Raw genomic sequence first — 273,922 nt, 5'->3', positions numbered from 1 at the left:
TCACTGTTGTTGAAATAGCCATGAATTTGTTCAAACCAGCATTGTCAGTAGCCTCATACAGAAATACAGTCATAAACAGTAGTAGAAAGTAAATACTGCGTTCCTCTTAGTTGATGACTGTCAACAGGATATTTTTCTGCCATTTCTAGATGCTTTTTTGTAATTCCACAAAACCACATTTATTCAGTTTATGTTCTCCCCTTTCTTGACATACTTTGCAGTTGCTAGAAATCATGCTGAAAGAGAGAAGGAAGAGGAAAACTTCACTGAGAATGGATGTGTAAATGTAGGGATAACACTTCGGGGATTTTCCTTGATTAGTCTTTTGGGTCCCCCACCTATTTTGAGGCAGGCTGTGTTCACAAAAATCCTGAAAGTTTATTATATTCCTTTTGTTTACTTTTGAGCGTGTTTAAAATTTTCATTAGTAAAAGATGTTGGTGACATATATGTATATATATAATATATATAATATATATATTATATATATATATAGTGTTGTTGTTTTTTTTTTTTACCTTGTACTACAGTATCTAACTTTGGCCCCTCAGGCACATTTTCCAGAAGAATGATTTTTCAGTTTTTATTCCTTTGCAGAAATGTTCTAAGCATATACACATACATACATGTGTATGTTTTTCTGATGGAATCGTATGCCGCACATTGCTCTACAGCTGGCTTTTTCAATGCACAATACTCATTCTAATGCTGAGTAGTATTTCATCATGAAGTTACCCTATGATTTGTTTAATCAGATCCCTTATTGACCAACACTTAGATCACTTCCAATTTTTTACCTCTAAAGGGTGCTTTTGTGATTACACTTCCATCCATCTTTGCACATTTGTATGGGTATATCTGTAGGGAAACTTCCCTAGTAGTTAAATTGCAGGATCAAAGGAAATTTCATATATTTAATTTTGCTAGGTATCTAAACTGCCTCCCAAAACAGTGTCCCAAGTGACTTTGCCACCAACAGCGTACATGAACATACCTCCCACCCTATCTCAACAAGCTCCCTCCCTCTGTTTTTTTTAATTGTTGTAAATTGATATATAGTGTTATATTAGTTTCGGGCTTACAACAGAATGATTTGATATTTGTATATGTTGCAAAATGATCCCTACAATAAGTCTAGTTAACATCTGGCACCATGTGTAGTTTTAACATCTGGCACCATGTGTAGTTACATTTTTTTTCTTATGATGAGACCTTTTCTTATGATGAGATCTTAAAGATCTCTTAGTAACTTTCAAATATACAATACAATATCTTAACTGTAGTTACCATTCTGTATAGCATATGCCCAGGATTTATTAATAACTGGAAGTTTGTATTTTTTGACCCTCTTTACCCATTTTGCTTTTGTCCTCCCCTTCTCTGCTCCTTTGCCAGCCACCAGTCTGTTCTCCATACTTGGTTTTGTTTGTTCTTAGATTCCACAGATACATGAGTACATACAGCACTAATCTTTCCCTGAGTTATTTTATTTAGCATCCATCCATGTCATAAGTGGCTCCTCAAAAAAGAAACCCCAGGTACATTTTATTAGCTCATAATTATTTAAAATATTGACAGATTATTTGTAAAAATGTAGGAATAGCAAGACAGAAGATAAAGCTTAGTCTTCACACATTATATATGACTATAGTTTGTGATACTTTTATTACATTATTTTCGTGACAACAAAAGTCAGATACACACTATAGCACAATGTAGAAGGATAGGGACATAATCAATGTATGTATAAATTCCAATTTGCTTTGTCTCTGAGTTTCCTGCTTGCTGAGATAAAGGAGGAAGGTTGTTGGCTTTAACCAGGAAAAAAAAAAAAAAAACCCACCAACAAAGCCTATTACCCACAATTCCTTGCAACCTCTCTGCTTGATGATGTACCAATGACAATACGATAAATCTGCTTGTTCATGAGAGCCTGACGTAGCCCAGTTAGGAAGGTAGCATTCAGCAGCCTGTATCATCATATATCACCTGGAGGTGCTGCTGGCCCTGCTCTAGAGAGTGACACTGCTCTGATTTTTCTCTTTTTTGTCACTGACTCCTCCAGACATCACTGTCTCATTGAATGTAGCTGATTCCTGGCCATATTTCCCCTCTTCTTGCCGCCTCCTATTATTTCTGCTCAGATAAATCTTCTCACTTTGGCAAAAGGGGTTGAATATACAGCCTCTTCCCTTTGCAGTAATCAATACTTGCACGGAGATAAGCCAACCAACAAAGGGCGAGCAAGAGCAAAGGAACTGACTCTTACCATGATTATATCTCATGTTTGAGGGATATCTAACCTTTATGGTGTAATCCATAAAAATAATACACATTAGGAAGGTATGGCCACAAGCACATGTAAGAGAAAGGCTTTCAGGTACAGGCTAAGAGTACTGAACCACAAGACCCAACCAGGTATACTCCTGAATCTAGCATTATTGCAACCCAAATCTTACAGAACTTACCTATATGTGGAAACAAATGGGACTCAAAATATCTGTGTTAATAATAATTTCAATGACACTAACTCCCATCTACTTATGGAGTCCACTATGAAGTCTGGCTTAATTATTTTGAGGAATCTCCGTGGGATCACCCTAAAGTACCTACATACCAGTGGTCAGTTCCAGTCAAGTTATGTTGCAGCATCTGTCATGTTACCTGGGTCTAGCCTCCTCCTTTGTAACTACTACCTGCAAAGGTGCTTGCAGATGCTATATTCCTAGGCAGGCTTGCTATGCCTAGTAGCCTAGTAGCTCCTTAATGGAGCTATGCCTAGTAGCTCCATTAAGGGAGCAGTCTCCTGATTTTCAGAGAGCTAATACGGCCCCCACATTCCCGAGGAAGTAGAAGAATGTCCTTCTCCCCAAGGCAAGAAGGTCTTTAGCACCTGGGTACCAAAGTAACTCTGCTACTGTTCTTGCCTCACATTCCCTCATAGAAACAGCTCCATGAATCTGGGTCTCTAGTCCCTCTTGACAGGACTTGACATAAATCTCTATAACTGGGCCATCAGGAGCAGCACAGCTAGCTTGGACCCCACTATTTCTGTCTCTAACTTTCCTGAGGTCTGCTTCCACTCATGCCTATCAGCTGCTGCACACTGCCTGCGCAGAGAGACAACATAAAAATGACAGTTTACATAACACCAGGGGCAAATGGGAGACAGATCTATTCGTATTGATTTCAGAGCATGTTCCCCGACTGCTTTGAAAACAGTGGAGCTGGCGGCACCATTTCTCTGGTCCACACCCCAGCAGAAACACGGAGTTACCGGCAGGGGGCAGGGCTGCACAGACCCTGGTAGCCTCCGCCCAGAGCTCAGGGCAAATTTTGTTAAAGCTGAAAGCAGGACTCATCTTCTGGCCCCTGGATGACTGGCTGCCACACAGCACCCAGCCTTGCAGCCCCCACCCCTACCCCGCCACCCCACCACCCTACCTGGCATTCGCCCCCTCTCAGGCTGCCACAGTGCTTGGGGATGTCCTAGGACCAGTGGCCCAGAGCAAATTTTGCTAAGATCATGGCCCCACTCCCACTTTCCCAGCAGGCTTGCCCCTCACAGCTGGCCTGCCTAGGTCCCAGCAACACCACAGACAGCAGGCACAGCCCTTAGCAGGCAGAGTCCGTGCAGACAACGGCCCTGAAAGGAACAGTGACTCAGACACAACTGCCGTAAGCAGCACACACAGGAGAGTCTGCTGAGGTGCCAGGTCTTGGTGAACAGGGGACACGGCACTGCACGGCACACCAGGACCTCCTCTTCATAGAGTCACTGCTTTCAAGAGCAGAAGGCAGAGCTGACTCTCTTAACACACAGAAACAGACACAGAGAGGCAGACAGAATGAGGAGACAGAGGAATTTTTCCTAAATGAAAGAGGACAAGGCCACAGCCAGAGATCTGAGTGAAACAGACATAGGAATATGCCTGATAGAGAATTTAAAGCAATGATTGAAAGGATTTTCACTGGGCTTGAGAAAAGAGTGGAAGACCTGAGTGAGACCCTTACCACTGAGATAAGGAACGATATAGCAGAGATGAAGGACTCAAGTCCTGCACACAGAGGCCTGGGTGCCCCTGTCCTACTGTTTCATCAGTCCTCCTCTTAAATTGCTTCTTTTCCGCACATTCACTAACTAATGCAATTCCATGTCCCCAAAAGAAGTTACATGCATAGCTGTATTGTATAAGTCACATGAAAGATATGCTTATATGATTAGAGTCATCACTAAATTGTAACTACTCACTGGAGTTGCCTTTCTAGAAAGGTTTCTTGGGCTTTTTTAAAAATTTTTATTTTTTTTTGAAGATTTTATTTATTTATTCATGAGAGAGAGAGAGAGAGAGAGAGGCAGAGACAACAGGCAGAGGGAGAAGCAGGCTCCATGCAGGGAGCCCGATGTGGGATTCGATCCCGGGTCTCCAGGATCAGGCCCTGGGCTGAAGGCGGCGCTAAACCGCTGAGCTGCCAGGGCTGCCCGTTTTTTTTTTTTTTTTTTTTTTAATATTGATTTTGTATTTTCCCAAACTCAGAATTTTGAACACGTTTGAGTATTCTGTGTTCCTGCCAGGAATGTTCCATGTCAGCTCAGTGATATAGACAATTATCTGGTCTAACCTATAGTCTCCATGATCTGTCCCTTCCTCTTTTTCCATATCTGGCTTTACCCCTTTATACCCACTTACTAGTTTTACTGAATGATTTTCAGTTTCCCAGTCAAGTTTCATTTTCATGCTTACAACCTTTGCTCCCAATATAATTCAACCTAGAAAACATTGCTCTCCACTAGTTGTCTCAAAACCCAAATCAAGCATCAGTGCATTAATGAAAATTTTACTCTCTACTTTTACCTCATCCCTCACCACCCTGAAAGAGTCAATCACTTTCTCCACTGACTCAACACCATACCCATATAAAACTCTTCCATATCACCACAGTATTTTATTTTATGAAACTTGTTAAACTTAAGGGCAGACTTATTTTATCAGCACTTACCAGTGTCTGGTGCTCAGTAAAAGTTTGGTGACCTAATCTCTTGAAAACATAACATGGGCTGTATAGCTCCTGTGCCCACATCACATTCCCTTGGCCCACTTCTGGTTGCAGCTAGAGGGGACAGGTGTTTGGTGAGCCTCTCTGCATTGTTGCCCAGGACCTTCTCTGACAGGCCTGCATAAGCATAGCTGGAAGCAGAGGGGACCTAATGCCCTCTGTCCCAAGGCTTGACAGATAAGTACTTCAGACTCTTATTTCTCAGGTGGGCAATCCGAGAGGCATCTTGGGTGCTTCTCAGCAGCCCTAGCAGAATCGAATCCCATTCCTTACAGTTATAGTATCAGTAACACATGCCCCTACTAGCATTCCCTTCTTCCTTTTTGTCTTTCTCTCCCTCACTTCATGAAGTCCCCTTCTAGAAATGACTTGCACAAAAGTTTATCTCAGGCTCTGCTTTCAAGGAACCTAAACCAAGCCCATGGGAACTTGGCCTGGACAACCCACACTCTCTCGAATATTAGTGCATGAGAAGATAAACTGGTCTAGATTGAAAGAAACCTAAGACACATAACAATTAAAGGCAATGTGTGTTTCTGGATTGGATGCCAGTTTGGACAAGCTTGATTTAAAGGACATTTTTGAGCCAATTTTAAAAATGTGAATACGGTTGGGCACATGAGATAAAAATATACTGAAGTGGAAAAATAGACTTTAACTATAGAGCAGATTTCAAAACAAAATTTTATATATCCCCAAGGACATGTAAAAATCTAAAAATAGGATGGCTGGGTGGTTGAGTGGTTGAGCATCTGCCTTCAGATCGGGGTGTGATACCGGGGTCCTGGGACCGAGTCCCACATCGGGCTCTTCACAGGGTGCCTGCTTCTCCCTCTGCTTGTGTCTCTGCCTCTCTCGTGAATAAATAAATCTTAAAAATTTTTTAAATGATCCAGAAAGATACATACTCAGGCATTAACTCTTCAGTCTCTAGGTATTTGCAATATAATCCTTTTATTCCTTTAGTTTTGCTTGTATTTTTTTTTTAATATGCCACCACACACATACTGTTTCTGTATTTAAAAGAACATTTTTGAAGAGCTCATGCTATGTCCAACTTTCAACCTGTTATGTTGTTATTCTAGGGCAGTTTCTATACCGTTCAGTGATGAATGAGTCTGAGAAACAAAGAAAAATGTAAATGGACTGAGGAGGGTCCCATCATGCGCTGTGGCAGGATAAGAATACACAAGCTGTGACCCGGCTCCCAGGCAGACAGGATCCCATAAATAAGAGAGTCCGATTCTAGGTGAGTTATGTTCACTCCTCTCCGTAAACTCATTCGCATGCACGCATTACTATACTCAGGAAACACAGACCCATTCCTCAGCCCAGATGGAGGAAGAGGCTTGTTTTAAACAGTACTTTATAATTTATGATTGCAGGGATTAGGAGCCAGCCTTCGTGCTTACTAAGGGCACCCGATGTGCCTCGGCAGGAAACTTCCACAACACGCACATTCTCCGTGAGCCGGTTATCCTCCTATATACTTAATCTTTCCCCAACCAATCCCCCGAAAAGAAAACAAATATTTGTAGATTAAAGGAGAACTGCCTTCTCATCCTTTACAGCTGCTGGCGTGCAAGCTGTTAAGCACCGAGTGTTTAATTAATGGAGAGATACCATTAGAGAGACAGCTGGACCTGCATGCAGATGAGCCCGGCTTCAAGGTGCCAGGAGATAAAGATCTGGAAGTGGAAAAGCTGAACTGCAGTTGGGTTCATTTATAAGAGAGGCTGTTAAAGGTCAACTGTGGTTCCTTGGGCTGGAGATAAAGAGATGCTATTAAAAACAATTGGAAAGTAATTCATAAGGGAGCAGCAAGTCACTCACGTTAAATTAATTTGTCTTTCTGGTAGCATGGCCCTCACGATGGGAAAGTAAATTTACCTAAAATCAAGATCTTTTGAAAACAGCCATTGATCATGCGTTCCATGCAAAGCCACAGGCACACACGCCGGGTGCCAGGCCCTCGGGTCCGGTCTGATTACAGTGTCCCCTTTGTTCACTGCAGCCCTACCCAGCGTGCGCATTCACCATTTCCCCCTAAGGGTAGCAAGGACAGTGGCATTTCCGTGGACCCCCTGAGGGGCTCGAGCCTGCTGACTTCTGGCTGCTGCTAACAGCCAAGCACCAGGACAAGTGCACACGATCCTACTCTCCTGACGTTCAGCAACATGTTAGAACATTCTAGCCCACTGTGCTCTTACAACCTCTCCTCCCCCCTTACTCACCCTAACGTACCACATGTTCACACATACACATGCCAGGATGAAAATTGTTCATGTATCCCAGGACTGTATCTGTAATCATGACTGGCAGCTGATTTAACTCCACACAGAAAGCTGGTAGGTCTTCTTTGTCCATGGCCTCCTAGGGGCAAATCCTTTCATTCGAGGGCTCCACTCCTCTTCGCTTCCTCACGCATCCCAGCAGCAGCCTGTGGTGTGACAAAGGGCAGGTGCTCTTCACGTGGGAAGGCCAGCTTTGCTGAAGCCCACCACATCTTCCTCCGGGCATGGTGGCAGCTGTGCCCCGGTGCTGCCACCGGGGCTAAGGGGGAGCCGATGCCCTGCGACAGCCCATGCTTGTGACCGTGCGTGCTTGGCTGGCTCTGATCAGCTTCTCCCCTTCTTCGTGTTGTCCGAGGAAAACTGCTGGTTGTTCTTCTGTCTTTCTTGGGCTGGGAAATTAATTGGGGTTGTTCTTTATTTCCTGAAATAAGGGGAACAAGGAGTGATTCCCTGCCCAGGTCTGTTTGCCACCAACGTGCATTCCTGGGCACGCGCTACCATACAGCCCAGCCCAGTGGGCTGCTCACCGGTCCCTGGGGGCAGTTGGGAGTGTCAGCCAAGGGGACAAGAAGAGGCGGAGAGGCGGTTCATATCACACATTTACTGCTGCTGATCATTTGCGGTTTTTAATAACAACTTTGCAATTCAGATTTTGCAGTGAAAAGGGTTTCCAGATCACATATCATTAAGTTTTTTTTTTTTCTAAGCCTGTCACCTTTGAAAAACTAGGGATGTGTACGTGTTCAGCATTAACCGCACCAGGATGGATGCACCTTGCTCATGTTCAGACTTCACACACATGATCTTAATAGGATGTGCTTTAGGCTGCAGCCAGTGGAGAGGATTCCAGAAAGGGAAGAGGCCGAGTCAGGGGGGCTGTCCTCCTGTAATGGAAGCTAATGAGAAACAGCACATTGCAGAAGGAGCCAGGAATAATAGCGACAACCAAGAGGCCCCACTTACGGAGTGCCCACTCTATGTCATGTGCCAGAGCACTTGTTTCACATACACGATCTCACTTAATTTCTGGAACCATGCTGGGAGATGGGAAGTGGTGTTTTCACTCTCCAGTATGCAGAGAATTTAAGCAAAGCTAATGTAATAATCCCAAAGATTGAATGCCTAGTAAATAGAAGAGACAGCATACCCTCACGCAGCCTGCTCTGTGCTAGGTATCTGTAACCATCTCCTGCGATTCAGAGTTTAGCAATGAAACCAATTCGGGAAAGAACAACAAGGTCCTGGGCACATTCTTCTCGTATTTTCTGCCCTACGTGCCTCTCATCATAACATGGAATCAGTAGCCATGTCTTCTGGGCAATGCTTCTTCCATCATATCTAACCATCTCATTAAATGGGAACTACTTTCTTCTTACAGACCCTCAACCCCTTTTTTACAAGCCAATCTCTAAGACCCTTCCCACCTCCCTCACTACAGTTTGTGGCTGGGCATGTGAAACTGTAATATAATTTTTAAAAATTTATAATTTTTCCTTATGCTAGACACTTTACATTTTAACTTATTCTCACAACGATTCTGTGATATGGGTACAGGTACTATCTCCATTTTGCAGAGGTAGAGAATGAAATCTGGATGGTTAGGCATCTTGGCCAGGGTCACATATCTGGAAAGTTGTAAAATTGAGATTTGGTTTGTATCAATTAGCTATTGACACACCATTAAAAAAAATCTAGGTTAATAATTCAGTGGCTTAAAGCAATAATTACATATTCTTCTAGATCTGGGGGACACTTAGGTGTTGGCTGGCTGAGGCAGGGCTCAGCTGGGTGGCTCTCTGATCTTGGCTGAGATCACTCATGCAGTTGAGTCATCAGGGAACAGCACATACAATCTGGATTGGCTAGGTGGCTATGTGCCATGTGTCTCTGGGGACTTCAGAGACTGGCCTGGGAATGTCCTTTCCATGGAGCAGCTAAAAAGCAAGGGCACAGATGGAAATTAAAGAGGCCTCCTAAGGCCTGGGCTCAGAATCCGCACACTGCCGCCTTCACCTCATCCAAACATCTCACGAAAAGTGAGAAATATAGTCTGTCTTTTGTGAGGAGAACTTCACAAAGACAAAAATAAAGATTCAAGGAAAAGTAAAGAGGAGTGGTTAATGCCCCAATCTACCACATAATCCCATATACTTCTTAAGGATGTTTCATCTCAAGCTGGGCAATTTCAGGTCCTTGTTAGGTAGCTGACATTGACAGGAAGTGAATCTAAGATTGTCAACACCCACATTCCTCAGAGTGAGGAAGAAGTTACTCTGCAACTGTATGTGGAGACACAAGACAGAAAGTCCCAGGGATGCTCATGACCCTAGGAGCAGTTGTCTTTAAGCCTTCTTGACTTTCCTGTCATTTGGTTGGTCAAGCCTACTTTTGAGGTCCTCACCCCAAAGTCTTCTAATTTAGGTTTATTTTCTGCCAAGTGTTACTCAGGATGTCCTACACAATGTAACATCCTGTAAATAAAACCAATCAAGCAATCTGCAGGAATTCATGCTAAGATATCTAACATTTAACATGTTTTATGCATCTACTCTTTGCAATGGATTATGTTAAAAAGTGAGGATCAGAAAGAATGGGTAAGATTGAATCCCTGTCCTCAAAGAACCCATAACCTAGAGGAAGACACTGAACATACGTAGCTTGTAGCCCCACAAAATGAGCGCAGTTTGCTTCTAAAGGAAAATGCAGGAGAAGGTGGGATTAAACTGATTTAGGCAAAAATGGGAATGTCTCGAAGGAACTCATGTGTTCTATCAAATCCTGAGAGATTAGGAGGATTCCTACAATCAGAAGAGAGAAAAGAAGTGGCAGTACAGGGTTTGCTCGGGGTGGGAGTTAGGAAGCAAGGACAATGAGCAAAGTCATTGAGGTATAAAACTCCATGATATCTGACAAAGTGATCAAAATCACTTGGCAAGTGATAAGAAATCTTAAAGTGTAAAGTTGAAAAGAAGAATTTGTGTGTGCCTCTAAGCATTATGCAAGGGACTGGGGCCCTGTTTAGCTGGCTAAATTGTTCTGCTCCACTTAACAGGCATTATGTCCCCAAAGTGCCATGGGATGTGGAAAGGGCCCCTTGAGATTGTTCTACTCCTTTTTTCCTGATATTGTTCTTTTGAGCAACCTTTTCATCATCATTTGGTTTCCCACATAAGCTGTCCTCCAGGGAAGAGCTAACCTATAGTATTATTCCAATCCATTTGGCAGTTATATTTCTTAGCATAAATTTTTAAATTGACAACCTAGTTTATAAAACAAACTCCTGGGAGTTTAGTATTTAGTCAGGACTCTTTATTTTACAGAAATCCAACATAAGCTAAGCAAAAAGTTTCCTGGAAAATGATCAGTTTGGCTCACAAAAGAGGAACTTCAAGTACCAGGGCTACTTCAGAGCCTTCAGAACGTGGAGCCTGAAAGTCCATGTTCTGCTCTCATCATTGTCCTGAGATTTACTACACCTGGAAAGACACTGGGAGCCCTGAGAGTATATTTTTATAGCTCACCAGGAGGAAGGAAGGAAGGAAGTATTTTGTTAATTCCAGCCAAGAGGAAATCTTAAAGGATGCCCCCTGTTGTTCAGATCTGGATTATATGTTCATTTGTGAGGAATGCCAAAAGAATGAGATAGAATTACTGGTCCAGTTCTGGATCGTGTGGTCAGAGGTAGGTGAGAATATTGTTCCAAAGTTTGAGGACTGGAGGGAGGGTATTTCCTTGGACAGACAATCACTGTTCCCACCTTTGTTTATCATGAACCAGTTAGGCCCTAAATACCGTGGTCCCCAGTCTAATAGAGGAAACTGAATATGAACCTCAAAAGCACAAGACAAGACGTGGACTGTTCCCCTTTCCTAAGGATGGAACAGCCAAACAACTTTTAGTCTGGCACTGCTTTTCTTAAGGCATGATTTGAAATGATATGGATTGAGTAAGCTTTCAGACAAGTCATAAATTAAGTCTGCAAAGGTCAACTCTGTGGGTAAGATACTAAATTTATACTGAAGTGGAAAAATCTGGCTGAGCATCAAATAACATAAGAGAATGGGTATGTTTTTGTCTCCTTTTCTCCCTTGGGGAAGCACTCACATACCTTGCAATTCTGACACAGAAGATCTGGGATCAGCAGCATTCCAGATGCTCAGGGAAAGGTGTAAAAAGGAATAGCATGCCCAGATCCCAGCCGAGGCAGCTGCTCTTCACTTACTCCCACTCCTACCTGAGAAACTCAACATTACTTTCAAAATAGCACAAAAACTTTTGGTACTCACAGATATAAAGGGTCAGCACTTTTTTTCTGATTTCTTTTAGCCTTGTTTAAACCAGGGATTGCTCTGGCAGGTCAAAAACAGCCCATTAATACACTTGCTAAGTTGAGAATAGTTAAAAGCATGGATAATAATACAAAGTTTTGAAAGGGGGGCATGAAATATAAAGAAAAAAGCAATGGACATCAGGAGACCAAATCTCTGATGCTCATTCTGTGTGTGCTCTTGAGCAAGACACATCATCTTTGATGCTATTTCTTCATCTGTGAAAAGCACCAGTTGGACAAATTAATCTCTAAGAATCTTTACACATCGGAAAATGTACAATTTCTCTAGAATGCCCAGTTCCTAACCTTTTCTGGGATTGATGTATTTTCAGTGTGCTTTGTTGTTAGTGAGGATGAGGGCAACATTGGTATGGGAACAGTATCTATATACTGAACCATCCTCAATAATTAATTTATACAGGATAGGAGAGCATTTAGAGTTTAGCATTTGGAATCACACAGATCTGCATTCAAACCATACCTCTTCTACATTGCCTAGTATGAAGGACATTGTGAACAAAGAATCAGTAAAACTTGGCTCCTGTCTTTCTTGTATAGGACACTCAACAGTGGCTCCTTGACTTTGAGTCTGGGAGAAGTAGGAAAGTGGGCATGGAGAGTCTGGTTTTAGATATTCAAGAGAAAAAGGGCAAGAAGCAGAGAGAGAAGTGAGAATGGAGGCCACGAGCTACAGATTTTTTAGTTGGAAAAACAGTTGGTATCTTTTTTTGTTCTTTCAACAATGAGTGCTACAAGCTAAAAAAAATTGGTTTGGACGAGAAGATTAACAATGGTGTTACAAATGGTGTTTTATAAGGAGTAAGCGAAGGAGGCCCTGGGGGGACATACACAGCTCTAATACTCTGTCGACACAGATAATACGAGGCAGACAGCTGGATGAGGCTGCCATGCCTTTCTCTTTTCACCTGGTATGATGAGAGCAATCCCATTCAACTTCAGTTATCTGACACTCCCTATGTGAGTTATATTGTTGTCTTTGGTGAATAAAAGAAAAGTTCTTTCAGTTACATGTCTTTTTATTCCAATCGTATTATCTACCTTCACAAAGATGAGTTGACGGGTGCCCATCACTAGATGCCCGTCATTAATCTATAATAGCTGACCCAATGAAATACTATGCAACTATAAAAAAAGAATGAGTAGCCTCTTGTATAATAGAATAGAAAAGTCATCAGGATATTTTGTTATGTGACAGGAACAAGATGTAAACCAGTTTAGATAGTAGGCTACCTCTGGGCTTGGAAGGAAAGAAAAGAATATATTTACATTTATCATTGGTATATACTTTTGTGTTGTATGTATAAAAAAACACTGGCAAGATATCCAAGAAACTATTAAAGTAGGTCACTACAAGGCAGAGAGGATGGGGCATGGAGCATCGTATGGAGAAATGACACAAGAGAGAATCTTTTATATTCATCTTCATTTTTATACTGTTTGGACTTAATAGGAATATATTACCTATTTTTAATTCAAATGAAATTTGGAATGTGTATTTGTTAGTTAAGGTAATGCTAACTGCAGCTGAACTCAAACACTTAATACATTGTATGTTTATTTCTTACTCACACAAAGTCCAGAAGCAGATGGTCATTTAGGACCTACGCTTCTTTTAAAATAATAGGTCTCCTTCATCCAATGTATCTCTGATGTCTCTGTATACAGCCAGCAGAGCTAGGGGTGCAGAGGAGGCACAGGCCTACAAGTGGAGCAGTCATTTCTACCCATATTGCTTTGGCCACAATGCAGCCATACGGCTACACCTAACTACAAAGGAAGCTGGGAACACAGTCTAGCTGTGTGCCTGGAGGTGGAGATGAATTTGGTGAACAGGTAGTGTCTCTGCCACCGGTAGAAAGACCTAACAAAAGGGGATTCTGAAGAATTTTATTTCTCTGTTGAGTACATAAAGTTATTGCTAAAGCATTATTTTGAAATCATGGCATTGAGGTAATGAGTTCTTGCAAGACAGCTTTATTGCTGTTGATGAAATATGGACATTCACTAATCTCATCCATTCATCAAACGCCTTAGTCTTAGGTTAAAGGCAACCATTGGAAGATCTGTTATTAGGGCAAATTGGACTGTCCAGAGAACAGTAGGAATCTGCTAAGAACCCTCTATCTTGTTGACTTTAGGTAGGATGAGGGCCTCTGCTCTGTTTATTGAATCCCAGGAGATAAGGAGCATCAGATGATTTGAAATGCCTCAGAGGTGGGTGCTGCTAGTACCAGCAGGTTGTCCAAGATGGAGGTCATATTCCCTCCCTGTGTAAGGAAATTCAGACTGAGCAAATAAGATGACTAGGTGTCTCCAAAGGCAGACTATGCATTGTTTAAAGACATCTTCCTAGGGTTGTCCAATGATAGCCTCTAATTGCCTTTGGGCTATTTTACAATTGATGGCAAGGTGAATCATACATGTCTGTGGACGCGCAAATGGATTCTGTTTGGTGGAGGGACTGCTCTCTCCTTTGTGGCAAAGACACTTACAGGTCCGTTTACTAATTCAATTCAGTATTCCTGACTGGTAAATGTGTCTGTTCTTTGGATTCTCCTTTAAGCCAGTTTTAACATCTGCCTGGTGGTTTTGTTAACAGGAAGTTAAATAAAATCTTTAATGTGCGTGTGTGTTTTTATCTGCATGAGAGTTATAGTTTTACCTTCTTTTTTGAAATGTATCCTTAAACACCAGTAATTGCTCAGAACTAAGGATCTGTGCTTCTGGCCCTTGTTAAGCTTTACTTTCTTTCTTTGGTTTATTTACTTGTTTTGTTTTTTCTTGTTGTTACACCTATCAGCATTGCCAGAAAAGCTGTTATGTAGTATAGCATAAAAATTAGGCAATGAAATGATTTTACTATCTTGCACTTCCACCCCCACCCCAACTGTTAGGATGGTAATGCCAGCATAATTTCATCAGAAAGCCTCTTCTGCTGACATTTCAAGCTCCCACAGAAAACGCTGTAAATTTTCTGAGAAGGTCTTTTTTGCAAGATTTGTTCAACAAAGAGGTTGGATAAGCACCTTGGATTAAACCTTCAAAGCAGCAGGCCTTTGGTTACTTTTCCTGATTAACCTGGGAACACTTTGAAACTCTCTTATTTATGATACCATGTTTTTCGAGTCCATCAATTTTCATAATGAGAAACACTTTTGTAAACACCTTTTTTGTGTTTCCTTCTAATTAGCAAAATTTTTATTTTGCACAAAGGTTTCCATATATACACTTTATCTGCAAAGAATATTTAGTGTGAACTATTAAAGAATTAGAAGGCTAATGGAAATTACATTTTTCCTACTGATAACATATCAAAATCTGTTGGTCTATCCATTAATATCTAGCTGCTTAGCCTCCAGGAAGCTCAGAGCCAAATTTGTGACTCAACTTTAATAACTCAGTAGGATCTACCTATCTGCATTCTACCTTTTCCTTTCTTGACCTTGGTTCTTTATTTATATTTTACCTGCTACTGATTTTAGTTATTTAAGATTATTTTATTTTACCTTTTTAATAACATTACATAAGCTATCTCTACTTCCTTAGGGAATAGGCTGAATATAAAGGAAAATGTTTATACAGGCACATTGCAAATGTCTTTATATTCAGTCTTCTAAGATAAATTCTTGGAAAAATCATAATTTACTTTGTTATTGTGCTTTCTTGGTGTATTTCATTCACAGACAAGGAGGCATTTGGGTATTTTACTTATCTAGTCCATATCCTATGTAACTATTTTATATACTTCAGGAATGGACAAACAAAGTCATAGTAAGGTCATTTGGTGTGTCTCAGTTCCTATAGTAATTCACGTCATTTATTTTTTTTTTAATTTTTTTTTAATTTTTTTATTTATTTATGATAGTCACAGAGAGAGAGAGAAAGAGAGGCAGAGACACAGGCGGAGGGAGAAGCAGGCTCCATGCACCGGGAGCCCGATGTGGGATTCGATCCTGGGTCTCCAGGATCGCGCCCTGGGCCAAAGGCAGGCGCCAAACCGCTGCGCCACCCAGGGATCCCCAATTCACGTCATTTAAATGAGATTGTATTTTCAATCTCTAAAATATTTCTTAGCCATATCATTATTTATTAGAAAAGTACTTGCTGATCATCAGACTCTCATCCATCTTTCTATAAACAGCTCATGAGCTAGAAAATGGCTTGCCATTATGCCTAGAAGGTTAAGAATTCAACTTGAACAGGCTTACAATTCAGGGGTTTAAGTACAACTAAATCAACCTGGGAGCTCAGGGCTCCTCAGATCCCTTTAAAGAAGTGAAGTCTCCCTGAAAGGAATCAAATTATTGCCCTAAAGGGGCAAAACAAAAGATTTGGTTAGCTGCCTTCCCACTGTCATAAGTGGGGAAAGTCCATTTGATGATGTATTAAAAAACATACTGGACGAGGGAACACTTTCTTCCTTATAAGAGTGTGTTTCTGGGGCAGCTGCCCTAACTTGAGCTCAAACAAAACTCTTTTCCTTTCTCTTAAAACAACAACAATAACACACTGGACCTGAAGCCCCAAATCTGGGTTCAAGCCCTTGTTTTGCAACTCATTGAAGCGCAGTTTCCTGCATCTTTAAAATATGGGTAAAAATTCCCCTTACTTTTGAGTAATTGTGAAAAGGTCTTTTGAGCATGTTTGGTATGGGAGAGGACTCCCTCATCTTCAACACTCTCCTGACTTGCTGTGGAAATTAACTCTGTATGTGTGAACTCTAGAGCTTTTAGAGCCTCTTTCTTTTCCCATGCCCTGCTGCCATGCTGAGGCAGGCTGCAGCAAGCAGCTCAGAGCTTTGAGGTTTACTCTTTCCCCATGGGATGTCTTAGCCCAACCTTAGGACATCTGTTATTTTGCCCGAATAATCTTTGAGGAAACCATCATTAAGGAATTACTTGATCATTTCTGGCATTTTATATTTCCAAAGATGGCCACAACAATTTCCTTCACTCCATAAGCACTTCTGCAGTGTGAAAGTAAAGAAAGGAAAAATTGGGGTTCTGAAAGGATTTAATACCTAGTTTAATGGTCTTTCACTTTCCGAACATAGACACCAGTGTTTCAAATTGTCCCTCTGTCATCTAGAGCTTTACTGGGCTTGAATGGGAAGGACACCTTTCTTTCGTAAAGTGGAAAAAGAATATTGAAGGCTTCCTCCCCATGAATATTGTCCAGCAGGTTAGTTTGGGGAACACAATATAAGGAAGTGGGAATCTGGAAATTGATTTCCTTAAAATTACCATAGCCATGTACCTGTTGCAGGTCTTAACCGTACCCTTGAAGGGATGAGCTTCCTAGCTTGAAAGTTACTGTTCTTTGCAACCATTACCTTGTGGTGTGATAATTTGAAAATTAGTTTTATAAGATATTACTAGAAGTTTAAAAAAAAATCAAAATGAGGCTGAGATCCATAATGGAAAAAAAAATCTAGGTAACTCTGATTTAGTGATATCTCTTTGTTGTTGCATTTTTCAGAATACAGTGATTCGGGGATCTCTGGGTGGCTCAGCGGTTTAGCGCCTGCCTTTGACCCAGGGCACGATCCTGGAGTCCCGGGATCGAGTCCCATGTCGGGCTCCCTGCATGGAGCCTGCTTCTCCCTCTGCCTGTGTCTCTGCCTCTTTCTCTCTCTCTATGTGTATCATGAATAAATAAATTAATTAATTTAAAAAAGAAGAATACAGTGATTCTCTAAGGGGGCAGAGAGTATAGAATGCAACATTCCCCAAACTGATTTAGATGTGAAACCTCCCCCACTGCCTAAGGAGCCCAATATGAGAATAAAGTTAAACTAAACATGCTTTTGGAAACATGGACTATATTAGCTATCTATTGCTCTATGACAAATCACCACAAATTTAGCCTAGAAATATATCTATTTATTATTTCACAATTTCTGTGTCAGGAATGTGAGCACACTTTGATTCATTTTCTGTAGGGGCACAATCCAGGTGTTGTTTGGAATCAATCTCATCTGAATGTTTGACTGGGAAAGGGTTCGTTCCATTGAAGTGGTTGACAGATTTCATTTCCTTGTGGTTGTGGGACTGGGGGCCTTTTTTCTCACTGACTGTTGGCTGGAGGCCATCCTTAGTTCCTTCCATTTGGGTCTCCTTTCATCATGACCAATAAGTGAGCAGATAGTCTCTTCACAAGATGTTTTTGCCATCATATGTAATGTTATTACATAAATGTAGACATGTTCATTTTGTCATCTTTGTTGAATCAATAGATTAGAAGCAATTTATAGGTTTCACCTGTATTCAAAGAGAGGAGATTACACCAAGATATGAATATCAGGAGGTAGGAATTATGGAGGTAAGAACTGACAAACTCTCAGTACAAATGACTTTGTCCACTATGCATACTAAGACATTTGAACAAACTCTAACATAGTTTCTAGCAGCTCAAGGCTATGTCCTAGGATGACAAACCTGTCCTCTTAAAAGAGTTGTCTGAAAAAGCTCAGTGCTGCCAAAAGAAAATATTGTTCTATTAATTAAAATCTGATTATAGGTCCCTGATCTCCCTTTTTGTAGAGCATTTCCTTTAGAAAACTTGCAATTGTAAATCCTTTCTCTACCTCTTTGAGATGTATCTTCTGCAACCCAGAAATGTCTTTCTCAAGGACCTGGAGAGCCATCTCTCTGAAATGTAACTATTAAGAGAGAGATGTTTGTTTCCCTTTTCCCTGGGAAGAAATGAGCCTGACTTCAGTAAGCAGTTAGCCGCCATAGCCCCCTCATCACATTGGCCGACCTCCCCCTAGTGTCCTTTAGTGTTTTCCCTCTGGCCCACCCAGCATTAAAAGGCATCCTTTTTATTTCAGTGGAGTTGAATTAGTTTATACTGGGATCTCTGTCCCCTACTGCCAAAGCCTTAATAAAATCTATCTTGCAGCCTTTGACAAATGTCTGACTGTTTTCTTTGACAGGGACAACCTTAAAGTTTATCTTCCACAATTACCCAGAAGTTTGGGAATCATTTTACTTTCCATCCTAACACATCTAGTCTAGCAAAGCTGAGCTTCAATGAGCATTTTTTGGATTATGTGTTTGTAGAGTAACTTGGGTGTTTCTCTCTTTACATAATAGACATGTTCCTAAAGAGTGGTAATTGTTTTAAAATAAATTAATAAAAGTTAAACTATGAAGGGACTTTGATATTGAAAAGCAGCATAAGCAGAGGAGCATATCTGGCTTGTAGATGTGGTTCTGTAACATCGACTAATCTAGCCGATTAGTAGGCAGAAATGACTTCTCTTGATGATGAGATAGGATTACCTTGAGACAATTTTGTAGGGGAAAAAATTATCTCAGCCTTGCAAATAGAGAAACTGAGCTGGAATCATGTAACACACCATTTGCTCCCCACTCCAGCTCTTCAGGGGGAGTTCACTCTTTTCCCTGGAAGAAGTCAGGAGAATCTTGAGCAGAGAAATGTTCCACTCATCCAGCTCAAGCCTAGGATAGAAGAATCAACACAAAATGAAAAGGAATTTAGGCTTTATAGGATGGTTTTGAGATATTTATTTGAGCCCTTCAATTAAAGAACTTCTTTGAGGTAGTTGGATCTAGAAGCAGTGAAATCATGTGTTCTCTCTGGCCTCCTCCACTGAGGCCCATAATCAACCAAAGAGCAAGGGCTACTTCTTGTGGTTTCTTGAAGGAATGGATCACTCTCTACCACATACCTCTCTTCTGACCCTATCAAGCCAGTTCCTTTACATTGAGCCTGTACCTCCTGCCCAGCTTGTCAAAGTGTAAGTGTGCTTCATGGATCATGATGCACTAAACCAGGAGGAAAAAGACACTACACAGGTGTTGAATGAGTACAGAGTAAGAGGGCTTTGTAAGTGCTGGTGTTTTCTTTTGTTTTGTTTTTTAAAAGAAGCTCACAGCTTCTTTTATGTTTTATAATATAAACTATGGATAAGAAGAGCTGAGATTTCCCTTTGACATTTTGTCTGTTCAGTGAACTGCAGAAAATGCAAACCTTTCCAAGCCAGAGAAATATATCTTCCTTGTGTGTGCTTAGAATATTTAAAGACCAATCTGTGTCTAACTTTTTTGTTCTCAAAGTTTTGGAAATGACATTCCTCTTGATTTTCTTTTCCTTTTAAAAATTAATTGGTTCTAATTCTGTAATAGTGTTTTTAAATCAACAGTTATTTCCCTAGTTTTATATTTAATATTCCAAACTAATCATTTCTGTCATTGCAATATCATCGTGTAGTATCCTTGGAAATGTGATTCTTTGGAAAAGTAATATGCCAAAGCCATAATAACTCTAAAATGAAGTTAAATTCTATATAGGTTTTTACCTCTTCTTTTTTATTTTATTTTCTTACCCTGAGATTTAGATCTGCTTTTCAATAAAACTGTTTCTTTTCATATGGACAACTTTATTTCTATTTTTAATCCATTAGTGCTTTGGTTCTAGATTATTCACTCTAACATTGTTCTAACTACATTAAGAAGTTTCAAGTCTTGCTCTGAGTGTTGGTCATTGAGTTGTAGATTCTGAACTAGAATCTTGCACCTCTGTTACCTTCTCATTCAATGTCTCTGTATAGCAGTCATAGTCTTCATGCTTTGAGATTCCATCACCATGTGTAGCTTCTCTGAGCCACTTGGCTAACCATACTAGCTTTCATTTTCTTTTTTGTATCTTTTAAGCTTATTTAGGAGTGAAAGATTTTAATGAAATTACAAATGATGAAGATATTCCATAAATTTGGAACTATTTGAGGAAAAGGTTAATATCTATGTTGTACTAGAATACTGTCATATCCACTACTTATTTAATCAGCATGTAGTAGATAAGTCTTAGTGCTTTGGGTCCAGGAGAAATGTCTCCTTCTAATGGCCCTAGCTGTCACCGAGTTTGTAACCTATCACTCCCTGCCCTTAGCTGATGAGATATGAGAAAACGTGACTCAAGACCTAGGCCAATCAGATTACCTTGTTTGAGACTTTAGAGTTAGTTGATGCAAATTCCTAGAGTTGGAAGATCAGGAGCCAATGTTGTAGCTCATTTAGACCCTACGCTGATGAGTAACCGAAAGGAGTTTTTACAGGGAAGAAGGGAGAGGTGGATGGAAGAAGAAAGAAAAGGGGAAAGAGAAAAGAGAAGAGGACCATTTTAGGTAAAAATAGAGGGGCAACTCCAGAAAGTTATAGTGCCAATGAGCTACCCTGATTCTGGAAGATCTTTTAGTTCCCCATTCCAGCCTAAGGTTTTTAGGTATTTGGATTCTGTGAGACATTCCTGTGCTCATACATGAAACCTCCCTTTACATAAGTAGGCTTGAGTAGATTGTTATTACTTACAAACAAGCTATATTTGACTAAGAAACTTCCTAACAATCATGTGAAAATTATATTTAAAAATTGGGGCAGATTTTTGTTTAAAAAATAGTAGATTGAACTCATGTTTCTCTCTGCTGCCTCTGGAAGACCCCGTAAAACTGAAATAAAGTAAAAGGATTTGAAATCACAGGGACAAGGAGAACAATAAAATCAAATTTTGGAATGATGGAAGGAATACGATGAGTGGTCACTCTCTTAGCTCAGCAGAGAAGGTGAGCTCCAGGGCCCGGAAAAGGGGGATGAGAGTCAGACTGGTATGTGTTTCCAAACTCCATAATACCTAAGAAATTGAACTACCAGACATGGTGGGAGGCTGGAGTGAAGAGTGAAGCTGAAAAACACGAATGAGGAACAGATATCTAGGTGCACTTTTCCACTCTACACTGTCAGATGTGTCCCTTCAGCTAAAGGGGGGACATCCATCCCCTACCAAAAGACCAGAGGGTCTCCAAACAGAAAGACAGTAAGTCCTTCTAAGGACAGAGGGGAGACTGGTCACAGGCAGGTTGAGTGACTGTACAGGTGATGCCATGAGACTTTCTAGCCCCACTAGAGCCCTGGCTCTTTCACCCTCATACTGTCCTAAAACACATAGTTTCAAGAAGGAGGCTGTAGCATTTTTCCTGGAGGAAATGGTCAGACACACACACACACACACACACACACACACACACACACACACAATCAGAGATGTGCTGGCTTTTGACAGATTTTTTTTTAAAGATTTTATTTATTCATGAGAGACACAGAGAGAAAGAGAGGCAGAGACACAGGCAGAGGGAGAAACAGGCTCCGTGCAGGGAAGTCCCTGATGTGGGACTCGATCCCGGGTCTCCAGGATCACGGTTGAAGGCAGGTGCCAAACTGCTGAGCCACCCAGGGATCCCCAATTCTTTTATTAATTTATCAATGCCTCCTGAAGTGAATCTCACCAACCTACAACCTTTTCCCACGTACATAGCACATGCAGTGCCCATTCTTTAGAATGAGTGGGCTGTCAAGGATTTCCAGACATTTGAGGAAAACCTTCAACATGAAAGGGGGGGAAAAAAAGAGAGAAAAGGCCTTTTGGGTGAACAAAGAGGAAAAAGAGACAATTCAAAATAGCTTTGGCTAAATGCAGGTTTAGAAGTACACACATCTATAAGGAAGTGTGGATTGTCCAGAGCAGGACATAGTAGAACAGAGACAAAAGCTTCATTAGACTAAGAGGTAACTTTCAAGACATCAACCTTGTGAGAGAAAGAATGGCCTCAGATAAGGGGAGATAGGTGGCTGAAAATAACAAGAGGAGACTATTGATCCTGAAAGCAGGAGCTAGAAGGAGATTTAATGATAGAAAAAGAAAATTTTATTATTTTAATAGAAGAAAAACTGCCTGGGTCAAAGTTAGAGAAAAGCAATGAGGGACATTAAAAAAACAACTTTGTAAACAACCAAGTAGAAAAACAGGCAAAGGATATGAACAAGCACTTCCGTAGAGAATATATACAAGTGACAAATAGGCACATGAAAAAACGTTCAAAGTTGTTAGTCATTAGGGAAGTGCAAAGTAAAACCACAGTGAGATGCCTGTTTGGCTAAAAAATGAAAGCAAAACAAAACATAAAATGCCAAGTCCTGGTGAGAATGTGGAGATGTGGAGCACCTATAATCATCATATATTGCTTGTGGCGATGTAAAATGTTGCAGTCACTCTGGCAGACACCTTGGTAGCATAGTACAAAGTGAAATATATGCCTACCACATGACCCAGCACGTCACTTCTAGGTACCCAAGAGAAGTAAAAATTATGTTTCCACAAACACACAAATATTTATAGAAACTGTATTCATAATCACCAAAACCTGGAAACCACTCAGATTTCTCTCAACTGGTGAGTGGGTAATATAAACTGTGGTATATCTGTACAATCAACACTTCTCAACAGTAAAAAGGAATTACTCCTGATACATGAAACAACACAAATGAACTATTTTAAGTAAAAGAAGCCCCACCTAAAACTATATACTACAGCATTCCATTTTTATGACATTCTGAAAAAGGCAAAACTCTATGGACAGAAAATAGATGAGCGGTTGCCAGAGGTTGGGGTTCGGAAGAAGACATTGACAGTTGGCTATAAGGAGCATAAGGTAACTCAGGGATGTGATAAAACTGTTTTTCTACCTTAATTGTGATGGTAGAATGACTGTAGTTATGTCAAAATACAAAGAACTGTACATTAAAAGTGTGAATTTTACTATATGCAAATCATAACTTTTAAAAATGGAGGAAAAATGAATGAGGTTTCTGTCTTGAGAGACAATTGGAGAATTGTTAATAGGGAAGCCTGTATGGGCAGCAGTCAAGCCTACAGGAAATAAGGGCAGATATTGCCTTAGAAAATAGAAGTTGAGGCAGCAGAAATAGTTAGTATGATCAAGGTAGTGGAACTTTTATTGCTGAATAGTATTCTGTTGTATGAATATACCAGAGTTTATTTTGACATTTGCCAGCTAAGGGACATTGGAGTTGTTTCCAGATTTAGGCCGTTATAGTCTCTATACACATTCGTTTGGCTACCAAAGGATCTGAGCAGGAAAGTCAAGGATCTACGTTCCTAAAATGCAGATCCGATCATGTTACTCCCCTGATTAAAATTCTTCACTGGTTCCTTATTGTCTACAGCAATGATTCTGCACCATGACCATACATCAGAGTCACCTGGAGTGCCTCAAGATGCTGAATGTTCGGCCCACCCCCAGAGATTCGGCCCTAATTGATCACTGGATGGGGCTCAAGTGTCAGGGTTTTTTTTAAGCTCTTCATATGATTTTATTTTTTAAGGCCTAAATCATTTTCAAATAAAATTATTGAGATATAATGTATATAACATAAAATTTATCGATTTAAAGTGTACAGTTAAATCATTTTTAGTATAACCCATTATTGATATTTTCAAATGTGTATTATATCTATAATAAAATCTGCCATCTTATTTTTGTACATATTTTTTTAAGGATTTTGTTTTTTGGGGGCACCTGGGTGGCACAGTGGCTGAGTGTCTGCCTTTGGCTCAGGTTGTGATCCCGGGGTGCTGGGATTGAGTCCTGCATCAGGCTCTCTTGAGGGAGCCTGCTTCTCTCTGCCTCTCTCTCTGTCTCTCATGAATAAATAAAATCTTAAAAAAAAAAAAAAAGATTTTTTTAAGTAATCTCTACACCCAACACAGGGCTTAAACTTGCAACCCTGAGATCAAAAGAGTCACATGCTCTATCAACAGGGCAGCCAGGAGTCCCTAAAATTTGCTATTTTCAAGTGTATAATTCAGTGGCATTAATTATATTCACAGTGTTGTGCAGCCATCACCCCTGTTTGATTTTAATAAATGTCCAATTCTGCAGAACTAAGTCCAAGTGCCTTAGGAAACTCCCAAAACCTTTCATAAGGATACGTCATCCTTTCTTCCTAGGTGCAGCTCCTGTCACTTCCTGCCTGCTTTCTCTTGGATCCAGACATGCTGAATCCATCTGTGATCTGTATAGCCCCTTTCATGAACCTTTGTTGGAACCCTTACTCATGACAATTTTCTGTTTTCTATCTCTCTCACCAGATTCTCTTTCTTCCCTCTCTTTCTCTTTTTCTTTCTCTCTCTTTCAAGTGGTGAACACTCAAATGTTGAAGCTGCAGTGTGAACATATAAATCCATGAGGCAGTTCTTGAAGAACTGGCAAGAAGTGCCACAGACAGTGATACAGGTGAGAGGTAGACTTTTGTTGGTTTAAGGCACTGACTGAGATTTCTGGACTGTTTGTTTCCACAGTATAGCGTAGCCTAGCCTGACTAATACACTCATGAAGAATTTATTCATCATGTTCACCAGCTGTTCTGGTGTGTTATAACAAAATGGAGAATGTAGAACTCCATGGGAAAGTGATCCTGGATTTGAGGGCAAGTGGGAGAGCTTGATTTTAGAGGATCTAGGAAAGATACAGGTTTAAGGAAAGGTCTTGAGCAGAAATGGTTCACCAAGGAAGACAGACCTGGGCTCTGGGACAAGGGAAGAAGGAACCCATATATTGGCTGTGTCTAAGGGCACTGAAAGCAAACAGCCTCTTAAAACTTTTACATAAGACTGCTCATGACTTCCAGAATTACACATAACCAAATGTGAAATTTTAAGTCCCAAATCAATACTTGCCAAAAAGATAGTGTAGAAAAGGAGAGATAATCATAACCCTGAACAGATGTTCCATTTGTTAATCTGATTTTTACTAACCAGATACATGTTTGGAGGCGTTGCTGAATGCACAGTTTTGTCCCTTGTTAGTATAATCAGAAGGACGTCTTGGTTCAACAGTCCTCTGGAGGTTGAAACGTGCTCTCCTTTATGATTTGCAGCTCTGATTGGTTCAAATTTTCTGCCTAAGGTGCAAAAATGCAAATGTGAATTAAGAGTCTGTGTGATTTCTGCTTCTTATATCATCACCATAAAAAAAAAAAAATTCAGACCAAGATTCTTCTGTTGAATCTCCCTAGAAGCGTGGCCTGAAGTGCACAAGGCAGACTATATACTGTGGTCCGATCTTCCATGAACATATTACCTTACAGTCCCACAGTATTAAAAAAATAAAGCAAAATGTTCATCTGTCAGAGAGAAATATGTATAAGTTAAACACATCCAATCAGAAGCAAATTGTTGAAAGGAGAATATGTGTTAAAAGGCATTGTAGTCTGGGATCTGCTTTAAAATAATTAGGTGAAAAAGAAAGGAAAAATATATAAAGCAAGCATGGCAAAATTTCAAGAATTGTTGACTCTCAGTTATGAGTAGATGGGGATTCATTGTAACCTTCTCTATACTTTTGTATTTATGTCTGATATTGTTGATGGTAATAAATAGTAGAGGCATCATAAATTTACAGATAGTATACCTTCAAATATTTGCATGAATTTGAGGGCACAGCTTACAGAATTAGGTTCCTTAATCACAGAATTACATTGTGTTATATAAGAAAAATATTTTGCAAACCATAGACTTGATTAATCTTCAGAGCTCTTTCACCATGTTTTTCCACCATGGAGCATAGAATGACAGATTCCTTCAACGATTATTACCTCTTTCTGATGCTATTTAATAAGCTGCCTTTCTTACTGTCCTGAAATCCGAATATGCTGAAAGAGTTCATCTGTCTTTAAAAGCAATAATGAGCTTGCATCACCTTTGGAATTAGACTCAATGTTATAAATGATAGTTGAAACTGGCATGCATGAGGGAGAGCCACATTTTCTCCTCTTTATGTATCAAGAAGGGATATTATCATCTTCAAACTTATACATACAACATGATTCAATTATTGTTTTGTAGAAACCTTATCTATTGTTTGTGTCTTGAAACATGGATTTGAAAACAGTGATTATTTTTTTTTACTGCAATGCCAGTATCAATAAAGGTAAAGTATATCTTATTGTCTAGAGAGATACTTAGCATGCCGTAGGTGTAAATGAAAGACATAAGCTAAGAGACAAAAGCGAACCTTTCAAACATTAATGTGATATTGGCTGTGTTATTATGAGCCTAATGATATCAAGTGCACACAAGAACACATAGGTGTCATGCTGGGAAACCAATGATCTAGCTTTCATTTTGACTGCAGGCAAAGAATATCTCATTAAAGCTATAAATTTCATGAGTCTGTTCCCAAATTTAAAACCCTTAAGGAAAATGGCTTTCATGGTTCAACAGTTTTAAAGGGTTGTACTTAACTTGGCTTTGTAACAAGGAAATTAATAGTTTTCCTAAAACAAATCAGAATTATGCCATAGTTCCATGTGTTTTCATGCTGCTGCTGTTAGCACTTAACTTCCTCTCTAGATAACAAAACCGCAGACTCCACATTGAATTCACCACGGGAAAACATTTATTACCTGCTATGTTTGTTCAGGATAGTCTGGGATGGGGATGAAATTTGTTCAATCGTGGCTAGGTAAAAATTGTTTTCTTGAGGTGATGTGAAATGGAGTAGGTTTCTAATCAACCTTCACTATTCAGAGTGAATCTTACTTAGCCTACCATCAGGAGGAGTAAGTTGCTCTGGTCCCACGCCGTGTTACCAACCAACTGATCGAAATGCATGCAGGCCTCAGGGACCCGAGGCATTGGGAAATAAATGTCAGTGCAATGAACTGAACTTATTTCTTCTTTCTCAGTGGACTTTGTAATAAATCTTAGATAGTCATGTGAGAGATGCATTTATAAGAAACTGTTTTGTTTTTGTATACATTTAACTTAAATAGCAATTGTTCTATCTGGGAAAAACAAGACAGATTTTAACAGATATAAGAGAGTACAGATATGTCAGATGTCTCTAATGGTTTAAGCTTAAAGGAAAGTCATTAGTGATTTACAGAAAGAATATACAAAACAAAGTGAGCAATAAGAATGTAATTATCATTTTCCAAAAAATGTTAGAGAAGCAAAACTACCTAGACTCACCTCATTTCATCTGGATGATCAGAATGTCACACCCTGGAAAGAGCATATACTGTTAGGGATGTGGGGAAGGAAAACTTGAAGTTCATAGATACTTAAAGTTTATAGAAACTAAAAGTAGTTCATATACGCTTCAAGTTGAGCAACTGGGTGCACATCTTACTTCCCTCCCTCATTTAAGCTCCCTAATCTTATGGCAAGGGACAGAATTTATCCAGAAGATATAGTTATGACTTAAAAATTTAGGTTGTATATAAATGTACTTTCAACTGCAAAGGTCATTCAAACCAAATCATTAAAACGGAACAAGGTGTCATTAAAAAGTTTTAACTACATGAAATGCTTTCAAATAAGGCATTACACTGTTTTTCAAAAGCTGATTTTTTTGAAATTTTTTATGCTGTTTAATTTCTTTTTAAATTCAGGATCTTTTTGTAGGTAGTGATTACTCCTGTCCTTTATATTGTTGTTGTTAGAAATCTGCACAATATGTCCAATTTTCCAATACCCTACAGCTTAGGGTGAAAAATAGTTTCTGAAGAGAATAACCATTATAAAATGCAACTTTTACTTAAAAAGAAAAAAAATGTCTCCAGCTTTTAGCTAATTATGAATATTATAAGGTTGTTTAAAATGTCCTTGGAACAAATGTAATTCATGTATGTAACTATATGTAATTCATGTAAACAAATACTTGTGTAAGCATATATTTTCATTTCTCTTATGTAAAAATCTATAGTGGAGGTATGGGGTCACGTATTAAGTGTATGTTTGACTTCATGCAAAAATTGAACTCTCTTCAAAGTGTACCATTTTACACTTGTACTAAGAATCAGGTGTACAAGATGACAATTTCTTTAGCTGTCTTCCAGCCTCTTTCCATGGCTGCATCACATTCTCAATAGGCTCATGAATAAAATGCCCATCCTAAAGGGATCCAGCTGTGTATGGACTCCATCACATTACTATTTACTCCCAAAAGGAGATCCGGTTACCACTGTTGAATGCCAGACTTGCCAACAGTAGCAGCCTATCCCCAACTGCTTATGCAGTATCTCATTTGTTTTCTATTACTGCATAACAATTGCCACAAAACTAGCAACTTACAACACGTTTAATATTTCAGAAGTTCTATGGGGCATGAGTCTGAACATAGGTTAGTTGAGTCCTCTATATAAGTTCTATTTGCTTCATAACTGCACCAGCATTTCATCATCAAACTTTAAATTATAGCCCAGGACTGTCCATAGAAATACAATGGAAAATACATGGACAACTACATTAAAACGTTGGAAACAGTGGAGATTTATTTTAATAGTATACTTTCTTTAGCCAGATCTATTTAAATTTATTTTCATTTCAGCATAATCAGAATAAAATTAATGAGACACTTTATTCTTCTTTCATGCAAGCCACATGTGGCTAGTGGTTGCTGTATTGGACAACATAATTACAGATATTTTAGTGTGTATACAGTGGTAATTGTGATTTTAATGTGCATGTTCCTGATAACTAATTGATGTTGAACATATTTTCAGATACTTCTTGTCCATTTGAATATCTCCTTTTATATAATATCTGTTCAAATGGATATACAGATTGTGGTATATTCATATGATGAAAAAGTGCTCAGCAATAAAAAGGAAAAAAAAACCCTACTGATTCATGCAATATGTACATTTAGAATGTGTGTATGATATTGTATGTAAACTATACTCCAATACAATTGATTTAAAGAGTAAAAGCAATATGTGTTAGTAGTACCTGGTATGTACTTTGGCCCAGGGCACAGTAAAACTGTGGGGCCCCATATTTAAAAAGTATTGAGAATTTCAAGACAGTGACAGCAGAGGGAGTTTGTTATTAAATTTCTGGTAATAGACAGTGCACAGCAGGTAGAAAGTTCCAGTAAAGTTCTATTGAATGAATTTAAGATCTTAGTGCTCAGCAGTTTCCATTTGAGAACAGCCTAACACCTCTTCCAGCTTCTGCTGTTTACTTCATAGACCTGAGGAAAGAGTAGAATTCTGAACACAATTTTTTAAAAACTGCTGGTTGTTAAGTATGATAGAGAAAAGTACTGAGTAAAGTTGTTTTAAGTTTTCTAAAGATATGAAGAAATAGAGTCCAAACACTAACATGAAGAAAGAACAATTCAGTCGAGTGGGTGGAGGTTATACAGGCACCATGAGGTACAAAGGAATTTTGTCCTTTACGTAGTCTGTATTGTCAATCACAGGCTGACCTACAGTGGCAGTGTTACACCTTCCATGGGCTAGGAAACAAGCTAAGGAATGGGGATGTACAGAGATAAAACAGGTACGTACAATTGTGCAATGGTTTGTCTTCTTTAGAAATCAGTTTTAGATCATGTTCCAGTTATTAACATTTCTAATATTTTGTTCCATCATAACTCAGTGTACAAAACATAAAGCAGAATTCTCGTGTGGAGGTGGCATAGTAGTTTTTATATAATCCACTCTGTCACAGACATTTCATTGGGAGTTTGCTCCTGTGCTTTTTAACAACTAGAGTAGTTATTAACAGAGGCACTGGGACTTCCTTAAACAATGGGTAAAGGACTGGGTGTGTCCCCCCCAACCGCCTATATTTATATCCTGAAGCCCTACCTCCCCAGGATGGCTGTATTTGGAGTAAGGAAATAATTAAGGTCACTGAGGTCATAAGGCTAGAATCCTGATGACAGGATTAGTGTCCTTATAAGAAACCAGAGAGCTTGCCTGTTTTCTTGCTCCTGATGCACCAAGAGCCCATGTGAGGAGGCAGTGAGGCCATCTTCTGCAAGCCAGGAAGAGCCTTCAACAGAAATGAAAACCTGGAACTTCTAGCCTCCCAAATTATGAAAGGATAAATTTCTGATGTTTAATCTGCCCAGACTGGGGTATTTTGTTATGGCAGCCTGAGCTACTATAATATGTAATACTTTATGAAACCTTAAACAAAATATGCATAATCTGCTTATTATTAATACAATCTGCATATTAAATAACCAACCTAATCAGTTACATAAGGTGGGCAGCCTTATAGGATGACAACAGGATCTATATGGAGACACCTGGGTGGCTCAGTGGTTGAGGCTCCCTTTGGCTCAAGGCACGATCCTGGAGTCCTGAGATTGAGTCCTGCATTGGGCTCCCTTGTGAGGAGCCTGCTTCTCCCTTTGCCTATTTCTCTGCTTTCTCTCTCTGTGTCTCATGAATAAATAAATCTTAAAAAAAAAAAAAGCAGGATTTATATGTATGTAGTGATAGTATGAATGTGTGGATCCTAAAATTTTGAGAAGTTCATATGGCAAATTATCCCTAAAGGAAATTTACAGTGATTCTACTTTATCACTCCCTGTCCTAAAACAGGGGTATATATATTTTTTTATTTTAAAAAGGAAAAGTACGGTTTTAAATGATTAAAGCTATCCTGTAAATATAAATATTTAAAATGCCTGGGTGGCTCAGCGGTTTAGCCCAGGGCCTGATCCTGTAGACCCAGGATCGAGTCCCTCGTCAGGCTCCCTGCACGGAGCCTGCTTCTCCCTCTGCCTGTGTCTCTACCTCTGTCTCTCTATGCATGTCTCTCATGAATGAATAAAATCTTTATTTAAAAATAAAATAAAAGGTCAGGTGGCTGCGTGTCACTATGCCTCTCATACTATTCAACAACTTATTTTAGGAACGAAAGTAATAAGAGGTGAGATGGCAGTGCACTAACAATTGAATACAGTTTACTGGAAAAAAAATGGCCAAAAAGTTTTGTTATACTTGTTTCATTGTAACTTGGTGTAAAAAAGATAAAGCAGGATTCTCCTGTAGTGAAGCAGGTGGAATGGTAGTTATAATTATTTCACTTATTTCACTTAAGTCAGAGTCTTCAAAATAATATTAAGCATGGCTAAGAAGTTGGGGAATAGACATAACTAAAGAAGTGATGAATGAAGTGCTAACAAGGAAGACTGTACATTTTGGGGAGGATTGAAAGAGGGATGGTAGTAATTGGTTATTTCCACAATAATTAAATGTGGTATTAATTCTGGGGTGAGACTGTTTGGGTTTGATGTCTTGCTATGCCAGTTACAAGCTACATAAACTTAGCTTATTTCCCATCTAAACCTCAGATTGATCATTGGAAAATGGGAAGAGTAATAGTGACCATCTTATATGTTATCAGGGATGATTAGTGGCATAATGTACAGTAAGCATTTAGCACAGTACCTGCAACATAATAAATAAGTACTGCCTCTGATGTGAATAACGTATTACTGCTGCTTTTCAAAAATTACATTAATGGGGCAGCCTGGGTGGCTCAGCGGTTTAGTGTCACCTTCAGCCCAGGGTGTGATCCTGAAGACCCGGGATCGAGTCCCACGTCAGGCTCCCTGCATGGAGCCTGCTTCTCGCTCTGCCTGTGTCTCTGCCTCTCTGTGTCTTTCATGAATAAATAAATAAAATATTTTAAAAAGTTACATTAATGTAATTCCAATCTAGGTGAATATGGGTATTTTGAAATAGACTGATGTAACTCAAAAACAAAAAAATGAGGGAAAATGTCAAATTTTATTTATTTTTGCTTATTGTAAAGATTGTCTTTAGACTCCAGCCTGCCTTTCTCAGGTATTTGTCTCAAAGTCTTTGTTCCAAAATTCATCCAAGGAGTTCAGTATGTGGGATATGGCTGTTTTCCTGATATCCACAGTTACATTAGTTGAGGCTATATATCAATGAATTTTCTATCTTGCCTACTTGTAGTTTCTCCCATTTCGGTTCACTGTATCATAACTGTCAGCATGTCCCACTGTCATACCTTTATTGAGCTTGTCAGATGCATGTGATAAAACTATGGCTCCAGGGCAAGTACACAGATTTCATTTCTCATAGGGAAGAAGTTGTATGCTGACATTCTCTTACAAGCCCTCCAAAGTTCTGCTTCTCATTTTAAGAAACTCTGCCTTAAATAATCAAACAAAGACATCTGCCAAAAACATTTGGCTCTGCAAATAGCAAGTAGATTTGTTGCTCCTGCTGTAGTTGGCAAATGGTAGCTAAAGAAGTAGAATCTGGGGAAGCAAAATGTCTTGTTATGAGAACTCTCTGATAAAGACAGGAATCAAAGGAATTTTAGAACATTTCTAAGCCAAAGAAATAAAGATGGGAAAACTGTTCTTGAAAAGTCCAGGATAAGTGTGTAGGGCACAGTAAATAGTAGGTCCTTAGTATTTTATGAATTAGAAGTCATGGTACTCCTGCTGCAGAGAATGCTAAATTATTTCTTTTTAGCCTTGACCTGCAATCCCAGAGTAGTAAGTCATACATAAGTTGATGAAATCACAAAATGGTATTTCATCTTGTGGGGCACTGTTTGGTCTTAAGTGTTTTCGCATCAAGTGTTCTCTGTTCATGTTTGAACTATGTTGGTTTTTCCTTATACTAATAGTTAGGATTCTGTTAAAGTGCTTGAAGAAGACAACAGAGACTACTAAGGGGAAAAATGACTGTTGGAAATTTGTTTAGGTCATCCAGATGTATTCATACTTACAGATAGGTTAGAGATAAGAGAAATGCTTTAGAAAACATACAAATTCTAAATGCAAGTTCCTAATTCATTTTCAACGACTTTATTGAGAACATTTTGCAAATTAGATTTTACAATTTAACATTTTACAATTAGAAATTTTATCTGCTACTACATAAGTTGCAAACTTTTCAAAACGCTACAGAAAATCCTTTATTTCTTTGGATTTTTCTGTTCCATGCTGAGCTCCTGAGATATATTTTTTCTTTCAGCTTCATTTTCATCTTCCTGTGAAATAAATTTTAGAAAACATTAAAATATAAACTTTAGGGCATTTTATCAGCTATACAAATACATTTTTCATTCTGTTTCTCTGAAGATTTAACTATGGTGATTCTGGTAATCCTAGAAAAAAGGCTAGAAACAAAATGGTAAAATTATGTAACATTCAAATATTTACAGTGGATGTTCTCTTATACTACACATTCACTAAAATTTGCTAAACGTTTTTAAAGGCAACTTAATTAATGACCAAAAAATTACTTTTGAAAACCCCTGCCCACAAAAAGTGTCCTTTTGAAGGAGGTGAATCAGGTATATTTTTACTTCACTGTTTGATAAAAATAAATTTAACTTCTGAGACACTTTATGTGCTCCAGCATAGTGTTTTTGTCTCATCTAGCATACTTTCTTGACAGGTCTGCCAATTTTCCAATTACTTGTACCACCATATGTTATCTGAAGATCAGTCAGCTCTAAAATAGGAAACATGGGCATGTCAGGCTATCGAACGCTTACAATCTTCTACAGTTTCGATTCTAAGTGGTGGCTTCATAATTCACAGCAGATTCCTGTGAAACATGGTGAATAAATGAAGTGACTTCATAATGTCAGTCTCCATAGGAAGTGTATCTTGTGTTCAATATTAAATGATGACCTCCAAAGCATAATGAAGAATATGGAAAAATATTTCATCTTACAATTTGTGACCCATTTCATCATCTATATTTCTTCAACAATACAAAGTATAAAGCAGTCTTGTTTTCCTAATATTTCTAATATTTATCAAGATCTTTCATTTTTATTAACTGAAGGTAAAAAGCACCGTCTCTTCTATTGAATTAATTAAAGCATGAAGGGAAATTTCTTAAGTATCTCTAGACAACAGTAATACCAGTATCATCAAATACATCACCCTCTATCTCTGAATCATATAAAACCAAATTCAAGTAAATAATTGTTGAGCTCTGCTTTAGTAAATTGACATTATCAAGTAAATGCAAATCAAGGCACATATATTTGTTTCCCATGAAAAACCACATCCTTGCCTATAAACATTAAGGTGGAGAATGCTTCCTTTATACACAGACTCTCTCGAAGCTCGCCAGCATCTGTGATTTAGACTTTGTCAACACCAGAGAAGTGGAGAAATTATCAATATTATTATCCAACTGGAACCATTTATAAATATGTGGCATACAAGAGATGGGGTTTTGAATGTCATTTTGGCAATGTAATATATTTTTCTAAGCATAATAGGCACTGTATGTTTAATTTTTTTCCAATTTCTCTTTACTGAACAGAGATATTATTATGTTCGACTCACTCTTGAACAGGTAGCTTCCACTCGTGGACATGAGTTTCTAGAGATTATTACATTTTGCTTAGATCCTAATAAAAAGCCAATCTTGCTCTGTACTTTCCACTGTCTTCTTCGAGTAAGACATTGACAGGAAGAGTTAAATCAGCAGGTAAAGGGCAAGACATTTTCTGTTAGGTAGCACTGAATTTAGTTATATATTCCTCAAGGCAGGGCTTTGTTTTTTTATATTCTTACCATCAACAGGGCATACTTAGTATATAGTTGGAATACAATAAATGTTTTCTGAATTATGTGTAACAGTGGAGTAAAAAATGAATAAAAGAGAAGTCTGCCTAAACTAATAAGTAACTTGGAAAAGCATTCTTCTTAACCAATAGACTTACTAGAACAGTACTGAAAACAAAAATAAGCAAAAATGTTTGAAGCAACATTAGCCAAAAATAGCCACTATCAAGCTCATATCCTTTGATTTATAAGACAGGAATGGAACCTTTTTTATGTGCACAGTCTAAGTTCCCACATTGACATGATGTACTGGTTTAATAAGCTTGGTTATCTTGCTTTCCCTAGCAACCTTCAATAATGCTCTAAGTCAAAATGGAAATGTAAAGGCTAATAACCCTGAGGATTAGGAAGTATCTATACACTTTCATATTTAACTAAAATTCTTATGCCAGCCTTCTTGTTGAATTGTTTCTGTAATAACTGACCTTTGAACAACACAGTTTTGAACTATATAGATTTTTTTTTCAATAAATACAGTACTGAAAATGTATTTTCTCTTCCTTCTGATTTTCTCAGTATTTCTAGCTTACTTAACAAAGTATGTATTAATCAACTCTTTATGTTATCACTAAGGCTTCTGGTCAATGGTAGGCTATGTTAGTTAAATTTGGGGTGAGTGAAAAGTCACATGCATGTTGTTGGCACCCTGAAGCCCCCCTGCATTATTCAAGGGTCAACTGTAGTTTATAAATGCATGTCTCTTGTAACATTGTCTCCTGTTCAGGACAGGTGAAGAACTGTTCCACATTTTTCTTTACGCTGAGGACATGTCTTATAATATCCTACCTTTTTATGCCTTTAGACTATTTCCATAGATAACAAGATCCAGCCTCTTTTTTCCTTTGTAAAAGAATAATCGTGATTTGGATGAAGAGGATTATGAAGGGGAGGAAAAGGCATTTAACCCTAACTGCTGGAGTATAACACATTGTAACTGCTATAGTAGAACACCATCAAAATAATGAAAATAACAGTAACAGATTAACAGATTTTATTATTATAAATAAAAACATTAGGATTAGACACAATAAAGCTCCAGAAAGGATTTTAGAGGTTGCTTTGTTTGTTGTTTTTTGTTTTTTGTTTTTTTTTGGAAGTACTGATTTGTGTTTCCAGCATTACAGGTCAATTTGTATAAGAACTTTATAAGCAATTAAGATTAATAAAATCATTAAAATAGCTCAGGCAGCAAACCAAATATCATTGACAAATGATTGCATAATGAATAAAACTGCAAAGAAAGGAAGCTTTTTATCAAAGTATTTCTTCACTATTAGATATTAAGGGCAGGCAAAAATTTCTTCTGATAAATGGCAGGTTTTTGTTACTCTTTGCTGAGATACGACATCTGTTTGTTTCCCAGTGAAAGAAGACCCTTGCTACACGGATCATTTTCTTAGTGACAGTCCTGACAATTTTGACATTTGTTTCATGAAGTGTTCTGAGCAGTGAGCAAGAAAATGTACCCTTTGGGGCCAATGGAAAGTGTAGACAGGTTTACCTCTTAACTTTCAAGCTTGCTAATTCATACTCCAGAAAACATGTTGTTTGTAACAACACAGCAAAGCTACTAGTTACCTGTGGAATTTCAAGAATACCCACTCATGTAAGAAGTTAACAACAGTAACTAAGGTGGTTCTTTAGCCTTCTTGTTTTTACACTACAGCATTGTTGTTGTAAGAACAGTAATTTCTAGGCATACACAGACCATGTGATAATGGTCTAATACTCCAGGTGGCAACACAAGACTGAAAGAGAGTTATTCTAACAGAGAAATCCATAAAAACACTGCCATTCTTATCTAAACTAAATCCATCTTACCACTGAATAAAACTTGCAAGATTTTGGGTAAAATACTATTCAGGCTTCCAACATCAATTGGAACAGAGGTGCCGTCAATTTTCCTTATTACAAAATTGCCTTAGTTCCCATAAGAGTTCTAAGAATTTATGCCAATTAATCCAACCTGTCCATCCTGCTTTCCCTTTCTCTTAGGAGGTAACCAACTCCAAATAAAGGGCAATTATTTTAGCAGCTGGGATTTCTACCGTTCAGGTAATATTTTGACTCAAATTAGTCTGTGTACAGATGACTTTGTTTTTACCAAAGTGTAAATGATTTCTTTTAAAGTACAGAGACAACTTATCCCATTGATTCTTTTTTTTTTTTTTTTAATTTTTCTATTTGACACAGAGCACAAGCAGAGGGAATAGCAGGCAGAGGGAGAAGCATGATCCCCAGAACCCTGGGATCATGACCTGAGTTGAAGGCAGACACTTAATTGACTAAGCCACCCAGTCGCTCCTGATTCTCTATATCTTTAAAGACTTTGAGTACCTCTGTAGTCTTTAAAGACTTTGAGTACTTCTGTACCTTTGTATACCTGTCAAATACCACCATATCCAAGTGATCGAGATTAACATCATCAGTTATACATATTAACACTCACCATTTGCTGTGATGCACAAAAAAGAACACAACTCTGGTCTGTGGTATCCTTCCTAAAAGTGTATAACCTCAATCTAATCATGAGAAAACATCAGATAAAAACTCTATAAAATAATTGAACAGTAGGCTTCAAAACTGTCCAGGTCACAAAAGACAATACAAAGCTTGAACTATCACAGATGGGAGAAAACTAAAGGAACATGATGACTAAAGGCAGTGGTGGGCTCCTCGACCATAAAAAGGGTATTTGTGGGAAAACTGACAAAATTTAAATATGGTCTATGCGGTAGCTAATAGTATTTTCTTGATGTTAATTTCCTGATTTTAGTAACCTACTTTGGTTATAGAAGCTGGTAGCTACAGCAAGCTGGATGCAGGACAAATGGGAATTATTTGTGCTATTTCTGCAGTTTTTCTCTAAGTCTACAGTTATTTCAAAATAAAAAGGGCAACTTAATGAAGGTTTTCCTAAATTCAAAATAAGTATCATGTACATGCAGGGATTTTGTGTAAAAAAATTTAAGCCATCCATTATAGCTGCCTACACTGAAAATATACAGCTTTTGAGTTTGCTTTCCATTGTTCTACTTAAAATTCCTTTTGTACGTATCTCTAATGTTAATAATGTTGATGCTCTTAATTTTTATTCCTTTGTGCTTTCATGTGTTTTCTTACTGAGTATGCATTACTCTTACACAGAACATAAGCTTTCTTTCAATAAATGCCTTTATAATCTGGCCATTTGAACTATTTCCAGAAGTAAGTATAATGGAGGTCAGTGTTTACAAAGAGAATGGTTTCAGTTGTTTTTACTTAACTGAATTTGCTATTCATAGCAGACAGATACATGGTAGTACAACAGTAAGATGAAGCGAGAAGGTGCAGCAAGCATTAACTTAATGTATTTTTTAAAAAGATTTTATTTATTCATTTATGAGCAACACAGAGAGAGAGGCAGAGACATAGGCAGAGGGAGAAGCCTGAAGTGGGACTCCATCCCGGATCCCGGGATCACGCCCTGAGCCAAAGGTAGATGCTCAACTGCTGAGCCACCCAGGCATCCCAACTTAATGTATTTTTATTTTTGTATATAATCTTTACATTTTAAATATTCCTTTGGCCAATTAGAGAAGAGTTGTTATAGTTAGATTCAAATCAATAGTCAAAATTATCTGTATGCTTTAACAATGGTCTTTTTAAAAATGTTAGTGTATATATATATTTATGTATGTATATATGCATGTATGTATGTATGTATATAGCTTCTGGAAAAAAATATGTACACCTAACCTGTTATGTTAGCTATAGAATAAGTGTCAAAAACCAAAAAATACTGTTCCAATCTGTGGTCAAAACTGCTTTGTTTTATTCACTTATTAAAGCATATTCCAGATATAATTCTCAACAGCATTTAAGATTGTGCTTTTAATACAGAAAATATGCCACTGCTGCACAATGAGGAAAAAATTTATCTTAATAACTGGAAAAATACTGATGATAATGAAAATGTTTTAGGCAAAATGGGCACGCTGCATGCCTCAGACTAAAATTAATTAGAGATTTTAATGTTTTACAATTCCACCATAATTCTTTAAATGGTGCATTTACTTCATAGTAATAAACACTTGGATCATTAAGTAAAGTGCAAGATGTGTGTGATGTGCTACATTTAACAACCTTTGGCTCTTTTTTCTGTACTTCTGCATTCAGTTTTCCAATGCATTGAATAAGCAATTGAAGACCACAATTAAATTTCCTGACTTTGCATATTTGAGATTCTTATTTCATTTAATACAAAAGGCAATTAATCTACCATTTTACAACTGAATTCCAACTTTAGTGGGCCATGATAGATACTGAAATGAACTTACAAGAAATGCTTAATTAAATATACTGTAAAAAGCATAAGATGGTTTTTTTCTTATGACAGAAGTTGCATATTTAATTAGAAAGTGCAGGCTATATTATAAAATTAAAGTAACTTGGGGATTCTTAGTAAACCTAGCTCAAACACTTATGTCATTCACAGAGTGGAGTTATTTTGTAAATTTCTACCTTTTTTTCTCTAGTGATTCAAACAAGAAATCATCAAGGAAATTTCCCTTTATTTAACATTACAAAATCATATCCCTTATTTTAATAGCAAGTAAGATAGATAAAAGGGTGGTCACGAATATCTAATTTCATGTATAAGAATATATGAACAATTCTATTTCATTTGTTAGGCACTTACCTCCAATTTGTGATTTTGGAGCAGACCTAGTGGAGTAGGTTTGCTTTTCTAGTTGTTAGTTCCTCTAGCCACTTTTTACTTGGTGGTGGCTTTTGGAAGCATGGAAAATGGGGAAGTCAAAAATAAAACATTGGATTTCCCACATATAATTTGGGACTCTCTCTAGAAAGAAAGGCCCTAAGACTGGCATAACTATCTAGAGAGGGTATAATTATAGTAAAAGAAATGAAGATCAGTGAGTAGAAGGTGAGAGTTTGGCAAAATAGGTAGGGTAAAAGAAAGGAAATGAATGGCAATGTTAAGTGTGAGCTATAGTAGACTCTTAATGAGCATAAACCCAATTCTATGGGCTCATATCCTTATATCTTCCCATAAACATGAGAAAAAAAAGCATAACTTCCATAGTGTGAATTTTTGGGTACTTCAGATATGTTTAAGATATAAACCTTCTAGGGCTAAGAATACCACCATTCTCTATATGTGGAGTTTATGGCCTTGAAAAAAAAATTCTCCTTCTCTAGTAGAAGTCTAATTTTGGGAAATAAGCATAGAAACGTATGCTAGATTCTATATTAGAAGCCCTTGATAACTCACCCTCATTTATAACGTTTTTCCTTTATTTATAAAGACATTTATCTATATTGAGAGAGAGTGAGCACATGAGTGGGGGAGGGGGCAGAGAGAGAAAGAAAGAATCTAAGGCAGACTCCCCACTGAGCATGGAGCCTGATGTGGGGCTCAATCCAAGGACCTTGAGATCATAACTGGAGCTGAAATCTAGAGTTGGTGCTCAACCAACTGAGCCACCCAGCTGCCCCCATTTTTGCTTTAGAAGATATTACTTTGTTTAAAGAATTTAGGTTGGTAAACTGGTATGTAGTCAGCAATGATTACAGAAAAAAATAAAAGCAAAACAAAAACACCCCAAATTCTATAATGAGCCAACATAAATATATTTAAATGAGGATAGCATATATTTTTCCATGTTTTTTTCCATGTATATTTTCCATGTACATTGTTTTTATTTACTTATTTTAGCTGAAGCATAGTTGACACAGTGTATTAGTTTTAGGTGTATAACATAATGATTTGACAATTATATTCATTATCCAGTGCTCACCACAATAAGTATAGCTACCATTTGTCACCATATAAAGTTACTAAAATATTGACTACATTCCCTATTCTGTACTTTTCATCCTCATGACTTACTTTATAACTGAAACTCTGTACCTCTTTGTCCCCTTAACCTGTTTTGCCATTCCCCCACACCCTCTCCTCTGGCAATTATCAGTTTGTTCTATTTAGGAGTCTGTTTCCGTTTTGTTTGTGTGTGTTCATTTGTTGTTTTTAGTTTCCACAAAAAGTAAAATCTTATGGTATTTATCTTTCTTTGACTTAGTGTAATAACTTCTAGGTCCCTCCATGTTATTACAAGGGACAAAACTTCATTCCTTTTTCATGGTAGGGTAATATTCCATTGTGTATATTACCACAACTTCTTTATCCATTCAGCTATCCATGGACACGTAGGTTGCTTCAATATCTTGGCTATTGTCAACAATGCTGCAATAAACATAGGGGTATTTGTATCTTTTTGAATTACTATTGTTCTTTTCTTTGGGTAAATACCCAGAAGTAGAATTACTGTGCTGTATGTTTTCTCTATTTTTAACTTTTGGAGGAAACTCCATGCTGTTTTCCATAGTGGCTGTGCCAATTTATATTCCCACCAACAGTGTACAAGGGTTCCTTTTTCTCCACATCCTTGCTGACTCTTGTTATTTCTTGTCATTGTGATAGTAGGTGGTATCTCTTTGTGGTTTTGACGTGCATTTCCCTGATGATCAGTGATGTTGAGCATCTTTTAATATATCTATTGGCTATCTGTATATCTTCTTTGATAAAATGTCTATTCAGGTCCTCTGCTCATTTCTTACCTGTTTTGTTTAGTTTTTAGTATTGGGTTTTAGGGGAGAGAGAAATATATATATCCCTTATCATTTGCAAATATCTTCTCCCATTCAGTAGATTGTCTTTGTTGTTTCCTTTGCTTTGCAGAATATTTTTATTTTGATGCAGTCACAACAGTTTAATTTTGCTTTATTACCCTTGCCTTAGGAGACATACTAGAAAAATGTTCCTAGAGCTACTGTCAAAGAAATTACTGCCTGTGCTCTCTTTAAGAATTTTTATAGTTTCAGGTCTCACATTTAGGTCTTTAATCCATTTTGAGTTTATTCTTGTATATAATGTAAGAAAGTGGTCCAGTTTCATTATTTTCCACGTAGGTGTCCAGTCTCCTCAATATCATTATTCATCTCTCTTTCTCATTGCATATTCTTTCTTCTTTTGTTGAAGACTGACCATATAATCATGGGTTTATTTTTGAGCTGTCTTTGGTTTCATTGATCTATGTGTCTGTTTCTGTGCCAATACCATACTGTTTTAGTATAGCTTTGTAGTATAGTTTTAAATCTGGGATTGTGATACCTCCACCTTTGTTCTTTCTCACGATTGCTTTGGCTATTTTAAGCCTTTTGTGGTCTCATACAGATTTTAGTATTATTTGTTCTAATTCTTTGAAAAATCTTGTTGTTATTTTGATACAGATTGAATCTCTAAGTTGCTCTGGGTAGGATGGACATTTTAATATTATTAATTTCCAACTGACGACCATGATATATCTTTCTATTTATTTGTATCAACTTCAATTTCTTTCAACAGTATGTTTTAGTTTTCAAAATACAGGTCTTTCACCTTCTTGGTTGAATTTATTCCTAGGTATTTTACTGTGTTCAACACAATTATAAATAGGACTGTTTTCTTAATCTTTCTGTTAATTCGTTATTAATTTATGAAAAAATAATAGATTCCTGCATATTGACTTTATATTCTACAACTTTACTAAACTCATTTATTAGTTCTAATAGTTTTTTGCTGGAGTCTTTAAGATTTTCTACATATAATATCAGGTCATCTGCAAATATGAGTGCCTTTTAATGGATGCCTTTTATTTTATTTTTTCTCATCATACACCTGTGGCTAGGACTTCCAGTACAATCTTGAATAAAAGTGCTAAGAGTAGACATCCTTGTCTTATTCCTCATCTTAGAGGAAAATATTTCAGCTTTTCACCATTGAGTATTATATTAGCTGTGGATCTGTCATATATGGCCTTTATAATGTTGAGATTTGTTCCCTTTATATCCAGTTTGTTGAAGTTTTAACATGAATGGATGTTGAATTTTGTCAGATACTTTTTCTGCATCTATTGAGATGATCATGTGATTTTTATCCTTAATTTTGTTATGTCGTATAGAATGTTGGTTGATTGAACCATCCTTGCATCCCTGAAATGAATCCCATTTAATAGAGGTAAATGATCCTTTCAGTGTATTTTTGTATCTATATCCATCAGGGATATTGGTCTGTGATTTTCTTTTTTGTAGTGTCTTCGTCTGATTTTAGTATGAATATAATGCTGGCATTGTAAAATGAATCTGAAAGCATTCCTTCCTCTTCTGATTTTTGGAATAATTTGAGAGTAATGGGTAATTATTCTTTAAATACTTGGCAGAATTCACTTATAAAGCCATCTGGTCCTGCACTTTTGTTTTTTGGGAGTTTTTGGATTACCAATTCAATTCTATTACTAGTAATCAGTCTGTGCGGGTTTTCTATTTCTTTCTGATCCAGTCTTGAAAGACTATGTTTGCAAGGATTTATCCATTTCTTCTAGTTTGTCTAATTTATTGGCATATAATTTTTCATGGGAGTCTTTTGTAATCATTTGTATTTCTATGGAGTTGGTTGCAGTATACTTTTCTTTCATTTCTGGTTTTATTTGAGTCCTCTCTTTTCTTGATGAGTCTGGCTAAAGGTTTATCAATTTTTGTTATCTTTTCAAAGAATCAGCCCTTAGTTTCATTGATCTTTTATACTGTTTTCAGTCTCTCATTTATTTCTGCTCTAATCTTTTTATTTCCTTCCTTCTACTAAATTTGGGCTTATTTGTTCTTCTTTTTCTAGTTCCTTATGGTGTAAAGTTAGGTTTACTAACTTTGTTTGAAATTTTTCATTTCTTGAGGGAAGCCCCTATCACTCAGCATACCTCTTAGAACCGCTTTTACTGCATCCCAAGTATTTTATTTTATTTTTTTTTTAAATTTTTTTATTTTTTAAATTTTATGATAGTCACAGAGAGAGAGAGAGAGGCAGAGACACAGGCAGAGGGAGAAGCAGGCTCCTTGCACCGGGAGCCCGATGTGGGATTCGATCCCGGGTCTCCAGGATCGCGCCCTGGGCCAAAGGCAGGCGCCAAACCGCTGCGCCACCCAGGGATCCCCATCCCAAGTATTTTAAACCATTGTTTCCCTTGTTATTTGTCTCTAGGTTATTTTTTATTTCCTCTTTGATTTCTTAATTGACCCATTAACTGTTTAGCAGCATGTTGCTTAGACTCTACATGTTTGTTTCTTCCAGTTCTTTTCTTAGGCTTGATTATTTTATTTAGACTGTTGTAGTTGGAAAAGATGTTTGATATGATTTAAATCTTCTTGAATTTAGTGAGACTTGTTTTGTGGCCTAACGTGATCTATCTTTGAGAATGTCCCATATGCACTTAAAAATAATGTATATTCCTCTTTTGGATGGAATGTTCTGTATATATCATTTAAGTCCACTGGTCTAATCTATCATTCAAAGCCATGGTTTCCTTACTGATATTCTGTCTGGATGATCTATCCATTGGTGTAAGTCGAATATTAAAATTGTCAAAAACTGTCAATTTCTCCCTTTATGCTTATTAATATTTGCTTTATATATTCAGGTATTCCTTTGTGAGTACATAGGTATTTCCAATTATTATATCTTCTTGCTGGATTAATCTCTTTATCTTCTGTAATACTATTGTCTCTAGTTACAGCCTTTGTTTTAATGTCTATTTTGTCTGATGTAAATATTGTTACTTCAGCTTTTTTGTCCTCACTTCCATGCTCTCTTATTCCATCCCTTCACTTTTTTTTTTTTTAAAGGTTTTATTTATTCATTTGAGAGAGAGAGTGGAGAGAACATGAGCAGGGGTAAGGGCAGAGGGGGAGAGGGAGAAGCAGCCTTCCTACTGAGCAGGGTTCCCAATGTGGGGCTTGATCCCAGGACCCTGAGGTCATGACCTCAGCTGAAGTCAGAAACTTAACGGACTGAGCTGCCCAGGCACCCCTCCATCCCTTCACTTTCAATCTGTAGGTGTTTTCAGGCCTGGAGGGAGTCTGTAGCTAGTATATAGATGAATTTAGGGTTTTTTAAATGTATTCAGTCACCCTCTGGCTTTTGACTGAAGCCCTAAGTCCATTTACATTTAAAGTAATAACTAATAGGTATGTACTTATTACCATTTTGTTAACTGTTTTCTGGTTGTTTTTGTGGTTCTTCTTCTCTTGCTCTCTTCCCTTGTAATTTGATTATTTATTGTTATGCTTGGATTCCTTTATTTTTACTTTTTTGTGTATCTGTTATAGGTTTTTGGTTTGTGGTTACTATGAGGTTTATACATGGTTCATACATATATGTATGTACATATAAAACTATGTATATAGCATTTTATAATAAGCTGATGGTCACTTAAGTTTAAACACTTTCTTAAAAAGCACTATCGTTTTACTCCCTTCTCCAAGTTTTATGTATACAATGTTACATTTTATGTCTTTTTATTTCATTTATTCATTGACTAATTTAGGTATCATTGATTTTACTACTTTTGTCTGTTAACCTTCATATTAGCTTTATAAGTGATAGATGTACTACCTTGACTATGTTTGCTTTTACCAGTAAACATTTTTCCTGTCTTAATTATCTTTTTCCCAGTTGTGGCCTTTTCTTTTCCACTTAAAGGAGTCCCTTTGACATTTCTTGTAAGGCTGGTTTAGTGCTGATGAACTCCTTTAACTTCTGTCTGCGAAACTCTTTATCTGTCCTTTAATTCTAAACAATAACCATTCTGAGTAGAGTTTTCTTGGTTGTAGGTTTTTTCTTTTCAGAACTTTATAAATAAATCATGCTATTCCCTGCTGGCCTACAAAGTAACTACTGAAAAATCAGCTGATACCCTAATGGAGTTTACCTTGTATGTAAATGTTTTCTCTTGTTCCTTTAAGATTCTCTCTTTATTCTTAATTTTTGCCATTTTAATTATTATGTGTCTTGGTGTAAATCACCTTGGGTTCATCTTATTTGGGGATTTATACACTTCTTGGATCTGGATGTCTGCTTCCTTCTCCTGGCTAGGGAAGTTTTCAGTTATATCTTCAATTAAGTTTTCTGCTCCCATGTTTCTCTCTTCACGTTCTGAGATCCCTGTGATGTTAGTATGCTTGATGTTGTTCCAGAGATCACTTAACCTATCCTCTTTTATTTATTGATTCATTTTTAATGATTTTATTTATTTATTCATGAGAGACACAGGCAGAGGGAGAAGCAGGCTCCAAGCAGTGAGCCCGGCATGGGACTCAATCCTGAGTCTCTAGGATCACACCCTGGGCTGAAGGTGGTGCTAAACTGCTGAGCCATCCAGGCTGCCCTACCTATCCTCTTTTTTAAAAATTCTTTTAAAGCTTAGTTGCTTTCCACTATACTGTCTTCCAGATTACTTATTTATTCTGTATCCACTGATCAGCTACTGATTCCCTCTAGTACATTTTTCATTTCAGTATTGTATTCTTCAGCTCTGTTGTTTAAATATATATATACATTTCTTTCTCTTTGTTGAAGTTCTCAGAGAGTTCATCTACTTCTCTCCCAAGTCTGGTGAATGTCTTTATGACTATTACTTTGATCTCTATCAGGCAGTTTACTTATCTCTATTTGTTTTAGTTCTTCTCTGGGATTTTTGTCTTGTTCTTTCATTTGGAAAATATTCATCTCTCTCATTTTGTCAGACTCTCTGAGTTTATTTCTATTTATTAGGTAGGTCAGCCTCATCTCCAGGTCTTGAAAGTAGTGTTCTTGTGTCAGAGGCATCCTGAGATGCCTAGTAGCATAGTTCCTTCTGGTTACTAAAGCTAGGTGCTCCAGGGGTGTCCCCTGTGTGGGCTGCATATGCCCTTCTATTGTGATTGGGGCACAAATGGGTATGCTGGTGGGTGGGACTTGCCTTCTGACAAGGCAGCAATGACCAGCTGCAACTACTGTGGGCACACTGACAAGTAAGGCTTCCCCTGACCATGGCTGGATGAGAGACCAGATGAAGCCACTGTGGATACATTGGTGAGCATGGCTTGCCATTACACTGTCTTTCTGCAATGAACAGCTATGACTATGTGGGTGCACTGATGGGCATGGCTTTGCCACACAGCTGGCTGAGAGAACCAGCTAAGCAACTACGAGTGTGCTGCTGAGTAGGGCTATGTCCTCCCCTCCCCCAGGGCAGGAGTTGCTCTGTTTGGGTGCTGGTCCAGGACAGGGCTGCCTGCCGGGTGAAGCAGGGCAATAGATGCTCTGAGGGAGGATGAGTCCCAAATGAGGTTGCCTGCTGGGTGTGATGGGTGGAAGACATTTTGGAGGAGTACCTGCCAGGCTGGCTAGGGCAGATCCACAGGGGGAATGCTAGGGTAGGGCAAATGGTACTAGCAAGGTAGACATCAGAACTGGCTCCCTACAAGACTCTGACCAGCTAGGCTGATGGGAAGTAAGTAAATGGTGCCCACCAATCATTCTATTCCTGGAGAAAGCTTCTGCAGATCCCTGCCTCTAGTCAATAAAGCTTCATATGTAACCCAGGTGCTTTTCAAACTGCTACTTTTATGCTGGTTCTCGAGCTCAGTGATATAGCATGCTGACCTTTTAAGTATTAAGACTCAAGTTTCTTATAGCCCTCTAGCTCTCCTAGAGCTAAGTCCTGTTGATATCAAAGCAAGACCTTATGGGAGCTCGTCTTCCCACTGGAAGTCCCCAGGAATGGGGGTGCTTGACATAAGGCTTGATCCCCTCAATCTTCTGTGCCTGTGATACCCCTCTCATTTGTGGGTTGCACACTGCTGGTTTTTGGGTTCTGACCATGTCTCTGTCTCTACAGCACTTCTCAATGTGGCCTTCTCTTAAAGTCTTTAGCTATGGAAGGTCTATTCTGCCAGCCTTCGGGTTATTTTCATGTGTTGCATTATATGTAGTTGTTTCCTTGGTATATCCATGGTGAGCTCAGGATCCTCCTACTCTACCATCTTTCTACCTTCCAGGTAGTACATTCACAAGTTCAATATATATTAAAGTTTATTGTATACTAAGATAAATTTAAAGAGGTTCTTTAGAAAATATTTTTATGTAAATCATCTACCATTCACTAAATGTAACATTTCAAAAATCCCAAATGTGCTAATGACAGTACATATAACTTTCCCCATAAATACTCAAGGAAAAGAGACATTTCTAAATTTATGCTGTTTTATTTTTTAGCCTAAATATACACATACAGATTTAAGTTCCCAGGGGTTTAAAAAATTCTACCAAATTAAAATGAGATAAAAATAATGCCTAAAAATGTTTGAGATATTCAAGATATATGATCACCAAAGTATAGTTGTCAAGAGATTTCCAAGTTGGATTAAAAAAAAAATCAATGATTGGCTCATTAAAATTTTCAGAGATACATGCATTGTTTACGATGACCAGAAATTATTCAGCCATAATTGAGTTTATTATAAAAGCTGGAAAATACTTATACATAGCATATTTATTTATTCATTAACATAAGCAATAGCCATGATACTGGAATTGGCCACTAGAAAAGTGCCTTTATTGGGTATGACAACATTTTGTTTATCCTTCACAATACAATGAGGGGTTTAATGCAACACAGATTAAAAAGACACTTTATAATTTAAAATAATTTTGCTTTTTTGCTTAGTAAGACCCTAAGGTTAATTTTTACCAAAACTAACTTCTGTGCCATTAGAAAAATTATAATCTCTAGCCATTTCATTGAAAACAGAGAGAAAGAGGGAGAGGGGAAATATGCTTTATATTTCTTTTGCTGAGTTTTCATATTCTAAAGAAAGGTTATAGCTCAAATGTACCAAATCACTGTCAAAGAAACAATTTATATAAATGGTAATGTTACAGCCTTACTATTACTTTAGAGGTAGGTAGAAGACATTCAAAAAGTAAAGAGTACCAAAACCTCCCTTAATGAAAATTATATTATTTATATAATCTGTTATTATTTATAAAACTTGATATCACTGAATGGAATTTATCAAAGTGAAAACTACAGTTTGTATTAGGATAAAAAAATCAGCTGACAGTATTTCACTAATTAAAATTCTTTTAATGTTGCAGTTTCTGAGGCTAGGTAATGTAGATGTTTTAAACTGACAATTTTTAGACTAATAAATAACTTCATATCTAAGTAATAAAATGTCTAGATAGTAGATTTTCAGTTAGGAATTTATAAACTGTCTCAATTTAAGTTGTTTTCAATGTATAATGCCTGTGTTAAGCAGGAAGTAAAAGTATTTATATCAAAAGCCACATCAAATTCAAAGATGGACTTGAAGCTAATATGTAAACAACTATGATATGTATGGGACATCTCTTAACTCGTTTCCAGTTCTCCTCAGAGTGATTAAGCCACAGAATATTAAAGCTGAAAGATTCCTAGAAGATCTTACCTAATCCCCCATTGTATAAATGAAAATACTGAGCACTGGATAGATAAAAACATGAAGCCAATTTCTTCATTAGGTTATTTAGTGATTTAAAACAACTCCCCAAACTGTCTTCCAAACTCAAATGATTTAAAACTACATTATTAAAGAAAAACAGTAATTTTCCAGTGGAGAAACCTGACAAACACTAACCTAACTTGAGTGAGCCAGGTTAACCTCACTAGTAATAGATATTGACATCGTATTTTCTGTCATTGGATGCACTGAGAAGGGATATCACCTCTAGGCTGTGGTAGCCTCGATCTAATCATGAGAAAATACCAGAAAAACCCAAATTGAAGGATATTCCACAAAACAAATAAATAATCCTCTTCAAAAGTGCCAAGATTTTAAAAAAGCAAGTAAATGCCACGCATTAGAAGACCCATGACAAAATTAAATAGAGGATTCTGTATCAGAAAAGTTTCACTAGTGGCAAACCTAGTAAAACCCAAATAAATTCTATAGTGTACTTAAAAATATTATAATACAAAGGTTTAGGTTTGATAATAGTCCTATGCTTATACAAGATGTTAACATAAGGAGAAGAGGAATACTACATACTCTCCATACAATTTTTGCAACTCTTAAAACCTAAAGTTATCGCAACACAAAAAGTAAAGACAGATAAGCAAATAAACAAAATCTTTGTTAGGATGATTCAGAAATAAGTATACTTTGGTTTAAGTACTATAAAGTTTTTCACCAAAGTAGTATGCAAAGGTAATCACAGTTATACATAAAGAGGTTTTGGCATTTCCATGATATGACCAGCTCATTATAGACTACACTATAAAGTAGTGCTTTTAGTAAAAACAGTGCTAATAAAATCGTACAATCATTCAACAGTACAGAATAGTGTTTCACCCATGAAGTTCATTGTCATGTTTTTCTGATTCATGCAGTTTAAGAACCATTAGAACAATAGTCAACTGTGATATGGTTAAAATATGACATGTTTTTTATTATTTCATTTCATAGTTTTTTTGGGTAGCAGATGTTCTTATTAATACTGACATGTTATTAATATTTAATAGGGGCCTTCAAAAATAAGTCTGTTATCTAGAGGGAAAGAGGTACTCTTGTTCAACAAAATACATTTCTCCAAAGAAACATCATTTGATCTAAAACTGACTTAATATGGTACAAATGTCAAAACAAAGTAAAAATATTAGTAAGTAAAAACCTAATGATTAATCAATTGATCTATCTATTCATTTTTGGTAACCCAATAACAAACTTGATTGCATTGATTAAACATAAACAATCTTTATTTTATGGTTTAGAAGGGTCTGGAACATACTTTCTCCATTGACTCATATTAAACATTTTTTTGAAAATGATCTTAACTAGAAGTAAATTCTCTTCCTAGAATCCTTCCTTTTATTCTCTCACAAAAATTTAATGAACAGTGACCATGTGTTAAGACACTAGGCAAGGTACTGGAAACAACAAAGAGGAATAAAAGGTCTTCCTTTCCAGAGGAATCCATGTTCCAGTTTGGTAGATAGGCATGCACATAATTACAACGCAATGAAGAAAGTATACCTGACACATAAATGTGAAGAGAAGAAAACTGAACCATGATAATACATAAGAGAGTATTTTTTTTAATGATTAATATCCTACAGAGTTGGGCTATGTCATCAAAATAATAAACCTTCCCTTGTGCCCAAAGATTAGTATTGTGAGTCTTTAAAACAAATACTTCTCAACGTAACTTAAACAGTTCTTGTATTAAGATAAATTCAACTTCAAGGACATATTTCAGAAATAGATTATGTTTAGAAAGTGAATTTTAAAAACTTAACTCCCAAGTGAACAGATTAAGTTGCCTTAAATATCTCTATTTCAAGTTTAATACTATTTTCCCCAGAGTGAACCTATTAATCTTCACAGTTTTACTGGAAATTAATAGCTCATTAGATGTCCAAGTAAAACATTTCCTATGGCACATTAATTTTTCATGAATTAAAAAACTGATTTTCCTTCAAGAAAAATTAAAAATACTACTTTAGAAAATTCTACACACAAAAATTCTCTAATGGTGATATGTCATAATCAGTGTCAAAAATAACAGCCACATTTCCACATCTTGAATTTGTAGATTACTGCTCTGCCACTATTTTGCTTTTTTAAGAAAAAGATTAAATATTTTAAACTGTACCATAAATAAAATCATGCAATGATACATTAAAAAAAGTAGGCCTCTTGGCAAGTACAGAATCACTTAGAAAGCTTGTCTAAAAATGCACTCATTTATTTAGTTTTTCTGTGACCAATTAATTATTCTATATTTCTCAGTATTCCATAATCTAGGCTATGGGACATTAGAAAAAATAATTCATACAATGATATTTTCAAATATTCTATTTGAAAAAAGATACCTGGAGAGTTATATAAGCTATTTATGCATCCTTCTCAGATTTAGAACTGTGTATCAAATATTGTGCTAGGTGCTCAAAAATTATGATCTATTAGACAGACATAGTCCCTGCTTTATGGAGCTTTTTATCTGTGACTAGAACAACTGATCAGTTGAGTAACTATATAATTGCAGTTACGATATGTTCAATGAAAGAGAAGTAGAGTGCGAGTAAACTTTTAATAGAAGAATCTGAGAATTCCTGGAAAGATCTCCACCTTCCTGAAAATAAAAAATACACTGAGATCTGAAGGATGAGAAGAAGGAGAATTAAATAATGAAGGAATAGCATTCCAGGTAAGGAGAACAGTGAGAAGGTGAAATCAGATGAAGTCCAGTAAGAGAAAGGAAAAGAGTAGGAAATGACATGGAAAGGTAGACATTTCTAGCATTTTCTGTTGTAGCATTACACATTTCCACAAAGGGTTACTTTAATTGTACTTTAATATTTTTTTTTAAATTTTTATTTATTTATGATAGTCACACAGAGAGAGAGAGAGAGCAGCAGAGATATAGGCAGAGGGAGAGGGAGAAGCAGGCTCCATGCACCGGGAGCCCGACATGGGATTCGATCCTGGGTCTCCAGGATCGCGCCCTGGGCCAAAGGCAGGCGCCAAACCGCTGCGCCACCCAGGGATCCCTACTTTAATATTTTTTATGTTTCTTCTGTGCAATTAGGTGGTGGAGATTCAACTTGGGCTTCCTGGTCAGTGACTAGCAAACCCAGGTTCAGATCCTAACTTTGATAAACACGCTATCCGAAGCTATGCAACTCTGAGAAAAACTGCTTACCCTTTCTGAACCTTTTTTCCCTCCTCTATAAAATGATAATAACTGTTACTGATGACTAAAGGTACTAAATCAAATAGAATGTGAGGAGACTAGCACAGATACTGGCCCACAGTAGGCATTCAAAAGCTTTATCCCTGCTTCCTTCCAGGGTTGACTTTATGACAGAGTTTAACCATCAAGGGCCTACTAATATGCTGTTAATTAGTGGGGATCCTTTTAAAAAAGAGTACTTAGCTAAATTGCCAACATTATGATATTAAATAGAACCCTATTCCATCTATGTCCTTTTAATTTTTTGATCTTGCAATTTTGTTTGTGTTACCAGACTCAAAGCAAGAGTAAATAAAAGTGTAAGTTAAATGAGTGAATGATTACTCTCAAAGATAATCATTCAAAAATAGTAATAATTAAGGAAAGGCAATAATTAAATAATTTTTCAAAATGACAATAAGGGCCTTTGATTATCATTTTTACTGAAGTTCTTCCCAACTTTACCTTATAGTCTGCACAATGTTGTAATTGTAGATGAATGTAAACTAATGCTTTTCTCCCTGAGTAAAGCAACAATCTAATTGTGGTAGTCCAATTGAAATGAAAATAATCTTGGGATTTGGATAGGTCCAGTACATAAAAACATGAATAATGATTTGGTGTAGAAGTTAGATAAGTATATTTCTTGTAGAACTGACTTAAACTTTTAGGCATATCATTCAAAAAATAGGTCATAATCTTACAGATAAATTTTTCAATTTTTAGAAATACTGAATCTTGGAATTGAAAGAAAAGCTAAAAGTATTTAATTCACCTCCCTTAAGTAATATTTAAATTTTTTCTTTTACATATGTATAAACCTAGATACATACAGACATACTGCAAAGGACAATATTTTATATTTGTGAGGATTGTATAAATATGGTAAATGATCATTCCTTATTATAAATATAATATTAATTATTTGAATAAATAGTCCATGCCACAGGAATGAATCCTCATTGCAAGGTAAATTCCGTAGAAATAACCTGGTTAAATTTATTAGTTTCTTTAAAATGTGTTTGACTATCATGATAGACCCCACTGGAAACATGAACTGATTTTAGATGAAATACGTAAGGAAACCTACTGGGAAATTCTGTGAAAGTATTCCTTACTCTCTAAACAAACAAACAACAACAAAAAACCCACACACAGACAAGGATCCCTTCCATTGAATTGCCCTTATATGTATTATGTGAGGACATAATACCTGGAGCTCCTAAAGCCATCTTGTGATCACTGAGCCACAAGCCTAATGCCAAAAGTAAACACATTGATAATTCCAGAAGACAGAATATCTTAATTAGTCCTATAACCACCAAAATCTTCTCAATTCTGAAATGCAGGGTATAAAATATTAAAAGTAGTTCAGTTTTCTGTTACTTGCAGTTAAAGCATACTAATACAACACTGGCATCTTTCTTAAATTCTTCTTCTCCTAGTTCTCTTGAGTTTTCCTCATATCTTTTAACTTTGTTTTATTGCTGTCTTTATCTTGGGATGGCTCTCACATTCCACCTATTTTATGATGATCCTCCAATTTGTATCTTCAGCACTGATATATACTCCATACTTTAAACTCACATACCCACTGGGTGGGTATACCTACTTGATGTTTTCAATGAAGTTTTAATAGGCACCTCAAACATATCCTGTACAAAGCCAAAATCTTCTCTCTCTCTCTCTCTTTTTTTTTTTTTTTTTTTTTTTTTGAGAAAGAGAGAGAGGGGAGGGGAAGAATCTCAAGCAGGCTGCTCACCCAGCATGGAGCCCGATGTAAGGCTCAGGCTCACAACACTGAGATCATGACCTGAGCCAAAACCAAGAGTCCGACACTTAGCTGACTGAGCCACCCATGCATCCCTAAAGCCAAATTCTTGTTTCTCCTTTCTCAACTACTGTCAATCCTCCCACACCCTTCAAAAGCTTTACACTTCTCTTGGTCTGCAGTTTACTCAATTACTCAAACCCAAACTCTAGGGGTCATTCCATAATTTCACATACAAAGCCAACTCCTGCTGTCTCTATCACCAAAGGGTATCTAAAGTTTGTCTAGTGTTTTCCATCTCCATTGTTAGTCCAAGATATATTCCATCTTAGTCCAAGATATATTTCTTGCCTGGATTACACCAATAGCTTCCTAATCAGATTTCTTGCTTCCCCTTTATACTTGTAAAAACTATTCTCCATAAAGACAGAAATCTCTATAAGGCACAGAGAATGTAAGGCCACCCTAGAATGAAATCCTCCTATCGCACTGTATTTAGAGTAGAATCCAAACTCCTGACATGGCATATAAAGTCCGATATCATATGGCCCTTCTCACCTTTCTAGCTTCATCTGTATACTTCTCCAACTTGTTTAGCTGGCTCGAAACATGCTAATGGTTTCTAAACAAACGGTGGTTATTTCCTCTGCAACTAATTTTGTGGACTTGTGCTTAGTTTACTTTTGTCATACAGGTCTTGGTCAGTGAGGAGTTCTCTAACTTTATACATGAAACTAGCTATTCCTTCAGCACTCAGATTGTTCTCCATAACATTTATCACAATGAAATGATCATTTACTTATTTACATATCCTGTCTTTCTAAATAGTAGATTTTCTGTGTTGTTTACCACAGTATCTCAGGAACTGGTGCTATTCCTATTATACTTTGGCTTCTCAATGAGTATTTCTTGACTGTATGAATAAATTCACTAGTATATAGATGGCACAGGAAACAAATAATACTTTGGACTTTTTGAGTACTTATAAATACCAACTACTTACATGCATTATATATAATCTTCACAAATGCCAGGCAAGAATAAGTATTATTATTCCCACATTTCATTGAGAAAATTAAGGATTGGAAACATTTAGGAACTGTTCTTGGTCACACACTCAAAAATATGATGACCTAGGATTCAAACGCAACTCTGACTCCAAAGAGTCCTCTTTCCAATATACCAAAAGTACAATCAGAATTGCTCACGATCAGTACATTTCAAAATCTTCCCATACCTTCCCAAAATAACTCAACTTTTCCTTACTGAATACTGACCACTAATTATTCAGTTATACAAAAAGGTCCTAAAAGTCTATCTTGAAGAACTGATTGAAAAGCAACCTTAAATCCTAAACAGTTCAACAGTTCTGCTCCCTGAAGATAATTTATAGAAATCTTGATAAACATGCCAATTGGTTTTTCATTTTTTTCAAGCATTATGACAATATTTAGGATTTGTTGTATTATATTTCTTAAATTTCATGAGGAAATAGAAATAGTTGAAGACAAAAAGGGGTATTGGAAAAATACTGCAAGGATCAGTTTCTGAGCAACATACAGTTCTGCATTACCTTGGTATTCCTGTTCTTATGTCTTCAAGTAAGCTAATGTAAAGAGGCTTTACTATTAAGATCCGTGGTTTTCTCAACTCTTCAATAGCTACTACCATAAAAGCTTACTTTCTAAGAAAAAAAAAATAGCCACTACTTAGAAGAAGAAGAAGCATAAGCTTCTAACAGGTAGGACTGTGAAGGACTCTTCTGGGTTCTTGGGAATGTTGGGAGTTCAGACTCAATGGTCTCAAAAGGAAATCCTAGTGTACTATTAAATTGAATATAAAACTCTGATATAACTCAATAGTTAAAAATGAAGTTATAAATTCAAAAATATAAAAATTACAAAATAAAAGTTAATGATCTCATAGTCACATTATGGGGGAACCATACTGTTCAATCAAAAATATATTAAACACTTAAAATGTGCTAATTTTCCCAATGCAGATGTTCAGCAATTACCCAGAAAATTTTAATTTATAGTTCTTCATTGCATTATGAGGTTTTTTTAAAAAATGATTTTATTTTACTTATTTTAAAAATACTGGTATATATATATTTTATCACAAAAATAAATAGAATGTGTTTTTCCAGTTTTATTTATTTATATATTTTTAAAGATTTTATTTATTTATTCATGAGAGACACAGAGAGAGAGGCAGAGACAGAAGCAGACTCCCTCTGGGGATGTGGAACTCGATCCAAGGACCCCAGGATCATGACCTGAGCCAAAGGCAGATGCTCAACCACCGAGCCACCCAGGTGCTCCTCCAATTTTCTTTTAAAATAGAAAATAAAGTGTATGCTCTGTAATTCACCACAGATTGAAATGTCTTGTCAATATATTCAATTTAAAAAAAGAATGATAAATCAGGATTTTAACTGAGCAATAGCAGGCATTTGAAACTATGATACCATTTTGTTCCATCTTAATGTAGGTAGCCTGAATCAGGACTTTATTTTGCTAATACACAGGTAGTAATTCCCATTATTAATTTGTGTTACATGTTTCACATACACTACAAGAAGTACAATAAGTATGTAATAATATGTTGATTTCTGAAAAGCTGTATAGAAAACCGGGTAACATTGTTCTTTAGAAAAGTTGAGGCTTCTAATATACAAAATACATCAAATCTACAGGACTTATTTAAACTAAGCTTTAGTTAAAAAATTGATGTGTATGAAATAATGAGAAATAAGAAATAAGGACAACTAATGAAAATATCCTCCTTTCGGGGATCCCTGGGTGGTGCAGTGGTTTAGTGCCTGCCTTTGGCCCAGGGCGCCATCCTGGAGACCCAGGATCGAATCCTATGTCAGGCTCCCGGTGCATAGAGCCTGCTTCTCCCTCTGCCTATGTCTCTGCCTCTCTCTCTCTCTCTCTCTGACTATCATAAATAAAAAAATAAAATAAAATAAAAAAATATATCTTCCTTTCCTTCTTTCTTTCCTCTAGTTTTTCACTCAGTAATTATTAAGTGAATACCTACTATGTGCAATAAGTTGAGGGTAGAGAGGACAGCAGAGCTGACTGATCCCTGCTATCAGAAAATTTATATACTTGAAATGTATAGTGTGTTCAACTCATGCTTACGTTCATTTACACCAGACACCTAGTCAGCAGATACCTCTATGTTTCTTCAGCAAATCAAATTATTTTGTTATAAAATGTTGCAAACATAACAGTAATCATAACCATAACTTGTAAGACTTACTGAAGCCCTTTAGGTATTCCTTTCCCATCCCTTTCCCCTTCTTTTCTTCTTACCAGACGGACCAATACACTAAATTGGATATTAATCATTCTCTGGTATGTTTTTATATTTTAACACTTTATATGAATGGCATATTATGGATCTTCTCCAGCTTACAGTTTATATTCAACATTACACTTTACATGTTTATATTAAACTTTCTTTAAATTTTTAGCTCAAAAGCTAGCTTCATTTGCTTAAAACATTCCAACTAAAGTCAAAATAACACATATACTAATATTATTTAATCTTTTTTTGGATATATTTAGCCAACACAATTAAGCAAGAGAAAGACACAGTATAAAATTGCAAATGAGGAGGTGAAACTATTCCTATTTGTGTATACCTGGAAATAATCAAGAGAATCAACTGAAACACCATTACAAACAAAAAGAAAATACAGTGAAGACCTCTATTGATAATATTAGGAAAATCAACAGTAGGTAACAATAAAACAATATAGATTATTCAACCCTATATTGTGTCTCTGTATTCTTCTAATTACCTTCCTAAATTTCAAGAGTAGTTAAACCAAGGAAACTGTATATTTCCAAGACGAGCAAATCAGTATGTAAGCAATTCATATTCAAGATATATATCAGATATCAAGATAAGTTACAACAAATTTCTATGGTCTTTTCCAGACCACTCTTCTCTGCTAAGAGCTGTAAGATGTTAGAGATAGGAGGTACCTTAGAGAATGGATCATTTGATTTATTCTTTTTATGCTGATAGAAAAGCCATTCTCAGATTATGTGATTGACATCCCCAAAGCCCCACAGATAATTAATATAGAGCTGGAATCAGAATTCATGTATCCTAAGTGGATGTCTGGAAGTGTCTTTCATACTGAGTCAGTATTACCACAATAAAACAATAGGATTTTAAATCAGATGTTAGCCACACTCTGTGTGTACATACTCTGTGAATTGAATTGATCTTATACTGGAAAACAGTTGTGTGATGTTCTTACGCAAGACATCTTTATGAACACAGTGGGAAATGTCTAGGCTTTGGTGTCAGATAAACCTATCTGAATCCTGCTTTGGTACTTACTACTAATGTGATTTTGGGAATGACCTTAGTCTTGGTTTCCTTACCTGTAAAATGTGAAAAAAATAAAAACCTAACCTCAAAACCTAACTACAATTTTAGTATTTCAGTACAAATGGTAACTGCTAAGAACTACTTAAACTAAAAAATATAAAATGTTTTCTATTTGTTGATAAATTTATAAATATGTGTCTACTATGTGCCAGGTTCTGTTCTAGGAAATGGAGAAACAGCATATCTATCCTTTTGGATCTTAAATTCCACCCGGGAAAGAGATAATAAATTGTTAACAGGTAATTTCAAATTCTGATGTAGCAGAAAAAAACACAGCAAAGGGATACAAAGTGTGGGAGAACACTTTTTCTTAGACAAAATAGGAAAGTCTCTCTACTAAAGTGGTGACATTCAAGCTGAGACCTGAATGATATGAAGGAACCACTCATGTATTCATCTGTGAGAAAAGAATGTCCAGGCAAGGGAACAAGAGCAAGGGTGTTATGATACAAATGAGTGCAGCATGCATGTGGACCAGAAAGGTCAGCATATGTGGCATGAGATTAAATGCTAGACATAACTAGCAAGCTGAATATTCTATTTGCAATGAGAGGCCACTGGAGTGTTTAAAAATTTAAGTAATATGATTTGATTTTGAATTTTATGCTGGTTTTGGTTGTAATACAGAGAAAGTAGAGAATAGGTAAAAATGAAAATAGGGAAATAGGACAAAAGGCTATTCCAACAGTCCATATCAGGAATGAAGGTGTCTTAGAGTACTGTAGGAGTAGTGGGAATGGAAAATATGATATACTTCAGAGTATGTTATAGTTCAGAGTGACGGTAAGGTTGATAAGTAGATGCAGGAATAAACAAGAGTAATTAGAATGGATTCTCTGTTTTTGGCACCTGAAAATGGTAAGTTGGTAAAAACTATGGGAGAAGTAGCTGTGATGGAGTGGTGAAGGATCAGAAAACAAGAATTACATTTTGCCAATATTAAGCTGAAGACAATCTTTAGGTATTCAATGGGAATGTCAGGCAAATGTTTGGACATAAGAATTTAGATCTTGGAAGAAGAATTAAGGGCTGCTGTTAGAAGTTTTGAAGTCCTCAACATATACTTACTAATAGACTTATTTGCAATCATCTAGGGAACAATATGTAAATTGAGAAGAAAAAGGACTCAAGGATTAAGTCATGGTAATACAACTTGGGTGGAGGTGGAGATTTAAGAAGACTGAGAATTTAAGGAGTTGCCAGTTTTGTTAGAAGAAAATTAGGGGACAATGGAGGTCACAGAAGCCAAGGTAAGAGAATTTTTCAAGAGAGAGGGAATGGCCAGTTGATTGTCAAATAATATTGAGAGGTCAGACAAGATTCAGAAGCATGACTATTCAGTTTGACAAGAGACTGTAAGTGACCTTAACAAAAACCATTTCAGTGGAATGCTATGTATGAAAACCTAGTTGAACTAGTTTAATTTTTTTTTTTATTATTTATTTATGATAGTCACAGAGAGAGAGAGAGAGGCAGAGACACAGGCAGAGGGAGAAGCAGGCTCCATGCACCAGGAGCCCGATGTGGGATTCGATCCCGGGTCTCCAGGATCGCGCCCTGGGCCAAAGGCAGGTGCCGAACCGCTCCGCCACCCAGGGATCCCTGAACTACTTTATTTTTTATTTTTTTTATTTTTATTTATTTATTTTTTTTTTATTTTTTTTTTTCCTGAACTACTTTAAAGAGGGAATAGGACATGTCATTTTGCACTTCATCTTTCCTCTTTAATTTCAGGAACATGGATATAATGTAATGACTGGAGTTTTGACAGCAGTTTTTGAACCATGGTAGAAAGACCAAAAGAATCATGGTAAAGTTACACCTGATAGCCTGGGATCCTGACAATACTATTTCTGGGTTTTTTGTTAAGTGTTATATTTTCTATCTTCTATATTAATCCAATCTTTCCTGCAGCATAAAAATATCCCTCCTCTAAAAACAATATGTGGTATATTCTCTATCCTAGTCTCTAAAACTTTTAGTTTGAGTAAAACAAAAACAGAAAACAACTGCAACACTGATTTGCATAAGGTCCACTGCATTTACTGTAAATAAGAACATCTTTTAGCATCTCCTTTTAATTCTCTATGTCCTAGTTATCCCTGAAATGACCATATAAAGCTGAATGTGTGTATGAAAGGGAAACTTTCAGACAAAGCAGAGATCTATAACTGCTTTTTTTTTAAATGTACCTATATGTGGCTTTATACACCCAACCATAAACAGTCAAATCAGAATGATCTTCCCAAATTAAATTTGGTGTTCTGAGAATTAATACTACATAGCTATAATCAGGAGGTATATATTTTGTACTGTTTCATTTTTTTATTAACATTTCTAATCTTGAGGGAAAAAGGAAATGAAGGTCCTGAGTATAGACAACTACTTAGAAGTTCTGTTGTAGGAATATGGAAATGAGCAATAATTGGAGAAAGGATGAGCTCAAAGTTAGAGATTCTGAAAGACTGGGAGATATTAAAACATGTTTGTCAAAGAAAATTTAAATAAATGAAGAAATTCCTTTTGAAAAAACAAAAATATTTTCTCTTATATTCCTCTGGTATTAGTTTCTAAAATGAAGTCTTAGATAATAACAAAATTATTGGCTTTCAAAATTAATTTTACAGTATTTAAATAAACATTGTTATTAGGAATTCATGTTTTGACTGTAAAGCACTAGAAACTGTATGTCATGGAACATACAGCTATAAGTCTAGATTTTCCAATGAAACTTTTAGGATAATAGGATTAAATTAATATAGTTAATCCATGATGGAGAATTTAGGCTTAACATATTAAACAGCTTACTTGCCACTATTAAAATTTTTTAATATGAAATATGCTTTCATATTTTCCTAAGTTTGCTTTGTAATATAACAAGTTTAAAATATGGTAATGTATAAAATACAGAACAGAATGAAAATAGAAATAAAACAAAAAATTGAAAGGCTTTGCATTCTATTAAATTTATTTACTGTTTTCAATAGAACAGAATTACAGTACTGTTCATATATTACATGCCACTCTTCAAATTTATTAGCATATTTCATAATGGTAAAAACAAAGCACATAATTATTTTATTAGAAAAACGGGTGCCTGGGTGGCTCAGTCAGTTAAATGTTTAAATGTCTGTCTTTGGCTCAGGTCATGATCTGGGGGTCCTGGGATGGAGCCTCACATCGGGTTCCCTGTTCACCAGGGAGTCTGCTTCTCCCTCTTCCCCTCCCCCTCTCAAATAAATAAGTTGACTCTTTTTAATAAAGAAAAAAATAGTCTTTAAATAGCTTGATTAAATTAAGCATATTGCTATAAAATATATTGCAAAATTGCTATTATTGCAATTATATAAAATATATATATTTATATATTTATAGTTATATATAAAATATAAAATATATTGCAAAATTCCTAATTGATTTAGGACAATAGCAGTGTCAAGGTGGATAAAATAAAATACTTTCATAAATTATAACAAGTGAATCAAGCAACCTTATATTATTGTAAAAATAATCTGGAAATGCTAAATTTTTTCTGCCCGCAATGAAGAAATTGCCTAAGAGACATTTTGGGTATTTGTTCATTTTCAGTCTATTTAAGTTTATAGCAGTGATAATGATACCACAGTGGTTTTTAAAATAATGCAAATTTTTCAGATATGAAGGTTTATGCATACAAGAATGTTATTTTCTTTTAGATCCTCAATGAAATGGCCAATGAAAATTTTAAAATATGAGAAATAAAAAGAACAAGTGAGAACATATGCCTATAACAGTACTGGCATCACAGAACACTCCTACTACATTCTAAAAATAGCAAGCGTACTTGCTGGGACCCAACCAACAAGGTTAGTTCCCTTGCTATGGGTTTTAACAGTACCTTGGGTGCTTTTCTCATAGCTTCCATCTCATTTGCCTATGTTCTCTGACACTCTATAAGCAACCATCAAGAGGACAGGGGTTATATCCCCACAGATGCTATGCTACTCAGAAATTATTACTGGGCCTTACACTTATAAAATGCCCAGTAAATACTTGTTAAATGAAGGCAAAATGAAAGGCTAGAAAGAGATATACCAATATGCCAACAGTAGCAATCTCTGAGAGGTTATGACTTTTGTTTTCTTTATCCATTTTTCTGCATTTTTTGAATGATCTTAGTAAACATACATTACCTGTATAATAATTAGAACAAAGTAATTAATGTTTTTAAAATGCAGCTGTTAATCTGCCACTAAATTCCTTACTGAACACACAATAGATAACCAGTAATATGAAAAAAGTAATATTTAAATTATGTAGTTATTTATATAAAAATTGTGCTAAATGAAGCTTATGTATTTTATTTACTTACAAATTACTGTAGCATACCATTTTCAAAAATTAAGTACATATTTTAGTATATAGACCATTGTTCAATAAAATTTAGTTTTTCATTGTCGAAAATGGCAATGTCAAAGTCAAGAAATGTAAATCTGAATTCCCAAAGCCGGTCAAATATTTCTAACATACCTAAAACCTTTTATACGTCTGATTTTTAAGTAATGCAGATCAAGTAGTATATAGCTTGTTCCTAACCTAGGCAAATATTTAACTGTGAAAATATGAAGCAGTAAATTATAGAGTTACATTTTGTCTGAGCAGAAAATACTAGATTTTTCAAACTGATAACTTTTATGGCATTAGTCAACTAGCCATTAAGTCATCTCATTTTATTACTGTATATTTATAGAGGATAATAATTTGTTTTTGAGAACTCAGAGTATTATACTATTAACAAAAGAACTATTTCACTTTTTTTTTGCATTTTAGTAGGGTTTTTTGGTGGTTTTATATAGTAAACATATGATAACAATAAAATCTTCCTATTTCCCCCCCATCAAACAGAAGAGGATCTTCTTTAAGCTAGATTTGTAATAATGATAGGTTAAACTTGTCATACTATTTTTAATAAAATACTGCATTCTTACTTTAGTATATGGAAGATACATTTTCAAGACGGAAAATGCTGATATTATCTTGGTTATAAGCTTGCTGCTAAAATGATTTAGATAGTTTTCTCTTCCATTCAGTATCAGTGGAAAGTCTTTCTTTTCAAGCAATAAATTATAGTGGATACTTCAAACCTACTTTATGTGTATCTCTTAGTTCAGAAAAATGAAAAAACATAAACATTCTATATAAACAGAACACAAGATATAGATAAAAAATGATCCATAGAGCAGTGAATAATTGCAATCCATATCACTGTAAGAATGGAAAAGGGCATCAAGTATTTCTACCAGTTTTCAATCTGGGGCTACCTAAAGTTAGTGAGAAAATTTAAAATCCATGATTATATATGTTTGGGATACGCATTTTTGGTTCATGAACTTACATTGATAATAAATTTAACATTGTTGTCTATAGCACACTTTGTCAGAATAAAACTATTGGCTTTGATTGAAAAGCATCAACAAACAAAAACAAAAAGTCTTAAAAATCCCAATGTATAAAAATAACCAGTGAAGCTTTTTAAGTATTTTCTTCCTTTTACTTTGCCATTTCTGATATCTAGATATTTAAAAGGTAGCCACCTAAGTTTTTGTAAACGAAACATTCTCAGAGTCTGGTAACTTGAGGAAAATACAATAATATTTTTTTTTCTTTCATGAAAGAGTATTTTCAAATTTTGGGAGACTATGGGTAAGGAAAAGGAAGTATCAATTAGGAACAGCAATATCACTAATAAAGTGATAAGTATAAAAACTTATACATGCTAGATACGATTTCAAACTAGGTTAAAAAATGAAACAAAAATGTCTATTATCAGAGATTCACATACTACACTGATGCAAGATGAAGCTGATAATATCAAAGAATAAAATTTGTACACAGATTAAACCTCTCTGTAGGAACCATATATCAAATTATGCTCTTGATGAAACTCAGACTATTATATACAACAATGCAAAAAAATTTAAGTAACTTATTTTACATCAAAATGACAAGAAAATATTTTTGTCTACATATGCCAAACAATAAGCCCAATTAGATAATTACTGAAATTATACAATATTTGGGAAATGTATAGGCACTATAACAGATTTAACCACCAACGTCCATAAAGGAACACTGAACATCAGTACTATATAGGGTAAAGGCCAATGGATTTGGAGACAGAAAGTCAAAGTCCTTTGCTGGTTTCTGCAACTCACTATGGGTCTTTGACAATTCATTCACAAATCTTCTGGAACCCCAGATTCCTTAAATGCAGAGATAACCTTGAGGAAGATGAGGTCTAAGAGTATTCAATCAGTTGACTGCAAAGTCAATTCTAGATTTAAAATTAAAAATTCCAACTATTCTAAATGAGAAGTATATAATGATGAACAGAACTCAAGGTGAAATTAGTATTTTCCTCAAATGACCTTGGGGAACCAATTCTCTTCCTGGGTAAATGCTTTATAATTCTAACCAACTGAATTTTTAAGGCCGACATTACTTATTGAGGACATTACTTACTGTGAGCATATTTGCAGTATCTATTGACCTGTTATTAGCAATAATTTAATATCATGTAAAAAATAACACTAATAGCTTGAATTAAAACTCAAGATGATTAGAAAATACAGTATATAACCCTTTGTTGAAAAATTATGAAATAGTACTGTGCTATCATTCTATACTGACCCAGAAAAAAAGTGTCTATAGCCAGATTTATACATGATACTATTTTTCTCAAGAAATCTTTTTGACAGTAACAATTATATAAAGAACTACTCTAAGTTTTTAGGCATTCCTATTTTTGAGTTATGAAAAACCAAGCATAGATGCAACAGAATAGCTTGACTTTGTTCACAAATCAAGATAAATATAAGATTAGCAACAAAATTAAGAACTATGTATCATCATGATTATTATAATAGTACATTACATCATATACTATGGAAAATTTTACTCAACTCTCATCAATTTTAGAAACATTTACTGTATCTTTTGTATACTTACTATAACTTTTGGTATATAATAATAATCACAGTGATATATATTACCATTTATGGAGGATTTAATGGGCCAGCAATTGTGCTAGGCATTCTATATATGCTATTCTTTGATCTTCAGAACATGCCTATTAAGTATTATCTTTACCTTACAGATGATGACATTGAAACTCAGAAGGGTTAAGGACTTTACCAAAATATCACAACTACTAAGTAGAGGAGTAGATATTCAATCCAGGTCTGACTGACCATAATCCTGATGCTCTTCAGGCATGTTTCACTTAAATTTCAATTTTGTAGAAATATGATCATGACCTGAAACCAAGAGTCAGCTGCTCAACCTACTCAGCTACCCAGATGTCTGCATTTTGTCCCTTGTTACAATGGCTTGAAAGTCACTTAAAAGAGAGTACAATTTTTAAAAATAAGGTTCTAATATTATATGATTTAAGTCTAGGAGTTTAAATTTTAGTGATAGTGAAACAAATGAGAAGAGCTGAATAAAAAAATCTTCAAGACATAAAAATAAGAACACAATAAATATATACTATTCTCAGTCTTAAGGGAGCTTGTCTCTCACGATCTTCTCAAGATAATTAGTGGAAATACAGATGTTAGATAAGTTTTAGGAATTAAACTATTGTTACAGTATTCAGTGTAATATATATGACTTACATGGTAAAACATTTGTTATTGTCAGACATCATTCTGCCAAATATTTGATTGTTTGGCTCCATAAAACAATGGTTTCTTTATTTCTACAATATCAAATACCCAGTAGTGTTAGTTTTTAAAAAAAAAAGACTTATTTAAGTAATCTCTACACCCAACATGGGGCTAGCACTCAACCCCGAGATCAAGAGTTGCATGCTCTACCAACTGAGCCAGCCAGGCACTCCTACCTAGACTTTTAAAGCACTAGTAAGTCCTTACTTTTCAGTTTACATGCCTTTCTTCCCAATAAGACAGAGTTACTCAGAGGAAGAATTATGTCGTGCTCTCATTTTTAAGTAATTAAGACAAAATGTCTTACAAATTTAACCTCCATAGCACAGTAGTGGCCAGCACAAAGGCATTAATGTTTGTAAATGAAAAAGTCATAAATCATACCCTAGAATTATGTAACAGAAAATATGCATACAAATTAGAAGGACCATAGTAAAAACAAAGGTCAGATCATTTGAAAAACTTCAAACAGTAACACATAAAAAATGTTACAAAGGAATCCTACTGAAACTTAGATTTATTAAGACTGAAACATCAGTAGATAAGTAGATATTTACGAATCTGTCTCTAACAATCACAAAATGACCTAGTACTCTAGTACTCTTAGATATTTGTGGATTACTAGAATTTATGAATTATCATCTCAAATGAAATTTCAAATAAAACTATTATTAATGACTGATGTCACAAGTGAATCTAATTTCAAATAAAACTGATCATTAATGACTGATGTCACAAGTGAATCTACAATTTCTTATATATCTTGTGTGCAGGGCACAAAACTGGCTTTGCATAAAAATAATTTGAATGTTTACTATGTAATATTAAGTAAAAGAGCAGGATAACATTTGTTTATGCTAGTGTTTCTCAATTATTTTATTAGCATCCCCCAAAGAGTTTTTTTTAAATTTTTTTTCCTAACTGCCTCTCCATGATATTTTAATGCCACGGATATAACGGTATATCTGTTTATATGCTATATGTATACCTGTACCTTATTTAATAAAAGGAGTTAAGCTTTATGCTTTAAAAGAGCTTAACTCTTTTTATTTGATACAAGGTTATAAATGACTAAATAATAAATTTTTATATTTTTAAATCTAACAAGTGAAAAATTAAAAGCTATTAACATGCAACTTAACTCTGTAACTGTAGGTGTTGAGTAATTTATTTATATAACTTATTTGTCAAAAAACAATCCTATTTTAAAAAATGGGCAGAGGACCTGAATAGGCATTTTTCCAAAGATGACTTACAGATAGACAATGGATTCATGAAAAGATGCTCAACATCACTGATCCCATTGGGATATAAAATGAATGAGAAATATAAATCAAAACCATAATGAAATATCACCTTACACTTGTCAGAATGTAAATTGGTACAGCCACAGTAGAAAACAGTGAGGAGGTTCCTAAAAAGACTAAAAGTAGACTTTTTTAACTTACCCCAAGAGAACAAAAACACCAATTCGAAAAGATGTATGTACCATTATGTTTATTACAGCATTGTTTATGACAGCGAAAAAATGGAAGCAACCGAGGTATCATCAGTAGGTGAATGGATAAGGAAAATGTGATACATATACACAATGGAATATTACTAGCAACAAAAAAAGGATGAGATCTTGCCATTTATGACAACACGGATAGACCTAGAGAGTACTATGCTAAGTGAAAAAAGTCAGACCTAGAACAAATACCATAAATTTCACGTATGTGTGGAATCTTAAAAAACACAAATAAATAATAAGTAGAACTAGACCTATAAATAAAGAGAATAACTGATGGGGATTAGAGAGATAGGCAAAATGGATGAAGAAGAGTAGGAGACACAGGCTTTCAGTTATGGAAGAAATATGTCATGGGAATAAAAGTACAACATATGGAATAAACAGTGATACTGTAATAGCATTGTATGGTGCCAGATGCAGCTACACTTGTGGTGAGCAAAACATAATGTACTCTTGTCAAATCATGACACTGTACACCTGAAACCCATGTAATACCGTGTCAACTATATTTAGAAAAATTATAAAAGATTACAAAATTTAAAAATTATGTCAAGTTACGTATAACAAAACGTGTAAGAATAACAATGTAAAAATCAAGTCATTCAATCTACTATATTTCCAGCAAAAGTAACTGAAAAAATTAAGCCTTAAAATTTTAGTGAACTTTAGGTTTTACTTGATAGAAGAAAATAACTAGCTGCCAAATAATCATTCATATCATGTCAGTATGTTCTCATTTCAGCAACTGATACAATTAATAACAGATTAAATAATTTTGTAATATTAAATAATCTATTTTTATTCATTCTCAAAGCCTAAGTTATACACTAAAGCATTGAAGATCAAGCATAAACAACATCCACAAGATAGCCAACAGCAGCCAGCAGGCATATGTAGCCATCTTATGTGACATAACTTCAAGATTAAACAATTTGATGGAATGTCATGTGATCATAACCATCTGTTTGTCATTGTTTTATAGCACTGATCATTATATATTTTGTATATTTCTACTACTACTACTCGTGTGATACCTAACAAAACCTGAGAGAAATTAAATACTAAGATTTTATCAGAAAAGGTTAAACAGTGGAGAGTCACAAACCCTCTTTTGTTTCTATTCCCGTGTGAACCAATAATTGACCCCTTGTAACAACACTGCCTCTACTGGGAATGCATGGAATGTCATACTATGTTAAGATCTTTAAAAATACACATAGAAAAAATAACAAAATACTAGCAATGATTATTCCCTAAATGACTTTTATTTTCATCTTTATATATTATCCTATAATCATGTACTGCTTTATAATTTTCAAGAGTAATTAAAATAATTATAGCCATACTTACTATGGGCAGAATTAGATTAACTACCATCTTTTTGTCTTAATATCTCACAATATATCTAGACACATTTCACTGATGAAACTATAGAATATGACAGTACAGTTTAATATATCTAAACCTATGTTTATATACATTTATTGACATTTTTAGCTTACATATCCAAAACATTTCCAATGTATTAGTGTGATACACATGGTTAAAGATAGTAAATGTCCTTTTCAAAATTTAAACATTTTCTAGGGTCCTATAATAATAGCATATGACAAAAGATATGCTCATCCTCCACTGTCTTTTTCTTTCAAGGGAAAAAGTTACAACCATGCAGAGGACTTAAATATAAAAAAGGAAAATGTAATCCATTTTTACTCCTGAATGCTGACATGAAATTTCTGAAAATCTGGCTTCATTCACAGTACAAATTATCTTACTATGGTGGTTATATTATTTGTGGGTCAAAAAATGTTCAAATAAAGAGATAAAAATAGCCCACAAAGGCCAAAAGTCTATGGATTTTTTTCAGCCCAAATAAAACTGAAGAGTTCTCCTTTCAGCTTGCACGTTGAAAAAAGATTAAATTAAATGCTGACAAAACTATTTAGCATCAGTCACTATGGCATACGGTACATTTGTCATTGTGGAAATCACAGCACCTGCTAACTGTACCTAGCCTCTCACTAAACTTAATATATACGTGATGAAAAATGAAGGAATTTAAAATACAGTAAATGCAAATAGCACAGATTTTATGAAGAGAGGACAAGAAATTAGGTCTGAAATGAGATGATGACAAATTTAAACTGTTGTCAACAATGCTACTTATGTGAAGCAAAGTTTACCAATTATTATTTCTGCCATTCCCTTCCCACCTATGTTTTCTAATACCAGCTGACTTTAACAAAACAGATCTGAATGTGTCACAAGTTAATTCTTTATCAGTTTTCATATATCATCCTTTACCTTGGTTGGCTGGCTAAGAATTATGCAAGCTATAAATTAGCTTTAAACAACCTCTGAATCAGGTTAGAACTGGTTTTCGAATTAAAGAGCCTTCAATATATTACAAGTTGCTGTCATTTTATTACCTCAATCAATTCTGTGTGGCCTGAGGTGGAAGAAAATGAATGCTGTCTTCATTTGCAATGGGTTTATCTCTTACAGCAGGCTCTGGAAACACAACCACAGCAATGAATTGAAAGCTAAAGTTACATTTAACATTACCAATGCAGGAAATTGTGCTCCTTAACAAAGCTGGAGTTGCAATGGAAAAAAGACATTTCTTTACTATGGAAAGATATACAAAAAATTAACACTTGCTTAAATTTAAATTTTTATGGAGTATTTAAAAAATTATAGTTAAAGCCAACATTATATTAAAATGATTTTAGATGGTTCTCAAATGAAGAAAAAAATGAAAACAAGGGACTTGCTGTTCTCCGTGTTTCAGAAATAGTAGACAGAAAATATATATAATTCATCTTTATCTTAGTGAAAACCATTTCTTTTCCTTTCCTTGTGGACATGCAACTAAATGGAAAAGTGAGTCAGGTACTAGTGAGGCTCATCGACATTGTTATCAGACTCTAAAACACAGATAAAATAGCCCTTCAAAAGCCTTAATGAGTAGGTATTATTATTATCTCCATTTTAAAATGAGGAAACGAGGCAGAAAGATTAAGTCATTTACCCAAATTTATACGATTACCTAGACAATATGATTCTGAGTCTGTTTTTGAAGGAGACTATTTGAGATTAGAGAAACAGTAAGAACATCCAAGAGACTACTTTCTCAGGAAACACTGCATCAGAAGAAGTAATGAGTGTGGGCTACTGATGACAGAATAAAATTAAGTTTAGAGGCCTTAGAAAGGTATGCCAAGTGAAGAAAGAGGTGGGTTCTAGTGCCAGTAGACAAAGAAATCAGAATTTTTATGTGCAAGTATTTTTATATAATGCAACAATGCCTTTAATCTTTTAACAAAGCTTACTTAAAAATGACTTGTATTTCTCTACCTAATCATTCACTGTGTATCATTCTACAGTTCGAGTTGACTTGTTTTTGCAAAATGTTTTTTTAGGTATACATATTTTAGCACCAAACTTATTTTTAATCACTGAATAAATTTAGTGACAAGTACAATAATTCCTGAGGTGCTCAATGATAGATTAATAAATGACTGTAGAAAGAAAAATAACTAGCACTAACCTCATCATAGCTCTTCCATTAACTAGCTGTGTAACTCTAACATGAACCTGAGGTTACTTCTCTGAGTTTCATCTTCCTTATTCTGTAAAACAAAGCACTTTGAAGAGATCAATGTTTTTTCTTTTTTAAGATTTTATTTATTCATTTGAGAGAGAGAATGAGAGAGCACAAGTAGGGGGACAACCAGAGGGAGAGGGAAAAGCAGGCTCCTCATTGAGCAGGGAGCCTGACGGCCAACATGGGGCTTAATCCCAGGACCCTGAGATCATGACCTCAGCCAAAGTCAGATGCTTAACTGACTGGGCCACCCAGAAGCCCCTATATCAATGTATTTCAAATTACTTAACCCTATAAGGGGTAGTGAAGTCAATTTAGTAAAGACTGATCAGCATTTTTTTTAATCTATAAAGCACAAAACAAAAATTATCAGCATGCTTTTATTCCATGAAATCTTTAAATTATATGTAACAAACTATATAAAATAAATTCTCTCATTGAAAGAGTTTGCAAATCACTTGTCTAAAGGATATTTCTTCTTCTGATCCCTAACATCCTCCGAAAAGGCCTTTAGTGGCTACAAATTTATGACATTTATGACATTTATAAATGTGTCATCTGCATTCCCACAGTGACTTCACATTAAAACCATATTAGCCAAGAGACTATACTTTCTTCAATGAACTGCCTTTGCCAATGGTCACTTGACTATACATGTGAGACTGTTTCTGGACCATGTATTCTGTTCCATTGATCTGTATGTCCTTTTGCTGATACCATACGGTTCTTTTCTTTTCTTTTCTTTTCTTTTCTTTTCTTTTCTTTTCTTTTCTTTTCTTTTCTCTTTCTTTCTTTTTTATATACCACATTGTCTTTATTACTATAGCTTTATAGTAAGTCTTGAAATCAATTTCATTACTCCAACTATGTTCTTCTTCAGTATTGTGTTAGCTTTCTGGAACTTATCTTTGCATGTAGACTTTATATATTATATCTTATTTTAATTCCAGTATAGTTAACATAGTGTTATATTTTCAGGTTTCAGGTGTACAATATAGTGATTCAACAATACCATACATCACCCAGTGCTCATCACAAGTGTACTCCTTACTCCCCATTACCTAGTTCACCCATCATACTACACACCTTCCCTATCTTTTCAGATAAACTTTAGATCAGTTTGTCGATATCCACAAAACAGCTTGCTGGGATTCTGACTAGAATTGCACTGAATCTATACTTCAAGTTGGAAAGAACTGACATGCTGACATTACTGAGTATTCTTTGTTGTGTACCTGGAATGGTTTTGAAGATTTTGAAGTTTTCTTCATATAGGTTTTATACATATTTTATTAGACTTAAATCTAAGTACTTATTTTTTTTTGGTTCCAATGAAAATGGTAATGTGTTTTGAATTCAAATTCCAATTGTTCATGGCTGGTATATAAGAGAGCAATTGACTTTTGAATATTAACAAACAGTGCTAGAACACTTGGATATCCATGTGAAAAAAGAGAAATACAATCCATACACAGACCTTACCTTTTCACAAAAATTAACTAAAGTGGATCACAGATCTAAAGGTAAAACATAAAACCATAAAGCTCCTAGAAGATAACAATAGAAAATCTTGTTGACCATGGGTTTGACTATGACTTTTTAGATACGATACCAAAAGCATGATCCACAGAAGAAAAAAAATTAATTAGGTTTCATTAAAATAAAAAACTTTTGCTTTGCAAATGACACTCCTCAGAGAATGAAATGACAAACTACAGAGTGGAAGAAAACATTTGCAAAACATATATCTGACAAAGAATTGGCATCTAAAATATACAAAGAACTCTAAAACTCAAAAATAAGAAAAAATACAACCAAATTAAGAAATAGACAAAATATCTGAAGAGACAAATCATCAAAGATATATAGATGGAAAATAAGTTTCTAAAAAGATGTTCAGCATCATATGTCATAAGGGAACTACAGATTAAAGCAATGACGAGATACTACCACACATCTTTTAAAACTGGTAAAATCTAAAACACCAAATACACTAAGTGCTGGCAAAGATGTAGAGCAAGAATTTTCATTCATTGCTGGTTAGAATGCAAATGACAGGCACTTTGAAGTTCAAAATGAAGTTTGACAGCAGCTTACAAAACTAAACATGCTCTTAACACATACTCTAGTAACCATGCTCCTTGGTTTTTGTCAAATGAGTTGAAAACTTATTTATGTCCACAAACCCTGAACATGCATATTTATAGGAGCTTTATTCAGAGTAGCCAAAACTTGGAAGCAACCATGATTGTTGTACACACAACAAACTGTACACATATTCTTTCTCTCTCACCTTCACTAGGTGAATGGATAAATCACATGTGGTATATCCATACATACTGTATGTATGATGTCAACCGTGTGACATTCTCTAATAGGCAAAGCTATGGAAACAGTAAAATGATCTGTAGTTGCCAGCGGTTGGGGGAATGGAAAAAGAGGTAAAGAGGTGGGGCACAGGAGATTTTTTGGGACATTCCATTCTGTATGATCCTGTACAGGTATGTATTTGTTATCATACATTTTTCAAAATCCATAGAATAGACAACACAAAGAGTGAATCCTAATGTAAACTATGGGCTTTAAATAGTGCCTCATTAACTGTAACAAATGTACCACACTAATACAAGATGTTAATAACAGGGCAGGAATGAGGGGGCATATGGGAATTCTCTATACTTGCTACTGAGTTTTTCTGTAAACTTAAAACTGCTAAAAAAAATATTTAAAAAAATTTTAAAAACATATTAGTAACTATTATTACAGTTATGTTTCAAACTATTATGCAGTTTCCTTCATAGAAATTATACACACACTCTTTCCAAGGATTCCCCTACACTGCTTCAAACATCAGAAAGGCCTTTGGAAGTATGGTCACACGTGGTAGCGTCATATTTCTCTGGCTTCTTAACAGTAGGTTTAACTATGTAATTTGTGGAATGTAAATTAAAGTGGTATGTGTCAATTTCCAAATATGATTTTAAAAGCCATTCTGCAGTTTGCCGTATTTCCCACCACAGTGCCAGGGACCATATATGTTGAAATAAAACTGTGATCAGCGTGGGTCCCCAAATTACTCTGATGTACAGATTTGCTCTGCCAATCTGTAATGACATGTTACTTGCATGAGAATTCAACTTGTGTTAATCTCTTAAAAATTTGGGGTTTGGGGGGTGTATTGCATAACTTAGCCCATTCTCATATTCTTACAAATCCTACCTAGTTTTCATAATTCCATTCAAATGATATGTTATCCATCAATTTCTCTTTGATTGATGGAGCTGAAAGTAAACTAATGTTCTTAGTCTTTCAATTCCCAGAGTGGCTTTTCTATACTTAATGGCATTTAACACTTTAAATCTTGTATTGTATGTTTATCCTACTAGAATGTTAAGTTTTTTAAGAGCCACAGTCATGTCTGATCTTTTTTTTTTTTTTTTTTTTTTTAAAGATCTTACTTATCTGAGAGAGTAAGAGTGAGGCAGCACAACCGGTGGAGGGGGTGGGTGGGGAAGGGAGAGGGGGAGGGAGAAGGAGGAGCAGATTTTTGGCTGAGCAGGGAGCCTAACATGGGGCTAGATCCCAAGACGCTCAGATTACAACCTGAGCCAAAGGCAGGCAGCAGACATGTAACCAACTAAGCCACCCAGGTGGCCAATGTCTGATTATATATATCAAGCACCTAGTACAGTATATAGCATATCTTTTGAATATGCTACAGGTTTTTATTTAATAAAATTAGGTTACTGTTGCAGATGTATTAGTAGGATCATCAAAAGAAAGATAATACCTATATAAATATTCCTTCTCAATTTATATATAAAAATATGAAATAAACATTTTCTTTCAGTTTAGTTTTACCATCTTAGACAACCCCAGTCTTCTCCATTCTGGAGGAAACAATTTCTTTTTAATTTAAAACTGCATTTCTATTCCAAAGAAATCTACTCTAATCAGCAGGTACTCATAAATGTTAACAGAAATGCTGAGTGAACTAGACAGGAATAGAAACTACACTAAGAAAAGATATTATTTTAAACTTGCTGAACAGGTATTTTCTTATGTCTTTTACCCTAGGTCTTTTATGCATATATGGGTCATGGCTGGCAGAAATTTATGTTTTAGACATCATTTGTTGTTTCAACAAATAGCCTTGAGCATCTATGGCAAAAAGTAGAACCTATACTATTTCTACTGCGATTCAGCAAAATAAAACTTTAAAAAATAATTTTAATAACTAATAGGAAATAATAGCAGTGAAGAACTATTAGAAGCAATTTAAAATCTATCTCAGAAAAAATTATATGTAACATTGAGATTCCTTGTCTAAAGAAAAGTATGAAAGAAATATTCTCTGCCATACCCATTTGTAATCTAGCTAGTAAAAAGAACCTAGACATAAAAAGATGAATAAAAATGCGAAGAAACATCTACTAAATGGTAAATGAACAGTCTAGCAAAAAGAGAAGAGAAATTCAGTCTAGTCCTAAAGATTATAGAAAAACTGGAACTTACGCTGAACCATTAATTTTAAAAATACCCTTACATTTGTAAAAGAGAGAGCAGAGTGAAGGAGGAAGGGAAGAGGGAGAGAAAAGGAGACAGAGAGATCCATCTGGAGTATTAGTATGGACACAGATCAACAGATGGCCTTGGAAGTCAGGGATAAAACCCTGATGGTCGGGGTGGTGCAGCGGTTTAGCGCCTGCCTTTGGCCCAGGGCGCAATCCTGGAGACCCGGGATCGAGTCCCATGTCGGGCTCCCGGTGCATGGAGCCTGCTTCTCCCTCTGCCTGTGTCTCTGCCTCTCTCTCTCTCTCTGTCATAAATAAATAAATAAATTAATTAATTAAAAAAAAAAAAAAACCCTGATGGTCTGTGCTTACAGTATGGACAATGGAGAACTCCTTCCTGGAGTTTTCTAATCGGGAAGGATGTGAAAAATGATCTTTCAAAAAGACTGATTTGGAAGTTTGTAGAATGGCTTAATGAGAACAGAAACCTAGATTCTGAAGAGAAAGGTGATTTGGGAAATAAATAACAAAAGTAAACAACATTTTTCTTTCCTTTGGAGACAGGAAATAAGAGACTGAGGTAAGGAAAGTAACAAAAGTTGAATTAGGAAAAATATGAAGGATTATTTCTAGGGTTGAGAGGAGATACAATAGCGATATGGGAATGATGTTAAGAGACATGTTAAGAGTCATCTTGAAAAATGAGAGTGCTAGAAATAAAACTGAGACCTGAGATATGTGGCATAGATTTGACATAGCTGCTATAAGAAATTTGATAAGGAGCTCACAAATGAACCTAAATCCATAAATCCCTCTAGTTATTTCTGGCCAGAAAAAAAAACAGTTAAGATGAAATACCACAATGGATCCAGGAAAGCAGGGGAATTATTATTTTTTTTTTGAAGGCATGATTTTTTTTTTTATTTTACTTTTTTATGATAGTCACACAGAGAGAGAGAGAGAGGCAGAGACACAGGCAGAGGAAGAAGCAGGCTCCATGCACCAGGAGCCCGACGTGGGATTCGATCCCGGGTCTCCAGGATCGCGCCCTGGGCCAAAGGCAGGCGCCAAACTGCTGCGCCACCCAGGGATCCCAAGCAGGGGAATTATAATGGAGGGCTCCAATGCTTTATTTTGTTTTAAGTGTAATAGTAAATGCCAAAAAATAGTGTAATAAAGGGAGAAGGATAAAATCATAAGGAAGATGAGGGTCTAGGGGTCTTGAAAAGTTGAGAAACTATATGAGAACATATTTGAAGAAGTAGAAAAACTAAGAAAAAGATCATGATTTGAGTCATAGTGACAGGGCACTCATTTGACATACATTAAAGTATTCATGAGGTGGGTGGAATTTTCTTTATCATAAACAGTCTAAAATTTCATTTTTGTAAAGATATGCACTGATAAAATATTTCAGAAAATATTTACTTCAAAGGCTCACACACATAAAAATTGGTCTGGAAACTCATCAAAGAAACCTGAAGACAGCAAAGGTGAGACAAGAGAGCAAGGATTTCTTTAGAAGAGGAAGTTTAAAGGGAGTCCCTATATGAGAAGGATTTTCTGAAAGGTACTCAGAGTTTGCCCTGAGGAGTTTGAGGGTCACAGAGACTACGGTGATGCATGCCTGTCTAGCTGTAGGGTGGAGCAGTGGAGAAATAAAAAATCAGGGCTACAGATGGAATGACTCCTTTTCTGAGCTTTCAGGGCAGAGGTGTGAGTTTATGTGCTTATCTCAGGAATAATAATGAGATATGAAAGACAGCAAGATTCTGGTTATCTAAAAAAGGAGTTAGCCAAAGAGGACAGCCTAGTGGGAATGAGGTGATGCCAAGCAAAGAGGAGACAAAAGGGAGTCTAAGTTCTGAAAAATGAGTTGTAAGTAATGCACAGGGGAAGGCATCCATCTCTCTCTCACACATCAAAGGAACTGCAGGTAGGCAAGCCTTAACAATGAGAGATCACCAAAAGCCCACAAAAGAAAGCAGGAAAAAGAATCAAAGTCCAGTATGGCCCCCATCAAACTATAGATTTTCCAGTTTGAAGCAGGCCTGAGGTGGGGAGAGGAGAAGCTTTGAATTGGTTGAGAGAATGAACCCTTGACATGAAACTAGATTGGATTTTATGTATTTAAAAAAAAAAAAGAGGATTAATACCTTAAGGAGACTAAAAGAGCCATGAAATACATCCTAGAATCACTGAAGAAAAGATCCAACACAGCTTGTTTTAAAGGCACTGAAAAGAATTAAGTTGCTTTCTGTTTGTATCTTGTCTTAAATTCATATTTATATCTGAATAAAAATTAAAGACTAGATTTTTTTTTTAAAGATTTTATGTATTTATTCATGAGAGACACACACAGAGAGAGAAGCAGAGACACAGGCAGAGGGAGAAGCAGGCTCCATGCAGGGAGCCCGACATGGGACTCCATCCCAGGTCTCCAGGATCACGCCCTAGACCAAAGGCGGCACCAAACCGCTGAGCCACCTGGGCTGCCCAAGACTAGTATTTTACAAAAAATCTGGATAGTCCTTAAAGCATTTAATATGGAGAACAGATAAGACCATTTCTATGGTCTTTAATACTCTTTATTTAAAATTAATTTGAATAGTTTTTATTAAAGGTGTCAATTTCAGACTGCAGGATTTTTTTTTCCAAATTGCTATGGTCAGTAAACAATAATAATATTAATTTAAAAAGCAACTAACTATATTTGACCCTATTAAAGAGGTTTTTATGGATAGAGGACTACAAATACACAGAGTATTCATTACTTCTTAGGGGAAAATGAGGATGGTAAAAAACCTAGGAAAGGAAAAAATTGGGTGATTATGGAACAGCTAAATCATAAAGAAAGTTAGTTTATCTCACTGCAAAAATTAGATTCATGAGTAGTAGACTTGGGAGCACTCAAAAATAAATGGAGAATAAGACAGTACTTACTTAATATAGTCATTGTGCTGCAAACAAGTTAAAGCTTCCACATTGTCACTAAATGTCACAGGGAAAAGGTAGACAAGTGTCTGAATTATACAGCAGTTCACCTTCTTGTAAAAGTGGAAAATGTTTTCTGAAAATATGTTTCGTTCAGAATTCTAAAATGACTTGAAACACAGAAAAATAACTAAGTGATAAGTAAACTTAGTGACTGGATACTAGAATACATTTTATATTGAATTATTAAGTAAGGAATTTTGTTGTCGTGGGATATATGTCGAAACTGCTGCATTAAAATAAGGAAATAATGCTAAAATATCATAAATTCATGACTTGCTTTGAGCTACCTATTTGTACTTTGGAAACGGATCTACAAATATCTGCTAATCTAAATCTAGAAATCTGATTCTAGAAATAGAATTTATACTGTACTATAATGTAATGTCTTTGAAAGTCGAGAATATAGCGCAGTCCCTCAGGAACACAAAAGTGAAGTGATAAAAATGCACTGATGCAGCCTGAACTTTTCAAAGTGATTCTTAAAAAATGTAACCTCTATATGCACACTTTAAAGAGTTTTCAAGCCAGCGAACCAGATAATCATTTGTAGCCATTATTGAAGGTACATTTAACAAAAAACCAACTTAACTTCAATGAAGATATAACACTACAGCATAAACCTTTAAGAAACCTTCAAAGAAAACATTAAAATAAATTGCATCTTAGGTGGCCAGAGTTTAAATTCAACATATGAATACAGTTCAGAGGAAAAAAAGAGACCAATATATTAAAGCTAAAAAAACTTGTGGAAGCCTGAGATCATAAGAGAACATAGATATCTATGCTGGGTCACTGGGGAAATATAGCAGAACAACACCGTGCACATATGGATCCTTTATCTGCCAACGATGGGGAGACAGGTTTTAACTTAAATTATAGGTTAGGTGATGATTTCATGCACTCTGGCTGACAAAAAAAATCAACAAAAGAATTAATCCAAATGAATCTAAATTGCATTTTAATTAGTATTTGATCCACTTATAAGGTATTATTTTTGAGTAAGAGGAATTTTTCTGCAAAAGAAAGCTAGTATTAAAAAAATATATAAAATCTTCCCATTTGTACACAAAGTGGCTGAAACTGTACAAATCAGAATATTCTTAAACCATCTTTGCAAAGAAACTAAATGTGGCTGCTTTTAGTTTCTTTTCATGGTGCAGTTTTCAAACTTCACAATTAATGACAAACATTAAGATAGAATATTTGACTGAGGGAAAATATTTGACTCAGGGCCTTGAGAAGTTATGGTCTGTCTTCTACACCTTACAATAGGACCATCTTTAATTTATTTGTTTTAAGAATTACCTCTAGGTTTTATTCATTCCTCTATTCATTAGAAACACCAAAACAGATCCCACGTAACAGTAAAGGTATTTTTTCCTTTTCCAAATACCAGCAGTGTTTGTTTATAATACAAAATTATGAGTTTCTACATTATGAAAATCTGAAGTGGCTAGGACAAAATCTAACTTGAATATCTTATGCAACAAAGAATAGAAAATACCTATTTCAATATATGAAAGCAAGCTTCTAAAACACAGGCTCCTGAATCAGGCAGAGCTAAGTTTGAATCACTCTTATACCACTTAGGTGTGTAATCCTTCTCTGAACCTCACTTTTTCCCCCCCACACAAAGGAAATAAAAACAGTTAACTACCTTTAAAACTGTGGTAAGGATTAAAAGAGATTATAAAGGGCTTTTTTTTTTTAAAAAAAAAAAAAGGTTTTATTTATTTATTTGAGAGTGAGTGAGAGCGAGTGAGCACAAGGGTAGGAGGGTCAGAGGGAGAAGCAGACTCCCCGATGAACAGAAAGGCCAATGCAGGACTTGATCCCAGGACTCAGGGATCATAACCTGAACAGAAGGCAGATGCTTAACTGACTGAGCTACCCAGGAGCCTGAGATTATGTTTTAAGTGCTTAAACAATGCTAGGCACAGAGTTACTCAATAAATGTTAACTGCTATTATTATTTCTAAAATTCTACTTTATTTTAATGATGTTCATTTTTCTGACCCAGAAGTTACACCAAGACTGTATTTGTGCAAAGGAATGTACAGTACTTAAAAATCTGGTTAAAAAAAAAATCTGGTTTGGGATGCCCAGGTGGCTCAGTGGTTGAGCATCTGCTTTCAGCTCAAGGTGTGATCCTGGGGTCCCGGATGGAGTTCCTCATCAGGCTTCCTGTGAGGAGCCTGCTTCTCCCTCTGCCTATGTCTCTGCCCTTCTCTCTCTGTGTCTCTAATGAATAAATAAATGAAATCTTATAAAAAACCAAATCTGGTTAGAAAAAAAGTATCTAACATCATGGAAAATGGTCACATACACAGATACATTTTAAAAAATTAAAAATGTATAATATGATTGAAATTTTTAAAGAATAGGTTGTTGTAGGATATACTACTGCAACATGAGCATAAATGTAACGCCTATAGGTACTATAACTGCAGGTAATTTTAAAGATTTTGTTTATTTGAGAGAGAGAGAGAGAGAGAGAGAGAGAGAGAGTGCATGCACGAGTTGAGGGGAGGGGCAGAAGGAAAGAGCGAAGCAGACTCCTCCCGCTAAGTAGGGACCCCAATGCAGGGCTCAATCGCGAGACCCTGAGATCATGACCTGAACCAAAGGCAGCTGTTTAACAGACTATGCCACCCAGGTGCCCCTGCAGGTAATTTTAAATATTTTTCTTTATATTTTTAAAATTTTTCCTAATATTCTATAATGACCATGTATTATATTTACAAGAAATTGTTACAAAAACACAATGTATGTAATTTCTTTTCTGATTCCAATTTTCTCCAGAAAAGCTGAGTCAGAGAAAAGAAAAAAATTAAGAGAAAAACACAAGAATATGATTTTTTAAAGCAAGATTTTATATAAAGGATGTAAACTATATTAAAAACTGCTATTTTGAATTATTACTCTCTAGTGCTAAAGTTAAACAAAACTCAAAGTCTGACACCTCATTTACAGCATATTTAATCGTATGTCCAGAACAATATTTCACTTGGAGATCCAATTGATAAGTATTCTCCTACTTAGATAAATTACTATTTAAACTTTGTGGTAATTTTTTTAGTTTTTTCACCAAATTTGAGATTAATTGACATATAACACTGTGGAAGTTTTAAGGTGTGCAACATGTTGATCTAATACACATATACTGCAAAATGATTACCACCATTGTGTTAACACATCCATCATGTCACATAATTACCATCTCTTTTTTTGTGTGATGAGAATACTTTAAGATCTACTTTGTCAGCAACTTTCAAGTATGCAATACAGTATTATTAACTATTATGACCATGCTGTTCATTAGATCACCAGAACTTACTCTGCATTCCAAGTGATTACACCATTTTGTCTTCACCCAAAACTCACTTGCTCCTCCCTCCTTATTTAGAAGTTGCTACTATAAAATTTTTTAGGTTTTCCTCAGTAGACTACTAGACAGTGCAAATGGCCAACTAAAATTTGGTGGATTTATCACCAAATTATATCTTAATTATTAGGCAAAAGATAGTATTTTATTTTTTTAAAGGATAATTTTTTAAAAGACAGAAAGTCTCTCTTGATGAACATTAACTCAGAAAAACTAGATGGATCATTAAATCCTAAATCCCAAGTTTTCCTGTAGCTTTAGGTATGGATGCTGTCAACTGCAAAGTAAGACACTATGTATTAAGAGAAGCCAAAGAAGCCTATCAAAAGACCAAAGATATATATGGTCTGCTAAGAAGGGAGAAAACGAGGACAAAGTAAGTTCACTGAAAGGCAAGGGAACAGTTTGTAAAAAGGGGAAAGTTACCACCAGTATCAGCTGCTGCAAAGAAGTAGAAAAAAGATGAAGCAAAGTAACTGAGGAAGATTCTGCATGGGGGCAAACTGAATTTATAGCTCAGAGAAGATCCTTAAGATATGGCTGAGCAATTCCAGAACTCAGAAATAAGAAAGGAATATGGTTTATTAATCCAGGAATGTTACTGTACTGAACCTGAATCAGGTATCATAAATCTACTTTGAACCTGCCTGGGGGGCTAAAAGTCCATTTATAGAACAGTAAAGTCTGTACGTATAATGAGTACTTAAAGTAGAGACCAAACTATGTAGGGAATTTAAAAGAAATTAGGGTCAAAAGCAGTGTTTCTTAAGCTTTAATGATCACTTGTGGTGCTTATAAAAATGCGGATTCTTGAGCACTATTCCAGAAATACTGATTTAGTGGGTCTGTATGGGGCCTTCCAAACTGCATATTTAATAGTACTTTAGAAGATCCTGGTGCAGGTGGTTTGTAGGCTTTGGGGAAAAATCACTGGCATTTTGCCTGTGGATTGACAAGTGATAAAAATGTCAAGTTATGATGTAAATTAGAAGACTGAAAAAAATTTTTGACAAAGCACATGAAGGAATAAAGTGATGTTCACTTAACCTATTAAAGTTAGTTACAGGTAGTTCTGGGATGCTGTCAAATAAGAACTGAAGCTCTTAATTCAATATGTAGCAGGACTGGACTAAGCTGGGGCCATAGGAAGATAGTGTGGACCACAGTCTTACTTAGCATTCTATCAATGGAAAATAAGGTAAAAGCTATATATCTGATATTCCCAGATAGAGGTATTTTTTAAGGTAACATTAAGGTAACATTAAGTATCATTAAGGTAACAGAGAAATTTATATGCTTAAAGTTTTCCACTGGAAATCAGGGGAGTGGGTGGCAGAGAGGGGAAGAGATGTGGGGTGTAAAGATAGGGCTTCGAAGAATTTATAAATCTCTATCCTTTAAGTCCTATATGTAAAGCACATGTTGAAATCTACTTTTTCAAAAGAAAGACATTAGTAGCATCTGAGAATGAGTATAAATTTCCTTACTTAGGAATGAGGCTTTCACATGGCATAAATGCCATAAGATATATTGAGGGGCACTTGGGTGGCTTAGTTGGTTAAGAGCTTGACTTCTGATTTCACTCAGGTCGTAGTCTCAAGGTTGTGGAATCAAGTACCACACCATGCTCCACGCTCAGGGCAGAGTCTGCTTGAGATTCTCCCTCCCCCTCTCCCTCTGCCCCTCCTCACACATGTCCATGCACTCTCTCTCTCTCAAATAAATAAAATCTTAAAAAAAAAAGACATATTGAAGGCACATGTTATGAAATTCTAAATATGTTTGCACAGTATGCCCTAAAAGTTAATAACCTTAATTTCCAGATTTCATAAGGAGTGTGAAAGTCTAGTCCAGAACCTTCCACATTTTCATCCATAGGAGTTTTCAAATATTTAAATGGTAAAAGCATGTGCTGCTGATATATGCCTGTTCTCTATAGGGCATTCATTAGGATTAATGAAATCTTTTATTATCGAAAACTGTATATACTTTGACAAAATAGACTCATAAATTATCTTACACCTGTCTTCAATGGTTTGTTAATTTTTAATTTCATGTTATTTACTTCCTTTTTCATTTCAGTTTCAGGTTTATAGTTTTCATGACCTTGACAATAATACCCCTTCAGTCTATGGGAAATTTCTTGAGTATTTCTTCACCCATTAACAAAATCTGTCTTTAGCTAAGGGCAGGTTTCTTTTTATGCCCATACCAGTTACGTCTTTTTTTTTTTATTATTATTCAATAGTTGGTAGAACCAGTTTAAATATGACAGTAACTCTAGAAAGAAATTAGAACAAATGGGGTTTTTTGTGAATGGAAATGTTAGAGATGATGTTACTCTGTTTAGCGTAATACTCTGAAAGAGGCAAGAAAAGATTTTTTCTTGGTACATGAAGACAAAAAAAATTGCTCTTTAGATTAGCTTTCAAAACATTTCTTACATTTGAAAAGCAGAACATTAGCACTAGCTCTGAACTTTTCTCTCTGTAACTAAAATGATTGTGTATTTTTAAGAATAAGAAGAGATATCATTTACTGAGTATCTCTATTATTCCAAGTATTGCCATTAAACCTTTCACAAATAAGCAACCCGAAGCTCACTGAACTGAAGCAACTTGCTAAAGGTCACAAGCATCATAAAGCTAATATCTGGACCCAGTCCGTTTCTTTTCAAAGCTCATAAAGCTCTTTATTCTATACTGCATTACATACTTTGACTTTCTCTGTATTTTATTGTTTTTTACTCAACAATGCCTCATATTATAAGAAACTCAAAAAATTGCCATTAAATTTATGAAGAAAAAAAAGTGTTATGACTTAAAAATACAAACTGCTTACAGACACACACCCTAATTTCAGAAATGTCAAAAAATGTTAAAATGCAAGTAACATGGTGTAACACACTTTGGCTATGTCCCAGCCCCCTAATCTACAATATTTTATCAATCTTGATAAGGATTCTATCAGAACATCAAGATTAGAAGACTTAAATATGTTTGATTTCAGAACTCAATTCCATTAACTTTCAGAGTTCATTCTTTGAATTTTCTTAGCTTAGAAGTCTTAGTTGTAGATAAACAGTACTTCTGAAACCACAATGTATAGGTTAGAAGGATAATTTTTTAACCAATAAATAATTCCACACAATGATGACATAGTTAAAATAAATGTTTATTAGAAGGAATAAGCTATCTGCATATAAAACATATGAAATTTCACTCTGTTTTTTGAAGCCTGGAGTTAAGCTTTTCCTATTATTTAGGTTAGTTCCACAACTCTGAGATTGAGCTAGCCTATTTCAACTAGGACCATCTCTTTACAACAAACAAGGTCTCTCACCCTCATATTACATACAAATACTGGAATAACAAGTTTACATAATTAATTTATTCTACCCTCCTTCTAAATTCTTATATTAATATATTATACAATACAAATTTAATAATGCTGGGTTAATAGGTAAAAATATTCTTATTAACTTTTTATTTTTTAAAAATTTATTTATGATAGTCACAGAGAGAGAGAGAGAGAGAGAGAGAGAGGCAGAGACATAGGCAGAGGGAGAAGCAGGCTCCATGCACTGGGAGCCCGACGTGGGATTCAATCCTGGGTCTCCAGGATCACGCCCTGGGCCAAAGGCAGGCGCTAAACCTCTGCGCCACCCAGGGATTCCTCTTATTAACTTTTTAAAATCTGTAATGAAAATCCTTCAGCCTAACTACCAGATTTTTAGTAGGTGGCTTTTTCCACCAACATAAGTATATATATTTTAAAAATTATTTAAAAACTAAATAATAGTATAAAGTTGTTCTGAAAGGCTTGCCCATGTATGGCACCCTACTGTACTTTGATTAATATCTCTCAGTTATGAGTTAGTTTCTTATCACATATGGTATCCACAGCATGTTATGCAAAGGCCCACATGCCGTCTAAATAGCTTAGTTTTTCCAGTTTGTAGTAAGCATAACTTAAATAGTGAATAAGTTTTTCAATTTTTCAAATTATTAACATAAAAAAATTTTGTCTAATATTAGAGGTTCCACTCATTTTCTTTCTGTGGATATGGTGTTGAAATATATACAAATGTATGTCATAAACACTGACAAACTTTACCTGGAGGATAGAAACCAAATTTGCAGAAAAATTCTTAAGGAATACCTAACCATGACATAACAAAGTATACCAATATGCTTAACATGTATCATATAATCCCCATGAAAATTACCTTAAGTTACAGAACTAAACAGATCAGTAAAGAGTCCAGTTCTATTGTAAAGATAACCATAAACAGTCCCTTGTTTAGCTCAAAATTGTTACCTGATAAAAATAATGCCTGGAACAAGTTTCAGAAAATGTCTAGGACAATCAAGTAAAGAACCTCTGAGCAAGCAATAATGACAAATAATAAGTTCATTTCAGTACATAAATGCTTAGTTTTAAAAAAATACACTCTAAAAAAAAAGCACAGTACCAACTATAATTAGTGTAATTGTTAATGACTATTACTTCTTATTGAATTCACAAATCATTGTTACTAGTCTCAAATTACAACACTCAGAAACTAAGAGCTTAAATAAGACATTTATACAAACAATTTTGCCTACCACAGGAAATGCTAGAGGTATCTGGCAATTGCCTGGACTTAATCTAGATATTAAGTAGAAGATCACCTGGAAGACTGTGGGCTTTATTCCATATACTAACAAAGAGGAAATCTAAAGTTTAAATATATAACTACAGCTATCATCAAGGATAACCATGCCAGTTTTAATTCTCAGATTTTTACTAAGTCTAAAAACTGCCACAGTTTGATCTATGGTATTCTACTGTAAGATAGTGTATAAACAACTTTTCTGCAGACTTTTACATAACTGTATCAGAAAAAGCTAAATTAAAACTCAGTAAAACTTGCTAAGCACACTGTTGTAAGCTTTAATGCTAGTTACATAAATGCTAGAAGAATACTAAATTAAGATAATTAAGTGGTACAATTTTTACTCGAAAATGACTTCTTGGCCAACCATGCTAAATCTAGAAACTTAAAATTTAACCTAATGTCAGATAAAATCCCAGAGGTCAAATGAAGTTAAAATATTTTAAAAATCATTTTTCTTATGGGTCAATTATATACTTCAAATTTAAAAGAGCTTTAAAGTATAATTCATTACAATTTTTTTTTATTATTTTTTATTGAGGATTTTAAGTAATCTCTAAACCCAACATGGGGGTCTAACTCACACTCCTGAGATGAAGTCACATGTTCCACCAACTGAGCCAACCAGGCACCCCTTAATTTTATATTTTTCATAAATTTTTATCATATAAAAAATTCAGACATTCAATTTCCAATAATACCAGGTTTAATTAAATGTGCTTGTTACGGCAAGATATTGTATTACGGCAAGATACTCCTTGAAGAGACTATTTTGTTCAATTCTTAAAGGGACAAAATTCACAATGTTTTATTTGAAAATAAATATTTATATATGTAGTTTTTACTCAGGTATATCAGTTTTAGAATTCTAGTTGCCTAGTGCAGAAATTAGATAATAAAGGTTAAAAAAAAAATACTACTTTCCCTATCCAGGGATTTCTAATACAAATGATTATCAAAAAGTACCACTTGCCTCAGCAGGTATGTATTTCGTTTGTAGTTCCAGAAAATCTTACATAGGGATCTAGATGACATTTCTGTGCATATGAATTCAATTTATTACTGCTCAAAAAGAGTAGTAAACTAGGGGACACCTAGGTGGCTCAGTGGTTGAGCATCTGCCTTTGGCTCAGGGCATGATCCTGGGGTACTGGGATTGAGTCACGCACTGGGCTCCAGGCAGGAGCCTCTCTGTGTCTCTCATGAATAAATAAATAAAATCTTAAAAAATAAGAGTATATACTAGACAGAGCAAATAAGAATGAACCAAATGGAGGTCTTCATGCTAAGACAGTTCATCCTGTAGTAGTCTGGATACCTGTCATGTATATTCTACAGCTTTTCACTGAACAGGGCTTAAATAAGGATGAAAAGCTAAAATCAAGCTAAAGATCATAAGATCAAGCCCTGTGTCAGCTGCCTCTCTGAGCTCCCTCTTTCAAATAAATAAAATCTTAAAGAAAAAAAAAAAGAATAATAGGAGCCAGTTTTCTGTCAGGGAGTTACAAATACAGAAAGGGAGAAAACTGGAATGGTTTCCAATGTTTATAAAGGCAGAAATATAGATGCAAATGTGTATGTATACCTACATACATCTAAGCTAAAACTGGCATAGTCACTGTAAAATATGTGATATACATTTAAATTCTCATTGGCATTTGTAAATATATATGACTCGGATGAAGCACTTTAAAAAATATGCAGGTTCATTTAACCATGTCAAAATAAATTATCTTCATTTTGGATGTTTTGGCAGACAGAAGTTGTTGAAATCTGTATCAAATAGACTGTAGGAAGAGACTGAATAGTGAACTGTTCCCTATGTTTTTTAAAAAAAACATTATTTAGTCTACCTTGTATATTATATGTAAGTATACAACATAATTTTAAAGTAGTCTGTTGACATTTCACTTGGGTTATAGGCATTGTGTATATTTATTTTAAAGTTCTGAAAATTAATTTTTAAAGTCTTAAAACTGAAGAATTCATAAAGTACATAAAACAGAGGTTCTTATTCTTGACTGCTCATTAAAATAATTCAGGAAGCTTGTAAAAGATACAAATCCCCACCCTCTTTCCCTCTCTCACTTCCTCCTGAGCCATCCAGTCTAAAAACTCTAATGAGACTACAGAGTAAGCAAAATAGGTCTCCAAGTGGGGTGGGGGTGGACAGTGACAGAGATTAGTTTTGTATAAGGGGACTAATCATATAAGAATATTTAAGAGGGGGGGCACTTTGCTTAAGCATCCAACTCTTGGTTTCAGTTCAAGTCATATATCAGGGTCGTCAAATCAAGCCCTATGTCAGCTCCCTCTGTGCCCTCCCTCTTTCAAATAAATAAAATCTTAAAAAAAAAAAAAGAAGAAGAAGGAAGAAGAAAGGAAGAAGAAGAAGAAGAAGAAGAAGAAGAAGAAGAAGAAGAAGAAGAAGAAGAAAGAAGAAGAAGAAGAAGAAGAAGAAGAAGAAGAAGAAGAAGAAGAAGAAAGAAGAAGAAGAAAGAAGAAGAAGAAGAAGAAGAAGAAGAAGAAGAAGAAGAAGAAGAAGAAGAAGAAGAAGAAAGAAGAAGAAAGAAGAAGAAGAAGAAGAAGAAGAAGAAGAAGAAGAAGAAGAAGAAGAAGAAGAAAGAAGAAGAAAGAAGAAGAAGAAAGAAGAAGAAGAAAGAAGAAAGAAGAAGAAGAAGAAAGAAGAAGAAGTATATATTCACCCTGACCCATACATGTCAGGGTGAAGTGTTTTCTGTTAGGGAGTTACAATGCAGAAAAGGAGAAAACTGGAATGGTTTCCAATGTTTATAAAGACAGAAATATAGATGTAAATGTGTATGTATACCTACATACATCTAATCCTTGACTCTACTGTGAAGACCCAGAAGAAACAGTAAAGCAACAATGAGCACATCTCGTACCCACACTGTGGTGTCTAAATATCATTCTCCACTGAAAGGAACTGGAGATTCTAGAAGAAATGGCTGGTTCCAAGAATAGGGAAAAGGAAAGGATAGGTGACCCTGGAACATCGTTAGTAAGGAATTAGTTAAAGATGCTGGGATCATGTTAAAAGATCATACATGCCAGGGTGAAGTGTCAGAAGCCAAATCTGGGACAATCTGAATATCAAAACAAATGATAATAACCAATATAATCCACTGAATAAAATAGAAAATCAAAGTTTGATGGAGAATAGGATATTTGCATAATCTCAAGGTTCTTCCCCACAAATTAATTAATTAGAAAGGTGAGGAGAATGGAGAAGACTTGCAGAAAACTTGTCAAATGATTAAAGTTATTGTCACCATATGTGGTCCACACTGAAATCATGTGTCATCTGAGAGAAGGCATACTGCATTGCATCTGTAGCATTCTTATCACAGATGCATAAAATGAATCTACGAAAAAAGATTAAAAATGCAAAGTGAGATATTCTACAAAATAACTGCCCTGTAATCTTTAAAAGTGGCTAGGTCATGAAAGTAAGGAGAGACTAAGAGTATACTGGAGAAATATTTAAGGAAGATAACTTTTTCCAGGACTCAGGAAGTGATTTTCTGTATGGCACAAGGATTGGAAAGACTTAAAAAAGGACCAGGTATTTGGCTTGGGTGAACAGATGGAATAGAGAAGGAAGAAAAAAATAAGGGATAGGTGGAGAGGAGGGTTAAGAGTAAAATGCATTACTTTTCCAGGCATGTAGCATTCATTAACAATACTATTAACATAGTAAAGAACAGAAAAGAAAAAAAACACTAATGCATGGTGATGGGTAGCAATGAACTAACTGAACATAAACATAATATATTGACTGAAGAGTTGCTGCCTTAGTCAAATGTCTTTGAAGCATAGCTTAGGGGAGAAGGTAAGTTTTGTGCATGTGTGTTTCCATATGTTTGTATGTGTATAAATCTGTGTTTCCATGTATGCACAAGTACATGTATGTATATCCATGTATCCATGATATGCATGGACTGTATCCATGCAGTCATTTTCCATGAAACCTAAAGTGAACTAACTAGGTTTATAATGAGTTGATAAGGCAGAGAAAGTCCTATGCCATACTTCATGGATTTAGGTAGAATAAAAAGTCATTCTATATACAAATATTGAATGCTGATGTTATCATACCCCAGACTAATGTTAAATGCAAATTATTTCTCAATTTTAAAAAATTATCTTACTTTTAGGTATATTATTATTAAATCAATATTAAAACTACACTTAGGTATATTTTATCATGTTTAAAACTTAAAATTATGGATTATGATATGATGAATCTTCTACTTTAGTGGAATTTCCATAAAAGTAAAAAGCAGGGTTTGTGACAGAAGATTTTCACCCTCATAAAGCCCACAGCAGTAAACCTATTACTTGAAAAACAAAAACATACATAAATATATTATGCTACTGAGAATATACGTGGCAATATTTTACTTTCCTCTGCTTGCTACACAAAATTTGGAGACAATGATAACAGTTAAACTAATATTTAAAGTGCAATGTATTTTCAAACACATGTTCAGCTATATGCCTTCCTCTTGAATTTATCTAAAATTCTAAGCAAAACAATTTATTTGGGAATTGAATTTTCATAATAAAAGTTAAGACTTCTTAGACTTAATAATCCTGACTACCACAGAAAAGGGAAGTTGGATATATATTTTATGGCTATCACAATTTTATACATTCACTTCCCTGCACCTAAATTTATTAGCAACTTAATCACTTCCTTTCTCCTGGCAATAACTAGTTCTATATTACTTTTCATATCATTAAAATATATGAACATGGCAAACATACCCAAGTATTATCTAACAAATAACACTTCACCAAATCTAACAGAGGAAAATAAAGGACAAGCAAAGTATATTAACTTCCATTGTAGGTTTCTCTTAGGCCTGAAGACTATACTAATTTTGACTCAGATGTTAATAGTATACTGATTTCTTAATTTGAAACAGCTTCTGCAGCAATTCACTGAATTATAAAGCATGATGTTATCTATCCATGCTTTCTTGTTGGGACCCAGATTGGCAAACGTCTTTCAAAGGAAAATGCAAACAGAAATCTACTACCTGCTAGTCAAGAATGAAGTTTTCCAAAGTGAACAAAACAATGGATGCAACACAAATATTCTCAGGAATAAATTAAGTTTCCAATCTAACTATTATATTAAATATTATTTATTAGAAAAAAAGTTTCAGTATACAATAGTCATGTTAGTAGGATAAAAAATACAAATCCACGTCGCTGCTATAAAACTTACAGTAAAATGCTGTGACATTCCAAAGATTAGATACCATATTAGATGAAATTTTGACCATGTTGTTTGTTTATATCTAGTATTCAATAAGAGGTGAGAACACAGGAAATACAATGTAAGTTTTCTAACAATGTGCATTCCTAATGGATTACCATCAGAGTCCAAAGACCTACAGTCCCACAAAGAAAGGAAACAAAAACAAAAATAAAAATATCTTATCCTTCTCAATGGCTACTGGCATCCTAGGGCATTATAAAATGTAAGATATACTCCTATCCTGAAAACGAAATAGGCTCACTTTCATTTTCAGGATTCATTCACTAAATTACTATATACCGTAAAGCCATTCTTTAGGCACTGAATACAGTGCTACACATTTACACAGTACAGAACCTTTTCAAGAGAATGTATGCAAAAAGGTGTACTTATAAAGGGCAATAAATCCTTTAAAGATGCTTTCCTTTTTTTTTTTTTAAAGATTTTATTTATTCATGACAGACACACATTGAGAGAGAAAGAGAGAGAGAGAGAGAGAGGCAGAGACACAGGCAGAGGGAGAAGCAGGCTCCATGCAGGGAGCCCGTCGTGGGACTCGATCCTGGGTCTCCAGGATCACACCCCAGGCCGAAGGCGGCACCAAACTGCTGAGCCACTGGGGCTGCCCAAAAGATGCTTTCCTATTTTGCTTGTTGAGGGCAGAAGGAAACTCCCCCCAAAAAATGTATTATAAAAATCCTATCACAAAGAGTCCCATAAGACAACTCTCTAAAATCTATAGTACAACCATTATTTTTTTATTTTTAAAATATAATTTCTAAAAAAATAAAAAATAAAATATAATTTCTGTAAAGCATTTTTTAAATTATGCAGTAAAACTTCTGCTATTCAATATGCTCCCTCTTAAATCTGCGTTGTAATAAAATGCCTGGAAAATAATTCTTGATATTGTATAGTTTAAAATTTGGGCAAAAATGCTTGGTTATTAAATAAAATACATAGTATATTCTATTTTAATAATAATTATGCAAATATGTAAAATCCTTAATAAAGTTAGTTATTTAAAAAATGCTTTAGTTTTTCTATAACCAAATGTTTTATGCAGTTTTTCATAAATAAATTTTTACAGATGGCCTCTGTGGTAACCTGGAACAAATCATTTTAACTTAAAAAATATATTTTGGGTTTTTTTTTTTTCCTTTTCCTTTTTTTTGGTTTTGTTTTTTTTTTTACTAGAGCTTGTACTTTATGAAAAGATAAAACTGCAAACATTTATACAGACATCCATTGTGCCTTTGGGGTTACTCATGATTTTGGTATGTTCTGAAAACAGTGGATATCTATCCTTTGGAGGATCTCAAATTAAAAATGGATCATTCATTACTGAATTATTAGTCTCAATCTACATACCTTTCTCCTTGGCCATTATTGAGGTTCTTGAACATTCAAAATCAGACTCAATCTAAAGGCAACAATTTGGCCAAAAAAACCTGCTATGTATAACACACACACACACACACACAGGATTCCATAAGCAGAAAGGAATTTAGTATCAATTTTAAATAACTCCAGGACAGACAGATGCATTTAAGTAGCATTTTAGAAAGATGGCTTCATGTTTATATCACAATAAATAGCTGATTTCCATTGTCTTTTTAAGGCAGAACAATTTGATTAACCTACAGCTGACCAGAAGGTCTTAGTTCAAATACATTCAATATTTTTGTCAAATGAGTCGAAGTATCAGGAGTCTAACTAGTCATACACTTTAAAGAAACAATAATTTTAAACTGCAGGTTACCATAATTTAAGGTTATAATATTGCTATTCAAAAGATATAATTTCACTAACTTTTGGGGATAAAATATTAAGCCTTATTATCCTTTTTACTTAGCTAAATAAATATTAAAAATAAATTTTGGAATATAAAAACTAGTTTTTCAAAGAACAGACCTTTTTGATTCCCTACTATATTCATGCTCTGTTTCGTTAAGTGAAATCACGGTATTTGTCTTTCTCTGACTTATTTCACTTAGATCTCAAAGAACAGATTTTATAAAACATTTACAAAATACTTAATGAGTCATCTACAAAATAAAACTGGATTTAATTGGTGATTCTGTTGATTCACATTTATATATGTTACCATACATTTGTCAAAACAAATTTCTTATGACCTAAGGCAGAATTTCCCTGCCATCCCTAGGTGTGGTAAATTAGCACAGGTGACTTCTTGGGCACTATTTATAAGTTACAGTAACACAGAAAATACACAAAACTGCTAAAATACTTCAGAAGAAATTTATAAATAATTTAGTAGAGCTGTTTATCCCTTATTTTAAGGACAATAAAAATCACCATGGCAAAATATTCTTGAAGTACATTAAACTAAAATGTCATTCATAATGCTAATTCTCTTTAAAGTTAGGAAGATGATGTATGATATGGCTATCAAAATCAAGTGAAACTTTCTCTTATGGACCTTTTTTTCTCCTTACCTTAGAAGATGAAGAATCGCACTCCTGACATATCCAACCATAGCCAGTTTGTTTAGGAGACTTTTTCAAAGGGGGATCCAAACAGCCAAAATGGTAGCACAGTCTGCATTCATCACACCTGCAGGGTAAACAGATTTATGGTTTATCTAAATAATGTAAAAAAAAAACAAAACACCCTATCTTTTTCAAAGACAAATGGCAAACTACTACATAGTTCAACACAATTCTATGCTTAGTTTGTAAAATTATTAAATTAATGTCTATGACAAAGATAATCTAAACCTGAAATAAATGTTTTAGGAAAAAACAAAATACAACAAAATTAACAAAGTAAATATCATTCAGAATACTTTGATAGTAGAAATGTTAAGAGCATATGAATGAATGTATGTGTATAGCCAAACGTGTTCAAAACTAGTAAGCACAACAATTTCAGTTTTGAACTTCAAGAGCTAATCATTTACCCATTTGTTTAAAAACATTTAATATAAGATACACATAATTCTAGATTATGAAGTCAATCTAGTACATTGTGGTTACTTAAAAAAAATTAAGCTGTAATCAATCCTATACAATTTATATCTTATCATCTTTCTGCACATTAAGGTAGATTGTAAATATACTTTCTATGTTTACAGCATGCTAACACAATCTAGCAAATAAAAACCATCCTAAAAATTCAGTATTATTTTCTCAAATATAAATATACTAAAAATTTACCTGTCACTTTCTCTCAGTGCATTTGTTTTTTCAAAGTACCTCCTAGGACACCTTAAAGCTTATTAACAAATATTTTTATAATGTCTTTGCCACCTACAATGTACAAAATCTAAGAAAACTATCATACCTATTCTTCGTTTCAGACAATCTCATCCTGCTGACAATGAAGAAAGATCTGCATTATTTCATTGTTATGTAAAAAAAATTTGCATCAGTTGGAATAACAAGACCAACATTTAACAACAAATAACAAAGATGTATACATCTTATAGAAAGGATTATATGCTTATTTTCTTTGTGCTCGTTTAAATTAAATATTTTTCTTCAATCTGTCAGATTCTCTTTATATATGGTTTCTCCTACTGATTTATACCTTAAAACATTGAGAAATCTAAACTATGAAACTAAGAGGAAAAAGTACATAATACATATTATTTGAATAAAATGCAAAATTACTATTCAGTAACCTTTATTAGAAAAAAGAGAGAAGGAACTATTGTTATAAACCACATACAAACAAAAACAATTGATTTTCAAAAACCATCACATTACAGGTGACTGTAAATCTACATTTATGTAAAAAAATCTCAAATAATGCTACAAAATCCAATTGCCCAAAGACTCATTTTGGAAATCAAGAGTTTCAGAAAGTTAGCAACTCAGCAAGTTATAAAGAAGGTTAAAACACAGTATGTCATAAGTTTATGCATTTCTTCCTCTATAACTTTCTTCTTAAGAACCAAATAAACATAGGTACTTTTCCAAAAACCATTTTTTAGACTCAAGACAGGGACTTGAAAAAAACTGTCTACCATGATAAAATTCAGCTACATGAAACATAAAATCAAATAGGAATAACAACACTTTGTTTACTATGCCAATTATTTAAATAAACCAAAGTATATTTAGAAGCAGTCAAAATATTCAAATATATGTTGTTCTGTCATTAAGAAAAAATAATATATAGCTAATATCAAATGCAACATAAAGAGACTAAATGGCAAGCCCACATGATTTTATGTTCTTTCTTGTCAATTCACCTTATTTACCTTTCAATAGTTAAAACTTCAATTACATTACATATAGTTACAGGAACCTTCAGAACATGAGCACTTCTGAATTTATGAGAAGGTTGAGACTATAGATAGCTGAGTGCATATTCTGTCAAGCATGAAAACTAGTATTTTAATCATCTTTGATGAGAAGTTAAAAAGAATCACATTTTTACTTCATCAAGAAAATACATTAAGTGTAGTTTATTTTGTCATCTCTGGGTCATGAATACAAGTAACACATGCTGCTATGCATATATATAACAGCGTGCCAGGCTTTTGTGATTTGGAGTACTATCCATCCATCCACTATTCTGTTTGAACTCTCATATTCAAATATTATAGGTTTTCAGGGTCCTCACTTTCTTGAAAAGTGTTGGCTACTGCTTTCTCATATTGTGACTTTATTTGTCTAAGCATTTCCCTAATAATAATTAGTTGTGGATTTAGAAAACACATCTTTAACCTTAGGAAAATTGTGCAAACAGACAGTTAAAAGATATGAAAATGAGAACTTCTATTGAGTTAAGTACATGGACTCAATTTTGGTTAACTAATATAGTCTTTTTTTGGCTTCACTTCAGGTTTTGGGGCAATGTTCCTTAGAGTTCAGATTGCCAATAATCCGGGCTCTTGAGAGGTGAAGAGTTATGGCATTAATGTTCTCCTAGTTCATATCAAATTACAACCTAATTATTGCATATTTAACTTTAAAACTCTGTCAAAATAACTTGGAATTATGGTTTATAGTGTATAACATACATGAAACATCATGATGAATATAAAGATTAATTTTGTTATTTTTCACTTGCATCTGTGCAAATGATTCTTGTTGCTCTATCTATGTATTTCAAGCTAATAAATTTAAGAACAAGTTTGCTATACTGATATATTTCCAGTTTGTACTGGATCTCAATTTATTGTAAAATCAAATTACCAGCTCAAGAATAAATGTGTAGGGAAAAGATTTTATTTTTTTTATTTTATTTTTTTTGGGGAAAAGATTTTATATGCTACATTTGTTAGATGATAATGCTGAAGTATATGCCATTTGGAAATAACTAATCCTTACTGACTACTTCATTAGTAATACCTTTTAGAATGACTTAGTCTCCGTATGGAACTCTAATGTATTTATAATAGGTCTCAGAGGAAAGGCAAAATTTGCTTGTCAGAATTAGGGGGTGATATGAGAATTCTCTCAAGTTATAGCTCACTCACCAGTAAATAAAAACTGCAATTATAAGACTAAATAACAAAAAAAGAGTAGTTAATACACTTTAGAACTGCCAAAATCCAGGAGAGAAAAAAACACAAAGAGAAACAAATCAATCTTCAAATCAAAAGCTCTGTTAATAAATATGCAAATTAAAGCTCTTTCTACAAAAGACTAAAATTGTTTCTATGTGGAAAAAATAAAGTTGTTTCTACATTAGAATATTGAGGACATCCATAGCTTTATGTGCTGGTAACAAAAATACCCTAATGATACAAGTAAACTTGAACAGAATCTGCAAGAATTAATATATCATAGACAAATGTAAGAGATACCATTAGGAATCCTAATAACCGAAAAACAATGTAGATGGTAAAAATAGTGTATTACTTATTTCATTCACACATACACCACTCTGAAAACTTCAGCAAATTTTGTCAGCCAATAAATTCTAGCTATGTTACAAATTTAGATCTTTTCTAAAATTTGAAAATCAGAAACTCTTCAATTAAAAATTGAAAATCTGCAATCATTCTGCTACCTAAAAGCTGAAATAAAGTTGAAGTAGTTATGGATCAAATTATTATTTATTGTCTCTCTTCTATTTCTTACATATACCTAGAAACACATAACTGCATCACATAATGTATACATATTTAATTAATCAAAATAATAATGAATATAATGTTTTAAAATCTTTTCCAAGTGCAGTCATTGACCCACAAAAGCATGGTATACAACACAACATATTTTATTAAAGAACAAAAATGTCTATGTAAAAAAAAAAACAGATTATAGTATACCAACAGCACATATACTAAATAGAAAGGCAGTATCTTAAAATATTTAAAAGAGACTATTTACTAACCTATAAAGAAACACTATAATTTTTTAAATAAAATACAAACTGGATGCTTAAAGCAGTATCCTTTAAACATCTAATAAATATTGTACACATAAATAATATAGGGCATTCTAAATTACAATTTTAATGAGATAAAATGAATCCCATTTATAAGATGAAAGGAAACCTGATTCTTTAATTGGATTATTACTAAGTACAACTTCCTAGGTATCAGATTTATAAAGGATACAGATGTAAACAATAAAGCAGCTATATATGTGGTCTTTTACACGATGATTTGACAAAATGCAGTGACCAAATAAACACAGTTCTACATGTATTTAAAATACTTACTTAGTATATGGTTAAGTATAGCACCATAGACAAAGAAGAAGAAAATGACTTATGTTCATGTCCTAATATCCATACAACAAGCTGTTCTTGGTTTACCTGATTACTGAGAATAGGAATACAAGTAAAAAGAAACTGATTTATTTCTGCCTGTGCCAAGAGAAAGGATAAAAGCCAGTATTCCAAAGGATTTCTTTAACCCTTTTAATTTCCAATTGATAATTTCATTAGAATACACTAAATAACTCTCTTTAAACTAACTGAAACAATTAAGTGCACCTACTATGCATATAATTTATAACCAAATGATAAACTAAACTTTGGAAGAGAAATTCATAACACTTGAAAAAGGATGTACATTTTTTTGAGATCAAGGTAACTCATAATCACAGCTATTTTTTTTTTATGTCAAAGAACATTTTATTTAGATCTATGTCTATATAGGGTAAAATACTGACTAGAAATATACTACATCTGTTCACTCAAAAAGAAAACTGATTAAATATTGAGAGAACTGATGGGCTGGGTTTCCTTGCTTTTTCATGATTTTTATGTAAAACTTCTGTATGAAAAAGATCAAAAGAATTGATCCTTAATATTAACATTACTTAAATAAAATCTCACTAGCATCTTAAAACACCCACAAAAAACTATTAACAGTAGTGATAGATTCTTTCATTGGATAGTGCCCAATTATTTCAATTACTCATTTTAACAGAGAAAATGCTGGATTGTGGCCCATGAGTTAAATCACTTTTAAAATAATACAAGCTTGAACAAAATTCTGCATTCTACCAATATCAGAATATTTCATTATCAATAAAGACATATTTTATTCCTTCTATTTTACAATTTTAGTGCAAACTACCTATACGACCATTTTCTAAACAAAGTAATTAGAAAATGTACTTTATATTATATTTTACAAATAGAAGACTAAGGTGGAGATCTTCAATATATTTTCATGAATGCCCCTATAGACCACTATTTTTATCACAGGCAACAATGAATGAAAGTGTGATAAGAAAGACAAAAATACTCTTTACACATGAAAGTATATTAACTGAAGAAAAGTATCTGGATAATTATTGAGATTCAAATTCATATTTAATGACAACTTAAATAATGACACCAATTCAGTTAGCTACATCTGTAGCAGCCAGATTACAAGATTCAAAGAGAAGCAAAAAAAATAAAACATGAAATAAAAAGAATTCATATGAAAATACACGATTAAGGTCAAGTACCTCCTCACAGCATGAGAGAGTGATTAGACATTTCCATACCTGAAACATGTCTGCTTTGTTCTTTAATAAACTGATCTCCATCTGCTCATGCCCTTGGAAATTTTTCAGCAGTACAACCTGCTGTGCTCAAGCCCCACATAACTTTGTATTTCCCTGTTCATAATTAACTAATTATGCTCTAATCAATAGTGTAGATCCTGATTTTACAATGTAAATCAGATAAATGAGATAATAGCTGGGGGTCAATCTCATTTTATTTACAAAGCCCAGCATGAACATCCAATTTCATTACATCTTATGCACCTGAACAGCAGTGAATCTTATCAGCAGGCCTGCAGAAAGTCTTAGAGTGAGCACTGGGAGAAAGAGGCCTATGTTTTAATAAAGAAAAGTACTTGCAAACCATGTCCATCTCAGAAATATTTTTAATCACAATCCTTAATATTATGTAAATTTACAAAGTGCTGACCCAGATAGGTAGGAAAACTCTATCTTCATATGCATGCAACCCTAAAGCTGAGTCTCTTAAACAAGCTTCAGTTGTCGAAAACAATTTTAGAAAAAAAAAAAAAAATTAAACATTTCATTCTACTCTGCTGTAGAAAGTCCTTCTATATTCCTTAAATAGATTTTGGTGAAATATTCATAAAATATTACCATATTGTGAATCAAGTAAAATAGTGGTAAGTTTTGTCAATTAAGGAATATTGTTTAAAAAGAGTAGTCTCAAGTGATAGGATATAAAAACAAGGAAATGATTGTTATTTGTCAGTAATCTATTTTTAATGCCATAAATGTAAAATCAGATAAACATCAAATAATAAAAAAATGATATTGGTATATAATTGATACATAAATATCATTTCTAAACCTAAGATGGATAAAGGTTAAGGCTAACCTTTTTATGTTCAAACATAACCCTAATTTCCCACCTCTTTTTTAACAAAGGAATTATTAGTGAATTATGGACAAAGTCTATATTCTCTGATTAATTTCTGTTATCTAAAATAGTGATGTCCCCGTAAAATCAGAATTAGAAACTAAAAAGTAAAAAATTATTTAAGTGAATTCATAAAAATAAAGAAATTGTAAGTGTTGTAGATGTAATTCCTACAACCTTATCTAGACAAGTATTTGAAAATTTAAGGGCTCTTTTAAGACATTAACTCCATCTTCAATCAATCAATGTCAATCACAACACGATGATTCTTTTAAAAACAATTATATACAAATGGTTCTCAAAGTAGTGGTCCCTGGCCAGCAGTATCACTTAGGAACCTGTTAAAAATGCAAATTTTCAAGCCTCATCCTAGACCTATTGAATCAGAAACTGTAGGAAGACAGAGGAGGAGGGAGTAAGGTGAGGAAGAGGACAATAAGGAGGTGGAATAGCATAGCAATCTATGTTTTAACAAATCCTTCCTAAGATTCTGATGCACTATATTTGAGAACCGCCATATATACTACTATGTCATTTTTCTTGTATTTTGAATCTTTTCATTTCCTTCCTGATATTTTAGTGTATTTTTCCTTTCCCTACTATATGAGAAATAGCCATCATTTACCTGTCATGTCCATTTTACACATCTGTGAAATATGCATCATTTAGTGCGTATTTTCTTTTTTTTTTTTTTTTAGTGCGTATTTAAGGACACATTACTATCTCCTTTGAACAGCAATTGGACCAATTATGGAAAAGAACTCTATACTATAGAAATATGAGAGCACTTAGGAGATTATTAGGAGAAAATATTTCATTCTCCTCCCTTTAAAAGTCTTCTTACTCTGAATACAATTGCAGGACCAATGATCTTATGAACTATGATTTATATTTATGATGTTTGACAAAGATTTTAGGCTAGCACCAAATATGGAATAGCAAATCTACCACTAAAGATTGTAAGATAGAGAAGAAGGATAATGTAGCCTTCTAATTAGAACCAGAGTAGAAAAGTTTTTTATTAAAAGTGACACCAAAACCACAAAGCTTAATGATTTCTCAAAAAATTTAAAATAAAATGACCACTAGTAATTTCTCACCATATATCAAAGGAGAACCAGGAACATTAGCATATTCATTTAAGTAAATGGCAATCTGTCATTTTTCTCATAATCAGCTGCAATTAAGCAATAGTAATAATTACTGACTTTTTCTTAAGCTTAGGTTGAGATAATGAGTCCTTCCTTATTTCAAAAAAAAAAAAAATCCTAATGGTTTGGCTACAGGCTATTAATATTTTTCCTCCAATGTTAAAAGATTTTTTGATAAGTTAATAATCTCAGTTTATACATATTTTATATACATATTACTGTTATTAAACATCTTATCCAATAATATGGTTCCTAACTGTAACTATAGATTACTAGCATACAGTAACTTTATACTTACACTTGCCTTTGATTATCTATATATAACGTTGCCTACTCTACTCCTAAAGTTTAAACTATTTTCAATGCCACTATACCTGAAAAAGATGTCCAAACCACATTTATAAGTCAGGATATTCCAAGAGACATGTTAACAATTACATGTATATGTACATTTCAATTTCAGCCAAGAGTTTCTTCTAAGTCAGTTCAAGATGAAGTGATGGAATATTCAACATATTTCTGTCGTTGATTTAAAACGGGATCATTAAAACTTGAAGATCAAATTTTAATTCTGCAAATCTCTGGAAAAATACAGATGTTGATGAAGATCTTTCGGCTGGCAGGTGGTATAGTCATTAAGTTTTGTATTTCCCTCCTTATTTCATAACCTCATATTTAAGGTCACCAAAAATTACTGAACACAGAAAGTTCATTTAACTCAATAAAGACTGAATAAATTTGAGTATTACTAAAAAAATATCTAGAGATCAACACATATATTTTACTAATGAGCTTAAAATCTCAAGTCGTAAAAGTTTCATGCTAATAATATTAGTGCTTTCACACTAGGAGTAATGAGCCAAAACTGGAATGGCATATGCTTCACAAGTCTTTCATTTTTGCTGAATATTATAAATAGAAATAACCTTTAATATAAGAGTCTATATTTGTTTCCCAATGTAACATTTCACATATGAATATATGTATTAAGTTGGATGAAATAAAATAGCAGACTAGTGGAATGCATTGTCTTTCTTGTTTGTTACTGGTATTGTTCAACAACAACAGTGAGTAGCACATTGCATTTAAGTCCCACAGGCTTCCATAACTCTTCAGTAAGTCCAAACACTGTATATCATCATTTGCCAAAGAAGCATGAGGGAAAGACATTACTTAATAGGACAATTCTCACAAGACATCACCTACTATTTTTCAACAATGCACATATCAAGTGTTTCTGATTAGTGCAAGGAAAAAAAAGTAGAAGAAAAAATAGAAAAAAATCCACCCAGGCAAATTAACTGCCTTGTCAGTCCAAGCAACAAACCAATCAATTACATTCTATCCAAACCTGACAAGCAAAGGCAACTTTTTGAAGTGATAAGCTTATGGGAAGGACAAGATAGCTGTTCTCCTTTACTTTATGTACTCTATTGAGAGTGTTATCCACATTTTTAAAATCACACTTATAAAAGAGGTTTCCAGGATTGCCTCCGAGGATGAGCTGTGGCAGAGTTGGGTCTCATGAAGGGTATCTACACAGTAAAGTGATAAGAAAAGAACATTAACATTTAAAGATCATAGCAGCTCTGTACTATGTCTTATGAAACATACTAACAATACCACAGTAGATTCAAATAACATGATTTGATCCAAAGAGATAGATACCCTAAACCTAAATGCCATGATCTTGTATAGGTTAATGGTTAAAATGGAATCATTTTATCCTTTAAAACATTAAGTTGCCTCCTCTTGTATTATTATTATTGTTACTATTAGTTTTAGTTGTCAAAATAAATCTATCTTAACTAAAACAAAAAATAAAATATAAAAATGTTGAGTTTATATTTATATAAGCAAACATGTATTTCATCAATAAATGTTTCAAAAAATAGCAGTTTGCTGTTTTTTCTTCAACTATGGAAATTTAATAATGCCTGAGAAACTATGCTAAAGGCATACTGAATGCAACTGTGCTGAAAACAAGTACACCTATGTTACAACGCTGGTCCTGCTCAACTTACAGAGTCTCAGGGAGGAAATTTTCAAATGATTCTTAGCCTCTGTGCCTACATTGCCTTCCTTTGTTAAGGAATTGTTTGGTTACAATTGTAAAAAGTATATCCCAAACTAGCAATTTTAGTGAACTGTGCAACAATGATGGCAGAGAATATACCTCACTATAAAGACCTGGTAGATTATGAATGCACTAATTTTAACCAGACTTTCAAAACTCACTCATGTGCATTTATTTCTTAAAACTCTTTCTAGTGTTTCTTGTATTTATTTCACTTGCAACATGTATTCATTTGCTACCTTCATACATTTATTTTCAGAGGAAAAATGTTAGGTGCTTAGTGATTAGAAGAACATTTTTTTGTGATAAAAACAGAAATTTGTTTATTTCCTTCAGATATCTATGCCTATGTAGATGAGGTGAAACTATCAAAGTAATCATACATCATAGAGAAATTTCATTTTAATATTTAACTATTAGAAAGATGTGTTTAATGCTTCTAAGTTCCATTGAGAAAAAGAAAGTGAAAAGTGGCACAATCACAGACAAATACAGCACTATTGAGAAGAGCTACCATGCCAAGCTGAATATTTCCAAAGAAAGCAAAACAAAAGTACACAAGAAAAATAAGAATATAATGTGAAACATAGCTTTCAGAGAAATGTACTTATCGACATATGAGAAATAAACAGAAAGAGTTGAATTCCCTTGCTAAATAACAAGGAAATAGGGAGAGCTGAATTCCCTTGCTGAATAGCCATGTGCTAATAACTTTTCTCAGTGCTTCAGTCTCTAAGTGAAGAGCTTTAAGCACATTCTGAATGTGATATTCTGAGAAGTGCTTTGACTGCAAGTTAAGAACTACTACATAAGCATAATGCAAGAGGAAGCAACCACATCATTTACCACAGAAGTGTAATTAAATCTTAATTACATGCACAAATGATGGAGACTAGCAGACAATCCAAAAGACATATCTGCATTTAACTTCTGATAGGAATTTGAACATAGAAACATTAGACATCGAAATCTGCTTTAAACCCAATAAAAATTCTAAATTTCACTCTAACTTTGAAAAAAAGTAAAAGCTATTGCTGATATTCCTCTATCCTAAAATTTCACTGAATATTCCAAATTTCCCTTAAAGCCAGAATAAGCAGTATGACTTTTTTGGCTACTGTCTTCCTAGGACAAAAGACTATGTGGTCATTTACATCAGAGATCAAGTCGTGGCTTTGTATTTATTCTGTCTGTATCTAGTAAGCTTACATTCTGTAACAAAAATTCTGTAACAAAAAGGAATGTAGTATTTTCAAAGGGCTTCCTTAATGTATGCAGTATTTTCAAAGGGCTTCCTTAATGTATGTACCAGTAGTCTGTATCTTATATAGTTGGAATTGCGTGCCAAGAAGCATTTACTTCTTCTGACCCAACAAAGTCAAATACGCTAAAGCAGTGTCGTCTGGAGAGGAAGTATACCTAATGATTAGAACATAAGCTACACAGTCAAGACTACCTAGACTCAAACTCTAAACCCACCACTTTTCAGTTGTATGATCTTGGACAAGTAATTCTTCTCAGTTCACTCACCCATAAAATAAGAATAAAATCTGTTATCTATTTCCTGGGATTGCTATGAGGATTACATGAGATAAAATATTGAAAGCACTAGCATACTGACTGGCCCATAAAAAGCACTCTGTAAATCTCAGAAACTAATATGATTTATCAAACGGTATAAGAGTATTTACTGGATGTGGAAAATTATTTTTTAATACATAATCTATATAATTTCAATATATAATTGGAACAATTTCTATTTCATAATGCTTGGTATCTCTGTACCTCAGTTACCTAATTTCCAAAATGGAGATATGCATACCTCATAAGATTGTTGTAAAAACATTTGAATGAGATGATAAATTTAGAGAGCAAAGAATAGAGTCTGGGACATTATAAACATCTAACATTAGTGTTATCTAAATTCCCAGTCCAAAAGTCTCTAAAATAACATTTTTCTAGGGTTCAGTTATAAAAGTTAAAAATATGAGATTCTTATACATTATTATCTAGATATAAAAATATATCAACTCCAAAATTTATATCCAATGGTATTTTCAGATTTATTTCATCTCTAATATCATTAATATTGTTTATTTCATATGTCCAAAACAATGCAAAACCAATACAAATCAAAACCTTGTTATAGAAGGAACAGATGAAACAGGATGTTTGATTAAAAAAAGAAAAACCAGAAAATATAGTTGGTTTCTAATAATAGAACTTGGATTATCCCTGTTTTGTATGACTCCAAGGACTGAAATTATTAAGGAGAGACATGTCAGTTCACCTGGGGAGAGAAATTGCCAAAGGTCCGACCTGCCTCAAGAGGAAATGGGTTACTTACACACTCCTCTCTCTGGCAGAGCTATCTCCCTTCACTTAGTAGTGATACTGGGCAGATGACTGAAGTATCAGATGGATGGTGGGATTACAGGTTTTGAGATCCTTGTCAGGACTGCACAGTGTTTGTTTTAAAATCTCTTCAAGTTACAAAAGTTACAAAATTTGAGAAAAAATAAGATTGATGCTTTTATTATACGGATGAGAAAATGACTTCAGAGGTAACTTAATTCAAAGTCATTCATGTAGCCAAAAGCAGAACTGTAGCTAGAGTCCCAGTCCAAACAACTGAATGTATAATAGATAGTCCCCTCTACATAACTTAAAATATTAAAACATTGCAATGGAAAATAAGCAAAAAATTTCAAAACCAAATTTTACTGAAAAATAGATGAATGAATGAGAAATATTTCACTGCTATAGATGCTTGAAATTACGATGTTTACTACTCTAAAATTGCTTACTCCAGAAATACCACACTTCACTATGTAATTAATATATACCATGTTCAGGCTTTTGTTTTCTTTAAATACAAATTACTTGTTTATAATGTATTTAATATATTTAATTTAAAAAGAAAAATAAAATTTAAAAATTCAAACACTGATAACATGTAACATAAAAATATTTATAGAATCATACAAAGTTAAAGGTTAGATGTTTTAATTAATATATATTTAAAAGTCAAAGAATGTCAAATTAAATATTGAATGTGTAAGGCAAATTAGCCATCCTACACATCTAACAAAATTGATTAAATCAACTTAATTATAAAAGAAAAATAAACAGTAAACATTTTCTTTTTCATGTAAATTTTATCAGAATATCACCTTAATAAGAAAATTTCAGTGGTAGATGAGTTACTTTTATTACCCAAATATGAATATTGTAAAAATTAAGCATCTCTTCCCAAATTTTTGCTAGCAGAAAATCATTCTTAAAGAATAGCTAAGTAAAGTTTCCTTCACCAGACCAAGTTTATTTTCTAATTTCCTCTTAAGGATCTAATCTCTTTATGACGTATAATACAGAATCATTTTATGTTCAAAGAGATTAACTTGAATCACTGATGATGGCTTTTTATAAAGTCAGGTCTAAGGCAAAGAGGCAACATTCCTGGTGGTGGGGATGACCAAGTAACTTCTAAGAGCAGTGATATAAAGCATTCAATTTTAAATTTTAGACTACTGTGTCCATAAGACATTTCTATTATCTTGAGTTTGTTCAGTAAATGTTCATGACAGACCTGGAATAATTCATTTGGAGAAAAATGTAAAGTACAGCAGGGTCTAGTGGAGAATAAAGAAGTAGGAGAACACATGGCCTACTCTGAATATTAGGGAGGATACTGGTGGACTTTCTACAATGACTACAGTTGAGGTTTAAGCCATTTTATTAGGCAAGCAAAAGACCCAAATTTTGGAGGAATTGAATTTATTAGACCTACAAAATGCAGTTATACACTAGCAATAAAAATGAATAGAGCAAAAGCAAACAGAGTGGAATCCACGGAGGTCTAATCATAGGTAAGAAACACAGAAAGAAGGCAAAAGAAAACACTGAAGCAGCTAAGTAGAGAAGAATGAAACAGTAACAGAGTAGAGAACAATGAAACAGATATTGAGAAAGATCTCAAGGAAGCCACAAGAATGAAAATGGGTGGGAATGGATATCAAGAAATGCTATGATGGAAAATTATTCCCAAAGTATTCTGATATTGGTAGTTTTCAAATAATACACCACAGCTATATTTAAAACTTTTTTAGAACAAAATCATTTTTTTAAAAGATTTTATTTATTCATGAGAGACACAGAGAGAGAGAGGCAGAGACATAGGCAGAGGGAGAAGTAGGCTTCATGCAAGGAGCCTGAGGCAGGACTCGATCCCTGAGCCAAAGGCTGATACTTAACTGCTGAGCCACCCAGGTGTCCCAGAACAAAATCATTAAAATTATATGAATAAAAGTAAATATACTAAGATTTAATCTTATATGCTATAAGATTAAAGGAAATATGATATAAGATTAAAGGAATTTAACCTCTCATTTTTGAATTTTTTGTATGTATATTTTTATAATGAATAGCAGAATTTCAAATATGTTTCCATGTACCTAAGTTTCTTTAATTAATAGATTTATTTTTCAAACAGGCTTAGGTAAATTGAGTAGATATACAGAGATACACACACACACACACACACACACACACCTCCCTTTAAATTTAAATGTTAAAGTCTTCAATTTTATATAATAGACACTTCTGATAGTTCAGGGATAAGAAAAAAATGAAAAAGAAGAATGCTGGATAGAAATAGAGGAAGAAATAAGCATGCTAAGATTTAAGAATGTGCACACTTCATTGATTCTTATTCAGTATGATATTGGACCAGTCTCTAAGTTAGAGACAAGGAGATTAACCCTAGACTTTGAGAATTTGAAGGGAAGGGAGGCTTTCAGAGGAGAATTGAACTAGCCTCCATTGCCTCTGGCATTCAGGGTGTGTTTTAAGATTCTTACATTAATTGTGAAGAAGTAAAATAATACTTGAAGAGTGTTCGTGATACATTAAGGATGCATACTATAAACGCTAGGGTAAATATTAATTCTTAAAACAGGGTCAAATTAATAAGACAACAATGGAGATAGAATGGAATCATAACAAAATATCCAATGCAAAAGTAGGCAGAAAAAGAGAATAAAAAATAACAAAGAACAATTGAAATAAATAGCAAAAAATACCAAGATGGAGATTTAAATTCAACCATATCAATAATTACATTAACTCTAAATGATGTAACCCAGTAAAAGACAGATTGTCAAACTGGATAAAATATCAAGTTCCAACTACATGCTGTTTACTAGAAATCCAATCCATTTTAAATAAAGTCTGCCTTTCGGAGTGTGCATGCAAGTATGGAGATACATATGCATCTCATATTAATTATAAGCATGATGCTATTTTTAAGCATAAGGATATGGATAGTTAAAAGTAAAGAAGGGTAAAAGATATACCATGAACAGAAATCAAAAGCTTATTGGAGTGCCTAAAGTAACATTAGATGAAATAAGCTTCAGAACAATAATGTTACCAGAGATTAAAAGGAGCAGTACATTGATAAAGGAGTCATTTTACTAAGAAGAAATAATGTATGAAGCAAATACTAATAAAACTGAAAGATACATACAATTCTACAATTAGAGTCAGAGACTTTAATACTCTTCTCTTAGTAATTAATAGTACAAGTACATAGAAAATAAATAAATATAAAACTACTTTAACGTCTCAACCTACTTTTATAGAACATTCCATTCAACAAGAGATGAATACACAATCTTTTCAATTGCACATAGAACCAGACATATCATATTCTAAGGCCATAAAATAAACCTCAATGAATCTGAAAGAATTGAAATCATATAAAACATGCTTTTTATACCATTTTGGCCAAGAGAACTGTATTCGCTCCTTAAAGGCTCTAAAGTCAAAGATTAGTTTCAATGAGGAGAGAATGAGGCTCCTGGTCTTATGAGATCCCTACATAAACATAGCTCCAGTATAAAGACTTTAAAAAAACCAACTCATCTGGGTTTGGATCAGTGAATATGTTAGCATATGCAAAAAAGGCAGGGAATATTTAAACTCTGAGGTATCACGCCTATGTTATTCACCGCTGTTTTTTTTTTTTTCTTTTTGAGAGAGAGAGAGAATCTCAAGTAGGCTCCACACCCAGCATGGAGCCCGACACAGGGTTTGATCTCACAAATCAAGAGTTGGATGTTCAACTGACTGAGCTCCTCAGACACCCCTAGTCACCTCTGAATTTCTGGAACTAAGAGCAGCATCTGGTGCAAGGAAACACAAAATAATTATTTGCTGAATGAATGCTTATTTAAAATCTTTCCCCAACAGTTGGAACTGAGTACAATGAAAGGGTGAATCTAAGGGCCAAAGAGAGAACTGGCACAGGTGCTATTAGGTAGCTAGTATCTGTGAAGCTTTGTAAAGCCACAGATGCCTAAATTCTACTCCACAGATTAAGAATCTAACAGAATCAGATTCTCCAAGAGTGGGATTTTTCTTTTTATTTGTTTGGGGTAATTCTTCCCAAAGGTGATTTGCATCCCTAACAAGCTTAGAAATATAACTTACGGCTTCAGCTAAAAGGACTTTTGGAATAAAGCAGTAGTTCTCGAAGTATGCCCAAACCATCAGAATCAGCATTAATTAGGAATTTGTTATAAATACAAATTTTGGGGCACTGCCCTAGAATATCCAAAACAAAATTCTGTGGCTTACTATTCCTGTCAGGTGGTTGAATGTACCCTAAAGATAAAGAACTTTCGATTAGAGCAAATAGAGCTAATATGAAGAAAACACAAAGAAAGAAGCACAGAAAGAAAGTTAAATTAATAATAATAATAAAGAGGGCAGGAGACAAATTACAAATATTTCATAAGTTTACTTAAGGTAAACTTGACATGCAACTACTCAAAGATAAATTTTATTTACATGGAGATATTTTGGTCAGTAAAACAAATCTTTAAAAATCCCCACAAAATACCATACTACTTCATCTTGAGATATCCTACATGGAAGTTAAATTTCTCTGGACTCAGCCTGTGACACAACTAAGCCAAGGATACCTATACCCAATTCTTTCAGTTCCTCCGTTCTTTCCCCACCTCCCTCTTTTTTCCCTCCAATTCCTCCATTCTTACAGAACACGGTTTCCTACTAGCCCTTCAGTATCCATTTAGAGACACAGTCATTTACTTAAAAGTAAAGGTAGTAAAGTTAGGATTGGACACTTGAGTTGTATAGAATAAATCTGTAACAGTTACCAAATCTATTTCCAGAGTTTGATTCCTCTCTATATTCAGAACCCCATAACTTAAAATGTATTCTAATTAATAAAATGTAAACTAATTAACACTCCTAAAAAGAGACCTCACAATATCCCCTATAACACCATTCATCTACTGTATCTGTATCCAATAATAAATATGGCCACTCATCTTTCTGTTACTAGTATCACCATTTTTTCCAACTATTTATCTTAAAGTCAGTCAGTTGAGTTAAAGTCAGTCATTCTTTGAGGAGTATTTCCAGGATCCTCTAAATTCTTATGTGTCTTATATATCCTCCATATAACAATTTGATGGATGAATAAATGAATGGATTTTAATATCCTTAATAAATAGGAGACAGATTAGAAAAAAAAAAAGAGACTAAACACGGGAATCTTATTTTTAAAAAGTATATTAAAAAATAGATTTCATAGTCTATTTACAAATGAAAGCTTCAAAAGAATAGCCAAAGAAATCGTTGGGCAGTGTGCTCAATGTTCTAAATGAAACTCAACCTTCCTTTTAAAAAGATCTACATTTACAGGCCATGTCACAACAAGGTCCTTGATATATCTAGGCAATTTTTCAATTCCTTAGTAAATGATATAAATGAGTACCTGACAAGAGAAATTTGGGTCTGGAAGATTTCAGTCACTTAAAAGGAAAGTTACTGACTGATGTAATTTCACTTAGATGTGACTGAATCCCATTGATTTAGTCTTTCCTAGGCCTATCTTCCTTGTGCAGCTGTCTGTGTCAATCTGATTTACTGAGCAATTACAGGGAATGTCTACCAGTTTCTTTCAAAGCAGAATTCCTCCTCCACTTGCTATTATTTGGAGAGAACATACTTAAAGAGCTACTTTTATATAGTTCAATCTGTCAATTCAAAGTGCTCAAATGGTTGCCTATTTATGAACTAAACCATACTTAGGATCCTTGGATTCGTGTATTATCTTTATACAAAAAATATATATATACACAAAGAATGCATGAACAATTTTATGCTTAGTCACATTATGCAGTCACATTTTTAATCGTACAGTCAGAAGGTAATGCTCAACCATTCTTTCTTTTATCCATAATACATTCCTCAAACTTAGGTCCAAATATTTTAGGAATACATACATACATACATACATACATACAATACCTCATTTAAAAAAATTATTTCCAGAGTTCTGAATTTTACCTTTTAAAGAAACCAGAGTATTTAGACGAGGTTCAAAGAAAACTATGAGGAATTAAACAACTGATATAGTACCTATGAGAGGAAAACTGAAGAAACTAGGTAATTCACTTGCTTTTTTTCTAAATTTCTTCCTCTCTCTTTCACCAAAGAACTAAAGTAAGGGTACAATAAAAAATTCTAAAAATAAAAAATAAAAATAAAAACTTTGGTTAAAAGGCTATGTAACTCGTTTCTAGGAGAGAATTAAATATAATAACCAACTTGGAAAAATGAAAGAAGTATGGTCTTGGAGAGGGATAAGAAATTCTGGAAAAGATATGTTAATTTTCAGAAAAGGATACATTCAAAGGAATAAAGGTTACAAGAACATTTTAAAAACACACACACAAAAATGCAGGGTTTTAAAGAGAAAAATCCAAATTTAAAATGATAGTCTGATGAAAAGGTCAATTGAACAAAAGTATAAGACTCTAAGAGACATTCAGTACAGGGTGACAAGTATGAAATCACAGAAGCCTGCATAAGCTCCTAATGTAATAAGAGACTATATTTGCTTGAAAAGTAGGAGAGAGGGTTAAATAAAAAATTAACAAAAAAGATGAACAAAACAAAGAATTAAAGCAAGTGTTAAAAGGTATGTTGGAATTTATCGGGCAGAGAATATGTGGAATAAAATTTGAGGCAGAAAGAAAGTACAGAGGAATTTTTAAAGAGTATGTCAGAAAAGCTTCTCCATGGCACTCATGGATAAGCAACAGGGGTCTGGACAGTTTCCTGGAGATCCTCTTAAAGTACTTAAGCAAATAGAGGACATAAGTATGTAATACAGAAAGAAAGCTGTGGATGCATTAACTGGAGAAAAAAGAAGCTATAAGGAAGGGGGAATTTTAGAAAGTTATCTGCAAAAGTTCACACATGACAGACAAAGGCTAAAACTGAGGCAGTAGAAGTGAAGATACAAAATGACGGCATAGACATAGCCGGTACAGACTGAGACAGATATGTGACTGGCTATACTAGTAGGGAGAGTCTGGCTAGAATTAAGAATTTTGAGTATTCCAAATTAAAAATAGAAAATACCAAATGATCCAGTAATCCCACTAGTAGGGATTTACCCAAAGAAAATGAAAACACTAATTCAAAAAGATATATGCACCCCGTGTCTACTGCAGCATTATTTACAACAGTCAAGATATGGAAGCAATCCAAGTGTCCATTGATAGATGAATGGGTGTGTGTGTGTATATATATATATATATATGTGTGTGTGTGTATATATATATATGTATACACACACACACACACACACACACACAATGGAGTATTACTCAAGACATAAAAAGGTATGGAATCTTGCCATTTGCAACATTTGAACCAAGAGGGTATTCTGCTAAGTTAAATAAGTCGGAGAAAGACAATTACCATACGATTTCACTTATATGTGGAATCTAAAAACCAAAACAAATGAATAAACAAAAGGCAGAAACTACCTCTTAAACATGGAAAACATGTTGGTTGACAGAAAGGTTGGGTGGTAGGGGGATGGGCGAAATGGGTGAAGAGGAGTAGAAGACATAATCTTCAGTTATGGAATAAATCAGTCACAGGGATAAAGAAGGTACAGCAGAGGGAATATAATGAATGATACTATAATAGCATTGTATGGTGTCAGATGGTAGCTACACCTGTGGTGAGCATAGCATAATGTATAGACTTGTTCAATCAGTACTATGCACACTGTATGTATGTATGTATGTCAACTATAATTCAATTAAAAAAAAGAACACAAAAAAATTTTCAGGGAATTCAGTATTAATCGGAAAACTGAAGATACGTCAAAGATGAAATCACCAGAGAATGTGAAGAATGATAAAAGGATACTGGACAGAATGTTAAGGAACACTAATATGAGCAGGGAAGGCAGAGTGAGAGAAGTCTACAAAAGGCCTACCCAGAGAGATAGAATACATAGGAGAATGCCATGTTTTGAGAGCTGAAGAAAGTAATCAATGGAGAAGAACAAGTTGAAGATATAGGAGTAGGAAATCATCTGAGTTGAGGAGAATGAGATCCAGGGCACTGGTAGAAATAGTACCTTCAAAAGGAAAAAGGACCACCTTGTCTAGGTGTACTGCTATTAAAAGAGGAGAGACTAAGGGTGATAGATGAGATGCCTATGGATATCTATACACTTATAGGTAAGCTATAGGTTACATATCAGAAAGTTTGTGCAATTCTGTCTGATGGGTTCTGTTTTCTATGTGAAGCAGGAGATGAGGTCACTGTTTAACCATGAAGAAAGAAGAGGTATTAAGATGAGGTTAGGTTCATAAGGAGAATGGAAATAGATGCTGTCAGCAATGAATGTTCAAGTTGACTAGGAAAACATGGAAGCAATGCCAGACAATACTGGGGGCCTAATTTATAATGATCAGGTATGCCAAAATATATATACTTATATACGAATCAATAAATTGTTTATACCTCAATAAGCATCCTTTCACTCTTAGTATTTTGTTCCTTAGCTAACTAAAATTATGTGTATAAAAATTTATTTATCCTATCTTTAGTGTCTTTTTTTGAGGAGGAATTTGATTTCATTTGAATATTTTTTCCCTAGGAAATGATCATTTCTGAGCAAAGGTTAATGTTAGGTCTGATCATACCCATTTTTTTTATGTTTAGTCTTTTTGTATGTGTGTCAAATACGGTTGTATTTAAATATTAAATTCATGTAATTAACTTACACATAACATTTTGTAAAAAGTTTTTACTGTATTACTCACAATCCTACCATAGTAAAAAAATAAATAAATAAAAACACATGCTCATTTTTATTCCCTTCCAAAGTCTAGCTATCTATATTTAACAATTTAGTGGCATATACTTATGTTCAAAAATAGGCTTCTTCATTCCTATGTAATTCTGTTGTAATTTATAAAAGATACCTAATACTTTTGTTATCCTGATTTGCATCATTTACCTCAGATATACCATTGTTAAAGCTGCTTTTTTTGTAATTTGGGTGTTTTGAGGCAGATCATTTTCCTACAATGAAATGTACTTTTATATAGCTTTTATTCTTTGAGTAAATTTTTTGACATATTCTGAGGAGAAAGATTATTATGATGAAATGTAAGAATATTATGTAATTAACACAAAGCAGTAAAAGAATTGATTTTTCCCCTTAAAATGAAACAGTATATAATAAGTATATGAAACATACTTAACTTATAAAAGATATTTTTTAAATGCCAGAAAATAAAAAATATTATGTTATTCATCAGTTGTTAGTGTTTGGTATTTGACAATCTGCAACTAATACATGTTAGGAAATAGGCTATTTTTACATATGCATGTATGTGTGTGGCCAATAAAAAAATTTCCTTCTAGGGGCAGCCCCGGTGGCACAGCGGTTTAGCGCTGCCTGCAGCCTGGGGTGTGATCCTGGAGACCCTGGATAGAGTCCCATGTCAGGCTCCCTGCAGGGAGCCTGCTCCTCCCTCTGGACATGTGTCTCTGTCTCTGTCTCTCTCTCTCTGAATCAATAAATAAATAAATCTTTTTTAAAAATTTCCTTATAAAGTTGATAATAATGACAATCTTATAAAGTTAAATTTTACACTGAAGGAAGTAAGCAGTATTCTACCAGAAGTTAAAGCTTATAAAATTATATCCTACAAATAATTCTGGGTGATTTATAATCTTTATGTTAGTTTAAAGACGTACATGTTATTTTATTTTTTCTTCTCACCTCCAGTTAGGTTCTGGAAATCATCACGATTTTCCTAAATTATTCATAGTTGGATTTTATTTTTACATATTTAAAATGCTCACCTGATACCAGAAAAGAGAGTCAAAGTTAGAGTCTTATACATTCACATATATACTAATGAAGCTACAACATAAAAAGTACTGGAAGTTAAATAGATTGCTGGTAGGTATAATTCATGTCAGCAAGAGCCACTGAAAAAAATAACTGCACAGGTAAACAATCCTTAGAAGTCAATCACTGGAGTGAAATAAAAGAATAAAGTACTATATCAAAGTACCTATATCAACAAAACAAAACAAACAAATCTCAAAAAAAGAGAAAAAACGCAGCACAGTGTTTTCTATTGCTATGGAATTACTCCAGGAAGCAAAATTAGAAGTTCTCAATCTGTTAAATTTAGGATCAGAGTAAAAAGGAAGCCCAGTTACATATTACAAATCAAATTGTAGTCTTATTTCCTCTATCCTGACCAAACTAGATTAAGGTACAGGTAGACTTAATTTAGCTGACTCTACATTACCCAAGCAGTTAAAATCAGCAAAAACTAACAGTTTTTCAGATTAAAGATACTTCCGATTTCAATGAAATAGGTACTAAATTAGAAATGCAACAGGAATATTAAGAGTAATAAAATTCATGTAAGAATTTTAACATATACCTAACTCATAGAACAATACAGCCATGAATAAAAATTAACTGAATTACTACACAAATTATATTAAAATTGATGACAAAAACTACCATCTCAATCTAAATAAGGCTTCACTGTTTTATATATAAAATAACTAAGCCAAGTTCCCACTAGCATTTGATGACTATCGCTCTTAAAACTTAAATAAGAGCCACTTTATTTAAAATCTATAGGTTCTTATTCTCCTCAGATGTGTAAAGGGCATACTATGTGATCAGCACTGAGTCTGGGATTGGGATTATTAAAACTTCCTTGCTTTAATTTTTTAGATATACTATTTACTCACTGAGAATCATGGACTGACCAAGACATACAGACTAAATATAAACAAGTGAGAAACCCGCATTCCAGAGAAAAAGGGGAGGTCATCTTAGGTAAAAGGATACAACATAAAGTAAAAGAAAGATGGCATGAAAGTAACAGGCAAGTTTTAATAGGGAGCAATAGCCTGCACTGGTTTGAATAGATGTCATCTGTTGCTGTGAATATCCAGTAATAAAGATAAAAATTGAACTAAGGTCAGTTTCGGAGCACCTTATAAGTCATGGTATAGACTTGATTTACCTTGCAAGAAATGAGAAGTTGCTGGACAAGTACAAGTATAACATAAACAAATACATTCAGACAACTAGATAAACTACAGACATTCAAACTAATGAAGGTGCTTGTTACTGCAACAGACTAGGAGGGGGTTGATGAAGGTATATAATCATGATATATTTTTATTCATTTAATCGTCATAGTAATTATATGAGATAGAAATGATTGTTATTCCGTTTACAAATGAGGAAACTAAAGCACAGAGATTATAAAACCAAATCAAAGTCATAACTCATTAAGCATTGGGGGAAGGATTTGAACCCAAATAACTGGGCTCCAAAATTCAAGCATTTTAACCACTATTTTGCTATTGAGAACTAGAATAAAATACTGCATAATAAAACCCAAAAGTTTTAAGAAGTAAGGTTGGTCACTAATGTTATTTGCTGACATAAGACCAAATGCAATGAGTACTTAAAAATTAAAAAGGCCATTAAATTTAGCATTTCATGTTCACCAGTGACTTATGCAACACAAATGATAATTTTTGCCTTAGGAATCAATCACCAAACATACATTCAACTTAAGATACCAAACACTACACAAAAGGTTTAGAACATTAACGAGTAGCTTTAACATGCTTTAAAATTTAGTTTTAATAAATAAAATTTAGTAAATAAAGTTTGTTAGATAAAATTTATTTTAACTTAGAATAGAGTCTGAAAGCTAATAAATTATGTTTTTAAATAAAAAAAAGAATATGGCATTCTAGTAAAACAAAATAACATTTTTATATTAGGCTACTGCCAAAACGTAAAGGAAAAAATTATTCTTAAATAGCACAGTATTTCAGCAGATATTTTAAAATATTTGAAGCAAAATTCCACATAGGTCATTTACAAGGCAAAGACAAATAATAAGTGGTGCCTGCCTAAGTAATGTATATTAGCTGGCCATTTCATAATAACATGTCAGATTAGGGTTTTTTTCAGACACACATATTACAACAAAGAAAAATTAAAGTTGTGATTTGGCAAAAGTACCATTAGCAGACAAAGCACATACATACAAAAAAATGAAAGAAAGTATTTGCAACTTACACAAAGTTGCAATACAAAGATATGTGATAAACTCATTTTTAAGTAAGGAAAACACCTAATAGACAAAAGAGGCACAGGAAATAGAAAGACACCACATGGATGAGAAAACCCAGATGGTGAATGGCTAATCAATATGTGATAAATCCCCAGTCTCATAGGTAGTCACAATATATAATCAAAATGCCAATTTCTAACCACTGGATTGTTAAAAAATCTGTGTGATGATATTCTCACACATTCGCATCTACTGGGTAATGAAATTAATTGTATATTAAACTGTAAAGTGCACACACTGTATATTTAATAAACATATTCTTTGGTCTAGTAAACTCACTTTGAATAGAAATCAAACAAAAAAATTCCATCAATAGAGAAATATTAAAATAAATCATGGCACATCCACATTATATTTTGTGGCTATTTAAAAACTGGTTTAGTTTTATTTTTATTGAAAAAAGTCCTTTCGATGTTTTCAAGTTAAAAAAAAAAAAGTAGATTTCAGAGTCAAGCCTACTATAACTGTAAAAAGGAGAGAGAAGTTAGAGGGAGGGAGGGAGGTCAGCCACTGGGTCCTGAATATTTTGTTTGTACTTAGAAGAAAGAAGTATGGATGATTATATATGAAACTTAACATGTTCCATCAAAGAAGTGGGGTTTAGGGCAGCCCGGGTGGCTCAGCAGTTTAGCACTGCCTTCGGCCCAGGGCATGACGCTGGAGACCCAGGATAGAGTCCCACATCGGGCTCCCTGCATGGAGCCTGCTTCTCCCTCTGCCTGTGTCTCTGCCTCTTTCTCTCTGTATCTCCCATGAATAAATAAATAAAAATCTTTTTTTTTAAAAAAAAGAAGCAGGGTTTAGAGTAAGGAGAAAATTAACATTCTTCTACACATTTGTTATTTACATTGTTACAAACAACATATATTGCTTTGGTATTAAAATAAATCAATCTGGTAAGTTCTAATCCAGTATGCCATTAATTATTAAAATGAAAAGCTATCTGTATATGCCAAAGCATTTGTTTTACTATTGGTTGTACTTTTTTCTTTCTTTTTTTGTATATTTTTTTATTGGAGTTCAATTTGTCAATGTATAGTATAACACCCAGTGCTCATCCCATAAAGTGCCCCCCTCAGTGCCCGCCACCCAGTGTGTGTGTATGTATACGAATATGTATATGTATAGTGTATGTGTATATTCATTTTCTTCATGAATATTTTATACTTTAGGTTTTATAACTGTTATTAAATTTTATAATTAAATTTTTAGCAAATGGTAATAGTTTGAAAATAGTGTCATATAAAACATCCTTGTATATCTTACATAATGCTACAGTTCAAGAAAACCACCACACATTGTGCTGTTTCAGGTCAAATAATTCTCCATAGATCTTTGTTTGAATCTACCTACTGACATAACAGAACTTCCCATCTTCTGGCTATGGTCACAGAGATTCTCTTCTCTTATGGAATGCCTTGCTCCTGGTCTTCCTTATTTGTATAAACCTACCCAACCTTTTACAGCTCCATTAGTTATACTGGATACTGCTCATTTGACAATTCTCTCACTGGGTAATCCTATATATAACTATGTAACACTCTTGGGAAAACAGATTCTTTTTCTATAACAAATTTCTGTGGCTTTCTGGTCATGATAGTATAGGAGAGGTGTGGGAAAGAGGGAGAGGAGGAGAGTGGAAAGGAGATAAGGGGAAAAGGAGAGAAGAGGGAGGAAGAGAAAGAAAGGTCCTTGTTCAGCAGGAGGACATACCTGAATTTTAACACTAACAAAGGCCTTCAATCACTTTTAGTTAAAAGCATGGGGATACATATCCATCCTGCATACTTTCCTGATTAGTTCTTTTGATCTAGATACTGCTGTTATTGGCAAAAAATTAAATAAGATAAAATGAAGATAAAGAATTGTTGAACTCAATGTTAACTCTACGAAAAAGCAGCAGAGTTAACATTTGTTAGGAAACTACATCTAATCTACACTTAGCTCAGAGAGATCAATGAAATCTACTGAAACAGTTACCCAGTTGGGTAAAAGGAAACAGCGGACAGCATACTGAGTAATTTCACATTAAATTTGCACTCCTTTAATTGATACTGCACATTTTATAAATATTCCTATAATCCTAGGGGTAAGGAGAATCAAAGTAATGTTTAGTTAGAACACTATTTGATGCATATTTTTTAAAACCTGAGATACTAAGAAATGTGCATGTATCAACTACATTCTCAAGTTTTTTTTTTTTTAATAATTGTGTGACTGAACCCATACCCAAGCACTCCATATCAACACTAAAACTGAAAATCCAATGCTGCAAAAGTCTTACAAACTGTATATTGCTAAATTACTTTCTCGTTCTTGGCATGTTTTCATAGATGCATATAAGCTTTGTACTAGTTTTATGTAGGACAACTTTGTAACTTAATTCCCACTAGAAACGTGCCCTCTCAAAGTTAAAAGACATTGATCTTTTATTTTTATTATTGTATATTTATTTATTTTAGAGAGAGTCAGAGCATGTGCAGCTGGGGGTAGGACCAGAAAGGAAGGGAGAGAGAATCTCAAGCAGACTCCAAATTAGTGTGGAGCCAGAAGTGGGGCTGGTGTAGACCGACGCTGAGAACATGACCCTAGCAGAGACGAACAGTCAGATGTTTAACCAACTGAATCACCCAGACTCCCAGACAGGCACTGATGTTTTAGACCAGAGTCTATTCATACACAAGCAGCTCTAGTAATATACATACAAAGTGATAATAATAAGGACATATTCTGGTTACATGTAATAAGTGAGACATACGCATTGACTAACAAAGTTTTCCTGATTTATTGACAGGCCATTGATGATTAAGGGTTACTAGGATGAAAAAAAGAGTAAGTGCACAATGGAGAAAGGGATTAACTTTAAAGAACAAACAAGCCATCCTTCTACAGATATAACTGATTTGTATATCATAGTTTACATACAACATAAAGGAGGAAAAGCCATGCTCCTAAAATCTTTTTATGTATTTTGAAAAGAGACTTCTATAATAGAATTCAGTGCTTGGTCACCCTTCCCCTACATTTCTATCCTAACTTTGGTTTCTTTTTTAATGAAAAAAAAGGAGTCAGCAAAACAAAATGCCACCATTAAATCATTTTGCAACATTTTGTGTCAAAAATGTAATGGGAAATGCACACATCAAGGGAAAGGTTACTGTTCTTCCAGAACATCTTTTCACTTGGTTCATGGCTCATCCTTCTACGTAACTGTGCAGGCACTACTGATGGTTTTCTCTCTCGGTTTAATGTGGCATTTGAAGGATTATGGCATTTTCAGGAAAGCACACTGCAGTGATTTTAGTGGTTATCTGGCTGAAAGTGATACGGAGATTTAGAATAACTATGCTGTTTATGTGCAGTGGTGAAAGTCATCTCACAATGTCAACTTAATTCTTGATTATGTATTTTCTTAATAATATCTGAGATCATTCTAGAAAGGGAAACCAGAATTGGAGGAAACTCCTTCGAAATGGGAGCTTGCTATATAAAGGAATACTATATTTAGCTTTAAATTCTACTAAGCGCATTATAATAGGAAGAGCTAATTCAGAAATTGATAATCTAAAATCATGCTAGTTGAAGATAAGTATAATTGCTCCTTGAAACTGTTTCACAAAAAGGATTAAAATGAATTAAGAATTAAGAGAAAAAAATCTTAAAATGAAAGGAAACTATATATCATACACATAAAACAATTAGGATATACAAAGGAAGAGTAAATATGAAACCTGCGATAAGTACTTACTTAGATAACATGTCTTTTTTTTTTTTTAAAGACTGTATTTATCTATTCATGAGAGACAGAGAGAGAGAGGCAGAGAAATAGGCAGAGGGAAAAGCAGGCTCCATGCAGGGAGCCTGACGTGGGACTCGATCCTGGATCTCCAGGATCACACCCTGGGCTGCAGGTGGCGCTAAACCGCTGCGCCACCGGGGCTGCCCAACATGTCATTTTTATGTACAAATATACTTCAGCCAATTTAAAAGCTCAACTTATATTTTGTTTTAGAGAATTATAAAGAAGACAAAACTGTTTCAGGTTAAAAGGAAAACATTTTCTACTATAAACCATTCCTCACAAACTTATGTCTCAATTAGTAAAAAAATATAAAGCGACCACCTTATAATTAACTCACATATTTTGGTAGGCTATGATCTATAAAATGTATAACCCAATTTAAAATTAGAAAAATATTATGGGCTTATAATACAATTAAAATAGTACTGTTGGTGAATGTTTTATGCTATAAACTTTTCGTAATTCCATACACCTAAATAATAACTTTCATTTCTGACTTTTTTTCATTGCTATACTATTATAAAATCCTAGAATGAAAATTAAAGAAGATTCTCAAGTCAGTCTAGGATGCTGTTCGTTTTATAAATGAGATAACTAGTTTCCAAAGAAGTTATCTTCATTCCTCATGGTGCCACTGGCTCTTGCTGGCAAAGCCTTACTTAATATTTCAACCTCTCAATTTTAGTTCGAAGCCCTCCTTACCATTTTTTCCTGGCTGGTTACTTAATTAAGTTTTCAAGTGAGACTCACTTTTTGAGTCTATTAAAAATTCAATGCACTACCACTGCCAAAAAAAAAAGAAAAGAAAAGAAAGAGATTTCTTCCTTTAATAAGTAGAAAAATTATCATCCTCATTTTCCTTATTAACAGTCTCTTCATATATGTCAACAATATTAATTTGAATATTAAAGTTATACTACTAATGATACATACTATATCTAGAATGTGTGAATATGATGAAATGAGGAGAAAAAACTGATAGCTTCTCTTCTCAATCCTTAATCATAAAACAGAAATGTAAAATCATTTCTGTTCAGATACCACAGTGTTAACTAAAATATACATGCACAGACACACACACACACACACACACACACACACACACTTTTATATCTGAGCAAGATTTCCCACGGTTATGTAATTCTGAGGTTTTGTATTTCTGAGATTTAAGTCTTCATGCATGCTGATGTATGAATCAAATTCTCAGTTAATGGGATCCCTAGGTGGTGCAGCAGTTTGGCGCCTGCCTTTGGCCCAGGGCACGATCCTGGAGACCCAGGATCGAACGCCACGTCAGGCTCCCGGTGCATGGAGCCTGCTTCTCCCTCTGCCTATGTCTCTCTGTGTGTGTGTGTGTGTGTGTGTGTGTGTGTGTGTGTGTGTGTGACTATCATAAATAAAAAAATTAAAAAAAAAATCTCAGTTAATGAACAAATTAACATTTATTTTTTGAAGATTCTAAAATCATAATATCTTATTAGCTAAGCTTACTAAATTTCAAAGGACTGTAATCTTTGTCTATTATCTTGTATTATTCCATTCATTTACATGACCTCTCCTCTCTGAACAACCCACCCTCAGATTATAATCAAGAGGCTGACTATATGTGACATATATCTGTTCTACAAATATAATTCACAACATGCAAATATACTATGCTTGTGATTTTTTTTCTTTTTCTTCTTTTTTTTTTTTTTTGAACAACTAGTGGTTAATATTAATACTCACACCTCTCTAAAATTTCACATCATTGTCCTGGCATATTCAGAAATTTCTTTAATCTACAATTAGGACAATGATGTATGCTGTTCTTTAAGATAAGACAGAGGGACTTCAAAAGCATTTAGTAAATAGATGAACACAAAATTACTAATGATCAAAAAGTAAAAATATAGATGGCATCTCATATTTTCGCAAACAGAAACTTCAATTAATATATCTGGTATTAAAGGTATTTAATACATTTTATATGTATATATACAACATAAATATTATGTAAACATATACTGATATGCCTTTTAGATATTAATATTTCTTAAAATTATCTGAAAAAATATAATTTTGCCTCCCCAAAAGGATAAAGTATATTTACTTAAAAACATATATCCCAGAGATAAACATCTTCAATGGTCAGATCCATTATTAGTGCTATGATCGTCATTCAATAGAAAATATAAATAAAGAGCAATTCAGTAATACCTAAAGTTAAAAAGGAAAAAGTACATTTCAATAAATCTTTTCAATATCAAAGAAACTCTAATAGCATGGTTAGAAGAATAAAGATTATAGCACTGAAGTCGCAGAGAATATCATGAAAACTATAAACACAACATCGAATCATCTTGAAAGTACTGCTATCATTTAGCCTGCAACAAAGTCATTTATCAATGGTATGTTATCCAACCAGGGAGCTGAAACGTAAATTATACTGAGACTATATAGGATTCACAGCACAGACTCTAGACAGACTGCCTGAATCTGAATATCAGCTCCATTACTTTCTAAGCTTTCTAAGCTTTGCAACTTTTGGAAACTTGAGTTCTCTATGGCTTAGTTTCCTCATCAATTCAATGGGGATAATAATACTCTTTAGCTCACAGGATAAGGATGAAATGATTAAATGTATATGGTACCTGGTACATATTATGTGTTTTATTACAGTTGTTTGCATATATAGCATTTACAACTCTAACAACTGAGCCAACCCCTATACTAGCATTTATGGCATTTAATCTTCCAATAGCCTGAGGGGTTGGTACTATTAAGTATTTCAATTTTCTAGATAAGGAAACTAAGCCACAGGAAAGATAAGGACAGAGTTAACAAAAACAAAACAGGCTTCAAACCCAGCAGAGTGGTTATAAATCCTCAAACTAATCATTTACATAATACTGTCTCCCAAAATGTAGAAAAATGCCAAAACTTAATAAAATTTGGCTCTTCACGTAAATCTAGTAGGCTTCTTTTTAAAATATCCAATGTTAAAAAATATCAAGTTGAAGGACTAAAATGGGATAATATCTTCACCTTTCAAGATTCATTTTTATATATCTTTTCTAAAAAAAAAAAAAACTATCACACTCGTTAAAGATGGTAAGGTATAAGTTATTTAGGACCATCGCAATAGATGTGTGATCACTGCAATAGGATTTTACAGTGGGAGAGAGATGCAGCTCAACTCTGAATACATCATGGGCAAGTGAGAATGTAAGGCCAAGGAGCAGGGTGGGAGTCAGTGGATGAAAAATCACTAAGAGGCAACAACATTAAAGATAAGGGGAGAATCGCGCCCTGGGCCAAAGGCAGGCGCTAAACTGCTGCGCCACCCAGGGATCCCTGCAAATGATATAATCCCATATATAGAAAACCCTAAAAACTCTCCCAAAAAACTACCAGTACTCATAAATAATTTCAGTAAAGTCACAGCATAAAATATTAATATATCAATTCCACATCTTTGCAATAACAAATAATTATCAGTTGCATTTCTTTACACTAATAATGAATTAGCGGATAAAGAAATTAAGAAAACAATCCCATTTACAATTGACCAAAAATAATAAAATATATAGGAATAAACTTAACTAAGGAGGTATACTCTGAAAACTATAAAACCTTCATGAAAGAAATTGAAGACAACACAAATAGAGATATTCCATGCCCATGGATTAGAAGAACCAATACTGTTAAAAATGTCCATAAGCAATCTACCCAAAGCAATCTACAGATTTAATGGAAACACTATCAAAATGCCAAAAATATTTTTCATAGAACTAGAACAAACAATCCTAAAATTTGTATAGAACTATGGAACCACAAAAGACCCCAATGAGCCAAAGCAATCCTAAAAAAGAAAAACAAAGCTTAAGTATCACAATTCCAAAGAACAGGTTATATTCCAGAGGTGTAGTAATCAAAACAGTATGGTACTGGTCCAAAAATGGGACACATAGATCAATGAAACAAAATAGAATCCAGATATAAACCCAAGTGTAACTAGTCAATTAAACTACAGGAGGTAAGGATTAAAATGGAGAAAAGATAGTCTTTTCAACAAATGGTGCTGGGACAATGGGACAACTGTATACAAAACAAACAAACAAACAAACAAAAATGAACCATTTCCTTACACTATGCACAAAAATAAACTCAAAGTGGATTAAAGACCTACATGTGATACCTGAGACCATAAAATTCCTAAAAGAAAACACAGGCAGCAATTTCTTTTACATCAGCCTTAGCAACATTTTTCTAGATGTGTCTCCTCAGGGAAGAGAAACAAAAACAAAATTAAACTATTAGGAGTGCACCAAAATAAAAAGCTTTTGTACAGGGAAGGAAACCATCAACAAAAGCATAAAGTAAACTCTGGGCTAGGAGAAGATATTTGCAAATAATATATCAGAAAAGGGGTAAATATCTAAAATATATAAAGAACTTATACAACTTAACACCAAAGAACTAAACAATCTCATAAAAAAATGGGAAGAGGACCATTTTTCCAAAGAAGACATACAAACAGCCAACAAACACATGAAAAGATGCTGAACATCACACATCATCAGGGAAATGCAAATCAAAACAATTAAATATCATCTCACACTAGTCAAAATAGCTAAAATAAAAAAGACAAGAAATAATAAGTGCTGGCAAGGATGTGGAGAAAAAGGAACCCTGATGCACCATTGGTGGGAATGCAAATTGGTGCAAACACTGTAGAAAAACAATACGGAGGTCCACAAAAAATTAAAAACAGAATTACTGTATGATACAGTAATTCCACTACTGGGTATTTACCCAAAGAAAACAAAAACAGCAATTTGAAAAGATATATGCACCCCTACTTTTACTGCAGCATTATTTACAGTGGACAAGCTATGGAAGCAAGCCAAGTAAATTGTGTATTGACAGATGAATGGGTAAAGATGTGGTGCATGTGTGTATGAATATGAATGAATGAATATTAGCCATGAAAAGGAATGAGATCTTGCCATTTTCAACAACATGGATGGACCTAGAGGGTACTGTGATAAGTGAAATAAGTCAGATAAATACCATATGATTTCACTCATACATGGAATTTAAGAAAGAAAACAATTGATAAACAAGGGAAAAAAAGAGAAAACACGAAAGCAGACTCTTAACTATAGAGAACTGATGGTTGCCAGAGGGGAAGTGGGTGGGAAGATAAGTGACATAGATAAAAATTAACAGTACACTTACCATGATAAGCTCTGAGTAATTTATAGAATTGTTAAATCATTAGATTGCATACCTGAAACTAACATAACACTACATGTTAATTATACTTCAAAAAAAAAAAAACTAAAAGTGGGGTGCCTAGGTGGCTCCTTGTGTTGGGCAACCAAATCTCGGTTTTAGCTTAGGTCATGATCTTAGGGTCATGGGATCAAGCCATACCTTGAGCTCTGCACTCTGCTTGGGATTTTCTCCCTCTGCCCCTCCCCCTGTTTGCATTCTTTGTCTCAATTAAATAAAGAAATCTTAAAAAAAAAAAAAAAAAAAAGCAGCAAAAGCTAAGCAACACAGCATTAAAATAGGAATAGCACTAAAATATTTTGGAGGCCAGAAACTCAGGGCAATACCTGGAAGTTAGCAAAAAGTAAGATTAGCTGTGGGGTAAAAACTATTTGTCTGAGAGAAACATTACAAATAAAAATGCACAGAAAGAAAAACTGTGAAAAATTTTAAAAAAAACCACCTGACTTAGCAGGGTTCTTGACAAAACCGTATTTACAATGAAGTACACGGATGAACCTAGGAGGAAGTTCAGGAATCTGACTAAAGTTTGGATCAGAAAAAGAATCTTTGTTGGGCACCTGGGTGGGTCAGTTAGTTAAGCATCTGTTCACCTTCAGTTCAGGTCATGATCCTGGAGTCCTGGGATTGAATCCCAAGGCTGCCTCCCTACTCAGCAGGAGCCTGCTTCTTCCTCTCCCTCTCCCTCTGTCATTCCTGCTTATGCTCTCTCTCTCAAATAAATAAAATCTTTTTTTTTTTTTAAAGAATCTTTGTTGCCTTCAGTATATTAAAAAAATTTTTGAAAAAAAATCTGTAACCAGAAACATGTATAATAGTAATATGAAAATGAATAAAGGGGCAGCTTGGGTGGCTTAGCAGTTTAGTGCCACTTTCAGCCCAGGGCCTGATCCTGGAGACCTGGGATTGAGTCCCAGGTCAGGCTCCCTGCATGGAGCCTGCTTCTCCCTCTGCCTGTATCTCTGCCTCTCTCTCTCTCCCTCTCTCTCTGTCTCTCATGAATAAATAAATAAAATCTTAAAAAAAAAAAATGAAAAAAGGTCAGGAAAGGAATAGGCTATGCGGAACCAGTGACAATAGAACATTTAAAGAGGTTGGAAGCTAGATTTAACAGTAAATAGGCATAGCACTTTTTGAGGTGATAAAAATACTATAAAACTAGATTGCAGTGGTGGCAAACCACTTTACAAATTTATTAAAAATCATTATGTTCTACATTTATAATGCTGAATCTTATGGCATGAACACTGGACCTCAGTATATTTATTTTTTAAAAAGAAAGGAAGTATTCAGGTGCCTGCATAGCTCAGTCAGTTGAGCTTCTAACCCTTGATTTTGGCTCAGGTCATGATCTCAGGGTCATGGAATTGAGCCCCATGTCAGGGTCCACATTCAGCAGGGATTCGGCTTGACATTGTCTCTCTGTACATCTCTCTCTGCTCCTTCTCCCACCTTATGTTCTCTCTCTCTAAAATAAATAAATCTTAAAAAAAATAAAAATTAGTACATGCTATTTATCAACAGAAGAAGGTGTGGTGAATGAACTTACTTTCCACTCCTCTTTAGCTAAATGAGAGACACAGCAACAAGAAAATGGATCTAAGAAACCTTTTTTTCTTTTTGAGAATTAATCAAGAAAAATAATCATATTCTATGTAGTTACAGAGTAGCCTCAAAAGAGATGCTACTGAATGTTGCCAGGAGAGCTTGTGAGGGAATGTAAACAAAAAAGTAGCATGGAGTTAGGAACTTAGTGTGTCACATAATCTGTGAATAGCAGAGCTAGTTTGTTAAACCTCAGTGATGACACAGCCTAAATTCTTCTACTGAAATAAGAAAACAGAGATAATACAGAGATGAACTGACTTGCCTAAAATGAAAGAACTGGCAAATGACAAGTATGAAGTAGCTGAGATCTCTCAGTGAAGTAATCAATCAAAAAACTATTATTTACCTTCTTGTTTCTTTACAACATGTATATACTATTTTTGTTTTTGATAATTAAAAATGTTTATAAAATTTAAAAATAAAACAAGCAGGATTTATTTAAAGAAATGTCCCTGCCCTCAGAGAGATTATGAACTATTTCAATTGTATAAAGTTACAAAAGTGGGGGTGCCTGGGTGGTTTAGTCAGTTAAGCATCTGCCTTTGGCTCAGGTTATAATCCCTGCTCAGCAGGGAGCCTGCTCCTCCCTCTGTCCCCCTTCCCCTGCTTGTGCTCATGCAAGCAGGGGCTCTCTCACTGTTGTTCTCAAATAATAAAATATTTAAAAGTAAAAACTAAGAAAATGAAATAAATAAAGCGATAAAAGTGTACAGACTTAATGCATCAGCAAATCAAGAAGTATTTATTCTGAATTAGCTGCCTGTGCCATAGTATATTATATTAGACTTTAAGAACTATCACAAATAAATGGAAGGCTAAGACCCTGCCCTTATCTAATTGAAAAAGTAAAAATAACTCAGAGACAATTTTCAAACAAGAGGATGACAGCATGATGTAGGATTTTATGTGGGTCCCAAGGGCAACCAAGGCAAGAAAAAGATCACTGCGGCATCATGTAAGTCAAGAAGGATACGTGGAAGAAGTAAATACTGACTTTGTCTTAGAAGAGAATGTGATCCAAAATATTACAAGAAGTAGAAAAGTCACAAGCAAATAGTGCATATCCAAAGATAAGTGTACGCAGAGGCAGGAAGGTGTGACCAGGAGGGGGACTGAAGAGTTTCAAAGGTTTGAATAATGTTCAGTTTCTTAGTCTATGTGATCAGTAAATAGCTGCCTGTTCTATTTTTCTGTCATGAACAGATTTTTTCTTAAAACTGGACATGTAAGTCAATACTCTTTTGTATGTAAGATGTACTTTAAATTTTAACTGTTCTTTAAAAAAAAAAAAGATGAGTACGACTAAAGAAAATAAGTAACTGACAACAGAGAAAAAATTAATAAATTCTTTGGAAAACCCATCTTATCAAAACTGACACAAAACAAAATTAAAAAGTTCAATCTATATTTATTTTAAAAATTGAATTATCAAAAAAAAATTGAATTATCAAAAACCATCCAAGAAAGAAAGCCGTGGCCCAGATGGTTTCATTGGGAAATTTAAAAAAAAAAAAAAAATTAGTGAAGAAATATCAATTGTAAGCAAACACAGATGAGACAGGAATACTTTCTAGTGCCTTTTAGAAATCCAGTATACCCTGAGAACAAAACCTGATAAAGACTACAAGAAATTAACAAGAACAGTACTTTCATCAATAGAGAGCCAAAACCATTATCAAATTTTACTTGATTTCAATAACAAATTTTAGCAATATTACCAAATGAAATCCAAAAACATATATACGAGGCAATACCTCATGACCTGGAGGGGGCTTATCCCAGGACTGCAAGATTGGTGTAATTTTTGAAGCCTCCTGATGTGGAGGAAGGAGGAGGTAGACTCAAACACTGAAGTAAGAGCTCATGCACCTCTGCCAAATCTCCTTATTGAGTGGTCTTTAAGACTTTACTGACTCAATTATTTTCTGCTTCCCGGACCTATTCCCAGTGCCTGGGTCCATAAAACAGCAAAAGCTTTTTGTTCAGGACTCCCTCAGCAGTGACATTAATGCCCCCACTCCCCTCCATGTCTGTACTGATTAATTTGACCTTTATCTAGTACTATTCAGTGGAGAAACTGGAGTATTGGAGGAGCCAGCAATTTTTCCTGTTTGGTATCTTGTTTATACTACTGGAATAAATAAATAAATAATTTTAATTGTCCTAACTGAACACCTCAATACCTGGCAGCTCTCCATGCTTGGATAAACAGTTTTTAAAAATTGTATTTAAAAATCTCTTATACAATAACATCAAAAAACACAAAATGCATAAAAATACATTTAATAAAAGACATGCAAGACTTTTATACTGAAAAGTACAAAGACATTGATGAGAAAAAAATATATAGGATATCTGAAAATGTGAATAAATGCAGAGATATATCAAGTTCAAGGATCAGAACACAATCCTGTTAAACACCCAAAAACAAATAATCCAATGAGAAATGAACAGAAGATATGAAGAGACATTCCTCTAAAGAACACATACAGATGGCCAACAGACACATAAAAAATGCTCAAAACCATTTATCACAAGGGAAATGCAAATCAAAACTACATATCACGTCACATCTGTCAGAATGGCTAACATCAACAACACAGGAAATGACAGATGTTAGCAAGCATGTGGAGAAAGGAGAACTCTATTGCACTGTTGCTGGGAATACAACTGGCGCAGCCACTGTGGAAAACAGTATGGAGGTTCCTCAAAAACTGAAAAATAGGGATCCCTGGGTGGCGCAGCGGTTTGGCGCCTGCCTTTGACCCAGGGCGCGATCCTGGAGACCCGGGATCGAATCCCACGTCAGGCTCCCGGTGCATGGAGCCTGTTTCTCCCTCTGCCTGTGTCTCTGCCTCTCTCTCTCTCTCTCTGTGACTATCATAAATAAATAAAAATTAAAAAAAAAAAACTGAAAAATAGAACTACTCTACTATCCAGTAATTGTACTACTGTGTATTTACCCAAAAATACAAAGACACTAATTCAAAGGGATACATGCACTTTGATGTTTATTGCAGTATTACTTATTATAGCCAAATAATGGAAGCAGCCTGTGTCAATCATTAAATGAATGGGTAAAGATGAGATATATATTGATAATAATATATTTATTATATAATTAATATACATATTTTATAATTCATTTATTTTATTTTTATTATATATTTTATATATTATTTACATACATTTATATATATTATTTTTACTTTTATTTTATATAATTAAAATAATGTAATTATATAATCTAATATTATAATATTATATAATTATATATTATGCATATAATGGAATATTATTTAGGCATAAAAAAGAATGAAATCTTGCCATTTGCAACAACATGGATGGAGCTAGAGTATAATGCTAAGCAAAATAAGCCAGCCAGGGAAAGACAAATACCATATGATTTTCCTCATATGTGGGATTTAGGAAATAAAACAAATGAACAAAGAAAAAGAGGAGAGACAAACCAAGAAACACTCTTAACTATAGAGAACAAATTGATGGTTACCGGAGGTGAGGTGAGTGGGCAGGGGTTAAAAGTGATGGAGATTAAAGAGTATATTTATCATGATAAGCACTGAGTAATGTATAGAATTGTTGAGTCACTATATTGTACATCTGAAATAATATAACACTGTACGTTAACTATACTGAAATCAAAATTTAAAACTAAACTAAAAAAATAATTTTTAAAAAAGACAAAGGGTGCCTGGTGGCTCAGTTGGTTGAGCATCTGACTCCAGCTTAGGTCATATTCTCAGGATCCAGGGATAGAGCCCCATGTTCACCTCCGCACTCAGCAGAGGGTCTCCTTCTCCCTCTCCCTTTGCCCTTCCTCCTGCTTGTACACTTTCTCTCTCAAATAAGTAAAATCTTAAAAAATTAAAAAAAGACAATACTCTTGAAATGTTAATGCTCCTCCAAATTCATCCACATATTCAACACAAAATTAATCATAATTGCAGTAGGCTTTCTGTTTTGGTCTTTAAAAAACTGTGGTTAAGTATACATAACATTATCATTTTAAGCATTTTTTAGGTGTACAGTTCTAAGGCATTATGTAGACTTTTTTTTTTTTTTTTTTTTTGAGAGAGAGGGAGAGAGGAAGGGCAGAGGCAGAGGGAGAGAGAGATTCTTAAGCATGTTTCATGCCCACAGCTGAGCCCCACAATCATCTCACAACCTTGAGATCATGACCTGAGCCAAAATCAAGAGTTGGGACATTTAACTAACTGAACCATGAAGCACTTTTATATTGCTCTGCAACCATTACCACCATCCATCTCTGCAACTTTTCATTTTCCCCATATGAAACTCTGTGCCCATCAAACAGTAACTTTCCAGTCACCCTATCCCTGGAAACCAATATTCTACTTTCTGTCTCTATGAATTTGACTACTCTAAATAACTCATATTATGTGGAATCAGACATTGAACATAAGGTCTTCAAGGTTCATCCATATTGTATGTCAGAATTTCCTTACTTTTAAGGCTGAATAATAATATTCCATTATATGTATATGCCCTATTTTGTTTATCCATTCATCCATAAATGGACATTTCGGTTGTTTCCACCTTTTGGCTATTGCCTCTAATGTTGCTATGAACATGGATGTACAGTATCTTAAGTCCTTGCCTTCAATTCTTTTGGATATATGCTGAGAACTGGAACTGCTGGATCATATGGCAATTCTGTGTTTAATTTGTTGAGGAATTGCTATACTGTTTTTCTCAGTAGATGCACCATTTTATAGTCTCATCAACAGTGCACAATGGATCCAATTTCACCACATCATCACCACACTTGTTATTTTTGGTTTTAAAATATACATTCTAAAAAACATTCTATATGTTTCCATTAGCTCTCAGAATGGAAAACATTCTATACATTCTAATGGTCTGACATGGTATCTTGTGGTTTTCATTTGAATTTCTCTAATAATGAGTGATGCTGAGGATCTTTTCATGTGTTTGTTAGCTGTTGTATATCTTCACTGGCAAAATGTCTACTCCAGTCCTTTGCTAGTTTTTAATTACCTTTTTTGTTTTGCTGATGAGTCGTGGTTCTTTATGTATTTTTGATTACCAATCGCTTATCAGATACATGATTTGCAAATATTTTCTCACATTTTTGGGGGCTACCTTTTCACTCTGTTGATACTGTCCTTTGATACATAAAAGTTTAATTTTAAATGAAGTTCAGGGAAGCCTGGGTGGCTCAGCAGTTGAGTGCCTGCCTTTGGCCCAGGGCGTGATCTGCAGTATCAGGATTGAGTCCCACATCGGGCTCCCTGCATGGAGCCTGCTTCTCCTTCTGCCTGTCTCTGCTGTGCTCTCTCTGCTTCTCATGAATATATAAATAAAAATCTTAAAAAAAAATTACATGAAGTTAACTTATCTATTTTTGTGGTTTTGTTACTGCCTGTGCCTTTTATGGTATTATGTCTAGTCTTCTTTCTTTTTTTTTTTTCGTTTTTTTTTTTAAATGAAAATGGACAAGTATTTCTAACATTTATACGAAAATGCAAAGGAACTAGAAGCACAAAAGAACTTACTATAAGGCTTCAGTAATCAAGGCAATTGATACTGGCATAGGAATAAATAGATAGCTTAATGGAACAGAATATAGTTTCAAAAGGACTCACATTTAAAAAGCCAACTGATTAAAAAATAAATAAATAAATAAATAAATAAATAAATAAATAAAAAGCCAACTGATTTTTAACAGTGATACCAAAGCAACTTAATATAGGAAGACAAGCATCCTCAATAGATGGTGCTGGGAAACTGGAAACCCACATGAGATAATAAATAAACCTTCCTTAACTCTACCTGTGACCCTAAACAAAAATTAATTTCAGATTGATCATATATCTCAATATTAGAGTCATAAAGCTTCTAGGAGAAAATGAAGGTAATAATCTTTGTTACCTGGATTTAGCAAAGGATTCTTAGATAGGAAACAAAAGCAATAATCATAAAAGAAAAGGGTGTTTAATTTTAATTGGAGTTCAGCAAAATTAGTAATTTCTACTCAGTAACTTCTGCTGTTTAAATGATACCATTAAGGAAATGAATAAGCAAGTCATGAATAAGGAGAATATGTTTGAAAAACATTTATAAAAGGACTTATATTCAAAATATATTTTAAAATTTCTAAAACTCAATACTAAACATAAAACCCAATCTTTAAAATAAAAAATGGGCAAAAGAATTAGTTCTCAAATAGAGAATCCAAATAGCCTGGGAGTGCATGACAATGTGTTATATATTATATATATCAGACCAATGCAAATTAAAACTACAGTAGGAATCCCTCACATACTCCTTGAAATAGCTGACATCAAATAAAAACTAAACATATCATTTATATGAAATTCTACCAGAGGCAAAACTAATATACGGTTGAAAATAAAATAGAAAAATGGGCGCCTTTGAGAAGAATGACTGGGAAAGGCCACAAATTCTTGGAAGTGATGACAATGTTCCAGCTATTATTAGAAATGGGGGTTACATGAGTGCATGCTTTTGTGAAAAACCATCAATTTATCCACTAACATTTATGCATTTCATTGTATGTAACTTATGCCCCCCACAACACACACATATACTAGTGAGCTTAGTAGCTATACCTTTTGTAGTTGTTTTGGTTGGCAATTCTGAAACTACCTCCCATATATCCTAAACTCAAGCAAACAGAGTTACCGAACATGATACTTTTTAATAAATTTTAATAAATGGAAACGTTTCCACGAAGCTGGTTAAGCTTGTTTCATCATTGCATTATTACTTTAGAATTTACAATTTTAGGAACATTGAATTGTTTTTGTCTATGTAGTTAACATAACCTAGATTTTAAAAACTTGAAACAAAATTGATTAAGTTTCTATTTAGGAATAGTCATTTTTTTACTTTTAATTTTCTGTCATCTACATCCAAATTACTAAGATTGTATTTCATCAAAACATCTACTTTTAAAAATATATCAAGGATATTTAAATTATAACATATATGCTCCTTTTTTCCTACTTATCTTTAATAATAAGGGAAAGAAAAATATCTTTGTTAACCAATAATCGTACTTATTTCTTCATACATTCTAGCATTTTTCATATATTAAATATTGTCATTCTTATAGTTTTATGTCCAGCATTAGGCTTACCCAATTAAGCAGCTTTTTAAAAGTTAAAACAATTAAACAACCAAGTTTTCAAGAATAAATAAAGCTTTCAAAACTAAAGATGACCTCATAAAGTAGTATCTTTTTTTTAAAGATACCAAAAAATTAAAAATCAACTGTGTGCTAAACAAAATGGAAGTTTATGAATATTTCTCATAACAGGAACATAATTATGTTTAACACTCCAGAATGTGGCAGAGATAGGTGTTCTTAATTTTACTGAATTTTAATTTTGCTCAAGTATTAGATGGTATTATTTTCACTAATCATATCAGAATTTCCTTGAATAGCAACCATTTCCATAACCATTATTAAAATTATAAATAAAAATTTTAAAGGACAGTTAAAAATCAAAGAAAATAAAATTTCAGAGGTCATAATTATGTTCCTTTGTTTACATTTTCAAATATTTCTAAGGCTTCTTCAGTTTGGATAGAATCCCAGAATTTTCTTCCCTTTGGCTGTGAACCCCATTAAAGGAGTTGAGCAGCATAATTCTTCAGGCTCTGAGTTACAGGAAGTCCATATGTCTTCTGAGAAATCTTGATATGTTGCTCTTTGTTTTTTTTATTAAATCTAACATAAAAATTAGTAAGATTTACTATCTTAGCAATGATTCCTTGAGGCAACTTCCTACAAAGTATGTAAACCATTAACTGGAATGAGAACACAAAGCTATATGAGGTTAAGTGTAACAGAGACTATTACCTTCAAGATGGTTATAATTTCAAGAGAGAAAAGCCAAGTTAAACATATACCAGAGAGAGAAGCAGCCAAACTTGAAGGAAGAGGTATATCACAAAGGTTGTCAGGGAGACACGAGAGGATATATTTTTACCACACATAACTGAAAGAAATAATTGAAATCCAAGCTTTGGAAGTAGTCTTTTAGAATAAAGTAACTGTATGCTACTAACGAACCACTGACTCAGGAATGCAAGACAAATCAAAGTAAAACAAAAACCTAAAACTTATCCTTGAAATTGCTTGTAGAGGCAAAGAGTAAAAACAGAAGTTTGTCCAGAAATGTCTTTGTACAGGGGAATATCTGTTTTTCATATATTTGAAATTTATTAGAAGACACAAATCATTTTAAAACTTGTAGTTGTTTCTAGGTTTTAATTTAAAATTATCCATATAATCCAAACACCATCACTTACAATCATGATATTCCTACATCAGTATGTAAATTTTATCATTAAGAATGATTACTGTGTGATAAACTGCACAAGAAACAGTAAACTAACAAGTGTGTAATCAAAATAAAGTAAGTCATTCTATTTAAGAAATCTACCAATTGCAATTTTAACTGCTCTTAAAAAATAACACGAGGCTTCATTTTTTTTAAGTATTTTTTAAAGACTTATTTATTTATTTTAGAGAGAGTGTGTGTATGCGGGGGATGGGGTGTGGAGGAGCATAAGGGGTGGGAGAGAGAAACTCAAGCAGACTCTGCTGAGCGAGGAGCCAACACAACAATCCCACAACACAATCGTGGGATTGTGGCTCAATCCCACGAATCATGACCTAAGCTGAAACCAAGAGTCGGGTGCTCAACCCACTGGGCCAGCCAGGCACCCTTTCTTTTTTTTCATTTTTTAAAAGTAATTTAAAGCAATTCATTTTTAGTGACCTGATGTTCTATGAGCATAGTAACAAATTATAACTAATCATAGCTTTACTTTTTTTTTTAAGATTTTATTTATTTATTCATGAGAGACACAGAGAAAGAGAGAGGCAGAGACACAGGCAGAGAGAGAAGCAGGCTCCATGTAGGGAGCCTGATGTGAGACTTGATCAAGAGTCTCCAGGATCACACCCTGGGCTAACGGTGGCACTAAACTGATGAGCCGCCCGGGCTGCCCAGCTTTACTCTTTAGTCTAATAAAATCTCTGCAAGAAAACAACCCCTCAACCACAACACAGGGAATCTAATAAGCCTCCATACATGTCAGAACAAAATAACAAAATAATTTTTAAAAAAAATATGAGTAATCAAAGAGACTAATATTTGAATAAAAATCTGATAAACGTGAATTTTTGCTGGTGTTCTTAACCACTTATGATACAATCAAAGTTAGTTAGGAGGGAAGCACTCAGTAGCCAGATGTTTAAAATATGAAATAAATAAAAGTGCTAATAATATTGCTAAGAGACCAAACAGACATCCTAATCTTATAACCAAAATGGTTCAGTATCTAAGTAATTTGCCATTTACTCAAATGAGGAGAATATAGTAAGCATTTAATATGTGGACCTAGATAAAAAAGTGAAATAGCTTCATAGGATAATATCCTACACTCAATGCTTCTGAATAGTGGCCACAATACAAAATAAAATTAAAGATACTATTTAAGATGATTGATGGATTCTAGAGCTTTTAGCTTTACAAAACCTTTTTTTCTCTATCTTCCATTAAGTAATAAAATGTGTCACTGAGTTTACAGGGTTAAGCTAAAATTTGAGGTCTAAAAGTTTGCTCTTATTCCTAATCTGACAGTTTGATGGAGACTTAAAGATGCACCAACATCTAAAAATATATCTTTTGCAGATCAAATTTGATCAAGGAGAGGGATCACTGCATTTCTGTTTATTACACTGATATATCAACTAACTAATCTGAGATCTGTAGTTCCTATTTCCTTAGTTGTATTCATCTTGTATTTTTAGTGACATAAAAGCAATTTTCCTTTATTAAGCCTTTTAAACAACTTCATCAAATACTTGTATTTAATGACCAATTTGTTCTAGGAATAAATTATAACAGATTTTTTTAAATTAATTCAGCAAAGAATGATCAGTCATTACTTATATGAAGTAGTCATTCATTTACCCAGCATTTACTGAGTATTAATTGTTCCAGGAACTGTGGAAACAAAAACCAATAAATGTATCACTACATAGGCCATTACTACCTCAATAAGAACATCCATCACAAAAAGATAAATACCTAAAAAGACTTCATAATTCCAAAACAGAGCTTCAATGTGACCTTTAGCACTAAGAAATACACATTTTTAATTGGGAATTTCCCATATAATTTTTAATTAAATTTTAAATGCAGATAGCAAAAAGAAGGCACTATTTTTTAAAAATGTGTAAGATACTGTAAACCATCTTTCTCTTTAGGACCTTGATCATTTTCAGATTCCCATGTCTAGTGGAAATAGCTGAGTCAAATCATTTTGACATGTTTCAACAAATTCAACAAAAACAAGGCATGCACATTCTCTGGAAAGCAAAAATAAGCATGTATTATTATGGAAATATATTTACCAACTGGAACCCTTATTTTGGAGCCCACATATATGTATCCTTTGTATTACTAAACAATACCACTACCCTACCACTTTATATGGAAAATATTTATCACTCAGTAATTACTCATTTAAGTCCCTAATAGAACAGAGTATAATTTTGATCATGTACAATAGAGGGAAAAACTTAGACACAGAAACGCTAAATTACTTGCCAAAGACCTGAGAAAAACTTAGAGGCAAACCAAAAATAAGAGCTAGAACTTAATATTACAGTTAATGGATCAACTGAACTCAATTTCCCAATGATATGAAAAGATTATACATGTAAATTCACATATACACATATACAGGTAACTGAAAAAGCCAGGAAAATAATTAAGAAGGATTTTTTTTTGTATATAGCCTGAATTACATAGAGAAGTGTGGTTTCAAAATCAAAGCTGCTAAACAGCAGGTTCTAGTGAATCACGTACACTAGTTCAAAAGAACCTGAGAAAATATAGTATATTCAGTAAAATATTATTAATTAAATTACCACCCAAGAAATTTAATTTTATGAGAACTTAACAGACATACATAGTAAGCATAATATATCACTGACTAAGCACTGAAATATATCTTTAGGAAAAGTAAAGTCTAATTTAAAATGTCTTAAAATTAAAGTTAAAAAATAGCATGTGTACATAATATTTAAGATGCAACTTAATCATAAAAGCATAGATTGGGGGGTGATTTGCAAATAATAATGGTGCCAATTAAAAAATTAAAGACATGTTAGGGAAAATGGCAAATATTAGCTTATAAGATTACCTTTTTAAACACATGAAATTCTACGTAAAAAAAAAAAACTTCTCTTTAACCCAAGAGCAATAGCGCTAAAACTGAATATGTTGTTTTGTTTTGTTTTATAACAGAAGAATCACATTATAACTATAAAACATTTTATGTCATTGCTTTATATCCAGCTTATTTTATCCTCAAAAACATTAATATATATTATAAAACATTTAATTCCCTCTTCATTACCTCTTTAAAACCTTTGCAGAAAATCTGTGATGTTATCTTCTTATCAAGGCAAAATCAAGGAAGACTTTGTATATTCATCATTTCTAGAGTAACAAAAATATCTTTACCTTCCAGAAGAACTTTCCACAAAATCCCAGACACTGGCATGTTACAATAATGCAATTAGGAATGGAAATTTTATAACAATAATTAATTAAATAAATGATAGGAAAGGCTAATACTATTTTTAAAATCTCATCAAGAATCAAAAAAAGATTATACCTACTTTTTTATGATAACTAAAATATGATGTGTTGATATACTCTTGTTATAAAGTGGTTTTTAAAATAAAAATGAATTTATGTCCTACGTTCTTTCAAATAAATGACCAAGGAAATAAAATAAATAAATTTATAGGTCCTACAGCAAAAATGTCATAAATCAGCTTAGGATCTTGAAAAAATATCTGAGGACATATATATATATAATTAAATAATATAATCTAATTATATATAATTATGTATTATTTCATATAATTAAAATTATTTACATAATTTTCACATAATTAAAAAGAGAACCAGCTCTCTAGTTTTTAACTACTGTTTCAAATTGATCAGATCCCAAGATGCATCTCTCAACCCCAAGGGGATTTCCTTTAGATTGAATTTTTGTTCATTATATAAGACTGTTTTACGGTGTTTTTCTTTTATTTATTTTTATGGTTTATGCACTCCATCATGTTATGCTTATGCTTGGGATTTCTTTTTTTTTTTTTTTTACATAAAGAAAATTGTATTATGGTCAGAATTATTCATGTGTATCTTCTGATACAAAAACTACTCTACCCTAAATTTAAATGAGTTTCATCTACAGGATAGCTCTCATTACTATGTACTACTTCGGAGAACACTGACCAAACATGATAGACCTTCCTAACTCTGTGGAAGCACTTGTATTTCTTCACTGGAATTTTTATTTTCTCATTTTCTTTAATGATAGTATAAAAAAAACACATAAAATTTAAAACTGCATGCGTTTATTTGAGGAATTAAAACAAACAGAAATTAGATTTTTAATGGCAAATAAATGACATCATTTTGGAAGCAAATATTTAAAATCATTTAACAGTGCTAATGTATGTTTTAACAACTCATTCTTTTTGAAACATTTAATTTCTGTGCCCTCAGTTAATTTCACAGGGCTTTATCAAAAGATAATTCTTGAAAGAAATCAGAAATGGCTTCCTTAACATACTAGAAGACTCTTTGTGCCACTGTCCTTTGAAAGAATGATATTACTTTTAAATTAGATCTTTTGCTCACCACTCCACCCACTCCTCCATCTCACCCAGGGCTTTGAGTAATTTCTTTATCTCAGCAAGAAGCAAAAGGCTAAAATTAGCAGTCTCTGGACCCTCAGGAATAGTCACTGTGCAACATCAGCTGAGATTCCTGATTAGCATTATGTCTGATTCTTTAAAAAAGTACCAAAGCAAAACAAAGAAACAAAGAAGAAAACAAAACAAAAAACAAAATCTATCTAGGCCATCTTTTCACCTTTCTTTATTTCATGAGAGAAGCATTTAACACATTCATTTTGATAAATGGTAAGGAAGTACTAATGAAGCTCTTGTCAAATAAAAAAGAATCTCTATCATTATTACTAATAAACTTCAACTTTTATAATATGTAACAACTTAGGAATTTTATTGTTTATGAAATGAAATAATAATCTTTAGTACGAAGTGTTTAGATGAAATTATTTTTATGGCCTATAAACACAGAGCATTGCTAACTGCTATTGTCAAGAGAAAATTGTTTCTTGTGTTCAAAATCCAGACTTCACTCTTAATTACACCTAAAGCCAGAGAATAACCATGTGTGGCAGGTTAATAAGTGGATGAAATCTGTTTCTGAACTACTATTTCCACTAAATAAGATTTTAAGAAAGGTCCTATACTGTGATTTTTTTCCCCATTATATCTGTGATGAGAAAATGATGAAGATGGAACCTCAATCCCCTAAAGACAAAGTCTCAGCAACCAATTTACCTGACAAGATTTTCATTGTCTCCAGTTCCCTTGCAAGTTGCACATTCAGTTCGCAAATCTTCAGCCTTAGGCTTCTTTTGTAACACAGACTGCCTTTGCCTTCTCTCTCTAGGAATTCTTTCCTGCCATACAAGGGAAAACAAAACAAAACATAAAACAAAACCAAGATATGAGGAAAAAAGAAAATTTAAGCAAGAAAGTTTCTCAAAGTTTAGACTGTAAAAAATGCTTAACTTATTCCAACCTCATGTTTTTCTTCCTCAGGAATGAAGCTTCGCTTTCGTCCTCTGGTTCTCTAAGAAAAAAAAAAAAATTCCACAAAAATATCTAATGTTTAATTAATAATAAAAATAAATATTTTCTGTTAAATGTTACTGCTTTAAGTTAAGCACTTGAAAAAGTAGTATTTCTAATTAATACTGTATCGCTCTAGTGCACTTTGTTACAGTTTATGTCAGAAGAGATAAAACATGACAAATTAAATGTACTTTACAAGCGTTTTACTTTTAAATTACACAACTGATAGGAAAAGTAAGTTCTCCAAAATCAGCTGAAATGATTTTCAACACTTCACACATGTCACACAATCATGATTTATCCAGAGCATTTAAATTTTAACTTCTACGACTTCTATAGCCAAAACGCTAAACCCGGACTCATATTACTATTATTTCCAATGTTTGTGTAGAGTACATACATGTTTGTATAACATAAACAACCAACTTTTAACTGCCATCAAAAAGTGGGAATAAAAGATCTCAGATTCCCCCAAATCCAAGATGAAATAAAACTAACTAAAACTCACGTTCCACACTGGGCATGGAACCTACTTAAAAAAAAAAAAAAAAAAAAAAGAAGAAAAAGAAAGAAAGAAAAAATAAAAACCTAACTAACACGTGGTATAAGTGACTTACTTTAAATTTATTTACTTGAAATTTTACATCCTATATTTCAGAACACATTTATCATTAGAAAGATGACATCTAAATGGTAAAAGAAAACTACAATAGTATTTGTATCCAGTATGTTAAAAATTTCCACCCACATTGCACAGCCTTATAAATTTATAATCCTCCTACGCAGACCAGTTCTTTAGAGGCTGAAAGATAAAGGAGGCACCATTCCCACAAATTTGTTTGTCTGACCCTTAAGATCAAGGAACATTCCCAAATTAGAATAGGTACCAAATAATTGTGAACAAAACTGATGTCCAGTACAAGCTGATGTTTTCCTAAATTACTGTCCATTTCAATTCTTCATAATATTGAGTCCCTTGTTATTTAACACCATGGCTAATTGCATACTGTTTAATCTGCTCCAAGATATAACCAACAGCTGACTAAATTAGTCATTCAAAAGAAGCAAATTTATAAACTTTGTATTCATTTATATTTGTACTGCTAATCAGTATGTTCTAATTAAATTATGGAGTAAGTTAGAAGAAGAAAGACTTTATCTAGGAAAAGACTTTAAATGCAAGCCCTAAAAAGAGTCTATTCTTACTTCTGAAAAAACAGCACTGAGCCTTGCTCCTCAAAATATCAATCATAGCTCATAAGCACTGGCATACCCGGGGGCTTGTCACAAACACAGAAGCTCACACTCACTTCAACATACTGAATTAGAATCTGCCTTCCTTTTAACAAGATCTGCAAGTAAATTATACACACATTAAGGTCTGAGAACATCAATGTGGAAGAGTCCTTAATGCTGACAACACTTATCCATGTTCTAACTAAAATCTTGGGGCTAGCTCTTTACATATTCATCTTTTCTTTCTGTGACATTCCTGTCCTTTATGCTTCTACTTCTGTCCTCCAACACAGTTCATCATAAAACTGGCAAGAACCATGCCATATTCATCTTCTAGACCCAATTAAACTTAGTATAATATGTATTACATAAAAACTCAATAAATGTTTTAATAAAATAACCAAGTGGTTAGATTAAAACCATAAATATACTAGATAATGCAAATGATAAAACAGTTGACATAATGGATAAATTATTGTTCCCTTCTCCAGTAATCTATTTTTCAATTTGTATAATTTACAAATAAGGGCATTTCCATCAGGTGATCCAAATAATTGGTACCAAAGGGAAAATATTTGGGGTGCCAGGCTGGCTCAGTTCCAAGAGTATATGAAATTCTTCATCTCTGGGTCATTAGTTCCAGCCCCATGTTGGGTGTAGAGGTTACTTAAATAAAACTTTTTTAAAAAAACATTTTATTTATTTATTTGAAGAGAGAGAGAGTGCAGAAGTATGAAGAACAGCAGTCAGAGGCAAAGAAAGAATCAGGCTCCTTGCTGAGCAAGGAGCCAAAAAGCAGGGCTCAATCCCAGGACCCTGGGATCATGATCTGAGTTGAAGTCAGACGCTTAACTGACTGAGCCACCCAGGTACTCTAATAAAAGTCATGTTAAATGAAGTACACTTATTACCAAATGATAATCAATGATGTATTCCTGTGGTAATATTAAATAACTAAACATAAACAGTTCCCAGCCAGAAAAAGCAGAAGTGTTATAAGCAATATGAAATTATAGCATCTTGGAGCTCTGAAAAGCAGTCCAAACAAGTGACTTGATTATCACAGAGCTGATAACTGACAGAGGTAAACTGCAAACCAACGTATCTCAACTCTCAATTCAGTGATTTTTCTTGCATGCCAAATCCAAGGTTAATAGTGTAATCCAAGTAGAGATAAATAAAATTATTATGAGAAAGAAAATATCTTATTCTCACTTGAGTACTTAAATACATTGTAACACTGTAATGTCATCGCTTCTCGGCCTTTTGGCTAAGATCAAGTGTATAACACTGTAATGCCTAAAGGAAAAATTCTTCCATTTTACCTCAATATCTTAAATTGATACTATATTCTACCAATTGGGTACTCTGTCAGTACAATGACTAACATGATCCATTACCAAAGTAAATTACAGCAAGCTTCTTCTTTGGCATTTAGCACATCAGTAATATTTCCAAAAAAAACAGGAAGAAGAAAGAAGAAAGAAGAAGAAAGAAGAAAGAAGAAGGAAGAAGAAAGAAGAAGAAGAAGAAGAAGAAGAAGAAGAAGAAGAAGAAGAAGAAGAAAGGAAGAAGAAAGAAGAAGAAGAAGAAGAAGAAGAAGAAGAAGAAGAAGAAGAAGAAGAAGAAGAAGAAGGAGGAGGAGGAGGAGGAGGAGGAGGAGGAAGGAGGAGGAAGGAGGAGGAGGAGGAAGGAGGAGGGGGGGAGGAAGAAGGAAGGAAGAAGGAGGAAGGAGGAAGGAGGAAGGAGAAAGGAGGAAGGAAGAAGAAGAAGAAGAAGAAGAAGAAGAAGAAGAAGAAGAAGAGAGAAGGAAGGAAGGAAGGAAGGAAGGAAGGAAGGAAGGAAGGAAGGAAGGAAGGAAAAATTATTATTATTATTATTATTATTATTATTATTATTATTAATATTATTATTCAAAGACAACTTTTCATATACCAAGTCCTCCAACCAGGAAAATACTGACAGTTCTGGGTTTTCTTTCTTTCTTTTTTTTTTTTTTTCTAGTTTTAATGAAGTAGCAACAACTGTAACTATGACAATTCATGACTGCCTACAATCACAACAGAGAAGATATCTTACACATGGTATCCCTGAATCAGAAGAGGAATGCTAAGAGGAATTAGAAAGAGGGAGAAATGATGCAAAAAGGAGTGACAAAAACATGTTTGGTTCATCTAATAAATCTCAATCATCCAAAGGCTTACCCCATCTTACATATATTAGAAGTATTCATAACTAGCTGGTCATTTCATGATATATACTGAGGCTGACACCATTTTAGAAACAAAAATAAATAAAGCAGCAGGGTGAACACAGCATGTAGAAAAAGGAAGAATTTTATTTATCAAACATATGCTTCAGAACTTAAAAAAGATAGATACATTACCTCGTAGTTCTATATAACTGAGGGTTCAGTTGCAAATTGTGCTTTCTTTTGTAATTATTAAGCTATTAAGAGTAAATGAAAGTTTGAAATTCACTCCAAAACTTGACATATTTCTATTTTTTTCTGTTGTTATTTTGTAAGAATTTTATTTGCCTAAGGAACAAGGACAATCTGAATTGCATAGATCACTTGGCTCTTTATCTGTCTAGAGTACATTTTCTTAAAAACAGAAGGGGATAAAATATACACAAAGAGCGTATCATGGTATTACAGACAGTGTATATATGTTAAAAAGGAGTATTTTTAGCAACCACGCATCATTTTAATAGTTTATTCATCTAAAACAAATAATTAAATGTATCAATAACTTCACTCATTTGGACTAGAAAACATGTAACAAATTTTCATTAATTCTTTAGCACTGGGTTATTTAATTTACAATGAAGTTAGGTGCATGATGATTTTTCCAAGGTTGGAATGATTCATTTGACAAATGAACTAAATTTAAAATTAAAAGACAGTGCCTCAACATATTTGATATCACTAAGATAGGTTTCAACATATTCATCTATGTACTGTTTCCTCTAAATTTAAAATGGATCTTTTTAATGACAATTAATAAACAAGCTTATATGTGGTTAGAGAAACATAAGGAATGCTTCCTTGTGTAAGTTTTATACAAAAAGAGGAAAATGCTTATTCATGAACAAAATTCCAAATTCAAAGTTAATTAAGACAATTAGGTCAAACCTTGACAATTTCTGCTAAGCTAAAATTCAGATTTATGCTGCGGAAAAAATGCCAACAGCTATGGGGCAGTTATACAAAATCCTTCAATATCATTTTTTTTTAATTTTCAACATAAATTATTATATAAAATTCCTAAAAAAATAAGTATATGCTTTCCAATTATAAAACAATATGTTGAAAGCAGTCATATATTAAAGCTCATAAAATATTTAGAATAAAATGTTATACATACAAACAAGGTGTGAACAAAGCACCATCTGTTTCTATTGGCTACTGGCATATAACAGATGGAATAGTGATCACCAAAAGTGAGTGTTTTCCTTTCTTGTCATTTGGCTGTAGAGTTTATTTTTACCTAATTTAATTTATATTAACAAGGTTAGAAAAATATGAAGAATAAAATTATGACCAATTTTTCTTAGCACTATAAATTAAAATAACCACAAGCCTAAAAGTAGAAAATAAATTATACATTTTACATATTAATAAATAAGCATTCCTATAAAACCTTTCTCATGAATAATGGTATATTCAAAATAAGCAAAATTCCAAAGCTCCGCCTATTCTTTGTTCTCCTTATTCCACATTCCAGGGAGTAAATAAAAATGATAGATTTCCAAGGGGCAAAAAGCACAGAAGGAGTCTTTAAACTCTGAATAGGATTATTTGAGCTAAGGATACCTGTAGTAGATCTCTTCCAAGTGAGCCAAAGTGAGTTAAATATTGTCTAGTTCACCACAAAAATTTTTGCCAGGGTTTCTTCTAAGCATCTATAACAAACTGAGGTTATGTAATCTGTTTAGCATAGGTTACCTTGAGTCGAATAACAGACTCAGTAACTCTGATATCTAAAGCCTCCATATGTAATAACCCTTTCTGGGGCACCTGGGTGGCTTAGTCAGTTAAGTGTCTGCCTTCAGCTCAGGTCATGATCCTGAGGTCCCAGGATCAAGTGCTTCATCAGGCTCCCCAGTCAGTGGGGAGTCTGCTTCTACCCTCTGCCCCTTTCCCCACTTGTGCTCCCTCTCAAATAAATAAATAAAATCCTTTAAAAAATAATAATGTTTTCTTCCCAGAACTGCAATAATTTAATTTAAAAAGTATAAAAATAACAAGTAGGTGAAGAAACAATGCACAGTAACCTTTAGTCATTTCAATAGGGCTGAGTCCAAATGCTTCTGTTTCCACTAAACTAGCACCAAAAATTATATACACACACAAAACATATTCTAGTTTCTCGAATTCTTAGGACTTAGGTTGTAACTCTGTTAAATAGGCTATTATTTTGGATGTGTAAAATCAATTTAAAAACAAATGCAATGTAAGTAAACTCTAGGATATTTGATTATCTCTCAAATGGAGAATGCCATTTAGAAAAGGCTATATTGACTTAGTACTGTTACATTAGATGTTAAACAATTTAGCCATGTGTTTAAGTCTTTTTTCAAAATAATGATCTATAACAAGCACATCCTGAAAAACAATATGGTTTTACTCAAACTGCTAAAAGGTATTTTGACTTTTTATGGCATTTATTTAAAAAAAAAAGGAGATCTATAAAACAAAATAAAATGTATGAGATAGGAAAAAAGATATACAACTTCAAAGAGAATAGAAAATGATGGATGTGTGTAAAAGACTATGAGAAGATGGGTCCCAGTAAGTCCTTTGGCGCTTGTATAAAAGATGAAAAGTCACTAGATAACATAAAGTGTAGAGAAAACGAAAAGAAAATCTGAAAGCTTTCAAGTTACATTAAAGTCATTAGAAAATATGCCAAAAAAGTACAAACATCAATTTTAAAGTAACTTCAAAAGGGACATAGGTAAGCTAACCTATATTTTCTTCAAAAGTAATTACCTTGCATAAAAGCAAATGTAAAGTCTCCACAGAAAAAATAATGCAGAAAAATATCTAAATAACAAGATACTTACACAAATGTCTCCTGGGCTGCCTTTGAGTAATTCTAGTTTCACCATAGAAATATGATTAATATATAAGGAGAAAAGGACCAATTCGCTTTCTAACAAGAAGGAACTAGAAAAAAGATTCTTCAAAGGACACTAGCTTCAGATGCATAGCCATAGTGAAAGATGGAAAGAACTATGAAATACTAAGTACCTGCCGTGAACCAAACCCTGTAGGAGGTAATAGACACATAGTAGTAAACAGGACAGTTCCTGTCCACTTAGGAGTTCATGTCCATGAGTCTACAGATACCAAATAATTACATGAATTATTATTTATAAATATGATTAAGTGCAACTAAGGAGAAGCTAAAAATAAAATCATATATTACTCATATCTTTCAAACTCTCAACTACAGTCAAAATTATTCTTAAATTTAGGAGTAAGTCAGTTTTCTTTTTTTTAAATGTTATTTTGTTTTTTTTTAATTTTTATTTATTTATGATAGTCACAGAGAGAGAGAGAGACAGAGACACAGGCAGAGGGAGAAGCAGGCTCCATGCACCAGGAGCCCGACGTGGGATTCGATCCCGGGTCTCCAGGATCGCGCCCTGGGCCAAAGGCAGGCACTAAACCACTGCACCACCCAGGGATCCCAGTAAGTCAGTTTTAATACCGTTAATAAGGATATAAAACTCAACATTCACCTTAAAGATGAATATAGAAAAAAATGACTAACAACAACAAAAAACATACGTAACTGGCAACTCTCCAGCAAGAATAGAAAAAAGAACTCAGACTGGCAAGAGGATGAGAATCAAGGATGGTAGCAAAAGCATTACTAAAATGACTAAATATAGGATCCAAGTAAAATACTGGAATTTTAAGCGAAGGCACTGGTATGTGGGGTAACTATGCTGCTCAGTTATTTTGACAATAAACTGGCTATTAGAGACTAGGAATGTAAAGAAGGATCCATGACATATTGGGGTCAAAGGAATTGGAACTGGATCATGGTTCTTTCACACACATCTTAAAATTAAAATTAAGTGTTATTTAATATAATGGTTTCTCTTTACCCAGTTTGGAAACTCTTCATAAAATAACCCTCCCTGACAGTCATATAGCTTCAACTATTCCAAAGAATGAGGCAGCATGTTCCATGCTAAAACAATTCTTATTGTTGGTCCCAGGTTTACTATCTGAATTTAATCTAGCATTCATGTAACAAAAGTTTAAATATTTCAAAACAAATAGCCAGGTCTCTATTATGTAAGGTATCTCTACCCATTTATTAAACTAACAACATACAAAAAAATTAATTCCAATTGTGATAAAGGCACCAAAGGAAAAAAGTGCTAGGGCACTAATCTTTCATTATTCCTCAGGTTATCCTTCCGGAATTTCATCATATTATCACATTAGGTTTTGCTTTCTTAGCTCATACAAACTAAAATTAGGGACAAGGGAAATAATAATAGATAAGTATTTAAAGCTTTACAACAGATGTGTAATCTCAGTCATTTTTCATTTAAGAGTCTAACTACAAACATCATTTTAGCACTGTTACATGGCACAGATAAATGTGAGGGAAAAGGGACTGCATCATATTTTTTTCTTTTTAAATATAATCAGTCTCATTAGCCAGTAAAGAAATACAAATCAACCATAATGAGATACCATTTCATGCGCACCAGGATCACTAGATCAGAAGAATAGACAATAATAAATATTGGTGATATGCAGAAAAACTTGGGTCTTCATACACTGCTGGTGAGAACAGAAAGTTATATGGCCAGTTTAAAAATCAATCTGGCAATTTCTCAAATGGCAAAAATAGAGTTATCATAAGGCCCAGCAACTCTACTGCTAGGTGTACAATGGAGATAAGTAAGAACTCATGGTCACACAAAAGCTTATATATGTATTCATAGCAGAATCATTTGTAACAACCAAGGGGTGAAAAACAAAAAGAACCCCACAAATGTCCATCAAGTGACAGCTGAATGGATGAATTTTAAAATCTGGTATAGCCATAACATGGAGTATTATACAAAAATCAAAAGAAATAAAGTCCTGATACTGCCATAACATGAATAAACCCTGAAAATATTATGCTAGGTGAAAAAATCCAGTCATAAAATGCCACATATCGTATTACTCCATTTATCTTGGATGTCCAAAATTGGCAGAGACATACAGTGACAGAAAGTAGATTACTAGTTGTCTAGGGTTTAAGGTTAGGAGAGTGGAGAATGGAGTCACTGCTAATGGGTACAGGAATTTTGGCGGGAAGAGCTGGGAGTGCACAGCAATGAAAATGTTCTAAAGTTGACTGTGGTAATGGCTGTACAACTCTATGAATTTACTAAAAAACACTAAATTATACAATTTTAAATGAGTGAATTGCACAGTATGTGAATTATATCCCAATAAAGCTGTTATAAAAAAGACCATCAGCCATAAGTTGATTAGGCTAATTTTAATTGTAGCAAACTTTAAAGAATAATGAACTAATTTTCCATCGTGGCATAAGGGATTTTTATATTTAACTTATATCTAAATAAAACTAAAATGCCTTTCAAAATTTTTTCAACATCCATCAATGTTGAAAAAACTAATTAAGCACTATAAAATAAAATTCACCTACTGACCCTACATCATTTAATGATACAAAACATTTAAGTATGAATAAACTACTGTACTACTGGAACTTTCCAAAAGTATGGAGGAAGGTGTCATTCATTTCCTACATGCATGGCTTCAAGTAAAAAATATACAGTAATAAGAATCATTGTCCCATTTCAGCTTTAAATGTCAAAACCACAAATTACTCTCTATTAGCTTCTATTACAGCTGTAACAAATTATCATAAACTTAATGGCTTAAAAAAAAACAAATGCACTATTTTACAGTTCTGACATGGGTGTCAGTGGGTTAAAATTAAGGTGCTGGCAGGGCTTTATATCTTTCAGGGGTCTCTAAGGGGAAGAATCAGTTTACTTGCCTTTTCCATCTCCTAAAGGATGCCAACATTCCTTTCTCATGGCCCCATTCTTCCATGTTCCAAGGCATCAATGCTGGATCTTTGTGACCCATGTCTATAGTCACATCTCCCTCTTACTTACAGCCAGGAAAGGTCTTCTTCTTTTAAGTACTTATGTGATTAGACTGGGCACATGGACAACTCTGCTTAATCTTCCCATCTCAAGGTCCATAACTTTAGTCATACCTGCAAAGTTCCTTCTGTTATATAAACATGTTAGAACATGTTTACAGGTTCTAAGGATTAGTTTACAGACATCTTTGGAGGGCCATTATTCCACTTACCACACTGTGTAAATCACTATATAGGTAAGAAATAAAACTTTGGATTAAAATTCAGTAACATAAAGTTATAAGGGAATTCTCTCCTTCCTTATACTGTCAAGAGATTACTCCTCTCCCACCAGACACAGAAGGCCTATTCTCTGGAGAAAAACAACCAGACAAACTCTGGACAATGGATTATCAGGCACAGAGAAGGGAGCAATGATGCAGCAAACAAAAGCCAGAAAATTTGCATGGAATTCTGATTTCTGAACTGTGAGATCTTTAGCCCCCTTCTCCTCACCTATTCAGGAGTCTGGCAGTCAAAATTACACCTACCATTTAGGAGATGAGAGAATACTTCTACTAAATTGATACGGAAAAAATCTATAGATACTGACATTTAAGGTATTCTCAAAGAAAAAGCCCCCAATCATAAAATCATCCCTATAGGGAAAACAGCCCCACATAAACTTAATTACAGATATAGATATAGATATAGATATAGATATAGATATAGATATAGATATAGATGATATAGATATAGATAGATATAGATATCCAGAGATCCCCAAGCATCTTAAAGCTTCAACATGAGAGAGACCAACATAACAGAAATAGGGAACCCAGAGGAAACAAAGACAATGACGGATACAAAAGAAAACAGAATTACAATGAAAATTCCTGAAAATATAAGAAGTTTTTGCCATAATGAAATAAGAACATCTGCTATTAAAAGAAAAAGGAAGGGGAAGCCTGGTTGGCTCAGTAGGTTAAGTGTCTGCCTTGGGCTCCGGTCATGGTCTCAGGGTCCTGGAATTGAGCTCCAGATCAGGCTCCTTGCTCAGTGGGGAACCTGCTTCTCCCTCTCCCTTTGCCTGCAGCTCCCCCTGCTTATTCTCTCTCTGTCAAATAAATAAAATGAAAGTAAAGAAAAGTAAAGAGAAAAGTACATACACATCCCCAAAACAGAAATTTAGTAAAACAGCTGGAATATAAAATTGAGAAAATCTCCCAGAAATTAAAAAAAAATGAACAATATGATAGAAAAAAATATTACAGAACTAATCTAGTATCACCAAAATACAATTAATAGAAGTTCCAGAAAAGGAGAACAAAGGATAAAAATTATCAAAAAAGTAACAAAAAATAATTTCTCAGAATTAAAAATACGTGAGTTTCTTGACAGAAAGCACTCACTAAACTCCTATAAATGAATAAAAGTGTACCACACCAACCAAGGTAGTGAATTGTACCACTGAAACTCAAAAAGAGAAAATACTAAGAGTTTCAAGACAGGAGACAAAATGAGTTATAAGAGCAGAAAGCAATAGTGACAGCCAGGAGTCAAATAGTGCTTTTAAAAAAAAGTAATATTTTATACATAGCCATAGTATTAATGAGCATTAAAAAATTAATTTTCAGACATGTAAGATCTCAAAAATTTACCTCTCACTAACTTTTACTAAGTAAGTCATTGAAGAAGTTCCCCCATCAAGATACAGGCCTAAATGGGAAAAAAAAAAAAAAAAAAAAAAAAAAGCCAAAAACCCAACTTTAAATGCAAGCAGCAAAAAATTCCACCTATGAAAGCTTAAAGGAAGTCTCATGATGATGATGAAGCAAAGTCCAAGAATGACCAAGAAAAACCAATTTAGATTAAAACTGGAGGGAAATGGGCTCCGGACAAAATACTTCAGAAATTATTTGACATGGCTGACTGTGTGTGTGTGTGTGTGTGTGTGTGTGTGTATATATATATATATATATATAGCACTGGGTGTTATGCTATATGTTGGCAAATTGAACCCAATTAAAATGTGTGTGTATATATGTGTGTGTATATATATATATATATATATATATATATATATATATACACATTTACAAAAAAGTTGAATGTTGTAAGAAGAGTTGCTCTTAAACTCAAGGAACCCAAAAAATTGAAAAATATTGAATGGCCAAAAAAGTCATTTTTAAAACTCTATTTATGCCTTCCTTTAAAAATAAACTGGATCAATGAGAATCCTTAAAATTTACTAAGTGGGATAGTCTCACTGTATGGTTTCTTCAGCATCTGCCTTGCCCACTCAGCTTTATAACAGTAACATAGTAAAAAGTATTCATAAAGTGAGAAAGCATGTTTCTATTCTTGTTAAGCAATATTTTAGCTTTGCGAAGTTACTATCATAAAGAAGTCAGTATGAAACTGGCTAAGTAAAACAATCAAATGTCACTTTGAAAAGTGAACAAAAGGACAATTTCAAAGAAACAAAATTTTGGAAACAAGTCAATGTACAGTATACACATCTGGTAGCCTATTTGCTGAAAAGTGTCTCCTGGAGGCATACATAAAATTTTTTTCAGAATAACAATAAAAATAAAGTTAACTGCCAGAAAGGCAAAAAAAAAAGGTTATCAACAAATATGGTCTTTAAAAAAAATTTATTACATGTCATGAAGCCTAATCACAAAGAATTACTGTCTCTAGATTCTTTTAATATCAATGTATGTACTTTAACCCTCTAATTAATAGTGTTAAGGATAAAATAATAAATGCAAATGTGAATTTAGATGAGACTTTTAGTTCTAGAAAAGACTGCAGATTATCTAATTTATTTTATAAATGAGGATACTGAGTACAAACAAAGTAAAGTACTTATCCAGTTCTGCATAATGGGTTATTGGCAGAGTGTGAATTACAATTCAAATCTACCATGTGGAAATATCAGAGAGGGAGACAGAACATGAGACTCCTAACTCTGGGAAACGAACAAGGGGTGGTAGAAAGGGAGGTGGGCGGGGGGTGGGGGTGACTGGGTGATGCGCACTGAGGGCGGGGGCACTTGATGGGATGAGCACTGGGTGTTATGCTATATGTTGCCAAATTGAACCCAATTAAAAAAAAAAAATCTACCACGTGCTAGTCCAGGTATTTCCACCACACACTATGCTATTTTAGAGATTTTGATGCCATCTAAAACTCTCAAGAAGTTTATTTTGTACCATCTTCTACTTTTTAAATGGAATAATGCTACAAAGAAAATGTCCTAGAGAGGAAAATATCATTACATTTTAATGGATACTTTCTAAAGGATAATTATAAGTCATATCCATAAACAAGATGATTCTAATTGAGTAAACAGAAAAGTTAAAAAAAAAAACTCTTATCATCAATTAATACAGTAATCATCAGGATTTCCTTAGCACAGAAAAAAATTTAAAAGAAATGAGCTGTGTTAAAGAACTATTTGCACCTATTTATCTGAAAAAATCAAATGGCTGAAATATCAAGTGATTTTTTTGCTGAAAATGTGCTAATACTCATTAATATGCAAGAAGCTGTTGCCGGCAAGGTGCTATTATGTTGGAGCGCCCAAGTGGCTCAGTCAGTTAGGTGTCTGCTTTTGGCTCAGGATCCTCACTCAGTGGGAAATCTCCCTCTCCCTCTGCCATACCCCTACTGCTCAAGCTCTCTCTCTTTCAAATAAATAAAGTCTGTTTAAAAAAAAAAAAAAAGATGCTTATTATAGAAACAAGCTGTAAGAAAGACAGCTATAGGTATTATGATACTAAATTTTTACACTAAATTTTATGCTGAAGGATCCAATGCTTTTCCAAGTGTCTAGCTTGCTTACTTTAAAATTTTCAACTTATTAACACCAAAATCTAGGGCAAAGGAAAATGAAGATTTTCTTAGCTAGCAGAATACTTTTCTACTAGTAATAGTCAACTTGTAGTCTTTGTTGCTCACCTCCATCTTCTGTCTCTCTTCTTCCATTTCACAACTATCATGTTACCAGATAAAGCAACTTAACCACCTCTCATATGAACAATGTATTTTTCATTAAATTACATTTACTTGAGGGCCACATTTTTATCCCTATAGTTCCTTAAGGGCATAGAACATGTCTTCATTTTGGTGTTCTATTAAGGGTCTATTGCCCAGCGCCTTACATTATTAGTTGCTCAATAGATATATGTTGAAAAAAATTAACCTGGTAATGGTTCAATAACATGACTAGGAATCACAAGTAAAGATTAGAGAATATGGAAAGATCTGGATTCCCACACAGCCAATCTTTTTTTTTTTTTTTTTTTTTTGCTTAACACAGGGAACTATTAAACTCAGAAGTAAATATGACTAAAGCACTCACAAAAAAAGATAATTACTTATCATTTTTATAGTTGTAAAGAGAACACAACATAAATTCATGTTTCTATCCATTATAAACACAACTTTATCTTCAAATACTGTCTTCCCTTTACTGACTCTAAAGGTTTACCGAAGAGGACAACATAAAGCTAAAGATCAAATCACTGAGGCTAAGAACTATGTTACATGCATCAGAAGTCACATACAATCTACCTTCTAAGAGATGTGAGATAAAGCTGAAAATGAACAAAATCAGAGTAGATAAAATAAGTGTAGAATTACTGGGATCTCAAAGGTGTGAAAAAAAAACTATTAATTCTTAAAACTAGAATATTATAAAAATCATCCAATGTATGATGTGATACTAGATAGTGATGCATCACAGATCAATAAAACACCAACCTACAAGATCAATGAGATTACAAAGCTGTTTTGGCTCAATGCCAAAGAAACAACCTGGAAAGATAGAAGAAAAAAGATACTATCTGAAACTAGGGGAAAGGAGGTACTGTAATAAAAATCTATTGCTGAAAGATTAAAACCGCAAACATTTAAAGAAGTTCAAGAAAAAATATTTTTTTTACCCAATGTTGTTATCAAAGAAAAATACTATATATGAAGTATGACCATTTTACACTTAAAATTGGGCTAGGTATATAAATTAATTCATTGTCCTATAAGAAGATCTTCAGGTAGGAGAAGAAAAACAATTCCCCCAGTGCAAAAGAAGCTGAATTATATTATGATAAATGAGATACCAATCCCAAAGACTAAATATTTTCATTCCTATAGTAAGTGAAAATGTATTAAAAAATTATTCCCAATTATTATTACTGGTTATCAATACAGAAGTGAAAACTATTAGTTCTCTCCAGTGTGTAATTAATTAGACATGTGAAAGTCACTATTTTATAAAGTATTAACTTATATCCTGAATGTATGGATCCAAAGCCTAGGCTCAACTACTAAAAAACAAATTGCATTAAAGAAGACTTCTGACATTGGCTATGGATAGTACCAATTGTAGGAATTCTACAGAAAAGAAATGCTTAATGTAATTTAAATAGAAGGAGCTCTCTGCCAAAATCTCTGAGAAAAGCCCTGTATCTGAATGGCTTCTACAAAGACAGAGGAACAGAGGAAGAAAGTCACAGAGTTATGGAGGCCAACATTATCCTCTATCACAAGAAGCTTTTTTTTTTTTAAGATCCTCTACTTCATCCATGTTACTTTCTTTTAATTGATTTAAAAAAAGAGAGAGAGAGAGAGAGGGAAAAAAAGGAGAGGAAAAAACCTGCAACTCATTCATAAATAAATGGCAAACATCGTAAGGGCTCAGCTGGATATTCAGAAACTTAGAAAAGTACTTAACCCTCTCTCTTATTTTAAACACTGCTGAGTTTGTAAAAAGCTCAGGTTCACCTTCTTTAGCCAACACCGAGATTATCCATTTTGGTATTTTACAATTCTTTAAGTCACTGCCTATATTTTGTTGTCAGTAATTCATTTAACCATTTTACCAAGAACTTATTGCAAGCTTTGTAAAATTCTCAGAGCTGGAGAATATGGATGAAATAGTATTACAGTTGTCAAAGAAGAAAGAAAAGGAAGGGATAAGGAGTCTAGAAATGTTATTTCTTAGACTACCTGCCAAGTACTAGTACATTAGGCACTTTTTAAAACTGCATTTGGTTACTATCCTGGATTGTGTCCGTGGTTAATCTGAAACACACCTCCATCAACACCACCACCACCTTACTTATGCTGTTTAAGGCTGGAAACCACATTTTCCAAAGCCCTCCCTCTCACCTTTTCTGTCTGTGGTTCCATGTCAATAATCACAGATTTGAAACATTTAAGTGAAGGCCATTTTACTCAGGAGGTCATGGGAGTCAGATGCTTATTAGTTTTTTTACATGCTGTAGCCTTCTAGACCTTTCCATTAGCTCCCACTTCATGGTCCTGGCAAGTTTTGCAGACATCCCCCACAAATTCTCATTTTTCCACCACTCAACAGTGTTCTTCAGGCTGAGAGCTTCACTGTCAAATTCTCTGACCTGTTGTTAGCTCCTACCAACCTACTCAGTGCTTCAGGATAGAAATTTCACTGACACTTTCTCTGATGTTCAGCAGAACCCTCTGACACATGGTGAAAGTTTTCTTGACATCTACAGACCCAGCTAGCTATACCAACAGTGGTATAAGTCTCTAATTCTCCACAGAGTAAATTCCATTTTCCTGACCAAACTGTCAGCCACTAAGCTGCTGAAAGCATGAGGACCCTGTGATTCTGGCCCAGGGACAAATGCCAGGAATTATCACTGTAATCTTGCCTGGAAAGGCAGCATAATGAAGTACTTGAAAGTATGGCCTCACAAGCTACCTTAGTTTGATTCCTGGCTCTATGCCCTTAGAAGCTATATGTCCTTAGGCAAGTTACTTATATGCTTTGCCTCAGTTTCTCAACTATAAAATGGCAATGACATTAGTAACTACCTCATAGCATAGTAATGACAATTAATATAAAATACAAAGTACATAATAGATAATGGTTAATTAAAAATATATTTTCAATTCTTTTTCTTCTTTAGACTTAGTCTTCTTATTTGTGCCCAGTAATAAAACAGAAAATATGGTTACTGAGACACTGAAATACTGAAGATGGGATATTTGTGAATCAATCTCAGATGATATTACAAAGTTATTTTCCTGGAGCAGGAAACAATATGTGAAGGATTTTCTAAAACCAGATCATTCTTCTTTTACTTATAAATACTTTAATATTTCCATGTTTCTTGAACTATGCCCATATTACTTTTCCATGACTCATTGATTACTTTTTTCTTATTTTTTGTTTGACAGATACATCAAAAGAAATGTCAGATAATCAAAGTTCAAAATATGTACCCTTGTAATAAAGATAGATTCAAGGCAAGTGAATTGGGCTGGAGAAGGGTAATTTTGGGAGGAAAGTCAAAGGAGACTTCATACTTTTGAATTTCTTATGACAAAAAAGTATTCACGTATTACTTTCATAGTTAAAACTTAAAAGTAATTCCAACATGCAGAATAAATTTTTTTAAATGATGGTAAGCTAACAATTAAATATGAGATAACATGAAAATATGAATCCGAGAGAAATCTCCATGTTTGTACAGGAGGAATATTTTCTGAAAATAGTATTTTCATTCTTTCAAACTTAAAAATAGCTATTTGACACATTATTTTTAAACACCAGATCTTTAGTGCTATCATTTTTTTTCAAGTAACTTTTCTGGCTAATCTTTTATCATCTTTGGGTAGAAAAAAATTAGAAAGAAAAGTAACACTGGGACTACTTACTTTGAAAAGCATCTATATCTTATTGGATTTACTGTCTCAAAATATTCTGTATTTGTTCAGATTTCTATAAATCCTTATGAAGGAAATCAGAGTAGAGTAAAATGAAAAATGACTTTCCCTAATATCTAAAAAATAAAAATGTAGTAAGGTTTGCTGAAGTGTTCTATTTCCCAATGCACTCTCTGGCCTATGATAAATGGAAACTGCCTGTCAGCAGGAAAAAGTGGATGCCATTCTTCTAATAGCAGCCATATTTGGCACAAAGGCAGTAGAGTACAAAATTTGAGTCTATGGCCCCATCTATCTTAACACTGATCAAACCAAATGAACAAATCAAAAAGATATTTGCTGCTTAATCAGAAAAGCTGAGATGCAATAAGCCAAATGTTTTAGGTAGATTTGGAGTAACTGGTTAGGAAACAAAAACCACTATTTACTTCTCCCTCCTCATTGCCAATACCAAAGCATATGCTCTTTTTTTTTCTATACCAAATTTCACAGTATTCACAGTTTAGAGGGAAAAAAACAAACCAACATAGAACAGTAAAATAAACATATACTGGTGGCTAATATATACATTTACTGTGAGTGTATAGATTTGCTGTTTCTACTATTTTTTTAATATCAATTTCCTCAAGGTAGAATAACCTTCATTTATATTCACTTCTACACTATTGTACTGTGACTGAAAGGAATGACACGATGCTCTTGTACAAGCTTGGGGTGGGGGAAACACATCGCACTCAATTGAAAGTGCAAAGAAAAGGAGTGTTGAATCTTATACTTGATGTGAACAAACTCGGTATACAAATTTTAAGTGGATATATGCCTGTCTTACCATAGATAACACTATGCTACAGAAAGACACACAAACCTTCTGGTATCACATTCCCGACTATGCTACCTAAAAACAAAATGTTTTACAACTCCATTTGTACCTCAACTAAATCTTTTCTACAGACCTTAAAAAACAAACAAAACAAAAAAAGCCCACAATTTCTTAATTCGGGCTGAGTTTATGTCCTATTCTGCTTGCTACCTATAAGATTATAGATAGGTTACCCAAGCTTTGTGTGTCTGTCTCATTTTGAGTAAAACGAATGTCATAATAGCCAGATACTAACTTATTTTTTAAAAGGGGGAGTAGGCTGGAGAATTAGTACAGTGTCTGGCATATGATGAGTCTTCAAAAAATGTTAGGTATTATTACTATTAAACAATCTTAGATAAAGGTAGACTAATCCCTTATGTCCTCTTCTGACTTAATCCTTTGAAGAAAGTAATGAAGTAAAATATCCAATGATCAAATAGTAGGAAAAAAAAGACAAAATAATAGAATGGTTGGGTTTATTAGCAATATGGATAAACAGAAGTTAAATTAACAGTAGCAACATACCAAGATTTACTCAAATATTCCAACATGGAAATCCTTTCCTTCCTCCTTTACTACCATCATGATGTTACATAAAGATACAAAGTATAAAAACTGAGAAAGTAATAGCAGGGGGAAGAATATCTGTTCAATAAAAATGGGACTTCAATCTATGGCAGCCATGATCATTTTATATTTTGATGGTTCTTAGGCAACTCTACAGAGACAGTTCTTAAAAAAAAAAAAAGATTAAAGTGCTATACACTTAATCATAAAGTCTGAATTTTCAAAAATACAATTATTCTAACAATACCAATTCGCATATCTCACAAAATAAATTTTTGAAACAAGAAAAAAAAAATCATTTTTACTGGCATGAAACAGCCCAAACTATTTTTCTAAAAATTGTGCTAGTACTATAACCTAAAGGAACTTAAAGTTAATAGAAATGGGTAGAAAGTTGTCAGACCATTTATCATTTTAACAGTTTTATTAAGTGAAATATTATTTTGAAATGAGAAATAAAAGCTTAGGATATATGTCACGAATTCCCTATGTGACAAAGGTAAATTTTCTTTAAAATTTTGATAGAGCAATATGACTATTGTGAAATGAAGTACACTTTGATCAATAATGACAGGAAAAATAAAAACTAAGAAAAGCAAGAATTATTTTAAGAAATTTAAGAATAGAATATCCCAAAATGTATGTACTAAAATAAAAAGTAGGAATATACTAGGAACAACAATTAAAAAATTAAACAAAGGGAGATATAAATCAGTTATTTATTGTGAAAGATACCTGGTTATACAAATGAGTTGGCAGTTAGGTACCTGGATTCCCATAATTAACAGTATTCTAAGAAAAGAAAGTAGACCGCCTCATTTTTAACCATGCTAATATTTTAAAATGTTAATACAACTCTGAAACAGAAATGATAAGATAAAAAATTAAGGTAACAATAAGAACTCAGCCTAAATGATAAGATCAAGATCAAGATGATTCAATCACTCTCTTCTGCATCTCTCATTCTTACATTCCTCGATCAGGTAAGGTACCTGACCAATTGAACATGCTCATCAAAGGTTTTCTGAATTGCTGTATGGATTCATGGGGGAAAGGGAGGAAAGAAGGAAGGAAAAGAGTAAAAGTAATAATCATAAATATTATCTAGATAGTTATTTTCAAACTTTAGTCTGCATAAGAATAACACCTAAGAAATCTGCTCAACCCAACCCCTAATTCTAACTCATTAGCTCTAGGATGATTCCAACAAACACCGTAGATGATCCTGATGCAAGTTAATTCACGGCCTCCAGAACTCCAGAACATTTCCAAAGCTGGTGGTACCCAGGGCTCTATGGTAAAATTAAAAATTAGTCTAAAATACATTGCTTTTGATAAGTTGGGGGAAAAGTTAATCATTTTTCTAAACAGTAGTGCTTCTCAGATCTTCAATATGTATTTGAATTCCCTTACGAGAGAAAATAATCATACCATATTTCCTAAAATTACTAGCCATGGAATCCTTTTTTGTTTTACCCACCCATATCCTCAAGAAGACTAAGACTTTCACACAAGAAAACTAGAGACAAAGAATAAGGTAAAAAGAAATGGACTAAATTAGAAAATTTAATAAAATTTTAATAAATAAAAAATTTAATAAAAGCCTCCTTTTATTTCTAGGCTGGAAGAGCAAACAAGTAAATTAGAAAAGTATGGGATCTTTCATCCTAAGTAATACTAAACTAGGGATTATACTAGGTATGAAATTTCCCCTCTGTATATAACTTCAAAGTTAAGATAAAAACACTGGTCCTAAAGATTTCTTTAAACGATAAAGAAAAAAATGTTTCATAAAAGGATAATCTTTGCTAGCATAGACACATGAAGTAAAAACTGCTCTTCTCTAAGATCACAGTAGCTGCAGATATTGGCATCGAAGTTACAGAAAACATATTAGAAATAGAAATAAGCAGCCTTACTTAAAGAATGAAAATTCTCTTCATTCATAAACCTAATATATTTGTGAGACCTTAAAGAATGTTTTAAACTAGGGGGAATTATAAATAAAACAATTTCAAGTTCATCAATTTAGAGCACTGAAAATCAACTATTTAAATTTATCTTAGAGACAATTTCCACATCTGTATCATCAATTTCAAATAAACCCATAACCCAAAACTGAATGAAATACTCTAGATGACTTCTCTTAAATAAGAGATCTTAAGTGATTAAATATGATTACTACAGATTAAAGAGACTTTTTTGAGAAAGTTGTTACTTTAATGAAAAAAGCAAAAACTTTCAAAATTAAATAGGCAACAAAACAAAGGATGACAACTAACCCTAAAAATATCTTTATTTCCTTCAGGGGGAGGCAGATTTTTTTTGAAAAGAGTCTGATGTGAAAAAAATAAAAAATAAAAAATAAGAAAAAAAGAAAAATAAAAGAAAAGAGTCTGATGTGGTTCAAGGTAAAAAAATGCCTCCTCTAAGAATTTATAACTGCAAGCCAGCCTTCACAAGTCTGGGGCAGAAATTCACACCACTTGCATAATGGAAAAAGACACACACACCAAATTTATTTAAAATGGTCTTAGGTTGGTAGACTTCCCAGGTAATAACAAATATAAATGACCTCTGGAAGAAACTGCTTAAACTCTAATCTCAAAAAAATTTTAATTACAAACTAACAATCTCACAGAAAAATTAGAAAAGAGTGACATTTACATTTCCTAGAAGAGAAAATGCAACTTATCAAAATTTATAGCTATTCAAGGTTGTTAGTATTGAAGGAAATGCAAAATAAAATGATACACTGTTACATGTTTATCACATTTGAAAGCATTAAAATATTGGACACAATAAATTTGGGGGGCAACAGTTAGATTATTCATTGTTCTGAATGTAAACTGGTTTGGAACACACTGGAAATACCTAGCAAAACTGAAGATACACAACCCGAAAACTAAGCAAATAAACACCTTGATATATACCCTACCTCCTTGTTACCATGCTTCAGGAAATATTTTCAAAAATATTTAAAACAGAATTGTTTACAAAAGGAAAAAAGATAGAAACAAAACTGCCAATCTACAGAATATATAGTTTTTAATTTAAAAAAACACACATTAATGAATATAAATGAAGTATAACTACACAGACCATATGAGTCAGATTTATGAGTCAAATCAATATAATATTGGTTAAAGTATCAAATAACAAAAGGAAAAAGTCTGACTCCATTTGTACAACATTCAAAACCTGCAGAACTATGTATTACTTATGAATACACATATCTGGAGAGTAATTATTAAAAAAAAAAGAAGAAGAAGAAGAAGAGAATGACAAATATACAGTGGAGGATGAAGGTGACCTCTGTGCTAGATAGATGTAGTGTGACTATCAAGGATTCACATGGGACATCAAAGCCTTTGGTAATGTTCAATTTTTGAAGCAGGTCAATGGAGACAGTGGGTATTCATTATTATTATGCTTTAAGTTGAACACAGAAACCATAAATTCTCAGGTATGTATGCTGTCCTTCATAATGTAAAACAATAAACTCTTAAGAATGACCAATAGCAATATTCTGGTTTCTTCCTTTGACTTCTGAGTATTTGTTCACGCTTTGTCTTTCTCACCTCATAAATTCTGGCCTCAGAATTTTGTGATGACTATGATAAATGGGGAAAAAATTACCGTGTTTCTTATTGGAATCTTCTTGGGTTCTGGAGGCATATCCTGTGGAACAAATTTCACTGGTTCCTTAATCTGCCTCCTTGATCGTTTGGTCCCATCTGGTAAGGTTTCCATGGCCATGTCTGCTTCCATGTCACTGCTCCCTGCCTGGTCACATTCTGAACACTGCCTACATAAAAAAATATATATAAGTTCATACATTTATTTTTATCTTCTACCATTACTTATAGTTTCTATTAAAATAAAATTCAGGTATACGTGAAAAATATATAAAAATATACACAAGTATGTGTGACCACAGAATATACAATGACTACATACAGAAAAGCACATACACTTCTATAAGAAGGACAATAATAAATATAAAAAGCAATTCCACGTGTCCCTGTATCATAAACACACATGCAATAATGCTACATGTTTAAATGAACCAACATAAGAGATGCAGCACTGATGGCAGAGTCCAAAGCAATGGAAATCTCTCTCTCCGCCTGGAAACTGACAGCATTGGCAGAATCTGTTTGATGCAATTATTCTGGAATTTTAGATTCTACTAAAGGCTTATGACTTGCAAGGAAAGACTTGCAGAGGTAAACTGTCATTAATTTCCGTCATTTTCAGCTCTCAGCAGTCACAGCTACCCATTCTCCAACCAAGCCTCATGGCAGGCAGCTGTGCATATGCTCCTGCAGTAACTTACATACAGCTATTAGGAGCCACAATGGGCAAAACCAACCATGTCCTCCAAATATTGAGCCTGTATCTCTGCCTCTCTCTCTGTGTGTGTCTCTCATGAATAAATAAATAAAAATCTTTAAAAGAAAATAAAGCGTGTGAGAAATTAGACAGTCCTAGACATACAAAAGCTGGGGGAGTTTGATACCACCAGGCTCGTCCCACAAGAAATGTTCAAGAGAGTCTTGCACGGTGAAAAAAAAAGACACTAGACAGTAACTCAGAGTCCATTATGGAGAAATAAAGATCTCAACAAAGGTTAATACATGATCAATTATAAAAGCTAGTATTACTATTATAACAATGGATTGAAACTCCATTTCTTGTTTTTTACATGATGTAAGAGACTAATACATTTAAAAAAATACCTTAAAAGCTAATATTACTATAACTGTTTCTTAAGTCTACATTCATGTTGAAGAAGGATTTAAATAAGATATAGAGGGGTGCCTGGGTGGTTTAGTCAGTTAAGCAACTGACTCTTGATTTCAGCTCAAATCATGATCTCAGGGTCATAAGATCAGCCCTGCCATCAGACTCTGCAATGAGCATGGAGCCTACTTAAGATTCTCTCTTTCTCCTTCCCCCACCCTCTGCACTGGCTCACACTCCTCTCTTTTAAAAGCGCAAATAAATAAATAAGATACAGAAAGCATTTAGATGACTAATAAGCACATGAAAAGATGCTAAACATTATTAATCATTAGAAAAATGAAAATCAAAACCACAATGAGATACTACCTAGCATGCAACAGGATAACTATTATCAAAATAAAAACAGAAAATAGTGTTTGTAAGATATAGAGGAATTGGAAAACTGTGCACTGCTGATGGGAATGTAAAACAGTACAGCTGCTTTGGAAAGCAATATGGTGGTTCCTCAAAAAATTAAAAATAGAATTACCATATAATCCATTCTCAAAGAAATATCTGTATACCAAAGTTCATAACTTCATGGTTCACAACAGCTAATTATGGGAGCAACCCCAGTAACCACTGACATATAAATGGAGAAGTAAAATATGTACACATACAATGGACTATTATCCAGCTAAAAAAAAGAAAATTCTGCAATATGCCGTGACATGGATGAACTTGAAGACATTACTCTAAGTTAAAGAAGCCAGTCACTAAAAAGACAAATACTGTATGATTCCACTTACAGGAGGTACTTAAGAGTACTTAAAATTAGAGACAGAAAGTAGAATGGTGGTTGCCAGGGACTGGAGGGGAGGAAGGAATGGGGAGTTACTTTTTAATATGTAGATAGCTTCAATTTTTACAAGATGAAAAATGCTATAGGGAAAGATTATTATTGTACTTAATACAATAATACTTATTAACGTATCTAATACCACTGAACTATACCACTTAAAAATGATTAAGATGGGGGACACCTGGGTGGCTCAGCAGTTGAGCACCTGCCTTCGGTCCAGGGCATGATCCTGGAGTCCCAAGATTGAGTCTTGTATCGGGCTCCCTGCATGAAGCCTGCTTCTCTGCCTATGTCTCTGCCTCTCTCTGTGTCTCTCATGAATAAATAAATAAAATCTTAAAAAAAAAAGATTAAGATGGTATATTTTATATAATGCATATTTCACCACAATAAAATGTTTGGACATTAGAATTAAACACTGAAACTTCAGTCTGACTGTCCAACAGAACTTTATGTTAGAATAATCCATAACTGCAGTAGCCAATGCAGCAGCCACTAGCTATATATAGCTATGGAGCACTTATAACATGTCTAATATGACTGAGGAACCGATTTTTAAATTTTAATTTTAATCAATTTAAATTCAAGTAGTCACACATACCTAGTGGCTAACACAGCAAAAGTCTACAAAAAGATTTTTAAAATCTTGATTTTGCCAATTATAAATGCCCATTTAAAAATTCATGAGAAACTGTTAAAAGCAAAGTTTTTTTATACATTTTCTGCAAATTTAACCAACTGAGCCACCCAGGGACCCCATTTTCTGCAAATTTAAAAGAATGATCAGAAAATAATTCTTTAAAAGTCTAACTTATAGTGCTATCTTTATAAAAATGGTCACAATAGATAAAATGATGTTTGATATTTAGTTTACGTATAAGTACCCTTAGTTTATATCAGTATCCTTGAATGCATCTTAGAATTCTCTCACCAAGCATTGTCAAAAATTTCTTGTCATTTTTAGTCATACTGCATCAAAATTCACAATTCTATCTCCTTAATACAGTAAATATTATCAAACTAATATTTATTAAGTGACAGGTTTAAATTTTGAACTCCAGTAACAGAGTTAAATACAACATGCCATTGTGTTACTAAGGCATATACATTAATTGCTAAAATGCAAACTAATGTTTAAGGCTTTAATTTTAATATCTAAAAATTTTGATTCATTTAAGCAAAATTGATGAGTAAAAATTTTAATACTAAAAAAATGACCAATGAGGAAAACACAAGGAAGTAATTTATCGTGTGTTACTTAAAACTTTTTATATGTCTATTACTAGAACAACCAAGTACTTTATTTCTTGGATTCATAGACTGTCATCAAAATTTAAATACAGGGGCGCCTGGGTGACTGGGTCAGTTGAGTGTCCAACTCTTGGTTTTAGCCTAGGTTGTGATCTTATAGGCAGTGAGATGGAGCCCATCTTGGGCTCTGCTCTCAATGAGGAATCTGCTTGAAAATTCTTTCCCTCTGCCCTTCCCCCTCCTCTGCTTGCATACTCTCTTCTCTAAATATATATATATATATATAAATCTTTTTTTATATATAAATTTTGTATTGGTGTTCAATTTGTCAACATATAGAATAACACCCAGTGCTCATCCTGTCAAGTGCCCACCTCAGTGCCTGTCACCCAGTCTTCCCCACCCCCCGCCCACCTCCCCTTCCACCACCCTTAGTTCGTTTCCCAGAGTTAGGAGTCTTTCATGTTCTGTACAAATCTTTTTTTAAAAAAATTAAAATACAAATAAAGTGTAATATACCAAATTGCTACTGTTTGTCCCATATGAAGGATTAAAACCAGCATGAGAAGTAAACACCTAGCCGTATTCCTAATCGAAAATAATGAGTATATTTTGAAACAATCTATTGGCAATCCTAAATTGTGAAAACCCCACAAATGTTAGATATTGTTAGTGAATAATAACAAATACAACAAACATCAAAACAGAAATGCCAATAGAAAGATATCAAATTGGGGCAGAGGGGCGGGGGTTGGGAAAAAAAAAAAGAAGATATCAAATTGTATCACAGAAAAGGAATAATTCCTTGTCTTTACAGATCATAACCTTAATATTATCATCATTTCTATCAGTTGAAGTAAAATGTAATATTTCTTAGTTCTAATTCATTTTTTTAAAAGATTTTATTAATTTATTTAACAGAGAGATCGCACACAAGAAGGGGGAGTGGCAGAGGGAGAGGGAGAAGCAGGCTCCCTGCTGAGCAAGGAGCCAAATGTTGGGCTCAATCCTAGGACTCTTGGGGTCATGACCTGAGCCAAAGGCAGATGCTTAACAGACTGAGGCACCCAGTCGCTCCCAGTTCCAATTCATTTGGGATATAGAAACAAGTATCTTTTTAGGAATTATTGTTTTGGCTTTTTTTTTTCACTGATTTTTTCTTTCCTTTTGTTTCTCATTTTGTAACAATAACCCTTGTCATGATATTCTCTAATTTCTCATGTTCATTCTCATCCCCACCAAAAGTAATATAATACATTTAGGTGACAGTAGAATTGTTATTCCCTAAACTCCACAAAACACTGAACAAGCAAAAAATCCAAACAAAATGTTACCAACAATACAGAAATGCATCTATTTGTTTCAAAACAACTGCCATGTGACAGTTACAGTACAAAGTCCATACAGATGGGACACACTACTTAAAACTTTTTCAACAATCTATTAAGTACTCTAGTCTCTATCTTTTATGTGTCATTTAAGATATGAAAAAGCATCTTTATTACATTAATCAGTACACAAGGTGCTAGGCATAATAATTTAGGATAAAGCTATGGCTTGTTCAATTCAGTAGGATTAAATAATGTTTAGGGGTAAAGTCAAAAATATCTTTCCTAATGTGGCTTCACCTGGCTTCTTCTAATAACCCACTAAGCTGCTATCCTGTATATTTAATCTTGTGTATTTTTTACTTAACATAGGCTACTAAGGGAACAGAATCCTATTAACTTATAATTATCACACAAAATGTTAAAAATAATCTTAAGTAATCAAAATATTCAATTAATTAAAAAGGAATTTTTAAAGTATTAGTAATAAAAATTCTCATCAGGAACTTATGCAAAAGATGTTTTTCTCATTTGCTATACCTTCTTCATCTCCTACACCATACACTGCATCTTATGTGCACAAGCAGGTTTAAAGTTTTTCAATTGCTAAAGAAAAACAATTCCATTGCATAATAATGCTAAGACAAGGAGGAATACTAATTCAGTTTATAGAAAATTTTACCTGCATATGTTAGAGAAAAAAAGGATTTTATGAATCCTTAAATGTAATAAATTCAATGATACTATATCTCTCAAATATTATACATAATTCATGTTTTGCTTTTTTTTCTTTATAGATTACTTCTTTCAGTCTTCAAAGATTCCATAGCAGTCTGGTTTTTTTCTTCCTTATCTCTAAGTTGTTTCCATGTTTTCCCTCTTTTTAAAGGAAAATCTTCATAGGTCCCCATATAAAACGTAATTAGCGAAATACAATCAAAACCACAATGAGATATCATCTCAAACCCATTAGAATGGCTGTCATCAAAAAGACAAGAAATAACAATTGTTGGAGAAGATGCGGAAAAAAGGGAATGCTCATACGCTGTTGGCAGGAAATGTGCAGCCACTATGAAAACTACCATGGAAGTTCTTCAAAAAAATTAAAAATAGGGCACACCTGCGTGGCTTAGTTGGTTGGGCATCTGACTCTTAGTTTTGGCTTGGGTCATGATCTCTGGGTCATGGGTTCAGCTCCAAGTCAGGCTCTGAGCTCAGCACAGAGTCTGATTGGGATTCCATCTCTCCCTCTACCCCTCCATCCACTTGCGTCTCTCTCTCTAAAATAAATAAATCTTATAAAACAAAAAGATTAAAAATAGAACTACCATATGATCCAACAATTCCACTTCTGAGTATACATCCAAAGGAAACAAAAATCACTTGCTTGAAAAGATATCTATACCCCCATGTTCATGCATCATTATTTATAATAGCAAAAACATGGAAATATCCTGTGTCTATCAATGAATTAATAAAGAAAATGTGGTATAGATATATAATGGAATATTATTCAGCCATAAAAAGAAGGAAATACTAGCCATCTGCAACAGCATGGATGGACCTCGAAGGACTTATGCTAAACAAGTCAAAAGTAAATATTCAATGATCTCACTTATATGTGGAGTATTTTTTTAACCCACAAATTTATAAATAATATAGAGTAGAAACTGGTGGTGGCCAGAGGCCAGGGTGGGGGAGGTGGAGGGTGGATGGGTGGTGATGCAAAAGGGGTGAAGGTGATCAAAAGTTATGAACTTCCAGTTAAAACATAAATATGTCCTTAAAAATAAATAAATAATTTAAAAAGGGAGGGGTGCCTGGGTGCCTCAGTCAGTTAAGCACCCAATTCTTGATTTCAGCTCAAGTCATGATCTCAGGGTTGTGAGATGGGAGCTCCAAAGCAGGCTCTGCACTGGGCGTGGAGCCTGCTTAAGTTTCTCTCTCTCTTCCTCTCCCTCTGCCCCTTCTCCCACTCTCTCTCTCAAAAATAAAGAAGAAAATAAATAAATCCTGGGGATGTACCACACAACATGGTGACTATAGTTAATAATACTGTATAGTGTACTTGAAAGTTGTTAAGAGAATTCTTAAAGATTTTATTTATCTGAGAGAGAAAGAGAGAATGCAAGCAAGGGTGCGCTGTGCTTGTGCCATAGGAGTGGCACAAGCAAGCCAAGTCCACACTGAGTGTAGAGCCGTACCTGGGGGCTCCATCCCAGGACCTGAAATCATGACCTGAATGAAATCAAGAGTTGGCCACTTAACCAACTAAGCCACCCAGGCTTCCCTACGAGACTAGATCTTAAAAGTCCTTATTACAAGAAAAAAAAAAACCATTTAACTATGGGTTGCTATGGATGTTAACTAAACTTACTGTGATAATCATTTCACAATAGATACATTTATCAAATCATTATGTTTTACACCTAAAAGTAATACAAGGTTATGTGTCAATTATGTCCAAATAAAATGAAAGAGTTCATGGAGGAAGGGGAGAATAAATTATTAAGAAAAACAGGGGAAGAAACTTGTAAATTATTTACTAAAGGATTTGTGCTATAGATTTTCTTTTATCTTAAAAGAATAAACCAAGGTATTTCCAAAGAATAAAGGAATAATAAATATCACTCAATTATCTGTCAAATAATACTCTTCAGAATAATTGTGGTTTTTTTCAGAATATTCTCTAATTAGAAAAGGCAAGACAAATTCTGATCAGATGGGTGATGGAAACATAAGAATTCTCAAAAATTAAAGGAATTATTTCTTATTTGAGCTACTCTAATAAACCAAACCCTTACTATTTACTTATACACTATCAAGCTTGTCTTAGAACAATGTAAGGCAGTGTGCAACATCATATATTAAAAATAAACAAACCAAAATAACATAAACTAAGAAAAAATACAGTTCAAACAAGAGGAGTAAGTATAAGCAAAATGAAGCCTAGATTATACCTTCACTAGCCTATCCCTTGCCAAATTTCTCACACACCTAGCATTCTAATCTGATTTGCCCATTTTTTAAAAAAGATTCTATGTATTTATTCATGAAAGACAGAGACAGAAAGAGAAGCAGAGACATAGGCAGAGGGAGAAGCAGGTTCCATGCAGGGGGCCCAATGCGGGACTCGATCCCAGGACTCCAGGATCATGCCTTGAGCTGAAGGCAGACACTCAACCATGAGCCACCCAGATGTCCCTGATTTGCCCATTCTTAATTCAACCTAAGAAGTCCCTGGATTTTTCCCTCTCCTGCTCTTGGACTGAGAACTATTGAAGAAAAATTAATCACATTTATTAAACTAATTTACCAAACATTCTTGGCATATAGCCTCAGCAAGTCATCCATGATTTTTTTTTTCCATAGTAAGTACTGGAAACTATGTCCTATCTTCTTAAGCCCCCATCACCATCCCACCCTTTCCACAAACTACTTCCATTTCACTGAAAAGTCAGAGCTTGTCTGATGTGAACTTACTCAACCTCCCTACTCTCCATCAATAACTACTTCTGCATCTTTATTCTTTCCTGTCTCATATCTTTCCTGTCATGTTTTATATCAGTCTAAAATAAGCAGTAAACTATTATGGTATAGATGAAACAGAAAGCATCCAGATCTCAAACCAGTATCTCCCAAAAGCAGTGCTGATACTGGGGAGAAAAAAAAAAGGCTGGACAGGAGGTGCTTAGAATGTTCTATCAAGCAGAACATGCACATAGCATAAAGACAGCAAAAGGAGTAACTGGTGACATTCAGAAATGTGTACCAGTAGGCTCTGTATAAATATAAGCCAATAACAGTCCCAGTCAAGAGATAAGGATCCAGGAGCCCTTTCCCTCAGAGGAAAGGACCTTTCTAAGATCTCTTTTCCTAAGAAAAAGACTGGGAAGAACTAAATGGAAACTAAGCAGAGGTTAGGCAGTGGTGTGCTAGTAAATATCTAACACCTAACCATCTATGGGAAAAAGTTGTGTAGCATTTGCCAATTTCTGCAGTATGACTACTACTAACCATAATCAATTTCAAATTACCAACATGGCATCAGAGAATGCAGAATGGGGAAAAGATCCATAGTAGCACACCATTACACAGTTTTTCTACCATACATATATAATAGACTTAGGCAAAGAGCACAGGTAATATAAAATAATTGGGAAGTGAAATTGCTTTAGTATTTATTCTCTTTAACTTCAAAAATAAGCTGAAAATGTTAAAAAGCAAAAAGTGTCTCTCACATTTGAGATACACTAAAGAAAACTATAATTCTATAAAACTTACTCTAAAATTAATATATTCAATTAACTGCTAAGCAAAACTAAGTTGATTTGAGAGGTCAAAAGAATTCTAATCAAGATACTGAAGACTTCACTTTGCCACTTTGCCTGTGTCTCTGCCTTTCTCTCTCTCGCTCGCTCTCTCTACTATTACTAATGTAATACACATGCTAATGAAAAAAATTTAGAAACGTATGCCAAATGTTTCTAGATTTGCAAAAAACAGTTAAATATAACTAACACAAACAAAAAATACCAAAAGTAAAGCTTTGGTGAAACTAATTAAAAATGTTAAATTGCAAATAAAAGTATGAATATGGAGGCAAATTCCTGATAAAGTAAAAATTCCTATCTCAAAAAAAGCTATTACAGGTTTATTCATATATTATAGTAAATATTTATGACTAAAGTGCTCTCATCACAAATAAAGAAAATGAAAACTATGTGAAGTCATGGATATGTTAATTAGCTTGATTACGGTGATTAACTTCACAATGTATATAGATATATCAAATCATTAAGTTGTATACCATAAGTATATATAATTTTTAATTGTCAATTATACTTCAACAAAATTAGAAAAATATTTATAAAAATATCAATTAAAAATGTCCTAAGAACTTTACTATGAAGCAATACAATGTAACACTTCATCTTACACTGTTGAAACAGAGAGCAAACTAGTTCTAACATTAAAATCTCTTTCATTTTACTTACCAATAACTGTTCTTGGTCTTTCTTGGCATTCTCGTAAGAGGAGGGTCCAGACATCCCAGGTGATAATGGAGTTTACAGGTATCACACAATAAAAGAAGATGTTGATCATGGTTCTTCTTACAAATTCCACAACTTTGAATAAAGGCAGCAAATAAAGCATTAGAATATTAATTATCTTAGTGAGACAGTTATTCATAATGTATTTTTTAAATTTCAAAATATCACCTTAACTTAAGATTTCTTCTGTTAAATCAAACGTTTTTTCATAACACGCCCTTTTATAACATCAATACTAGTTCTAAATACTATTAGTTCTAAATATTTTTGAGGCTACAAAAATAGCCAGATCTAGTATAAATATTGCTCTGGAGTCAAACCTCTCAGAGAAAGGCATATCTAAGATAGTATTCTCAACATCATCACTATCTTAATTTCAATTATCACTTAAAACTCATTTAATATTAACTTAATTTTTCTCTAAATTATTAAACAAAAAACTTTTCCAAATTTTACTTCTTTAAAACTACAAAAAAAAATTCAGTTTATTTTCTACCATTAATTATAAACCTTCCAAAGAATCTTGAACATGTAAACAAGCTACATTTATAAATAAGTATCTTTTCAAAATCTGACTTTGAGTCTTAAAAATATACCAATTGATATTTATTACAAAGAATGGGGCATTTTACTATTATTGTTACTGCTACTTGATTTTTGTTTGTTTTCAAGGAATCCAATTTTTCTTGTGCAAAAGGCAACTTAACTACTCCTGAGGGCACAAGGACCATGCCCTAAAAATCTAGGAGTTTTTATATTAGGAACATAAAGAGTGAAGGAAAAGTTGTTGAGAATCTTTAAGAGCCATCCATCCATGTCCAAAAACAATGATATTTGAGTTTTTAAATTATCCTAGAAAAAAAAATCACATAAATTCAACAACAACAACTAGTACTTGGTCTCAATATTGCTCAGAGTAAAAAAGGAAAATCACGTACATACTTTTGAAACAAAAATGAACTGTATTGATAAGTCATAAGCACTGTGATATAAGTGATGGTCCCAAATGAACCAATTTTGTTTGGAAAAACTGGACTGAGAATGTACTAGTCTTCATGCTGTACACTGAAATACTAGCAGGCTTTTCCAACTATTCCAGGAAGTCATTTAGTATTACATATTGGAGGGAGCTTCCAACTAAGAATGGAAAGTAATTAGAGATTGATATTGTTGCTACTTCTGAGAAAGGAAGAAGTTGTGGGAAGAATACTTGTGTATTTACATAGCATATATAGGTATGCATGTGAATATACACACTTGTGTGTGTGTATATACATACATGCACATATATATATATACATACACACACACACACTAGCATCTTCTAACTTCTCCACTTAACATGATCAATTACATTAAAAAAGATCCTACCCTATTCATATATGGAAAGAAGTCTTGGCTATGTAAAATTATTATATAATGGTGAACACTATAAACTCTTGAGACATAAAAGTAAAAAACAAAATCTGGAAATAAAATTATTATAACTAAGCACAGAAAAAAAATATGGACAGATTTAAATCAAGAAATTATCTTTATTATCCACCACTGTACAAAAAGGCAGTAATTGAGACTGTATGATACCTATCACTACCTAAAAACACATGCAAAGCTCAAAATTCATTAAAATATCAGTGCACATTAATATGATATATTAATTATTTAAGAACATGATCATCTACATTATTTAAAGTCAGTTTTCAATTTCCCAAAGAAGACTGACTGTTCACTTTCCACAGAACTTTTGGATATATATTTCCACCTATTTAAAGGATATAAGTAATTTATCTTATTATTAAAAGAGGAGCAAAATCTCTTCTGTCATTCAACCTAAAAAGCATCTTTAATGAAGATATTCATAAAATGAATTTCAAATGCATTTAATGTAAGTTCTGGCATGGACTAATTCATTCACAACTATTTGAAGCATCTTGTTATTAAAGGTATGAGTTTAAAAATATACATTATCAATCTGTTATCATTTTATTACTTGCCTATAAAGTACTGCAGGAAGAATAGATGCCTTTTGTGTGCCTCCTTCTTTTTTACTTGGTTTTCTTTCCTTGGGTGCTCGCAAAATTGCCGGTATGTTCAACTTCTATTGATTTGAACAAATGCAGTTTATTTTGTTTTAAAGAAAAAATATAAAGCAACATTCTCCTCTATTTGCCACTCAAGTTAACTAAGTATGCTAGAATTGTGAGGGAGAAATGTTTTACCAGCTATTACACCAGCAAAAAGAATTAAAATGAGTTTCTGTCTTGCAGTTATTTCCATTAGAAACCCATAATTACATACTTCAATCAATTTTCAGTGAAATACTAAAACATCATGAAAATTAAACTTCTACTTTAGCTTTTAAAAGTGAAAGACAAGGACAAGCATTTAAGAGCTTAAAAAAACACACACACAATACACTTGACAAAAAGAATATTGAAGCCGTTTATTTTCCTTAACATCCCAGCTACATTGGTGCTCCATAGGTTAATTAGAAAAATTATCTTATTGGACCAAACTCTCCACAAAGTGAATGAGATTCTTTCTGGTTTTCTACTAATCTGTAGTATGCTGGCTTCTGAGACAGCAACCATCTATCAAACTCATTTCTCAGTGGCCCGGTGGGCCGGCATCTGTTCCACCAACTAGAAATAAGTGTCATGCAAGTGGTACAAATGAATTCTACTTCTGTGTTATTTTGCATTTGCACAAGGAAATTTGTGAACTTCTGTTAAAAGTCATTTAATAAATAAAAATGCCCTTTTATGGTAGATAATGTTTTACACTAAGTAGGAGATTCTTATGAGACTATCTTGCAAATCAAGCCAAAAGATAATGCTGGCTTGGCAAATAAACTAATCATAGTCTTATACTCAATGTTAAATTATGTTCTCTAAATATAAAATGCCATAATCTTCCAAAAATCCATCAACAATCTATCAATAGGAAGAAAGGTCAATTCATCATAGGTGACTCCTCATTGTCACCTCTTAAATTGTTATTCATTATAACACAAGCCACATACTTCCTCTCCACAAAAGTAAGTACCTTCAAAGCTGGCATACCACAATACTTATCAGTATGTTATTACTTTCTAAAATATTAACTCTACACAAATTGTATGATAAACTTGACCTTTCATAAACTTCTGAAACAAGTACAATGAAAAAATATCTCCTTTGATAACCCTCCTTCACAAATAAGACTATTTTCATTGTGAAAGGACTACAGTGAGTCTCCATCATCCTTTTAAAATGAAACTATTATTTGAATAAATTTTTAATTTATGAATTATATACACAGTATTCCATTCAAAGAAATCTACTTGGCAAATGATTCTTCTTTTCAACACCAAGAACATTAACAGGCTAAAAATGTTCAAGTAGTAATTTCTTCATTACTACAATGACATCTACTGAAGGTGAGAAACTACACTTTAACATTAAAGTTTCAAAACCCATTATCTCTTACATAGCTCAAAACCAAATCAACACAAAAACGAATCTCTCTAGTTTGCCTTTTAAATTTTACATCTGGAAAAAAAGAACAAAATGTAATGAATGCAAGAACAGGATAGGAAAAAAAAATCTAAATGCTAAATTAGAGATAAGAAAAATTTGGTCGGATTAACTCATGCTTCAAATCTTAAGTTCACCACAAATGACAGGTCAATCAGTTAGAGCCAATGAAAAAATTTTGCAAATAAGATAGCTGTTGACACAACCAAATTAAGCTACAGGTTCTCAGCAGGCGCTTCCAATGCTCTAGATGTATTTCAGGCATTTATCATTACCCCAGAGGATTAGTTGGCCCTGATTAATCAGACAAAATTTTTTAGTTAGAAAAGTTGTATCAGAAATCTGGTCTTTGAAAATAATAAAGAAAATAAGCATAGGAAATAGCAATTGGAAAGAAACTAACCTGCCCTGTGATTCTGCCTAGTAAGGCCCATATTCCTTGCCCTTCACTTCGAAGTTTTCCATTCAGGTTTTGTAGTTCTTCTAGAGATTCACATAGCTACAATGTAAATAATCCAAATTAGTAAACCATTAAAATATAAAGTTAAACATGGGAAAATTTAAATAATTTATCAATAAGTATCCAAGAGTATTTGTATTGATAGTCCATATTTTTAATATATTTAAGTCACAATACCCTGAGATAAGGCTATCCAATTTCTAATAAGTGGCTTCAATAAGATTTAAGCATTTTGTTTTTTGTTAGCATTTTTCCTGATAATATCTATATTTATCATTCCATTATAAGTTTTCTACATAATTTCATACACATTCTGCTAATTAATCCTTGAGTCTATCAAGATGCATTTCCACTATTTTCCCAATGAGAAAATTAAGGATCATAGATGGTCTGTGACTTAGCCAAGATCATACAATGAGCAAGAATCCCCAGGTCTTCTGAAATATAATCCCAGTACTCTTTTTCTTTTACTACAGTATGGCTGATATTGGAAATGTACCTCTTATTAATTTTTTATCATTTAAAACATTCTCTAAAAATAAGTCAATGTCAGTTTTATATGCTTGTGTTACTTATTGCCTAAAATTTTAGCCACCTTTGCTTTAATAGGGTATTTCTTTTGATCTCCCTCATTATTACAAATGAAGAGATAGAATGGAAATTTAAATTGGGACTTCATCAAGATAAGAAGCTTCTGCACAGCAAAAGAAACAGTCAACAAAACTAAAAGACAACCTACAGAATGGGAGAAGATATTTGCAAATGACCAATACGTACTGGTATCCAAGATCTATAAAGAACTGATTAAACTCAACAGCAAAGAAACAAACAATCCAATCATGAAATGGGAAAAAGACATGAACAGAAATCTCACAGAGGAAGACCTACACATGGCCAACAAGCATATGAGAAAATGCTCCGCATCACTTGCCATCAGGGAAATACAAATCAAAACTACAGTGCGATACCACCTCACACCAGTGAGAATGGGGAAAATTAACAAGACAGGAAACAACAAATGTTGGAGAGGATGTGGAGAAAGGGGAACCCTCTTGCACTGTTGGTGGGAATGTGAACTGGTGTAGCCACTCTGGAAAACTGTGTGGAGGTTCCTCAAAGAGTTAAAAATAGACCTGCCCTATGACCCAGCAATTGCACTGTTGGGGATTTACCCCAAAGATTCAGATGCAATGAAACGCCGGGACACCTGCACCCCGATGTTTCTAGCAGCAATGTCCACAATAGCCAAACTGTGGAAGGAGCCTCGGTGTCCATCGAAAGATGAATGGATAAAGAAGATGTGGTTTATGTATACAATGGAATATTACTCAGCAATTAGAAATGACAAATACCCACCATTTGCTTCGACGTGGGTGGAACTGGAGGGTATTATGCTGAGTGAAGTAAGTCAATCAGAGAAGGACAAACATTATATGGTCTCATTATTTTGGGGAATATAAAAAATAGTGAAAGGGAATAAAGGGGAAAGGAGAGAAAATGAGTGGGAAATATCAGAGAGGGTGACAGAACATGAGAGACTTCTAACTCTGGGAAACGAACAAGGGGTGGTGGAAAGGGAGGTGGGCGGGGGGTTGAGGTGACTGGGTGACGGGCACTGAGGGGATCACTTGATGGGATGAGTACCGGGTGTTATGTTATATATTGGCAAATTAAACTCCAATAAAAAGAAATTTAAAATAAATAAATAATAGGTATTTTTCTTAAAAGTTACATTACAAAACAATTCAAGATAAAAACAGTCATTTAAAGGAAGTTTCTAAGTTTTGTATAAATTTAGAAAGAGAAGTTCTATGGTACACTAGTTAGGAACAAGGAACGCTTGGCCTCAAACCCCAATTCTATGACTTGAGTCTGGGCAAACAACTTCACCCCTTTTGGATTATATTAGTTTTCTCCTCTAAAAATGGGAGCAATAATTATAGCTCATATCATAAAAATGAAGTGAGAGGCGCCTGGTAGGTTCAGTCAGTTAAGCATTGCCTTTAGCTCAGGTCATAATCCTGGAGTCCTGGGATCAAGTCCCACATTAGGCTCTCTGCTCAACAGGGAGTCTGCTTCTCCCTCTGTTCCTCACCCTGCTTTTGCTCTTACCTCTCAAATAAATAAATTAAATATTTTTTTAAAAAAATTTTAAATAAAACTGAAGTGAAAATTATGAGTTAATATATGTAACATATTCAAAACTGTATCTGGCACATAAGAAACACTTAGTGTACTGCTGATATTGAAGACAATAAGAGCAGGAATTGTAGAGAAGAGTCTAAAAACTCCTTAAGAATTTCAAAATGAGACAGAAATAGAAATTCTCTAAAATCACAAATGACATCATCAATAGAGCATTATTTTGATTAGCTAACTTACCTTATTATATTCCACATGGAGCTTTTCCTGTTCATTCTCTAATTTATCCTTTATATTCTTTTGTTCAGCCATATTTTCCTGAATTTGAATCATGCGCATATTTCTCTCTATTTAAATTAAATATCCAATTTTACTTTAGTAGAAAATAAAAGCTGACATACAAAACACACAAAAGAAGCTAGCCATAAAGATGATGACATGGATAATCTTACATTGTTTACAGTACTTTTAACCCTATTCACAAATACATAAAATCAGCATTTTATAACAACACACAACTTACTAGGAAAATAAACATGCTAATTTTACTTAACATATGTAATAATAAATTTCAAAAACTGACAGACTATCAAACATTTTCAATACCACTTTGCTCACTGACAATGTGCATATATTAGTGTCTATACTGACCAAAGTAATAATTCACAAAATCAGCAGTGAGAGCAGGTTGCTTATGCTTTCTCCTTCCATCCACACTAGAACTAGTATCTGAATTGTCCACTGGAAAGATATCTGTACTGATCCCCATTAGCTCTGCTTTCCGCATCAGTTTACGAATGGCTGAAGCACTGCTAGTGAGTGGTCTGGGCAATTTTTCCCTTGGAACCCAGGCCTGGGGTCTGGTAGATCGAGCTAGTTCTGCTTTGGCACGATACTGCTGAAGCCGGGCATTGATCCTTGCCTATAAAAGAAATGCATACAAATTTTAAAAATATTAACATCTAACATATTCCTTATGATTTCTACTTGCATGCTTAGAGAAAGTAAAGATAACCAGAATTTCCTATATCAAGGCAAATTATATCTATGCACAGTAATTAAGATATACTGTATTATTCTTCGGTTACAATAAAGTAGGTCTACCCCTAGTAACTCTTCTATGTCCTAATCTATGATCAGAGTTGTCAGAAACTAATTTGATTAAACTGAAGTTTCTCTTCTCAGTAACTGTTAAGTCTCTATGAATTCACTTAATTTACATAGAAATACATTCTAAAAGATGGACAAACTGATCAGATCCTTTACATAAATATTGAAATAGACTGAAAAAATATGGTCAACCCACTGCACTGATAGAATAATTTCCTCTAAGCCACATTTTTCAATGTATTTGGAAATATGCTTCATAAAAGGCTGCTCTGTTTACTAGATGAGGAGTACTCATCAGCTACAAAATACATTCACCATTTACCGTAATGACAATCTACTTCCTAGGTAACTAAGCAAATTTCATAATTATACTTCACATATCATTGGCATGCACACACGAGATCTGAAATCCATAACCTTGAAAGAAAAAACACGAATTTGGGCATAAATTCCATACCTGTGCTTCTGGTGACAGTTGCTTCTCCCTCTCTTGCAAAGACATTTTACAATAGGACTGTAGAGCCAAGTAGTTTTTTCTCTTCCACTTTCTGTCTAACCTATCTGCATGCTGCTTACAATAAGCAAAAAATGGATCTGCTATATCCTATACCAAAAAACAGAAGGAGGGGAGTGAACATTTTTACTCCAACAAGTAATAAACAACCTAAGAGAAAATATTTCCTTTTTGAAGAATCTCCTACAGTGTTGATTATTTCTAAAATAAATTACAAAAGTAATTTTTACCCATAATGATAAAAATTGCTGCTTTGAAACTTATCTTGTATATCAACTTCAAATTAACACTTTTTTCCTTAAATTTAAAGGGCCTTAGAAATTTAAAAATACTGAAATCAAATCTTACATATTGTATTTAGCTAACTTGTGCACCTAAAAATAATAATAATCACCATTTAATAATTTTTTTTTAATTTTTTAAATTTTTATTTATTTATGATAGTCACACATACACACACACACACACACACACACAGATATATAGAGAGAGAGGCAGAGACACAGACAGAGGGAGAAGCAGGCTCCATGCACCGGGAGCCCGACGTGGGACTCGATCCCGGGTCTCCAGGATCGCGCCCTGGGCCAAAGGCAGGCGCTAAACCGCTGCGCCACCCAGGGATCCCAATAATCACCATTTAAAACAAAAAGATTTTAATACTCTTGGATTGAAGCCATCATTAAATATTATGCATACACAGATTAATAATACAAGACAATATATCCAGAAAACATAGGACTAGCAACCACAGATAAGTGGAACATTGTTAACTGGTTAGCAATGCAGGAACATATTCAACCCAAGATAAAAATGGATTAAGAAAGCCAGACCTGTCAATTGAACACATTAGGTATCACCTTTAATACACTTCAAATGGAAAACACAGCTCTCTCACAGCCATCTCTCAAAATACTAACCTAATGGGTACATTTTTTATTCATAAAAAGTAGGGAGAAAGAAAAGAAGAGAAAAGAAAAGAAAGAAATGAAAAAGAGAAAGAAAGAAAAAAAGAGAAAATTTACTCTATCAAAACCAAAAATAATTTGTAAATAAATATTTAACCAAAACATGTAATCTACATTCATTCTTTAGATCTGCTCTAAGGTGGGGTGGCGTGGGTGGCCCACTAGTTGAGTATCTGCCTTTGGCTCGGGTTGTGATCCCGAAATTCTGGGATCAAGTTCCACATTGTGCTCCCTGCAAGGAACCTGCTTCTCCCTCTGCCTCTGTCTCTGCCTTTCTCTGTGTGTCTCTCATTAATAAACAAATAAAATCTTTTTTTTTTTTTTAACAAATAAAATCTTTAAAAAATTAAAAAATTAAAAAATTTTAAAAAATTAAAATTAAAAAAAAATCTGTCCTAAGGAAGAGAAATAAAGATAAGCTCTCTGTACAGTTTTTATATAAGTTATGTTAAGGTGGGGTCTTACAACCCAAAGAGAGATGATGACCCTAAAAAAGAAGCAAATTAGAAAGAAAAGAAAGGGAAATAATAACAATAACAGCAACAACAACAATATAAATGTAAGGTATCAGTAACATAAAAAAATACATTATTCAATTCTGTAGTGTGATATCCACAGATGTCACAATACAGTACTGTGAATAACATTATACAATTGGAAATACAAAAGCCTGAACATAGATCTTGGGCCAGCTCCAAAATTTACTGGTTTTGCAGCTTTGAACAAGTTGCTACGCATCTCTGAGTCTCTTAACTCATTTGTAAAATGGATTTAATAATAATAACTTCATATAATTTTACCTTTTTCTTCTTTTTTTTCTTTTAATTACTTCATATAATTTTAAAAGTAAAGTAACAAAAATGTAGGTAGGAGATTGTATTAACACACATATACATACACACAGTCATTTCTCATGACATGTTCTAAATCTTGGTGACAGAAGATGATAAACAAAAATAAAGATTAGGGACGCCTGGTGGCTCAGCAGTTGAGTGTCTGCCTTCAGCTCAGGGCGTGATCCTGGGCTTCTGGGATCAAGTCCCACATTGGGATCCTTGCATGGAGCCTGCTTCTCCCTCTGCCTATGTCTCTGCCACTCTCTGTGTCTCTCATGAAAAAATAAATAAAAATTAAAAAAAAAAAGAAAGAAAATCAAGATTATATTGAAACTTAGACAAAATGCCCAAATCTAGAGAAATGTTTTATTGTTTTAAAGTAGGTAAGGTTGAAACTGAATTATCAGAGATAGGATTCATGCTTGCATAGGTGAGTTAGGCATTAGGAACAAGATTCTGAATTAGGAAAAAGACCAGTCATCTCAGGTCTGAAAGATATCTGAAAAGGAACAAGTAACCTAGGTAATTTTTTAAATTAATTAATTTGGGATTAGAGGACAATAAGCCTAATTATAAAGCTAGAATGACCAAGGGATTAATATTGCTCAGTAATGAACAGATATACTGAGCAAATCTTAACTATGACAGAAAACACTGTCTTCCAGTATCTATTCTCCCCATCCTCCCCTTAGAAGAACCCTCTGAGTTTTTACTGGGTAATAGCAACACCTTCCTAGATATCTCTGCTCCAGCTTCCTTGAACTTAGATATATGGCTATGTGGTAAATTCTGGACAATGAGATGGATAAAAATTCCAGACTATGCCCTTGAAAGGAAGCTGCATATCTTCTCTCTCCTCCTTCCAATGGATGGAACTCAGTCAAAATAAACTATCTCTGACATGTAAGAAAGTGCAACAGACTAAGGGAAGCTGAGATAACAAGTAAAATCCTTGGAACCAAAACTCCTCTAAATATCAAATCAGTCTAGAATCTTATGTTAGAGCTGATTCAACTTCTTCCTTATTTAAACCACTAAATTATTTGGTTTTCTTAAACCAGCTGAAATAGTGTCCTAATTAATATATTAGTTAACTTGGAATATCCTTTTAAACTCCTTAGAGAAACTGAGCTTTCAAGATCCATTCCCAATGGAAAAGGGACAGGTAAAAACATTCATCTGAAAGTCTACTATGTGCCAGGCATTTACATTCTATCTCATTTATTCTATATCACTACCACTTGAGATGAGTTCTATCATTTTAATATCAATTTTATGGATAGAAAACTGAAAATGAGAGATACATTGCTGACCCAATATCTGTGGCTAATGAGTAAGATCTCACTTTTTTAACCACTACCTGACCAATGAGATTCACTTAAGGAGGTCTCTAAATAGAGATAAATAAAGCCCAACTCTGGGAGATTCTGATTCAGGAAGTCTAAGGCAAAGGTTTTAAATGAGAATGCTTTGAGGGGCAGCCCTGGTGGCTCAGCGTTTTAGCGCCACCTTCAGCCAAGGGCCTGATCCTGGAGACTCAATCTGATCCTGGAGACCCGGAATCGAGTCCCACGTCAGGCTCCAGGCATGGAGTCTGCTTCTCCTTCTGCCTGTGTCTCTGCCTCTCTCTCTCTCTCTCTCTCTCTCTCTCTCTGTGTCTCTCATGAATAAATAAAATCTTTAAAAAATAAATAAATGAGAATGCTTTGAGAAACAGTACCAACAAACATAAATGAGTAAAAAGGCTTGAAAGATTCTGTAAAAATTTAAGACAAAAGTAAATGATGGGGGGCGGGGGGTAATAAAGATATGAGACCTGTAGGGCCTGTGGCAAATTGGAATGCCCCACCTATAAAGGCATTCCAAATTCAAGGTTTTGTTTTTATAACAAATCTCCTATCAAACAAAATCTATCTACAGGTCAAATTTAGTCTGTGGGCCTCTAAACTGCATAATTTAGTCTAAAATCTTAAAAACATTTTTTTCTGTTTTAAACAAAGCTCCCTAAGTGTAAAGACACTATACTTTTAAGAAAGTAAAGATGCTTAATTGGTGTCTTGATAATAAAATTCAAATATGGGGACTCCTGGATGGCTCAGCAGTTGAGCATCTACCTTTGGCTCAGGGCGTGATCCCAGAGTCCTGGGATTGAGTCCCACCTCGGGCTTCCTGCATGAAGCCTGCTTCTCCCTCTGCCTGTGTCTTTGCCTCTGTGTGTGTGTGTGTGTGTGTCTCTCATGGATAAATAAATAGAATCTTTAAAGAATAAAAATAAACCTCAAATATGTATTGAAACCAGAAAAGTGTAAATAACTACAATGAGTTAGGAGCTTATTTGTCTTCTCAATTATAACACCACCAATGTTCGTGTCTACTACACCTCAACTACCTAGTTGCCATGACTATACCTAGATTCTACATTCTTCCCATAATTTAATGACTAAAACATATCATTCTCAGAGCATCATCTTTTATCTATCCTGGTCATTCCATCTGAGACTCAAGTTTTTAACACCATTTGGATCTGTAATGTACTGACTTTCTACCTCCTGACTTCTTACAGCCCATGCACATCAAATGACTGCCCTCTTTACCTGACTGTTCCATTAATTACTCTTTTGCATGGAGTAACAACCCTCTTGCTTGTCCTCATCTAGTTTAACCTGATAAAACTTGATGCACAGGTAACTCCAACTCTTCCTCTATTTTGTACTTGTACCAGAACAGCTGAACACATTCTCAAATTAATTTATTCTCCATTTTCATAGATGACTATTAAATAACTTCATCAATCCCTCAAATCTTCAATAGCTCTCTCTATTCCTGCCTGGCAGATACTGACCTTATTTGTTTCTTTTTTCACTGGTTGGGGTTGGGAAGGGAGGAAAAAAGCAAAAAAAAAAGGCAACTTCCATTTCCTCCCATCACTACATACATACATCAATCTGTCTGCATCCATCTCCATATCCTCTGCCGAATCTCCTATTACTTAGAATAAATTGACTATTGTTCCTGTTTAAGGTAACCTTCTCTTTCCTCCAGCAATTCACCTCTCTCCTACATTTCTTCTCTCCACTGATCACTCACTCCCTTCAGGATATTTCAGCATGCAACATAAAAAACACACCATAATTATCTTCTTTAAAAAGCTTTAAAAATCTTTCTTGGGCTCCCATATGCTGGTCAGCTTCTAAGCTCCTCTTTAAAGGAAAATTATAAAGACTTGTCTATATTAGCTATCTTTAATTCTATTCCATTCCCAAGTTTTCATGACTACCAACCACTCCAATAGCTCCTATCCAGGGAATAAAACCTTCATTTTGCCAAATCCAGTGATCATTTCTCAACCTTAATCTTGCTCAGTGCTCACTTCTTTCAAACATCGCTGGGATACTATTCTTAATTCTCCTTCACCTCACTATTACTCCTTGATCTCTCTGGTAGATTCCACTTTATTTTCTCAACCATGAATGCTAAAGTAGCCCTATGACTATCATCAGACCTCTTCTCACCTCCATCAACTCTTATACCTTAGGTATTTTCATCTAGCCATTTTTCCATAAATACTATCTATACTCTGAGAGCTCCCAAATTTCTATCTTTAGCTTCCCTAAACTCCAGCCTCCTAGCCAACTATCTGCTTCCTGTCTCCATTAATATGTCGAATAGGCATCTTGAACTCAACATGTCCAAAACTATCCTTAATTTCCCCTTCTCCTGCAACAAATCCACTCTTCCTACGTCTTCTCCATCTCACTACACTGCAACTCCATTCTACTAGGAACTCAGGTCAAAGAGAAGCTACCTGTGATCTCTCACTTTCTATAATACTCTACAAACAACACATCAGCAAATACGTACAAAACCTTGCATTTCTCATTACCTCTACCCTAAAACCTGTTACAATAAGATTCCTAACTACTCTCCCTACTTTCACTTTCACCCTTGCCTCCCTATGGTCTCAATACAATTACTGGTGATCCTTTTAGACATCAGTAGGTTCACATGTACTTTATACAAAACTCTTATGGCTTTCCATCTCACAGTAAAATTCCAAAGTCCTTTCCGTGTTCTTCCAAGTCCAACATTATATTCCATGACTCCTTCCTCCCTTCTTACCAATCCTAGTCCCTAACTCTGTACCAGCCATATCAGTCTCCTTCTTAATCCTCAAACCAAGCATGTTCCTATCTCAGTCTCTACATATTCTGTTCCTTCTGCCTATAATGCTCTCCTCTCAAATAAATATATGTTCCCTACTACCTTCCTTATTTATTTTCATAAAATGTCACCTATTATGGAGCTCTTCTTACCCTACCTCCCTTACTCTCTAAATACTTTGCCTTGCTTTGTATTTTTTCAAAGTACTTATTACAATCCTTTCGTTTTTTTTCTTTTTGCTTACTTCTCCACTTTCTGTACTCTCCCACGTGCCACTCAAATGTAAGCCACCTTAGAGAGCATATGGTTTATCTGTTTTGTTCACTGCCATCTCTATACAGTCTGTAACAATGCCTAATACGAATAGGTCAATATATTTGTTGAATAAATATATTGAGTAAATGACAACAGAACACATTAATTTGCAATCCTTAAATAGCTAAAGATCAGATAGATAAGGTAAAAAGAAATAGGTGAATCCTGCTGAAGTTTCTAATTCTTTCAGGGAAATTTCTTCCTATATTTACATCAGTTCTTATCCATAGTAGACACTTGTGACATCTTTTAATACTATCCTGTATGGTTGTTTAATATTTCACTGTGCTTACTGTTTATCCCCACCTAGCTTTAAGGCACAATATTCAGCTTTTCTTTACGCTCCTTGACAGACTTCTCCACCCCAATAACTAGCTTAGTGCCTTGCACATATGCATAGGCCCTCAATTACGACTGACTTTACTGAGTGTTATGAAGTTATTTTGAATATAAATTTCACTGACAAGCAAAGTACAGGCCACTTCTAAACGGGTTTTAGAACACGAATTCAATAAGGACTATATATTCATATTCCACAACTGCTTCCTGAGTTTTATTTCTGTCAGCCCCCAATTGTTCTCTTACAGGCATTTTAAGATTAACCTATATATCATACAATTGTGGTTTATTTCTTGAAGACTGTTGTACTCAAATCTGAAACTCCCAGAAAATGAAGACCAAAAAAGAAAAATAATAAATTTGAGCAAGAATTCTTTCTTATTCTAGTACTTGAAATTTCTTAAGATGTTATATAGATGAAATCTTTAAATGCAAATTCAATACCCAAATGCCTGGTGTCTAGATACTAAAAGAGAAAAATAAATTTAATAATGTACATATTTTGTCCTTTGCATACTTCTGAACCATAAACAAAACTATGTCTGGAGCTGTGTAGTATTTCTTGAATGTACCTGAATGTAACCAACTTAGCTTTGTTGATATCTTTGCACTCAGGTTCTATCTAAGAACTTCAACTTGATCTCTTTTGTGAAGGTAAATTTCCCCCATTTGGCATGCATCACTTGTTTCTTTCCTCCTCTTATGACTTAAGTATTTTTTTAATTCTTAAAACCACTTCTATACATTTCATGTAGACTGTCTAAAACCAAGATGAACTAAATCTAAATTTATAGTCTTTAGTATTTCTTATAAAATTTATTTTAAAATATATAGTTTCTTTTTACTCCTCATGAAACGTTATCTTTATATTTGCCTTTTATATATAAAAAAAATACCAACCTAGCTAATGGGAAAATAAGGCTTTTTCCAAGAAAATAAAATTATCCTTTGGCATCAGATTTTACAAAGGCACTAGGTATAAAGCTCTTTATGGCACAAAAATATAGATATGATTAAAGGATCATATTAAGACTTTAAAAGTATCAATTCTATTTTTCATTTTTTAACTGCATCCATTTAACCAAAAATATATATATATATATATATATAAACGGGTTAATTTATTCTGCAACTGAAGCTAATCTTATCCAATATCAGTTTTTGGAAAGTACTAATATTCTATTCAGCACATATGATCTATCTTCAATTATTACTATATTTTATATTTCTTAAACTTAGTTGGACCATTCCAAATTATTTCTTAAACTGTGGTTTATAGTACAGATACAAATACAATCTCATGGTAGGCATCCCAATTTAGGTACCAATACTGGTCTCAAAAAATTAATTCAAAAAATAATGATATAACCCCTTTATCAATACCAGAATTGATGTATATTAATCTAACAGGTTACCACTTATATTCTTCAAAACAGGATTTAGAGTAGTTATCAAAATATGCAGAGTATAAGATACTTTTAATTAAGTTTTAATTATTAATTTTAAAAATTAAGTCAGGACTATGGTGGGGGAAGAGGTGAGAGTGAAAAGTGCAATGAGGAAAAAAAGATAGGAAAAGTAAAATGGGTAGGAAAAGTAAGATGAAGGAAGACATACAGACTATTCCTTAAAGTTCTGTATAAGATCACAGAACTATCTAGGAGCTGTGATGATAAAAGATAAACCCAATATCATTCAGTCTATGGGATGTTTTTTTTCAATGTAGACTGTTTTTCCTTTTCATGAATAACAAATACTAAAGCCACACTAATGTTCAGACTTTAATGCTCAGAGGTGATTCTTCTGACATTAAATGTACCTTAAATCAAAAATAACTTAATAACCTTGACTAAACAATGTTCTGATTTAACTCCCTAAAAAACACAAAGTAAATGAGCCAACATTAACTCAACCCCCCTGATGGGGTCAAAAGTCTGTGAGAATAAAGCCTAGGAAAGAAAGGATGACTGAGAAGCCAAATCCCAGTCTAATGAGAGAATCTAGAAGAAGAGGGGGTAATACTACAAAAAGGCAAAGCCCAGGTATGACACTTCCTGTCATATGAGAGAGTTACTACATTACTATTAGACCACTGCAGGTAAATGTTCTATTACTTCCTGCTGAAAGCCTAGATAAGATGCAATATCAAGAACATGAACAGCCAAAACATATCTTGAAGGCCCCATGCATATTGATACTAGACTCCAAATGTGGCTCTGAAATTTCCAGAAAATTAGAGTTAATACAAATAGTTACATAATTAATTATATCCATAAGATAAAAAGTAAACCAGTTAATAAGCAAACACAAAGCTAGAAGCATCATGTACTTTAATTTCAAACTGTATTACAAAGCTACAATAATTAAAATTAGTATCATATTGACATAATAAAACACATGGATCAATGGAACAGAATAAAGAGCCCAGAAATAAATCCATGCACATATGGTCAATTAATATATAACAAAGGGGCCAAAAATATACAATGGGAAAGAATAGTCTATTCAGTAAATGATGTGAAAACTGGATAGCCACATGCAAAGAAATGAAACCTAAAATCTTATATAATGGATTAAAGACTTGAACATAAGGCCTGAAACCATAAAACTCCTAGAAATAAAACAGGCAAAAAAATGCTTGACAAAGGTTTCAACATCGGTTTTCTTAAATCTGACATGAAAAGCAAAAGCAACAAAAGCAAAATAAATAGTAGAACTACATCATACTAAGATTCTGCACAACAAAAGAAACCATGAGCAAAATGAAAAGGAATCTACTGGGTGGGAAAAGATATCTGTAAATCATATATCTAATAAGGGGCTAATATCCAAAATACATAAAGAGCTCAAATAAATCAATAGGAAAACAAAACAAAACAAAATTCAAACAATCTGATTTTAAAATGGGCAGAATATATTAATACTTTTCCAAAGAAGATATACAGATGGCCAACCAGTATATGAAAGACATAGCATCATTAAGAAAATGCAAATCAAAACCACAATGAGATATTACCTCACACCTGTTGGAATGGCTACTATCGCAAAGATAAGAAATAAGTGCTGGTGAGGATGTGGAGAAAAGGAAACCCGTGTGCACTACTGGTAGGAAGGTAAATTGGTACAGCCATTAGAGAAAACAGTGCGGAGGTTTCTCAAAAATTTCAAAGTAGAACCACCATACAACCCAGTAATTCCACTTCTGGATATTTACACAAAGCAAATGAAAACACTAACTCAAAAAGATATATACGCCCTTATGTTCATCGCAGCATTATTTATAATAAACAAGATATGAGAACCTAAGTGTCCATCAATGGGTGAATGGTTAAAGAAACTGTGATATAATTATATAATGGAATATTATTCAACCTTATAAAGTAAAATCTTGCCATTTGTGACAACATAGACTCAAGAACATCACAATAAGTTAAATAAGTCAAATAGAGAAAGACAAATATGACTGACATAATCACTCTTATATGTAGAATCTTAAAACAAACAAACCCAAAACACAGAAAAAAAAACAAAAAACTCACAGAGCAAACAGACCACTGGTTGTAAGAGGAAGAGGGAGAAGGATGAGAAAATGGGTAAAGGGGATCAAAAGATAAAAACAAACAAAATCACAACAAAAAAACCAAATAAGTTAATAAGCAAACTCACAGTTATACCTAGCATTAAGAACTAAGGGAAAAAACTCTGTGTACCAAAAACTTGGCTCATCAATATTCCCAGGTTAATACAAAAGAAAAATACCAGTAAGGCAAATATAACAGGGAAGGGCAGCCCACACAAGGAAAAATAGGAACTTACCTAACTCATTTCAGGAGCAGAGAAAAGACCAGGGAGATTGAATGAGGGGAAATGATGAGGTCAGAAAGGGAATGTGAACCCAGATCACACAGAGCTTTATAATCATTTTAAAAAAAACAACAACAACAAACAACTGGCCTCTACTGTGAACGAGAAGGGAAGCCACAGAAGGGGTTTTGAGCAGATGAGTGACCAGATCTGACTTAGAACTTACTGGGACAATATTAGCTGCTCCTGATAAGATCCACTACTCTCTAGAAAAGGACTGGCAAACTATGACTTGAAGCCAAATTTGGGCCCATTTTGTTTTGGAAATAGTTTTATTTGAACACAGCCTTAGTTACTCATTTATAATTTCTTCTAAACAGTTTTCACAATCAATGGCAAAGTTAAATAGTTGTGACACAAGCCACAGGTCCAAAAAGCCGAAAATATTTACTATCTGGCTCTTCAAAGAAAAAAAATTGTCACCCTCTATCCTTAAAAGGCAAAGAAAAACAAGGGAAGAGTTAGGATGTTATTATATTAATTCAGGTGACAAAGGATTACAGGACTAGGACAATAGTGATGGATTTATTAAGAAGTGGATATATTCTAAATATATTCTGAAGACACAGCTTAACAGATTTACTGATAGATTAAACGTACAATGTGAAATAGTCATCTGACTGTCATAAAGTGAACACTAAATACTTTTTTAAATAAAAATATAAATTACCAAATGCCTAACTGCCACATAAAGGTATTACTGAAGATCTCACATAAAATGTCTAATTTTAAGCAATGTAACTTCTTGATGAATTCATGAAAAATTATTTGATCCACCAAGAGCTCATTCCTACCAATCCTGATCCTCCCAGCAATATTAAGGCATCAGTTCAATAACTACAGATCTAATTTGTGCCCTTGTCATTTAATCCATGAATGATTTTAGTCCATTAAGTCAAAGGTAACAGGAAAAAAATTATCCATAAAATCTATAATCTTGACATTCCAAGCAAGGGGGTCTCAAACTTTTCTGTGCATCAAAATCACTTGGGTTCCTTTTCAAATGCAGATGTATTCAGTAGGTCTGTATTGTGCCTGAGGTTTCTTATCTCTAGCAAGCTCTGGAGTGATGCACATGCAGAGACCACTGTTTGAATATGAACGCTGAAACCACTCTATTAAATTGTTCTCAAGGGACGGGCAAGATGGTGAAAGAGTAGGGTCCCCAAGTCATCTGTCCCCACGAAATTACCTAGATAACCTCCAAATCATCCTGAAAATCTACGAATTCGGCCTGAGATTTAAAGAGAGAACAGCTGGAATGCTACAGTGAGAAGAGTTTGCGCTTCTATCAAGGTAGGAAGACGGGAAAAAAGAAATAAGGAAACAAAAGGCATCCAAGGGGGAGAGACCCCCGCGAGGAGCCGGGCTAAGGCCAGGGCGAGTGTCCCCAGGACAGGAGAGCTCCGTCCCAGAGGAGCAGGAGTTTCACCAATCTTCACGAGTGGAAAGGGGCTCGCAGAGAGTTAGAGCAGAACCCCAGGAGGGGGGGGATGCCCTCGGGCTCCCTGGGACACTAACAGGCACCTGCGCCCCGGGGAGAATGCGCCGAGCTCCCTGAAGCGCTGCAGCACGTGCACCCATTGACGCGGGAGCAGCTCGGAGGGGCTCGGCCGGCGGCTCCGCGGAGGGGGCTGCCCAGCCGAGAGCGGAAATCCAACAGCGCAGGCCCCGGAGCACAGGGCGCCGTGACATAGCCCAGGATCCAGCCTCCCCCGGGACAGGCAGAGGCCGGGAGGGCCCAGGACAGCAAGGACGCTCCTGCCCCGAGCTGAGCAGATCAGCGGCCCCGCCCCCAGAGCCTCCAGGCCCTGCAGACGGAGAGCCCAGGAGTTACTGCCGGGGCTGACTCCAGGGCTCCAGAGCTGCCGCCGCCACTGCGGTTGTACCTCCTGGGGCCTCATGGGGTGAACAACCCCCACTGAGCCCTGCACCAGGCAGGGGGCAGAGCAGCTCCCCCAAGTGCTAACACCTGAAAATCAGCACAACAGGACCCTCCCCCAGAAGACCAGCTAGACAGACAAGTTCCAGGGGAAGTCAAGGGACTTAAAGTATACAGAATCAGAAGATACTCCCTCGTGTTCTTTTTTTTTTTTTTTTTTTTTTTTGCTTTTTGATTTGTTTGCTTCCCCCACCCTTTTTTTTCTTTCTCTTTCTCTTCTCTCTTTCTTTTTTTCTTCCTTTTTTTCTTTCTCTCTTTTCTTTCCTTCTTTCTCTCCTCTCTTTTTCTCCTTTTCCAAATACAACTTGTTTTTGGCCACTCTGCACTGAGCAAAATGACTAGAAGGAAAACCTCACCTCAAAAGAAAGAATCAGAAACAGTCCTCTCTCCCACAGAGTTACAAAATCTGGATTACAATTCAATGTCAGAAAGTCAATTCAGAAGCACTATTATAAAGCTACTGGTGGCTCTAGAAAAAAACATAAAGGACTCAAGAGACTTCATGACTGCAGAATTTAGATCTAATGAGGCAGAAATTAAAAATCAATTGAATGAGGTGCAATCCAAATTAGAAGTCCTAACGACTAGGGTTAACGAGGTGGAAGAACGAGTGAGTGACATAGAAGACAAGTTGATGGCAAACAGGGAAACTGAGGAAAAAAGAGACAAACAATTAAAAGACCATGAGGATAGATTAAGAGAAATAAATGACAGCCTGAGGAAGAAAAACCTATGTTTAATTGGGGTTCCCGAGGGCGCCAAAAGGGACAGAGGTCCAGAATATGTATTTGAACAAATCATAGCTGAAAACTTTCCTAATCTGGGGAGGGAAAACAGGCATTCAGATCCAGGAAATAGAGAGATCCCCCCCCTAAAATCAATAAAAACGACATCTAATAGTTAAGCTTGCAAATTCCAAAGATAAAGAGAAGATCCTTAAAGCAGCAAGAGACAAGAAATCCCTGACTTTTATGGGGAGGAGTATTAGGGTAACAGCAGACCTCTCCACAGAGACCTGGCAGGCCAGAAAGGGCTGGCAGGATATATTCAGGGTCCTAAATGAGAAAAACATACAACCAAGAATACTTTATCCAGCAAGGCTCTCATTCAGGAGGGAAGGAGAGATAAAGAGCTTCCAAGACAGGCAGGAACTGAAAGAATATGTGACCTCCAAACCAGCTCTGCAAGAAATATTAAAGAGGGACTCTTAAAATTCCACTTTAAGAAGAAGTCCAATGGAACAATCCACAAAAACAGGGACTGAATAGATATCATGATGACACTAAACTCATATCTTTCAATAGTAACTCTGAACGTGAACGGGCTTAATAACCCCATCAAAAGGCGCAGGGATTCAGACTGGATAAAAAAGCAGGGCCCATCTATTTGCTGTCTACAAGAGACTCATTTTAGACAGAAGGACATCTACAGCCTGAAAACAAAAGGTTGGAGAACCATTTACCATTCAAATGGTCCTCAAAAGAAAGCAGGGGTAGCCATCCTTATATCAGATAAACTAAAATTTACCCCGAAGACTATAGTGAGAGATGAAGAGGGACACTATCTCATACTTAAAGGATCTATCCAACAAGAGGACTTAACAATCCTCAATATATATGCCCCGAATGTGGGAGCTGCCAAATATATCAATCAATTAATAACCAAAGTTAAGACATACTTAGATAATAATACACTTATACTTCGTGACTTCAATCTAGCGCTTTCTACACTCGATAGGTCTTCTAAACACAACATCTCCAAAGAAATGAGAGCTTTAAATGATACGCTGGACCAGATGGATTTCACAGATATCTACAGAACTTTACATCCAAACTCAACTGAATATACATTCTTCTTAAGTGCAGATGGAACTTTCTCCAGAATAGACCACATACTGGGTCACAAACTGGGTCTGAACCGATACCCAAAGATTGGGATCATCCCCTGCATATTCTCAGACCATAATGCCTAGAAATTAGAACTAAATCACAACAAGAAGTTTGGAAGGACTTCAAACATGTGGAGGTTAAGGACCAACCTGCTAAAAGATGAAAGGGTCAACCAGGAAATTAAGGAAGAATTAAAAAGATTCATGGAAACTAGTAAGAATGAAGATACAACCGTTCAAACTCTTTGGGATGCAGCAAAAGCAATCCTGACAGGGAAATACATCACAGTACAAGCATCCATTCAAAAACTGGAAAGAACTCAAATACAAAAGCTAAGCTTACACCTAAAGGAGCTAGAGAAAAAACAGCAAATAGATCCTACACCCAGCAGAAGAGAGTTAATAAATATTCGAGCAGAACTCAATGAAATCGAGACCAGAAGAACTGTGGAGCAGATCAACAAAACCAGGAGTTGGTTCTTTGAAAGAATTAATAAGATAGATAAACCATTAGCCAGCCTTATTAAAAAGAAGAGAGAGAAGACTCAAATTAATAAAATCATGAATGAGAAAGGAGAGATCCCTACCAACACCAAGGAAATACAAACGATTTTAAAAACATATTATGAACAGCTATACGCCAATGAATTAGGCAATCTAGAAGAAATGGACCTATTTCTGGAAAGCCACAAACTACCAAAACTGGAACAGGAAGAAATAGAAAACCTGAACAGGCCAATAACCAGGGAGGAAATTGAAGCAGTCATCAAAAACCTCCCAAGACACAAAAGTCCAGGGCCAAATGGCTTCCCAAGGGAATTCTATCAAACGTTTAAAGAAGAAACCATACCACCATACCTATTCTACTAAAGCTGTTTGGAAAGACAAAAAGAGATGGATACTTCCAAATTCGTTCTATGAGGCCAGCATCACCTTAATTCCAAAACCAGACAAAGACCCCACCAAAAAGGAGAATTACAGACCAATATCCCTGATGAACATGGATGCATAAATTCTCAACAAGATACTAGCCAATAGGATCCAAGAGTACATCAAGAAAATTATTCACCATGACCAAGTAGGATTTATTCCTGGGACACAAGGCTGGTTCAACACTCATAATACAATCAGTGTGATTCATCATATCAGCAAGAGAAAAACCAAGAACCATATGATCCTCTCATTAGATGCAGAGAAAGCATTTGACAAAATACAGCATCCATTCCTGATCAAAACTCTTCAGAGCGCAGGGATAGAGGAAACATTCCTCAACATCTTAAAAGTCATCTACGAAAAGCCCATAGCAAATATCATTCTCAATGGGGAAGCACTGGGAGCCTTTCCCCTAAGATCAGGAACAAGACAGGGATGTACACTCTCACCACTGCTATTCAACATAGTACTGGAAGTCCTCACCTCAGCAATGAGACAACAAAAAGACATTAAAGGCATTCAAATTGGTAAAGAAGAAGTCAAACTCTCCCTCTTCGCCGATGACTTGATACTCTACATAGAAAACCCAAAAGCCTCCACCCCAAGATTGCTAGAACTCATACACCAATTTGGTAACGTGGCAGGATACAAACTCAATGCCCAGAAGTCAGTGGCATTTCTATACACTAACAATGAGACTGAAGAAAGAGAAATTAAGGAGTCAATCCCATTTACAATTGCACCCAAAAGCATAAGATACCTAGGAGTAACCCTAACCAAAGAGGTAAAGGATCTATACCCTAAAAACTATAGAACACTTCTGAAAGAAATTGAGGAAGACACAAAGAGATGGAAAAATATTCCATGCTCATGGATTGGCAGAATATTGTGAAAATGTCAATGTTACCCAGGGCAATTTACATGTTTAATGCAATCCCTATCAAAATACCATGGATTTTCTTCAGAGAGTTAGAACAAATTATTTTAAGATTTGTGTGGAATCAAAAAAGACCCCGAACAGCCAGGGGAATTTTAAAAAAAGAAAACCATATCTGGGGGCATCACAATGCCAGATTTCAGGTTGTACTACAAAGCTGTGGTCATCAAGACAGTGTGGTACTGGCACAAAAACAGACACATAGATCAATGGAACAGAATATAGAATCCAGAAGTGGACCCTCAACTTTATGGTCAACTAATATTCGATAAAGGAGGAAAGACTATCCACTGGAAGAAAGACAGTCTCTTCAATAAATGGTGCTGGGAAAATTGGACATCCACATGCACAAGAATGAAACTAGACCACTCTCTTTCACCATACACAAAGATAAACTCAAAATGGATGAAAGATCTAAATGTGAGACAAGATTCCATCAAAATCCTAGAGGAGAACACAGGCAACACCCTTTTTGAACTCGGCCACAGTAACTTCTTGCAAGATACATCCAGGAAAGCAAAAGAAACAAAAGCAAAAATGAACTATTGGGACTTCATCAAGATAAGAAGCTTTTGCACAGCAAAGGATACAGTCAACAAAACTAAAAGACAACCTACAGAATGGGAGAAGATATTTGCAAATGACGTATCAGATAAAGGGCTAGTTTCCAAGATCCATAAAGAACTTATTAAACTCAACACCAAAGAAACAAACAATCCAATCATGAAATGGGCAAAAGACATGAACAGAAATCTCACAGAGGAAGACACAGACATGGCCAACATGCACATGAGAAAATGCTCTGCATCACTTGCCATCAGGGAAATACAAATCAAAACCACAATGAGATACCACCACACACCAGTGAGAATGGGGAAAATTAACAAGGCAGGAAACCACAAATGTTGGAGAGGATGTGGAGAGAAGGGAACCCTCTTACACTGTTGGTGGGAATGTGAAATGGTGCAGCCACTCTGGAAAATCGTGTGGAGGTTCATCAAAGAGTTAAAAATACATCTGCCCTACGACCCAGCAACTGCACTATTGGGGATTTACCCCAAAGATACAGATGCAATGAAACGACGGGACACCTGCACCCCGATGTTTCTAGCAGCAATGTCCACAATAGCCAAACTGTGGAAGGAGCCTTGGTGTCCATCGAAAGATGAATGGATAAAGAAGATGTGGTTTATGTATACAATGGAATATTACTCAGCCATTAGAAATGACAAATACCTACCATTTGCTTCAACGTGGATGGAACTGGAGGGTATTATGCTGAGTGAAATAAGTCAATCAGAGAAGGACAAACATTATATGTTCTCATTTATTTGGCAAATATAAATAATAGTCAAAGGGAATAGAAGGGAAGGGAGAAGAGATGGGTAAGAAATATCAGAAAGGGAGACAGAACATAAAGACTCCTAAATCTGGGAAACAAACTAGGGGTGGTGGTAGGGGAGGAGGGCGGTGGTTGGGGGTGAATGGGTGATGGGCACTGAGGGGGGCACTTGACGGGATGAGCACTGGGTGTTATTCTGTATGTTGGCAAATTGAACACCAATAAAAAATAAATTTATTATTTAAAAAAATCTATAATCTTATATTGTTTCAAAGAGAATTTTCTGCATGATAACAGAGTGCAACGACTCATACTTTATCACAGAAGAAACGACCATGTTTTACATAAAATACAAGTAACTTTAAGGCTAACTAATTGGTGTGAAACATAATCACATAAATTTCAGTCAGCAAAACTGAACCTGTGCTATTGCTCAGTTTTAATAATAAATGTGTTATAACATGATTTGAATATTATAAATAATCTGAAATATCTGCAGTGGATCAGAAAGAAGAAACTTCAAATGGATCCTCACCAATGAGATAAAGTACTATGTCAGAAGTCATTAGAATATGGAACGTTTATGATGTCACTGGATGAAATTGCCTATATAAATTGGCCATTAAGGGACACCTAAGTGGCTCAGTTGTTGAGCATCTGCCTTCGGCTCAGGGCATGATCTCAGGATCCAGGATCGAATCCCAAAACCGGCTTCCTGGGAAGAGCCTGCTTCTCCCTCTTCCTGTGCTCTGCCTCTCTCTCTCTATGTCTCTCATGAATAAATAAATAAATCTTTAAAAAAAAAATAATAAAATAAAACAGCCATTAAGAAGAAATCTCACTTAACAAGTCTTTTTAAAAAGGGGGGGGGGGGCTTCCTAGAATGTCATATATAAGTAAAACAGAAGATATCCCCACAAACAATAGATCTGTTTTAATTTAATTAAAAATTTGTTTTTAAATTAAATATGCTATTATATTACATGAATCTTAGTCTATAGAAGTACAACCCTAAGAAGTAGCCAAGAACTTGTTAACAGCATGATTACTACCAAAAGCAAACCTCATTGATATAGATTCATAAAAAGTCCTGAGTTTTAAAATATTGTTCAGAAGTCTTTTTAGTTTTCTAATTCTGTTAAGTATTTGTAGCAAAATACCAGAAACATGCAAATATGTTGTAAATCATTCCCCCCCCCCCCGCAAAAAAAAAAAAAAAGTATACTTAACAAGGCAGCAAATGTGGAGAAAAGTCATATTTTATTATTCTAGCATCCAGAATTCCTACCTAATCAATTAAGGGAGGCAGCAAGACAAGGAAAAAGCCTCAGGTCCAGTTTCCATACCCTGATTTATTTCAATTTCCTCTGTAAATTTCCCCAGCTAAGCTCAGAGATATAGACATGTAGATCACAGATGTGAACTATTTATTTAGTTAATACTGTGTTTTGTTTCATTTGAATTTGAATACCTTTAGACATTTAGATACTCTCTCCAAATCCCTATAGCCCATACTAAATTTCACTGTCTTGTATATGGCTCTATCACACATTTTCCTTTCTTTCTTTTTTTTAAAGTTATTTATTTATTTAAGAGAAAGAGAAAGAGAAAGAGAGAGAGAGAGAGAGAGAGCAAGCATGCACACCAGTAGGGGAAGGGGCAGAGGGAGAAGCAGACTCTCCACTGAGCAAGGAGCCCAATGTGAGACTTGATCTGAGATCATGACCTGAGCTGACAGCAGATATTTAACCAACTGAGCCACTCACATGCCCCTCTTTTTACTTTTTTAAAGATTTATTTAATTTAGAGTGCATATATGCATATGCATAAGCATGCAGGGAAGGGGGCAGAGGAAGGAGAGACTTTAGCATGCCCTGGGCTGAGTGGAGCCAGTAGCCACTTGATCTCATGGTCCCAAGATTACAGCCTGAGCTGAAACCAAGAGTCAGACCCTTAACTGACTGTGCCACCCAAGCACTCCAACTTTCCTTAGCTACTGTCTACTCCCAAAAAATTGTGAATGGGGCTATACAAATGAACCCAAGCTGCTATAGTATAAAAGGTAAAGCTCTCAATAAGTTATAAAATAAATGGCTGCAAAGGAGGCTTCCTGATGGCAGAGCTCAGTTTTCTACAAGTACAGTAATACCCTTAACCTTCAGATTCTGTGACTTAGTTATTCTTGGGATTTATCTGGTCTTCTAAATCTTAGTTGTATTGCCCCTCTGCACTTCTGCCCACCATTCTGAGTTGTAGTCATAACTAATAATCCACACAGCCCTATTATATAATTAATTATACCTTTATCTCTGCCTAAGAGCTGTGAAAATGTTCAATGTTTACCCAGTACCCTTCATCATTAATCAAAGTACAATTCATCAGAATCAGAGACTGGTACAAAACCCCGTACCAACATATAACTGCTGTAGAACTCATTTATTCAAAAACTATATCCCTCAAAATCTACACAACAAATTTTCATCAGATTATCTTTTTCACTTGATTCCTGTCTATGAATTAAATGAGCTAGGACAAAGACCCAATATAATAAATATTTTTATAAGACACTGAAAATTTAGCCAGTAAAAGAAGGAATGCAAGAGACTTAGATATACCAAGAATAGACAGTAAGAATTATCAAGCAAAACATCCAAATACCTGTCTACATAAAGAACTTAAAGAATCAACAAAACTTAGTCTCAGGACTCTTGAAGTCTTAAAAATTATTGGAGATTTGAAAAAGCTTATGTGAGTTACATTTATAGACAGTCCCTTTTTGGAAATTAAAATAATAAAATTTTAATATATTTATTCATTTTAAAATAATCTCATTATGTTAAGATAAATGACATTTTTATTTATTAAAAATACTATAGTTTACACACAAACTAAGTGAGAAGAATGGTACTGTTTTATATCTTTGCACATCTCTTTAATGTTTAGATAGCTCACATAAAAGAGAGCTAAATTCTCAAAACTATTTCCCATTCAGTATGTTATATTGCTATGTTATATAATCTCTGAAAATATCCACTATTGCTCATGAGAGAATTAAGAGTAAAAAAAAAATGTATATACCATTTTCATATTGTTACAAAGATAGTTTTAACCTCATGGATCCCTTGAAAGAACATTAAGGAGCTCCCAAAACACACTTGGAAAACAACTTACTGCTTAACCTAAAAAGCCAATAAACCTGGGAGGAAAATTATAAAATTAAAAAAAAATTGTAAAGAGGCACCTGGGTGCCTGGCTCAATTGGTTCAGTATCTGCACTCAGCTGAGGTCATAATCTCAGGGTCCTGGGATTGAGCCCCAGGTCAGGTTAGCCTGCCTCCCTCTCTACCCCCTGCCCATACTCTCTCCTCTCACTCTGTCTCTCTAATAAATAAATAAATAAAATCTTTAAAAACAAATTGTAAAGAGACAGAAATACAGATACTGAAGACAGAGTTTATTTATAGAAATAGAGTGATTTTATTTATAGAAATAGAGTGAGGTTATCCAAGACGCTGATATTTTAATGTTTTAAAACAACCTGGATTATGTTTCATTTTATCTGTCAGACTCACAATAAAATTTTAACATATCTTCCAAACGTGTAGCTTTAAAAATGAAAAAACTCATATATTTTTTTACTTTTGAAATTTTAGTCCAGTGTTCTAGGCAAGGACTTAAAATAAGCTTAATTTCTTTTATGATGCACACCTGTTGTGTAGGACATAACAGAGTCATGAAATGCCTTATGAACATATTCACCAATGATGGGTTTAAATAAACCTACCTCTTCTGCTGCTGCCTCTGAAAGCAAACCTTCCTTCTGGGCACAGGTCACATGGAAATAGGCTCTGCACATCCCTGCATCACAGCTAATGCAAACTCCAGTTCTAGCAAAACGAGGGTCTTCACAGAAGCTACACTCCTATAATGGAATAATAGGAAAACTCTCAGAATAAAAATATCTCCAGAACAAGACTTCATTCTCATACAATGCATCCATAAAATACAAATAGTGAATCAACAGCATATTAATAGAAACATTAATAATTATAGGCAAGATGTTTATATGAAAAATTCTATGGTTCTAATGAACCAAAATTCCATTGATACAATAATGATGACAGTAATAATAATTTGAAGGTTTACTATGTGCTAGGCACTATTCTAAACATTTTACATATACTAATATATGCAACCATTTGCTACACTATTCCACAATAGTAAGCAGAAGAGGTATTATATTCATTTTACACACAGGAAAACTGAGGTGAAGACAGTTTAAGAAATCTGCTCAAAATAACATAAAAAAATAACTGCCACATCAGTATTCAAACCAGGGTAATCTTACTTTAAAGTCCATGCTCTTAACACTAGGCTACACTGCCTTTGGCCCAGGGCGCGATCCTGGAGACCCGGGATCGAATCCCTCATCGGGCTCCCGGTGCATGGAGCCTGCTTCTCCCTCTGCCTGTGTCTCTGCCTCTCTCTCTATCTCTCTGTGACTATCATAAATAAATAAAAGTTAAAAAAAAAAAAAAACACTAGGCTACACTGATCTGAATAGAATACTGCTTGGATAATGAAAGAAAATAAGTCAGAGAAAATTCACCAGTAAATCAGAGAAAATTCACCAATTTCTTTCACCAAGAAATTGCAGCCAAAGAAATCATGCATTTTTAAAGTATCTTTCAAGTGAATTAAAAGTAATCTTAAGTAAACAATTTGCTCTGGGACATGTTACAGTCAACTATTTATATCCTTTATGAACACAAAGAAAAAACTATATAACTAGAAATTTAAACTACTGAAATTACTTCCAATCCCCCCAATTTTATTTATGCTTTTCACTATCCAAACCACAGAAAGAAAAAAAATTAGTTTTAAAATATAAACTACTCTAATAAGAGTAATCTTCATAAAAGAAAAACCTGCTAAAAAAAAAAGAAAAAAGAAAAACCTGCTAAATTGTGATAGATTGTCAACAGACGATTAAAGAACTGTTTAAAGTAAATATATTCTAAGTAAATTATAAAAAAGGAAAACACAAAAAGAAAATTAAAAAGTTTCAATAGACACTAAAAATGTCACTCTCACACTGTAACAGTCAGTGACTACCTGCTAGGTAGACAGCAACAAACTGACCTATCAGCAAAGAATGAAAACAGCAAGAACAGGACTCAATACAGATGTGAAAAGACACCCAAATCCTGATACTCTACTGCTTGGTTAAGGGTTTTTGTTTTTTTTCCCAATAACAGTAGAGGGTGTATGGTATAAAATATGAGCAAATAGTAATCTAAACATGAAAACAAAAAAGAGTGAAAGAATGAAACAGAAGGAGAGAGGAAAGGAAAGAGAGAAATGGAGAAATTATATTATTTCAAGAATGACAATAGTGCAAACAGAACCAAATTGTTCAGGATAGTTCCCAAACTAATTCATTGTAATATGGTATAGCTGATCAAGGGATTTCAGAATGAATACAAGGAAAAATTCCCTGACAATAAAGTCTTATTTAACAAAAAAAAGAGAATCTAACAAAAAAAGAGAATCTTCTCAATTGCTTGAAACACTTAAAATGCTGGGAAACTAAGTAACTGAGAATACAGGGGAGAAAGTAACCAGGATTAGGAAATGGATACATAGGTCCAGAAGAGCTGTCCCAGTCATAATTCACATCACTGTTTAATTTTGCAGATGAGCTAGAGAATACACATTTTTTTACTCCACTTCCTAATCAAGCAGTTATCAAAAAGTAGTCCCTTTCACTTCCAACAATGGTGGAATAGGTAATTTTTATTAATCCTGCCAGAAACTAGAAATATGGACATATTAATTTTTTTTAAACTATAGATTAAAGGCATCAGAGAGATAATATGATAATAAGAAAATTTAACAGGAATTACCCAAACTAAAGCACAAGAGTTTTGGAGGGACGCTGGAGGGAGAGCGATGGAGGTGGTAGTTAGAACCTAAAGAGGATATTCTGGATGTAACAGCAGAAACTATCAAACTCTTGAATTTTCAATATCAGGATTTTTCAAGAATCTTTAAGTTCCCCACCCCACCGTAAGGTGTTACTAATGCTATTCAAGAGTCTTCCTTCCCTATTTCCCAAAAGATAGCAACGGAAGAGAACGTATCAGTGCCTACATCATTCTAACATGACAGGGATGTCTGTAGTAACCATATAATAAGTTTAAATTAATAACTGTATTTTTATCACTTATAATCCCAAAGCTCAAGCAATAAAAACCAATTTTTTAAAAATATTTTACTTATTCATGAGAGACACAGAGAAAGAAGCAGAGACATAGGCAGAGGGAGAAGCAGGCTCCATGAAGGGAGCCCAATGCGGGACTTGATCCCGGGACTCAAGGATTATGCCTTGAGCCGAAGGCAGACGCTCAACCGCTGAGCCATCCAGGCATCCCTAAAAACCAATTTATAAACTACTGAGGCTGAGAATCAGTTGCTAGACAGGTTATGTAGTCATTAACAAAAAAATAACAGTCCTTGAAGTCTAAGTAAAATAACAGGTGCCTCTTATACTCTTTTCATTATTTTGGCAAATTCCACTTCAAAAGTAAAGTCAGAAATTAAGTTTGTATTTGATTTGACCTAGTATGCTAAATGCCACAGAAATAGCAACAGTATCAATTACCATTTTACCCCACAGGTTGGCTTTCTGGGAAAATTACTATCAATAATAAATGATTTAGTCCTAATTGCTCTATAAGTAGTACAATTACTAATAAGCATTTCTGTACTCAAAAATGAATAAAAAGCCATATAAACAAGTAAAATTTTTCTTTTAGACAATCAAGAAAACTTCATCTCACCTTGGCACCATATTTGGAATAGTTCATTTCTGTTAGTGTTACTGGTCGTAATTTGTCAATATCTCCAAAGGCTACTCCAGGAACATACAGGGCACAAACAATGTGAACCCACCTACAAGAGAAAATATGATTTTGTTATCAAATCCTTTCATAAAATGCCCAAGAGGAAAATACACATAAAATGTGTGCCATCTCTAATAACTACTGAAAGAATTCTATGGTCAGATCTCAGGATCTCACACAACTAAAGAATATGGAATAAGGACAACTGCAATAAGCATTACTTTTCTAGCAGCTTAGCCAAAGCTAAGACTTTACAACTATAATTGCCTTTCACTTAAATTCATTGTACTTTGCACTTACCTGTTATTCTAAAATATTTGCACAAAACCACTATTCAAATGAAACTAAAGATTATTTTCTTATGTGTGGAAAGATATTCACATTCATTGTTTTAAGCATTTGAGAAGTAAGGATCTAATTTAAGGACTGTGAAGTAATTCTGTAGTAATTAGGTAAAACTGTTCTTTCTTGCTACTTTTTTTCTAAAAGCTGTTGGATAGCCCTTCAGAACACTTTAAAACAATTTTGGTGTTCATCCTGACTTTCTTTCTTCCCAGGTTAAAACTGATTCTAGAAGACTGTCCAAAACATTATATGGTCTCTTTCATTTGGGGAATATAAAAAATAGTGACAGGGAATAAAGAGGAAAGGAGAAAAAATGAGTGGGAAATATCAAAGAGGGAGACAGAACATGAGAGACCCCTAACTCCGGGAAACGAACTAGGGGTGGGGGCAACTGGGTGATGGGCACTGAGGGGGGCACTTGATGGGATGAGCACTGGGTGTTATTCTATATGTTGGCAAATTGAATACCAATAAAAAATAAGTTTACAAAAAACAAAACAAAACAAAAGACTATCCAGAACAGTTATAATAATATAAGTCCTTTTCACATTATCTGTTCACCATATAACCCTTGTACTACAACTTATATGCCCCACATGTATTTTTTTTAAGTCTGAATGATGTGTAACACTAAACAAAGAATGCTCAAAATTTCAGTACACTAAAAAGGGAGTTGATTCTATTTTTTAAAAGCTGCACTGAAACTTTTGAAATGCATTAGGAACCCCTTCTGTTTACTTACAACCACAAAATATATGGGATCACTGGATTTTGAAATTTAAACAGATCTATATCACTACTATAAGGTAAAAATGAGACAGCAAATCTCTCTTAACCTTGTGACTATATTAACAACAAATTCCGCTTTACAGTCTAAGAGGCTATGATTGCTACATGGTTGTGTTTTGTGACACACCATAAATTTTAAAAGAATAAGACTAAGAATCATTTTATAGAGGCACTGGGGAAAGCAGTGACAAATCTTTAAAAATTATCTTTTTTATTGAGAAGAAAATCCAAGATTTTGAGATTTTCTTGGTAGAATGTTTTAATCTAACCTCCCCCAAACACAGCCTGTGGAGTTCAATATAAAGATACACATCTTCAACAAGCAGCTGCTTTCTCAATTTAATTTGCACAGTTTTTTCATGCTCCACTGGTGTATTAAATGCCACTGTACTCTGTAGGAGTTTATCTTTGATAAACTCAACAGCTGGCTGCTTGCCTCATACTGACCTTCCGAAAATGTTTTAGTACAAGTCATGCAAGTACTACAGATTTGAACTGCCATTTCAGTGTGATTGGCACACAAGTGTATCATTTCCCCCAACCACTGATGTGAGGATGCCAATTTGGGTCTTTATTAAAATGCATATCAAACAGCTGAGACAATTTTGGTCCTTTTTAATACCTGTTGCAAATAATTTTTTGTGCATTTTTTTAATTGCATACACTCAAGAACTCTGTAATTAAGACAAATGGAGAAATCAAAAAGGAATAATTTTCTTTGCTACTTTGACGTCCATTTTGCTTGGAACTATAAGGTAGATGTTGATTGGTGAAAGGAACAGAAAACAGGCACCACATAAAACCACCAAAAAATGAAGAGCCAAAGTTGTCATTCTAGCAGAGAAACTATTAATATATCCTTTTAAACTCACATATTTTAATATAGCAAACTAAGTGGATACTAATCAAGGACTCAGAACAGGAAATATCTTAATCAAATTTATTTTTGAAATGTGTTGTATTTATAGTGCCTTTTAATAGGTAAAATAAATCCACTTCCATTATGTTATTTTCATTCTTCATTTATTCATTCAGTAATCAATTATTAAGTGACTACCAAGAACAGAGCACCACAAAGACAGTTTGGAAGTTATAATTATGTAATGTGAAGTACTTGGAGCATAATGTTGGGCATGCAATCTTTAAGGATTAAAGTCTATCTAAAATTTCCCATAATTGGGTTTATACAAGACCACTTAAGACAAGGTAAAACACTCTTCCTAAGGAATGAAATAAAAATGCAATGACAGAAAGTACTGATGGTTTTCTCACTTTAAATCACATCATTTTCTATGAAGAACTTCCAGCTCCCATTAGAAACAGATTGTAAAAAGTCTAATTAGCCCATGTGATATGTCACTTTCAAAACCTTTTTCATTCTTTCCATACATTATTCTCTCCCCTGCCCTCCTATTTACCATTTAAAGCTAGAATAGTAAATGGCTTGTCAAATCTTCTTGGCTTTTTTTTTGCCTTGAATCAAAGTATATCAAGCTTCAACTATATCCTTCAAACTTCATCAAGACCTTTAATTTCTACCATAGCCTATAGATGAGTGTGTGCATCAATGCAAATAAAACGTTCAAATACTATAAAAGAATTTTTGCCAGGCTGTACCATCAAGGGAACTATCTGTATAGGTAAGATCCACAGTATACTGTATAGGTGTCAGTAAAAATATTTCTCAGTGAATCTAATTAAAGAGGCCCCTCTTTACAATTTATTTTGTGGATTATAATAGCATGAAGAGGTACCTTATGGTTTTTCAATAAACTTTCAAATTATGAACAAGAGGTAAAACAAGTTCTCTTGTGTTTTCCAAAGTTGTCTTACTTATTCACCACAATTTATCACCAAAAATTTCAACTCTAAGGAATAAGTAGTTACCAGAAGGAATTTATGCAGGTGGTACTCTACAATTATCTTAAGGAAATGTTGTATAATACCAATAATAAGAGAGCACTAGTAGCAGCAGAAGTAGCAGCAGAAATATGGAGACATTTATTAACCACTTATTATGCTCCAGAAACTATTGTTTTATAAGTCACCTCATTTAATCCTCTCAAGATAAATGAGTTTTAAGAAAGTTTTAAGAGGTTAAATCACATGCCTATAATCACAGTAAAAAAAATAAAAAATAAAAAATAAAAAAATCCAGAACTCAAAATATAGAGAGTCCAACTTGAAAGCACACACTTTTAAAGCTGTACTAAAATCCCTAAATCTGGGTCCAAACAAGAAATAATGCCCATGTCTATGATACAGACTAAAGACTCATGTCAATACATCAAATAATTTTAATGTCTTGTATTTTATTTCATCTTTTTGGACGTGCAATGAGGAAGAAGAGTTAAGATTTCAGCCATTTTTTCATAGGTATCAACACAGAGGGTTCTCCAATATTCCATGACAGATTCTATGCTATCCCAACATGATTGTATGGCAACATTTCTTAAGGGCCTCTCCACTAACTGAGGGAAGTATTTTTGACTTTTTGACTTTACTAAAGTAATAAGTATTAAATTTTAAAGACTATCTTTTATTTTGGGATAAAATGTATCCTATCCTTTTCAATGTTAAAATATGGAAAATAATGCTGAAAGTTTGTATAGGCTATTACATTGTTCCTGTCCTAATATTAAATGTTTTTTTAAAAAAATACTGAAATATTGTTATATCATAAAATAAAACTTAATATATTTTAATACTCCTCTTATATAGAGGGTGGGGAAGGTGGGTAGGTAGTGATCCATAAAATAAAAGAGGTCAGGAACTACTCTTAAATCTTAATCACCCATCCCCACATGGTAGTCTTTGGGCAAAAACATGAAAAATATCAACACTATTATGATGACAATTGCTCAAATGTAATAATAAAGATGAGTGTGAATGGAGGGAGGAAAAAACATAGGTCTTTGTGCCAGTTATCAATTTACTGCCTCTCAGCTCCAAATCCACCTTAAATATCTGCTATGCAATAATGGACAAAACCCCTTCAGCATTTCTCCTTTATTGTGAGCATGATATTTAGCAGTCTTAGTAGAAGTGGTAGAGGGCACTGTAGGAGGTAAGTACATCTTAGCAAGGATGAAGAAGGGCATCTGCCAGTGCTCTGCTCCAGCCACATACATGAACTACTGACTCTGTGACCTTGCAACCTAGCCTGGAGTATCCCTTTCCTCTGGCCTTCTTAACACAGACACCACACATTCCAGATGACACACTGGTGCCCCAGTTCCCTCTGCACCTTGTGCCTAGACATCCACTTGCCAAGAACTAAAGACAAGTTCTGGCCCAGGCAAAATAGCAAGCAACTCTGCCATCCAGTAGGCTGCAATTAATTACACCCTCTCCAGTAAGTCTGAATGCCAGCCTGGGGGAGGGGTCTTCCAAGTTTGTTATTCCCTGGATACTCTTCCTCAGCCTTAGGGTATCCCTTAGAATTCTTTTATTCTTTTATATCACAGTTACTCTTATCATAGCTTATTAATTCTGTAAATTAAAGTTCTCCTTTTAAAACTACATATGGGTTCTGTCTCCCGATATACTTTTGAAGTCAGACAGATCTGGGTTCAAATTTGACTAATCACCATCTTGTGCCTTGATTAAATTAAAATTTCTTAATGATCGGAACCTCAGGTACTATACTTATAAAATGGAAAACTTTAGCACCTGTCTCATCATAAGTCATTATTGGGTTTAAATGGAACTATGGCTATAAAGGCAAATGCAGATAATCAATAAACAGTCTTTTCTTCTTCTTCCCCTCATATGTAGCCTACTGTCCATTCACTCTATGCCAAAAAAAAAAAAAAAAAAAAGAAACAACCAAACAAAAGCGTGTATCTGAAAAAATTAGAACAGTTAGAAGCAGATACATTATAAAGCAGGCATATTAATCCATCAGAATTATGATGACATCAACCTTCCAGCATCTGTCTCCTTGAAAATTCCATCCTGATTAGGACACAGTTCACAGCTAGGGGAAACACCACATTTACAGGCATCACAAAACCAAGGTTCAGTGGAGTTTTCAGAAGCTGAACTCATAATAGAGTCACTCTCTCCATCAACTCCATAGCAACCTAAAAAAAAAAAAAAAAAGTATGATAAATAAGTTTATTTTTTTAAACTCATATTTATAAAATTACAAAAAATGTAGAAACAAATCTGAAAAACAAATGGTTTATAAGAATAATATTAAAGTCAAAACATGTAAATGAAATCATTTTATAAAAATACTTTTTCATGTACCATGGTATGCACAATGGAACAAATGATATTTTAAAATAGTTTTGCATTACAGGAGTAGAAGCATTACAGGAGTAGAAAAATGTACAATTCTTTAAAAAATTACAAAAAAATAGAAATTTTCATTAAAAATAAATCAGACTGCATCTAGAAACTACAGATTAATATTTTTTGAGCTGCTTCTGTAATGGACACTTAAATTTAAGACCATGCTCATGTAAAACAAACATACATCCAAAAAGGTCTCTAACTTTGGAGATAGCAGATAAAACACAAACTCATGTAACCATAAACACAAAGTATTAATAAGAGAAAAATACACACAGAAACCCACACAAACATAAATTAAGGCTATAGGACAATCAGAATAGTTCAGATTAGAGTTAGACAAACTGAGATCTATTCACAACTGAGCCAACATCTAGCTCTAGAAGGTATTTGATCTTTTTAAACATTTGTAATTCTATCTTCTGTAAAAATTTATCTACAACTGAAATTAATAAGAGATTACTTTTTCTGTTTAACTCAGTATTCTGAGAGAAGTTAAATTTTTACGCAGAAAATGTGGTAAAAAATTTTAAAGATCTTCAAAGCAAACAAATCTTGTTTAAGATTAGTTAGCATAGGTCTTTACATTTTAGAGTAGGTCATGTTATGCTTCAACTATCTTTCAATTATTAAAAGCAAAATGTTTCCTTATCAATGTAAATATACATGTTTGCAATTACAAATTATATTTAAAGTTACTATTTAGGCTTCCAGATCTGTCTAAACTTTTCATAAAATCAAAAAGAGTTTCCTTGATTTTTAGTTTAAAAAGAGAACATCACATATCAAACATGCACACCAACAGAAAATTCAAGCAAAATATCACTGTCAACATTTTGGGAAGATCAAGTTCTCATTAGAATTCCTGAAACTCAATTTAGCCAATGAACTCTGTGCCAATGAGGCTCTGAGTACCTGACAAAACTCACTAGAAAGTGATGTCACATTCATTATCATGGATGAAGAAAATCATGTATAAAACACCAAGAAAAATGCACTGGCACCAACACAGTACTTGATAAATATAGAATCGAATAAAGGACAACTAAAAAGTTAAGAAATAATTTCACCCAGACTATTAAAAACCATGCCCAACTCCTGATGACTTACAATAATGACTATAATAGTCATGACTCCTAAATAGTTTTCTTTTTCCTAGATGACACTTGACCCATTTCATATTATTTCTCTTCTTCTAGAAAGGAAGACACTACCCTCATGATAAAAATATCCCAAAGAGAAAAAAAATTAATGCAGAAATAGTAATAAACTACAACTTAATTCTAGGCCTAACGTATGCTCTCATAAACTTTAGCTTGGGCATTTCTCTGATATCTAAGACACATTTATTACCTCTCCAAGATAGGTTGCTTCTATAGATAGCTAAATATCAACCACCCCAGAATCTTCTAACCAGGTTTATTCTAAGAGAGTAGTCTAAGTGCCAAATTCTAAGGGTCATCCAAAGTGACCTCCAGTAAACTGAACACATTAAACGAACAAGCAAAAAAGACTATAAGAAGCATATATAAGCAAAATCATCTCTCAAAAGGCTTTACCACTTATGTAAATTTATATGCATCCAGTGTAAGAGGTGATTATTTGAACTGGTTATAAATTAAACAGACCAACTGGAGCCTAAACTGGAGAGAGTCTTCTCAGAAACACCAAAGACATTCAAAATAAAATAAATAACTATATAAATACTGAGTTAATTCACCCAGAAGGAAAAAGAACCATACACAACTAGCAAATAATTTTAAAGTACCAACATTAATTTACTAGATATCGTTAATAGGTCAATAGTCACGTATTTTAGTCACACAGTACTACCATTCATTACAATTCAAATAGCCTGGGAGGCAGAAAACTAAAAAGTTGGTTTGCAACTATGACTTACATAAGCTGTCTCAAGAAGATACCATAATTGTCATCTCTACACTATTCAAAGGCTTTATAACAGTGAACCTTAATGTGATCTGAAAATCTTACAAGAGAATGCCAAAGAAAAGATTTCAAAGGAGCTAGACTATAGTACAGAAGATGAGCAAAGAAATCAAACTTATTAATTTCTTTACTATCATTAAATTGTGGTTGATAATCATCATCTTCACTTCTGTTTAGATATACATTATAAATAACAAATCCTAAAATGAAAAGGAAGCAGTTATTATTATCAACAATAAAAGAAGAATTTTCAATAAGGGCTCAGTAAGCAAAATACTGTATTCAGAGAAAAATCACAAAACAAAACAATAAAAATTAATCTGCTTTTCTACAAGGAAAAAAAATCTATTTTCTTTACAAAATAATGTTCCTTTGAAGTAAATTCTTTCTTCTGCATTCACACAAAGCAGGCAATTACCAAAATAATGAAGCCCCCACAGAGCTATTTTATTCACTTTATTTGCCAAAATCAAAGTAAATCATAACAGTATTTAAGAATAAAGCAAAATTTCAATTCTATCTTTTAAAGAACATTCTATACACATGGCAAAAATCTGCACAGAGAGAAACTTACAAACAACCTGAAGAATGATTTTTGAGCAATTTATAACCTAGAAGATCAGTATCATGTAAGTTCAAAGAGCAACCAGCAGGTGCATAAGTATTTCTTCTTCAGCTTCAATGCCCTGAAAGATGATTCAGGGTATTATTACCTTTACAGAGTTCTTCACTTGCCACTTTTACAGTACTTCTCTACATTACCTACTGGGTTTACTGACCTCTAGACCAAAGTTCTAACATGTTACAACCACTCTAATACCTTTTAATTAATGACTAAATACATTTTAAGACTTTTTTTCTTTCTTTCGTGCAAAACAGAATATAAACTGTCATAAAACAATGTTTATTTCCTTCATCTAACTAATTCTGATGCAAAAGTGCATCATCAGTAAGATTATGGAAAGATTTTTTTCATTTGGGTACCCATCTTAAATTTATAGACATATAAAACCTGTTTCATACAGTGTTTTCACATATGTAAACATAAAAAACATGTTTCTATGGTTATCTGATTTGATTAGGATCAACCTCTGAGTAACACATACAACCTACACAAATCATATTTAAGAAAAAGCAATATAAAATGTATTTACAGTTGTTTTGAATTATACAAGGGTATAGATAATCCAAATCAGTGGAAATTCTCCCCATTCAACTTGTCCGAGGGAGAAGACTTGGAGTCTTCCATCTAGAATTATGTAACCTTGGACAAACCACATCTCTGAGATTGAGTTAAAATGATCTACAATATGTATCTAATAATATCTCTCCTAAATTATCTCAGTATAGAAAGAAAAAAAATAAGAACCCAAAAGTTGCAATTTAAAAACTTAAGACTTTTTTTTGTCTGTTAACATCCTAGGACTAAGACCTCTAATTTTTACTAAAAAAAAAAAAAGAGAAAAAGAAAAAAAAAAGATTTTAATGTAATACTGTTGTTTACAAGAAAAGACATACGGTATCAGTAACAAATATGTCCTAAAGCGTAAAATAACCAAAGTGTCGGCTGACTTATAAAGTTCAAATGGTTATAACTTGAACATACTTTATCACTCAAAAAACATTCATAAGGACATATTTTTGCATATACTAAGAAATAAAAATGGTCTAGGGCTAGTTAATAGCAGACTGAAAATGAAGAGGGGGGAAAGCATTTCTCAGTAGACCTTATCTCATTTAATGCACAGTAGCTAAAGTAAAAAGTAACTGCTGGCACATTACCTAATGTTCTATCACGTACAATGACACTTGTGACTTTTTTCTTCAGACACAGTACAAGCAGTATATCAGGATAACTGACATCACAGTCAGGGGTACCCTACCATTATAAGTCAGTTATAAGATCTTGTCACAAAGGTGTTTATACTAAGTGACAAGTTGGAACCCTTTGATTTCAAAAAGAAAAGATATTTATCTACATTTAAATGAAGTGAGTACTCTGAAAAGTAACTAGACAGTTACATATTTAAAAAACAATATTTCAAATACTTTTAGCAAAATCTCAACTTAAAAACTTCTCTTTATTATGCTTAAGAATGAGTATATTTAAAAAAAAGAAGGGACACCTAGGTGGCTCAGTCAGTTAAGCATCTGACTTTGGCTCAGGTTATTTCATGGTGCTGGGATCCAGGCCTGCATTGGGATCCAGCGCTGCATCGGACTCCCGCTCAGCAAGGAGTCTGCTTCTCCCTCTCCCTATCAAATAAATACATAAAATCTTAAGAGAAAAAAAGGAGGAGGAGGAGGAGGAGGAAGAGGAGGAGAAAGAGAAGAATTAGAACAAAGAAGAAAAGTTAAAGGAACAACACCAAAACAATAACTATGGTTGTCTGGATATTAGGATGAGAAAAGAAATTTTTTGTTTCTTTTCTCTGTTCTTTATTTCCCACATTTTATTTAATATCTGTTAATTACATTAGGAGGGATAGTTTTTTCAAAAATGAGACATTCAAAAAGTTCACATTTAACCATGAGATATTTAAGAAAAAGTTCTATGTCTGAATTATAATACGGAAGTCTGTCACTTAGGTATTTGAATTTAAAACGAACAAAAGGGACTCCTGAGTGGCTCAGTGGTTGAGCGTCTGTTTTCGGCTCAGGTCGGGATCCTGGGGTCCTGGGATCAAGTCCCACATCAGGCTCCCATCATGAATAAATAAATAAATAAATCTTTAAAAATAAATCAATCAAACAAAAAAACCCATCACCATTAGCTTCCTATTATGCTTTAGAAAATTTCCCTCTTTCTGGATTAATTTTATATATAAATTCATTTTGGAACTTAAAAAGTAATACAGGAAGATCTATAGCTGTAACTGTATTAAAAAAAAATGAACATTCTATAAACAATGAAAAATACCACAAAGTTACAAAGTACATGAAAGGGTGGAAAAAATATTTGCAAGGATGAAAAACTGTAACACACATAGCAGTGAAAGAATTAACATTGAAAAGATTTCCAGCAAATCAATGAGAAAAAAACAAGCAGACCTATTAAGAAATGACAAAAGAAATGGACAGCAAGTAACAAGAAATAAAATGGTAATGGCCACAAGGTACCAAACCTCACTCATAAGAATGTGAATGCATATTTTAATAAAGCAATAGTCTCCAAATGATTAAAAGAAAATTTACTAATATGCAGTGTTAGCAACTAGTTTGTACATTGCTGTTAAGAATATGAACAAGTACAGTCTTTTTTAAGATCATTCTGGCAATTCTGTCTTTTTAAAAGTTAAAACGCACTTATCTTTTGAATCAGCTATTTCACGTCTAGGAATCTATCCCACAGAAGTTATTACATGAATATATATGACACATATATGTTAGTACTATCTATAAGGGAAAAACTAAAAACAAAAAGAAAAATAAAGACATCATGGATGAGCCATTCTATATAGTTAATTATGTACCAGTGGAAAAAAAAAAACTAATATATCTCATTTATACTCACATGAAAATAATTTTAATATTAACAGATTAACATATGAGTGAAATAAAGCAAGTAGCAGGAGGGAAAAGTCCCACGGTATTTATCCTATTTCTTTAGAGAAAAAGAGAGCATGAGCATATGTATATGTGATGTGTGTTTCATGTGTGTACACAGGAGCCTGTATGAAACGGCTGGTCAAATATGGACAAATATGGTCAAATATGGACAATTTAAGTATCAGAAAGATCAGGTAATAGATGATAACACAGGAGAGCACAATAACACTGAAAAGGAAAAAAAACTTCTCTACAAATCAAATACTGCCTAATAAATGTAGAGGAATGACAGAATTAAAAATCCCCATCTTGCAGCTACATATATAATAACTGATTTTGACAAGAACCCTAATACCACTATGCAAAAGACTTTTAAGGAACAAGATATTAATAGAGTCTCAAAGTTATTAACCAACAGATTACTGGTTAATTACCAAAAGAAAAAAACAAATGGCTTTAAAATGGAGACTTCTATTTGATACCACCTTAACTATCACCAAAAATTTAAAAAGCTAGTATCATATTTCTTTTGATGTGGTGTAATGGGAAGTAAACATCATCAACATAGTACTTTGGTCAAAAAAATGTTTAAACTGAATCTAATCATGAGAAAAAAAAAGACAAATCTACATGTTATTCTAAAAACTGGCTTAGATTCTTCAACACAGAGTCATGGAATATTAAAAAAGACAGAAAATTTGTTTTAGGTTAAAGGACACCAGGACACAAAAAGCAATGTTAGTACGTGAATGGATCCCGGATTTGGGGGGGGGGGGGGGGGGGGGCACAGCAGTGCCACAGTGATAACAAAGATATGGAGGTCACAAGAAGAGTTTGCATTGGGAGGCCTGGGTGGCTTAGTCAGTTAAGCAACCAACTCTTAGTTTCACCTCAGGTCATGATCTCGGGGTTGTGGGATCAAGCCTAGCATCGGACTCCATGCTCAGCTTAGAGACTGCTTGAGATTCTCTCTCCTATCCTTCTCTCTCTGCCCCTCACCCACTCACACTCACTGACTCTCCTCCCTCTCTCTCAAATAAACAAATACAATCTTTTAAAAAAAAATAGTTTGCATATTACCAGCCATTAAAGTTTTCCTAAATATGTCTACATATCTACATACACATGAGAAAGCAAGACATGTCTGGAAGAATACACACCAAAGTTTAAAGTATGTTTATCTCTAGGTGGTATGATTATGGAAGATGTTTTCTTTAGCTCATTTATACTGATATGTTCTACAATGAAAATGTATTTATGTAATATAATCAAGTTAAATGAACAGTACCAGTATGGGGGTTAGAGATTACCAGAGAGGGATAAGTGTGGATACAGACCAAATTGTTAACAGTAATTTCCTATACAAAAAGAAGCAGAATTCAGACGAAGGACATGTACTCAATCTATCTGCAATTTCTGTAAGTATTTACATGCCACTTAGAGTTAATAGGAAATATTTTAATAGAAAATGACTTTTCAAATCTCCTAACATAAGACATTGGTAAAGACTAATTTAATTATCTATACATTTAGGTTACAATTGTAGAACATAAGGAACCTGGGTAGAGGGAAGAGCATACATGAAGGCCCCCTATTACTGGAAAAGCAAGTCATTCAAATTGGCAGGTTATGAAATCGATAACAGTCCTGCTCTAAGAGTGAGCTTTATTATAAATGGGCAAAATTATTTTAAACAAAGGAATAATATGAACAGATATGCATTTTAGAAAAATCAGCCCTGAAGATAGTAGGAGAGTTGGAGCAAGAAGAGGCACATCTATTTAGAAGTTAATACCCCAGCTCCCACCTGCCTCAAGTCTCAACCTGTTATATAGGCTTGGACACCATTATTTTTTTGTCTTCAGAGTTTGTTTCTCTACTCGCCTATGCTTGTTCCCAACCATTTTTATAAAGAAATAAAAAGTCTAAACTTTTAAAAATCTTATTGTGAGTCTCACCTGCCTTATACCAGAAAGTATACTTTATTCTACATTGCCCTGGCCCCTTGCCATGACCTATATCTGCAGCTATCTTAAGCTCCAGCATGACATCTACCTACCCATTCCTTTTCTCTCTCAAATTTTACTTCCTTCCAAGCCAGTGTCTCTCAAAGGATGATCTTCCCTACCTCCTGCATGAGAATCCCAAGGTACTTTTTAAAACTGCAGATACTAGAGCCCCACTGCAGACATACTGAATCAGTGTCTCTAGTATAACCCAATAGTATAAAATGTGGTAAAAATCATAAATACCTTAAAATTTCATAGCACTAGAAGGCAATAAGCTAAATACAATGTATTCAAAAATACATATTTTAGTGCAAGGATTAGCAACCTATTGTTTACATATCAAAATGTCAGCCAGAATGCAACAGGAAGTTACTCAAATAAGAGGGCTGAACACTACCAGCAGAAAGGAAGAAGGGACAAAAGCAGGGAAGCAGTGTATTTTGTTTTTGCAGAACCAACAGTTCCAGCCAAGGAGACACTCAACTAGGTGTTTTACCAGATAGGTGTGTCTCACCTGACAGCTCCTTAGGAGAGCAAATTTAAGATGGGTTGGAGCTGAGGACTTGAAAGCCCCGAGTTATCCTAAAGCTATCCTTAACTTATTATAATAGTAAAAACTCCTATGGGGGGATCCCTGGGTGGCGCAGCGGTTTAGCGCCTGCCTTTGGCCCAGGGCGCGATCCTGGAGACCTGGGATCGAGTCCCACGTCGGGCTCCTGGTGCATGGAGCCTGCTTCTCCCTCTGCCTGTGTCTCTGCCTCTCTCTCTCTCTGTGACTATCATAAATAAATAAAAATTAAAAAAAAAAAATCTTTAAAAAAAAAAAACTCCTATGGGTAGAGCTTTCTGCCATTTTTTGGCAGATATGATGTATTCAGTAGCATGCTAACCCTATTATACATGCACAGAGTACCTATACAAGTTCCCTGCCCCCATCCCATTTTCAACCCTTCCTTGGGTCATGTTCAATTTGATGCACTCCAAAAATGAACCCCTTTAGTTCAGTTACAAAAAGAGAACATGCAATTGACTCACAAATCACCCAGATTTACCAATAAGGTATGATGCATTCAATACACCCATAGCACAGAATACATAACTGACTTATAAAATTTCATTCTTTGTTCTTGTTTTACATGTCTCCTTTCCCCTATTCTATAAAAACAGCAGAGACTATTTCTGGTACATCCTCCAGTTTCCTAGCACTAAATTTTACATTTAAATATTTATAGAATCAAGGCAACAAAAGAAATTCATTTAAGTAATAGTTAATGTTTGCATCAACACCACAGAGAAAGTTGTGCTCACCAATCTCTCTTCAATCCTCTCTAGGTGGTAAAAACAGCAACAACGCTACAGAGACAGAAATGCTGATGGGAACCTATGATTCAAAGATAGTAACAGGCAAGTCCCAGGGTGGAGGGATACAAAAAAGAACTTTCAATATTTTCAATGGCTTAGGTACCTAATAGCTATTGCTATGGTCAAAAGAAGGCAAGTCCAAGAGGGACTCATGCATTAGAACCCCATGTCTCTCTTAGTGCTCAGTATAGAGAACTAGTAGGATCCCCAGTGATTCCACTAACCCTTTCTCCTACTTCATTAGACTCTGACATTTGGTTAAGTTTCTACCTTTGTTACTATTGGAACCTGATAGAGTATCAACTTGTGTTACTTGCAAATATTGCTTATGGTAAAAACGACCCTATTGGCAGATTACATCTGAACTAGGAGTAACAATAAATGGGGAAGGTGAGGGAATGACACAGTCCAAAAAAAGATGGCTCCCAAATACTATGAACTGCTTGCTGTAGGGTACTATAAAAACCTCACAAAAAAGGAAGGCATGAGGCTGCCCTGATGGCAAGCTATAATTTTGTTCTTCTATCCTTCTGAATAAACTGGGGTTAAATGTGCCCAGCAATAATCTTGAAAATCTTCAAGTTTAGCTACCCTGGTAGGCATTGCAGAGCTACTTCTTTATATTATCAATGGAGCTAATGCTTTAATGTATGTATGAAACATCTTGGGATCTTGTCAAAATATAGATTCTGATTCAGAAGAGACTTGGTCTGTGATTCTGCATTTCTAACAAGCTCCCACGTCACACAGATGCTACTGCTTAAAGCAGTGGATCTATGCTTTGAGTAGCAATACTTTTAAAAAAAAAACAACTGAAATAGGTAAGAGCAACATTTTAGTTTAAATACTGTGAGTTATGGGGGCGCCCGGGTGGCACAGTCAGTTGAGTCTCCAACTCTTGGTTTGACTCAGATTGTGATCTCAGGGTCATGAGATGGAGCCTTGCATCAGGCTCCACGCTCAGCCCAGAGTCAGCTTGGGATTCTCTCTCTCTCTCTCTCCCTCTACCCCTCCTGCTAATAACCTCTCTCTCTAAAAATAGATGGATAAATCTTTTAAAAATAAGTAAATACTGTAAGCTGTGGAACATTCTTTAAAGCTTATTTATCTATCTAGAACTTTAGATGCAGCAAGAGTTCAGTTTTATAGGGAGAAAAACCTTAAAAACTAAAATACTTAAGCAATCCTGAAAGCTCCTAGTAGGATAGTGAAGAACTGACACTTTTTTTTTTAAGATTTTATTTATTTATTCATGAGAGATACAGAGAGAGAAAGAGAAGCAGAGACACAGGCAGAGGGAGAAGCAGGCTCCATGCAGGGAGCCCGATGTGGAACTCAATCCCAGGACTCCAGAATCACGCCCTGGGCTAAAGGCAGGCGCTAAACCACTGAGCCACCCAGGGATCCCCAGAACTGACACTTCTAAGAAGCTGCTTGACCCCATTTTTTTAGAGAAAAAATTAAAAAGGACTAAGAACATAATAATAGTCCATTACTATTACTAGTAATAGTACACCTAGGAAGAGACAAAAATTAAAAAAAAAAAAAAAAAAAACTAAATTGGGGATCCCTGGATGGGTCAGTGGTTTAGCACCTGCCTTCGGCCCAGGGCGTGGTCCTGGAGACCCAGGATCGAGTCCCACATCAGGCTCCCTGCTTGGAGCCTGCTTCTCTCTCTGCCTATGTCTCTGCCTCTCTCTCTTCTCTCATGAATAAATAAATAAAATCTTAAAAAAAAAAAAAAAAAACTAAATTATCTGGACTGAGCCACATGGCATTATTTTTTTTCAACCCAGGCTCTAATTAACATGGGCTGACAACAGTGTGATGACCCGAAAGTGATCAGAAAATATGTATGTTGACTAGACTATACACTATTATACTAAGAATTATAATCATTACTCTTCCTTAGAAGAGAAAATCAATCATCTAACCAAAGAATATTAAGCAGAGTTTTTTATTTTTGTTTTTATTTTCATATTGGTAGACTCAATTGATAGAAAGCTAATGGAAGATGAAAAATTCTTCACAGATCTATCAATCAATGTAATTTCTTGCTGATACTACTCAAGTATTACCCAAAAAAACTTAAATGGAGAGTCAGGAGTATATCCATATCAAAACAACACCTTCTCAAACATACTACTCAATGATACCTGGTAAAGGAATCTTTTAGACTAGGCAGACAAAAATAACCTACAGGAAATTAAGTTAAAAAAGAAAAATATATTTTAGTAATGTATTTACAAAAAATATATTAACATTTAATAACACTTCTTCCCTTTGGGCCCCTGGGTGGCTCAGTCAGTTAAGTATCTGCCTTTAGTTCAGGTAATAATCTCTGAGTCTGGGATAGAGCAGTCAGCTTTTCCTTCTCCCTTTGCCCCTCCCCCACCACTTGTGCACATATGCCAGCATGTTCTCGCAAATAAATAGAATCTTTATAAAAAATAGCACTTTTCCCCTAAACCAAAACAGGTAACTAAAAATCACCAAAACTAGGAATTTTTCAATCTACTAGTTCAAACTCTATTAAGAAACCAAGAAAAAGAGAATTATATAATCACAATTACACAACAGAAACTCCAAGATTAACAAAGGAAATGGGAGGGGTCCCTGGGTGGCTTAGTCAGCTAAACAATGATCTCAGGGTCCTGGGTTCAAGCCCTACATCTGGCTCCCCACTGAGCAGGGAGTCTGCTTTTCCTTCTTCCTCTGCCTCTGCCCCTAACTCCCCACTTGAGCTCTAATAAGTAAATAAATAAAATCTTAAAAAAAAAAAAAAAAAAGGAAATGGGAAATTAAACTACAGGGGAAAAGTTATAATTAAAAAAAAACTCTCAAGATTTGTTTTACTTTTTATTTATAATTTGCACCTTAACTTTAAATTTATATAAAGTTCACAGAATTTGCAACACTACTAACAAAGCAATTATACCCCAATATATAAAGATTCACCTAAAGATGTAGAAAACTATTCAGTTTCCCCACTTACCAATTTCCTTATTTATTTATTTCACATATTACCTACTTCTCAAAAAACTCAAAAAGCTTCAAACTCAGGAACATTAATTTTCCTTTCCTGTCTTCCCTTTTTCTTCTATAACAAAAATAGGTCTCCGATTCTAATGAGTCAGTTTTAGAAGAAAAATGAGCAATCATTAGCAAATGCTCAAAAACATTTGGAACTTGAACTGCCATCAGAGCCAGTTAAAAGAATTATGCAAGAAAATATGCTACATGACTTTACAGATACAACTTGCTTTGACCTAATGGAATTACCACTCAGCTTGATCACCTTATTTGTCTACCTTGATGAAGAAAGACTTTCTGGGTGTTTCTAAAAAAAAAAAAAAAAAAAAAAAAAAAAAAAAAAAAAAAGTAGATTTGCCATTACTTAGGCTGTTCATCTCAGGGTGCAGCACAGGTCCCATGAGGAATCTTTAATTTTAATAGCTCCAGGCATGTCAAGGGTACTAGTGGGATGCCCTTCCAGAAATCTACATTTGTTTAAACAAAGAATCTCCTGGGAAAGAATAGTACTAAGATTCCAAGGTGCAAAAGTCTGAATCAAAGACAATAAGACATTATGAATTGTACATGGTACTGGTCCCCAGTGGACTCAGGGCTGAGTCTTAAAGGCAGGCATTTAGAAAAATAATTGCTTTACTACTACAGCTGTGAGACTACAAGGCCTCGGTAGTCTGAGTACCAGCACCAAGAGACAGCACCCTCAAAACAGATGGGAACTATACATTCAAATACCTCCAGGGAAAAGACAACTGACAAAAACGGGTGATTTGGAAGAGGATTGTGGTAAAAAAGAAACTGTAGGCCTTACCAGCAGGGGGCACTCTATTCAACTCCAGCAGATTTTTGTCCTCAGAGGAAAAACTACTGCTGCCAGCACTTTAAGTTTGAAATCCAAAATGTATAAAATAAAATCTCCCAGTTTTTAAATGTTAGAAACCAATTCATTTTCTTAAAACCACTGTGCTTGCCTTAAAAAAAAACATCCATGGTCAAACCAATGACCTATGAAGCAGAGATAGTGCTCTTAGCATGATGAGAAGTCAACAACATTAACAGTACTGGTCTTGCCTGCATCACACATCAGCAATGACATTTATGGACATAAGCACTGTTAACACATTTGTGATCACATCTGTGATCAACACACATATCAGCAGCGCAGCAGCTGCTTTTGATTTTCATCTATTCTGCACCTACTCCAAAGAAGCTGAACCATGCCTGAAGGAAAAAAAAGAACAGAGACATACAGCCATGCTGACTGGTCTGTTTATATGCATTACCACTAATCACCAGTGGTCCTTTATACTATCAATAAAATATATATATATATATATATATATATATATATATATATATATATATATATTTACAGACATATACAGTAAGTAATATGCCAATATTTCCCTATTTTTTATTCTCCCAAATAACTTTTATACCAACCTCTCTTCCCAAATCTCCAACATCTCCCCCACCTCCACTCTCTGCTAATGACTTTGCTTCCCATTTCACTGAGAAAACAAGAAGCACTCAAAAAATAAGTTACCCATGCTCTGACCACCACATCTAACAACCTACCTACATCTGTATCCATATATCCTTTCCTCTCCAATTACTATGGCTACTCATATTTATTTAATCTCTTCATTTGGTGCTGGATCCCATCCCCTCTAGCCTTGTACTTAAAGCCCTTGTGCCAGCCACTGCTTCCTGTTCTCACATTTTATCAATTGTCAACTTTCCCTTTCCACTGGTCACTTCCATATTAGTATAGTGCACTAACATACTATATAATCTCTGCATCTGTGACAGGCAGCCTCTAAGATGGCCCCCAATGATTAGTGCCCCTCATATTAACAGTCTCCGAATGTGCCTTCCTACATTTCAGTAGGGTTGGTTTGTGTGAACAAAATCCAGAAATTATAGCATCTATTTCCAAAATAGGGTTACAAAAGACCCTAGCTCTTTCATATAACTATAGCATCTATTTCCAAAATAGGGTTACAAAAGATCCTAGCTCTTTCATATTGCTTCTAACCCTTTCTCACTCTGATCACTCATTTTGAAGCCAGCTGTCCTGTCACGAGAGCACTCAGGACCAACATGATAAGGAACTGAGGTCTCCAGACAAGAGCCACCAAAGAATGGAAGCCTACCAATAATCACGTAAGCAAGGTTGGAAGCAGATCCTCCAGCCCCAGTCAAGCCTTGAAATGACTACAATTCAGGCCAACAGCTTTGACTGCAACTTCATGAGAGATCCTAAACCAGAATCACCCAACTATCCACTCCCAGAAGATCCTTGACCATTAGAAATTGTGTGAAGTAAAACATGTTTGCCATTACACTGACAAAATCGTGGGTAGTTTGTTACACAGTAAAGGTATCTTTACTTTACTTTACACAGCATCTAAACTAAGAAGAAATAAACCCACCCAACTCCACATCCCTTTAGCTAAGGTCCCATCTTGTTTCTTCTCTTTATATAAAAACTCTTTCAAAAGCATAAGATACCTAGGAATAAACCTAACCAAAGAGGTAAAAGATCTATACCCTAAAAACTATAGAACACTTCTGAAAGAAATTGAGGAAGACACAAAGAGATGGAAAAATATTCCATGCTCATGGATTGGCAGAATTAATATTGTAAAAATGTCAATGTTACCCAGGGCAATTTACACGTTTAATGCAATCCCTATCAAAATACCATGGACTTTCTTCAGAGAGTTAGAACAAATTATTTTAAGATTTGTGTGGAATCAGAAAAGACCCCGAATAGCCAGGGGAATTTTAAAAAAGAAAACCATATCTGGGGGCATCACAATGCCAGATTTCAGGTTGTACTACAAAGCTGTGGTCATCAAGACAGTGTGGTACTGGCACAAAAACAGACACATAGATCAATGGAACAGAATAGAGAACCCAGAAGTGGACCCTGAAATGTATGGTCATCTAATATTCGACAAAGGAGGAAAGACTATCCATTGGAAGAAAGACAGTCTCTTCAATAAATGGTGCTGGGAAAATTGGACATCCACATGCAGAAGAATGAAACTGGACCACTCTCTTTCACCATACACAAAGATAAACTCAAAATGGATGAAAGATCTAAATGTGAGACAAGAGTCCATCAAAATCATAGAAGAGAACACAGGCAACACCCTCTTTGAACTCGGCCACAGTAACTTGCAAGATACATCCACAAAGGCAAAAGAAACAAAAGCAAAAATGAACTATTGGGACTTCATCAAGATAAGAAGCTTTTGCACAGCAAAGGATACAGTCAACAAAACTAAAAGGCAACCTACAGAGTGGGAGAAGATATTTGCAAATGACATATCAGATAAAGGGCTAGTTTCTAAAATCTATAAAGAACTTATTAAACTCAACAGCAAAGAAACAAACAATCCAATCATGAAATGGGCAAAAGACATGAAGAGAAATCTCACAGAGGAAGACATGGACATGGCCAACAAGCACATGAGAAAATGCTCTGCATCACTTGCCATCAGGGAAATACAAATCAAAACCACAATGAGATACCACCTCACACCAGTGAGAATGGGGAAAATTAACAAGGCAGGAAACAACAAATGTTGGAGAGGATGCGGAGAAAAGGGAACCCTCTTACACTGTTGGTGGGAATGTGAACTAGTGCAGCCACTCTGGAAAACTGTGTGGAGGTTCCTCAAAGAGTTAAAAATAGACCTGCCCTACGACCCAGCAATTGCACTGTTGGGGATTTACCCCAAAGATTCAGATGCAATGAAACGTCGGGATACCTGCACCCCGATGTTTCTATCAGCAATGGCCATAATAGCCAAACTGTGGAAGGAGCCTCGGTGTCCATTGAAAGATGAATGGATAAAGAAGATGTGGTTTATGTATACAATGGAATATTACTCAGCAATTAGAAACGACAAATACCCACCATTTGCTTCAACGTGGATGGAACTGGAGGGTATTATGCTGAGTGAAATAAGTCAATCGGAGAAGGACAAACAGTGTATGTTCTCATTCATTTGGGGAATATGAATAATGGTGAAAGGGAATATAAAGGAAGGGAAAATAAATGTTGGGAAATATCAGGAAGGGAGACAGAACATAAAGACTCCTAACTCGGGGAAACGAACTAGGGGTAGTGGAAGGGGAGGAGGGCGGGTGTTGGAGGGGAATGGGTGACGGGCACTGAGGTGGACACTTGACGGGATGAGCACTGGGTGTTTTTCTGTATGTTGGTAAATTGAACACCAATAAAAATTAATTAAAAAATAAAAAATAAAAAAAAAAGAACAAAAAAAAAAAACTCTTTGTAGGAATTGCATTTAGTCACTATCTTCATTTTCCTTGTGCTATTCCCACTTGGAAGTCTCTTGAAGATAACCAATGATGTTCATGTTATTAATTCAGTGGTAAACTCTCAATTATAACAGTTTATAACAGTTTTGTTCTGCTTGAGAATATTCATTTATGCCTCAGAAAAACAAAATGAGATAAATGAAAGTCACACATACAGATAAAAAGTAAGTAAAGCACGTGTGTATAAAACAAGGACAAAAAAGAAAAGGACAGAAGGACCAAGAAACATTTAACATTCTTGAGGCACCTAGTTACTACATATACTGAAGATACAGAAGAATGAGGATATACTAAATGTACATGAGATGTGAAGAACACAGTATTCATGGGGCTTCAGTATGGCCCCCCATTAATGATACCTATTCTGGCTCCATGTGTCCACAGCCTAAGAAACACAAAACCCATAGCTATTCTGTAGGTTAACTGAATAATTAAAGCTGTAACCAGGCATACTTGTCCCTGGATCTGTCCAAGACAGCGTGTATTTGGACAGGGTACTGCCCAGCAGGAAAGGCCAAAAAGGCAGAGAGGGGTAGGACATAAAATACAAACTCTGTGTACCTCAGGATTCAGGTGATCCTTCCACCAACTTGTACTCTATCATACGGATGTTAACTAATCTTGTATTTTTCCCCTTGCTTCTTTCCAAGTATTTCCCACTTATTTAATAAATCATGTAATATAAGCATTTTGTCAATGAACCTTTTCTTCTACAACCTTTGGGATGGCTTGCCTGGCAGTGTACTTGGGAGTCTATCACTGCATTAGAATAACTGGCCACATGATATAGGTCTTCATCTGATTCTAGAAACAGAATTTGACAGTTAATCACTGTCTCTAAAAACATTTCCTTACTTAGCCTCTGGGTCATTACTCTTCAGTTCTCCTCCTATCCCTTTGGCCATGTGTTTTTCATCTCCTCTGAAGTGCTAGAACCACTTTATTACTCCCTATTAGATAGCACATGCAGTTTCACACTTTAAATAGCATCTAGAGGCTGTGAGTCTCAAATTTTTATCTCTAGTCCCAACATTTTACCTAAGCTCCAGACAGTTTAATACCAAACTTTTACTATCTACCTCAAAACCTATTCCTCTCTTGCATCATTGCAATGGTCTCCTAAATGGTCTCCCTGATTCCCAACTTAGACCCACTTTAGTCTACTCCCAACCCAGCAGAGTGACCCTTCCTAAACAAATCAAACCGTATTAATCCTCTGCCCAAAACTCATAGGTCTTCCCATATCCATCATAGTCAAATCTAAAAATCTATGACCTGCAAGGCCTTATCTGGTTTCCTCCCATCTCTAGCCCCACCACTCACCAGCTTGCTCACTCAGTCCCTGCCATTAAATAAATACTCCAACCATGTTCCCACTTAAGATCTTGACACTTGCTACTCCTTCTTCCAGGGGTTCTCTTTCCCCAAAGAGTTGCGTAACTTGCTTCCTTATATCCTTCAGGTCACTGCTAGAATATCACCTTATTAGAGAGGATTTTCCTTTTCACTTTTTGTAAATACAAAATTCTACCTGCCCACTTAACGGCCCCCATCCACAGCATTTCCAATACTCCTTGTCCTGCTTTATTTTTCTTCATAGTCCAGACTATCACCTGATATTTGTTTATTGTTTATTTTTTCATTGACTGTCTCTCTTACTAGGTATTAAGCTTCATGAGGTCAGCAATTTCTACATTGCTTATTTTACTTGCCTAAAACCTAGAGAATGCCTAGCATATAGAGAGTACTCAAACACTACTAAAAAAAGTAAGTGAATGAGTAACAGTAATAGGAAACATTTCCATAGTGAGCCTTAGCAGCAAGGAAGGGCACTTTACATGAAGGCAAGAAGGTATTGGCTAAAGAAGCACAGGCCCTGCAGGTCCCATAAGCCCAGTAGACTCCCAGAACTATCTGGGAGAAGGGCTGTAATACGAAAAGAACAGGTGAGGACAAGGCCATAGAAAAACTGTTCTTTGGTAATCATGGCCCTACAGGAAGAAATTAACTGACAGGAAGAAATAATAACTTTATCATAGAGAAACCTGGAAGATACCCTCTCAACCAAGTGATCAAAGTAATATCACCAATAATTTGAAAAATAAATATTATGTACTTCTTTATATGATACACTGAAAACACAACATAACTTCTGTGGCATTTCTGCCAAAAGCATGTCACCGGAATCTAACCATGAGAAAGGATAAGAAAAAAACTAGTATTAAGGACATTCTGTAAATGAACTGGCCTGTATTCTTCAAAAGTGCCAAAGGCATGAAACACAAGGACTCAAGAAATGTTCCAGACCAAAGGTGACCAAACAGACATAATGATTGAATGTAATGCATAATCCTGGATTTTTATTTTGCTAGAATGGATATTATAGGGATTATTGGCGAAATGTGAATATAGTCAGTAGATTAAATAGTAGAATTCAATCAAAGCTATGTTCCTGACTTCGACAATTATAGGATTACATAAGAAAATGCCCTTGTTAAGAAATACACAGTAGGGTGCCTGGGTGGCTTAGTCAGTTAAGAGTCTGCCTTCGGCTCAGGTCATGATCCTGGGGTCCTAGGATTAAGCCCTGTGTCGGGCTCCTGCTCAGTGGAGAGTCTGCTTCTCCCTCTCCCTCTCTCTGTGTGTTCTCGCTCTCTCACAAATAAATAAATAAATGTTAAAAAAAAAAAAAAAAAAAGAAAGAAAGAAAGAAATACACACTGAGGTATATAGAGGCAGAGGTGGACGTTATGTCTACAATTTATTCTCATAGAGTTGAAAACAAAATTGTCATATGAGAGAAGATGAAAACAGCAAAATGTTACCATTTGGGAAATCTGAGTGAAAGTATATGGGATTTCTTTGTAGTACTCGTATAACTTTTCTGTAAGTCAGAAGTTATGTCAAAATAAAAAAAAAATTTGGGGATCCCTGGGTGGCGCAGCGGCTTAGCGCCTGCCTTTGGCTCAGGGCGCGATCCTGGAGACCCGGGATTGAATCCCACATCAGGCTCCCGGTGCATGGAGCCTGCTTCTCCCTCTGCCTGTGTCTCTGCCTCTCTCTCTCTCTGTGACTATCATAAATAAATAAAAAAAATAAAAAAAAATAAAAAAAAATAAAAAAAATAAAAAAAAATTTAAGAGAAAAACAAACAAGCAAATAAACTAACCAAAAGATTCAAAAATATAATTGGGAAAAATATTTTCAATATAGTGGCTTCTATTTCGGTTTTTAAAAGATAATCTCTCTGAATATTCTAGTTTAAAATTAAAAATTATAACCATGAAAGAAGAAACTGTATCACTACACTTCGAATATATTTTAAATAACATATCCTACCAGAGTCACATACTAGACTACTTCCTATATCTAAATTTCATTTAAAAACTAGAAATAAATGCCATGAAGGAAACTATCATAACACTAACCTTCAGAGAAATACTGTAATTTCCAGATAATATTTCTATTTAAGTTATTTTAAAACACATTTTAAATTAACATAATCCAAAAAATAATACCCATGATACTTTGAGGATTCAATACATCCTACCTTCAATTGAAAAACCATGAAATACTATAGAAGAAACTTAGAACAGTAAAATGTAAAAGAGCTGATTTTACTTATTTAAATTCAGTGTCAATTAGCTATTTCAAAAAGGAGACACAACAGAGCAAAATTACCTTCATGGACTGTAATGCCACAATTGTCACACTGAATTATTTCATCAGCATCCTCGCTATTATCTCCAAGACAAACACAGCAAATCAGAATGTGGTCCATTTTTTGAGAACTCCAGTTTTGACTCTTCTCAAGAATCAGCGAGTCCTAATATCAAAATATATCAGAAAATCACATATTTAAATTAAAAGATAACTTTAATAACTAAAATTCTGTTATTTTATGCATTTCTAAAATTATGCTACATTCTCCATTTAGTAATGTCAAAGCATGCTACATTTGAAAAGTCCATTTCTTTGTCAAATGATCCTCTAAATACCCTCAATTTTTCACTTTCTCTGCAAGTCCCATATTCTGCCTCCTTTAAGAAATAAAAAAGCAAGCATGCAACTAACAACTCTTCATCTGCTTTGCCATTCCAGACTATAGTCAGATCCCTTAAACTAGGAGAAAGGAAAAATTAACCTACAAGTAATTATTACTCCTACAATGGGTTTACAAAGTGTAAGACATGGTTCCTACACTTTGGAAGCCTATAATCCTGCCTGAAGAGAGACAAGACACACATATATTAAACAAGAAAAAATCAATCCAAGATAACACATAAGCAAATATGCATGTGATGGCATAATTATAAACTCTATACTTAACTGCTGAGGAATTCAGAAGTTTCAGAGTCATCAAACTACTGGATGACAGATCCAAGAGAACCTGAATAGGCATAGCTGTATAAACAGGTACAGAAAACCATCTAAAGGGACGCCTGGGTGGCTTAGCAGTTGAGCATCTGCCTTTGGCTCAGGACAAGGTCCCGGAGTCACGGGATCGAGTCCCACAGTGGGCTTCCTGCATGAAGCCTGCTTCTCCCTCTGCCTGTGTCTCTGCCTCTCTCTCTCTCTCTGTCTCTCATGAACAAATAAATGTTAAAAAAAAAAAAAAAAGAAAAAAAAACTATCTAAAAAAGGATCCAAGTTGTCTAGTTGCAAAAGCGTAAGTACTCTATTAAGTTTATGTCAAGAAGTACATAGTATAAACTGATAATGATACTGAGATAATTATAAAAAGAGAAAAACATAATAAATATAAAGATATAATTTCAAGAAGGAAAAGAATTTGCTTTAATTTTAAACTACATTACAGATTTAAACTTTAAATGGTTAACAATATAATAATTCTTACCATATTATCAGATTGGACATTATATAAGATAGCACTTGACTCTAAATGTTTTCATTTAGGAAACTAACCACTGTTTTTATATTTTTATATTCTTTTAAACAGACCAATATCATAGAACATTGGTGCACTGAGTAAAACAAAAATCTCTCCAGATTTTCATATCAGTGATCTTGGATTTCATTCTCAGTTCTCATTTAATAACTATTGAATCTCAAAGCTGTAGTTTTCTTATCTGTAAAATGGGATGGCAAAAGTAGTACCTACCTGATGAGATTGGTGTGAAAATTAACAAGATAATTGTATGGTAAAAATGTTCCTGAGACATACCGTGTACTCAGTAATTATGTTCATTCCCCTTCTCCTTTCGTAATTATTGTAGGTGGTTCAAGAAAAGGAGTATGAGCTGCCCATTTATTACACTGAGTAATCCCTTGGACTCCCCCTCCCAAAAGTTGTAACCCTCAATGAACACTGCTACTTTAAATATTTTCCTGTGGTAAGTCCAAAAAAGACTTTTTTCCCAAAATACCACATCTAGGGTTTAAAAATAAAATTAAAAAAAAAAAAAACACCTCAGACTAGAAAAAGATCTAGCCAATAACCAGTTTGATAACTGACAGGCTACTCATGTAAAATGGGTTCTGCCAATACTTCTCTGCTGGAAATAGCCAAACTGTGGAAGGAGCCTCAGTGTCCATCGAAAGGTGAATGGATAAAGAAGATGTGGTTTATGTATACAATGGAATATTACTCAGCCATTAGAAACGACAAATACCCACCATTTGCTTCGACGTGGGTGAAACTGAAGGGTATTATGCTGAGTGAAATAAGTCAATCGGAGAAGGACAAACATTATATGTTCTCATTCATTTGGGGAATATAAATAATAGTGAAGGGGAATAGAAGGGAAGGTAGAAGAAATGGGTGGGAAATATCAGAGAGGGAGACATAACATAAAGACTCCTAACTCTGGGAAACAAACTAGGGGTGGTGGAAGGGGAGGGGGGTGGGGGTGGGGGTGAACGGGTGACAGGCACTGAAGGGGGCACTTGACGGGATGAGCACTGGGTGGTATTCTGTATGTTGGCAAATTGAACACCAATAAAAAATAAATTTATTATTAAAAAAAGAAAAAAATACTTCTCTGGTGGAATTACAACTAATAAGTCCTTGAAAAAAAGGTTTACCCCTGTGGGAAACAAGTACATTCCTATGGATCAGAAAAAGTAGCATTAATAGGTAGCTCTAATTCCATCATTTTCCTGTTTTTCCATTTTGCTCAGATAAAACAGTGAATGTCTAAATTGTATATCTATACCAATTTCTTCTCTCTATACATATTATCATTTAGAGGCAGAGAAAACAAAATCAGCTGGCTCTGGCCCTCTGATTCACATCATTTGAGACACTTATCAGAAATCTAATGCAAAGAGAAAGAAATGGGGGGAACTGGAGCCCTGCCCAATGACTATGGATAATGCTTCAGTGGGAAAGTCTTACTAACACATTCTCTTAAAAAAGTGTGCTCTAAATTGTCTTTAATACATCAAACACAGGTTTGAGCACACATAACCAAACTATAAAAGCAAATTTACTATCAAATTTTATTAGCATATTTCTGAAGATGTGTATCATTTTTTTAAGTTTTTGGACAAAATAGTTAAGTTAAACTTTTTACCAAAAGATATATCATTTGAAAATATGGTTTTTATATATAAATAGAAATTGGGAAAGTTGGTTCTGAATGGCACATGAGTATTACCTAGGATATAACTTTAATATTGTAGAAGAATTTAATGTAATCGAATGGCAACTAGAAGAATAAATGCGGCACAATAATAATAAACCAATGAGTACTTATAGTAAATTATTTCACTCTTTTCCTTAGGGTTTAAAGTTACACCTCAAATGATAATATTGTCCAGTGTTCTCCATGGGTCTATTGCTTGTTTGCTTATGTATTCCACACAGATGATTATAAATAATATATACAAGGTAAATTCTAAGTTTTATATGTATTTAATAAAAGAGAATTCCTGAACACTTCATTCAAAACTAGAATTAAAAGAATCCTTATTGCTCTGATGATGAGAAAAAATTAGTATACTGAAAAATCTGAGCAATAGGTCTTCGTCTAAGTTTTGAGAAAGTGAAATTCTCAAGAATCTGAAGTAATTTTTGTACAATATTTCAAACTGTATTTTTATGTATATCAAGTTGTTTTATTTTGAAATGTGTAAAAAGCATTGATAAGTCTGAAGTTCCAAATAGAAGTTGCTATTTATAAATAGAAGTTGCTATTTATAAATTTATAAATTTTAATTACCAAATATCAGATGACAATTGCCATTTCTTCATATCCATTTAACATCAATCTAATCCATTTAACATGAGAGCCTTTTATGAAAAGAAACCAAAAAACTTCTGCCTGAAAATTTCTATTGATATAATTTTCTGTTAAATATTAATCCTCAACCAAAGCTCTAGTTTCAAAGTCCTGAAAATGTGAACCATTTTTTGAAAATGCTACACCCCATCCCCAAAAGATTTATTTCAGAAAACCAAAAATGAATGTAACATCAGTTAATCTCAAAAGCATCGTTTGAAAATGGCATATAACCATATTCCAAGAGGATTGTTTAGACCACACTAAATTCAAAAAATGTCATAATTCCATAGGCCAAGTGCCCATATGTAGAAAATGCAAGGTTATCAAATTCCAGTTGTAGAACAGTAGTTCTCAAGGTATGGTCTGTGGGACTCTGCTTCATAGGGTCCACAAGGAAAAGGCTATTTTCATACAAAATACTAGGGTTATTTGCCTTTTTCACTCTCTCTCTCATGGATGTATCATGTACTCTTCCAGAACTACATAACAGGGGATAGGGTCATCAATCTGACAATTTGTTGCTTCTGTATGCCTTAATTTTTTAATTCCTGAGTTTTAATTTAACCCACATAAATAGTAATTAGGGTCTTCAATAATTTTCAAAGTGTAAAGTGGTCCTGAGACAAAAAAGTTCAGAAACCACTCTTCTAGAGTATTTAAAGGCCTATGGCATAGTCATGTTAAGACCATTAAGAGTCCATAGTTAAGGAACGCCTGGGTAGCTTGGCAGTTGAGCATCTGATGCCTTTGGCTCAGGTCATGATCTCGGGGTCCTGGGATCGAGTCCCAAATCAGGCTGCCCACAGGGAGCTTCCTTCTCCCTCTCCTTATGTCTCTGCCTCTCTCTGTCTTTCATGAATAAATAATAAATAAACTCTTTTTTTATTCATGACACAGAGAGAGGCAGAGATATAGGCAAAAGGGAGAGGCAGGCTCTATGCAGGGAGCACGATGTGGGACTCAATCCCGGGACTCCAGGGTCACACCCTGGGCTGAAGGCAGATGCTCAACTGCTGAGCCACCCAACTGTCCCTAAATAAATTATCAGGAAAAAAAAAAAAAGAGTTGATAGTTAAGTCAATAAAAGACCCCAGCTCCATTCAAATAAAAGAAAAATCAAATTCCCTAAAAAACTTCAAAATTATTAAACTTTTGGAATATCACTTACATGATGTCCAACATCATTTACTTACAAAAGCACTTGACATAACAGCCAAGAAAGTATGCTGTTTATAAACTAAATATAATTCAATTATGTATTTCTAAAATCACACTTTCAGTTATCTCTACTACAAAGTAGTATTTGAAAACATAAAGTAAAAGTAGAGGAAAGTAAAACTTCAAATATAACCAAATACATTTGTATTAACTAATAGATACTTGATACCTTGATGCCAAGGTATCACTACCTAAAATAGCCAGCAAGATTAAGATACAAACAATAGCCATAAGGCAACAAGAATTACCTTTAGTCATCTATTTTACAAAATCAAGAGCATATGAACAGGAAATTTAGAAAGATAAAAGAGTTTTCATTAAAATTTGTTATCTGAGTGACACTTATATAGAAGTAGAATCATCAAAAATTACTAGTCTTAGAGAAAAACAGTTACCAAGGTTTCAGGTAGAATTATTGAGGTAAAATGAACTTTCAATCAATTTTTCTACATTTCTGCATAGGGTAGAACAAAAGGAAAACTAACATAAATTAACACCAGAGAAATAAGTTTTGTTACTGTAAGAAGAAAGTTCTTGATAATTTTATGGAGACCCATTTCCAAGAAATGCTCTGGAATCACATTCCTTTGGGACTTAACATAAATATATGAAGTCTCATTATTTAATGAATTCTCTTTTGGTGGGATAAAAAACCTAAACAGCACATGTGACCTTCCAATGCAACTTAAAGGACAGCCTACAACCTCTTAAGCAATATGTTACGCATTACACATTATTAACAAATGGATAATGTATACATTTTACCTGGCAAATTTCTAAACATATGTAAGTATTCCCCACACCATAACAGAGATCTAACTCTGCCTCTATCATTAGACAGCCTACTTTTGTGAATGTCAGGCTAATAAAAATGAAGAAGATAATGCTACCAACAGGTAAACTTATTCAGTAGACAGACTGAGTATTAAATACTATAAAATAAGCTGGATACAAGCCTCAATCAAATATGAACTGAATTTTCCATATTTCTATTTCCCTAAATTGCTCCTGGGAATATGAAACTATTTGTTTTACAGCATTATAAATACTATATTATATTCCAAATGACAATTTCCCATTACCTAAAGAATTAGGATAGCACTGGAGGCAGACAACATTCTTCATATAAAAATGCATAACCTAGAAGTTGACCAATGTTTATAATTTAAAATACAACCTGCTGCTTCATCAATCTAACATATAACCCCCCCTCACATCCTGTTACTTATTATTTTGGAAAGTAAAAAATCACCAAGTTTTTAAATGAAACTTACTTAAAATAGGTAATCATTCCTATGCAAAACTTGTAAGTAGAAGGTAAAAGAATAAAGCACAGAAGGAAAATCTACCGGTTTAACCTATTGTGATGATATGAAAAAACAAAAAATAAGTGCTTGCAAAAGAAGTGAATTTTGTGACAATAAATGTATTAACAGAAATAACAGACTTAATTATTATAGTTCTACATGTTGATGTAACAGGTACATCTACATGTAAGATGACAACTCAATCTTGCTTTTGAAGAAAAACATATACATAAACACACAGACAAAGAGACACAAATGTGTTTGACTGAAGAATCTTGAATGTTGCGTCTTGGGCCCAAAGGATAAACCTAACTTTCGGTAGTAGAACTTCAAGTGGAAGAACTGAGTCATTACTGTAGTTTTAGGACAAAAATGTTTGTCTTATGATAGGAGTGTTTGATTTTTCTTTTTCATTTCTTTGTAGAGAGAACTTATTCACTAAATATATGTAAACATATAGTTCATATTTACTCCCATACATCTAAAGCAAAGACTTGGTGACTATTCAGATGATGAGTGCTACAACTGGTTAAGGAATTAACCTTAAAATGAATCTCTAAAAGTCTGACGCAATCATTAAGCTGTTTTTGTCCTGCTCTAAAAAGTAGAAGTCTAAATTTTCATGTGGATATGGACATGCCTAAGTTGAAATAAAGGTGACCTCTGTTTTCATAATCCACTCAGAACCATTCAGCAGTCCTACGAAGAATGGGGTGAGAGGACAGAGAGGGAAAAGGAAAACTATCATAACCCTAGTCTCTGGATATAAAAACATTTCTCTAATTATAAAGACTGTAAGTTCCTTGAGGGCGGTGATTGTGAGCTCCTTGAGGACGGTGACAAATAGTAGATACTCAACAAAGGCTGGTTGACCAAATGAATAAATGTTACACTTAGGGTGCTCATTCACTCCCACAGCTGTCTATAAATAGGATTTCAAGGAAGCTACTTAATATAACAAGTAGAATGGTTTAGAGAAGAATTCCCTTTTCCCCAGACAGACAGATATCATAAAAATTGGGTTGATCTACCTCATTACTCTTGCTTTGAGATAGTGTCAGGCTATCATTGGTCAGTTCCTCATCATCAGCACTGTTTCTGCTAAGAACTTTACTCTTCTTCTTCTTGCAACCCCCTTCACTGGCAGGGCTGCTATGATCTTCATCATTGCCTTCATCATTCTCATCCTCATCACTCCCACTTCCTTCATCCTCATCATCCTCATTGTCTCCATCACTTCCTTCTTTCTGAGATGCAGATCTTCCCTTTCTCTTTACTACAGTAGGTCGCCAATCATTGTCATCTTCACTGTCATAGTCATCCATATCATTCAGCTCTTCCATGGATACAAAATCCAAAAGTGGTCGATTTCGACGAAGGTTCCACTTTTTTGGCTCACTTACTTGTTCCTCTGCAGTGGTTGTTGTAGTGGGGACTGAAGGAGATGTAACACCAGGAGGACTTGTGGCTGGTGTGGTGGAAGCAGCAGAAGCAGCCACATTATCAGATACTGTTGCTTTTTCTTTATCTTCTCTCTCCTTCTCCTTCTCCTTTTCTTTCTCTTTTTCTTTCTCCTTTTTCTTTCTAGGTCTTTCTCCATTATCTTCTTCCTCCTTCTTTTCCATTTTAATTAACTGTTTTTCTGATGACAGTATTTCTTCCTCTGCAGAATTTTTAAGTTGTTCTTCTTTTACTTTAATATCTTCATTCAGTTCTTCTTCTAAAATATTTTCTTCAGAGTCACTACAGGAACCTTCTCCACTGTCCTTTGAAGGATCTTCACTTCCATTACCACTCCCTTCAGAATCTGTTGAAAATATGAGAAAAAAAAACCACACATATGTATATACATACACACACACACACACAACGCTGACACAAATGAAACCACCAAAATTTGTGAGTAACTTGCAAAACAATATAAACAAATTTAAGTCAAAGAATGGTAGACATTCCCAACCTGATTAAATAATAAATCAATGAAGTTGGCATAATGGTTCTAATTCAGTATAACACTAATGAAGATGAATATATGTAACTCTAAATTAAAATATGCTTTAAAAAGAAGAGTACTATTTCGTGTCATATAGCTCATGCTATGTTTGGTACCCTAGAAGCAATTATTTTTTCTAAAAGTAAAGGTGCTTCTTTTGAAATTGGGCATCTGATTTTTTAACTTAATGATACAATACAGACCAAATTCTTCTTCTTTTGCATCTTCAATTCATAAACTGAATTAACTTACAAGCATTGAGTCACATTCAGAACAAGAAAATTCTGGCCCAAAAAAACTTGGTCTCATTTATTTCACTCTTTGCCCAAACAAAAAAAAAAAAAAAAATGAGCACAGGTATTTATGATAGTCAACATCCCTAACATACCAATCAATTTTAGGAGTACCAAGTTCATAGGTGAAAGGAGACAGGAGCAGTAGCACAATAAATGGAAGTTACAAGAGCAGCTGCCAATTTTCCTGCTGACAAGGATACTGTTCATATCAGTAAGAGCCACCTAAACTTTCAAAACTTCTAGGCAGTAATTAAGACAGCCCCCTAGAATGAAAGAAATTAATAATTATTTTAAAAAACTAATCCATCTTGGAAATGAGCAACCACAGTAGTCGCTAAAAAGACAGGCTTAGAATATTAAAGAGTTTGTGCAGAACTACAAGCTTTCTAGCAAGTTTTTCCCATTCCTGCGTCAGGCAGCCCAGGCCATCTTGGCCCAACACTATTCAGCAGCTTTCTGATCCTCTTTACACCTAATCAAATAAATAAAAATCTAAAATCTGAAATAAAGGGGAGGAGAAAAATAGAAGGGGAGCTGGAAGAAGTAAGAAACAACTAGTCACAGGTCACAGCCAACACTTATAGTAAAATCTGTAGGAAAAAATAATAATAATAAAATCTGTAGGGTGATACATTTTTTGGGCCCATAATTAAGAAAAGGGTAATATTAAAATGGTGAGAAAAAGTATGTGTTCCCACACCATTTTAATTTCTGTTAATTCAACCAGCCTTAGCCGCTATAATTCAATGGACATTAAAAGTAAATAAAGTTAAAAGAAAAAAAAAAGTAAAGAAAGTTGTAATTAGTATCTGGTTATCCAAAATGTCCTAGAAATCCTTTACAAATGGCTGATTAAAAAAAAAAAAATCCTCCAAGTCAAATCACACAAAAAAAATTAAAATTAACATACAATAGATATTGACTGGCCCTATAAAATAATTATCAATCTCAAGATTATCATGCAGGGACCCACAGCTTATTCAAAATTGCTATGAAAAAACACTCTAATCCCACACATCTTACATAGGACACGAGCAATATCATATAGGTCAACAATCCCTTACTTGAAACTTCTAGAGCCAGATAGCTTTCAGAATTTTGATTTTTTTCAGATTTTAGAAGGGTAGCATGGTGCATACACAATATATTACACTAAAATTTCCAGTGAGGTCTAAGGCACTATTTATTCTATACTCAAACACATTTCTGCAGTGAAAAGTATAAATATTTACAAGTATGATAAGGAAACACTACAAATAAACTATCATTTCCAGTTAGGTTTTACCATCAAACAAGTAGGTACCAAACTCAGGAAACACATTTGGATTTGTATGCTTCTTGAATTTCAAAGAGTGTGAATTCACTATGACCCACAACCAGGTACTTCTTTTCAGTCCAATAGTTCTACAAACCATTAAGAAAATTATGATTTTTAAAAATGCCACTCATAATTAAATCCAACCTACCAAGAAACTATTTCTGGTAATATAATAAATAATAATAATAATAATAATAATAATAATAATAATAATAATAGACATTTTTAGATAAGAATTTTAAAAATAGCAAGCCAAGGTGACCAAACACTTCTAAGGCAAAAAACAGTCTCTGTGCACACTGACTACAGAAGATTGAAACATTTTGCAAGCAATGCCATAATTAAAAGAGATGGCCAAAATTAAGAGAGATAGTTTTTTAAAGTATCTAAAAAGTATTCCTAATAATTTTTACCAATAAAAACAACAGTAGATACAAAAGCAAGATTAACTGGGGCACAAATGTGGGTACCTAATCAAAACTGAGACCAATCCAACTTTGCTATTACTTGGTAAATTTTACGTAATGTTAAGCATTTTTATGATTTTTGTTTTGGTTGCTGTTGCCAAAGCCAATTATTTTTAAAAATATTAAGGGGGTTGCCTGGGTGGCTCAGTCAGTTAAGTAATCAACTGGTGATTTAGGCTCGGTTCATGATCTCATGGATCATGGAATCGAGCCCAAATAGGACTCTGCCCTCAGTGGGGAGTCTACTTGATATTTTCTCTCCCTCTTCCTCTGCCCCTCCTCTGATTCATATACAAGCACTCTCTCTCAAAAAAAAAAAAAAATCTTTTTTTTAAAAAAAAAAAGCATGGGGAAATTGATACCTTGATTGTTTTTATTTTGTAATCATGTCTGGATAGAAAGCAATTTGAAAAGAAAAAAGATTCAAATGCTTTACATCTGTTAATTTTATTATTAGATGAATCTGAGATTTTTCCACAAATCCAAATCCTAGTAGCTTACCCAACCCTTCATTCTCCAAATATAATACATTATCCATACTCCAACTTCAGGCATCAGGAATATATCAAATTTTATCTGTCCTTGATTTCTGAAAAATAACTTCTTCATCTGATTAGTCATCATTTCTTTTGGTATATATGCACTTGAAGAATGGAAATAAACAATATTAGGTACAAGCATAGCTTGACAAAAATTACAATGAAAAACTCAGAGTCTTTTGCTGTCTATAATTCTATTTTTGTAGGCTGCAAAGAAAAATGTCTATTACAAAATCAAACAATGACTCTGTATCATGTTCTAAATCCAGCACTCTTAAATCTTTTTTTAAAAAAAAGGGTAGTAATAGACTAGAGAAATAAGTCAGATACTTTAAATAAGTCAGATGCTTCTTAGCATTAAAAGAGAATTCTAAAAAAAAAAAAAAAAAAGAAGTAATTCTAACTCTACAATAAAATTTTTTTCAGAAAAAAAAAAAAAAAAACCTTTAAAATTGAAATCCCTCCTTTCTATTCAGTTAAATTAAAGGTAACTTTTCTCAAATATACAATATGTCAAAATCTCTCCAAGCAATAGCTATTTCAACTAACAGAAGTTAAGGAATTTTTTATCAATACAGAATTAAAAAAATAATCTTTAAGAATTCCTTCACAATTTTCAATGTTTAAGTTTTCCTCATAAATATTAAACAATAAAATTGGTATGATTTAATTCAGTTTTATTTTAGCTTTGCAATGTAAAGGATCACCTTTGTTCACCGGCCTTAATTAACTATTCTTTTCATTGATCTGGTACAATAGTAATCAGTATTTATAAATATACACAATACATAAGAGATCACCAATCTACTGGTTTCTTCAGTTATCACTTTGCGGCCATTTTTGACTAATCCTGTATTTTCTCTTTTTATAAAAGCTAATCAATCAACACAACTTATCCTCTACTCATCATCTCTAGTTCCAACTGTGTCATTTATCATTTTCTGAATGAATCCAGATCAGTGATTCTCAAGTAAGAACAATTTTGAATTCTGTCCCACAGAGAACATTGGCAATGTTTAGACAACGAATGGTTGCCATGGTGGGGGACAGAAAGGGAAGATGCTAATGGCATTTAGTAAGTAGAAAACAGATGTTGCTATACGTTGTACAGTAAACAGGACAAGCCTCCAATACAAAGAATTATAGAACACCAAATGCCAATAGTGCCAAGATTGGGAAACCCTGGTCTAGCAATAAAAGGCCTTAACCTGACCTCATTATACTTGCCCAGGAGAATCTCTTTTATTCTTTTACTCATTCCTGATTCCCAAATATAAATGATATTTACCAGCCCCTACACTTCTAAACTTAATGTTTCCCTCACCTAGACTGCTTCTTTTTTAGTTCCTAGTTCAACTTACCTCCTCAATGAAATGTTCTAGATAAATCCAGTCTAAAGTGACTATTCCTTGACTTGAACTACACAAATAATCAATCATGCCTTGTATTGTTATTTTATTTATTTAATTTTTCCAATATTATCACATCTCTTTGTGAATTTACCATAATATCCAACAAAGTACTTTTAAACAAAACTACAGATCTATGACTATATCTTGATCCACTTAGCCAAAATTAGATTAAGTACAAAATACTACCAAAGTGTCATCCTGACTCTTCTAGTTAACTTTCTAGCAATCTGGCCTATCTAAACTAAGACTCAAGATCTAAAGTTAATCATCTTACTTTGGCCAGCAGGTTAGAGGGGACACAGCACTGCTATTTTGTCTTATTTAATAAAAGCAATACATGCACTCATCTTGAAAAATATTCCATTTATATATCAGATAACTAAATGTAATCTAACCCCAATTCTAGGACCAAATCTCAAATATAACCACTTTAACTAGATCAAACAATGAAACTGCCAAAGAAACTGCCAATAATCTTAAATTGGTAATTTCATGTGGTTCAATTTAACATTTCCAAATACGGTTCTTCTGGTGGTTATCACCACAATTCTAATACGGTTATACCACGTCCACAATCAAAAAATGAGAAATTTAATTAATCCTGACTAAAGATAAAACAAAAGATCTATTTTCAGTTTATATTCTTCTAAAGGCAGAGGCCTATAGTTATTAACCATCAATGATCACTTAAAAATTTTACTGACAGGTCATTTTTTGAGCAATATTTACCTTTTTCTATTACCTGAGAAACACATGAATAAAATTATGTTTATCTGCAAATGTGTTGAATATAATCTCTCAGAATTATCTATATTCTTAAAGACAAACAGAAATAGGAAGCTTTGTAGTCATAATTTCTAATTTCAAAATGAAGAGAAGTGATGCACAAAACTCTGTTACAAATTAAGGCCAACCAATCTAATCATTTTAACATCAAGTTCTAAAGGAGTTAGTAGTTCATTCAAGAAGTCACCTTTAGACAGTTTTGAAAGAGGCTTTGATCAGACTGATGATACAGCTAGCGCCATTTCTCCACCTCCTGTTTAATCTATTCATATGTAGGGTTGGGATTCCACAACTCTGACTTGACTGAAAACCAGTGATAAGTCTGTTTTATCTCCTGTAAGAGTCCAACTACCTCAGGCAAAGAAAGGATTCAAACAGGAAACACTGGTAATCAAGAGTAAGCCCCCATGTTAACTATGGGGGCCACCAATGAATCTTAACCAAGAAGGGAAAATAGGATTCAATTTCTACTATTTTAAACAAAATCATTTTCTACTATAATCTCCTTTATAGTAGCATAACAAGAACTGCACAGGGGCCAAGGAAGTAAATTATAAATAGAACATATTAGATATGATGACAAGAGAGAATAGAAAGTATGCATTTTTTAGTACTTTGGAGAGATTTCTTTAAAAATTATCAGCATAACAAAACTCATCCTGTCAGTTTTCACATATAACTGATAATTCCCATTAACTCTGATTAAGATTTAATAAAATCAGGAATTTCTACTTAGCTTCATACCAAAAATTATCTTGAGAAAGCAGTTTGCATCATTAGAAGCTTTGACCTTTGTAAAAAGAAGTGATACCTGTGAATGACTACATCTCAATAAACAAAAGAAAAAAAATCTACAAAGTCAGGATTTATTGTCACAGAAGAAAAAAATATGGAATACTTAGTCTGAGTTTTGCATAATGGTATTCAAATAAGTCATAACTTCTGAAACCCAAAAACTTGCCACAGTTAATCTTGACCAAAACCACATTCTCACCAAAATATTAACTACCAAGATTCTCACCAAGAGAACTTAAATAGTTTTGGATTTTACCTCCTTTCCTTTCCCTTTCTTTCCTTTCTTTGGAAGTACCAAACATCAGTGAATTGACTAAAGAGGAGAGAAAGTAGCTGAGAAGCAAAGGTTAAAAGACGATTAATCAAGATAAACTTAATTTTTGATTGTTGGGAGTGACCTCATTAGTCACAACAACCAAGTAGTTTCAGTTTAAGATTACATTAATTTACTTTTAGGATTTAAGCAGCAAAAAGATCCTTAAATTTTGGAGTCAAAAGACATGGATCACATCCATTATGGCCTAAGTGACTTCATGCAAGTTCTTTAAACCCAGTCCCCTGTTATCTGTAAAATATTATCTCCTTCACTAAGCTATTATAAAAGTTAAATGAGATTATGGAAATAAAAAGTTCTCAGTAAATCACCATGCAAATTATACTTGTTGATACTATTTAAACTAATAACAGAAACAACACAACCTAATTTCATCCTCTACCATCTCTAACAGGAGTTAAAAAAAAAAAGAAAAGAAAAAAGAAAAACCAGAGGAAAGGAGAGCTATATGATAACTAAACATAGAAAACTCTCTGGAGGAATGAATACTTTAACATTATTAAAGGGATGAAACTGAAAATGCTTTAATTTCTCTTTTTATTTAAATTTCCATCAGAAAGGGACAAAACTCTAAGTAATTTTATAGTTCATGTATTAGTATTTTTCACATAAAATATTTAAACACAATTTGTATGCATTTCTCAGATTCCTCCAATTAAAATTATACATATATGTATATCTATATATATGAAGTACAACAGACGGAAGATACCATGGAAAACCATATTTTTCTGTTTCCCAACCTTGTACAATGTAAACATATGACCTTTTAAAAAAAAGTGTATTGCTTTTAAAAATCACAAAATAAAATGAGCAAACATCTATCTTTGTACTTTAGAGATTTTTGAGAGGCCCAATCCACAAAGCCCAACACATACCACAAAGTATAACTTATTGCTCTGGTCAATTTTATTCTGGTAAGGGAGCTAATAATAGGCAAAAAGGCAAAACTCCCCTCAGAGAATGCCAAGTGATCTGAATAAAGAACCCTGCTTCTGAGCTGTTCATAGCTCACATTACCCTCAGGATATTAAATGACTTCGAGATATCTATTTTTTACCCTCTATCCATGAAGTAAGCATCAATAGGTCTTTGAGGAGGTAGAAAAAAACGCTTTGGTATCTGTAGTAGATGTTCTTTTCTGCCTGCTAAATTATCGGAGAATCCATATAAAATACAGAAGCAATGATGGGATCTAGTGATCTTAGAGATCACTAGCGAAAGGATCTTGGGGAAATGTGGGAAATCAAATGGACAAACTAAAGGAAGTGTATGTGCTTTAACTTTTTCAACTGGCATTTTCATCGAAACCCATTTAAAAAAAAAAAAGAAAGAAAGAAAGTCTGAAAATAAGCCCAACTTCCAGAAAGCTGGGAAAAGGGAAGAAGAAAAGGAAACATTTACCTGAGGCATCTCCAACTTTAAAATCACTGTCATCTGAACTATCATAATCGAGAGCTTCTAGCAGAGAAGCTGCCAAAGGCTTCACCTGCCTCCTCTTGGAGCTGCGATCCACTGTTAAGAGAAAGACATTACACCGTCATTACTAATCACGCCCAGCACAGAGGACAGCCGTGATGCTGGGGGGGGGGGGGGGGGGGGGGGCAGAGGACCCCGTGCAGGGAATCTTTGTCTGATTCAGGGCTCAGCAAGAGGTGCAGGGAGCTGGGGGGGGGGGGGGGGCTGGCCAGCAGCCCCCGTGGGTCGGGGCTGGGGCTGGGGCTGGGGCTGGGGCTGGGGCGTGGCAAAGGCGACACCAGGCCGGCCAGAATCTAAGGTGACCCCCGCCCTCCCCGACATCCTGATGGGTGTCTGCCCCTCGTTCACGATCCCTCACTTAGACGCGGGGACAGTCCACCGGAGCCCAGGAAGTAGAAGAAGCCTCGCTCGTTCCTGCGGACCGAGGAAGGGAAGCGCCCCCGGAAGGTCCGGCTCCCGGCAGAGCCCCGCGCCGCCCTCCACCCTCCCCTGCTCCCACAGGCCCGGACTTCTACAAGGGCTGAAATGCACCTTTCTCCCGGCGGAGGCCTCCGACACACTTACTAAGGAATCCGTGAGGTGGTCGTTGGGAGGACACCTAGGGAGAGGCTGCGAGAGCCCAGGCAGCGCTGAGGTCGGGGCTGAAACCGCGGAAACCGATCCGAAAGATGCTACTTAAAGTCGGCGGCGCCGCCGACCGGGCCCGGGCGAGTCTACCGCAGCCTTGAGACCCCCTCCCGCCCCCCACCCCGCCCCCTAATCCTCGCCGAACCGGCCCCGGCCGCTCGCGCCCCTTCCCACGGCGCTCCCCTGCCAGAGGCGCCCCCAGGCCCCGGCAGCCCTGGGGAGTTAGTGTCCTTCGTTAAAACTGTTAGAAAAAAAAATGATAATAATAATAAATAAATAAATAAAAGAAAGAAAAACTTTATTAGCCTGCACCCGAAGCCACGAAAGACCCAGAATTTGCAAAGTCCGAGGCCGTTTGCCTGAGACAATAGAGAAAGCAACGACCCGGATACAGCTCTGAGGAGAAGGAAGTGAAAACACAAGGTAGAGCGCGGCCGTGAGAACAGCAAGGGGCGTGCGCGCGTGCGCGCGTGCGCCGGACTCGCCGCCGCCCTCGGTCTCTCCGGCGGGAGGAGCCGAACAGAGCCGAGCGGGAGCCGAGCGGGAGCCGAGCGGAGCCGAACGGAGCCGAGCGGAGCCGAGCGGAGCCGAGGAGCGGCCGCAGGGAGCCCTCCCGGGCTGAGCGGCTCTTCCCACCCGCGCCCGAGGCTCCCCCCCAAACCCGTGGGAGGCCCAGGCTTGCTCCAGGTTTTCGTTTCTTAAGGAGTTCCTCCTAGCACGCTTTACACAGAGGGACGTTGCTAGCTTAAGTTACTACCAAAAACATAAATAATACCGACAACACTCTACCTGCTGCTTCTATAAGTTGCATCGCTTTAAATATCTTGGTACGTGCGAATATTTTATTTCCTGAAAGAGAGAAAATGTGAGAATCGCATTAGACTTTGGTTGCCGCTTTGAAAATCACAACTGAAAAAAAAAAATCACAACTAACAGTGGGGGCGAAAGCATTAATTTTTTTTTATATTAAGTGTTATTACGAGTGTACTGTGGGCAGTCATTCCACATAAATAAAGTGTTTAATTTTACTAAGACAAAGAATACCTCTGGGAGAAAATACTCCATTTCACCAGTATATCGCATATTTATTACCTAGGATGTGTGTCCACGTGAATGTGAAATAATGCCTTGCATCCACTTCGAGAAAATATTTTTTAAGATGGATTTTTATTTTTTTAATAAATTTATTTTTTATTGGTGTTCAATTTGTCAACATACAGAATAACACCCAGTGCTCATCCCGTCAAGTGCCCCCCTCAGTGCCCGCCACCAGTCACCCCCATCCCCACCTCCCCTACAACCACCCCTAGTTCGTTTCCCAGAGTTAGGAGTCTTTCATGTACTGTCTCCCTTTCTGATATTTCCCACTTATTTTTTCTCCTTTCTCCTTTATTCCCTTTCACTATTTTTTATATTTAAGATGGATTTTTAAACCCATAAAAACTCAGGTCAGTATGTACAGCTGGATAAAGCAGTCGTTCAACAAGTTTCAAACACCACATTTATTTATGTACAGGTTAAATATTTTTAAATAATATTAAAATGTTAGGATCTGACTAGTACTAACACTTCTTAAAAATTTATGCATCAAGGACAGAGAAAGATTTGGATGAAGTTGATTGAGTTCATTAGTTTATTCCACACATAAACATGGAGTGGCAGCATTTGTGACGTGGGAAAATAAATGTGTAGGAGTCAAATCATATAATGAAATATTGGAGCTTACTCTAAAGAAACACGTTGAATTATTTTGTAAACTGGAATGAATCTTCTCAAATTTGAAAAAAAAAAGTAAATATTTACTACAGAGTAGTATAATTTATAGAATGATTACATAGAGGCTGGACCATCTGCAAGACAGCTGTCTTTTCCATTCCAGAACTTAAAATACAGGTAAGGATACAAACTGGTCAAACAATTGCTGTATATTGTGAAACAAGCTACCAGAGAAAGAGTACACAGGCTAAGAGAAGAGAAGGAGCTCAGGGTAAGCTTCCTGGAGAAAGTTAATGGAGCCAATCATAGTCTGAACTGCCCTGGAAGGGGAGAAAAGGAACTATGAGTGTTCCGGACCAAGGAAAGATCATGTGCAAATGCTCAGGGCTAGAAAAGCTTGGCTAATTAGATACCCCAAAAGCTGGGCTACTTCTAATGCCCCAGGACATTCCACCATAACAGTAGTTACACAATTTATATTGCAACCTCTTCTTTCTGTGTTCCTTATCCCTCCTAAAAATGTACACTAACTCCTCCAATCTCTAAGAATCTCTAGTTCTGTGACCCAAACTACCACTGCTTTGTGCCCCCTCAAACCTTTCCACAGTGCTGTGAAAACTTACATCCCAAAATTTTAAAACCTACTCTGTAAACCCTTTCCCTTTTCAATGATCATTCACGTATCTCCTTGTCTGAAATGGAAAGTTACCCTATAGCCCTCTCAGCTGGAGGCCACTCAGCCTCCCACAAGTCATTTTCTCTAGATCCAGAGGTGGTATCTGATCCTTAATACTCCTCACTGGCTTTTCAGACCTGTTATTCCTCCAGTTAAAAACCTAGCAACTTAATTATTTGGCCAGCTCTACTTTGAGAACTTAATTTTCAATCTACTTTAAACATGAAGCATGCTAAGGATTGTCTTACTTCTGAAGTTAGAAAACCGGACAGTCTACTCTCTTCCTAGATTCATTGAGAGGAATTATGCTGAATTATCTAAAAGGGAAATGGATACTCCAAAAGCTAGCATCTAAGTTTCTATAAGAGAAATTCCTAGAAATAGATTGTCTTTTTTTTTTCTTCAAAGGTTTTATTAAAGGTCTTTACAGAGCAAAATCCAGACTCCAGATCCAGCTGCCATGGAGACTCTGTTATGCTGAGAGTACTAGCTGCAACATAGCAGGCTGTTCTGGCTATATCTGGCCCAGAGCAGAAGGCCATATCATCCTTCTGTTCCAAGATGGGGGTGGTAAGCAATATCTCATCTTTGGCTTCCACAGTGCTCATAGGATTAGACAGGGGCTTTTTAGAACTAATCTTACCACTTGGGCCCCAAGGAAGCAGGATCTTCCCTTTGATGCCCAGCACACCCTATCTGAGCAGCATATGGTACATAGCAGTGTCAACATAAAAGTTAATAGGGTCCCCACTGTGAATCATCAGAACATGCACCAACATCATGGATTTAGCCCTCTGTCCTTGGAGTTTCCTAGATACCAAGACCTCATAGCCTTTGGCCCCACTCTTCATGATGAACCACAGCACACTATAGCAAGCCCTCTGCAAAGCAAGGCCTCCTAGGAGTTTGTAACAGAGAGACTTTGCCCCACTAATAGCACACAGACTTCTTGTGGCCACCTTCCCAGTTAAAAGCTCTACACCGCCCTCAGGGAAATCAAACCTCTTCTGAACCACAGGTTGAATCAGAATTCTTAACTGCAACTTTGGATGTCTAGGAACTTCTAAAAGCCCTTCAATGTTTTGTAATAAAGGGTTCATTGATAATCATCCTTTTCAAATTATGTAAAATGTACTGACTATAGGATTTTCTTCCAGGATTTAGGCAGCAAGGATCTATTCTAGTATTACATGAATAAAAACTTTCAACATATTTAACAAATAATAATATTGAAAGGATTTTAACTTAATTTATCATAGCTAGTATGTATACATAGTATAAAATTTTAAATGCACAAAAGAGTATCATGAAAATAAATTATCATCTCATCTATGTACTTTAGCCAGTCAATCATCTCTCTAGATATAACAAGATTACCTTTTTTAAAAAAGGTACTTGGAGCGCCGTGGGTAGCTCGGCCCATTAATCATCTAACTACTGGTTTTGGCTCAAGTCGTGATCTGCCATCAGAGATTGACCCCAGTGGGGTAAGTCCGCTTGAGATTTTCTTCCTCTCCCTTTGCCCCTCTCCCCCACTGCTCTGCACTCTCTCTCTCTCTCTCTCTCTCTAAAATAAATAAATAAACCTTTAAAAAATTAGAAAATTAAAAAGGTGCTTAATCAGGGCTGAGTTTTTATTTTATTTATTTATTTTTAAAGATTTTATTTATTTATTCATGAGAGACACACACAGAGAGAGAGAGAGGCAGAGACACAGGCAGAGAGAGAAGCAGGCTCCATGCAGGGAGCTGGATGTGGGACTCGATTCCGGGTCTCCAAGATCACACCCTGGGCTGAAGGCAGACACTCAACTTCTGAGCCACCCAGGAATCCCAGGGCTGAGTTTTTATAACAGCTTTATTGAGATATAATTCACATACCATAAAACTCACCCTTTCATGGTGTAAAATTCAGCAGTTTTTAGCATATTCAAAAGTTGTACACCAATTACCACTAATTCTAGAATATTTACTTACTCCAGAAAGAAGCCTTGTACTCATTAGCAGTTACTCCTAATTTCCCCTATTCCTAGCCCTGGCAATCACTAATTTAATTTCCATCTCTATGGATTTGCCTATTCTAGATATTTCATATAAATGGAATAAAAAATGTGTGATCTCATGTGTCTGGATTCTTTTTTCAAGAACAGTGTTTTCACCATTCATTCACATAGTAATAACAAAGCTTTTTAAAAAAATTTACATGACACTGTGAAATGTTATCAGTTTTTATTGTATATGAAGAAAAGATAAAAGTGAAAGGTAAGTACTTCAACATTTGCTATAGTAGCAGTTTATTAGACAGATCTCTCAGACAAGCTATTTAATTATTTCTCTGTGCATGTGAATAGCAGTCATTCATATGCACTGAAAAATGCATAAAAGGAGCTGTGTTTCACAAGGGGCAAGTCCCAAGAAAGCAAAGCAGATGGGCAAAGACAGCATCAGTGGAGCAACATCATAAAATGTACAATATTGGATGTTACAGAGACAAATAAGGTTAGTTAGAGACAGGTTTCATGTCATCAACTCAAAAGCTACAGAGGAGCTTTCAAACAAACAAAAATGCATAAGTGATACCTTCTGTTCTTTTTTAATCCATCAGATTTTTAAGTGACAAATCATAAGCAAACTCCCTAACATTGTTCTAAATCTAATGACCAAATCTGCTGGCACCTTAATTTTGGACTAGTGAATGCTCTTCATGTCTTTAGCTGTTACTAAAGACCAACAAAAGTAGTTTGCTTTCTGTAGATAAGTAATACACTTTGACTCTCTTACCTCATGGATACATCAACTCTGCAGCCCTATTACAGTGTCCTAGATATATCTCTTTATTCCACAGAAATTCATGTTGGTCAGTTACATTGATGGTATCATGTTGATTGGAACTAGTAAGAAAGAAATAACAACCTCTTAGGATGTAGGTAAGATAAATATAGGCCAGATGGTGAGAAGTAAATCTGACCAAAAATTAGTTTTCTGTCACCTCAGTGAAATTTCTAGAGTTCCAGTGGTCTGGGACATGTCAACATAGCTCTTTCAAAGTGACGGACAGATTACTGCATTTGGCTCAGCTTATCACAACAATGCTTTCCACTATGTGAGCCTCCTTAGATTTTGGAGGTAACGTTTACCTCATCTGTGTGATCCATTTGCTGAGCAACCTGAAAAGCTGCTAGTTTTGGACTGGGTCCTGCAACAGGTTTAGGCTCCCATGCAAATTGTTCTTCAACTGAGATGTATAACTTAGTAGATCTGCTGGTACTGGAAGCAAATTATCATGCTATCTCAGTTATCTATCATGAACTAGGGCTTATCTGACCAACAAAGCTATAAGATTGAGTATGCACTGCATCACCAAATAGAAACCATTATCAGATGGATTTGAGCAGATCCTGAAAGTGTAAGTTGCATACCCATGTTCTATACTCCCCTCTCAACCCACCTACACCTATGGTATAGAGCATTGCCTATGACCAATTAACTAAGAAAGACATTTGAGCCTGGTCTACAGATGGTTCTGTATAAAATGCCAACAATGTTCCAAAGTAGAGAGCTGTAGCACTATAGTCCCACTCTGGATTGACCCAGAAGGACAGTAGTGAAAGAAAATTTGGAAGGAGTTCTCTTTGATCCACTAGTAAAATTACGACTAACTATCCCTGCAACTGTGGCTTTGCTGGTCTAGAAGTCATAATTGCAAGAGAAGAAAACTCCATTACTCTATTAGCTTGGGTGGTTGATTTTGACTAGCAAGGGGAAATTGGGATACTACAACTCAATGAAGGGAAGGAGGAGTATGTCTGGAATGCAGGAGACTCCCCTAGGTCATCTCCTAGTTTTCCTTCTCTTGTCAAATTCCTCCTTCAGTTTCTATATTCCTGAACTAGGTTTATATCTAATTCTGGGACAAAGAACAGAGTCTCTCTCTGGGAGTTTCTGTCCTCATAAGTTCCACCTATCCTTCTAATGTATCTCTGCTTCTGCACTTCATGTTCCGCTTCCCTTACTGATTGCCTCCCCTGTTGACTTCAGACTGCAATAAGATAACTGCTCTCGCAATTGCATAACGTTAATTCCTTATAATAAATTCCTTATTATGTGTGTATATTTCCTAGAAGTTCTGTTTCTCGGGCTAAACCCTGATATAAAATATTATTTATCTGCCTCCATTTCTGACTTGATCTAACTTTGCTATTCTGACTCCTCCCTCCTGGCCTGGTCCCCATTTTGTTCAAGTTCTCTAGGGTTTTAGCATTAACCCTCTTCTCATTATACTTCCCTTCAAACACATTTTTCATGGAGAAGCTCATTAGTTCCCAGTACCTGTCTCCTATATCCTCTTTTATTTTAAATTGTACCTCGAGACCAAACTTCTCTCTTGGGTTGAAGAGTGATGTTTCTTCCATCCTTCGGAACACCTCTAATAATTGGATATTTCAGAGGTATCCCAGACGTAACATTTCCAAAGATGAATTTATATTCTTGATCTTGGTTAGACACTATATATCCAGTAACCTAAGTCTTATATCAGTGTCTATTGTAGCATTTGACATAAAGCTTTGGTTTTTTTTGGTTTTTTTTTTTGTTTTTAATTTTTTTTAAATTTTTATTTATTTATGGTAGAGAGAGAGAGAGAGAGAGGCAGAGACACAGGCAGAGGGAGAAGCAGGCTCCATGCACCGGGAGCCCGACGTGGGACTCCATCCCGGGTCTCCAGGATCGCGCCCTGGGCCAAAGGCAGGTGCCAAACCGCTGCGCCACCCAGGGATCCCAAAGCTTTGTAATAATTATATTCCTGGTCCCGTTAGACCTGAAGATGTTGAAGAAAGACAGCAATGTGCTATTCTTCTTATCCTAAACACTCAGCATGAGGAGCAATAGATAGTGGGCACTTAATATATGTTTAACGAATGAATGAATGGATTCATAGAGAAGATAGAAATTTCAGAAATAATAAGTAACAATAGAAGAAGAATAGAACATAGCTATTTAAAAAAATTTCTAATTTGAAGATCTAGGTGTATGGTTTAATTTTCCAAAAATTGTAAATATGCAGTTTTGCTAAAATGTTTAAGCAGAAAGTTTCAGTGAAAATAAGTGTCACTATTTTAAATTATAAGAGTTCTGGGGCACCTAGGTGGCTCAGTCAGTTAAATGTCAGACTCTTGATTTCAGCTCAGGTCACGATCTCAGGGTTGTGGAATCCAGCCCTGGTTGGGCTCCATACTCAGTCAGGAGTCTGCTTCAGATTCTCTCCTTCTCCCTCTATGCCTCCACCCACTTTTGTGCTCATGTGCTCTCTCACTCTCGTTCTCTCACAAATAAATAAATCTTTATTTTTTAAAAGATTTTATCCATTTATTCATGAGACACACAGAGAGAGAGAGAGAGAGAGAGAGAGAGAGATTGAGAGAGGGAGGCAGGGACACAGGCAGAGGAAGAAGCAGGCTCCATGCAAGGAGCCCGATGTGAGACTCGATCCCAGGACTCCAGGATCAAGCCCTGGGCCAAAGGCAGGTGCCAAACCGCTGAGCCACCTAGGGATCCCCTCAAATAAATAAATCTTTAATACATACATACAAACATAAATACATTGTTAGAGTTTCTTTACTTTTTAGTGTTCATTGAATATTGTGTTCATTGAATATTGTACATAAAGTTCTTCAGGTATTTAATTTAAACTAATGACAGTATGTGAAGCTTTGAGATTGACAATGGTGAAAGTAAACTTTCACAGACCAAAATATGTTTTCATTTTTCTAATAGAAATGTTATAATTAAATACAGTTTATGCTAAATAACCATAATACTAATGGAGGAACATATTTATTTTTAGATTAAGGATAGCTGCAGAATCTTCATTAACAGGTGAAGGTATAATTTGTGTTATCAGAAAAACAACTACAGTTGTCAATTTATCTGCTAGAAAAATAATTAAATGCCTAAATGCAAACAGAGTAAAAACTATAAGATTCTGCCTTCAATTTGCATTGATATTATCATATTCCATGGCTCACTTATCAAATTATTCCTCTCTAAAGAAGTCACTTCTTTACTGTCACATTAATAACACATAAGCACATACCTTCCAGCATTTTATAGACTTGAATTTTCAGAGAAACTCTGCAAGAGAAATCCTTTTGGGCGGTGCTATTAATATACTGCTTAGGCTTTTTTAGAGCTATTCACAGAACTTATATTTAATTTAGACAACTATTATTTATACATTTTTGTATTTTTAAAATTATTCACAAAATTAAATCAAACAAAGGAACAAGAAAGAAATCTAGAGGGCACAAGTCTCAGAGTGAAATAGTAAAAAATAGTTCCAATTCATTTATTGAGATAATATGGCTTGTAGTTGTTTTTGTGTTTAATATATGTTTAATGAATGGATTCATAGAGAAGATAGAAATTTTGAGATAATAAATAGCAATAGACGAAGAATAAAATATAGCTATTCTAAAATAAATTCTATTTTGAAGATATAGGTGCATGGTTTAATTTTCCAAAAATTATAAGACACAAACATTTGTATCCTGTGTTTAGATACAAAGCCTTTATGAATCTTCACTACCTAAAGGATCAAGTAACAAATCTAAAATTCTTGAAAATCTGGATTAACCGGGATCCCTGGGTGGCGCAGCGGTTTGGCGCCTGCCTTTGGCCCAGGGCGCGATCCTGGAGACCCGGGATCGAATCCCACGTCGGGCTCCCGGTGCATGGAGCCTGCTTCTCCCTCTGCCTGTGTCTCTGCCTCTCTCTCTCTCTCTCTATCATAAATAAATAAAAATTTAAAAAAAAAATCTGGATTAACCTATTCTGTTTCATTTTCTATAACCCTTCCCTATGGAACCAAAGCTTCTAACACTGAATTCATCTCAATCTCTTATACATATTATGTACTTACACTATGAAGTTTTATTTCTTCTGCCTTATTCAGGTTATTTCATCCATATGGAATATAAATCTTCCTCTCTTTTGGCCTGATCATTCTACAAAGGTCATAATCCTCATTAAGTTCTTCATAGGCCCCAAAGTCTTATTTCTTCCTGTTTTGCCAGTATTTTTACTTTTGCATTTATTGCCCTAATCAAGTCATCTGACAAAACTTATCAACAGGGAGATCAAAGACAATCTTTTCCCAGTAAGGACATTAAATATTTCGAACAAAAGACAATTTACCACTTCTGATGGCCCTTCTGATTACAGTCATTCAGATCTTTCTCTTTTCCTCTTTCACCCTCCTCACCAAGGAAAATTATCTAAAAAATCCTACACAGTCATTATTCCCAGCTTAAAGCCCATAATCTATGAGTGTTCCTGTAGTCTCTGTTCTGGGTATGTCTCCTCTTAATTTGGAGACCTATGAAATACCCCACAACATACAAAATACAATGATGGAACAGGGGCTGTATAACCACCATGAGTGATCCTATTCAAAAAAAAGAAAGAATGGGAGGCACACCCTGGTCCTGAAATCCCACAAAGCAGAAGTTGCTATTGACTGAAAGTGTGGAATATTCCTTGAGTAGGTCCTGATTTTGCAGTTTGGAGGTTAGTTCCAGTCTACTCTTCTCTGTGGCTCCTGTCTCACCCTTCAGGAAGCTTTGCCTTAGTACCATCTAAAGGAGACATTAGAGGGCCCCCCAGTGGCTCAGCGGTTTGGCGTCACCTTCATCCCAGGGCCTGATCCTGTAGACCAGGGATCAAGTCCCATGTTGGGCTCCCTGCGTGGAGCCTGCTTCTCCTTCTGCCTGTCTCTGCCTCTCTCTCTGTGTCTCTCATGAATAAATAATAAAATAAAATCTTAAAAAAAAAAATAAAGGAGACATTAGAGAATAGGCCATCCTTGGAAGAGGAGTACATCTCTCAAACCTGCTTTTCATCTCCAGAACACTGGGAGTCCAGGTGTCATTTCACATCTCAATTAGTCACAATGTCTTTCACCAAAGCTGATGGGTTTTGTTTTGTTTTGTTTTTAACAGTACTTTGTCTATTTCTCTTTTATTTGATACCAGTGGCTATATTCACATTTATTTTTAGTCACACCTCCTTTCTCTAGGTTTAATTTCCGTCACTTTGATCCTGTCAGGCTTTGGTGAGAGAGCTACACCCTTATCTCTTTGTCCAGAATTTCAAGTTGTTCAGTTGAGAGAATTTACTGACACACCTTAGTTTATTGAGATGTTTGAATAAAGGTAGGTGTGATGGCTACATTCTTGATTGGGTCATTATCTTGAGATTTTAATTGACCTTTTTGACTAAACATCAGTCTTAGTTTTATCTTATACAGCTGAAATAAGTATCAGCCAGATTTTCTAACTCTGCAAGTCTCTAAATTTCTAGATGCTCCATTCTCTGTCATTGAAGCTTGTAAGCTGACCAATTATTTCCTGAGCCCATCTCTTTATTGTATTACCTTGTCAACTGTTGCCAATAGTAATGGACACATCCCTCTAACATACTCTTTGCCTACCATTTCACTGAAACCTATGAATTTATGAGACATTAACTGCCTTCCAATTAATTGCGAACAATTTCATCAAATGTTGCAGCACAGTATAATATAATTGCTATCCTTCCAGCTGCCTGTAACAGTTACCTTGTTACTTGTTGTTGGAACCTGAATCCAATACTAGATATTTTAGGATTTTTATTATATACCAAAACACTTTCAGTGCCAAATTCTTTATTTAGTAGGCTAAATTAGGCTACAGTAACAAAATACTCTTAAATTTGGTGACTTGAAGCAATAAAGGTTTATTTCTCATTCTCAATATACATTCATTATAGGTCAGCAATGTCTTTGCTCAAAGTAAGTTTCACCCTGACACCCAAACCTCTATCCACAACATTGCTGATCTTGTGGCAAAGAGTAAAGAAAGAACATGGCACATACTGGCTCTTAAAGTTTCTGTTTGTGCATGACACAAGTTATGTTTCACATCTCATTTGCTAGTAGAGCAAGTCATCTTATCAATCAAGCCTGACCTGGAGGCAAATGACTAATATCCCCCTCTAGGAACAGGCAACAGGTATTTGTATATAATATAATCTACCACACACACATACCAAAACTACTTCTAAAGCTAAAATGTAGTTTTTAAAAAATTTTATTTATTTATTCATGAGAGACACAGAGAGACAGAGGCAGAGGGAGAAACAGGCTCTATGCAGGGAGCCTGACATGGGACTCGATCCCAGGTTTCCAGGATCATGCCCTAGGCCGAAGATGGTGCTAAACCGCTGAGCCACCAGGGCTGCCTGCTAAAATGTATTTTTACAATATGTATCTTCTATTATGACTTCTTTTCCTTGATTGCCTCTTCTATTCTTCCAATCCCTGCCTAAAATATAGGTCACAGACTCTTTCTCCTAACTTTAATATGCATAATTCAATCTTTTATAATTTGACATTTTGGTTAATATTCAAAATATTTAATGAAATTTATATTCTGCAACCCTGCTTTGTTAACATTCCCAAAGGCATAAATGGACTACCTATATTACTGTTACTGCTAGAAACTAGGTCAATGCCCAAAAAGTATGCCATTTGATTTTACTTTCTTAAAGGGGTATTCCTATACACCTATTTACTTATTATCACCTGTTATCATCAAAAACAAAAATAAAATATTACAAGGAGAAGTCTTCCTCCTAATTTCTTTGCTGAAAATCCACCTACATTCACTGCTATTAGGTTTCTGTGTTTACTTTTAAGTATTTTCCATGATTTTTGTGATTTCTAAAAACAGAGCCACATTCCTCCTCATCATCATCTATAGAGTTAATGTCAGAGTCTTTACAACCTCTTTGATCTCATTTTCTTCTCCTCTTTGATGTGGCTTGCCACACTGTTCTTGGGTTTTCTTTTATTTTTTAATTTCAAAACAATTTCTCTTGAGAATTGGAACATTCTTCAACCATATTGTCACCAGGTTACCTCCTTATTTAACTGTGGTAACCTTATTTAGATATTCGATATTAATTAGATATTTGAAATTTAGCCATAATATCTAAATACAATAATATGATAGGTAATGATCACTACCTCAGAGGGAACTTCCTTGTCTATTCTCACTTAAGTAACCTACTTTCCTCTACTCCTGCATGTCCTTCTCTCTTATTGTCATATTTTATTGGTTTATCACCGTCTAAGGTTGTCTTTTTTTTTTTTTTTTAAATATTTTATTTATTTGTTCATGAGGGATAGAGAGAGAGAGAGGCAGAGACGCAGACAAAGGGAGAAGCAGGCTCCATGCAGGGAGCCCGATGTGGGACTCAGTCCTGGGACTCCAGGATCAGGCCCTGGGCCAAAGGCAGATGTTTAACCGCTGAGCCACCCTGATGTCCCACCATCTAAATTTATCTTAATTGTTTATTTATGGTTTGTCTTCCTAACTCTCCTGTAATCTCCATGAGGATAGAACAATGTTTGCATTCACTGCTTCCTCCCAAGTTAGAACAGTGCTTGGTGCTGAGTAGGCACTTCATGCCAGACTAATGAATTCAAGACCCAAGTCTTCCTAAACTTGGTACATATCATCTTAATAATTGCCATTTATCTTTTTTTGTGTGGGTTTTTTTTTTTGCTGGCCTTATCTCCTCTCCCAAACATCACGTTGGAATTCCTCACCTCCATGTCCTTTGTCTCTCTTACTACCTTCTACTTCTCTTCCTAAGTAGTCTCATTCAGTCATATGCCTTCATTTCCCATCAATAAGCCGAGACCTAAATATATTTTTCTAATCTAGATCTCTCGTCTGCCCTACAGAGATATACCTGTATTTTTATTTTAAAGATATTTATTTATTTATTCATGACAGAGAGAGAGAGAGAGAGAGAGAGAGAGAGGAGAGGGAGAAGCAGACTCCGTGCAGCGAGCCTGACATGGGACTTGATCCTGGGTCTCCAGGATCACACCCTGGGCCGGGGCAGATGCTCAACCGCTGAGCCACCCAGGCATCCCAATATACTTGTATTTTACATAGATACATATCCATCATTCTCTATTGCTTCTCATCTCAGTAATTGACATCTACATAAAAACAGCAGGCCAAAACAACCTCTGAAATTATCCTGGGCTGCTTCTCCTCGCTTTCTCCCATTCAACCAATCTCTGTAATCCTTTTTACATCATCGTTGCCCACGTGGCCCACAGTGGTCTAAGCTATTATTATCCCTCTCAAGGACCACTGCAGTGGCCCTTGACCAGTTTCTCCCCTTTCATGCTTATGCCCTCTGATCCATTCTTCATACATAGAGCAATCATTTACAATCACAGCAACTTTTCTTTTTTCTTTCTTTCTTTTTTTTTTCATAACTTTCCAGTGCTCTCAGCATAAAACCCTTGATGTGAAAGTGGTCACTGGACCAGCAGATCTGATCCCCCACCGTGTTCTCCCTCTTCAAGTCCCAACCATACCAGACCCTCCAACACCTCTTCAAAAGGGTATCTTCAGTTTCAGACTGTCACACTACCACTAGTTTGTCAACTACATAGATTCGAGAGAGTTCAGATTGTCCCCATGTTACCACAAAAGCCTGTCTGTCCCATGTTACGACTTTCAGAATAAAAAAACAACCACAACAGAGGGACACCTGGGTGGCTCAGCGGTTGAGCATCTATCTGCCCCTAGCTCAGGGAGTGATCCTGGAGACCCGGGATCGAGTCCCACGTCGGGCTCCCTACATGAAGCCTGCTTCTCGCTCTACCTGTGTCTCTGCCTCTCTCTCAGGGTGTGATCCCCGGTCACCGGATCAAGTCCCTCCATCGGGCACCTGCGAAACGCCTGCTTCTCCCTCTGCCAACGTCTCTGCGCCTCTTTCTGTGTCTTTCGTGAATAAATCTTAAAAAAAAAAAAATCAACAAGAGATAAATGAAAATCGTGTTAGAGTACTAGAAAAGATATGTGTGGGGACAGGACCACTCAGAACACATTTTAAGGATGCAGTTTAGGGTCCTGGGACAGGACATCGGGGTATGCCATTGAACATTCAATCCAGAGCCAGGCCCTGGGGATTCAGAGATTACGTCTGAGAGGGCTGCTGCCGTCTTCAAGCCATTTACTAGTTTTTCACTTCTGCCCGTAAGAAGCGACAGTGGGAGACAGGAAGCAGCTGCAGTCTGCTTAAACCGCAGGGGCTGACCTTAGCAGCGAGAGACGCGACCCGCTCTCCAGGGGCCTGACGCCCAGCGGCCGCAGGCGCCGCGCAGCTCCCTCAGCGCCCGTCAGCGCCCTCAGGCTCGCGGCCCGCACGCGCGCCCCCAGCGCCTTAGCGCGCGGACCGGCTGGCCGGGGACCTCCCAAGAAGACCCCGCCCACCCCATGCCTCAACGCGTGTGTTTCCGAGGAAGTGCCTGTCTGGTCAGTCAAGGCGTTCTAGTTTCGACGCGGAAATCCCCTGGTCAGCAGCATCTGTAGCGCAGGAATGAGAATGTTGCGCTCGGGACTGGAACGCTGGGGGTCTGGCCAGGTTAGAGCAGACGCATGAGGCGCCGGGTCAAAGCAGGCACAGTCAAGGACAGCCGCATCCGGGCCCTCCCGCCGCAGGCTGCCCTCCGAGCCAGGGGGCCTTCAGGGAGGAGGTTCTGGGTGACTTTGGACGTCCGTTCCTCCCCTGTGGAGGCTTTACTTAGTTCCGGGCCTTGCGGCGACTCGGCTCTTCCTTCTCCTGCGCGGGAGACCTGTGCCACAACCATGTTACGCCAGATCATCCGTCAGGCCAAGAAGCATCCGAGCGTAAGTTCGGGCCCCCTTCCCAGTGTCTTCGGTCGTCCGTTCTGTCAGCTGCGGCTGCCTCAGTTCCCTGGGGGCTTCCTCTTCCTCCTTCACCGTCGTTGATTGTTCCCCGAGGCCGGATCCTAGGTGCCCCGGGCTCTTGAGCTCTGACCTTCCACGCTACGCATTGAGGGGTTTGGGCTGGTAGGCGGAAGGTGAGGGATACCTTCAAGGAAAGTAAACGGGTGAGTGTTGGAACACTGGGGATCGCACCCTCTGGTCTGTCCGTCGGACCCAGGGATAGTTGTGCGCTGTGTGGGCTGAGACCAGCAGGTCAGGTTTCCTATTTGTTATGCCATCTCCGAGAGCTGGCGCTTACTGCATTGCACCACCAGGCCGGGTGGCAAATAAAGGTCTGCGGTCTTGGAATCCTCAATTTGTCTTGACGTCCTGACATGTGGGGGTGGGGGTGGGGTTCGGTAGCGCAGAGGAGGCTCGCTTTTAAGTTCTTTAGCATTTCAGTGTTCTCTCCAGCGTTTCAACGTTTAGGGGTCCTAAAACTCAAATACGAAGCCTTTGTCTTAAGCCCACAGTGTACTTATTGAAGCATTGTTAGCAAGATGTTCTCAGAGACTTAAGCATGTAACCAATCTCTGTAACAGATATGCCTGTTTGTTCATTCAAACTCTTAATTTCACAGAACTCATGGTTTTCTTTTTTTTTTTTTTAGATTATTTATTTATTTATTTATTCATGAGAGAGAGAGAGAGAAAGAGAGAGAGAGAGAGGCAGAGACACAGGCAGAGAGAAGAGAAGCAGCCTCCCCACAAGGAGCCTGATGCGGGACTCGGTCCTGGACCCCGGTATCAGATCACCGCCTGAGCCAAAGGCAGACGCTCAACCTCTGAGCAACCCAGGCGTCCCAGAACTCGTGTTTTTCATAACACTTATTTATAAGGCAGGCCAAGAAGTTGTTTTACAAGCCTCGAGATAAAGGAAGCTGGGAAATTTAATGGGAATAATGTATCAATATTAGAGAGGTGAAGAGGACATGCTATGATTTCTTGGAAATTTAGGAGTTTGAGTATGACTTTTTCCACATTGAAAGTTCATCTTCACGTCTTTCAGAAATTCTGTTTCTTTTGAACACAGCTGTAATAAATCTTGCCTCAATAAGAGGTCTACCTTTATTCACATTTTAAAACAAGACCGAAAAACAGCTGTTTGAGACTTCAGAATTAGTGTGTAGGAACTATTGTAGCCTTTCTTTTTTCAGTATCTAGGTATTTGAAGCTGGTTGTTAATTCTTCTGTATTTTGTGTTTGTTTCTAGTTGATCCCCCTCTTCATATTTATTGGGGCAGGAGGTACTGGAGCAGCACTCTATGTGTTGCGCTTGGCATTGTTCAATCCTGATGTTAGGTAAGTACTTAAAAATATTTAGAATGATGATGCTTTAAAGGTGTTTTAGGAGCCACAGCCTTTAGGGAGGCAACATCAGGTAGTTGAAAGAGCCTAAAGTTTTGTAGTCATATAGGAAGTTCGGATCCTGGTCCTGCTGTTATCATTTACTCTTCCAGTTCATAAAATTGTCTAAATTTCCCTGAGTTTCATTTTTCTCATGGGGAGAGTAGAAATGCTAATATCTATTTGGAATCTTGTGAGAATTGAGACAATTGTTTTTATAAAATGCTTATTCAGGATTCCTGATAAATGTAAATGATTTTTGTCTGCTTTTCCTCAATAAGGAATGCTTCTTTTTGAAGTTAGAACAACAGGCAACAAAAAATGTATTGTTACTCTTTGTGCTTTTCTGTACATCACCTTTTTAGTAAAAGCCAAGTTTAAAGTTTTCTGTGATAAAGATAGGGACAAATACACTGCCCCAGAGGCCTTCTGTTCTACCCTTTTTTCTAATTGATTATATGGAACTGCTAATTATAGAGCCTATCTCTATTTCAACTCTAATGAAAACACACCATACTTAATCTAATAGAAAATGAACTGTATTCCATATACTAGCTTCTTAGGAAGTACAAAACTATTTTAAGTAGTGTTTTATTACTATAACAATTGTAATGTTTGTTCTTTTTAGTTGGGATAGGAAGAATAACCCAGAACCTTGGAACAAACTGGGTCCCAATGATCAATACAAGGTAAGCTACAAAATTATTTCAGAATTCTGAGAAAGTGTGCTTTAATACTCAAAAAGTAGCTTTTTTATTTTTTTTGAAACTGGATATACATGTAAAATTCCATTATAATGAACTTTGGAGGAACTGCTGTATTGTTCTATGAAATTAAAGCCTATTTCCCTAGCAGATAGGTTTTTCTAGGGATTTTATTCACAGACTTTAGTTTCTGGATGTGAAATTAAGTTAACATGTTCATGATTTGACTAAGTAAAAAGGGAGATGGAATAGCTATCATGTAACATTTTCTTAGATCTTGAATCATCATCTACTGCAGTGGTTTTCAAACTTCAATGTACATAGGTCTCAACTGGAGAGGTGGTTAAAACACATTGTTAAGCTCCATCCCCAGAGATTCTGATTTAGTTGATCTGTTGTGAAGACTAAGAATTTGCATTTCTAACAAGGTTTTAGCTGATGCTGATGCTGCTGGTCAGGGGACCACACTTTGAGTAGCACTATTCCAGTGGATGGTTTGATTGTCTGTTCTTTCTTGTTGGTATGATTGAAATATTTCCGCTGAGAGTAATTAGGAAGAAATGAAATTCAGTTGAAATTTAAATTTTACAATGAACCTTCTAAATAAACTGACATCTTTCCTTAAAAGTGGTTTGTGGAACTGCAGTTTAACAGAATGAGTTTATGGACTGAGACCATTTATGTACTTTATTGAGATACAATCAGCATATAAAATTAACGTTAAGTTTAAAGCATATAAGGTGTTGTTTTGATAAATTTATATATTACAGTATGATTATTGTGTTAGCATTACCTAACACTTTTATCGTGTCACATAATGTTTTTGCGTGTTGAGAGCAATTAAGACCTAGAGTCTTAGCAGCTTTGAAGTTTATAATACAATATTGTTGACTATAAGTCCTTTGTTGTGTATTAGATCTCCAGGATTTATTTACTAGTTGTAAGTTTGTACCTTAACATCTCAATTCCCCTGCCCCCAGCCCCCGGTAACCACCATTCTACTTTTACAAGTTCAGCTTTTTTAGATTTGACATATACGTTGTATCATGCAGTATTTGTCTTTCTCTGTGTGATATATCTTACTTAGCATAATACTCTTAAAGCTTATCCATGTTGTCACAGATCTAAGACCCTAAACATAAGCTTCTTTATGTGTAAAAATCTTGCATGTGAAGACAAACTCTGAAGATATTAAAACCAAGGCAGTTTATATTAGAGTATAATTCACATTCAATGCAGTTTTTTTATTTAAAGTATATAACTCACTATGTACACTGGAAAGTGTACTAAGCTGCTTCATCAAACGAGAAATAGCGTTTGCTTAAATACTTTCAAGGAGAGGTACTCTGACCAATGAGTGTCCAGGACCATTTAGCAGATCTACACCCATGATGGAGATGCATGCTATCATTATTGATGAGAGCAACTTTTAAGAGATTATTGCCTGTTGCTGATTCCAAGCTTTCCACTTAATTGTCTGATCATAATTTGGCTCCCAGATCCGTAAATGGATCTCTCTACAAGAAACAAATAAAAAAGCACTGGCGAAGCTTTACTGAGCCATCTTACCTGTGTATTACGTTTTAACTTGAAAAAAATGATAAATTGATAAATGAGCATCCTGACTTATTTTTCCTCTGTTTACTTAAGTACATTCTAGAGAAAATGATTTCACATCCAATAAACTTTTAAAAAGGGGGAAAAAAAAACCAGGCATTGGTTCTTCCAACAAATTGTGTATTGGAATCTCTGGGTAGGTATAGTTCAAAAAGCTCCCTAGGTGATTCTGATAATAAAGGCAATTAACAATTCCCTGGCACTATAATAACACATACCACGATGAGGACATATGAACTGGAAATGGAATGGTGCTGCAACAGAAATCTAATTTGTGTGGCATGGATGGGATAAGTAGCTATGACATTGATTTAGATACTGGAAAGATGAGTCATAATGGCAAAATATTTGATAAAATATCACCTGTTGTAACTTGTAAGGTGGACATGTGTCTAAAGAGCTTGTTGTAGAAAAACAGGATGTTAGTGGACTATATTTGCTGTATTTGCCAAGAGCTGAACTTAGAGAAGAATTGGGTGATTTGTAAGCAGAAACAAAAGGGAACCCAGTCCAAAAACTTGTGAGCCTAGGGTGAATGAAGCTTGCTACTGCTTCTAAACCTAAACAGTGAGGTATTTTCCACATTCACTGTGGCTCACTTAAGAGACTTGTTTTTGGCCACATCACTAAATCTGGAGAATCCTAAGTGAGAGGAAATGATATCTGCCACTTCTGAACCAGTGTGTGGTTCCCCCATTGTTCTTTATCTGTCTTGAAACCAAAATGGACAGTTAAGTGTTATTCAACCCAGAATTGGAAATGAAGAGAACATGCTTCCAAATGGCATATAAGGTGAGTGAAAAACGAGCCTTTGTTGTAAACCACTAGGTTTTGGCAAATCTAGCCAAAGTTAAGACAAACAAAAGAACTAAAATAAGATTTAAACATTAAAATAAGAAATAAAATAAGATTTATTAAACATAAACTCAGCAACACACTCAATGAAATAAAATGTCCCAAAGCCATTATCAGAATATGTGTGCATTCCCAACTACTATTCCAGAGACCTTCCAGGTAGTCACCATTAAATTGAAAAAAAGAAAAGGGTCATAGAAGCTGAAATAAAACAGCTTCGAAAATTACTTCGTTACTTCAGAGAGAATTTTGATACTGGGACATGGAACCTAATAGAAGCAAATTGATCAGAAGCTTGCTTAGTTTTGAGAAAATTGGCAAAGATACTGTGACCTTTCCACTCTGCATGAGTGTTAAGGGCTTGGTCCTGCTTCTCATTCAGTGTTTGGCGAGTCTTGTAACTTGATCTTCAATTGCCTCATCTATACAGTGAGATTGATAAAGGCTGTGATAATTAAGAAAACATAAAGCATTGTGCCCACATTGTCTGGCATCCATTAGAAGAACCTAATCGATGTTTATGTTCTTAATATATAGCCTGTAGTTCTTTGATGAATATTTCCTCTAATTTTGTTAACGTGTTAAGGTAGAGCAATTAATTTCTTTTTAAAAATCTGGTTGTTTAGGTTCAGTTGCTTCATAAGAACAATGTCAGAACAAAGATTGTTGCTCTGTGGCTTATTTGTACTTCTCTGTCTATGCAACTTTGTGTGTATCTCAAAGATAGGCTTTACAATTTGGGAATGTTTCTTTTTATAGAAACTTAAGAATTTTTCAGTTAGAGGCAAAGAAATTAGGGCATATTTGGAAAAATAAAGAGTTTGAAGAAATAATAGATACAGATTTATGAGCTTTTTAAAAACCCTGAAGAGAATGTTGATGTTGATTCTGCAGTTTTAATTCTTTTGGAGGAAAAATAATGTGGTCTTCAAGTAATTATATCACAACCTCTTCAGTGTTTTTTGGCACAAGAATGAGTAAACCCAAGAGTATAGCCTTATTTGGGCTTATGTATAAATCCTGATGTTTTCTCAGTAGAAACTTTGGAGATGTTTCAAATATAGATCATCAAAAAAACAGCTATCAAGAGTTTGAGGCAGTGTTTTTCTAAAGCAGTCATAGATTTATTTCTCATATTAATTTTAGTTGAATATAAGGAAATTTTTACAAATTACAAGTTTCCATGCATTGTTTAAACATGATATTATTTAGAAGCAAAAATACAGTAGTATTAAAAACTTCTCTACCAGAAATAGATATAGTTTGATATCAGTGCAGTCTGGCTTAGGAAATTGAAGGAACATACTAACTTCTTCTGAGGTAGATTGAATATTTTTACCTTAACAAAGTCATTTATTAAAGGACTGGAATTTTGGCATCTTTCTTTGGATGATTTTTATGTTGTTAAATATCCATAATAAAAAATTCATGCCCGTAATTGTTACTATAGAAAGCTGAATTAAAAAAATTCAAAAACTTCTGTACCATCTCTCTGTATTTGATAGATTATCTAAAATATCTTTTTTCTTTTCCAAGTTCTACTCAGTGAATGTAGATTACAGCAAACTGAAGAAAGAAGGTCCAGACTTCTAAATGAAATGTTTCACTATAAAGCTGCTTAGAATGAAGGTCTTCCAGAAGCCATCCGCACAATTTTCCACTTATCCAGGAAATATTTCCCCTCTAAATGCACGAAATCATGTTGGTGTATTGTGTTGGGGTTTACACTGAATAATAAATATCTGAAACTTGATATGTGTCACTACTTAATGCTGAAAATTTGCTCTGAACTTTAGAGTATAGGAAATAAACTTAGAATTTAAGGAATTTCTTGAATTTCCATTCATTTGTGTAATTTGAAGATAAGACTTTAAGTTGCTCGAAACACTTTTCATTTTTTGTATGGGACATTGGTAACTTCACTAGAGTATATTTAACAACTGGTACTGGAAATTATACTTGCAAATGCAAAGATCATGAAGAGTACTCAAGTGTCTGGCATTGGTAAAATGGAAACCTTTGGATTTCTCCAACTGAATGATGAAGTGTGTTTAGTTGTTAATGATTTTTACCATGGCATACCACTGTGCTGAAGATTTTCAAGTTTATCAGGGATTGTATTTGGATCTGAGTCCCATCTAATTCATGGAGGTAGTAGCCATTATGCTTTTACTGTACGGATTTAATCACACAACACTGCTTTGTCAGTTTCTTAATGAGGTCACCAAAGAAAGCATTTAAATACTGATGTCTTGGATTAGCATTTATGTATATTTGATAAATTGCAGCTTTCAGAATTTGCATGTGCTTCCAGTATGTACTTGGGGGAAAAAAAGCCAAGCAAAAATCACACTGAATTTCACTTCTTTCAAGTTTAATTAATTCACCCTGATCAGGATTTACCCTTACTAGTCCACTAAAAAGTGCTTTTGTTAAGGTCGTCTTTGACCTACCTCCATGTTTCTAAATTCAAAAGTCAAGGATCAGTACTCATTTTGACCTAACAGTTGATATGACTCTTGAGACATTTTCATCTTGTAGTCTCTAGAATAACATACTTTCTTTTCCTTTTACATCATTGGCTTTTCTAATCAGTTTCTTGGTGTACTTTGTGACCTTTTATTTTTTTGTTTGTTTTGTTTTTGTTTTATTTTTTTTTTGTTTTTTTTATTTTTTTGTGACCTTTTAATATTGGAATACTCCAAAGAAAAAACACTTAGGACCTTTTCATTATCTGCAGTCTTCATCCAGTCTCGTATTTTCAAATATGTGAATATCCTAGGTAATTTTTCAGACCAAATGTTTTCCCATTTGTATATATGTGTATACACATATACACGTATTATGTATGGATATGTCTATATTCACTCGTTCTATGTGGATGTCTAATGGGCATCTTAAATTTAACATGTCCAATTCAATTTGTGAACCTCTCAGATTCCACATCTACAATCTTCAGTTGCATTGTCTTAAATCATACCAGTTTATAGGAACACCATTCTCATAATTAAGGCCAAAATTCTCAGTCTTCATTAACTTTTTTTAATACCTGAATGTATCAATGTCATGTATCCTCTACCTCCAAAATATACCTAGAATCTCCTTATTTTCAACATATAATTCCCCTATCACCTTGGTCCTAAGCCATTGTCAGCTAACCTTAATTAAAATAATCTCAACTAATATCCCTGTCTATGGATTGCAACACAGCTGCCTAAGTGATCTTTAATATATGTCAGAATATGACAAACCTTTCCTCAAAGCCTATCAAAGCCCACAAACATCTTCCCATTTTATTCAAAAGCTAGATATTTCAACTTTCTCCCTCCACGTTCTATTATTTTCTGCTGTGCTCACACACCACCAAGTGGATTTCCTTGATCTTCCACACCAATGCATATTTCTGCCTCGGGAATTTGATCTCTGGTTTAGAATTCTCTTCCCCAAATATTGGCATGGTTTGCTTCACCTTTTCTAGTCTTTCTCATGTTGACCTTTTTAATGAGGCCTTCCCTGTCCAAAATTTTGCACCCTGCTTTACCATCACTTTTATTCTCATTTATTACTGTCTTAATATGTAATTAGATTTATTTGTTTAAACTTCTCCCCTCACTAAAATTTAAGCTCCATGGACAAGTATTTTTGTCTTTTGTATCCATAACACCTACAGTGGTACCTAGCACATAGTTGGTGTTTAATAAATACTTGTTATATGGATTTTTTTTTTAAAGGGGCCAGTTCAGTAAGCATCTCGAACAAAGCAAAGTGAATACGGATGACTCTTAGAGAATCAGAATTGGAGATGGTGAAACACCTTTTACAAAAGCACTCTGAGCTATGCTTCCTCACCACCACCCCAGTTGATTATTTTTCCTCAATTGATAATTTTTAATAGGTTTTTAAACTAGAGCATTTTTTCAACTAGGGCATTATGTTTGTTCTAAAATAGTATCTCCTGTTCTGGAGTTTGAAGGTTATTTTGTTTCACACACTGCAATCAAGATGAATCTGAATGAAGAAAATAAGTATAGGCACAAATAAAACCAGATACCATTTTTTTTATTAAAAAAAATGCTTGAGTCCCCAATACCATAGTCATTGCCAAAACTATCCATTTTCCTTTTTTGCTTTATTGTTTCCAATTGTAGAAGCAGTGCATGCTCAATGCAGTTAAAATAATTCACAAAAAATATATGTCTAAGACCTTTTGTGATGTAGAGGGTATGTTAGATGCTATTTTGTAATTGCTTTTTCAAAAATGTCCCAATATGGCATTCAAGAACCTCATTATTTATTGTTTTAAGAGCTTATTTATTTGATAGAGAACACAAACAGGGGAAGCCTCAGGCAGAGGGAGAGGGAGAAGCAGGCTCCCTGCTGAGCAGAGAGTCCAATGTGGGGCTCCAAACCAGGGCTCTGGGATCATGACCTGAGCTGATGGCAGATGCTTAACTGACTTAGCCACCCACGTGCCCCAGGAACCTTCTTAATTTTAACAAATACCAATTAGTGTTAAGCAAAACAGACCATTTATATAATGAATATCGAAATGCAATAAAGAAAAAATACATATTATACATAAAAATTGTATACACATTTACTACATTTTAACCTGTCCCATTGTATCAGTTTTCCCTTTCTTCCGGGATGGTTGGTAGAATTCATTTTTGCAGGCACTCTCCACTTCTCTTGATTACGTAGGGTAATGAAACTGAGAAAGGATTATAAGAGGGCATCTTATAACAGGATGAAACTAATAATAGAAAACATTATTTAGCTAGGCACCACTAAGCTCCTTACATATGTTAATTTATTATGGGTACAAAAAAAAAAATTTATTATGGGTACAGCATTGTATGGCAGACATTACTCCTCCCCCACCCCTTTTTGACAAGGCATAAAAATATGCCCAAGGTCAAACATGATTAGGAAGTGGAACCAGAATTTTAATCCAAGGACTTTGATGTAAGAGTTCATTCTCTGATCTCTGTAGATTTGTCTCATAGAGTTGTCTTTAGAATTAAATAAGATAATATATGTAAGAAACAGTATATTTCCTGGCAGGATAATCATTACTTACATTGTTAGCTATTATAACTATAAACCCTGGAGTTTATTTCTTCCTCTCATTCCATCAGAAATGTTAGTGAGAAATTTCTAAAAGCTATATTATATAAACCTTAAAGAAAATTACTATTTAGT

The 273,922-nt window shown here is 34.8% G+C and overlaps 2 protein-coding genes, 1 long non-coding RNA gene and 1 pseudogene across 17 annotated transcripts; 1 reads left to right on the top strand and 3 right to left on the bottom strand.

The window, feature by feature from the left end:
* Positions 1 to 17,563: 17,563 nt before the first annotated feature.
* LOC140599717 (uncharacterized) lies at positions 17,564 to 28,389 on the bottom strand. 2 transcript variants are annotated; one of them, XR_012002678.1, is made up of 4 exons: positions 27,556 to 28,389; positions 25,339 to 25,484; positions 18,990 to 19,169; positions 17,564 to 17,963 (listed from the first exon to the last, which is right to left on the bottom strand). It is a non-coding gene; the product is annotated as an uncharacterized lncRNA (long non-coding RNA). The 2 variants fall into 2 exon arrangements; XR_012002677.1 differs by lacking the exon at positions 27,556 to 28,389 and having other exon boundaries at positions 25,339 to 27,510.
* A 4,773-nt stretch (positions 28,390 to 33,162) lies between these two features.
* Positions 33,163 to 263,650, bottom strand: PHF14 (PHD finger protein 14). Of its 14 annotated transcripts, none has more exons than XR_012002675.1 (21): positions 263,507 to 263,650; positions 249,746 to 249,805; positions 248,255 to 248,365; positions 239,942 to 240,717; positions 232,820 to 232,964; positions 212,509 to 212,668; positions 207,387 to 207,498; positions 204,329 to 204,466; positions 182,966 to 183,112; positions 182,050 to 182,320; positions 181,639 to 181,745; positions 179,200 to 179,295; positions 177,276 to 177,379; positions 175,225 to 175,356; positions 165,698 to 165,866; positions 143,481 to 143,531; positions 143,237 to 143,358; positions 102,803 to 103,963; positions 95,755 to 95,781; positions 94,908 to 95,025; positions 33,163 to 33,363 (listed from the first exon to the last, which is right to left on the bottom strand). XR_012002675.1 is itself a non-coding variant. In XM_072764417.1 (21 exons), the coding sequence occupies exons 5-21, from the start codon at positions 241,404 to 241,406 to the stop codon at positions 33,289 to 33,291; spliced, it is 2,838 nt and encodes a 945-aa protein (XP_072620518.1). In that variant the 5' UTR covers positions 241,407 to 241,462; positions 248,255 to 248,365; positions 249,746 to 249,805; positions 263,138 to 263,205; positions 263,507 to 263,616; the 3' UTR covers positions 33,163 to 33,288. The 14 variants fall into 14 exon arrangements, 12 of the variants coding, with proteins under 12 accessions (XP_072620518.1, XP_072620521.1, XP_072620513.1 ...); XM_072764417.1 differs by lacking the exons at positions 95,755 to 95,781; positions 102,803 to 103,963 and adding exons at positions 241,292 to 241,462; positions 263,138 to 263,205 and having other exon boundaries at positions 263,507 to 263,616; XM_072764420.1 differs by lacking the exon at positions 102,803 to 103,963 and adding an exon at positions 263,138 to 263,205 and having other exon boundaries at positions 95,755 to 95,784; positions 263,507 to 263,601.
* On the bottom strand, positions 251,723 to 252,448 carry LOC112923864 (small ribosomal subunit protein uS3-like; annotated as a pseudogene).
* Positions 263,651 to 263,669: 19 nt separating the features above from the next.
* Positions 263,670 to 270,547, top strand: NDUFA4 (NDUFA4 mitochondrial complex associated). Its single transcript, XM_026003849.2, has 4 exons — positions 263,670 to 264,099; positions 265,411 to 265,499; positions 266,173 to 266,233; positions 270,257 to 270,547. Exons 1-4 carry the CDS (start codon positions 263,848 to 263,850, stop codon positions 270,311 to 270,313), a joined length of 459 nt encoding a protein of 152 aa, XP_025859634.2. The 5' UTR covers positions 263,670 to 263,847; the 3' UTR covers positions 270,314 to 270,547.
* Positions 270,548 to 273,922: the final 3,375 nt, after the last annotated feature.

This window comes from Vulpes vulpes, chromosome 7 (genome assembly GCF_048418805.1).
Source record: "Vulpes vulpes isolate BD-2025 chromosome 7, VulVul3, whole genome shotgun sequence".
NCBI classification, from domain to species: domain Eukaryota; kingdom Metazoa; phylum Chordata; class Mammalia; order Carnivora; family Canidae; genus Vulpes; species Vulpes vulpes.
Note: the sequence above shows the minus strand (reverse complement) of the source record. Positions and strands in the feature narration are given on the sequence as shown.

Coding starts and splice junctions, on each gene's coding strand:
- PHF14 (XM_072764412.1), bottom strand. CDS start 249,767: ATGCAACTTATAGAAGCAGCAG. Junction 248,366..249,745: donor GCAACTTATAGAAGCAGCAG/GTAGAGTGTTGT, acceptor TTCTCTTAACAG/TGGATCGCAGCTCCAAGAGG. Junction 175,357..177,275: donor CTTCCTGCAGTACTTTATAG/GCAAGTAATAAA, acceptor CTTTATTCAAAG/TTGTGGAATTTGTAAGAAGA.
- NDUFA4 (XM_026003849.2), top strand. CDS start 263,848: ATGAGGCGCCGGGTCAAAGCAGGCACAGTCAAGGACAGCCGCATCCGG. Junction 264,100..265,410: donor AGGCCAAGAAGCATCCGAGC/GTAAGTTCGGGC, acceptor GTTTGTTTCTAG/TTGATCCCCCTCTTCATATT. Junction 266,234..270,256: donor GTCCCAATGATCAATACAAG/GTAAGCTACAAA, acceptor TTCTTTTCCAAG/TTCTACTCAGTGAATGTAGA.